Raw genomic sequence first — 288,358 nt, forward strand, 5'->3', positions numbered from 1 at the left:
GTGCTCTTTTTTGTCTGCTGGATTCTTTTGAACTCCCATTTCTGATATCATTTTTATAGGGAGAAGGATGCTGAGGATGGAGCCACCAGGCAGGAGGAGAAGAGGGAGGCCAAAGAGGAGGTTTATGAATGTGCTGAGGGAGGACATGCAGGTGGTTGGTGTGACAGAGGAAGACACAGAGGACAGGGTGAGATGAAAACAACTGATCTGCTGTGGCGACCCCTAACGGGAACAGGCGAAAGAAAGATTATGTTTATAACTGTGATATTTGCTGATGGACAGTGTAGTGTATTACATGTTGTGTTGAGGTCCAAGAGAACTTGCTGGTGTTGCAGCTGCATCCACCATACTACAGAACCAGCCCCCAGTCCTGGATGACAGCCACTCAGGCAGATAGCTGGTCCAGTGCTTTCAAAAATAGCCATCTACAGGCCACAGTCAGGTGAAATATGGGTATCTCTATGGTCTTCTGTAATGGGCTCTTCAGCACTGGGTTACCTGCATGCTGTATCAAGCCCAAACAAGTGTGCCACCTGTCAAAGCTGACGTACCCTCATAATGCAAATGATATGCCTAGTCTGCATAACTAAATAACTGTTCATTTAACACAAAGTCATTCCAAAGGTATCCAAGGACTTCCTAAAAAGATTTAGTACCAGAGACATCCAATCCTCACAGTAGGTCACTGTGACCAAGTCTCACGACCCTAAAACTGGAACAACCATGACCCTAAGGACTTCGATGTTCATTATCCTTTAAAGGTGTCAATGAAGTTTAAAGATCAATGATCAGCATAAAAGATTAATGATCAAAGACTATGTTTTAGATCAAAGAGCTGTGATCATAAAAATGTTACATATTAGTATCAAATATGAGAAAAAAGTAAGTCAGTCATATAGAGGCCATGAGGCTCATTAAGGCGGTGCTTATCTCTGGATACCGTCATGTGAAGCGGATGTGAGCCTGTACAGAATGCCAGTCTAATGCAGGTTACTACCCCTGCCAAGATGGGTACCGTTTTACAGCTGGGAGAACTGAGACAATGCAGAATAAGTCTCTTATCCGAGGCCACGAGTAAGGTAGCAAGAGCAGTATTTGAATCTCAGGATCAAAGATGAGTGATCAGGAATGACGATCAGGATCTGGATGGCATTTCAGCAATCAGGATCAAAGATTCGGACTGCAGGATAGTGATCAAGATCTAAGCATGTTTGACAAAGGTCGACAGAGATATAAACAGAAAACTATTGGATGTTGATAGAGGCGTGTACCTTCTGAGTGCCATTATTATGATGATTATTATGATCATCATCATCGTTATCATCATCATCATCATAATTTTCCTTGGGCCCAGAAAAAGTTGTAGAAAATGTAGTGGTGATTAGAATTGCGCCAGAAGATTTCATTATATCACTTGCATAACTTTCACTTCATCTTATTGTTTACCATTCCTGCCTTATGACATCACAAAGACTTGATGGAAATAAAAGTAAGACTTCTGGCTAGTATTTTGATAAAAGTATTTGTTCACGAAGTGCTCGTTTTCTACAACTTAATGTTTACTTAACATACCACCAGATGGCACTGCCTCTCTTTCCTGGGAGTCTTGACAGAAAGAAAGAAAGAAAAAGAAAGAAAGAAAGAAAGAAAGAAAGAAAGAAAGAAAGAAAAAGAAAGACAGACTAAATTTGTTGGAGCACTAAGACCCAGCATTTCATGAGTTTTTTTTTTTTTTTTTTTTTCTGCAAACGTCATACAGGACAAATGGTCTGGCGGATTCATAATGGGATTAACAGTAATAGAATATTCTGATATAGACCGTAGACAGGCATTTTGTAAACACACACCAGTATATGATAGAGAAGCAGATAGTGGCAGTAAAGTAAACTATTTTAGTAATTTGAAGAGACAATATATGATTAGGCTATATATAAATATTTACATATTTAAACAAAATACTGACTAATGAATACATCTTATGTCTATATAAAACATACCAATAGAAGTTATATATCAGAGAAAATGAAAATATATATAAATCAGACTCTCTCTCTCTCTCTCTCTCTCTCTCTCTCTCTCTATATATATATATATATACACACACACACACACACACACACACACACAGGATGGGCCAATAAAATATTACCACTTTTTGATCGTACACAAGTTTTTAAAATGAGAACTTATTCGAAATTTTTATTTACAGACTTGTAACAGAAGCATCAAATTAACATTTGATACCAAAGGTTTCCCACTTTGTCTCTTGTTTTCTGCACAGTTCAATAAGTGATGACATGTTCAAACTACACTCCTCTTCTTCGGATTACAGCTGCAACACGCACATTGAAGTTTGTGATGACAGTGCATCTCAAGAGGGATTCTCCGAATTTCATGACGGATGTTGGTCTTCAGGGCCTCAATGGTCTGTGGGTTGTTGTAGTACACTCTGTAATTGTACAATTAAAAAAGTGGTAACATTTTATTGGCCCACCCTGTATATATATATATACAATGAGGAAAATAAGTATTTGAACACCCTGCGATTTTGCAAGTTCTCCCACTTAGAAATCATGGAGAGGTGCATGTCCACTGTGAGAGACATACAAGGTCTGTCAATAAAGAAACGGTCCTTTTTATTTTTTTCAAAAACTATATGGATTTCATTCATATGTGTTTACGTCAGACATGCTTGAACCCTTGTGCGCATACGTGAGTTTTTCCACGCCTGTCGGTGACGTCATTCGCCTGTGAGCACTCCTTGTGGGAGGAGTCGTCCAGCCCCTCATCGGAATTCCTTTGTCTGAGAAGTTGCTGAGAGACTGGCGCTTTGTTTGATCAAAATTTTTTCAAAACCTGTGAGACACATCGAAGTGGACACGGTTCGAATAATTCAGCTGGTTTTCGGTGAAAATTTTAATGGCTGATGAGAGATTTTGAGGTGATACTGTGGCTTTAAGGACTTCCCATGGAGCAGGAAGTCGCGCAGCGCTCCCAGGCGCCGTCGTCAGCCTGTTTCAAGCTGAAAACCTCCACATTTAAGCCTCTGTTGACCCAGGACGTCGTGAGAGAACAGAGAAGTTTCAGAAGAAGACAGTTTCAGCATTTTATCCGGATATTCCACTGTTAAAGGAGATTTTTTTTAATGAAAGACGTGCGAACGGGCCGCCACTGGAAAAACACCTCCGTGTTGATAACCATTTGTAAAATCCAGGCGGAGTTTGATGGCTTTCAGTGGAGTGAGTATCTGAGAAATTGTTTAACAGCTGGGCATGTTCCAAATTGTCCTTAAGGCTTCCAACAGAGGTGTTTTTCCAGTGGCGGCGCGTCGTGGCGGCTGCGAGCCGACGCTGCAATCTGTTCGCACGTCTTTCATTAAAAAAATCTCCTTTAACTGTGGAATATCCGTTTAAAATGCTGAAACTAACTTCTTCTGAAACTTCTCTGTTCTCTCATGACGTCCCGGGTCAACAGAGGCTTAAATGTGGAGGTTTTCAGCTTGAAACAGGCTGACGACGGCGCCTGGGAGCGCTGCGCGATGTCCCGCTCCGTGGGAAGTCCTTAACGCGACAGTATCACCTCAAAATCTCTCATCAACCGTTAAAATTTTCACCGAAAACCAGCTGAATTTTTTGAACCGTGTCCACTTCGATGTGCCTCACAGGTTTTGAAAAAATTTTGATCAAACAAAGCGCCAGTCTCTCAGACAAAGGAATTCCGACGAGGGGCTGGACGACTCCTCCCACAAGGAGTGCTCACAGGCGAATGACGTCACCGACAGGCGTGGAAAAACTCACGCATGCGCACGAGGGTTCAAGCATGTCTGACGTAAAAACATATGAATGAAATCCATATATTTTTTGAAAAAAATAAAAAGGACCTATACTTTATTGACAGACCTCGTAATCTAAAAAAAATAAATACATAAAAAAATCCGGAAATCACAATGTATTATTTTTTAATAGTTTATTTGTATGTTACTGCTGCAAATAAGTATTTGAACACCTGTGAAAATCAATGTTAATATTTGGTACAGTAGCCTTTGTTTGCGATTACAGAGGTCAAACGTTTCCTGTAGTTTTTCACCAGGTTTGCACACACTGCAACAGGGATTTTGGTCCACTCCTCCGTACAGATCTTCTCTAGATCTTTCAGGTTTGGAGTTTCAGCTCCCTCCAAAGATTTTCTATTGAGTTCAGGTCTGGAGACTGGCCAGGCCACTCCAGGATGTTGTGTGGGCCGCTGAAGAGGAGGTACTGCTGGCCCACCACCACCAGAGGGCGCCCTGCCTGGAGTGCGGGCTCCAGGCACCAGAGGGCGCCGCCGCCTCACGTGAGCAGCTACGATGACAGCTGTCACCCATCACCTGAGACAGCTGACGGCAATCATCTGTGGGGTATATCAGCAGGACGGCACCTCCACCTCATGGCCGAGATATCCTGTTGGGAAAGTGTCAGTACACGGACCCACAACAGGGGGCGCAAATGAACGGACAATGGAGAAAGTCAAATAACAAGGCTTTACTGTTGTGAACGTGCACAACGAATACAACCAATCACGAAATGGACAACAGTCAATTCACAAAAGTGTCGTGTGGGCAGGCTCGAAGATAGGAGACGCCTCTCCAAGGTAAGACCCGAACCACACGGCTTCCTCCGCCACAGGACCCCGTTTCTACCGGAGAGGTAACGTATCGAAGCTAACGGAGTGTATCTTTTTGGATTGTGCTAGTTTGTGGATTACTGTTCCAACGAGAGGTGGAGGTAACTTCCCTGCTGTTCGGAGTCTTGGGGTGCAAACGCGCCCCCATCTAACTGTTCTTTGTTCCTCGCCAGCAGTACCAGGTCCGACACGCGGAGGCAGTGGCCACCTGGGAGTTCGGGACTTGGCGGCTCCGGTATTTCCGGGGTCCTGTGGCGGAGGAAGCCGTGTGGTTCGGGTCTTACCTTGGAGAGGCGTCTCCTATCTTCGAGACTGCCCACATGACACTTTTGTGAATTGACTGTTGTCCATTTCGTGATTGGTTGTATTCGTTGTGCACGTTCACAACAGTAAAGCCTTGTTATTTGACTTTCTCCATTGTCCGTTCATTTGCGCCCCCTGTTGTGGGTCCGTGTACTGACACTTTCCCAACACAGGACCTTGAAATGCTTCTTACGGAGCCCCTCCTTAGTTGCCCTGGCTGTGTGTTTGGGGACATTGTCATGCTGGAAGACCCAGCCATGACCCATCTTCAATGCTCTTACTGAGGGAAGGAGGTTGTTTGCCAAAATCTCGCAATACATGACCCCATCCATCCATCCATCGTCCCTTCAGTACGGTGCAGTCGTCCTGTCCCCTTTGCAGAAGAGCACCCCCAGAGTATGATGTTTCCACCCCCATGCTTCACGGTTGGGATGGTTTTCTTGGGGTTGTTCTCATCCTCTAAACATGGTAAGTGGAGTTGATTCCAAAAAGCTCTATTCTGGTCTCATCTGACCATATGACCTTCTCCCATGCCTCCTCTGGATCATCCAGATGGTCACTGGTGAACTTCAAACGGGCCTGGACATGTGCTGGCTTGAGCAGGGGGACCGTACTGCCCTGCAGGATTTTAAACCATGACAGCATCATGTGTTACTAATGTAATCTTTGTGACTGTGGTCCCAGCTCTCTTCAGGTCATTGACCAGGTCCTCCTGTGTAGTTCTGAGCTTTCTCAGAATCATGCTTACCCCACAAAGTGAGATCTTGCATGGAATCCTGAACCAAGGGAGATTGACAGTCATCTTGTGTTTCTTCCACTTTCTAATAAATAATCATAACGGTTGTTGTCTTTTACCAAGCTGTTTGCCTGTTGTCCTGTAGTCCATCCCAGCCTTGTGCAGGTCTACAGTTTTGTCCCTGGTGTCCTCAGACAGCTCTTTGGTCTTGGCTATGGTGGACAGGTTGGAGTGTGATTGATTGAGTGTGTGAACAGGTGTCTTTTATACAGGTAACAAGTTCAAACAAGTGCAATTAATACAGGTAAAGAGTGCTGAATAAGAGGGCTTCTTAAGGAAAAATTAACAGGTCTGTGAGAGACAGAATTCTTGCTGGTTGGTAGGTGTTCAAATACTTATTTGCAGCAGTAACATACAAATAAATTATTTAAAAAACCATACATTGTGATTTCCGGATTTTTTTTTTTTTTTTAGATTATGTCTCTCACAGTGGACATGCACCTAAGATGAAAATTTCAGACCCTTCCATGATTTCTAAGTGGGAGGACTTGGAAAATCGGAGGGTGTTCAAATACTTATTTTCCTCACTGTATATATATCAGACATCAGAAATTGATAATATATATAAATCACATATACAGTATACTTCATATCGGGTCAGAGAGAGAAAGGCTGTACAAAGCAGACAGAGAATAAAATGTTATATACATTGGCAATGTGGTGCAGAAAAACATCCTCCGTTCCAACCTCCTCCTGGACCATATGTGTGACTGTTGACACCTTTGGAGTTGATTTGCATACTCTCCAGTGCGTCACTAGCTTATGGCAAGCTGAAAGTGGATGCTCTCGATTAGGCCGAACAACTATACAGTTTTTGTATATTCTGTGCTAGTACACGTCCGCAGCCGACGTGCTTGATGAATTCCTGCGCAAAAAGTAGTTCCCAAACAATGCTGTATTTGTGATGACAGTGCATTTTCATGGGTAACAAAAACATAGGGAGTATATTTGGCACAAGAACTTACGTATCTTGTGTGTTTTTATGGCTAAATGATCGTAAGTCAATACTCACACTCATCCAGCAGCATCTTCTCATATCGGCCAATTTGGCGCTGGGTCAGCCAAAAGTAGTCCGGCGAACTATCCCACAATGCCAAAATAGCAGCGATGTTGCTCCAACGAGAGAAGCACGCTGAGGAGGGTGGTTGATTTGTTGAAGCTTCACATTCTCTGCAGCTCTCAGCACCTTTTTGTAATACTAATAATAACAATAGATTATATTTATATTATAGCACTTTTGACAGTGCTAAAAGACACTTTACAGAACAGAGAAAATATCAAAGAACAAAGCAGCTTTAATATAGAAAGATTAAAAAAAATTAAACAAGATTATAAAATCAAACCTTCACTGTGCCTTGTGATGGAATCAGTAGGATAACCGCTCCAAGATGACGGCTGGACCATTGAGCTGTTGCCAGCAGCCTCCATCTTGCTTGGTGCTATTCCGCGTCATCAGGCATTAGATTAAATAGAAATAGATGATTTTCTGACTTAAACTTGGGTTAAAGTGATCTGAAAATGCTGTTTTGTGCAGTGACAAGCTGTCAGAGGATTGTCAGCTGATTAAATAAAGGTTAACCAAATAAAAAATAAATAATAATAAATTGTGGAGTGAGCTTTCATAAGTGTGCATTATATGTAATATAAATGATGTAAAATAAAATCTTTCTTGTTTGCAGTGGTGATGGACAGGTTGACAGATGAGATCAGACAGGAGTCCCCATGGACTATGATGTTTGCAGATGACATTGTGGTCTGTAGTGAGAGCAGAGAGCAAGTTGAGTCTAGTCTGGAGAGGTGGAGATATGCTTTGGAGAGAAGGGGAATGAAAGTCAGTAGAAGCAAGACTGAGTACATGTGTGTGAATGGGAGGGAGCCCAGTGGAATAATGCAGTTACAAGGAGTAGAAGTGGTGAAAGTAGATGAGTTTAAATATTTGGGGTCAAGTGTTCAAAGTAATGGAGAGTGTGGTAAAGAGGTGAAGAAGAGGGTGCAGGCAGGGTGGAGTGGGTGGAGAAAGGTGGCAGGAGTGATTTGTGACCGAAGAATATCAGCAAGAGTGAAGGGGAAAGTTTACAAGACAGTTGTCAGACCAGCTATGTTGTACGGCTTTGAGACGGTGGCACTAACAAAAGACAGGAGGCGGAGCTGGAGGTGGCAGAGCTGAATATGTTGAGATTCTCTTTGGGAGTAACAAGAATGGACAAGATTAGGAATGAACATGTCAGAGAGACAGCTCAGGTGGGACGGTTTGGAGACAAAGTCAGAGAGGTGAGATTGAGATGGTTTGGACATGTGCAGAGGAGGGACCCAGGGTATATAGAGAGAAGGATGCAGAGGATGGAGCCACCAGGCAGGAGGAGAAGAGGGACGCCGAAGAGGAGGTTTATGGATGTGCGGAGGGAGGACATGCAGGTGGTTGGTGTGACAGAGGAAGATACAGAGGACAGGGTGAGATGGAAACGATTGATCTGCTGTGGCGACCCCTAACAAGAACAGCCGAAAGACAAAGGAGAAGAAGAAAATAAATGATGTGGATGAAATGACTAAAATTTGCTGAATAAAGGTTAGAAAATGATTTATTTTTTTCTGTCGATCTGTATTCTGTAAAGTAGTGACTTCAGTTTTACTGCCTGATTGCACTGATGTGGAAAAATATCTCACCATTCGTTTTTACTTTTTACTTTTTATTTTTTTTTTACTTTTTCACCGTGCTCCAACGCCTAAAGAAGACCTCTAACGGTCGAAACATCGCGACGGAGCACTTTTATCAGCTAACTTTCATCAGCGTTGGCAAGCTAACTAGCTTGCTAACGCTTTCGTTTTATTTTTATTTTATTTTTTAGCACTGTTGTCGTGCTGCTCCACAGCCTGTCTAGTGGATTTTTATTTTATTTTAGCGCTGTTGTCGTGCGTTACCTGTGCTGCTCCACAGCCTGTCCAGTGGATTTTTATTTTATTTTAGCACTGTTGTCGTGTGTTACCTGTGCTGCTCCACAGCCTGTCTAGTGGATTTTTATTTTATTTTTTAGCACTGTTGTCGTGTGTTACCTGTGCTGCTCCACAGCCTGTCCAGTGGATTTTTATTTTATTTTAGCACTGTTGTCGTGTGTTACCTGTGCTGCTCCACAGCCTGTCTAGTGGATTTTTATTTTATTTTTTAGCACTGTTGTCGTGCGTTACCTGTGCTGCTCCACAGCCTGTCCAGTGGATTTTTATTTTATTTTTTAGCACTGTTGTCGTGTGTTACCTGTGCTGCTCCACAGCCTGTCTAGTGGATTTTTATTTTATTTTTTAGCACTGTTGTCGTGTGTTACCTGTGCTGCTCCACAGCCTGTCCAGTGGATTTTTATTTTATTTTTTAGCACTGTTGTCGTGCGTTACCTGTGCTGCTCCACAGCCTGCCCAGTGGATTTTTATTTTATTTTTTAGCACTGTTGTCGTGCGTTACCTGTGCTGCTCCACAGCCTGTCTAGTGGATTTTTATTTTATTTTTTAGCACTGTTGTCGTGCGTTACCTGTGCTGCTCCACAGCCTGTCCAGTGGATTTTTATTTTATTTTTTAGCACTGTTGTCGTGCGTTACCTGTGCTGCTCCACAGCCTGCCCAGTGGATTTTTATTTTATTTTTTAGCACTGTTGTCGTGTGTTACCTGTGCTGCTCCACAGCCTGTTCAGTGGATTTTTATTTTATTTTTTAGCACTGTTGTCGTGTGTTACCTGTGCTGCTCCACAGCCTGTTCTGTGGATTTTTATTTTATTTTTTAGCACTGTTGTCGTGTGTTACCTGTGCTGCTCCACAGCCTGTTCTGTGGATTTTTATTTTATTTTTTAGCACTGTTGTCGTGTGTTACCTGTGCTGCTCCACAGCCTGTTCAGTGGATTTTTATTTTATTTTTAGCACTGTTGTCGTGCGTTACCTGTGCTGCTCCACAGCCTGTCCAGTGGATTTTTATTTTATTTTTTAGCACTGTTGTCGTGTGTTACCTGTGCTGCTCCACAGCCTGTCCAGTGGATTTTTATTTTATTTTAGCACCGTTGTCGTGCATTACCTGTGCTGCTCCACAGCCTGTCCAGTGGATTTTTATTTTATTTTTTAGCACTGTTGTCGTGCGTTACCTGTGCTGCTCCACAGCCTGTCTAGTGGATTTTTATTTTATTTTTTACCACTGTTGTCGTGCGTTACCTGTGCTGCTCCACAGCCTGTCTAGTGGATTTTTATTTTATTTTTTACCACCGTTGTCGTGCGTTACCTGTGCTGCTCCGCAGCCTGTCTAGTGGATTTTTATTTTGTTTTTTGCCACCGTTGTCGTGCGTTGCCTGTGCTGCTCCACAGCCTGTCTAGTGGATTTTTATTTTATTTTTTACCACCGTTGTCGTGTGTTACCTGTGCTGCTCCACAGCCTGTCTAGTGGATTTTTATTTTGTTTTTTACCACCGTTGTCGTGTGTTACCTGTGCTGCTCCACAGCCTGTCTAGTGGATTTTTATTTTATTTTTTACCACCGTTGTCGTGTGTTACCTGTGCTGCTCCACAGCCTGTCTAGTGGATTTTTATTTTATTTTTTACCACTGTTGTCGTGCGTTACCTGTGCTGCTCCACAGCCTGTCTAGTGGATTTTTATTTTATTTTTTACCACCGTTGTCGTGTGTTACCTGTGCTGCTCCACAGCCTGTCTAGTGGATTTTTATTTTGTTTTTTGCCACCGTTGTCGTGCGTTGCCTGTGCTGCTCCGCAGCCTGTCTAGTGGATTTTTATTTTATTTTTTGCCGCCCTTGTCGTGCGTTACCTGTGCTGCTCCACAGCCTGTCTAGTGGATTTTTATTTTATTTTTGCACCGTTGTCGTGCGTTCGCTGTTGCCGTGCGTTACTTGTGCTGCTTCATGGCCTGTCTGGTGCCTTAACTAAAGCACTCCTTCTGCTGAATCACCTCTAAATTATTTACACATTATTCACTTTGCGTGTTTTTAGGAATCCACTAGGTTGCGTAGCTACTAGCTTTTAGCCGATTTAGCATGGCGGCTTCTCCTGTCTCTCCCGCACTTTTCTGCTCTGGTTGTGAAATGTTTAGTTGTTCCTCGGCTTCCTTTAGCAGTAACGGTACTTGTAATAAGTGCAGCTTATTCGTAGCTTTGGAGGCCAGGCTGGGCGAATTGGAGACTCGGCTCCGCACCGTGGAAAATTCTACAGCTAGCCAGGCCCCTGTAGTCGGTGCGGACCAAGGTGGCTTAGCCACCGTTAGTTCCCTCCTGGCAGATCCCGTGCAGTCGGGAAAGCAGGCCGACTGGGTGACTGTGAGGAGGAAGCGTAGCCCTAAACAGAAGCCCCGTGTACACCGTCAACCCGTGCACATCTCTAACCGTTTTTCCCCACTCGACGACACACTCGCCGAGGATCAAACTCTGGTTATTGGCGACTCTGTTTTGAGAAATGTGAAGTTAGCGACACCAGCAACCATTGTCAATTGTCTTCCGGGGGCCAGAGCAGGCGACATTGAAGGAAATTTGAAATTGCTGGCTAAGGCTAAGCGTAAATTTGGTAAGATTGTAATTCACGTCGGCAGTAATGACACTCGGTTACGCCAATCGGAGGTCACTAAAATTAACATTAAATCGGTGTGTAACTTTGCAAAAACAATGTCGGACTCTGTTGTTTTCTCTGGGCCCCTCCCCAATCAGACCGGGAGTGACATGTTTAGCCGCATGTTCTCCTTGAATTGCTGGCTGTCTGAGTGGTGTCCAAAAAATGAGGTGGGCTTCATTGATAATTGGCAAAGCTTCTGGGGAAAACCTGGTCTTGTTAGGAGAGACGGCATCCATCCCACTTTAGATGGAGCAGCTCTCATTTCTAGAAATCTGGCCAATTTTCTTGGATCCTCCAAACTGTGACTGTCTAGCGTTGGGACCAGGAGGCAGAGCTGTGGTCTTATACACCTTTCTGCAGCTTCTCTCCCCCTGCCATCCCCTCATTACCCCATCCCTGTAGAGACGGTGCCTGCTTCCAGACCACCAATAACCAGCAAAAATCTATTTAAGCAAAAAAATTCAAAAAGAAAAAATAATATAGCACCTTCAACTGCACCACAGACTAAAACGGTTAAATGTGGTCTATTAAACATTAGGTCTCTCTCTTCTAAGTCCCTGTTGGTAAATGATATAATAATTGATCAACGTATTGATTTATTCTGCCTAACAGAAACCTGGTTACAGCAGGATGAATATGTTAGTTTAAATGAGTCAACACCCCCGAGTCACACTAACTGTCAGAATGCTCGTAGTACGGGCCGGGGCGGAGGATTAGCAGCAATCTTCCATTCCAGCTTATTAATTAATCAAAAACCTAGACAGAGCTTTAATTCATTTGAAAGCTTGTCTCTTAGTCTTTTCCATCCAAATTGGAAGTCCCAAAAACCAGTTTTATTTGTTATTATCTATCGTCCACCTGGTCGTTACTGTGAGTTTCTCTGTGAATTTTCAGACCTTCTGTCTGACTTAGTGCTTAGCTCAGATAAGATACTTATAGTGGGCGATTTTAGCATCCACACAGATGCTGAGAATGACAGCCTCAACACTGCATTTAATCTATTATTAGACTCTATTGGCTTTGCTCAAAAAGTAAATGAGTCCACCCACCACTTTAATTATATCTTAGATCTTGTTTTGACTTATGGTATGGAAATAGAAGACTTAACAGTATTCCCTGAAAACTCCCTTCTGTCTGATCATTTTTTAATAACATTTACATTTACCCTGATGGACTACCCTGCAGTGGGGAATAAGTTTCATTACACTAGAAGTCTTTCAGAAAGCGCTGTAACTAGGTTTAAGGATATGATTCCTTCTTTATGTTCTCTATTGTCATATACCAACACAGAGCAGAGTAGCTACCTAAACTCTGTAAGAGAGTTAGAGTATCTCGTCAGTAGTTTTACATCCTCATTGAAGACAACTTTGGATGCTGTAGCTCCTCTGAAAAAGAGAGCTTTAAATCAGAAGTGTCTGACTCCGTGGTATAACTCACAAACTCGTAGCTTAAAGCAGATAACCCGTAAGTTGGAGAGGAAATGGCGTCTCACTAATTTAGAAGATTTTCACTTAGCCTGGAAAAAGAGTTTGTTGCTCTATAAAAAAGCCCTCCGTAAAGCTAGGACATCTTTCTACTCATCACTAATTGAAGAAAATAAGAACAACCTCAGGTTTCTTTTCAGCACTGTAGCCAGGCTGACAAAGAGTCAGAGCTCTATTGAGATGAGTATTCCATTAACTTTAACTAGTAATGACTTCATGACTTTCTTTGCTAACAAAATTTTGACTATTAGAGAAAAAATTACTCATAACCATCCCAAAGATGTATCGTTATCTTTGGCTGCTTTCAGTGATGCCGGTATTTGGTTAGACTCTTTCTCTCCGATTGTTCTGTCTGAGTTATTTTCATTAGTTACTTCATCCAAACCATCAACATGTTTATTAGACCCCATTCCTGCCAGGCTGCTTAAGGAAGTCCTACCATTATTTAATGCTTCAATCTTAAATATGATCAACTTATCTTTGTTAGTTGGCTATGTACCACAGGCTTTTAAGGTGGCAGTAATTAAACCATTACTTAAAAAGCCATCACTTGACCCAGCTATTTTAGCTAATTATAGGCCAATCTCCAACCTTCCTTTTCTCTCAAAGATTCTTGAGAGGGTAGTTGTAAAACAGCTAACTGATCACCTGCAGAGGAATGGTCTATTTGAAGAGGTTCAGTCAGGTTTTAGAATTCATCATAGTACAGAAACAGCATTAGTGAAGGTTACAAATGATCTTCTTATGGCTTCGGACAGTGGACTTATCTCTGTGCTTGTTCTGTTGGACCTCAGTGCTGCTTTTGATACTGTTGACCATAAAATTTTATTACAGAGATTAGAGCATGTCATAGGTATTAAAGGCACTGCGCTGCGGTGGTTTGAATCATATTTGTCTAATAGATTACAGTTTGTTCATGTAAATGGGGAATCTTCTTCACAGACTAAAGTTAATTATGGAGTTCCACAAGGTTCTGTGCTAGGACCAATTTTATTCACTTTATACATGCTTCCCTTAGGCAGTATTATTAGACGGTATTGCTTAAATTTTCATTGTTACGCAGATGATACCCAGCTTTATCTATCCATGAAGCCAGAGGACACACACCAATTAGCTAAACTGCAGGATTGTCTTACAGACATAAAGACATGGATGACCTCTAATTTCCTGCTTTTAAACTCAGATAAAACTGAAGTTATTGTACTTGGCCCCACAAATCTTAGAAGCATGGTGTCTAACCAGATCTTTACTCTGGATGGCATTTCCCTGACCTCTAGTAATACTGTGAGAAATCTTGGAGTCATTTTTGATCAGGATATGTCATTCAAAGCGCATATTAAACAAATATGTAGGACTGCCTTTTTGCATTTACGCAATATCTCTAAAATCAGAAAGGTCTTGTCTCAGAGTGATGCTGAAAAACTAATTCATGCATTTATTTCCTCTAGGCTGGACTATTGTAATTCTTTATTATCAGGTTGTCCTAAAAGTTCCCTAAAAAGCCTTCAGTTAATTCAAAATGCTGCAGCTAGAGTACTGACGGGGACTAGCAGGAGAGAGCATATCTCACCCGTGTTGGCCTCTCTTCATTGGCTTCCTGTTAATTCTAGAATAGAATTTAAAATTCTTCTTCTTACTTATAAGGTTTTGAATAATCAGGTCCCATCTTATCTTAGGGACCTCGTAGTACCATATCACCCTAATAGAGCGCTTCGCTCTCAGACTGCAGGCTTACTTGTAGTTCCTAGGGTTTGTAAGAGTAGAATGGGAGGCAGAGCCTTCAGCTTTCAGGCTCCTCTCCTGTGGAACCAGCTCCCAATTCAGATCAGGGAGACAGATACCCTCTCTACTTTTAAGATTAGGCTTAAAACTTTCCTTTTCGCTAAGGCTTATAGTTAGGGCTGGATCGGGTGACCCTGGACTATCCCTTGGTTATGCTGCTTTAGACGTAGACTGTGGGGGGGTTCCCATGATGCACTGTTTCTTTCTCTTTTTGCTCTGTATGCATCACTCCGCATTTAATCATTAGTGATCGATCTCTGCCCCCCTCCACAGCATGTCTTTTTCCTGGTTCTTTCCCTCAGCCCCAACCAGTCTCAGCAGAAGACTGCCCCTCCCTGAGCCTGGTTCTGCTGGAGGTTTCTTCCTGTTAAGAGGGAGTTTTTCCTTCCCACTGTTGCCAAGTGCTTGCTCACAGGGGGTCGTTTTGACCGTTGGGGTTTTTCATAATTATTGTATGGCCTTGCCTTACAATATAAAGCGCCTTGGGGCAACTGTTTGTTGTGATTTGGCACTATATAAAAAAAAAGTTGAGTTGAGTTGAGTTTAGCGATTCACTTAAATCTCACTTTCATAAGACTCAGTTTATCCCTTTTTAATGAGCCTTGGTTTTTCTTCACATGAGGTTTTCCATCCTGAGATATTCTGTAAGAACAAATTCATAGAATGAAAATGCTTTTCCTCAATTTGGTGGCGCACATGACAGTTGCTTTGACATTGTATATTCTGCTAATATAAGAATATACACGAATGAGAATTTCTCTGTGATATACAACATATTCCAATGTAATGTTTTTCAGATTTCTTTCAACCTGTCGAGAAATTATTAAATAATCTTACTTTCACCCTGGCTGGTGTGGCTGTTTTATTTTATTTGATATTTGTGTGGAGAAGGGCTCAGTAAAAGAGGTGCCACAGGTGGGTTAAGAGAAGGCTTTCATATTAATATTGTTAATATGATGCGAGCGCCGTGAAGCTCTTATTTTCATCCCATCTTTAACTTCACTTCATAATGAAATTAAGGATCAGAGTAGTATCTTGTGTTGTGGCAGACATAATGTGTTTGACAAACTGATGGTATTATTTTCTATCTGGACTGGGATGAACAAATTCATTCAAGTCTATTATATAAGGAGTCTGATCCTCTTCTGTATTTGTTTGGACAAATATTGGCTGTACAAATGTTGGACTGAGTTTGAATGAATGTAACAGCACAGTTATAGCATGAAAAATGCAGATTTATGGTGAAACTCTCTTGAAAACATTGATCTTTCCCACTGATTTCTATTTATGTCTGGTTGTTAGACACTAACCAAGATGGCGGCGCTCTGGCAACAGCCACCCCGGGCCTCCATCTACTGAGTAAATAGAAATTGATGGGCTGGAGCTTATCCCAGTAGTCAGAGGGCGTGAGTATGCAAAAATATGTTTTTGAATTTTCTTATGTGTGACATTAAACCATCATAACAACCACAAGTGCTCACAGTGGGTGGCTTTTGATTTGGTTACTGCAATAAAGAAAAGTCTTCAGCTTTGACTTGCTAAATGATTCCTGAACCATTTACTTGTCTGTGTGTGTTTGTGTGTGTGTACCAGTATCTTCAAAATGCAAAGAGCAATTTCAGTCAGATTTGGTGGATAAAGTCAGTTGACCATCCTCTCGCAACAGGTGATGCTAAGATCATAGGTCAAAGGAGAAGGTTAAATTATATAATCTAAAAATTCATTAATTACCATATCTCAGAAAGTACATGCAATGTTGCAATGCGGTTTTCTGCTGACTTTGGCTCTGCTGGGGCTAAAAAAAAAAAGCATCAGACCTCTGACATGAGAAAATTTAGGCGACAGCGGTGAGGCAATGCACAGATCTAGATGCATGGTAATTCTAATACTTTGATTCTGATACTTTGATCTAATTCTTTGATTCTGTTTTGTGCTATGGATATGCAAAACCACACATGGTGAGTTGAATCATTTTTTCAATTAAAAAAATGAATTGTCCACTTTGGATATAGAGAAGGTTTGAATGCAAAATTGTCGTGGTTAGGAAATTGAGTCGTTTTTGCAGGGATCAGGGTGTGTATGTGTGTCTTATGTGACCCTGTGACACGTCCGGTCCAGGATGTACCCCGCCTCACGCCCTGTGACTACTGGGATAGGCTGGAGTAAGTGGCTGAAGATGAGTGAGTGAGTGTGTGAGAAAGCTGACTTGTCCTGATTTTTAAGTAATGTTTAACATCAGTGGTCTCCAAACTATTCCAGAAAGAGCCGAGAGGGTGCAGGTTTTCTTTGCAGCCACTGACTTCAGCAGGTGATTTCACTGATTAACATCCGTTTGAACAGGTGGGATGAGTTCATCAGTGAAATCACCTGCTGAAGTCAGTGGCTGCAAAGAAAACCTGCACCCTCTCGGCCCTTTCTGGAATAGTTTGGAGACCACTGTTTAAAATATTTCCCACAGCACCTGAATGCAGCACGGCCCGCGTGGTCTCTCTCTCTCTCTCTCTCTCTCTCTCTCTCTCTCTCTCTCTCTCTCTCTCTCTCTCTCTCTCTGTGTCTACATGTGCACGTGCGCCGACCCTCACACTCTTCTTTTACTGCAGACTTTTACACTTGCTTTCGGATTTATTTTTAACCACTATTTGAAATCACCAGCGAAAACAGAATTTTATTTACAAACAATTGCTTTTGTTTAAAAATAATAATTAGTAAGCGAACTACTGAATATTGCGAACAGACAAAACTGCAAGATTTGTTTTTAAATTGTTTTTTGATCGGCATCTCTTGCTGCAGTTACTACAGATTATCAGTAATACCCCCCCCCACCCCCCTTCATAGAGAAGCACTGTTTTGATTTTTTTTTTTATCCCTCAATTTTTATTTTTTATTTTATTTTTTATTTTTTTTTTTAATCCTTCTTCGAGCATTGGGCTCACTCTGTGTGCGCGTCCCGATGGCGGCTAACCGGGCGGGGAGGCGGGTGAATAAGGTTTGTAAGCAGTCACCGGGTCAGGCCGGCGGCGGGCGGGAACCCGGACAGAACCTCCAGCGGCGACAGGCTCGAGTCACCGTCAAGTACAACCGGAGGGAGCTGCAGCGCAGACTGGATGTGGAGAAATGGATCGACTGCGGGCTGGACGAACTCTACACAGGCAGAGTGAGTACACCGAAAAGAGGACTTTATCTACTTAAGCCTGTTAGGTACCGCAGGGTCTGGTACTGGTCCTGCTGAACGTACTGGTGGTACCAGAGCCGCACCGAGCTTGCTGAGGGCCCTGACTGTAAAGCATCCAGCCCACCCCCCACCATCATCATCTAAAAACACTTAAAGTATGTTATTTCTGTAAAAGGGCCATATTGTGTAAAATCAGGGTTTCCCTCCCTTTTAAATAAGGGTGTATTACATGTTTATGACCTGCATGTATTTTGAAGCAGTTTCAACAGATTCAACAATGTTGCCAAAATTCTAAAATAGTTCTGCAAACAGTGGACTGCATTTATATAGTGCTTTTCCATCTGTATCAGATGCTCAAAGCACTTTACAATAATGCCTCACATTTACCCCGATGTCAGGGTGCTGCCATACAAGGTGCTTTATAGACCCATTTACAGCCTACATCATCAAGAAGCTGCGCGTGCATTGAGGCATCGGAAGTATCGTCTCGGATTGTTTACGCGGCATTGTCAAACTTAGACAAGGAAGGAGAACGCAAAAATAACACCGAATATTCACCATTAAAATGTCAGACTGTTGTGTCTGTGGTTGTATGAACCGAAACATGCAGGAGGGACTGAAGTTTTTTCACATACCGAGGTGTTCTCGGCCGTTCCACAGCCACCGCAGGCGGCTGTGGCTTCAAGCCATCAAGCGGGAAGGTTTGGACTGAGAACACCATAAAGAATGCGCGCGTTTGCAGTGCCCATTTTATATCAGGTAAGTGTGGTTTAAGACACAGAACTCTTCATCGATGTCGTGGTATGTCACTTCCTGTACATGTCCACAAATTACGTAGTCATACACATCAAGAGATTTGTATGCTCACAGCTTACCTCTTGTGTACACACTAGGTTTCTCAACCAAATACAGGTAAATATCAGGCCACTTACAAATGTCATGGTCCTATTCAGTAACTGTGTAGGGATCTGGGAGCTGCTTGCTATTTGCTAAAGTGAGCTTTTTAAAGTAAGCTTCACGATCTTTCACTGATAAAGCACCGGCGCAGCTTGACAAGCCTCCACTAGCCACCATGCTTCCGTTGCCAGGATGCGCGCGCAGCCGCCAGTGTTTGTAAACAGTAAATGGGTCTATACACACTGGGAGCAACTAGGGGATTAAGGACCTTGCCCAAGGGCCCTTAGTGATTTTCTGGTCAGGCTGGGATTTGAACCGAGGATCCTCTGGTCTCAAGCCCAATGCTTTATCCACTAGTTTAATTTCAAACTAGAAGCACTCAGAGAGTGCAAACCTCCACCAAGGCCATGGGGTCACTGACGCCATAACATCTACATGCCGTGGAATCATTGAACCTAAAAAAGTCTAACAATGATGTTTGCTCAGTAGTAAAAAAGTTTCATCTGCTGTGACTGGATAGCATGTATCCTTAGCGCTTGGCATCACAGTTTGTTGCAACTTGCACCTTTCCCAGAGGCTACTGTCATCTGAACACTGATATTGATATTGCATGTGGTTATAGACAAAAACAAATGAGACAAAATTCAATTTATTATTCAACTAAACTGAAAATATGTGAATTTTTTAACATTTATGAAACACTTCTCTAAATAAATAACAGTAAATTCTGAAATAGAACTATTTTTTAAGTGTTGCATGTGCTACACAAGGCCATAGGGTCACTGACCCTAAAGAGATTCCCTCCTTGGCACAGTGATCTATTCAACAGTTCAGTGTTACAACCAAAACTATGATACATACACTTTTCTTTCCTTTATATTTGACATCCTTGACCATGAAAACATACCACTAGAACTTGGAATCACTTTTATGTCTTTATTAGTTCAAAAGTTATTGTATAAAAACAATTTTTCGGTAATGGCGGTTTTCTTCTGGATCTAGCTCCATAACATTTGAAGCTACATCAAATCTGATGACACTTTACTGAGTCAGTACAGATTCAGCTACAATTTGGTGTTAGTTGTGCATCTCTAGCTTCATTTGTCACCTCACACTGACACATTTTCTATTTCCCTATATTTTTGCATATTCTGGATCACCAGATCCAGAATCCGGATCCGATCATCACCAAACTTTGTTGTTTGATAGAACATTTGACTATGTTACACCCTAATTTTTTTCAAGCCTTTCTGCCTTGTTTTTGTGGAGTTAGAAACTAGAATGTCAAAATTCCCCCTATCCTGCAATGGTGAAGAATCCTTTAAAAATTCCTGGATCCGGATCGTGATCCGGATCACCACTAAAATTTAATCACTTGTTCCTCTTGTCATTTCCAACCACTCCACAAAATTTCATCAAAATCTGTTCAAAATCTTTTGAGTTATCCTGCTGACAAACAGACAGACAAACAAACAAACAAACTCGACCGAAAACATAACCTCTAATAATATATTTATTTATTTTATTTAGTAGTTATGTGTGAAGAACACAAGCCAGGTGCTTATATTCTTGAGGTCGGTGCCACATCACTTTGACAAAGTGGCCAATCTGAAGGTGAGAATTCATACTTGAATTTGAATTGAAATCAGCTGGTTTGCTTTTGTCTCTAGCTTGCTTCTATCAGCCAGCTGACAGCTCTCATTGCCTGAGATTTATAAACCAAGCTGACCTGAAATGAACCGTTGCACATTGAATTGACTTTATTGATGAGTCTGACCCCTTTGAAAAGTGACCAAATTACATGTATTTGTGTTGAGTTTGTCAATGTTTTCACTGACAAAACCCGCCCCTAGAGGTTAAATTCCCGGATGACTGACCTCAAAAATGAATTGTTGTGGTGTTACTACATATATAAATTTGAACAGCAGAAAATAAAAAAAAGAAAATAAACTGATTATTTGTTTAATTATTGCCCACCCCAACCCCCACCCCTGGTCTTTATATCGCTAGTATTTTTGTTCACAAGACCTCCTAAGACTGTAATCTGATTTTTATCAAACTTGTCAGATACACTGGACCTATGGACAGAAAGAAGTCATTTGATTTTATTTAAGAATGAGAAATGGTCAATATCTGTAGAGGTGAAGGTCAAATTTGGCCTCATGTCAATATATAAGAAATATTAATACATTTATAAATTTAAGGAAATAACTTTAGGCATTAGTTCATGAACATGAAAATTGAAAATTCCATGTAAGGGCCCGGTCACACGGCACACGGTGTTAGCTGAACAAAGGAAAAAAAAGCCACAAAGTCGCTAATTGTCGAAAAAAAGTGGACAAATCAGCCTAGACTTCTCCCATCACCAAAAAGCCTGTGAGTGCAGAGCAAAGACCGAAACAAAAGTGAAACTAAAAAAGAAAAATGAAGCGAACGGCAACCTTGGCGCTTTAAACAAAATCAAAACGAAGTGCCAGTGTGTGGTCATTTCTGCAGCGAGTCTGTGCTGTCCACTGCCACCTGCAGCTGCATTGTTCTCTGGCTGTGTGTGCACACGCAAGCCACAGCCAGAGATGTTGAGAGGCTAGAGGGAGAGAGAGCAAGAGAGAGAGAGAGAGAGAGGCTGGAGGTTTTATGAAGTTGGACGACAATCAAACGAAATGCTGACAGTACGGGAACTACATAAACAATGAGGAACCATCAAGACAGAAAGAAAAACAGAATATGGATGAATTGAAGTTGCCGCCGGGATTCGTTCACATTTTTCAACAGTTTGAAAATTCTGACAAAGCGCCAGCTGCAGAAATGAAGCTGGACGACGGTTAAACAATGCCTCAGAAAGTCAATATTAGTCCAGATTTCTTGTTTCGTTTTGGCTTCGGTGCTTAACACAGCATGATTATTGCATGGGTGTGCCTTAGGCTGGCCACAAGTAAAGGCCACTCTGAAATGTACAGAGGTCAAAAGGTCGCATTCTGTTTCCTTTTTTTATGACAGAGGGTATTTTAGCATTCTGTTATATTTTTAATTTGATCTCAACAGAAAACGTATTAACGCCGTCAAGGTGGTAGCTAATGTTTTCCCCAGTGTTTGTCTGGTTCGATGTTTGTCTGTAAATAGGTTAACTCAAAAAGTACTGAACGGAGGGCAGCACAGTGACTTAGTGGTAAGCACTGTTGCCCCACAGGAAGAAGGTCATGGCTCAATTCCCACCATTGGCCTTTCTGTGTGGAGTTTGCATGTTCTCCCCGTGTTTGTGTGGGTTCCCTCCGGGTGCTCTGGCTTCCTCCCACATCCAAAGACATGCAGGTCAGGTGGATTGGAAACTTTAAATTGTCCGTAGGTGTGAATGTGTTTGTTTGTCTGCATGTGGCCCTGCGACAGACTGGCGTCTTGTCCAGGGTGGACCCCGTTTCACGCCCTATGACTGCTGGGATAGGCTGCAGCCCCCTGTGACCCTTAATTGGAGAAAGCAGTTGAAGATGAATGAATGAGTATTCAACAGATTTCAGTGACATTTAGTAAACAGATCATGTTCTGGAAAATAAGTGATTAAATTTAGGAGGTGATCTGGAATCTATTTTGGAACTGAGATGCAGAAGAATGTCTGGCACATAGGTAACATTAACGCAAAATGTTAATTAAATTTGGTGAGTGTGTGGATAATGTCCAAGTAATTAGGGATTTTATTTTGGAATTTGATCTGGACTGTATTTTGGATCCAGGATCCAGGAGAAGCTGTAAAAAATATGTAATCTTGATGGAGATATACACTGTTTGAGAGCCTTCTAGTTGTGAGTTGTTAGCACAGTAACTGGTGTCACCACCCTGCTCTTCCCTCTTTGGCTGCAGGTACAAAGGTCATGTGTTGCAAGACTCGTGCAACACACCATATATACAGTATGGGAGGCACATGTTAGCACACCTTTAGTTCACAAAGTACTGGAGTTCAGATATGGACATCTGTGACATACCGTTGTGTCCATAAGTATTTGGACAGTGTCAGTTTTTGTAATTCTGTCTCTTTACACCACCAAAATAGAGCTGAAGTAATGGGTTGGTAGGCTTGTGCAAATCAGCGGCTTCAGTGTTTTTGGATGGTGAGGAAAAGTTTACTGACATTAACTTCGGGGATGTTGCTCTGATCTTTGTGGCATAAATGGATTATTAGGGGTGTGACTCTGTCGGTATGTCATGATTCAATTCCATTCCAATTCATGGGGTCACGACACAATTTAAAATGATCAAAAATAATTTTTCGATTCTAAATCAGTTCAGTAAATATAGCTGCTAATTTCAGGATGTAGTCAAGTGGGCGGCAAGAAAAGTGACGGTATGACATTACCTTGGCTCAACTGTCTGCATCATGAAGCTGAAGCTTTTGTTTTCCACGATATAGGGCCGCATGTCTTTTGAAGTGAGACAGGTGATGAATTTAGTAATTTTTTTGCACGTTTAGAATTGTCTGTAAGTTTGTTAAAGTGATGCAGCGTGCGCTGAGTGGCTGCTAGTGTTAGTCGCCGCAGCTGTTCCACTTCTTTCAACTCGGGGTGACGACGTGCTAAATGCGCTCCAGCATTTGTTGTGTTTCCAAAATGCTTGACCTTCATTTTGTACAGCTTGCATATAGAGTTGGTCATAATCAAGCTCCTTATTATCTGGGACACTGTTAGAATTTAATTTATTTCCATTTCTTTCATTTATATTTCACCAAATCACAACAAAGCTGCCTCAGGGCGCTTCACACAAGTAGGGTCTAATCTTACCAACCCCTAGAACAGGGGTGGCCAAATTCGGTCCTCGAGAGCCACCTTTCTGACACGCTTAGTTGTCTCCCTGCTCCAACACATCTGAATCCAATGAAAGGCTCATTAAAAGTCTGCTAACGAGTCTTTCATTGGATTCAGGTGTGTTGGAGCAGGGAGATAACTAAGAGTGTCAGGAATGTGGCTCTCGAGGACCGAACTTGGCCACCCCTGCCCTAGAGCAAGCACACAGGTGACAGTGGTAAGGAAAAACTACCTCTGATTTGAGGAAGAAACCTCAAGCAGACAAGACTCAAAGGGGTGACCCTCTGCTTGGGCCATGCTACCAAGACAATTGACAATACAAATATACAAGAAATTTTGGGAGTCCATGCTGGTGCACAGGATGGGAGGCTTGCAGAAGAAGACACCACTCCCATCTCTGGATGGAGCTTCACCTCAAACAGAGAGAAAACAGAATCAGGAGGCAGAAAGACAACAAATAAAGTATAATTTGTCAGCATTAAGCAACAAGAAAAACAGAAGAAATACTAAGGTGATCGCTGGCCACTAGCCCAAAGCTTCACTAGAAGACCGTTGAGGCTGCGACCCGCTGTCCTTACTAGTAAAATGATTTTAAAAGGGTAAAAAGCATAGTACCATACTATGCCAGTATGCTAGCCATACGAAAGGGAAAATAATAAGTCTAGACTTGAAAGTCTCTACAGAATCTGACTGTTTTATTGATGCAGGGAGATCATTCCACAGAACAGGGGCACGATAAGAGAAAGCTCTGTGACTCACAGACTTTTTATTCACTGAGGGACACAAAGTAGTCCTGCACCCTGAGAACGCAGAACCCTGGCTGGCACATAGGGTTTAATTAGGTCAGCTAAGTAGGGAGGTGCCAGTCCGTGAACAATTTTATGGGTTCAAATCAAATCAAATCAATTTTATTTATATAGCTCCAAATCACAACAAACAGTTGCCCCAAGGCGCTCTATATTGTAAGGCAAGGCCATACAATAATTACGTAAAAACCCCAACGGTCAAAACGACCCCCTGTGAGCAAGCACTTGGCAACAGTGGGAAGGAAAAACTCCCTTTTAACAGGAAGAAACCTCCAGCAGAACCAGGCTCAGGGAGGGGCAGTCTTCTGCTGGGACTGGTTGGGGCTGAGGGAGAGAACCAGGAAAAAGACATGCTGTGGGGGGGAGCAGAGATCAATCACTAATGATTAAATGCAGAGTGGTGCATACAGAGCAAAAAGAGAAAGAAACACTCAGTGCATCATGGGACAGATGCACCACTCTGCATTTAATCATTAGTGATCGATCTCTGCTCCCCTCCACAGCATGTCTTTTTCCTGGTTCTCTCCCTCAGCCCCAAGCAGTCCCAGCAGAAGACTGCCCCTCCCTGAGCCTGGTTCTGCTGGAGGTTTCTTCCTGTTAAAAGGGAGTTTTTCCTTCCCACTGTAGCCAAGTGCTTGCTCACAGGGGGTCGTTTTGACCGTTGGGGTTTTACATAATTATTGTATGGCCTTGCCTTACAATATAAAGCGCCTTGGGGCTATAGTTTGGAGTATCTACGATTGAATGTTATGTTATGGAGCTATGGGGTATAAACATTAAGAATGGTGACAATGGTCAATTTCAGTTTGTACAGGGGAGGGGTCAGAAGTTAAATTTGCTCCAATTTTGGTAAAAGTGGTGCAAATTATTGGTTGAACTAATAGGATTAATAAATGGAATAATTTTGACTGTGTTAACTATGCTTGGTCTGCAAGGTAAAGGTCAAACAATGTTGACGTCCATTGGATTCGAAGGCATGTGACATATGCTACCCCATAATGTGATAACTAAGCATGACACATGGTGCAAACTATTATTTTTTAAAACCCTATTAACTCAAGCAATTATTTACGTCACATTTTATAATATTTGGAGCAACTTTAACTTCAGACCCCTGTACAAACTAAAGCTGACATTTGTTACCATTCTTGCTGTTTTTACTGCATAACTCCATAATTTCAATTTTCAATTTAAGTTAATTTATATAGCACCAAATCACAACAGAGTTGCCACAAGGTGCATCACACAAGTAAGATCTAATCTTACCAACCCCCAGAGTAACAGTGGTAAGGAAAAACTCCCCCTGAGGAAGAAACCTCAAGCAGACCAGACTCCATAACATCCAGTCATAGATAGAGCAGTTGTAAATGTATGTTTATGATAGATTTAACATCTCATTATGATCGTTCAGATGAGCCGCACTGTGATGCAGTGCACTGACGCAATCACTCGCACTCACACACAGTGTTTTTTAATTGTTTGCATAATGGTCACGTGAAGTTCATGTAATTAATACATGACGGAGATTTTGAACATTTCTAAATTTTCTTTGCGCACTTGCATGAAGCCATGCACAGTTTACTACGGTTTGCAGCGAGCTTACTCTCTGGCACGGCAGAGTGCGTACAAGTGTGCGGATCAAAGTCGTGCAAGTGTCATGGCACCTTTAGTCCAGATACCCGACGGAGGACTCTCACTTCCGCCTCTTCTATCTGTTCGGAGAGAAAGAGTCTAACCAAATACCGGCATCACTGAAAGCAGCCAAAGAGAACGATATGTCTTTGGGATGGTTATGAGTAATTTTTTCTCTAATAGTTAAAATTTTATTAGCAAAGAAAGTCATGAAGTCATTACTAGTAAAGTTAAAGGAATACTCGGCTCAATAGAGCTCTGACTCTTTGTCAGCCTGGCTACAGTGCTGAAAAGAAACCTGGGGTTGTTCTTATTTTCTTCAATTAGTGATGAGTAGTAAGATGTCCTAGCTTTACGGCGGGCTCTTTTTATAGAGCATTAGACTCTTTTTCCAGGCTAAGTGAAGATCTTCTAAATTAGTGAGACGCCATTTCCTCTCCAACTTACGGGTTATCTGCTTTAAGCTGCGAGTTTGTGAGTTATACCACGGAGTCAGGCACTTCTGATTTAAGGCTCTCTTTTTCAGAGGAGCTACAGCATCCAAAGTTGTCTTCAATGAGGATGTAAAACTATTGACGAGATACTCTATCTCACTCACAGAGTTTACGTAGCTACTCTGCACTGTGTTGGTATATGGCATTAGAGAATATAAAGAAGGAATCATATCCTTAAACCTAGTTACAGCGCTTTCTGAAAGACTTCTAGTGTAATGAAACTTATTCCCCACTGCTGGGTAGTCCATCAGAGTAAATGTAAATGTTATTAAGAAATGATCAGACAGAAGGGAGTTTTCAGGGAATACTGTTAAGTCTTCAATTTCCATACCATAAGTCAGAACAAGATCTAAGATATGATTAAAGTGGTGGGTGGACTCATTTACATTTTGAGCAAAGCCAATTGAGTCTAATAATAGATTAAATGCAGTGTTGAGGCTGTCATTCTCAGCATCTGTGTGGATGTTAAAATCGTCCACTATAATTATCTTATCTGAGCTAAGCACTAAGTCAGACAAAAGGTCTGAAAATTCACAGAGAAACTCACAGTAACGACCAGGTGGACGATAGATAACAACAAATAAAACTGTTTTTTGGGACTTCCAATTTGGATGGACAAGACTAAGAGTCAAGCTTTCAAATGAATTAAAGCTCTGTCTGGGTTTTTGATTAATTAATAAGCTGGAATGGAAGATTGCTGCTAATCCTCCGCCTCGGCCCGTGCTACGAGCATTCTGGCAGTTAGTGTGACTCGGGGGTGTTGACTCATTTAAACTAACATATTCATCCTGCTGTAACCAGGTTTCTGTAAGGCAGAATAAATCAATATGTTGATCAATTATTATATCATTTACTAACAGGGACTTAGAAGAGAGAGACCTAATGTTTAATAGACCACATTTAACTGTTTTAGTCTGTGGTGCAGTTGAAGGTGCTATATTATTTTTTCAGGTTAATAGCAGAACCTTAAATTCTGATCTCACAGGGACAGGAAGCCAGTGAAGAGATGCCAAAATGGGTGTAATGTGGTTCAAAGTCTGCCCAAATGCTTGTTTTTAACATTGGCAGAGCGGGTTGAACTTCTTGCATTTGCTGCTTCTCCATGCTAATGACGAGCCGAGCTAATTGACTAACACACCTTGAACTCTTGTGTGTAAAGCCTGGTTCACACGGCAAGATAATTAGGCCGATATCGGACCTGATCTTCCCCTTCCGACAATCTTAAAGATGTCCCGACAATCGTGATGACACTAAAGATAATCTTATCAGATATTCGTCCCGTGTGTGGTGTGTTAAGAGCGCTCTGATCTGCTCGGAAGGACGTCAGGAGCGCTCCGATCGCAAATCAGGGATATTCAACAATATCGCAGCGTGTGTGGTGTCCCCCAACCACAAATGAGCACGCAGCCTGCTGAATGTGATGTGCAGCCAATCAGAAAGCGAGGTGACGGATGCACGGAGTGGAAAATAAAATCAAAACAGCTGTTGTGACTTACAAGAAAGTCTGGTTGTCGCGCTGTCTCCACTGCTTTAAAGAACACCTTTTCTTTTTGTATCGTTTTTTTCCCTCTGTTTTAAATAGTACACAAAGTACCTCCGTTTGTTTACTCTGAAGTCACGTTTAATCTCGAGAGATTTTGCGACATTTCCTGTCTGAGCTGTGAATGTTCATGTGTGAAATCTGTTCGTGTGTGGTGGTGGTGTCCTTACCGTGTGGCTGAACACCACACACTGTACGACCAAACCTGTTAGATCCATGATTTTTTATCTTCAAGTGTGTGGTCTCTCAGGTTTTGGAAACCTAAAGATAATCCTGTCGTGTGAACCAGACTCCAGAGTGAGAGCAGTGAGGAGAAACAAGTGAAATGGAGCTATTTTAAAAATGATTATTGAAAGTTTTGAATTGTTAAGGATAAAAATTGGAATTCTGGCGTGAATTGATTTTTTTTCTCCACACCTCTAGTGATTATAGCACTTGAGAAGCTGACAAGACAAAGATCCAGGCTTTCAATGACTTCATGGACTTGGCCATTAGTGAATCTGAAAGTGTTGAACTTATCCCAGCAAAAGGGTTGGACATCAAACCCTGTTCCAATATTGCGCCGTTTTCTCTACTGTCTGTATTATCGCAGATTTTAATGCATCATTTTGATGGCATGTTCGTGCCTGAGCAAAAACTGAGCAGTGAGAGCGCAAACTGAACCAGCTGACAAAATAGTCAACCCAAATGTGACTCACACACACATCATACATGGGTTTTATAAACCAAGTAACTGGTGCTGCATACCCTTACTTACGTAAGTGCGTTTTCTTTTACCAAAATGCTGATTTCATCTCAAACAAAAATTGTGAACACACTTGTCTCTGTGCAGCTGCAGGTAGCAAATTTAAACATCTCAAATAACTCATGCTTCAAAATGTGTTTCAAAATAAAAGCATTGTAGCATAAAAGCAGAACCAGCGTCACTGCAAAAACTTTTATTGTGGAAAAACACAGCATCATTGTTCTGCACACTGTTTGTAATTAACAGCCCCCAGCCAGTGTTAGCTAAAATCTGTTGATTACTTAGGTTTTTTTATGCCCTGTGCGGTGCTTGCGCCGTGAGGCGGGGCATACAGCATCCGGGTTGTCCGCCTGTCCTTCCGTCTGTCCGGCTGCAATTCATTTGCCGCAACGTAGTTCGGCACCTACTTTTCAAGGTCACCAGTGGTCACAAGTGTCAAATCCTTCACCTGAAATTTGTTTGCTGCAATGTACCTCGGCACCTACTGCTCGCAGAAACTTCATATTTGGTGGGTACATGCCTTGGAGGCGTACTTTGCATGGGTTTGAAGGCTGGTGACCTTGACCTACTTTTCAAGGTCACCAGTGCTCACAACTGTCAAATCCTTCGCCTGAAATTTGTTCGCCGCAGTGTACCTCGGCACCTATTGCTCGCAGAAACTTCATATTTGGTAAGTACATGCCTTGGAGGAGTACTTCGCATGGGTTTAAAGTCCAGTGACCTTGTCCTACTTTTAAAAAATTACCAATAGTTGCATTTGTTCTAAGGCTACCGACTTTTTATGGTCACTGTTGGCCACATCCTCTAAATAAATATAATGTCAATCTCCAGTTTTTCCACTGTGTATCCCAGTTTACATCAAACACATGAAGGTTCAGCCATATACCTACCCCACACATGTACATATCACTGCACTTTACATGGAAGATAGTACTGCGCGCGGGGCATTTCGTGACGAATGTCTCTAGTTTTTTTTTGCACTCAGGTATAGTTGCATTGCTTATTTTTTAATATGTGGCTAATCAACTTCCAATGTGGCTAACTGAAATTGCCTCTAATTAGCCTCAGTGGTTTATCAATTTCAGTCCCGAGAAAACCCTGTGTACTTATAGCTGAGGTGATGTTCCCACGTAGTTGTTATCTTTCACTGTTCAACATTTTTAGAGCACAAACAAGATGGCATGTTTCTATAACAGAAACACACATTAATCTGTTTTAGTATCAGGCAAAGGAGGACTTTTAAACTGAAATTTGGAGGTTGCTGGTTCATCTGGAGACATAAATGGAGTTGACAACAGAGCCTACGCTTCAGGCTCCACTGCAGCACACGTGTTGCGTGTGTGTCCGCTTCTTCAGTCTAGAGTTCCTGATCATTCTAATGAGCAGAATATATTGTACCATCACTGAAATGCAAGAAGGGACGTTAATATTGTCAGAAGGGATTGTAATTAAATTTTTACTAATAATGAGTAAAAGCTGGTGAACACTGGCACCTACTGGACTGTCCAGGAATGTGCATATCAAATGATGAATATCACATTTAAAGGCTGCAGACAGTGCAGAGTTGCATGTGCACAAGCACATGTTGCTTGTTTGTTGACTGTGAGTGATATAAATTTGATAGCCTCTGTTCTTTCTCCCCTGCTTAGATTTTCTTCTGTTTGTGATTTCAGAATTGAGACCATCAAATTAAACAACCTTTTGTTGAGGACTTTGAAAACCATTGAAATAGGCTTCTTTTGTGCATTTATTTATGTTATTTCAGTACAATCTCATATGAGCTGTGGGAAACACCATATTATTATACAACCCTAATTCCAACGAAGTTGGGATGTTGTGTAAAATGTAAATAAAACAGAATACAATGATTTGCAAATCCTCTTCAACCTATATTCAATTGAATACACCACAAAGACAAGATATTTAATTTTCAAACTCATAAACTTTATTGTTTTTGTGCAAATATTTGCTCTTTTTAAAATGGAATAAAATGTATGGATAAAATGGATGGATGTTTGAAGCTGCAACACGTTTCAAAAAAGCTGGGACAGTGGTATGTTTTCCACTGTGTTACATCACCTTTCCTTCTAACAACACTCAATAAGAGTTTGGGAACTGAGGACACTAATTGTTGAAGCGTTGTGGGTGGAATTCTTTCCCATTCTTGTTTGATGTATGACTTCAGTTGTTCAACAGTCCGGAGTCTCCGTTGTCATATTTTGCGCTTCATAATGCGCCACACATATTCAATGGGCAACAGATCTGGACTGCAGACAGACCAGTCTAGCACCTGCACTCTTTTACAACAAAGCCACGCTGTTGAAACACATGCAGAATGTGGTTTGGCATTGTCTTGCTGAAATAAGCAGGGACGTCCCTGAAAAAGGCATTGCTTGGATGGCAGCATGTGTTGCTCCAAAACCTGGCTGTATCCTTCAGCATTGATGGTGCCATCACGGATGTGTAAGTTGCCCATGCCATTGGCATTAACACACCCCCATACCATCACAGATGCTGGCTTTTGAACTTAGCGCTGGTAACAATCTGGATGGTCTGTTTCCTCTTTCGTCCATGATTTCCAAAAACAATTTGAAATGTGGACTCATCTGACCACTGCACACTTTTCCACTTTGCGTCTGTCCATTTCGAATGAGCTCAGGCCCAGAGAAGGCGGCGGCCTTTCTGGATGTTGTTTATGTATGGCTTTCGCTTTGCATGGTAGCGTTTTAACTTGCACTTGTAGATGTAGTGATGAGGTGTGTTAACTGACAATGGTTTTCTGAAGTGTTCCTGAGCCCACGCAGTAAGATCCTTTACACAATGATGCCGGTTTTTAATGCAGTGCCGCCTGAAGGATCAAAGGTCACAGGTATTCACTGTTGGTTTTCGGCCTTGCTGTTTACGTGTAGAAAGTTCTCCAGATTCTCAGAGTTTTCTGATTATATTATGGACTGTAGATGATGGAATCCCCAAATTCCTTGCAATTGAACGTTGAGAAACATTGTTCTTAAACTGTTGGACTATTTTTTCATGTAGTCGTTCACAAAGTGGTGAACCTCGTCCCATCTTTGCTTGTGAACAGCTAAGACTTTTGGGGATGCTCCTTTTATACCCAATCATGAGTGTTCTCAGTTCCCAAATGCTTCTTGAGTGTTGTTAGAAGGTAAGGTGATTTAACACAGTGGTAAACATACCACTGTCCCAGCTTTTTTGAAACGTGTTGCAGGTATCCATTTTAAAATGAGCAAATATTTGCACAAAAACAATAAAGTTTATCAGTTTGAACATTAAATATCTTGTCTTTGTAGTGTATTTAATTCAATATAGGTTGAAGAGGATTTGCAAAGCATTGTATTCTGTTTTTATTTACATTTTACACAACGTCCCTACTTCATTGGAATTGGTGTATGCAAATAAGTACTTCAGGGACTGTCTATGTGCATTCATGGCTAAAGATAGGAGTGGACAGCAGGCTTGTGTACATGTGAAAAATTCATGTTTTATGTCATTGGTGTTTATTTGTCTGTCTCTTAGCGGGATTACATCAAAATTATTAGGCCAATCGATATTTTAACTTTTCCCATAATGCATCGCGCCGCCAGCAGAGTTCCTGCATCTCACAGCGCATGTAAATAATGGCAAACCAAGGAAGTGAATGGCGCGTAGATTCAGAGAGTTCACGAGCAATTATGATGATGACACGTTCTCTCAATTTGAGAGTGTTATCTAGAGGAGGTGTAGCACCTGTGATGAACTGCTGCCGTGCCTCGATGTTGTCTTGTTGTCTATACACAGGAGGTGTGTTTACATTGTGCTCTGAACTGGAACTCTTGTGAAACCGACCTCTCACGTGAGTCATGGATCGCCAGATGGCGCAAGATTCACAACTGCGAAGCACTGAATGGAAGACGCCGGTGAATTTCTGAGGTGATCCGGATCTGGATTGGCGGATGTCAGAAATCTAATATTTACAAAAGAGAACCATGTGCTGACTGTACACAGTTTTTGTCATAAATCTGTACAGTTTTATGCATTTGACCTTTGATCTGTGTCATTACCATGTTACCGTAAAGGCACAGTGTCAGCAGACAGAAGTAGAAACCGAATCCTGACATCATTTCATCTTTTGTATCCATGTCCAGGACGATGTTAAACTTCCTGTAGTGCCTTTGGTACTTTGTGTTTTGAGTTGACATGTTCTCCCCGTGTGTTTTTATGGGTTCCCTCTGACCTCCTCCCACCTCAACAGACCTGCAGGTTAATTGAATTGTTGACTCTAAATTGTGTGTAGATCTGAGTGGGTGTGTGAAAATGTTTGTTTATACAACCCCAATTCCAATGAATTTGGGACTTTGTGTAAAATGTAAATAAAACAGAATACAATGATTTGCAAATCCTCTTCAACCTATATTCAATTGAATACACCACAAAGACAAGATATTTAATGTTCAAATTTATATACTTTTTTTTTTGTTTTTGTGCAAATATTTGCTCATTTTGAAATAACTGCCTACAACACATTTCAAAAAAGTTTTGGACAGGGCAACAAAATACTTGGAAAGTTGATGACTGCTCAAAGAGCACCTAATTGGAAACAGGTGAGTGTCATGATTGGGTATAAAAGGAGCATCCCTAAAAGGCTCAGCCATTCACAAGGAAAGATGGGGTGAAAAAGCACCCTGCGTGAAAAAAATCATCCAACAGTTTAAGATCAATGTTTCTCAATGTTCAGTTGCAACAAATTTAGGGATTCCATTATCTACAGTCCATAATATAATCAGAAGATTCAGAGACTCTGGAGAACTTTCTACACGTTGGTGTTGGTTTTCGGCCTTGCCGAAAACCAGCATTGAACGCCCGTGACCTTCGATCCTTCGTGCGGCACTGCATTAAAAACCATCATTGTGTAAAGTATCTTACCGCGTGGACTCAGGAACACTTCAGAAAACCATTGTCAGTTAACACAGTTCGTCCCTACATCTACAAGTGCAAGCTAAAACTCTACCATGCAAAGCGAAAGCCATACGTCAACAACATCCAGAAACGCCGCCGCCTTCTCTGGCCCGAGCTCATTTGAAATGGACAGAAGCTAAATGTAAGTGTGCTGTGGTCACATGAGTCCACATTTCATATTGTTTTTGTAAATCATGGACGTTGTGTCCTGTGGACAAAAGAGGAAAAAGACCATCCAGATTGTTACCAGGGCAAAGTTCAAAAGCCAGCATCTGTGATGGTATGGGGGTGTGTTAGTGCCCATGGCATGGACAACTTACCTATCTGTGACGGCACCATCAATGCTGAAAGGTACATCCAGGTTTTGGAGCAACACATGCTGCCATCCAGGCAACATCTTTTTCAGGGACGTCTCTGCTAATTTCAGCAAGACAATGCCAAGCCACATTCTGCACGTGTTACAACAGCGTGGCTTCGTAGTAAGAGTGCGGGAACTAGACTGGCCTGCCTGCAGTCCAGACCTGTTGCCCATTGAAAATGTGTGGCACATTATGAAGTGCAAAATACGACAACAGAGACCTCGGACTGTTGAACAGTTGAAGTCGTACATCAAGCAAGAATGGGAAAGAATTCCACCTACAAAGCTTCAACAATTAGTGTCCTCAGTTCCCAAACGCTTATTGAGTGTTGTTAGAAGGAAAGGTGATTTAACACTGGTAAACATACCACTGTCCCAGCTTGTTTGAAACATGTTGCAGGCATCCATTTCAAAATGAGCAAATATTTGCACAAAAGCAATAAAGTTTATCAGTTTGAACATTAAATATCTTGTCTTTGAGGTGTATTCAATTGAATATAAGTTGAAGAGGATTTTCAAAGCATTGTATTCTGTATGTGTCAGCCTTACAGTAGACTGGCGGCCTGTCCAGGGTGGACCCCACCTCTTGCCCAGTGACAATTGCAATGGGTGCGAGCTCCCACCCCTGCAACCCTTTACCAGAATAAGTGGATTTCTAAGATGGATGGATGGAGCAGTATCTCTGCACATGAAAAAACAGACGTGAGTGAGTCTGTGTGTCTGTGCACCATTTGGGGAGAGCTCGAGTGCATTAGCAGTTATTTTTTTCTCACAACAACCAACACAGTCACACATCCGCAGCTTTACAAAGCTGTATTTCCTGTATCATCTGGAGCTCTTGAGCCCCATTTAAGGAAACAGAGCCAGCAGAGTGTGTGCATGCGTGTTTGTACACCAATCCAGAGTCAGGCACTTTCATTCGGATGCTTTAGTGTTTTAAGATTTCCTCAGAATTTCACTGGAAGAAGTCAGAGGGAGTCACAGTGTAGTTCTGCAGTTTCTGCAGAATGTTTTGTATTTGTGAGACAAAGTAGAGAGTAGATGTCTCACAGCTCCAGTGACTCCTCTGTGTGTCTGCTGTGTCCCATTTAAGGTAGTGGACACAATACAAACCAGCACAACATCCCATCAGAGGGGATTATCCAAATGGGTCACAGTGTTATGCGCTAACAGCACCTTCTTTGTGAATAAGTTTATATTTCTGCCATACTTCATTATCGAAACACAGATAAGTGCTCTAAAAATAGCATAATAATTTTAAATAAAGCTACAAAAGGCTGAAAGCAAATTTAATTTGCTGAACCATTGAGCCTGTTAGCACTGAATCCTCTTTGAGTGACAGCAGCACAGTATCTTCTTTAGTGAATTCAAATCAGATTTTATGAGACATTTATCACCGTAGAACTGAATAGCAGCCATCCATCCATCCATCCATTTTCTTCCGCTTTATCCGGAGTCAGGTCACGGAGGCAGCAGCTCAAGCAAAGCCGCCCAGACCTCCCGATCCACACACACCTCCCCCAGCTCCTCCAGGGGAACCCCAAGGTGTTCCCAAGCCAGCCAAGAGATATAGTCCCTCCAGCATGTCCTGGGTCTTCCCCGGGGCCTCCTCCCAATGGGACGTGCCAGGAACACCTCTCCAGCGAGGCGTCCAGGGGGCATCCGGAAAAGATGCCCGAGCCACCTCAACTGACTCCTTTTGACGTGGAGGAGCAGCGGCTCGACTCCGAGCTCCTCCCGAGTGACCGAGCTCCTCACCCTATCTCTAAGGTAGCGCCCAGCCACCCTGCGGAGGAAACTCATCTCGGCCACTTGTACTCGCGATCTTATTTTTTCGGTCATGAGCCAAATCTCATGACCATAGGTGAGGATCGGAACGTAGATCGATCGGTAAATCGAGAGCTTTGCCCCCCTACTCAGCTCTCTCTTCACCACGACGGTCCGATACAACGACCGCATCACTGCAGATGCTGCACCGATCCGTCTATCGATCTCATGCTCCATCCGTCCCTCACTCGTGAACAAGACCCCGAGATACTTAAACTCCTCCACTTGAGGCAAGGACACTCCACCGACCTGAAGAGGGCAAAGCACCTTTTTCCGGTGGAGAACCATGGCCTCGGATTTGGAGGTGCTGATCTTCATCCCGGACGCTTCACACTCGGCTGCAAACCGCCCAAGTGCACGCTGAAGGTCCTGATTTGACGAAGCCAACAGAACCACATCGTCCGCAAACAGCAGAGACGAGATTCTGTGGTTCCTTTGTATTTAATTGTGAATAAAGTGACAGTTTCCAATCAAAACTTTCATCCATTGTTGTTTTTGTTCTTGTTGCTGTGCACAGTATTTACCTTTTCTTTTTGCTTTCTTGCACTGCTTCTGTCGTGATGCGCCCACATCAGGTTCATTTTACAGCACATACACAAGGAGCACTTCAAATAAGTGCTTGACACGTAACGTTGCGAGTGCTATGAAGGGTCAAGTGTCACATTACACTGGGGACAGCAAGGTGGCTTAGTGATTAGCACTGTTGCCTCACAGCAAGAAGGTCATGGGATCGATTCCCACCTGTGTCCTTTCTGTGTGGGGTTTGCATGTTTTCCACGTGTTTATGTGGGTTCCTTCCGGTTGCTTCGGCTTCCTCCCACATCCAAAGACATGCAGGTTAGGTGGACTGGAAACTTTAAATTGTCTGTAGGTGTGCGTGCGGGTGCGAATGTGTTTGTTTGTCTGTATGTGGCCCTGTGACAGACTGGAAATGTCCTTGCATGGTTGACATCATACCTGACCAGTTGTTCTCGCCACACTACCTCTAACCTTAGTGACATGATTTTGGGGAAATTTGGGGTTCCACAGGGGTCCGTCTTAGGCCCTTGGCTTTTCTCCCTTTATATAGCATAGGGATGCACTGATCCACAATTTTCCACTTTCAATACAATCCTGATATCTGAATTTGGATATCTGCCGATACCGATACTTTTCCGATCCGATACCAGAGCTCTGTTTGCTTTATTATTATTAATATCATTGTTGATTTTATATGAGGATTTTCTTAAAAATGAGACCTGAAAGTTGAGCTACAGTTTGCCAGAAGGTGTATCTAAGATGAAAGCCTCGATTTGATGTTTTGGTGAAAGAATTAAGTACTGCCTCTCTCTCTCTCTCTACCTGTTTCCATCTCTCTCTGTCTGTCCCTCTCCCTCTCTCTCTACCTGTCTCTCTGTCTGTCTCTCTTTCGCTTTCTCTCTTTCTGTCTCTCGCTCGCGCTCTCTCTCTGTCTCGCTCGCCCTCTCTTTCGCTTTCTCTCTCCCTCCGTCTTTCTCTTTTTCTCTCTCGTTTTCATGCTGCGCAAACTTCAAATGTTTGAGAAAGACGAAGCCTTTCAACTGCAAAATAAATGTATCATCACCGACACTTGCGCAGGATTTTAATGGAGACGTTTTCCCTTTCAACGGACAGAATCTCTGTTCGCTATCCTCCTTGGCTGCGGTCTGAGCTGGCTTTTACAGCCTTGGGACAATGAATTGGCTAACTTTTTAGCACACATGTTCAGCAACAATTCAGTTAATTTTTCGGAAAATTCGTGCTCGACGAACATTTAATTTGAACCCGAGAACCGTGCAGAAGCTAGAACACTGCGGAAGAGAACTCTCTCAAACAGCCTGTCTTCAAAAACTTCCTCCACTCTTCCTCTCACTTGGCAGTAAACAAGCAGAGAGCAAACAACAGCAGTTGAGAGGATTCACAGTGGCTCTTCTCCGATCTCGGGTTGGATCGGTATTTTCCGATATGCGAATTACGTCCTGCATCGGATCGGTCCCATCCCTAATATAGCACCCCTTGGGCACATATTGCGGCGTTTTGGAATTACCTTTGATACCTGTGCTGATGTACTCAGTTATACATGCTGATAACTACTGGTAATCTCGTCCACATAAAATCTTTAGAGGATTACCTTGCATCAATAAAAAGCTGGATGCCTAGCAGTTTCCTACTTTTAAACTCTGACAAGACTGAAATGATGGGTCTTGGTCCAGTGAGACATCGGCATTAATTTGACCAGCTAACACTTAGCCTAGGCTTGTGTCACATGCATCACACTGATAAAATGAGGATCCTTGGGGTAATTTTTGATCCTACGTTGTCCTTTGACCTCCACATTAGAGATATTATGAGGACTGCTTTCTTTCACCTGTGAAATATAGCGAAGATTCATCCCATCCTGTCTATAGCTGATGCTGAGACCCTGATTCATGCATTTGTCTCTTTTTCTGGTTTACAGCAGTCCAGCGTTAGGGGTCTCTAATTGGTTCAAAATGCTGCTGCCAGACTTTTGACAGGAAGCAGAAAGTTTGACCACATTACACTTTGGCATCTCTTCACTGGCTTCCTGTCTCTGTGAGATCAGATTTTAAGGTTCTGCTATGAAATTGTTCACAGACTGGCACCTCCCTACTTAGCTGATCTAATTAAACCCTACTTACCAGCCTGCACCCTGTGCATTCTCAGGGTACAGGACTACTTTGTGTCCCTAGGGTAAATAAAAAGTCTTCAGGTCACAGCGCTTTCTCTTATTGTGCCCCTGTTCTGTGGAATGATCTCCCTGCATCAATAAAAAGTCAGATTCTGTAGAGACTTTCAAGTCCAGACTTATTTTCTCTTTCATATGGCTAGCATACTGGCATAGTATGGTACTATGCTTTTTACCATTTTAAAATCATTTTATTAGTAAAGACAGCGGGTCACAGCCTCAACAGTCTTCTAGTGAAGCTTTGGGCTAGTGGCCAGCAATCACCTTAGTATTTCTTCTGTTTTTCTTGTTACTTAATGCTGACAAATTATACTGTATTTGTTGTCTTTCTGCTGCCTGATTCTGTTTTTCTCTCTGTTTGAGGTGGGGCTCCTTCCATTAGTGGCAGTGGGTGTCTTCTTTTGAAAGCCTCCCATCCTGTACACCAGCATGGACTCCCAAAATTTCCTGTATATTTGTATTGTCAAGTGTGTCGGTAGCGTTGTCCAAGCAGAGGGTCATCCCTTTGAGTCTGGTCTGCTTGAGGTTTCTCCCTCAAATCATCAGAGGGATTTTTTCCTTACCTTCCTTGCTTGCTCTAGTAGTTGGTAAGGTTAGACTTTGCTTGTGTGAAGCGCCTTAAAGCAGCTTTGTTGTGATTTGGTGCTATATAAATTAAATAAATTGAAATTGAATTGGTGTCCTGTCCAGTGTGTACCCTGCCTCACGGCCAATGACTGCTGGGATAGTCTCCAGCTCCACCCCGTTACCCTTAATTGGGCACCGTAGTCTCGTTTGAGGGTGGACAATAAAGGGCTTAAATCAAAGAGCATATAAAGCAAAAATTGTACTTCCGGGGACAGCCCCATTATCATTATTTACATTAAATCTTACTAACACTTACCCACACAACCTCTTTCATTTGCCTTGTCTTCCCTTCTCCACTGGGAACCAAAAAAACTGCACTTTTTGTGACTGCTTTGGTGATTGCAGCCGAAAACAAAACAATTCACCATCTTTCCATGTGAAGTGATGCTGTGTTTGTGTTGTGCACTGGCAGGCTGTCCCCAGAAGTGGTCAAATCCCACGATATCACGCAGGGGTTCAAATGAGACTATGCTGCCCCATTGGAGTAAGCAGTTGAAGATGAGTGCGTGACATCACACTGGGGTTTTTGTTTTGTTTGTTTTTTGCATGAGTTCCTTTAAGTTCTTTCCACTTGCACTATGTCCCAGTTTTTCATGGTTCACATTTGTTTTCTCTAATAACTCTTCAAAATAGTGAAAAAGAAGTATTGAGGTGCTGACTACAAGAAACAAAACAAACAAAAAAATTACATGCAAACCAAACTAGTCACACAAAATTCACAGCCTAGATGCAGGAAATTGTTTAATGATAAGTCACCAATGTTGAAATAAAATAATGTTGTGTACTGTAGGTTCTGTTTCGTTTGGGTTGTTCTCAACTTTGGGGGACATAGCCCTCATATGTCACCCACCCCCAACCCCCCAAAAAAAACAAACAATATTCTTGTTATTTAAAGGTGATAGAGAGAGGTTGAATGGGGCATTAATCCTTGTTCTGTGATGTGATATGTAGCCCCCCAAAAATTGGTTGGGTCTGTAATGGCTCAGAACCTTCCTAAAAGGCTCTCTGAAACAGCTATGTTACTATGCCGGGTTTAGAATGCCTCGTTTGCTTTTAATGGCGTTGTTTCGGAGCTTATTTGGCAACCTCATTATGAAATGCACGTAGGTGTTGGTGCTGATCGGTTGCCGTTGTTTGATTGGCTGCCCTTGCTCTCACTGAAAATGCCGCTAAGAGGATTAGGAAAGTCTCCGGTTCAACTCAGAACAGAATGAAAATGATCGCTGATTTGCTCATTTCGCTGTCAATCAACAGCCTCAGACAGATCATCCAATCATCATGCAGAAGCTGGGCGTTCGGGACAGCCGAGGCCAGCCCACTGCCACATAGACCCCCAGACACGCAGAGCCTCCGATGGGCGGGACAAAGCCCAGCATTTATCCAATGACTCGTGTCGTTTTGCTGCACTTGTGTCGCTATTGAAGTCTGTGGACGACGGTTTAAAGCACTGTGAAGCTGCAGCTTTGAGTGAGAGGAAATCTGCGTCATTACCAGTGATAAGAGGCTGATTCTGAACAAAAGTTGAGCACGTTGTAGCGAAAATGAGACGACAGTAATCTTCACTAACTTATTTAACAGATCACGTTTCAACATTGCTGTTGAGTGATAAATCTTGTTCCTCACCCACCAACATGAAGTCAGCCAGAGGCTGACTGTGACATAAATGTTGTATGGTTGGGGGTGCCTGGCTGCTTTTTGTTTCTGTCTTCTGTTTCTGTCTTTTGTTTTTCCTTCCAGGTGGCACGCGTTTAGGACTGAGTGGCTGTGTAGCTGAGTTATCAGGACCTCACCCTGATCACCTGAGACTGATCATGTGCAGCTCGTCAGGACTCACAGCTGTGGTGCATCTACACGGATTGGAGCATGGTGGCATTTAAGTCTGGAGTACACAGTGTGTACTTGCCAGAGACTCGACCTTGTGACCAGACGGGTGAGATCGTCATCTTGAGAGCCATCTCATCATTATGGATGCAGAGAACGTCCAGGTTTGATGCCATTGTCTGTGAAAGAGGAGGGGGTGAGGTCTCACGCTCGTCAGCACACTTCCTGAGGTACGTTAGGTTTTGTGACTAACATTAGTACAGTCAGTAAATGTGGTGTCCCTCACACCTTATTATATTGAGCTGTTATGTTAGTCGTTTAATCAGCTTCCACTGCAGTTTGAGTATGTGAACAGGGTGTTCCATGCCTGCAGGGTGGGAAGCTGATTAGTAATTAAGCCAGGAAGTGTTTGCTGTTTATGTACACCTTTGAGCGGTCTCTCTGTGTGTGGAGTGTGGACTCATATGATGGTTTCTTCTTTCACAGACTCGGTTTGTCGCGGCCACCTGGGGGGTGTCGGCGGGGTCCTTGGGTCCGAACTGTTTCTGGCTCCGGACCGTTTGTGCAGCTGGGAGCGCACCGTATACCCACCTCGCCAGTCCGCGCACTCATTTGTTATACTTTAGCACGTCACTGTTATGTTTATTAAATTCTGTTATCCTTTGTACCGTGCTCTGCTTATTTCATACTGGGTCCTTCAAACGCTGGTCGGTTCTCCGTCCTGCGTCCAACACATAACAATAAAGTCCAGTCACAAAATAATAATGATAATAAAAAAAAAAAAAGATCCGAAATAAATTTAAAAACAAATTTAAAACAAAAGAAAATGTGATACTGATTGCTGGGGTTGATTTTGTCGCAAAGTCGGAACTGACCCTCTACTGAGTATTAAATGCCGACTGAAGCCAACTCGAAATTGTGCAAGGTTTGTGAAACAGTCCTCCGTGAAATGCGCAGAGCAAAGAAATAGTCGGCAGTTGTATGTACTGGGGATGCGGTTAAAAATGAATAAAAGCCATTGATCATGTACATTGCTTTCCGTGGGAAGAATATGTAAAGATCGTAGTCCGCTATGACAGCCTGGGAAGGCACACCTGTAGCTCGCCATTGCTCCTCTTCCAGTGGTAGGAATGGGTGGGCACAACCTTATGAATAATTAATTTTGAAGGGGCGTGTGTGAAAGAGGGTGGGTGTGGGTGTGTGTGTGTGGGGGGGGCTATTGGTGAAAAAGTGACATAACTTTTCTCTCAAAAACGGATTGGCCTGTTTTCTGGCGGCAATTCAAAAAAGGAGAATTACTTGAAACAGAGGTTCTGAAACTTGCTGGCACTTCGTGTGTATTCCCCACAGCGGAGAGACTGAACTAACACCAAAAACATGAAAAAGATGATTTTGATTCTCTATCCCCTTTAAAGGTTGTGTTGAAGTGACAAGCTGTACAACAGAATTGTATGTGGAACAGATTTACTTCGATAAAATATGCCATATTCATTGCAGTTTAGCCTAGATGTTGATTTGTAGTTATAATTTGCTCAGTTTGACACATTTTCTAACAGTTGGAATTAAAGCTGCAACATTTAATTAATTAACTGATTAGTTATTAACTTCATCACCAGTTGGTTTGGTAATCAATTAATCATTTTGAGTCTTCTTTATTATTCCTAATTCTCTCTGATTTTTAGCTTCTTAAATGTGAATAGTTTATGATTTCTTTGCTACTGTATGACAGTAAACTGAATTATCTTTGGGTTGTAGACAAAACAAGACATTTGAGGGTGTTATCTAAACAATTACCAATATTTTCCACCACTTTCTGACATTTTATGGATGGACTCATGAATGAATCCAAATAAGTAAAGTAAAGAAAATTATTGTTAATGAAATGTGTGCTTGGTGGTCCCCTGGGTGTTTATTTGATTCGTTTTATTGCTTCTTTGAGTCCTAAGGATAATAAATATGTGCAAAATAATAGAGACGGTTACTGTGACTTTTTGCGTGTTTGAGTTGACAGTTCTTGTTTGCCTAATTAACAGTTCAGTAGTAATTCAGAGACTATTTTTTGTTTTACATCCTGATGGTTTTTCCTTTAAAGTAAAATTAATTAAATTACTTCAATTTATTAAATTAATAAAGTTGATATTTGAGAATTACAGACATTTGTATGTTAAAATTTCACTTTCAGCTCCTGTTACTTTAACAGGTCAATCAGTTTCTGTTAATAAACTGCCATTACTAAATCCCAGTGTTCCAATGTGTGCTTCTGCAAAGGGGTGTGTCACCTCTAAGTGTCACCAGCTTGGAAGAATATATGTTGGAATTTTTAAACATTCTTGAAAAATAATTGCTTTTTATTACAGAATATTTGAATGCAAGGTTGACAGTTATTGGTGGAATTTGTGGCTATGATTTATGAGTAAATTAAAAATGATCGTTGACTCATCAGAAAATAATCAAAAGACTAACAAAAACAGTTAATCAAAAAAATCGACAGATTAATCAATTCCAAAAATAATCATTATTTACAGCCCCAGTTGGAATATGAACCATCACTGTGTAAACTTGAGATGTTTAGAGATTTTAAGTGTTTAAAATTGTATGTCAAGCTTGCAGCTCTTGTTTACTGTTGTTTTGTAGAACAAACTACATTCTGTTTGCATAGAGGCACAAAACAATACTGGCTTTGAACACAGCAGGGAACAAACAAAAGGTCAGATTTTTACAGGCAGATGAAGAGGCAGTTCATTCCATATAAAGGCCAGATCCCACACCACAATCACACTAAGCCAACTACATTTGAATGCCTTTTATGTCTGGCAAGGATGTGCACACATACATAGATCTCATCTATGCTCGAGCTTGTGCTTGTCCTCCTCCGTCAGAATAGAAGAATAGAGGTTTTGATCACAGCGATGTTCTGATAAGGAGACATACTGTCACAGACTACCTGACTTATTTGGTTGAACTATCTATCCCCTGCTCTCAGTCTTCACTTAAACTATGTGTAACCAAACTGACCATTGTTGTTTTTACATCCACCAAGGATGTAATAGCATCATCAGCGTTTATATATTTGTCTGTCTGTTTGCAGGATTACGTCAGAACTGCTGCACGGATTTTGACAAAATTTTCATCACGGATAGATATTAGGCCATGGAAAACTCTATTAAATTTTGGTGGTCATCCAGATGGATTCTGGATCAAGATGTCACTTTATCTAGGCTTTGAAGGATTACCTCAAAGCTACTTAACAGATTCTCCACAAATTTGCATCACAGATAGATATTAGGGCATAGGGATACACCAATCCACAATTTTTCACTTCGGATCCCATCCCAATACCTGAATTTGGATATCTGCCAATACCGATACTTTTCCGATCCGATACCAGAGTTTGCTTTAATATTATTATTATCATTATTGTTGATTTTATATGAGGATTTTCTTAAAAACAAGACCTGAAAGTTGAGGTACAATTTGCCAGAAGGTGTATCTAAGGGGCCGGTCCCACTGTGGAGGAGATTAATTGCGCGTGAATTGAGTATTCAAATTACGGGCATTTGTTGTCGTCCGCAACAAAAATGGCCAAAAATAACAAATGTTCCAGTATGAATTACGGATATGTTAATAATATATAGCGAATATATGATGAACAATCATGGTTGTATAACGCATGTAGTGAGGAAACGGATCCGACGTATTGCGATTATTACGGCAGTATTATGGGCGTATTATGAATGCATCACGCACGTGTTGCGCATGCACGGCCTCTGCATTACGGTCATAAAAGAAGTGCACTCGGGCTGTCGGCATCACTATTCACACCAACAAATCAGCCTCTGGAGCATTTGCTGGACTTGGACAAGTTGATTGGAGTAAACAAGCAGTGAACAGGGCGAGTGGTGACGTTAGTGGATTGCACCAGAGCGCAGCTCATCTGAACGATTCTAACAAGAAGTTAAATCTGTTATAAACTGTTGTGTGGGCCGACAGAAGAGGAGGTACTGCTGGCCCACTACCAGAGGGCGCCCTGCCTGAAGTGCGGGCTTCAGGCACGAGAGGGCGCTGCCGCCACGGACACAGCCGGGGGTGACAGCTGTCACTCATCATCTCATGACAGCTGTCACCCATCTACACTTCATCATACTACTCCATAAAACCCGGACGTCATCTCCACCTCATTGCCGAGATATCATCTACCTGTGAAGGTAATTCTGTGCTAAACTGAAAACACTGACTAATAGTCTGAACTTCTTTGCAGCTGTTTTCCTGTAAGTGTTTCCTTATCTGTGGGATTGGCGTTTGGTGTGATCAGCGACGGCTTCGCTTCACACTCCAACCAGATAAGTGGTTAACAGGAGCTGCACGAGTGTGTGATTAGAGGTGGAGGTGACTTTCCACCTTCTGACTGTTTTTGTTACTGGGTGTGCACACACCCACATCTCACTGTTTGTGCTCCTCACCAGCAGTACCAGATCGGACAGTCGGGGACGGTGATCACCTGGGAATTCGGGACTTGGCGGCTCCAGTATTCACCAGGTTTGGTGGCGGCGGAAATCGTGTGGTTCCGGCTCTTCTCAGGACAGACGTCTTCTATCCTCTAGCCTGCCCACACGTCACCTTTGTGTATTGACTGCTGTCAGATTCTGTGATTGTCTGTATCATCGTTGTGCACATTCACAACATTAAATTGTTACCTTTTGGCTCATCTATTGACCGTTCATTTGTGCCCCGTTGTGGGTCCGTGTCACTACACTTTCCCCAACAATAAACATAGGAATAAATACTGTAACAGCTGCACACAAGAAGGAAAAAAACCCGCAACTGTTTTATCAAGGCTTGACAATGTAAACAAGTCAAATAATTACCTTTTTAGACAGCTCAAAATGCTTTCTGCAGCTTGTTAGCCGTTTGTGCGCAGCTTCCTCTGTGATTCAGGATGTGATTAGAGCCGATTTCAACAGCCAATTTGCAGAATAAAATGATTAATCCACCGTGAAATAATTATTTTATATACGCAGCATCCAGCGCAGAGCGCGTGGCAGCTGGTAGAACAAAGAACGGCATCCAGCTGTGAACACAGCGCATCTGATTTGCATCCGCCGCAAATCAGACGCAAAGCAGACGTAATTAAAACACTTAATTCATTTCCAATCTTTATGCAGTCGCTACAACTTATTTTAGTTCGTGATGTGGACATGATGGGCACGCAAAATATCCGTTTTACACACTGTCCCAGTCCGCTGCCAAGCCGCAAATCCCTGTCAGCTGCGGATATCAGCAGATGATGGCGAATATACAGCGCATAGATTGAGTATGTGTTGTGTATGTATTAAGTATGTATGGAGTATGTAAGGCGGATGTCAAAATTCTGTGCAGCTCAAAAATCCTGGCAACGGAAAAACGTGCCTCTGCAGATAATTGCGGACGTGTGCAGGTGTCGGCTGATCCATACAAGCATGTTTCACGCATATTGCGGATGTTAAGCGAATATGAGCCAGTTTTGTGCGCAATCCATACACAAATCCTCCTAAACGCCAGTGGGACCGGGCCCTAAGATGAAAGTCTAGATTTGATCTTTTGGTGAAAGAATTAGAAGAAGAATTAAGTACTTTTTTTTAATAGACTTTTATAGCCTTATTTTTATAGACTTAAAGAGAAAAGCAGCTCTGACATGCAGTTTTAAAATTGATTATTTTACCTCATATCATCTCCTAGAAGCCATCACTTGACCCAGCTATCTTAGCTAATTATAGGCCAATCTCCAACCTTCCTTTTCTCTCAAAGATTCTTGAGAGGGTAGTTGTAAAACAGCTAACTGATCACCTGCAGAGGAATGGTCTATTTGAAGAGTTTCAGTCAGGTTTTAGAATTCATCATAGTACAGAAACAGCATTAGTGAAGGTTACAAATGATCTTCTTATGGCTTCGGACAGTGGACTTATCTCTGTGCTTGTTCTGTTGGACCTCAGTGCTGCTTTTGATACTGTTGACCATAAAATTTTATTACAGAGATTAGAGCATGTCATAGGTATTAAAGGCACTGCGCTGCGGTGGTTTGAATCATATTTGTCTAATAGATTACAGTTTGTTCATGTAAATGGGGAATCTTCTTCACAGACTAAAGTTAATTATGGAGTTCCACAAGGTTCTGTGCTAGGACCAATTTTATTCACTTTATACATGCTTCCCTTAGGCAGTATTATTAGACGGCATTGCTTAAATTTTCATTGTTACGCAGATGATACCCAGCTTTATTTATCCATGAAGCCAGAGGATACACACCAATTAGCTAAACTGCAGGATTGTCTTACAGACATAAAGACATGGATGACCTCTAATTTCCTGCTTTTAAACTCAGATAAAACTGAAGTTATTGTACTTGGCCCCACAAATCTTAGAAGCATGGTGTCTAACCAGATCGTTACTCTGGATGGCATTTCCCTGATCTCTAGTAATACTGTGAGAAATCTTGGAGTCATTTTTGATCAGGATATGTCATTCAAAGCGCATATTAAACAAATATGTAGGACTGCCTTTTTGCATTTACGCAATATCTCTAAAATCAGAAAGGTCTTGTCTCAGAGTGATGCTGAAAAACTAATTCATGCATTTATTTCCTCTAGGCTGGACTATTGTAATTCATTATCAGGTTGTCCTAAAAGTTCCCTAAAAAGCCTTCAGTTGGTTCAGAATGCTGCAGCTAGAGTACTGACGGGGACTAGCAGGAGAGAGCATATCTCACCCGTGTTGGCCTCTCTTCATTGGCTTCCTGTTAATTCTAGAATAGAATTTAAAATTCTTCTTCTTACTTATAAGGTTTTGAATAATCAGATCCCATCTTATCTTAGGGACCTCGTAGTACCATATTACCCCATTAGAGCGCTTCGCTCTCAGACTGCGGGCTTACTTGTAGTTCCTAGGGTTTGTAAGAGTAGAATGGGAGGCAGAGCCTTCAGCTTTCAGGCTCCTCTCCTGTGGAACCAGCTCCCAATTCAGATCAGGGAGACAGATACCGTCTCTACTTTTAAGATTAGGCTTAAAACTTTCCTTTTCGCTAAGGCTTATAGTTAGGGCTGGATCGGGTGACCCTGGACCATCCCTTGGTTATGTTGCCTTAGACGTAGACTGTGGGGGGGTTCCCATGATGCACTGTTTCTTTCTCTTTTTGCTCCGTATGCATCACTCTGCATTTAATCATTAGTGATCGATCTCTGCCCCCCTTCTCGTCATGTCTTTTTTCTGGTTCTTTTCCTCAGCCCCAACCAGTCTCAGCAGAAGACTGCCCCTCCCTGAGCCTGGTTCTGCTGGAGGTTTCTTCCTGTTAAAAGGGAGTTTTTCCTTCCCACTGTGGCCAAGTGCTTGCTCATAGGGGGTCGTTTTGACCGTTGGGGTTTTTCATAATTATTGTATGGCCTTGCCTTACAATATGGAGCGCCTTGGGGCAACTGTTTGTTGTGATTTGGCGCTATATAAGAAAAAAAAGTTGAAGTTGAAGTAGAACCTCTTTGTTTGGAATCTACACTGCTGTGAATGACACATTTATTCTACCACTCAATATCAGTTCAAATATGTTTAATTGAATATTGTTCAATCAGTTTACTATGCATTACTGTGTAGTTTCATATTTTGCATAATTGTGTCCTAGCTGTGACTTGACTTCTGTGTCATGAATGGAAAGTTTTCCTGCTGCCACGACCCTCACTCTGTGTAAATATTTAAAATTGAGCAAATATGGACATTCTTTGTTCTATTCATCTGTAAAATTGTGATTAAAAATGCACCATTTGGTACCTCATTTTATTAAAAAAACTTTCTTTTGTGGAGGGGTGTTCCCTCCTAGTGTGCCTAGATAGAGAGAGTGGCGACATGACCAGTCGAAAAAAATCTGTCACATGACTCATGGTGCCATCTTGGGTTCAAAATAGCGTTCGCTGTTAATCTATCTGCATGTAAATCCAGCTATTTTATTTATTAATTCACTGAAAATGCCAGGTTGTTGTGCATTTTGAGGCACAGATAGACACAACAAGGGCTTCAAGATGTACAGATTCCCTTCAGATCCGAATAGATGAAAAATTTGGGAAAATAAAGTCAGCTGTGTGGGATGGAAGCGACTTCATTGTCAAAGCTTTGAGAGGTAAATTTATTGTTCAGTCCCATGTACAATAAAACTCACGTAAACCGTCGTCGTATAAACCAGATATTCACAGTCACCGGACAAAAAAAAGTCCCAAAGTTTTTGTATTGTTTTCCATGTGATAAACACAGCATATAACATATTTTGTGCAACAGATTTTCGCTCACATCAGATAAAAATTGGAAATTTTGACCCGGTCATTAAATGAGGTGTACGTCCCCATTCAGGATTCCCGTCGATGTTCAGTGCTTCCTGACTGTAACTAATCCGTTACATACATATCGCTCACATCAGATAAATGTCCCGTCTGATTGCAATGTATTTCTATTAAAAACCCCGAGCAGTCTGGACGTGCAAAGGTACAAATTAAAGTTCAGCTCTGACTCTCGCCGATTTGAGTAAAGTGGGGCCGGAGTCATTTCCCTGATTAAAAGTCCGACTGTTTATTTTTTCAAACCATTTTCAGACTGGGACCTGAAGCCTGACGTTCACCTGTTAAATCAGACACAAACAGCTGTGATTTGATACTTTTCTGCTTTCAATCCTTCGTCTGCCATCATTATTATAATAGTATTTGCGGTGCGCACGCTAAAAAATGTTGAAACCATTAAAGGTTCATTCAGTAGTTCAGCGCAGTTGGAACCAAAATGGCGCTATGTTCTGAGTTGATGCTACAATCTCTATCTAGGCACACTGTCCCCTCCCACACCCTCCCCATTGTCACTGGCAATCCATTGACAATTTCACATTTTTTTGACCTCATCGTGCTTACGTGTCTGATATGATGCAGTGTTAGAAAAGATCAGCAATGGTTTTCAGTTGGGATTTCTGTAAAGACAGTGGCTATACGCCCAACCGTTGGGTCAATAAAGTAAATACGCAAGCATATACGCCCAACCACAACCGAACAATGAGCGCACTTGTAAGCTCACTTCCGGTTTCAATGCGGGAGGGAAAAAAGGCGGATATTTTCTCGCCGCCTGCAGGATGGTTCGCAGCCCGCTTAGGAGCTATGATCTAAAGCGGTTCTGTTTGGCTCATCACATCCAGGGAACAGTGCCAAACTAACACCATCTTACAGCCAACAAGCAGCATTTTGTTCAAAAACTGTTTCGTTGTTGTTAACAGGCTTCCGTTCAAAATGCTTATGAAGGTTGTCTGTTTTGATCCATTGCAGCGTTTTCGCAGTAATTAAAGACGGCGCCATTAAATGTGTCAAACATACCCTGCAATAGAGCTTTAAAAAGTGGTGTAAAAAAACGTAGTTTAGATGCACAAAACATGTCAAATACACGATCACGGTTGGGCGAATAAGATAAGACATTATATTTATCTGCCCAACGGTTGTGCATGTAACATTCAGTGTATGACTTATCTGCCCAACGTTTGGGTGAATAAGATAAGACATTATATTTATTTGCCCAACGGTTGGGCATATAGCCTTTGCCTTCTATAAACAGGTACATTGTGAACAGTTTATGATTTGACTGTAAAAAAAAAATCAGTCAGAAGTTCTTTTTTTTTTTCTTTAATCCCTGCCTGTGGCATGCTTCTCTGTGTACAATTCTTCTCTGTGTACAATTCATAGTGGAGATGCCTCAGTTCTGAGAACTCCAGAAATTGGAAAATGACCACAATGACTCTTTGCTTCCTCAGATATGGAGTAGATGACTGTTTTCAAGATTTGGGGATTAACCAGTGGTCTGTCTTGGTGGTTGCAAACAACGACCCAGGCTATCCAAGAAGGCTGAGTCAGGTCCACTGTTCCTTGAAGATGTTTCAGTCTTCATCAGAAAAGCTTCATTGGTTTTGAGTTCCTTGTCTGTTGAACCCATGTGTTCCATGTCTCCACCTTCCTGTGTCTCATAAAGTGTCCACCTTCACGTACAATTCTGAATCAGAAAAATGAATAAGCTGTGATGCTGTGTGTCACTGTGGGCCTTCTCTTGTTTAGTTAAATCCACTGTGATTCTGCTGTGTGTGTGTGTGTGTGTGTGTGTGTGTGTGTGTGTGTGTGTGTGTGTGTGTGTGTGTGTGTGTGTGTGTGTGTGTGTGTGTGTGTGTGTCTTATGTGAAGACAATCAGTCTCTCACTCTGTCTTTTTTTTTCCATTGACCCAACCCCCCATTTGTCTGATGTGTCTGTAAGAGTGTCTTTAAATGCTGCTGAATGGGTTTAATATAGAACCTGGAACCTCGAGGGAGGGTGGAGTTATTGATGTGTTGGGAAATGGCAGAAGCTATGAGGTGGAGTGGGGGTGAGACAGCTGGTGCATCTTTGTCTTTTTTATGTCTCTCTCTCTCTCTCTCGCACACACACACACACACACAATTACCTAACAACTATTAGGGGACAAATTATTACTTAGTCTCTCTTTCTCTTCCCCCCTCACATCCTGGCATCCTTCAGTTTTGTGTGTGTGTGTGTGTGTGTGTGTGTGTGCTGATGGAAGGGTGCAGTATTTGGTGATAAATAGATAATCAGATATCCTTTAGCTCATTTCCTTTCAGGGAGCCCATCTGCGTACACACACACATTGCCCTGCCCCCTCTCATTGAGTTGTTACCCAGTTGCAAGAACCCAAATTGCATTCATATTATTTCAGTGATGAGATCTGGTTTCAATTGATTTTGTTTCATTAAAGGAACGCTGATATTTTGGGAATTGCCCCAGCCTACGTCAGAGCTTGTCTTCTCTGAAACTAATGGAATTATACAGGAAGCGGTTTTTGGCTTACATAACAAAGGAAGTAGGAGAAGCTGCTAACCTACTTCCATAAAAAACACGCCAATAAAGGAGCTGACTGGTGCGAGAAAGTGCTCTTAAGCAGCCCCAATTTGAAATGCATTAATACTGTATCTTCTGTTACAACAAAGTGTTTGCATTTTACACCAAACATCTTATTAGACGTTCAGCAATGTCTAACGCTGTACAAAGATCTGTGACAGTCATATGTGCTTGACATAGGCAGTTTCATAACGGACGTACACTCTGCCTGCACATATCATCTCCAGTCACCTGAAATGCTCTAATATTAAAATAGTGGTTTACTGGCCCCTGTAGGCGAAAGAGAAAAAAAGCAGTGGGAAGAGGGAGAAATATGTCATATTTTAAGAGACCTGTTGTGTGGGCCGCCAGAAGAGGAGGTACTGCTGGCCCACCACCAGAGGGCGCCCTGCCTGAAGTGCGGGCTTCAGGCACGAGAGGGCGCTGCCGCCACGGACACAGCCGGGGGTGACAGCTGTCACCCATCTACACTACATCATCTCACTCCATAAAACCCGGACGTCATCTCCACCTCATTGCCGAGATATCATCGACCTGTGAAGGTAATAATCTCAGCCGTATAACTAACTGTGTTTAGTAAACTCATTTTTGCAGCTGTTTTTCCTGTGGAGTGCATTATCTGGAGATTGGCGTGACCGGCGACAGCTTCGCTTTACACCCCACCAGATAAGTGCTGTGTGACAGGAGCTGCACGAGTGTGGATGAGAGGTGGAGGTGGAATCTCCACCATTGTTGTTACTGGGTGTGCACACACCCACATCTTAGTGTTTCTGCTCCTTGCCAGCAGTACCAGATCCGACATTCGGAGACGGTGGCCACCTGGGGACTCGGGACTTGGCGGCTCCAGTATTCTCCGGGTTCGGTGGCGGAGGAAATTGTGTGGTTCCGGTTCTTCTCAGGACAGACGTCTTCTATCCTCGAGCCTGCCCACACGTCACCCTTGTGATTGACTGTTTGCAAAATTTCACATTCCTCTGTATTGTGGTTGTGCTCATTCACAACAGTAAAGTGTTCATATTCGACTCTTTCATTGTCCGTTCATTTACGCCCCCTGTTGTGGGTCTGTGTCACTACACTTTCCCAAGACCTGTCTCTCCCTCCCTTCCCACCCCCTCACAGAGACAGGTGAATTTACACATGTGGACAAGAAAGAAAAATGTGGTTAGAGGTCCGGATAGGACCGAACCATTCCAGGCGATGGATGCAAACGCTGGGAGCAAAGAAGAGAGCTGGTTGTGAACAAAAAGAGATTTATTTACAATAAATAAATAAATGAAAGTGCTGCGCTGGGGATACCTGCAGAGCAGAGACAGGGCCAGCTTGTGGTGGTGGAAATTAGGGAGCTGCAGGTCAACCTGAGCCAGGCTTAAGAGTTGGAGGTCCAGTATGGGACTGGAACCGGAGCCAGGTGGAACGCACAAGGACAGAAGGTAAGTGAATGCACTCGTAACATTGGAAACTTAGCCCTGGGCGATATGGCAAAAAATATGATCACGATTTTTTTTTTCATATCGTTCGATCTCAATTATAATCACGATTTTTTTATTTGTTTCAAACTGCCAGTTTTAAAGTATCTGCAATGAAAACTGAAGAAACTTCAACATTTTATTAACATACGAAGTAAAAACAAAGCAAATTAAATGATGAATATATATATATACATATATATACACACACACACACTCAACAGTAAAACAAGTAGAAAAACACAGCAACTAGCTTACACTCAAGTGCTTTTGCTAGTATAAAGGACCCAAAATAAACAAATTGCCCCCTTGGGGAAAAGGAAAAAATGTAAACATTATCACTTTCAAGTAATGATTCTACATATGCTTGCAAATGTCCATAATCTTTAATAACAGTGCAGACTAGCTAGTTTCAAGTTAAACTCAATGCAAAACAAACATCTAACCATAAAAATATTAGCAGCATTGAATACTGCAATTGCCTTTTGCAAACAACAACATTCCTTGTGGTCAAAATTTCAAACAGTAAACCCAACATTATATTAACATACAAAGGAAATAGAGCAAATTAAATAAAAAATATATATAAAAACTATTTTCATTCAGTGGTATTTTTGGAAGTGCCCCTCAGGGATAATGAAAACCATTATATGTAAACATTTTCAAGTTATGAGGCTACATAGTAAAGTAAATCTTTACTTATTTCAAATGTGCATCATCTTACATGCTACAAAACACCTGAATAAAATGTGCAAAACTTGTAAACATTACACATGTTGAAATTATCTAGTGCACATTATTTAGGACTTAGGTGTTGTGTGGGCCGCTGAAGAGGAGGTACTGCTGGCCCACCACCACCAGAGGGCGCCCTGCCTGGAGTCCGGGCTCCAGGCACCAGAGGGCGCTGCCGCCTAATGGGAGTAGCCTGGGTGACAGCTGTCACCCATCACCAGACTCAGCTGTTCCACTCAGCACAGAGGTATATCAGGAGGACGGCGTCTCCACCTCAGTGCCGAGATATCGCCTTACGTTAAAGGTAACGTTCTCTGCATTAATATTCTGATTAACTGGCTAAAAGATTTGTTAAACCTTTGCAGGACAGCTGATTATTGTGAGCTAAATTGCTTGGAGAAGTACTCACCTTTCTGCAGTATTGACGTGAGGTGGAGTCAGCTTCTTCCCTCTCTGTGTACTGGGTGCAGCCGCATCCACACCTGTGTGTTTGTTCTCTTGCCAGCAGTACCGGATCCGACGAGCGGAGGCAGTGGCCACCTGGGAATTCGGGACTTGGCGGTTCCAGTATTTCCAGGGTTCGGTGGCAGGGGAAATCTGGGTGGTTCCGGCTCGACTTGGACGGACGTCTCCTACCTTCGAGCCTGCCCACACGACACCAGTGGAATTCGGTGTAAACCCAAATTGTCAATTGTTGTATTGGTTGTGCATTTTCACAACAGTAAAACTTAATTTACTTTCTCCATTGTCCGTTCATTGCGCCCCCTGTTGTGGGTCCGTTTTCCAACACTTTCACAACATTAGGCTTAGGTTTTTTGCCAGAAAGACGAGCCTGTCTACTGCATCTGGCCTTAAAGCTGCCCTGTGGCAGGACACGATATTGCCCCCTGTACTAAAAGCCCTCTCTGAGGGGGAGTTGGTGGCAGGAATACACAGGTACCGCCTTGCCAATAGGCTAACTTTGGGATATGTTTCGGAGTGGGTCTTCCACCATGCCAACGGATTGGTTTCACTGTCTGCATTTGGTGCTTGCAGATAACTGTTTAGTTCTGCCTCAACAGCCTGCTGGTCAGTTAGACCAGAAGTAGAAACAGAGTAGGGCTTTTTGAAAAAGCTCCCCAGTGTTTTCTTCTGTATTTTTACTGGTGTAGCTGAAGTTGTAGCTTCTACTGCTGTAGCAGACCTACAGTGTGATGTCTTCCATTCATCCAACATTTGAGAGACAGCATTGGCCCTAACAGTCTCTACTTTGTCAGCCTGGATGTAGTGAATCTTGAAGCGAGGATCTACGAGGGTTGCCATGCACAGGAGGTCATCAGTAGCAGCATCATCAAATTTTTCATTTAGGTAGCTGGTGACTGAACCCTTGATGGCCTTGGTAAGGTCTGTGTCAGTATCTGCTGGCTTCAAGACCTCTTCATTGAAGAGCTGAAGGACAGGTTTCACACAAGAGACACTAACATATGCTTCTCCTGAAAGGGCATCAGTAAAGTCAACAAGTGGATTTAGGGCCTTGTGGACAGACTCCAAAACATCAATGTCCTGCCATGTTGGAATCAGATGCCTGTTTTTTCGATCATCTGATAAAACCTTTGCAATAGCCTTCTCCTGCTCCAGTACTCTTGCTATCATGGCATGACGAGACCCCCACCTGGTAGGGGATTCTGTAATCAACCTGTGCTTTGGCAGTTTGAGTTCATCTTGAGCAGCTGCTAGTGCCCTTTTCTTTTTCCATGAGTAAGAAAAAGTACTGACCACTTTTTTGGACACAGTGATGGCTCTCTCAGTTCTCTTGTCCTTCATGCTTCCCTCTGGAGAAAAGTAAAAGTTAAAAAAAAAATAATAATAATAACAAACTTTTAATATAAACACAATATCATAACAGTTCACATAAATTTAGAAAAATACTTTATATCTCAAAATATTCAGGAACTATTAGCAAAAATTATTAAGGGACAGCCAAAAACTTGATATGTCAAACAGATATAGCATCAGAAAGAATAGTAAATCAGTAAAATAATAACCAGTATCATTCTGTTATTTTGAAAGCTAAACATTAATATGGAACAACTTTCTTTTTTACTCACCTATAGCTGAGTGCAGCCGGTGACCAAAACACTGCAACCGAGTCCAGCGTTTCAGAGCAACAGCTTTTACTATGTTGGCTCCGTTATCTGTTGTGATGCACACCTGTTGGTCTTGGCCCAGGCCCCATGATTCCAGTGCGTCCTCCAGCCCCTGACTGATTATTTCGGCAGTGTGGTCCTCTGGAAAATACACCGTCTACAAGTACCTGCTTTGAAGACCCCACTCCTTGTCAATGTAATGTATTGTGAGACTCAAATAAGGCTCCGATGTGCGACTTGACCAAAGGTCACTGGTAGTTGCAAAGTATTTCACATCTTTAAGCTCAGTCTCCAGCTTTCCTCGGCATTCATCATAAAGCTGTGACATTGCAGTTTGAGAAAAATATTTTCTGCCAGGGATTTGGTACCTCGGGTCCAGCACTTTGATTAAATGCTTAAATCCCTCTTTCTCCACTGAGTTTAAAGGCATCATGTCTTTTGCAAGGCAAAAAGCAATTGTGTGTGTAATAGTTTTTCTCCTCTTAGAATGTTGCTCATATGGTGCAATGGCTGCAAAAGATGACACGATTGATTGCTGCTTTGGTTCGGTGGCTGCACCACTCGAAGCGGCAGAACTGCTAATGCTACGTGTGCTGGAGGCAGTGGCAGACTGTGAAGACTCCGCTCGCATGTTCATGCTTTCCGTATAATCACTTGGGTGGTACTTCTTCAGATGATTAAACAGATTTGTTGTGTTGCCGGTTTTTGAGGGCACTGACCGCCGACATACCTTGCACATCGGCTTAATTTGCTCCGTGTCACTTTGGAGATATCCAAACCAATGCCACACAACCGACGTTGAGTGACTTTTCTTCCCAACAATAGTGTCATCTTCGGAGAATAACTCCAAGTAATGGCTGACATCTGTTTCGCTCACTGAACTCAGTGGTTTCGCTGCTCTCAGCTCCGCGTTTAACTCCATGTTCGCTCATGCTGTTTAGAACGCGAAACAGAAGCGAAGAAGTAAAAGGTCGTCTCTGATTGGCTGTTGTCACGCATGTGACCACGTGCTTCTTCTTCATCGAGTATGATGGTGGTTTGCATCTGTAGTGTTGCATTGGCGCCACCAACTGTATTATATGTGTATTGCAACAATGTGCACGTGTAATCGAGAAATATGCTCAGAGCTGATCATCGTAATCGACCTGAAATTTATCACGATCATTGATCACGATCACATAATCGCTCAGGCCTACTTTAACAATGAAACAGTTCACTGTAGGATTAAAGCAGGAACATTCACAGTTCAGGAAATAAAGTTCACTGTTCAGGAATTGTTCACTGTTCATGAATTGTCCTTAGAGGTCAGATACTGCGCGTCTTGTGATGCAGTTACAATTATGTGGGAATGTGGTTTCGAAATGACTTGGCAAGTACTTAGTAGTTCTGCCTAAGAGTTCATACAGTTCTTGGAAATAGTTCTTGAAAACAGTTCTTGGTCATGCACAGTCACAATCAGAAGCAGTATAAGAGCAGAATCTCACAACCTCAGAGTCATGCAGGAACTTAGTTGAACGAGGCAGAGCAGCAGCGAGTTCCAAAGTGACATAGTGCTGGAAGTTGGCGTGGAAGCCAGGAGCAGTGCAACGTGGAAGCCGCACAGGAAGGCGTGTGGAAGCACCAAAAGGTCAACAACTTATATTACAGAAAATAGAGGAGACCAGGTTACCTTGAGATGAGCTGTGGGAAGCTCAGACGTCAGAGCGCATTGAAGCGGCAGGAATGACGACTTAATGATCATGGAGAATCAATGTAGAATCTGGCTGGGATTCTGGCGAGGTCAAGGTCATGGAAGAATCTGCCCAGGTCAAGGTCATGGAATGGAAGAATCTGGCAGTGACTGAGCTCAAAGCCAGGGTTTAAGTAACCTGCTCCTGATCAGGAGCTCATGAGCGTCAGGTGCGAGTAGATGATGAGCAGCAGGTGTTCCTTGGGTCTGCAGCACACCACCTAGAGGGAAAACAGACGAGCAACACACAAGAGGAGACAGAAGGGGAAGGGGAGAGAGGCAGACAAAAGGCTGGCTACAACACAAAACCCACAGTGATAACTGAAATAACTTGAAAGTGACAAAAATAATCCACCTATTTTTTATTCCCGCTTACTCCAATTAAGGGTGACACAGGGCTGGAGCCTACCCCAGCAGTCATCGGACATGAGGCAGGATACACATGCAAACTCCACACAGAATGGCCGCAGGTGGGAAAGGATCACAGGTTAGCTATAGTCACGTGGACCTTAAACCTCTGAATAGTACGTGCAACTGTAGTCACAAGAACACCAAGCTGCTTGAAGATGGTCTTGTAGCCTTTTCTTATTAGAACCCCAATTCCAGTGAAGTTGGGACATTGTGTAAAATCTAAATAAAAACAGAATACAATGATTTGAAAATCCTCTTCAACCTATATTCAATTGAACCCAAAACGAAGACAAGGTATTTAATGTTCAAACTGATCAACTTTGTTTTTGTGCAAATATTTGCTCATTTTGAAATGGATGACTGCAACACATTTCAGAAAAGCTGGGACAGTGGTATGTTTACCACTGTGTTACATCACCTTCTAACAACACTCAATCCGGTGTGTTAAGCGCTGACGTAACGCATCACGTGATAAATCTGTTTCCGGGTCCAAAGACCTTCAAGTTTACAATTAAAGTTACGTCTGTTTGATCCTTTTAAGGATTTACAGTTCGTCTAGTTTGTGTTTACATTGTGCGCAAACCCCCGTCCCTCCCTTCTCCGCCTCCACCTGCGTTAACCGCATTCGTCTGGTTCTATGGTCAGAACACTTAATAAAACTTTTTTCTTTTACTTTACATATTTTATAATGCACAGGTAAAATATACGTGTCTGTTAATAAAAAATTATTTATTACAATAAATAGGACGTTAAAGTGCAAACTTCACTTTCTCCCCGAACGACATGAACAGGAAGCGATCCCAGCTTGCAGCAACTCCCATTGAAAATAATGGAGAACCAACCTGAGCATCTGACATTTTTACATAAACGCAGTAACAACTTCTAAAAACCCAGTTAATATATCCAGGAGAGTTTTAGGCACAATATACAAAGAGTTTTATGTTGTGATGTTAATGCTGTTGTCCGTGTGCAATGGTTTAAGTGCAGCCTGATCAGATCGTCTCAGTGCAGTTCTCAATGTTACTGACAGCGCTTTTCTTGTTTGGAGCCGGAAGTTGAAAATCACATGATGCGTTACGTCACACTTAACAACCGGATCAGCATTTGGGAATTGAGGACACTAATTGTTGAAGCTTTGTAGGTGGAATTCTTTCTCATTCTTGTTTGATGTACGACTTTAGTTGTTCAACAGTCCGAGGTCTGTGTTGTCGTATTTTGCAATTCATAATGCGCCCCACATTTTGAATGGGCGACAGGTCTGGAGTGCAGGCAGGCCAGTCTAGTACCCGCACTCTTTTACTACGAAGACACACTGTTGTTAAATAAGCAGGGACGTCCCTGAAAGACGTTGCTTGGATGGCAGCATGTGTTGCTCCAAAACCTGGATGCACCTTTCAGCATTGATGGTGCCATCATAGATGTGTAAGTTGCCCATGCCATAGACACTAACACACACCCATACAATCACAGATGCTGGTTTTATAACTTAACGCTAGTAACAATCTGGATGGTCTTTTTCTTCTTTTTTGTCCCAAGGACACAATGTCCATGATTTACAAAAACAATTTGAAATGTGGACTCATCAGACCACAGCACACTTTTCCACTTTGCCTCTGTCCATTTCAAATGAGCTCGGGCCCAGAGAAGGCGGCGGCGTTTCTGGATGTTGTCGATGTATGGCAGGGGTGGCCAAGTTCGGTCCTCAAGAGCCACATTCCTGACACTCTTAATTGTCTCCCTGCTCCAACACACCTGAATTCAATGAAAGACTCGTTAGCAGACTTTTAATGAGCCTTTCATTGGATTCAAAGCAAATTAAATGATGAATATATATATATATATACACACACACACTCAACAGTAAAACAAGTAGAAAAACACAGCAACTAGCTTACACTCAAGTGCTTTTGCTGGTATAAAGGACCCAAAATAAACAAATTGCCCCCTTGGGGAAAAGGAAAAAATGTAAACATTATCACTTTCAAGTAATGATTCTACATATGCTTGCAAATGTCCATAATCTTTAATAACAGTGCAGACTAGCTAGTTTCAAGTTAAACTCAATGCAAAACAAACATCTAACCATATAAATATTAGCAGCATTGAATACTGCAATTGCCTTTTGCAAACAACAACATTCCTTGTGGTCAAAATTTCAAACAGTAAACCCAACATTATATTAACATACAAAGGAAATAGAGCAAATTAAATAAAAAATATATATAAAAACTATTTTCATTCAGTGGTATTTTTGGAAGTGCCCCTCAGGGATAATGAAAACCATTATATGTAAACATCATTTTCAAGTTATGAGGCTACATAGTAAAGTAAATCTTTACTTATTTCAAATGTGCATCATCTTACATGCTACAAAACACCTGAATAAAATGTGCAAAACTTGTAAACATTACACATGTTGAAATTATCTAGTGCACATTATTTAGGACTTAGGCTTAGGTTTTTTGCCAGAAAGACGAGCCTGTCCACTGCATCTGGCCTTAAAGCTGCCCTGTGGCAGGACACGATATTGCCCCCTGTACTAAAAGCCCTCTCTGAGGGGGAGTTGGTGGCAGGAATACACAGGTACCGCCTTGCCAATAGGCTAACTTTGGGATATGTTTCGGAGTGGGTCTTCCACCATGCCAACGGATTGGTTTCACTGTCTGCATTTGGCGCTTGCAGATAACTGTTTAGTTCTGCCTCAACAGCCTGCTGGTCAGTTAGACCAGAAGTAGAAACAGAGTAGGGCTTTTTGAAAAAGCTCCCCAGTGTTTTCGTCTGTATTTTTACTGGTGTAGCTGAAGTTGTAGCTTCTACTGCTGTAGCAGACCTACAGTGTGATGTCTTCCATTCATCCAACATTTGAGAGACAGCATTGGCCCTAACAGTCTCTACTTTGTCAGCCTGGATGTAGTGAATCTTGAAGCGAGGATCTACGAGGGTTGCCATGCACAGGAGGTCATCAGTAGCAGCATCATCAAATTTTTCATTTAGGTAGCTGGTGACTGAACCCTTGATGGCCTTGGTAAGGTCTGTGTCAGTATCTGCTGGCTTCAAGACCTCTTCATTGAAGAGCTGAAGGACAGGTTTCACACAAGAGACACTAACATATGCTTCTCCTGAAAGGGCATCAGTAAAGTCAACAAGTGGATTTAGGGCCTTGTGGACAGACTCCAAAACATCAATGTCCTGCCATGTTGGAATCAGATGCCTGTTTTTTTCGATCATCTGATAAAACCTTTGCAATAGCCTTCTCCTGCTCCAGTACTCTTGCTATCATGGCATGACGAGACCCCCACCTGGTAGGGGATTCTGTAATCAACCTGTGCTTTGGCAGTTTGAGTTCATCTTGAGCAGCTGCTAGTGCCCTTTTCTTTTTCCATGAGTAAGAAAAAGTACTGACCACTTTTTTGGACACAGTGATGGCTCTCTCAATTCTCTTGTCCTTCATGCTTCCCTCTGGAGAAAAGTAAAAGTTAAAAAAAAAATAATAATAATAACAAACTTTTAATATAAACACAATATCATAACAGTTCACATAAATTTAGAAAAATACTTTATATCTCAAAATATTCAGGAACTATTAGCAAAAATTATTAAGGGACAGCCAAAAACTTGATATGTCAAACAGATATAGCATCAGAAAGAATAGTAAATCAGTAAAATAATAACCAGTATCATTCTGTTATTTTGAAAGCTAAACATTAATATGGAACAACTTTCTTTTTTACTCACCTATAGCTGAGTGCAGCCGGTGACCAAAACACTGCAACCGAGTCCAGCGTTTCAGAGCAACAGCTTTTACTATGTTGGCTCCGTTATCTGTTGTGATGCACACCTGTTGGTCTTGGCCCAGGCCCCATGATTCCAGTGCGTCCTCCAGCCCCTGACTGATTATTTCGGCAGTGTGGTCCTCTGGAAAATACACCGTCTACAAGTACCTGCTTTGAAGACCCCACTCCTTGTCAATGTAATGTATTGTGAGACTCAAATAAGGCTCCGATGTGCGACTTGACCAAAGGTCACTGGTAGTTGCAAAGTATTTCACATCTTTAAGCTCAGTCTCCAGCTTTCCTCGGCATTCATCATAAAGCTGTGACATTGCAGTTTGAGAAAAATATTTTCTGCCAGGGATTTGGTACCTCGGGTCCAGCACTTTGATTAAATGCTTAAATCCCTCTTTCTCCACTGAGTTTAAAGGCATCATGTCTTTTGCAAGGCAAAAAGCAATTGTGTGTGTAATAGTTTTTCTCCTCTTAGAATGTTGCTCATATGGTGCAATGGCTGCAAAAGATGACACGATTGATTGCTGCTTTGGTTCGGTGGCTGCACCACTCGAAGCGGCAGAACTGCTAATGCTACGTGTGCTGGAGGCAGTGGCAGACTGTGAAGACTCCGCTCGCATGTTCATGCTTTCCGTATAATCACTTGGGTGGTACTTCTTCAGATGATTAAACAGATTTGTTGTGTTGCCGGTTTTTGAGGGCACTGACCGCCGACATACCTTGCACATCGGCTTAATTTGCTCCGTGTCACTTTGGAGATATCCAAACCAATGCCACACAACCGACGTTGAGTGACTTTTCTTCCCAACAATAGTGTCATCTTCGGAGAATAACTCCAAGTAATGGCTGACATCTGTTTCGCTCACTGAACTCAGTGGTTTCGCTGCTCTCAGCTCCGCGTTTAACTCCATGTTCGCTCATGCTGTTTAGAACGCGAAACAGAAGCGAAGAAGTAAAAGGTCGTCTCTGATTGGCTGTTGTCACGCATGTGACCACGTGCTTCTTCTTCATCGAGTATGATGGTGGTTTGCATCTGTAGTGTTGCATTGGCGCCACCAACTGTATTATATGTGTATTGCAACAATGTGCACGTGTAATCGAGAAATATGCTCAGAGCTGATCATCGTAATCGACCTGAAATTTATCACGATCATTGATCACGATCACATAATCGCTCAGGCCTACTTTAACAATGAAACAGTTCACTGTAGGATTAAAGCAGGAACATTCACAGTTCAGGAAATAAAGTTCACTGTTCATGAATTGTCCTTAGAGGTCAGATACTGCGCGTCTTGTGATGCAGTTACAATTATGTGGGAATGTGGTTTCGAAATGACTTGGCAAGTACTTAGTAGTTCTGCCTAAGAGTTCATACAGTTCTTGGAAATAGTTCTTGAAAACAGTTCTTGGTCATGCACAGTCACAATCAGAAGCAGTATAAGAGCAGAATCTCACAACCTCAGAGTCATGCAGGAACTTAGTTGAACGAGGCAGAGCAGCAGCGAGTTCCAAAGTGACATAGTGCTGGAAGTTGGCGTGGAAGCCAGGAGCAGTGCAACGTGGAAGCCGCACAGGAAGGCGTGTGGAAGCACCAAAAGGTCAACAACTTATATTACAGAAAATAGAGGAGACCAGGTTACCTTGAGATGAGCTGTGGGAAGCTCAGACGTCAGAGCGCATTGAAGCGGCAGGAATGACGACTTAATGATCATGGAGAATCAATGTAGAATCTGGCTGGGATTCTGGCGAGGTCAAGGTCATGGAAGAATCTGCCCAGGTCAAGGTCATGGAATGGAAGAATCTGGCAGTGACTGAGCTCAAAGCCAGGGTTTAAGTAACCTGCTCCTGATCAGGAGCTCATGAGCGTCAGGTGCGAGTAGATGATGAGCAGCAGGTGTTCCTTGGGTCTGCAGCACACCACCTAGAGGGAAAACAGACGAGCAACACACAAGAGGAGACAGAAGGGGAAGGGGAGAGAGGCAGACAAAAGGCTGGCTACAACACAAAACCCACAGTGATAACTGAAATAACTTGAAAGTGACAAAAATAATCCACCTATTTTTTATTCCCGCTTACTCCAATTAAGGGTGACACAGGGCTGGAGCCTACCCCAGCAGTCATCGGACATGAGGCAGGATACACATGCAAACTCCACACAGAATGGCCGCAGGTGGGAAAGGATCACAGGTTAGCTATAGTCACGTGGACCTTAAACCTCTGAATAGTACGTGCAACTGTAGTCACAAGAACACCAAGCTGCTTGAAGATGGTCTTGTAGCCTTTTCTTATTAGAACCCCAATTCCAGTGAAGTTGGGACATTGTGTAAAATCTAAATAAAAACAGAATACAATGATTTGAAAATCCTCTTCAACCTATATTCAATTGAACCCAAAACGAAGACAAGGTATTTAATGTTCAAACTGATCAACTTTGTTTTTGTGCAAATATTTGCTCATTTTGAAATGGATGACTGCAACACATTTCAGAAAAGCTGGGACAGTGGTATGTTTACCACTGTGTTACATCACCTTCTAACAACACTCAATCCGGTGTGTTAAGCGCTGACGTAACGCATCACGTGATAAATCTGTTTCCGGGTCCAAAGACCTTCAAGTTTACAATTAAAGTTACGTCTGTTTGATCCTTTTAAGGATTTACAGTTCGTCTAGTTTGTGTTTACATTGTGCGCAAACCCCCGTCCCTCCCTTCTCCGCCTCCACCTGCGTTAACCGCATTCGTCTGGTTCTATGGTCAGAACACTTAATAAAACTTTTTTCTTTTACTTTACATATTTTATAATGCACAGGTAAAATATACGTGTCTGTTAATAAAAAATTATTTATTACAATAAATAGGACGTTAAAGTGCAAACTTCACTTTCTCCCCGAACGACATGAACAGGAAGCGATCCCAGCTTGCAGCAACTCCCATTGAAAATAATGGAGAACCAACCTGAGCATCTGACATTTTACATAAACGCAGTAACAACTTCTAAAAACCCAGTTAATATATCCAGGAGAGTTTTAGGCACAATATACAAAGAGTTTTATGTTGTGATGTTAATGCTGTTGTCCGTGTGCAATGGTTTAAGTGCAGCCTGATCAGATCGTCTCAGTGCAGTTCTCAATGTTACTGACAGCGCTTTTCTTGTTTGGAGCCGGAAGTTGAAAATCACATGATGCGTTACGTCACACTTAACAACCGGATCAGCATTTGGGAATTGAGGACACTAATTGTTGAAGCTTTGTAGGTGGAATTCTTTCTCATTCTTGTTTGATGTACGACTTTAGTTGTTCAACAGTCCGAGGTCTGTGTTGTCGTATTTTGCAATTCATAATGCGCCCCACATTTTGAATGGGCGACAGGTCTGGAGTGCAGGCAGGCCAGTCTAGTACCCGCACTCTTTTACTACGAAGACACACTGTTGTTAAATAAGCAGGGACGTCCCTGAAAGACGTTGCTTGGATGGCAGCATGTGTTGCTCCAAAACCTGGATGCACCTTTCAGCATTGATGGTGCCATCATAGATGTGTAAGTTGCCCATGCCATAGACACTAACACACACCCATACAATCACAGATGCTGGTTTTATAACTTAACGCTAGTAACAATCTGGATGGTCTTTTTCTTCTTTTTTGTCCCAAGGACACAATGTCCATGATTTACAAAAACAATTTGAAATGTGGACTCATCAGACCACAGCACACTTTTCCACTTTGCCTCTGTCCATTTCAAATGAGCTCGGGCCCAGAGAAGGCGGCGGCGTTTCTGGATGTTGTCGATGTATGGCAGGGGTGGCCAAGTTCGGTCCTCAAGAGCCACATTCCTGACACTCTTAATTGTCTCCCTGCTCCAACACACCTGAATTCAATGAAAGACTCGTTAGCAGACTTTTAATGAGCCTTTCATTGGATTCAAAGCAAATTAAATGATGAATATATATATATATACACACACACACTCAACAGTAAAACAAGTAGAAAAACACAGCAACTAGCTTACACTCAAGTGCTTTTGCTGGTATAAAGGACCCAAAATAAACAAATTGCCCCCTTGGGGAAAAGGAAAAAATGTAAACATTATCACTTTCAAGTAATGATTCTACATATGCTTGCAAATGTCCATAATCTTTAATAACAGTGCAGACTAGCTAGTTTCAAGTTAAACTCAATGCAAAACAAACATCTAACCATATAAATATTAGCAGCATTGAATACTGCAATTGCCTTTTGCAAACAACAACATTCCTTGTGGTCAAAATTTCAAACAGTAAACCCAACATTATATTAACATACAAAGGAAATAGAGCAAATTAAATAAAAAATATATATAAAAACTATTTTCATTCAGTGGTATTTTTGGAAGTGCCCCTCAGGGATAATGAAAACCATTATATGTAAACATCATTTTCAAGTTATGAGGCTACATAGTAAAGTAAATCTTTACTTATTTCAAATGTGCATCATCTTACATGCTACAAAACACCTGAATAAAATGTGCAAAACTTGTAAACATTACACATGTTGAAATTATCTAGTGCACATTATTTAGGACTTAGGCTTAGGTTTTTTGCCAGAAAGACGAGCCTGTCCACTGCATCTGGCCTTAAAGCTGCCCTGTGGCAGGACACGATATTGCCCCCTGTACTAAAAGCCCTCTCTGAGGGGGAGTTGGTGGCAGGAATACACAGGTACCGCCTTGCCAATAGGCTAACTTTGGGATATGTTTCGGAGTGGGTCTTCCACCATGCCAACGGATTGGTTTCACTGTCTGCATTTGGCGCTTGCAGATAACTGTTTAGTTCTGCCTCAACAGCCTGCTGGTCAGTTAGACCAGAAGTAGAAACAGAGTAGGGCTTTTTGAAAAAGCTCCCCAGTGTTTTCGTCTGTATTTTTACTGGTGTAGCTGAAGTTGTAGCTTCTACTGCTGTAGCAGACCTACAGTGTGATGTCTTCCATTCATCCAACATTTGAGAGACAGCATTGGCCCTAACAGTCTCTACTTTGTCAGCCTGGATGTAGTGAATCTTGAAGTGAGGATCTACGAGGGTTGCCATGCACAGGAGGTCATCAGTAGCAGCATCATCAAATTTTTCATTTAGGTAGCTGGTGACTGAACCCTTGATGGCCTTGGTAAGGTCTGTGTCAGTATCTGCTGGCTTCAAGACCTCTTCATTGAAGAGCTGAAGGACAGGTTTCACACAAGAGACACTAACATATGCTTCTCCTGAAAGGGCATCAGTAAAGTCAACAAGTGGATTTAGGGCCTTGTGGACAGACTCCAAAACATCAATGTCCTGCCATGTTGGAATCAGATGCCTGTTTTTTCGATCATCTGATAAAACCTTTGCAATAGCCTTCTCCTGCTCCAGTACTCTTGCTATCATGGCATGACGAGACCCCCACCTGGTAGGGGATTCTGTAATCAACCTGTGCTTTGGCAGTTTGAGTTCATCTTGAGCAGCTGCTAGTGCCCTTTTCTTTTTCCATGAGTAAGAAAAAGTACTGACCACTTTTTTGGACACAGTGATGGCTCTCTCAATTCTCTTGTCCTTCATGCTTCCCTCTGGAGAAAAGTAAAAGTTAAAAAAAAAATAATAATAATAATAACAAACTTTTAATATAAACACAATATCATAACAGTTCACATAAATTTAGAAAAATACTTTATATCTCAAAATATTCAGGAACTATTAGCAAAAATTATTAAGGGACAGCCAAAAACTTGATATGTCAAACAGATATAGCATCAGAAAGAATAGTAAATCAGTAAAATAATAACCAGTATCATTCTGTTATTTTGAAAGCTAAACATTAATATGGAACAACTTTCTTTTTTACTCACCTATAGCTGAGTGCAGCCGGTGACCAAAACACTGCAACCGAGTCCAGCGTTTCAGAGCAACAGCTTTTACTATGTTGGCTCCGTTATCTGTTGTGATGCACACCTGTTGGTCTTGGCCCAGGCCCCATGATTCCAGTGCGTCCTCCAGCCCCTGACTGATTATTTCGGCAGTGTGGTCCTCTGGAAAATACACCGTCTACAAGTACCTGCTTTGAAGACCCCACTCCTTGTCAATGTAATGTATTGTGAGACTCAAATAAGGCTCCGATGTGCGACTTGACCAAAGGTCACTGGTAGTTGCAAAGTATTTCACATCTTTAAGCTCAGTCTCCAGCTTTCCTCGGCATTCATCATAAAGCTGTGACATTGCAGTTTGAGAAAAATATTTTCTGCCAGGGATTTGGTACCTCGGGTCCAGCACTTTGATTAAATGCTTAAATCCCTCTTTCTCCACTGAGTTTAAAGGCATCATGTCTTTTGCAAGGCAAAAAGCAATTGTGTGTGTAATAGTTTTTCTCCTCTTAGAATGTTGCTCATATGGTGCAATGGCTGCAAAAGATGACACGATTGATTGCTGCTTTGGTTCGGTGGCTGCACCACTCGAAGCGGCAGAACTGCTAATGCTACGTGTGCTGGAGGCAGTGGCAGACTGTGAAGACTCCGCTCGCATGTTCATGCTTTCCGTATAATCACTTGGGTGGTACTTCTTCAGATGATTAAACAGATTTGTTGTGTTGCCGGTTTTTGAGGGCACTGACCGCCGACATACCTTGCACATCGGCTTAATTTGCTCCGTGTCACTTTGGAGATATCCAAACCAATGCCACACAACCGACGTTGAGTGACTTTTCTTCCCAACAATAGCGTCATCTTCGGAGAATAACTCCAAGTAATGGCTGACATCTGTTTCGCTCACTGAACTCAGTGGTTTCGCTGCTCTCAGCTCCGCGTTTAACTCCATGTTCGCTCATGCTGTTTAGAACGCGAAACAGAAGCGAAGAAGTAAAAGGTCGTCTCTGATTGGCTGTTGTCACGCATGTGACCACGTGCTTCTTCTTCATCGAGTATGATGGTGGTTTGCATCTGTAGTGTTGCATTGGCGCCACCAACTGTATTATATGTGTATTGCAACAATGTGCACGTGTAATCGAGAAATAAGCTCAGAGCTGATCATCGTAATCGACCTGAAATTTATCACGATCATTGATCACGATCACATAATCGCTCAGGCCTACTTTAACAATGAAACAGTTCACTGTAGGATTAAAGCAGGAACATTCACAGTTCAGGAAATAAAGTTCACTGTTCAGGAATTGTTCACTGTTCATGAATTGTCCTTAGAGGTCAGATACTGCGCGTCTTGTGATGCAGTTACAATTATGTGGGAATGTGGTTTCGAAATGACTTGGCAAGTACTTAGTAGTTCTGCCTAAGAGTTCATACAGTTCTTGGAAATAGTTCTTGAAAACAGTTCTTGGTCATGCACAGTCACAATCAGAAGCAGTATAAGAGCAGAATCTCACAACCTCAGAGTCATGCAGGAACTTAGTTGAACGAGGCAGAGCAGCAGCGAGTTCCAAAGTGACATAGTGCTGGAAGTTGGCGTGGAAGCCAGGAGCAGTGCAACGTGGAAGCCGCACAGGAAGGCGTGTGGAAGCACCAAAAGGTCAACAACTTATATTACAGAAAATAGAGGAGACCAGGTTACCTTGAGATGAGCTGTGGGAAGCTCAGACGTCAGAGCGCATTGAAGCGGCAGGAATGACGACTTAATGATCATGGAGAATCAATGTAGAATCTGGCTGGGATTCTGGCAAGGTCAAGGTCATGGAAGAATCTGCCCAGGTCAAGGTCATGGAATGGAAGAATCTGGCAGTGACTGAGCTCAAAGCCGGGGTTTAAGTAACCTGCTCCTGATCAGGAGCTCATGAGCGTCAGGTGCGAGTAGATGATGAGCAGCAGGTGTTCCTTGGGTCTGCAGCACACCACCTAGAGGGAAAACAGACGAGCAACACACAAGAGGAGACAGAAGGGGAAGGGGAGAGAGGCAGACAAAAGGCTGGCTACAACACAAAACCCACAGTGATAACTGAAATAACTTGAAAGTGACAAAAATAATCCACCTATTTTTTATTCCCGCTTACTCCAATTAAAGGTGACACAGGGCTGGAGCCTACCCCAGCAGTCATCGGACATGAGGCAGGATACACATGCAAACTCCACACAGAATGGCCGCAGGTGGGAAAGGATCACAGGTTAGCTATAGTCACGTGGACCTTAAACCTCTGAATAGTACGTGCAACTGTAGTCACAAGAACACCAAGCTGCTTGAAGATGGTCTTGTAGCCTTTTCTTATTAGAACCCCAATTCCAGTGAAGTTGGGACATTGTGTAAAATCTAAATAAAAACAGAATACAATGATTTGAAAATCCTCTTCAACCTATATTCAATTGAACCCAAAACGAAGACAAGGTATTTAATGTTCAAACTGATCAACTTTGTTTTTGTGCAAATATTTGCTCATTTTGAAATGGATGACTGCAACACATTTCAAAAAAGCTGGGACAGTGGTATGTTTTCATTTAGGACTACGAAGACACCATTTGTAAACTAATATTATTGGATTGAATGTTGGAATTTTGACTCTTGCTTGCCTCTACTGGTGGTTGGCTCTCACTGCGGTATTGTATCACTTCCTGTTCCGGAGCACAGCGGTGTTTTGCTGTATCTGTTAGCTGTTTAATCTGCGCAGTTAGACTGATCTAGTTACCTAGATAACGATTTGTTTCACAGTGTAATCTTCACGTGCCTTAACTAAAGCACTCCCTCTGCTGAATCACCTCTAAATTATTTACACATTATTCACTTTGTGTGTTTTTAGGAATCCGCTAGCTTAGCGCAGCTACTAGCTCTTAGCCGGTTTAGCATGGCGGCTTCTCCTGTCTCTCCCGCACTTTTCTGCTCTGGGTGTGAAATGTTTAGTTATTCCTCGGCCTCCTTTAGCAGTAATGGTACTTGTAATAAGTTTAGCTTATTCGAAGCTTTGGAGGCCAGGCTGGGCGAATTGGAGACTCGGCTCCGCACCGTGGAAAATTCTACAGCTAGCCAGGCCCCTGTAGTCGGTGCGGACCAAGGTAGCTTAGCCGCTGTTAGTTTCCCTCTGGCAGATCCCGAGCAGCCGGGAAAGCAGGCCGACTGGGTGACTGTGAGGAGGAAGCGTAGCCCTAAACAGAAACCCCGTGTACACCGCCAACCCGTTCACATTTCTAACCGTTTTTCCCCACTCGACGACACACCCGCCGGGGATCAAACTCTGGTTATTGGCGACTCTGTTTTGAGAAATGTGAAGTTAGTGACACCAGCAACCATAGTCAATTGTCTTCCTGGGGCCAGAGCAGGCGACATTGAAGGAAATTTGAAACTGCTGGCTAAGGCTAAGCGTAAATTTGGTAAGATTGTAATTCACGTCGGCAGTAATGACACCCAGTTACGCCAATCGGAGGTCACTAAAATTAACATTGAATCGGTGTGTAACTTTGCAAAAACAATGTCGGACTCTGTAGTTTTCTCTGGGCCCCTCCCCAATCGGACCGAGAGTGACATGTTTAGCCGCATGTTCTCCTTGAATTGCTGGCTGTCTGAGTGGTGTCCAAAAAATGAGGTGGGCTTCATAGATAGTTGGCAAAGCTTCTGGGGAAAACCTGGTCTTGTTAGGAGAGACGGCATCCATCCCACTTTGGATGGAGCAGCTCTCATTTCTAGAAATCTGGCCAATTTTCTTAAATCCTCCAAACCCTGACTATCCAGGGTTGGGACCAGGAAGCAAAGTTGTAGCCTTACACACCTCTCTGCAGCTTCTCTCCCCCTGCCATCCCCTCATTACCCCATCCCCGTAGAGACGGTGCCTGCTCCCAGACCACCAATAACCAGCAAAAATCTATTTAAGCATAAAAATTCAAAAAGAAAAAATAATATAGCACCTTCAACTGCACCACAGACTAAAACAGTTAAATGTGGTCTATTAAACATTAGGTCTCTCTCTTCTAAGTCCCTGTTAGTAAATGATATAATAATTGATCAACATATTGATTTATTCTGCCTTACAGAAACCTGGTTACAGCAGGATGAATATGTTAGTTTAAATGAGTCAACACCCCGAGTCACACTAACTGCCAGAATGCTCATAGCACGGGCCGAGGCGGAGGATTAGCAGCAATCTTCCATTCCAGCTTATTAATTAATCAAAAACCCAGACAGAGCTTTAATTCATTTGAAAGCTTGACTCTTAGTCTTGTCCATCCAAATTGGAAGTCCCAAAAACCAGTTTTATTTGTTATTATCTATCGTCCACCTGGTCGTTACTGTGAGTTTCTCTGTGAATTTTCAGACCTTTTGTCTGACTTAGTGCTTAGCTCAGATAAGATAATTATAGTGGGCGATTTTAACATCCACACAGATGCTGAGAATGACAGCCTCAACACTGCATTTAATCTATTATTAGACTCAATTGGCTTTGCTCAAAATGTAAATGAGTCCACCCACCACTTTAATCATATCTTAGATCTTGTTCTGACTTATGGTATTGAAATTGAAGACTTAACAGTATTCCCTGAAAACTCCCTTCTGTCTGATCATTTCTTAATAACATTTACATTTACTCTGATGGACTACCCAGCAGTGGGGAATAAGTTTCATTACACTAGAAGTCTTTCAGAAAGCGCTGTAACTAGGTTTAAGGATATGATTCCTTCTTTATGTTCTCTAATGCCATATACCAACACAGTGCAGAGTAGCTACGTAAACTCTGTAAGTGAGATAGAGTATCTTGTCAATAGTTTTACATCTTCATTGAAGACAACTTTGGATGCTGTAGCTCCTCTGAAAAAGAGAGCTTTAAATCAGAAGTGCCTGACTCCGTGGTATAACTCACAAACTCGCAGCTTAAAGCAGATAACCCGTAAGTTGGAGAGGAAATGGCGTCTCTGTTGGGAAAGTGTAGGAACACGGACCCACAACAGGGGGCAAAAATGAACGGACAATGGAGAAAGCCAAATCACAAAGTTTTACTGTTGTGAATTCACACAACAAACACAACAGATTACAAATACAGCAGTAACCGAATTCCAATGGTGTCGTGTGGGCAGGCTCGACGATAGGAGACGTCTGTCCGAGTCGAACCGGAACCACCCGATTTCCTCTGCCACCGAACCCCGGGGATACTGGAGCCGCCAAGTCCCGAACCCCAGGTGGCCACTGCCTCCGCTCGTCGGATCCGGTACTGCTGGCAAGGAACAGAAACAGTCAGGTGTGGGTGCGACTGCACCCAGCAACACACAGGGTGGAAACACCACCTCCACCTCTTGTCAGGAAAATACTGGTGAGTGCAGGAGTGTGAGTACTTATCCAAGAAGTCCAATACAATCTCCCGCTGTACTACTCACTATCTGCTATCCAACACACAAGCAACAAAGTATTATCGTCAAGAACACAATCGGCTGAGTACGTTACCTCCTTAGTAGAGCGATATCTCGGCAATGAGGTGGAGATGCCGTCCTGCTGATATACCTCCCTGTTGATTGATATCAGCTGTCTCAGGTGATGGGTGACAGCTGTCACCCTGGCTGCTCCTGTGAGGCGGCAGCGCCCTCCGGTGCCTGGAGCCCGCACTCCAGGCAGGGCGCCCTCTGGTGGTGGTGGACCAGCAGTACCTCCTCTTCAGTGGCCCACACAACAGTCTCACTAATTTAGAAGATCTTCACTTAGCCTGGAAAAAGAGTCTGTTGCTCTATAAAAAAGCCCTCCGTAAAGCTAGGACATCTTAATACTCATCACTAATTGAAGAAAATAAGAACAACCCCAGATTTCTTTTCAATCAATCAATCAACTTTTTTCTTATATAGCGCCAAATCAAAATAACAGTTGCCCCAAGGCGCTCCATATTGTAAGGCAAGGCCATACAATAATTATGAAAAACCCCAACGGTCAAAACGACCCCCTATGAGCAAGCACTTGGCAACAGTGGGAAGGAAAAACTCCCTTTTAACAGGAAGAAACCTCCAGCAGAACCAGGCTCAGGGAGGGGCAGTCTTCTGCTGAGACTGGTTGGGGCTGAGGGAAAAAACCAGGAAAAAGACATGCTGTGAAGGGGGGCAGAGATCGATCACTAATGATTAAATACAGAGTGATGCATACGGAGCAAAAAGAGAAAGAAACAGTGCATCATGGGAACCCCCCCACAATCTACGTCTAAAGCAGCATATCCAAGGGATGGTCCAGGGTCACCCGATCCAGCCCTAACTATAAGCCTTAGCGAAAAGGAAAGTTTTAAGCCTAATCTTAAAAGTAGAGAGGGTATCTGTCTCCCTGATCTGAATTGGGAGCTGGTTCCACAGGAGAGGAGCCTGAAAGCTGAAGGCTCTGCCTCCCATTCTACTCTTACAAACCCTAGGAATTACAAGTAAGCCCGCAGTCTGAGAGCGAAGCGCTCTAATGGGATAATATGGTACTACGAGGTCCCTAAGATAAGATGGGACCTGATTATTCAAAACCTTATAAGTAAGAAGAAGAATTTTAAATTCTATTCTAGAATTAACAGGAAGGTGAGGTGAGATATGCTCTCTCCTGCTAGTCCCCGTCAGTACTCTAGCTGCAGCATTCTGAACCAACTGAAGGCTTTTTAGGGAACTTTTAGGACAACCTGATAATAATGAATTACAATAGTCCAGCCTAGAGGAAATAAATGCATGAATTAGTTTTTCAGCATCACTCTGAGACAAGACCTTTCTGATTTTAGAGATATTGCGTAAATGCAAAAAGGCAGTCCTACATATTTGTTTAATATGCGCTTTGAATGACATATCCTGATCAAAAATGACTCCAAGATTTCTCACAGTATTACTAGAGATCAGGGAAATGCCATCCAGAGTAACGATCTGGTTAGACACCATGCTTCTAAGATTTGTGGGGCCAAGTACAATAACTTCAGTTTTATCTGAGTTTAAAAGCAGGAAATTAGAGGTCATCCATGTCTTTATGTCTGTAAGACAATCCTGCAGTTTAGCTAATTGGAGTGTATCCTCTGGCTTCATGGATAGATAAAGCTGGGTATCATCTGCGTAACAATGAAAATTTAAGCAATACCGTCTAATAATACTGCCTAAGGGAAGCATGTATAAAGTGAATAAAATTGGTCCTAGCACAGAACCTTGTGGAACTCCATAATTAACTTTAGTCTGTGAAGAAGATTCCCCATTTACATGAACAAACTGTAATCTATTAGACAAATATGATTCAAACCACCGCAGTGCAGTGCCTTTAATACCTATGACATGCTCTAATCTCTGTAATAAAATTTTATGGTCAACAGTATCAAAAGCAGCACTGAGGTCCAACAGAACAAGCACAGAGATAAGTCCACTGTCCGAAGCCATAAGAAGATCATTTGTAACCTTCACTAATGCTGTTTCTGTACTATGATGAATTCTAAAACCTGACTGAAACTCTTCAAATAGACCATTCCTCTGCAGGTGATCAGTTAACTGTTTTACAACTACCCTCTCAAGAATCTTTGAGAGAAAAGGAAGGTTGGAAATTGGCCTATAATTAGCTAAGATAGCTGGGTCAAGTGATGGCTTTTTAAGTAATGGTTTAATTACTGCCACCTTAAAGGCCTGTGGTACATAACCAACTAACAAAGATAGATTGATCATATTTAAGATTGAAGCATTAAATAATGGTAGGACTTCCTTGAGCAGCCTGGCAGGAATGGGGTCCAATAAACATGCCGATGGTTTGGACGAAGCAACCAATGAAAATAACTCAGAACAACCGGAGAGAAAGAGTCTAACCAAATACCGGCATCACTGAAAGCAGCCAAAGATAACGATACATCTTTGGGATGGTTATGAGTAATTTTTTCTCTAATAGTCAAAATTTTGTTAGCAAAGAAAGTCATGAAGTCATTACTAGTTAAAGTTAATGGAATACTCAGCTCAATAGAGCTCTGACTCTTTGTCAGCCTAGCTACAGTGCTGAAAAGAAACCTGAGGTTATTCTTATTTTCTTCAATTAGTGATGAGTAGAAAGATGTCCTAGCTTTACGGAGGGCTTTTTTATAGAGCAACAAACTCTTTTTCCAGGCTAAGTGAAGATCTTCTAAGTTAGTGAGACGCCATTTCCTCTCCAACTTACGGGTTATCTGCTTTAAGCTACGAGTTTGTGAGTTATACCACGGAGTCAGACACTTCTGATTTAAAGCTCTCTTTTTCAGAGGAGCTACAGCATCCAAAGTTGTCTTCAAAGAGGATGTAAAACTATTGACGAGATACTCTAACTCCCTTACAGAGTTTAGGTAGCTACTCTGCTCTGTGTTGGTATATGACATTAGAGAACATAACGAAGGAATCATATCCTTAAACCTAGTTACAGCGCTTTCTGAAAGACTTCTAGTGTAATGAAACTTATTCCCTACTGCTGGGTAGTCCATCAGGGTAAATGTAAATGTTATTAAAAAATGATCAGACAGAAGGGAGTTTTCAGGGAATACTGTTAAATCTTCTATTTCCATACCATAAGTCAGAACAAGATCTAAGATATGATTAAGTGGTGGGTGGACTCATTTACTTTTTGAGCAAAGCCGATAGAGTCTAATAATAGATTAAATGCAGTGTTGAGGCTGTCATTCTCAGCATCTGTGTGGATATTAAAATCGCCCACTATAATTATCTTATCTGAGCTAAGCACTAAGTCAGACAAAAGGTCTGAAAATTCACAGAGAAACTCACAGTAACGACCAGGTGGACGATAGATAATAACAAATAAAACTGGTTTTTGGGACTTCCAATTTGGATGGACAAGACTAAGAGACAAGCTTTCAAATGAATTAAAGCTCTGTCTAGGTTTTTGATTAATTAATAAGCTGGAATGGAAGATTGCTGCTAATCCTCCGCCACGGCCCGTGCTACGAGCATTCTGACAGTTAGTGTGACTCGGGGTGTTGACTCATTTAAACTAACATATTCATCCTGCTGTAACCAGGTTTCTGTTAGGCAGAATAAATCAATACGTTGATCAATTATTATATCATTTACCAACAGGGACTTAGAAGAGAGAGACCTAATGTTTAATAGACCACATTTAACTGTTTTAGTCTGTGGTGCAATTGAAGGTGCTATATTATTTTTTCTTTTTGAATTTTTATGCTTAAATAGATTTTTGCTGGTTATTGGTGGTCTGGGAGCAGGCACCGTCTCTACGGGGATGGGGTAATGAGGGGATGGCAGGGGGAGAGAAGCTGCAGAGAGGTGTATAAGACCACAGCTCTGCCTCCTGGTCCCAACGCTGGACAGTCACAGTTTGGAGGATCCAAGAAAATTGGCCAGATTTCTAGAAATGAGAACTGCTCCATCTAAAGTGGGATGGATGCCGTCTCTCCTAACAAGACCAGGTTTTCCCCAGAACCTTTGCCAATTATCAATGAAGCCCACCTCATTTTTTGGACACCACTCAGACAGCCAGCAATTCAAGGAGAACATGCGGCTAAACATGTCACTCCCGGTCCGATTGGGGAGGGGCCCAGAGAAAACAACAGAGTCCGACATTGTTTTTGCAAAGTTACACACCGATTTAATGTTAATTTTAGTGACCTCCGATTGGCCCGACGTGAATTACAATCTTACCAAATTTACGCTTAGCCTTAGCCAGCAATTTCAAATGTCCTTCGATGTCGCCTGCTCTGGCCCCCGGAAGACAATTGACAATGGTTGCTGGTGTCGCTAACTTCACATTTCTCAAAACAGAGTCGCCAATAACCAGAGTTTGATCCTCGGCGAGTGTATCGTCGAGTGGGGAAAAACGGTTAGAGATGTGAACGGGTTGACGGTGTACACGGGGCTTCTGTTTAGGGCTACGCTTCCTCCTCACAGTCACCCAGTCAGCCTGCTTTCCCGACTGCCCGGGATCTGCCAGGGGGGAACTAACGGCGGCTAAGCTACCTTGGTCCGCACCGACTACAGGGGCCAGGCTAGCTGTAGAATTTTCCACGGTGCGGAGCCGAGTCTCCAATTCGCCCAGCCTGGCCTCCAAAGCTACGAATAAGCTGCACTTATTACAAGTACCGTTACTGCTAAAGGAGGCCGAGGAATAACTAAACATTTCACACCCAGAGCAGAAAAGTACGGGAGAGACAGGAGAAGCCGCCATGCTAAATCGGCTAAGAGCTAGTAGCTACGCAACCTAGCGGATTCCTAAAAACACACAAAGTGAATAATGTGTAAATTATTTAAAGGTGATTCAGCAGAAGGAGTGCCCCAATCAAGGCACCAAACAGGCCATGAAGCAGCACAGGCAACGCACGACAACAGTGCTAAAAGAGAAAAAAAAAAAAAAATAAATAAATAAAAAACGAAAGCGTTAGCAAGCTAGTTAGCTTGCCAACGCTGATGAAAGTTAGCAGATAAAAGTGCTCCGTCGCGATGTTTCGACCGTTAGAGGTCTTCCTTAGGCGTTGGAGCACAGTAAAAAAGTTAAAAAAAAAAAGTAAAAAGGTAAAAAAGTAAAAAAGTCTTGAAAAAGACTGTTAATTCAAGTCCAAAGCAGCAGGTAGCAGTCTCAGTGTAAACAGTCCCAACAGAGAGCCAAGTGTTACAGGGAACACTTGACAAAGATGACTGTCAATCTTCCTCAGTCTGGGGCATGTACCCCCAAAGGTATTGTCTGGGGCAATTTTCAGCACTGTAGCCAGGCTGACAAAGAGTCAGAGCTCTATTGAGCCGAGTATTCCTTTAACTTTAATTAGTAATGACTTCATGACTTTCTTTGCTAATAAAATTTTAACTATTAGAGAAAAAATTACTCATAACCATCCCAAAGACGTATCGTTATCTTTGGCTGCTTTCAGTGATGCCGGTATTTGGTTAGACTCTTTCTCTCAGATTGTTCTGTCTGAGTTATTTTTATTAGTTACTTCATCCAAACCATCAACATGTTTATTAGACCCCATTCCTACCAGGCTGCTCAAGGAAGCCCTACCATTATTTAATGCTTCGATCTTAAATATGATCAATCTATCTTTATTAGTTGGCTATGTACCACAGGCTTTTAAGTTGGCAGTAATTAAACCATTACTTAAAAAGCCATCACTTGACCCAGCTATCTTAGCTAATTATAGACCAATCTCCAACCTTCCTTTTCTCTCAAAAATTCTTGAAAAGGTAGTTGTAAAACAGCTAACTGATCATCTGCAGAGGAATGGTCTATTTGAAGAGTTTCAGTCAGGTTTTAGAATTCATCATAGTACAGAAACAGCATTAGTGAAGGTTACAAATGATCTTCTTATGGCCTCAGACAGTGGACTCATCTCTGTGCTTGTTCTGTTAGACCTCAGTGCTGCTTTTGATACTGTTGACCATACAATTTTTATTACAGAGATTAGAGCATGCCATAGGTATTAAAGGCACTGCGCTGCGGTGGTTTGAATCATATTTATCTAATAGATTACAATTTGTTCATGTAAATGGGGAATCTTCTTCACAGACTAAGGTTAATTATGGAGTTCCACAAGGTTCTGTGCTAGGACCAATTTTATTCACTTTATACATGCTTCCCTTAGGCAGTATTATTAGACGGCATTGCTTAAATTTTCGTTGTTACGCAGATGATACCCAGCTTTATCTATCCATGAAGCCAGAGGACACACACCAATTAGCTAAACTGCAGGATTGTCTTACAGACATAAAGACATGGATGACCTCTAATTTCCTGCTTTTAAACTCAGATAAAACTGAAGTTATTTTACTTGGCCCCACAAATCTTAGAAACATGGTGTCTAACCAGATCCTTACCCTCTGGATGGCATTACCCTGACCTCTAGTAATACTGTGAGAAATCTTGGAGTCGTTTTTGATCAGGATATGTCATTCAAAGCGCATATTAAACAAATATGTAGGACTGCTTTTTTGCATTTACGCAATATCTCTAAAATTAGAAAGGTCTTGTCTCAGAGTGTTGCTGAAAAACTAATTCATGCATTTATTTCCTCTAGGCTGGACTATTGGAATTCATTATTATCAGGTTGTCCTAAAAGTTCCCTGAAAAGCCTTCAGTTAATTCAAAATGCTGCAGCTAGAGTACTAACGGGGACTAGAAGGAGAGAGCATATCTCACCCATATTGGCCTGTCTTCATTGGCTTCCTGTTAATTCTAGAATAGAATTTAAAATTCTTCTTCTTACTTATAAGGTTTTGAATAATCAGGTCCCATCTTATCTTAGGGACCTCATAGTACCATATCACCCCAATAGAGCGCTTCGCTCTCAGAGTGCAGGCTTACTTGTAGTTCCTAGGTTTGTAAGAGTAGAATGGGAGGCAGAGCCTTCAGCTTTCAGGCTCCTCTCCTGTGGAACCAGCTCCCAATTCAGATCAGGGAGACAGACACCCTCTCTACTTTTAAGATTAGGCTTAAAACTTTACTTTTTGCTAAAGCTTATAGCTTATAGTTAGGGCTGGATCAGGTGACCCTGAACCATCCCTTAGTTATGCTGCTATAGACTTAGACTGCTGGGGGGTTCCCATGATGCACTGAGTGTTTCTTTCTCTTTTTGCTCTGTATGCACCACTCTGCATTTAATCATTAGTGATTGATCTCTGCTCCCCCCAACAGCATGTCTTTTTCCTGGTTCTCTCCCTCAGCCCCAACCAGTCCCAGCAGAAGACTGCCCCTCCCTGAGCCTGGTTCTGCTGGAGGTTTCTTCCTGTTAAAAGGGAGTTTTTCCTTCCCACTGTCGCCAAGTGCTTGCTCACAGGGGGTCGTTTTGACCGTTGGGGTTTTTACGTAATTATTGTATGGCCTTGCCTTACAATATAAGGCGCCTTGGGGCAACTGTTGTGATTTGGCGCTATATAAATAAAATTGATTGAATTGATTGATTGATTTTACATTATTCAAAATATTCCCAAATTCTCATTGCTCATACTCACACATACACACACATATACACACACACAGTTTTCTCCAGTGGACTGTGGCTCAGCTGGCTGGAGCAGCTCTGTCCTCTTGTGGTCTCTGTACAATATTTACATCTTTATTAAGATTTGTTTTCCTTTCTTTTAATCCTCTTACAGCCTTACATGTGTTTTATTCCCTCAGTGGCTTTGGCGAGAGAAAGAGAGCGATGCCGCCATTTTTCCTGACAGCTCAGTGATGTAAGAACTTGTGTGTCATGACGTCTGAAGTGATATCATGATGCCAAACTCTGGATTTCACACAAAGGAAAACAGCTGTACTGACAACGAAAACCTGTAGTTTTAGATTTTTCCACAGAGAAAATTGATCACGAATCGATAAAAAACAGACTGATAATTAGAATCAACAATGACATCAGTATTGATAAAACATCATTTCCCATCCCTAGAAACACATCATGCCTTTCCAAAAGTCCAGAATTATTTGTATCTGGTGTGCGTGTGTGTGTTTGACTTTTCAGGTAACATGCTGTCCTGTTACTGATGGCCATTAATATGATCTCAACTGTGTTTCAGAAATAAACCAACTTAATAATTCACGTCGTATCATTTTACTTTAAAGCCAGTGCCGTTTTTGAAAGGTGATTTTCAGCACATATGTCGGGCTAGTTCATCATCACATGCAGTAATGGGATCAGAGGTCAAAAGTCTCAGCACCCTGAAAAGAAAGGGGACAAATGTGACACCCAAGAAAGAGAACTGATGAGGAAAATAAAATGAGAATTCAGTTTGGATGAGGAAAATAAAATGAGAATTCAATTTGGCTGACATGGGGATGAGAAAAAAAGTGTTTTCTTTTTAGTTATTGGGCTGAGATTAAGGAAAAAGAGGACAGGAGACAGGAAAGATAAGAAAAAGGAGACAAAGGAGGAGGCGCAGATGTGAGGAGAAAACAGAATGAGCAAGCTACTAAACAGCTACCATATTAGAGTATTGATTTATGAAGACATTACTGTGTGTGTGTGTGTGTGTGTGTGTGTGTGTGTGTGTGCGTGCGTGCGTGTGTGCGTGCTTTATGGGAGATGGGACATGAAGGGAGGGCTTCAGCTTCATGTGGAATTTAAAGTCCTCTTTGACAGAGCACAAAGACACGAGCACACTCATGTTTATGGTGGGGTCACACTATGACAGATTGTGTAAATTAATTAATAACTGATTGAAATAATTTGTCCAGTGGCAAATATTGCCACTGGACGGATTTGAGTGGGATTCGCTGAGATCTGTATGCATATGTGGATAGAATCCGGCTAGCTCGGGATCATGACGTCATACTTCCTCACAATGTTCCTGTGTTCATAGCATCCTCTCACCAGATTGTCATTTGGTGTGGCTGCAGTGGCGGCAATGACAGCAAACAACCTTCTTACTGATGTCAGAGCCACACAGCCTACACAACCTTGGATAAATGAACAGCTGTAGTGCATGTTGCTGCATCAGGAACGGTCCTCTCTTCCCTTGTGCTGAATTTACATCCTGCGCCAGAGCTTTGGCCAATCAGAAGCCCAGTCTGAGGCATCGGACAGACACAGGATATGAATGCATGAGTATCATAGACGTTACAAACAAGTACAGGACAAAAGGATCAACAAATGTGTAACCACTGGAAAAGCTCTCCACCTGATGTCTGCTGAAAGATTTGAGCATGGACAAAACTTTTCGATGGACTCTCTCTGTACATCAGCTGACAAGTAACGCACTTAACAAATGAGAAAAGGATTATATAGAACAAAAACACATAAACGGATCTCAAAATTTCGTATATGTTACTCATATGTTTCTTCAAGCTGTTATCTTGTGACTAACACTTTTAGGTCCAAGCACATGGCTGGTGAGGCCAGCAGAGCTGGAATCATGTTGCTCTGTCCCAAGCAGTATGAACCTGGGGGATTTGGAAAAGTGACATTTTCAGGGTAGTGAATGAAAATCTGTCCACACATAGCCAGTGAAAAGTGCCCAGGGGCATTAAAATGAATGAACCTGTTGTGTGGGCCGCCAGAAGAGGAGGTACTGCTGGCCCACCACCAGAGGGCCCCCTGCCTGAAGTGCGGGCTTCAGGCACAAGAGGGCGCTGCCGCCACGGACACAACCGGGAGTGACAGCTGTCACACATCAGCTCATGACAGCTGTCACCCATCTTCATTTCATCACTCCATAAAAGCCGGATGTCATCTCCACCTCGCTGCCGAGATATCATCTACCTGTGAAGGTACTTTTCTCTGCTGACCTAAATAATTGAATAATAACCTGAACTTCTTTGCAGCCGTATTCCTGTGGCGTTTCATTATCTGTGGATTGGCGTTTGGTGTGAACAGCGACGGCTTCGCTTCACACCCAAACCAGATAAGTGGTTAGACAGGAGCTGCACGAGTGTGTGATTAGAGGTGGAGGTGACTTTCCACACCCACATCTCACTGTTTGTGCTCCTCGCCAGCAGTACCAGATCCGACAGTCGGGGACGGTGATCACCTGGGAATTCGGGACTTGGCGGCTCCAGTATTCTCCGGGTTCTGTGGCGGTGGAAATCGTGTGGTTCCGGCTCTTCTCAGGACAGACGTCTTCTATCCTCGAGCCTGCCCACACGTCACCTTGGTGTATTGACTGCTATCAGATTCTGTGATTGTCTGTATAATCGTTGTGCACATTCACAACATTAAATTGTTACCTTTTGGCTCATCTATTGACCGTTCATTTGCGCCCCCTGTTGTGGGTCCGTGTCACTACACTTTCCCCAACAGACCCTGCTTTGTTTGTTTAAAAAAACAAAACAACAAAAAAAAAACTTCTTACCTCATCGTCACACATTCGTTTTGGCAGCAAATAGATCTCAAAACTTTCTTTGAAAGCTGAATATAAATAATTATCTCAAAAACATTTTTCTTTGTGTGTATGCTTTGCAACTTCAATTTTGACAAATTGTCATTTCATTTTAAATGCTTTATTTCAGTAACAGGCTTACCAAGTGGCATGACGTCTTTTTCAGCTTCTTCTAGAATATCGTTCAGATTTCGCAAAACACTGGTCAACATTTTTCTTGCATGGAGACTTTCAACGGATTTTGGGTAATTTGGTGTCACTGAATCCAGATCTTGTGTTAGGTTTTCCCAATCACATCACCTTTTTGAAATGGGAAAACAGATTTCTCATATCAAACACTGAAGCAAAAGCTGCAGTCTCGCACACCTCTTCAGTGCCATAAACAGTATTACGGCTCTTTGTTCACATTTCATGAACCTGGTTTAAAAACTGCTTTTGAAGCTGCTTTTGTGCATGATTACTGGCGTCAACCTTGAGACTGAATGAGCAACTTTTGTGTAATCCATCAATACAGAACATGCAGATTGCAAAAAACATGATACGGCATAGGAAATTGTTCTGAAAGTTAATGTTGTTAATGCTCTGTCAAATATATTTACCATTATAATTGTCTTAAGGAAGGAAGTCTACAAAGAGCACAGATAAGATTGATGAGGCGAGATATTCTTTCATCAGTGCATGATGAAGGAAGAACAGGAATGGACTAGGAGACTGATTGTCTTATGCTATGTGATGAGTCGAGACATTTCATCAGTGCATGATGAATGATCAGGAACGGACTTTGAGAGTGACTGTCTTATACGATCAAATGATTTCATTCAGTGAACTTTGTCACACCTTGGGACTGTATATAAGTGGCATGAAAACTGAATGTACTTGTATTTGTCTTCAGACCTCTGTATGACATGTACCTTTAAAGCTTTAAATAAGAAAAGATCTTAAAACTGAAACCTGCTTGTCATGTCAGAGAGTTTTTAGGTAATTTTTCCTAACATAAATCTGAGCTCATATTCGGATTCAGCACTCCAAAATGATCCTAAATCAGTTCTCAAAGTCCATGCAAGGAAATTTTGTTGTTGTTTTTGTTGAGCAGTGTAATAAATTTGGTGGAACTGTGAGACTAGGTGGTGGTGGTGTCAAACATGTTTTTAATGAACTCCAAATTTCATTTAAATGATCTCAAATTCCAAAAGGCATTCTCACTCTCAGAAGTTAGATTTACTGACAAATCACAACTTCAATGGAAAAAAGATATTTTCAAGTATCTTGAAAATCCCACTAAGGTTAAAATAAGTTCATGGGAAAATGATGAAATATCCAAGTTCATCTCAGACACCTTCCATCTAAAGTATGCCAAACTGTGGTCAAGAGCAAAGGTTTGAACTTTGACCTCTCTCTCTAATTCTCTGTCTCTTGTTCTACTATTTTACTAGTTTATTAATGTTGGACACTGCATTATTTGTACACATTGATGTAATCTGGGGCTGGTTGACCACATTTGGGCAACAGACAGAGTCCTGACATAGCAGGAAACAGCGCTGTGGTAAATAATGGAAAACAAACCATGTGTGTGTGTGTGTGTGTGTGTGTGTGTGTGTGTGTGTGTGTGTGTGTGTGTGTGTGTGTGTGTGTGTGAGAGAGAGAGAGAGGGTGAGAGAGACCTCTCTTTAAATTCTCTTCTCTGACTCTGGGTTGACTGGTAATGATCTGTTTTTCTTCTGTGCTGTCCAGACTCACAGATTGAGGCATTCAAAGCTAATATTGTACTTGGATCAGGTGCTTCTTTTTGGTTTTCCCACTAAAGTACACTGGTTGCTGAGAAAAATCAGAAAGAACTTGCTGAGAATAAAAGCATTTTAGAAGAAAAGTTAGAAACTTTAAAATGCAAATCTGTGTTTTTGGTAATAATCTGTGTTGTCATGTTTGAGCTGGTTGAGAACCACAGGGGTTTTGGCTTCTTCTGACTTTGTGCCACGAAATGTGTAGTTTTGCTTAACAGCTAGTTGTTCTGCATGGCAGCATCAGCATCTCCAAATCTGAAACCATGGTCCTCTGTTGGAAAAAGTTGGATTGTCCCCTCTGGGTCAGAGGAGAGTTATTGCCCCAATTGGAGGAATTTAATTATCTTGGGGTCTTGTTCACGAGTGGAGGTAAGTTGGAGCATGAGACTGAGAGACAGATTGGGCAGTGTCTGATGTTTTGTGGACACTTACCGGAACTTTCATGATGAAGAAAGACCTGAGTGAAAAGGCAAAACTCTCAATTTACCAGCTGATTTAAGCTCTTTCCTCACCTATGGTTATGGAGATTGGGTAATGACTGAAAGAATAAGGTTACTGATATAAGCATTGGAAAGACGATTATTCCATCTCGTATCCGGGCTTACACTCCTGGACAGGATGAGAAGCTCGACTGTCTGGGGGGACTCGTAATAGAGCCTCTGCTTCTTCACACTGAAAGGAGTCAGCTGAGGTGGTTCGCACATCTGGTGAGGATGTTCCCTAGGGAGGTTTTCCAGACACATCCAGCTCTGAGGCAGGCCTGGGGAAGAGCCAGGACAAGTTGGAGGCAGGGCTGTCACCAGGATTTTTTCACAGTATAGGGGGAACTTAGCGAGGCATAGCCACACGACGAGCCTTGCAGGCGCAAATATAGTAGGAGGGTCTGGGGGCATCCCCTGAAAATTTTTATAATTTATAACTGTTTGAAACCCTTTTACATGCATTTTGAGGGCCACTTTGTGTTCCTAACTGGGACATTAAATAACGTGCAACATGTCTTTTAAAAACAAAAAACAAACAGAAAAGCCCCCCCCTATGCTGGTTAAATCACAGCATAGGGGCCCCCTATGCTCAACTGTGCTGGCGAGATCCCTGGGAGGGATTATATCTCCCCTCGGTGCTCGTACACCCTGGAAACACCCTGTCTTGGGAACGTCTTGAGATGCCCCAGGAAGAGTTAGAGGACTTGGCTGAGGTTAGTGAAGTGTGGGATGAGCTGCATGGTCTATTGCCACCGTAACCTAGACCCAGAGAAGTGGCAAAAAAATGAATGTTCTCTACAGCCCCATCGTTTAACATTTTTATTTCTTAACTTTGCAAGTGACTACTATGTGACCATGGTGACTATTTCTGAGGTAAGATGAACTTGCTTTTTGAAACTACAAACCCATAGTTTCCATCAGCTCTGAACCAGCCAACTGACTTTTCAGTAAACCTGATTTCTGAAGCATGCCCCTTGTTATACATGCAACTTTAACATTTAGCTGAAGATAAGTACATTTGCATTAAACGTGATAGCAGTGGATATAATTTAAAATCGATGTGGACAGAACTGAGTATGTTCAACTTACAGTTTGTTTTGTAGATGCAATTGTTGCATCAGCAAATGTAAAATATGAAGCAAAATGATAACAGTAGTTCCATATATAATAATAATAAAAAAAATTGCCCACCATTCACAAAATACTTATGATCTTGAAAATGAGCTGAAGGTCCTGACAGTGGCAGAGACAGAATTACACTGGGTGCTGAACACTTGTGTAAAGCTTAAAAAAGAAACAGTTATGTTTCATTCAGTGCAGATGAAGATTTATTGAAAGACAAGACAGCATCACCAAGAGCTGAACCCAAGTCTACATATTTGAGGTGTTTGCTCTGTCTGCTCAGACAGGTTGATTCAAAATAAGAAGTCTGTAAAGCTGCTGTTCTCATTCATGAACTTGTAGACACATGTGGAGTGTACAGAAAGAATACACTAATGATTTCCATACAATTTAAATGTCTACTTCAGGAGGAGGACATGCCAGAAGAGGTAAACATCGACGAACTTCTGGACCTGAAGACGGATGAGGAGAGGGCACAAAGACTGCATGTGAGTTTACTGCTGTCTGACTTATTGTCTTTCTCTTTGAATGTGTCACTTACCGTCATTTTCATGTTATATTAACAGGAGATTCTTCTCTCCTGTAACAACAATACAAAGGTAAGACTGGTACACGTTTGACCGGTAATAATTGATCCACTGGATAAATTGTCATCCATATACAGTATTCCTCTCACCTGTTGCTCTGCATTAACTTTTGTTGTTTTTATCCATTATTTGATTATTTAATTTTTTTTATTATTATTTTTTTTTTACAAATTAAGGGAGTGGGGACATTGATCACTGGGTGTTTGAATTCTTAGAGGTTAAGGTTTAACAAAAAAATATATATACATATATCTGAAATAAAATATATATTTTACAGCTTTCAATCATCTCAAAGTGGTTAAAAAATAGTTTATTATTGTCATTCATGAATCCATAATTTGCATAAACAGAAGTACATGCCTGAATTCACTTTTGACATCCTCCATTTTTTTAAGGCTGTAGCTAACTACAACATAGATTCAGATTCTGTGTGGTGGCAAGACAGCACATCATGACATCATGACTGATCACATTATGACATGACAGTTGTGCTAAACCTGAGTCTGACCCTAACACTGAGCCTAACCTAATCCAACCATTATGGGAGCCCTAACATTGATGTCTATGGCAGCTTTTAGTCTTCAGTCTTTCTTTTGTCTGTTGTACAGTTCATCATTTGATATGTCATTCAAAGCGCATATTAAACAAATATGTAGGACTGCCTTTTTGCATTTACGCAATATCTCTAAAATCAGAAAGGTCTTGTCTCAGAGTGATGCTGAAAAACTAATTCATGCATTTGTTTCCTCTAGGCTGGACTATTGTAATTCATTATTATCAGGTTGTCCTAAAAGTTCCCTAAAAAGCCTTCAGTTGGTTCAGAATGCTGCAGCTAGAGTACTGACGGGGACTAGCAGGAGAGAGCATATCTCACCCGTGTTGGCCTCCCTTCATTGGCTTCCTGTTAATGCTAGAATAGAATTTAAAATTCTTCTTCTTACTTATAAGGTTTTGAATAATCAGGTCCCATCTTATCTTAGGGACCTCGTAGTACCATATTACCCCATTAGAGCGCTTCGCTCTCAGACTGCGGGCTTACTTGTAGTTCCTAGGGTTTGTAAGAGTAGAATGGGAGGCAGAGCCTTCAGCTTTCAGGCTCCTCTCCTGTGGAACCAGCTCCCAATTCAGATCAGGGAGACAGATACCCTCTCTACTTTTAAGATTAGGCTTACAACTTTCCTTTTCGCTAAGGCTTATAGTTAGGGCTGGATCGGGTGACCCTGGACCATCCCTTGGTTATGTTGCTTTAGACGTAGACTGTGTTTCATAATTATTGTATGGCCTTGCCTTGCAATGTGGAGCGCCTTGGGGCAACTGTTTGTTGTGATTTGGCGCTATACAAGAAAAAAGTTGATTGATTGATTGATCATGCTGCCTTTCCCCCAGTTTCTAATTTGAAGGTTACTGGAGTCTCTTGTACTATTTTCAGTACATTCATATTTTATTTTTACTATTGACACCATTGTCTGTTCTTGAAATCCTCCTTGTCTGATACGAGGGTTCAAGGGCAGAAGCCCACCGAGACATTCTGTGAATTAAAACTATGCAAAGAATAAGAAAAAATAGGTCAGGTTCATGTTAGACGCCATGGTGTTTTTATGGAGCTGCTTTGAATACTGACTGGACACCTCGAGGCAGACCTGTGTTCTGTCCTTGTCTCATGAAAGTGAGCGTCTGTCTGTTTTGGGCAGAGGCTGTTGGAGTGACCCCTTGGCTTGCTCCTATCATTGGGATCCTCAGCAACCAGGCATCAATGTACTGGATCATTGTCGGGAAAATACACCACACAGCCATAGAGTCATAGCTCACAGTGCAGGTTACTAACCTCACCTGTTTTCTTGAGTGACCACAGATTTATCACTAAATTATTGCAGCAATACCCCTGAATTCTCTGGAATGACTACATATTGAGGACACCCAATCATGATCTTAGCTGGCTGGTTAGCATCCAAATCTCACAATCATGTCGTAAATGCAAAAACACCAAGACCCCGAAGTCTTGGACCACTATATCAGCACCACTACATATCTACATATCATAACTACATATCTTCTGGTCAGATGTTTTTCAACCTCATCAGTGTCACTTCCAAGCTATTGTAAGTGAATCTCAACAAATTACATACTCTTCCCCATGGGGCTAGAAATTCTAATAACTCATTGACCCTCTGGCTTTTAGTCTTGATCCAGCAGACTGGCAAGCCTAGACACAGTGACTCCTCACTCAGCTTTCTGAGAGCTTCAGTCAGGCCATCCATTGATTCAGCAAAGACCGCAGGATCATCTGCAAAATTAATGAAACATTGTTTGCTGAGAGTTCAGACAGACTCCGTTTCTCGTTCCACCTCCCACTCCATGCAAGCATTGACCAGAATAAGGGTAAGAATGCATCCATGACAGACCCCTAGCATCACTGGGAACAAAGCAGAGGTTCTGTCTCTACTCTGCACAGCACTCACAACCAGTGTCTCAACATAGGTCACTGTTTAAAAAATGTATGAGGCCATATTGTTCTCTGTTTTATTTTTTGTTAAAGTGCACCATCTCAGTGATGTATGTATCTATGTACCATGTTTTCTTGATTAAATGCCTAACCTTAAGTAGGGGCCTGCGTCATGTAATTGCCGGGTCAAAACTTTGTCTGAAAAAAATTAACACCTGCCTTAAATGAACGCTGGTTTTTTTTAAAGGCCAGGTCCCTCATGGACTACTTTGTGTTCCTAAGGTGAATAAAAAGTCTGCGGGTCACAGAGCTTTCTCTTATCATGCCCATGTTCTGTGGAATGAGCTCCTTGGGTCAATAAAACAGTCAGAGCGGACACTTTCAAATCCAGACTTAAGACGCACTTATTTTCCTTTTCGTATGGCTAGCATACTGCCATAGTATGTTACTATGCTTTTTACTTTTTTATTCTTTTACTATGCTTTTTAATCTTTTAATTCATTTTATTTTGTTTTGTGAGTTGTTTTGTGTGAAGTGCCTTGAAGCGACTCTGTTGTGATTTGGCACTATATAAAATAAATAAATAGAAATAAATTGAATTGAAATGTTAGCCACCAGACGTCTCTGCCTGGCTGATTGTCTGTGTGTGCTGTCACGGGTCAATATGTGGGTACGTGACAAGTGTCCAAATGGCAGCCTCCTGCTCCAGCGTGTGTGCTGACAGACAATGTACTGGTAATTTGACTCCAGAGAGAGAGGCTCCTTCTCATAGTAATGTTAGGAAAAGGAAGTACAATTCCTACACCATTGAGATAAAGTTGCAAGCTATTGCATTTGCAGGAAAAAGGTGCCGTGTCTGCGCATAGTTTTAAAAAAACAGACGCCCAGGCTTTTAATCAAGGAAATACGTATACGTATATCTTCATGAAGGGATATAGCAGATTACAGCTCCAGCCAATGTGTAATTATTTATTTTGAAGTTTCATGTTTTACCATATTACTTTTCCTTGCAATTACCAGAGCAACTGTACCATTAAAAGTGAAAACCAGGATTTTTCAAACTGGACCCTATTTTTAGATGTTTCTGGGTTCAGCTTTGCACTTGGGAGAAAAACTATTTGAATCGGCCAAGTATTGACATTGTAGAACACCAACACTGTCACAGACTAAAAATATTAGTATGGCTACAGAGCAAGCTAAAAACCTCACATTAAACCGCTACTTGTTGCCACTGAGTTGGCCAAAAATGTCATTAGAACTGTCTTTTAGCATGGAGAGAATCCCTTCAAGTATACTGAACACAAGTGCATGTCTACCCAAGTAAAAATGCACACCTCAGTAAATGAAAAGAAACTTTTTAAAACAGCATCTGTTTTAGCATCCTTTTTGTTTTGGTGAAGAAATATTTTGTAAGCAGAAGTGAAGAACCTTTGCTTCCAACAGGAATGAGCCCCTCATTGACAATAAACTTGACATGACTTGTCTAAAGTTAAAGATGAACCTAAAACCATAAAAAACTGGAGTTGCCATTTATAGTTGTGTTCATGTGACAGGTTAAATTATTAAAATAATTATTAAAATATTTAAAATGTGTTTCATACACAGGTTCAAATGGTTGATAGTAGTAATTATATACAGTTAAAAACAAGTAAAAAATTATTCATATTTCATAATTATTTTGTTTGTTCCATTTAAAAACATTGCTAATACAGTACAAAAAGTATAAATACTATGTACACTATTTACAGTTTATTAAGAGTCAGATGATTCACAGATCGATGGCTATTGACAGTTTTGCTGCACCTGCACAGAAACATTTGTGCAGCAGCAGCTCAGGACGCGCAGCAAAAAAACACCTCCGTCTTGGAAGTCTCACAGGACATGTTGGGGCATGTCCAGCTGTTACACAATTTCTCGGATACTCACTCGACTGAAAGCCATCGAAAGCCATCTGAATCTTCTGAATGGTTTCCAACATGGAGGTGTTTTTTTTTTTTGCGGCAAAATTGCGGCAAAATCCGCAGCGCTGCACGGTCTCGGTAATCGGAGCCGCAGAGCTCCGTGGCCACTGAGAGAGGTTTATATCTTTTAATGACTTGAATTCTTTGCAGGTCCCGCATCCGTACCCCGCGACGGTAACACCGGAGGCTAATGACAGTACATTTTCAATGCGACACCACTCAATCAAATGGGTGTATGGAAAAAGTCCCCAAAAATAATTTTCAAGCAACAATAAAAGAAATGTATACTCACCAAACGTACCGCAAGACAGCGGAGGTCGGTCTTGAAGTCCTGAGCGATTTCTCTCACCAGGCGCTGGAAGGGCAGCTTGCGGATCAGCAGCTCGGTGCTCGAGGACCACAATGTAAATAAGCATCTGTATTGGAAGCGTTCTTGTGTTATCCTCTGTGGTATTTTTATGTATTGTTATATAATTTTATGGCCGAATAAAATAAAATAGAATTCTGGAAGCAGTGGATTTCTGTTAGCGGCAGATCTCTCACAGCGCCGCGGTGCCGTGACGACGACGTTGAAACTTCTGCAGTTGTTCGCCAAATGCACGAAGTGTAATCACAACGGCCACCACGTTGTAATCCAGAATGGCCACGGGACACAAAATGACGTGACCGATACGTCACATGAAAACCCTCTATAAGACAATAAAAAGGTGCTTTTGTAAGAGATGCAAACTGACGTACGTAAATCCACAAATTACAGTTGGCGCGCGCAATGCATGCTGGGATAGTGTCTTCTCTCTGACGTCTCGGCAGCGTCCCGGATGTGATGACAGTTTTGCGGAGGGCTAAATTTTAGCTGCAAATTTGTCATTTTTAAACTAAGATTTCTCCGTTGAATGACAGATCTGGGCTTGCAGATTTACTTTACTACATTCAGAAGGATCTTATGTGTAAATATAAGTCATTTTTTGGTCCAAAGATCTGACTGCATTTATTTCAATGCAGGTCTACTTTAAATAAGGGCCACCTGCAAGGGTGTAATAAAGGTCACAGAAAGAAAAAAATTATTTCATAATATTCCCTGCTGCTGGAGGTTTCTTCCTGTTAAAAGGGAGTTTTTCCTTCCCACTGTTGCCAAGTTCTTGCTCACAGGGGGTCGTTTTGACCGTTGGGGTTTTTCTGTAATTATTGTATGGCTTTTGCCTTACAATATAAAGCACCTTGGGGCAACTGTTTGATGTGATTTGGCGCTATATAAATAAAATTGATTTGATTTGATTCAATTCCTTTTTCTTCACTTTCTGTAAAGTGATAACAAATTTTATCAATTTTTGAGCTTTACTCACTTTTTTAAACATATTCCTATTACGGTATTTTGAACACAACTGTGAATGGTTCTATGTTTATGAAGTCAACAACACCCTGAAAAGGTTAGTAGCAGCTCATGTGTATAAACGGAATATACGGATACTATATTAATGTATTAGCATTACTCGTCATAGTTTGTGATTCATTCTGGTGTGTCGTGTTAGATGGACAATATTTCAGCAACTGTTTGCCTTTTGTACCGTAAGGTGCTGTGTATGTGTACTGTCAAATTTGTACTTACATTTATACATTTAATTCATGAATCCTACATGTTACTGAGAAAGGTTTGTACGCACATTTATGTACATTCATGTTCGTACGAAACGTTGATAAACGAGGCCGCAGATTTACTCATGCTCACAGTGGGCATGGCAACATTGTAGAAATGTTGTGATAATGTTAGAATTTGACAGTGGTGTGAAATTTAGTTAGGTTCCAGACCTGTATTTTGATCCATTTTTTATTTCTGTCAGAAACCCGTGGGGAATGTATTTATTTATTTGTTTGTTTGTTTGTTTACACAAAGCAGCAGATGTGTTACTTGTTGATTTTTTTTTTTTTACATTTATTATATGTTTAATATTATGAATATCTATGGTGACGATGTATGTTAATGCAGTGTTTGTTGTGTGGGCCGCTGAAGAGGAGGTACTGCTGGCCCACTACCACCAGAGGGCGCCCTGCTTGGAGTGCGGGCTCCAAGCACGAGAGGGCGCCAGACCCAGAGGAAGTGACAGCTGTCACTCATTACTCCAGCTGTCACTCATCTACACCACTATATAAGCCGGACTGCAACTCCACCTCCCCGCCGAGAAATCGACTACCAGTACCAAGGTAATTTCTCTGCTGACTGACACATTGTGTAACCAACTGAACTTTTGTTGCAGCCGTTTTCCTGAAGTGTTGCCTTGTCTGGAGGATTGGCGTTTGGTGTGACAGTGACGGCTTCACCTCGCACCCCATCCCAGATAAGTGGTAGATCAGGAGCTGCACGAGTGTGTGTGATTTGGAGGTGGAGGTGCTCCCTCCTAACGGTGTCTGGACTGTAAATTACTGAGTGTGCGGACTCACACATCATCTTTCTGTTTTCTGCCAGCAGTACCAGGGTCGACAGCCGAAGACAGAGGCCACCTGGGGACTCGGGACTTGGCGGCTCCGGTGTTCTTCAGACCGTTGGTGGTGGAGGCCGTGTGGGACGCGGCTTCTCTCTCGTCGGGCGTCTTCTATCTTCGAGCCTGCCCACACGTCACCTGGTGTTTATTGACTGTGAAAATTACGACACATTTCGTTGTGTATTATCACAACATTAAATTGTTACCTTTTGGCTTACTCATTGTCCGTTCATTTGCGCCCCCTGTTGTGGGTCCGTGCTACGACACCTTCCCAACAGGATTTCTCGGCCATCGTCATGGACTCCGAGGGGCGTCAACTCCAGCTTGAACGGCCAATGGAAGAGCCAGGAGCGCAGGCGTCAGCGGGAGGCGGGTTGAGTGAGCTGCAGCAGATCTTAACCGCCTTCAAGGCCCGGTTAGAATTAGTGACCGAGCAGAGTGTCCTCCTTAATCGGAGGGTGGAGGCTCTCACCGCCAGGGTGGAAGCGCACGATCAGGGCGCTGCTGCAGCCACTCCTCTGGCTGGTCCTGGGCCTGTATTAGACGTTCCACTGGTCGTTCAACGAACCCCCCCACCGTCCCCTGAAGCATACATAAGCCCTCCGGAACCGTACGGGGGCTGTGTCGAGACGTGCGCGGATTTCCTCATGCAGTGTTCGCTCATCTTTTCACAGCGCCCCGTCATGTACGCAGCAGACGCTAGCCGGGTGGCTTATGTTATTAATTTGCTTCGAGGAGAGGCACGCGCATGGGCTACGGCGCTTTGGGAGCAGAATTCACGGCTCCTAACGTCTTATACTGGGTTTGTACGGGAATTCAAACAAGTGTTTGATCATCCCAACAGAGGCGAGACCGTTTTGAACGTGCTGCTGTCGATGAGACAGGGGCGTCGTAGCGCAGCCGAGTATGCAGTCGACTTCCGCATCGCGGCAGCGAGGTCCGGCTGGAATAACGTTGCGCTCCGCGCCGCCTTTGTAAATGGACTGTCACCGGTCCTCAAGGAGCACCTACTGGCTAAGGAGGAACCGCGGGATTTTGACGGGCTTGTCGATTTGGTTATACGTTTAGACAACCGTTTAAACGAGCATCGTCGGGAGCAGGCCGGGAGGCATGACCGGGCACGAGTCGTCCCTCCCCCTTCCGGTTCCGACAAGGTGACGTCGTCCCCACGCTTCACTGCCAGAGAGCTCCGTGTGGCTACAGCTTCCCCTGCTGAGGAGGCTAGGGACACGAGTAGGGCCAAATTAAAATCAAACATCAGACAAAGGAGGCTGGCCCGCGGGGAGTGTTTCGTCTGCGGCTCTTGCGAGCACATGCAGAGGGACTGCCCTAAAACGGTCAAACTACAACGCCCGTCCTTAGAAACTGGGCTAAGGGTGGGTCATAACACGCACGCGGGAAAACCCCGCAAATCTGCACGAATCCCAGTGACGATCCTTTGTGGGGATCTAACCCTTCACGCCCCAGCACTGATAGACACGGGGTCTGAAGGGAATCTGCTGGACAGCAGATGGGTAAAGGAAGTAGGGCTCCCTCTGGTGGCTCTGCCGGCACCATTGCAGGTGCGAGCACTAGATGGCACCCTGCTTCCATTGATCACACATCAGACACAACCAGTGACTTTGGTTGTGTCTGGGAATCACAGGGAGGAGATAGTGTTCCATGTAACACCTTCTACCTCCCGAGTGATTTTGGGCTTTCCATGGATGGTGAAGCACAATCCCCGGATAGATTGGCCGTCTGGGGTTGTGACGCAGTGGAGCGAAACCTGCCACCGGGAGTGCTTAGGATCCTCGGTCCCTCCCGGCACTACGGCTAATGAGGAGGTCAAAGTTCCCCCCAATCTATCGGCGGTGCCAAAGGAGTACCACGATCTTGCTGACGTTTTCAGCAAAGATCTGGCGCTCACTCTTCCCCCGCACCGACCGTATGATTGTGCCATCGATTTGGTCCCGGGCGCTGAGTACCCGTCCAGTAGGTTGTACAACCTCTCACGTCCGGAACGCGAATCAATGGAGACCTACATTCGGGACTCCTTAGCTGCCGGGCTGATCCGAAACTCCACCTCCCCGATGGGTGCTGGTTTCTTTTTTGTGGGCAAGAAAGACGGCAGACTCCGTCCATGCATTGATTACAGAGGGCTGAACGAGATCACGGTTCGCAACCGATACCCGTTACCTCTGTTCGATTCAGTGTTCACGCCCCTGCATGGAGCCAAAATTTTCACTAAATTGGATCTTAGAAACGCGTACCACCTGGTTCGGATCCGGAAGGGAGACGAATGGAAGACGGCATTCAACACCCCGTTAGGTCATTTTGAGTACCTGGTCATGCCGTTCGGCCTCACTAACGCCCCCGCGACGTTCCAAGCATTGGTAAACGACGTCTTGCGGGACTTCCTGCATCGGTTCGTCTTCGTATATCTGGACGATATACTCATCTTTTCCCCGGACCCTGAGACCCATGTCCAGCATGTACGTCAGGTCCTACAGCGGTTGTTGGAGAACCGGCTGTTTGTGAAGGGCGAGAAGTGCGAGTTCCACCGCACTTCTTTGTCCTTCCTGGGGTTCATCATCTCCTCCAACTCCGTCGCCCCTGATCCGGCTAAGGTTGCGGCGGTGAGAGATTGGCCCCAACCAACAAGCCGCAGGAAACTACAGCAGTTCCTTGGCTTTGCAAATTTCTACAGGAGGTTCATTAAAGGTTACAGTCAGGTAGTTAGCCCCCTGACTGCCCTGACCTCCACCAAGGTCCCCTTCGCCTGGTCGGATCGGTGCGAAGCCGCGTTCCAGGAGTTGAAACGCCGGTTCTCGACTGCACCAGTTCTGGTGCAGCCTGATCCTGATCGCCAGTACATAGTAGAAGTGGACGCCTCTGACTCAGGGATAGGAGCCGTGCTGTCCCAGAGCGTGGAGGCTGATAAAGTCCTCCATCCTTGTGCCTTTTATTCCCGCAGGTTGACCCCAGCTGAACGGAACTATGTCGTCGGCAATCGGGAACTTCTTGCGGTGAAGGAGGCTCTTGAGGAATGGAGACACCTGCTGGAGGGGGCATCATTGCCCTTCACGGTTTTCACAGACCATCGGAACCTGGAGTACATCCGGACCGCCAAGCGGCTGAACCCCAGGCAAGCCCGCTGGTCTCTGTTCTTCGGGCGCTTTGACTTCCAGATCACGTATCGCCCCGGGACCAAGAACCAAAAACCAGATGCATTGTCCCGGGTGCACGAAGAAGAAGCCAAAGCGGGGCTGTCGAACCCCACCGAGACCATCATCCCCGAGTCCACTGTCGTGGCCACCCTCACCTGGGACGTGGAGAAGACCGTCCGGGAGGCCCTGACAAGGAGCCCGGACCCGGGGACTGGCCCCAAGAACAGACTGTACGTCCCACCAGAGGCAAGAGCTGCCGTATTGGACTTCTGTCATGGGTCCAAGCTCTCCTGTCATCCCGGAGTGCGTAGGACCGTGGCAGTAGTCCAGCAGCGCTTCTGGTGGGCGTCCCTGGAAACCGACGTCCGGGACTACGTCCAGGCCTGTACCATCTGCGCCAGGGGCAAGGCAGACCATCGGAGGACGACGGGACTCCTCCAACCCCTGCCAGTGCCTCATCGCCCCTGGTCTCATATCGGCCTGGACTTCATCACGGGCCTCCCGCCGTCCCAGGGCAACACCATTATTCTCACGATAGTGGACCGGTTCTCCAAGGCGGCCCACTTCGTGGCCCTCCCGAAGCTCCCGACGGCCCAGGAGACAGCAGACCTCCTGGTCCACCACGTCATGCGGCTGCATGGGATACCATCGGACATTGTATCAGATCGTGGTCCCCAGTTCTCTTCGTAGGTGTGGAAGAGTTTCTGTAAGGAGCTGGGGGCCACCGTGAGTCTCTCGTCCGGGTACCACCCCCAGACCAACGGCCAGGCAGAGCGGGCTAACCAGGAGTTGGAACAGGCCCTTCGCTGCGTCACCTCCGCGCACCCGGCGGCCTGGAGTCACCATCTGGCCTGGATCGAGTATGCCCATAACAGCCAAGTCTCGTCTGCTACCGGCCTCTCCCCTTTTGAGGCATGTTTGGGGTACCAGCCCCCATTGTTCCCGCTGGTGGAGGGAGAGGTCGGTGTGCCCTCGGTCCAGGCCCACCTCAGGAGGTGCCGCCGGGTGTGGCGGACCGCCCGCTCTGCCCTGTTAAAGGCCCGGACGAGGGCCAAAACCCATGCGGACCGCCGACGTTCCCCGGCCCCCACATACCAGCCCGGGCAGGAGGTGTGGCTATCAACAAAGGACATCCCCCTCTGTGTGGACTCACCCAAGTTAAAGGACAGATACATCGGACCATTCCCCATCCTCAAGATCATCAACCCGGCCGCAGTGAAGCTCCGACTCCCAGCTTCACTGCGGGTCCACCCTGTTTTCCACGTGTCCCGTATCAAGCCACACCACACCTCGCCCCTCTGTGCACCTGGACCTACGCCGCCTCCTGCCTGGCTCATCGAAGGGGAGCCTGCTTGGACGGTCCGCAGGCTCCTGGACGTCCGTCGTAAGGGCCGGGGGTTCCAATATCTGGTGGACTGGGAGGGGTATGGACCTGAGGAACGCTCCTGGGTGAAGAGGAGCTTCATCCTGGACCCGGCCCTCCTAGCCGATTTCTACAGACGACACCCGGACAAGCCTGGTCGGGCGCCAGGAGGCGCCCGTTGAGGGGGGGGTCCTGTTGTGTGCGCCGCTGAAGAGGAGGTACTGCTGGCCCACTACCACCAAAGGGCGCCCTGCTTGGAGTGCGGGCTCCAAGCACGAGAGGGCGCCAGACCCAGAGGAAGTGACAGCTGTCACTCATTACTCCAGCTGTCACTCATCTACACCACTATATAAGCCGGACTGCAACTCCACCTCCCCGCCGAGAAATCGACTACCAGTACCAAGGTAATTTCTCTGCTGACTGACACATTGTGTAACCAACTGAACTTTTGTTGCAGCCGTTTTCCTGAAGTGTTGCCTTGTCTGGAGGATTGGCGTTTGGTGTGACAGTGACGGCTTCACCTCGCACCCCATCCCAGATAAGTGGTAGATCAGGAGCTGCACGAGTGTGTGTGATTTGGAGGTGGAGGTGCTCCCTCCTAACGGTGTCTGGACTGTAAATTACTGAGTGTGCGGACTCACACTCACACATCATCTTTCTGTTTTCTGCCAGCAGTACCAGGGTCGACAGCCGAAGACAGAGGCCACCTGGGGACTCGGGACTTGGCGGCTCCGGTGTTCTTCAGACCGTTGGTGGTGGAGGCCGTGTGGGACGCGGCTTCTCTCTCGTCGGGCGTCTTCTATCTTCGAGCCTGCCCACACGTCACCTGGTGTTTATTGACTGTGAAAATTACGACACATTTCGTTGTGTATTATCACAACATTAAATTGTTACCTTTTGGCTTACTCATTGTCCGTTCATTTGCGCCCCCTGTTGTGGGTCCGTGCTACGACACCTTCCCAACAGTGTTAGGATTTCTACACAGTGATCCAACTTTCAAATCTAAATTTTTTTCTACTTTTGCCCAATGGTGTTTGGCCACTAGTTTGGATTTGGATTCTTCGTCTTTTTTTTTTTCTTTTTTTTTATGGAAGTTCTGATTTACAGAATGTCATGATCTGGCCCTTTAGTCCCTGCTGGTATTGTTCTTGACCCTCTTCATCTTTTATGCTCTGAACCTTCTGTGTTTAGTCACGTCCAGTTTTCATGGTCATGCTTCGGTTGTAATTGTTTTGTTTGATTTACTCTCTGTGTATCATTTGCTTACCACATTTATAGTTTTACTTTACTGCTTATTGTTTTGCTTTCACTCTTGGTCCCTTTAGTTGTTTTAGTCTTAGTTTTGTTCTGTTTATCACATTTATTGTTTTATGCTTTAGTCTCAGGTTTTGGTTATTTATCTTGTAGTGTTTCTTATCAGGTTAAGTTCTGTTTGTTATTTATTGTGCTTTTCTATAACCTCTGGTTTTGTTTGCTTATCATTTATTTTCTAGTTAGTCATTTGTCTCTTTGTCCTCTTTAGACTAGTCACAGTATTTCTTAGTTCTGCCCCTTTTTGTTTTGCTCACGCATTATTGTTTGTCTAGAACACATCACGTTATTCTGTTAGTTCTTCTGTCACCTACTTATCTTGCTTTGCACCACTTTTGTTTTGCCCTCCTGCACGCTCTTGCCTTTTTTCTCTCTTCTTTGTTCACTTAACCACACCTCTTTCCAGAACCTTCCACACACCTGCTTCACATCAACCTGATTAGTTTGCTCCTCTTTAAAACCCTCACAGTTCCACCGCTGTCTGCCCGATTGTTGACTTTGTTCACTTTCTAGCCTCTCGGTCTTGTTCAGTTTGTTTGTGTGTGTTTTGACCTTGCTTTGTTGCTCCGACCTTCGCCTTGCCGTATCCTGAACTCTGCCTGTATTTTGACTCTGCCTTTGTTTTGCCTGCTATATACCTCGACGCTGTGTGAACGAACCCTGCCTGGTTTATGGACCACGTCCCAGCCTGTACCATGTCTGATACATCTGCTTCCATGTCTGACTACCTGTGTACTGAACCCAATGCCTGGTTTCAAGATAAAGCCTATTATTCAACTAAACCAACCATGCCTGTGAGTCTGCATTGGTCTCCCACTGCTTCCGGTTTCAGCCCACCACCAGCCCTGATAGAACAATCGGGCCAGTACCAGGAGGCCGCGTACTCAGACCCAGAACTCAACATGTCAGCACTTAAAGAGGTATTCGCAGACATAAGATTCTTTTTTACCTGCTTTTGCCATGTCAATTCTCTAGGTGAGAAATTTGACTATCTGGATCAGGCTTGGGAAGTTGTTCTAGTAAACACCTGGCTTTATCGCTACTTCCCTGATCTAGAGGATCTGGACAATTTGTTTGCTGCAGAGAGGCTACCTGATTGGGTCAAACATCCAGAGTCATATCTGCAATTCACTCGCCTGCCACAAGATGATGACTCTGACTGGACCGACATGGAAGAGGATTCCTCGTCAGAAATGGAGGATTCATCACTCCAGAGCAAGGCAGAATTTTTGTTCAAAATTCAGGATTTATTTTTTGAGTTCATGGACAGTCCAGGCGAGCGGAGCAAGCAGCGCATTTTGTCTACTGTAGATCAACTACTCCTCACTGCTCCGGAAATGGTTTCTGCATTCCCTGAGTTAACCAAAACAAAAGCACTATTCAAGCAAGGTAAGCTGCCTACCTGCGTCGAGGACCCGATGGACTTCCTTTTTGAAGCAGACATCATAGCCAGTCTTAACACACCTCGCTCCATTACGCTGTCTGACGCCGCAGTATCTCCTGCTTATTGTCACCCGCCGTCCTCTCAGACGATTCTTGCATCATCTCCAGCCTCGTCTTCTGCACCAGTTCCGGCTCCACGGCGCTCCACAGTACGAGAGCTGGTAGAGCAGCCCCGGACAAGAGAACTGTCTCCACAGCCAAGTTACACACCGAGATTGGCGTCACCTCTCCCACCTCCGGTCCCCACTCCACGTAAGCTGGGGCCACTTCAGCTGCAGCACCCGGCTCCGATAGGCTCTGCTTCCCGAAAGACTACAGCTCCAACGGTGCCTGAACTCTTGATGGAGGAAAGTTCTCTGGAACCATCAGCTCTGCTTCCAGCTCCTGAACCGACTGTCAAGCCGTTCGGAAGTTCCATGTCGGTGCCGCAAATTGCAGAGCACGAGCTCAGCGATTCAGCTACAGCACCGGAAGTGACAACAGCAACGCTAACGGCACTTATTCAAGCCGTTCTGCCCTCTTCGGTCTCACCAACCACGGCTTCTGTGGGAACTATGACGACGAGCATGCTAGTCGGTCCTGCCTCGGCGGTGAAGGCCCCAGATGAACGTACTCCGATGAGTTTGACAACAACGCTGACGTCATCAGCGCTGCCTTCTCAGCCTTCCTGGAAGCTCTCGCCTCAAGCCACGCCCATGACACCTGCTTTCTTCTCAGTGAAGCTAGAGTCACCGTGTTCTTTTGCCACTCCCTCAACGACATTGAAGCTTACGTCACCGGGATTTCCTGCCACGCCCACTCCTACAGAGCCATTGCCTCCTGCCCAACTGTCAGCTGAGTCCTTGGAGACGTCCTTTGGAACCAACAGTCACCAAACAGTAATTGTTCTTTTGTTTGTTCACTCTTTGATGATTTTCCTTTTTAGTTTTTTGTTTAACCCGTTTTGCATGCAATTTTTTGCTCCACTACTAAGCCTGGTTTGGTTATCTGACAATTCATGCACCCAGATTTTGACAGTCATTCTCAACATGCTCTGTCTCAAGTTTATTTTGTTTCTCTTGTCTCCTCACAGCTTGCCCTTAATTATGAGACATGTTCACCGCAAACAGCTTTGCTTGATTGCTACCTCCGCTGAGTTGTTTATGAAGTTGCCTGGAATTTGCATGTCTTTTCAGCGAGTTTGTCAATTTTTATGGAGTTTAATGAAGCAAATTCTCTTTTCATGTCAGAAATCCCTTGGCCTTTCACACAGTTTTGTTTTTGACGTATCTGTTTTTGATTTTTCCCAAAACCTGTTTTCCTGGGTATGCTATCTTCTACATTCACTCAGAAGGCTGCTCAGCATCCCAAAAACATGTTTCACTAGTTTAGCTGGGTTCAGTATCCCCCTCCATCAGGTCCAATGCCAAATACGTTCTTTGATTAACCGATGTCTTGGTTCATGTTTGTCTCGGTTTGTGTTTTTCTACTGTCCAAATAATTGTAGACCTGGAGGGGTTCTTCAATATTTTTGGATATGGTTTAATACAGCTTATTCCTCTTATTGCTATTTAGTTCGCTTTTCTGGTTTAAATTGCCCCCTACGTTTGTTTAGTTTGGGATGTGACCTTGTACGTACTTTTTTGACACGATTTAGCGCCCTATGTCGTCTTTTCCTTATGTCTATTATTGCATCTGGCCTTCACGGAACTTCTTCTGCCTGATCATTCACAAGATGGGCCTCCTGAGGTCTCCTCGCACTGTAATAGGCCTAGTGGTCGCCCTCCAGACTTCCCCATATATCAGTATAGGCCTCCGGACCGTTCCCCTGGTTATCATTTGGGTTTCGGACCGCCACATGGTTTCCCGCCGAGTGTTCCATGTTAGTTCAGCAGTTCCCTGCCCTTTGTCCCTGCTGTTGCTGCCCTCCGGCGGTTCCCCCCTCCACCCACCCATTGTCGGTCTCTTTCTGTAGTTCTCTGGGGACTGCCGGTGTCAGTCCCTTGGGAAGGGGGTACTGTCATGATCTGGCCCTTTAGTCCCTGCTGGTATTGTTCTTGACGCTGTTCATCTTCTATGCTCTGAGCCTTCTGTGTTTAGTCATGTCCAGTTTTCATGGTCATGCTTTGGTTGTAATTGTTTTGTTTGATTTACTCTCTGTGTATCATTTGCTTACCACATTTATAGTTTTACTTTACTGCTTATTGTTTTGCTTTCACTCTTGGTCCCTTTAGTTGTTTTAGTCTTAGTTTTGTTCTGTTTATCACATTTATTGTTTTATGCTTTAGTCTCAGGTTTTGGTTATTTATCTTGTAGTGTTTCTTATCAGGTTAAGTTCTGTTTGTTATTTATTGTGCTTTTCCATAACCTCTGGTTTTGTTTGCTTATCATTTATTTTCTAGTTAGTCATTTGTCTCTTTGTCCTCTTTAGACTAGTCACAGTATTTCTTAGTTCTGCCCCTTTTTGTTTTGCTCACGCATTATTGTTTGTCTAGAACACATCACGTTATTCTGTTAGTTCTTCTGTCACCTACTTATCTTGCTTTGCACCACTTTTGTTTTGCCCTCCTGCACGCTCTTGCCTTTTTTCTCTCTTCTTTGTTCACTTAACCACACCTCTTTCCAGAACCTTCCACACACCTGCTTCACATCAACCTGATTAGTTTGCTCCTCTTTAAAACCCTCACAGTTCCACCGCTCTCTGCCCGATTGTTGACTTTGTTCACTTTCTAGCCTCTCGTTCTTGTCCAGTTTGTTCATGTGTGTTTTGACCTTGCTTTGTTGCTCCGACCTTCGCCTTGCCGTATCCTGAACTCTGCCTGTATTTTGACTCTGCCTTTGTTTTGCCTGCTATATACCTCGACGCTGTGTGAACGAACCCTGCCTGGTTTATGGACCACGTCCCAGCCTGTACCATGTCTGATACATCTGCTTCCATGTCTGACTACCTGTGTACCGAACCCAATGCCTGGTTTCAAGATAAAAACCTATTATTCAACTAAACCAACCATGCCTGTGAGTCTGCATTGGTCTCCCACTGCTTCCGGTTTCAGCCCACCACCAGCCCTGATACAGAAGCGTATTGCATTCACTGGATGAAAAAAAAAATTGACTACTGATCTCATAATTATGAGAAAATATCTCATAATTATGAGAAAAGATCTTGTATTTTTTTGTATAATTACAAGAAAAGCTCAGGTGTCTAAATTGTTTTATGTATATATTCCGTACTTCCAGTTCCTCAGTAAAGAAGCAGGCTGAGCTCAGCCGATGATAACACACTGCAGATAACACAAAGTGTAGATTTTCCCCTGAAGTGCTCCCGGATGAATGTCCAAGGAGGAGCATGGGGCGTCTTCCAGCTTTCACTCACACCGCCCCACCGACTGCCGAGAGGACACAGCACGGCTCACTCCCACCCGGGCGAATGCCAGTCTGTGGGCCCTGTGCCCCGCCTCTCTCCACACTTTGAGTGCGCTGTGGTGTGTGATCACAGTGCAGTGTCGGAGGTTACAAAGTGGCCAATTTTTGATTATGACTCGGGAATTCTCACGCTTGTCTTTACCGAGGGAATGGAAGTACAGAAGCACATTGTACGCAAGTGATACAACACACACACACACACACAATAAATAAATAAATAAAAATAAAATAGCCTGATCTTGTAATTACAAGATCCTGATGTCATAATGGTCAGTACAATTTTTTTTTTTTTTTTTTGGATGGAGTTTTTCAGTGGCTCTTGGATAATTTGGGGGAGCTGAATCTGAATCTGGTGTTAGTTTTTGCCAATCACATCATGTTTTTGAGATATGAAAACATATTTCTGGTATCAAGCATTGAAACAAAAGCTGTAATCTTGCACACCTTTCAGCGCTTCATAAATATGAGTCTGAGAGCTGTAAAGTTCATTGGAGAAGCAGCTGACCTGCAGATAAGTGTACAAACACATCTCAGTGTTGTGTAGTTAACACAAAGTTATTTATTTATTTTGTTTTCAGTTAAATAGGTGGTCAGTTTCTTATTCAGGGATTCTGAAAAAAAATAATATCATTGCTGTTTTTGTTCACAAAACCTTTTTCACACGATGTGAAAAGGCAGAAGTGTTTGACTGTGAAGTGGGTTGGAGCTTATTCAGTGTGAGAGTGTTGACATTAACCAGAGAAGTGAGGCATGTAAACACCTCGTCCTGTTTACTGATGTTTCCAGACAGAGTGCTCGTGACTGTTGGACTACCCCACTTCAAGGTGCAAACGAAGTCCAACATATTCATCATCTTGAGTCATATCTGTGATCTAATTTGTGATGTGTTTGAGTATTCTGTCATACATATGTGGCAAAACGGATGAGTTATCTTAATTATGAGACAATTAGAAATGAATAAACATGAATAAACAGGTCAGACTTCTGACACCAGCCTGGGAATGTCATCCAGGGAATCCTCCAATTACAATAAGTCCAACTCAAGACACACAGAGTAGGTGGTTCCAAAATACAGAAGAGTTTATTAACATTAAAACCATTTAAAATATCAATTTATTAATCCTAATTTTAAAAATATTTAAAAAACGAATCCCCAGTGGACGGCACAGGCATCCACTCCTTTGAAGGACCACTCAATGGTGGCAAAGCGTCGCACAGGCTATCCACCGACCAGTGTTGCCAACTTGGCGACTTTCTTGCTAAATCTGCCGACTTTCCAAACCCTCTTGACGACTTATTTTCTCAAACGCGACAAATCTAGCTACTTTTCCTGGCATCACTGAAGACTTTTCTGGTGTTTGGCGACTCAAAAGTGAAAGCACTTATTGATCTTGTGTCTGTTCTCACCGAGCGACAGCGGGTCTCCCCACCTCCGCCGCCGCAGCATGTACTACAGCTTCAAAGCCACAGAGCCCAAAGCACTGAGTGGAGGGGTCTCTACAGTCCACATTCAAACACGCACGTGCGATGCCTTCATGGCTGTTCCCACACTGAATGGCAAACCTGACTCAGACTCAGTCAGCCTACTTTCCTCGTTTGCTGCACTGTGACTAATTAGTTTCCAGATTTTGAGGATCCCTGGCCTTGAGAAGTTATTTTATTTTGAGGAGTGATAGCCAGTTTTAATGGCAAAATAAATAAACAAACCAAGAATCACTTTTTGTCTCTCCCACAATTTCATTTTGGGTTGATGTTGTTTCAAATCTCATTTAAGATCAAAGCAACCATTTTGATATCTTGAATCAAGATCATTTGAGAGTCAGATGCAAAGATAACAGACCTCCCCCTGTCCTTTTGTTGCTCTGTAGAGGTCATGATGCAGGTCTCAAACCTGAATACTCTGTGATTTAAGACTAGAGGACGTTTCTACACCTTTTTATTTTAACCTCTAAAGATAAATGTTTGTCAAAACAGTTTCTAAATCTTGATGTTCTTGATAGTTCAGGTCATCTTCTTCTCCCTTAGGTCTTCATCAGTGAGTTGGTGTTGAAGCTTCATGGTTACAGAAGCAGGAGGACCTGCACAATGATGGAATTGACCTCCCTCAGCTCCATATCTACCCCACCCGCCCCGGATCAGCTGAAAGGGAGGTGCTGCACTGATAAAGCAAATTCACCCAGCCTCATCCTGGTCTCAAGCACCCACAGACTTATCCTGCAAAACACAGCCTCCAACTAGGACGAGCTGGATGAGAAACAAACCTAACGTCTACGTCTTCATAAGCAATCCCTTTTAGCCAGTAAGGAGGTGCTGCACTGAAAACCCAGCATACACAATGGTATTTCTAACTTAGAACACGCATTGCTGTGGTGTAAAACAAACACACCCACTGTAACCCTGCAACACACAGACTGTAATGGCCAAGCTCAAAGAACCACGAGCTGGAAAAAAATGTATCTAATGAGCCAAGAGTTCTTGAACTCTTAGCCCACCGATCGCCACACTCAAGACTAAATGGAAGATGTTATTCTGAAAATGAACTACTCATTAGTTCCTGAAATCCAGAAGGGCACTTGTACACCACATGCTTTCACCAAGTTGTGGCTTTTCTGCATTACAAAAACATCTAAAATCCACATCTTGGTTTTCATCAATACCAAAAATGTAAGTGCTTCTGCCTCCTGATAAGATTGATCCTTCCACCATATTTTGTGAGAAAATTATTGGAAACAGAAGTCATCCTGCAGAAAACAAGGAAACAAAAAGCAGTGAAATACAATGATAAAATCCTCATTTGAACAATGCCACAAAGCAGAGTGTGCAGGAATGCGGTGCAGTGTAGTGTGCCTTGACTAGACAGAGTGGCGTCAGCTCAGAACATTGCGCCATTTTGGGTTCAACTGCACTGAACTACTGAATGAACCTACATGTGTAATGTTTTCAAGTTTTTAAACTGGTTTAACCACAAACAGCAACACATCCAGGTACAAGTGCTATCAAATAAATATAAAAATAGTTAAGGTATCAATTTTGCAGAAATTTACAGTTTATGGTGATTTATTTAATTAATTTAAAGCCTGATTTATGCAGCTGCTGCTCTGTAACTCCGTGTCATGCAATGACTTGCGTGACAGTTTTAAAGTTCTCCGTCTCTGGATTATGCTTTATTCTGGACTAATTTGACCCTCAACAAGCTTTTCTTACTACAATCATCACTTCCAAATCAAAGGTAAGCTGTACATTTTCCTCTTTTATCGACTGCTGTAAATGTGCTGACTTTTCTGATCTATTTGTAATCAGCGTGCACTGTAAAAACTATTAAAATATGATGGGAAACAAAGAATTGAAAGCAGAAAAGTGTCAAATCACAGCCCTTTGTGTCTGATTTAACAGGTGCACGTCAGGCTTCAGGTCCCAGTCTGAACAAGGAAAAAACTAAACAGTCAGACTTTTAATCACAGAAATGACTTCGGTCCCAATTTACTCAAATGGGCGAGTGTCAGAGCTGAACTTTAATTTGTACTTCTGCATGTCCAGACTGTTCGGGGTTTTTAATGGAAATACATTGGGATCGGACGGGACATTTTATCTGATATGAGCGAAAAATCTGTTATATGTATAAAACACACAAAATCTGTTATATATGTAAAACAGACAAAATTAGTTATTTGTATGTAACAAATTAGTTAAAATGAGGAGGCGCTGAACATCTACGGGGAATCCTGAATTGGGACATGCGCCTCATTTAATGACTGGGTTAAAATTTCCTCTGAAATTTTTTTTCTGCCAAATGTATTTGATCCATTATCAAAATGTAATCTGCGTGCACACTGTAAAAATGATTCAAATATGATGGGAGGTGAAGGATTGAAAGCAGTAAAGTGTGGTGAAATCAATGTTAAATCAGCCTTTTGTGTCTGATGTAACAGGTGCACATCAGGCTGTGGCTCCGAGTCTGAGTATGGTGTGAAAAAATAAACGGCTTTTAAAATAAATGGCTTTTAATCACAGAAATGACTCCGGTCCCAAATTTTTCAAATGTTCGGATCTGAAGGGAATCTATACATCTTGAAGCCCTTGCTGTGTCTGTTTGTGCATCCAAATGCACAATAACATGGCGTTCTCAGCGAATAAATAAAAAATAGCTGCATGGAACAGTTTTGAACCCATTTCTCCGGCTTTGAACCCATTTCATGTATAACCGAACCTGCGTGTCTTTGGATGTGGGAGGAAGCCAGACGGAACCCACGCAAACACAGGGAGAACACGCAAACTCCACACAGAAAACCTACAGGTGGGAATCGAACCCATGACCTTCTTGCTGTGAGGCAACCGTGCAAACCACTAAGCCACCGTGCATGCCATCTTAACATTTACTCCAAGTTAATTGTTTTAAAAGGTCCAGAATGCTGGGGATTACTTTTTCTGTCCTTGCGTGCTTCAATAACTATCTCAGGGATAAACATGTGCACTTCTATGTTTTTCCTAAGAATGCAACACTTAGAAACAAGTGGATCTGCAATATTGGAAGGACTGAAAATAAGAGAGTTTAGTAAGTTCAAGCTGACATCAACCCACCGAGTCTGCAGCAGCCAGAAAATTTACATGGTAGACACACCAACAGTTTTTCCACTCAAACCACTTTTATCAAAACCACCAATATAGTAGTTATGTCCACATCTTGCAACAAAATCACGGCCACCATTTGAGGCCATGTATATAACCTCTAAATGTGTTCAATTTACCTCATCACTCATAAGGTAATAACTCCTCGAAGCAAGTTAGTCGGAACTTGCCTCTCTATCAGATCCTTTTTCTTGTCTTTTAAACTGACAGTTCTGCACATTAACCATCTTTTAGTTCTGCTCCTGTTGCTGCCTTGAATAGTGAGTTAATAACAGCTCCAGGTTCGTCTTCTGAGTCCAAAATTGGCTTAAAAGTACCGCATCTCTGTTTACCTCCATGGACGCCGGCTGTAGGTATAGAGAACACCTCATGATGCATTGTGCGAGGGATATTTCCGGGCATGCGCACTGACACATGCAATCCCCCTATTGTCATTGAAATTGTCGTAAAATTTTTCATTCAGGTTTAAACTGTCAATGCACAGATTTGAAAATGAAAACAGTCCATATCAAACTATTGATCAAGTAATATAATTGTTAAAGGGGTCATATGCAGTGATGCCGGTAACGCGTTACTTAGTAACGCGTTACTCTAATCTGACCACTTTTTTTTTAGTAACGAGTAATCTAACGCATTAATCTTTCCAAATCAGTAATCAGATTAAAGTTACTTCTCCATGTCACTGTGCGTTACTATTATTTTTTCATTGTGGGTCGATAGCAGCATTAAACTTGGTCTGTGGGCAGGAGGTCGGGGTTTGACTGAACTGACCACTTTAAGTGAGCTGTGAGCTTTTCATCCGCGTTTTTTTGCAGCTGCTCGACTCGTCCTCACCTCTTAAAGCGCGGTGATCAGCACACCTGCACTGAGCTTTACAAAGACATTTTTATACTTTTTCCCTCCTTTATTTAGAATTCTGAGCTGAGCCGCTCCGTATCGTCTCGTTAAAAACAGCTGATCCTCCGCGACGCGTCAACAACTAACACTGTTTTCCACTCAAATGCACCTAAACTCTCTTTCTGAGGACCACATGATGTGAAAACGCAATAAAACTTTCTTACCTGTAAATCTGGTCCTGTTTTCTGCATAAATAAATGTTATCCATTCTTTGTGCTCAAACGCCAAAGCAGGGGTGAATCCAGATGGAATGGGGGCATGGGGCAAGGATGTGCCCCCCCCACAACACCCCTAGATTAAAGGTCCAGTTTTGAAGCCGTTTTGTACTACAACTACTAATACTGCTTAAAATAATAATAATTTCGACAAGTAAAATGTTTAGAGAATTTAAATGTTAGAAAAATGTTAGAATTTAACAGTTACATTTATAAACAATGTAGGTTTGAAATTGCAAGTTTTACTGTTACAGTGCTGTCAACAGTTAAATATGAGGTCAAGAAAGAGGTCTTTATTTTACTTTTTATAAAACAAGTATTTGTTTTCATTGAAGTCAAGAAAGGGTGACTATAAAGTGAGTTTTGGCAAAACAGGTATCATTGTCATGTTGATGTGGGTTGTTGTCGGCAGCTGGGGAAAGTAACTAAAAAAGTAACTAGTAATCTAACTTAGTTACTTTTACAATTGAGTAATCAGTAAAGTAACTAAGTTACTTTTTCAAGGAGTAATCAGTAATTGGATTACTTTTTCAAAGTAACTGTGGCAACACTGGTCATATGGCACTAAATTTTTAAGCTACCTTTTATATTTCCATGTATTTGATGTTTCATGTTAAACATCCTCAAAGTACCACAATACTACAACTGCTGGAACAGAAATTCTCCTGTTATAAACAGAATTCACTACTGACACAGCTACTTTTAAGCTTCTGTGACATATGTAAAAGAAATACCCACAATATACATTAACACACACGCTCAATGGCCCAGGAATACCACTGTTTATCAAAAATCATAGAAAACAACCCTGATATGGAAAGTGAAAGTCTTGGCCAGATCGTCATTGTACGTAAGAATAAGTTCTTGGTTTACTTGGTTTAAGTAAAGTTTTAAAGAAGAGAAGAAGAAGAAAAGTGCTGCATCATAACATAATGCCATCATTTTGTTTTGTACTTTGAATGAGTTGCTAAATAAATATGAAAACACAATTTCAGATTCTTTTGCTTGGGAAGCTTTAATAACAACAACAACAAAAAACAGAATTACAAGATTTGCCGTATCACAATATTTCCCACAATAATGGCAGTATGACTTTTTCATCAAATCGTGCAGCCGGTTTCTCCACTACAGTAATGCAAGCGTGATGTTTTTTGTGAGGTTTTTGTTTGTTTGTTTGTTTGTTTGTTTGTTTTGACAGCTGACCTTGTTTCAGTTTGATCAAACATATGTCTGTTTGCAGTGTAAACAGATCTGATATCTCACCTGTTTACATGAAACTCCTTCACACCACTTGCTGTGTGGTTTTCAAAACATCTTGTCGTTTTACAAAATTACCTTTTAAGACTGTTTGTACATAGCTTGATTTTTTTCTTTCCAGTTTAGAAAGAGACTTAAGTGTATTATGTGTATTATTGTGTTTCCTTTTGTGTTGTATCATAAAATATCACACACACACATACATGCTGTCGTCATGTATGCTTGTACTTTCCAGATCTTTCCTCAACCTTGTATTTGTAGTTTTCCTACCTTATGATATGGTACATGTCAGTTGATACCTTGCATTGTTTGTCATTGATTTGGAATAAATCTTCATTTGACTGTTTCGTCCTGTCATTAAATCCAGAAATAAGAGAATGACAGAGAGAACCATGTTAGTGCTGACATGAGGGGAGCTCGCACACCGATCAGCCATAACACTGTGACCACTGACAGGTGAAGTGATTAACATTGATTATCTTGTTACATTGTCACCTGTCAGTGGGCAGCATTGGGCAGCAGGTTAACAAAGCAGGAAAAACACAGATACATAAAGATCTGAGTGATTGATAAAGTCCAAGTTGTGATTTCTGGATGAATGATCATCACCAAACTGCAGCTCATGTGGCATGTTCCTAGGCCCGGTTTCATAAATCAGTCTAATATTTTAGTCTACTAAACTTACTTAGTTGACTAAGGTTAGTCGCCTAACATTATCCATCTAATCACCGTTTAACTTCAACGGCTAAACTTGTACATTAGCCGTCTTACGTTAGTCAATGATTTTCATGAGCATAACGGCCTTGTGAGTGCCACTGCCAAGAAACGCCTCCAATGCGCAAGAGTTTTGTTTACTTCCGGGTTGGTCATTGTCATGAACTATCCAGCCTTTGTTTCGTAAACTGGCTTTATTAACATTTACAGAAACATATGAACTGCAGAATGACGTGCTTATCTCTCAGTCTAGCTGTTCTTCTTCTACATACTTACAGCACTTCCATCAAGACTTTTTGTGCACACAACGCTGCTCAGCGTTAATAGCGACGCCCAGTGGCTAATGTAAGAAAAGTCCAGCATACCAAGACGGTGCCAGATACCACAGCACACCTTCAGATCTCATGGAGTCCATGCTTTAGTAGATCAGGATTGCTTTGACGGCGAAAGGGAGACCTACACAATATTAAACAGGTGGTCACAATGTTATGGCTGATCAGCATAACTCCTTCATTGACATTGTCCTGCCACATGTGATGATGTCTACGAAAATGATTTTTCCCTTGTTAACATGGCCTAGTTTGATCTCATCATCTATTTTTATTTGTCCAAATATTGCCGTGTAATGATGACCATACATCCAAGTGAAATCTGACTGCAAGACCAAAGCTACATCTCAACATGGACCATGACTGTCCATCTATCGATCTATCTATAGCTGTACTTACCATTTTATTAGGTAGTACTCTTAAGTTGTTCTCTGAAGTGTATATACAGTAGATATAAAATCCGCTACTCAGAAACTGAATACCTCTGCTCATGTAGACACTGTCAAGAGGATCTGCTGAAGTTCAAATCAAACATCAGAATGAAGAATAAAAGTGATTTTAAATTATTTTGAATGTGGCATGTATGTTGGTGCCAGTTGAGCTGGTTTGTGTAACTGCTGATCTACTGGAACTGTCATACACAACCATCTCTAGGGTTCACAAAGAATGGTACAACTATTTGGTTCTTTAGGATAAAATGCCTCATTGATGGCAGACATCACATCAGAGAAGAACAGCCATGTTGGTTAAAGCTGATGGAGAGACAAGAATTACTCAGATAAGTAAATGTCATCTCATTGAATGTAGGTAGGCAACAAAAGCTTACCAACCTCTTTTGGTGGTAAGATTTGAAGGACGACCAAAATTGTCCCATCCAAATTACAATTAGACACAATGCAACCACTCCGTAGGACCAACTTCAGACTCTTGAGATGCTGCCTCAGTCAGAGGAAAAAGCAGACCCTACTGAGCATGTTTTTTTTTTTTGTCTGGGCATGGGTGGAATTGAACTCCAGACTGACTTGCTGTGAGGCAAAAGGGTTACCATGATGTTTTGCTTTTCTACGAGGCCTCGTGGCATGTGTCTCTTCACCTCCCAGGCACACAGTTCAAGTACTGGCATGCCGGCATAAGTCCAAAGTGCAGACCACTACAAACCACCAACTCCCTAATAACCACATGTTACAATCAACATAGGCTGGAGAGTACCTCTGGAAGCCCAGTACCTCGAACCTTGAAGCAGATGGACTGTGTCACTTCTATCAGCTGTGACGGGGATACTGATGCTACAGCAGGCTTAACAACACTATGGAAAAAGGTTATCAGGTCTAATGATTCTCAGTTTGTGTAAATACACTTTAGCACCCTCTTTTCTCACTTTATTTCTGTTTTCCCTTTGGGGTTAAAAGCAGCACATATCTTACACGTGGTTTGCAGATGGATTGTTCTGTTCCACAGTTTACCTGCATGGACTGTGCAAATGTAGATCTGTGACCTCTGAGCTTTCCCTTTTCACAAAAAAACCTTTATGCATTTCTTTATATTAAATGATGCTGATAAAAAGGAAAATCCCAACAGTTCTCTCATTTCATAAAAGATATAAACAGGGAATGCTTTTAAAAACCCAGATTATGGGCTCATTGTACATACAGTCCAGAAGTCATTGTCATCATTGTAAATTACTGCAAAATACAATAACGTTTGAACACTTGTTTCCTTCTAACAACTTGGGCATTCTAAAAATGATCGATACATTCAAAGTTCAAACATACAACCAGCGCCTCCTTGTGTTCTAACAGGGTATCAACAATAGCACATTTTTTTGTTTTTGTTTTTTGTTTTTTTTTTGGTGGGGGGGGGGGTGTCTCATATTCTCTTGTGTTTCTTTCTAATCATGAATTTGCAGTTTTCAGGAGAAAAAATATGGCATAAAATGGCATTCACAGTGATATTTAACAATTTTAGCCTCAAATAATAAAATATCACTTATATAAAGCAATAAGTCATATTTAAAAGCACTTTGCATGTCTCACCTGCATGCCAGTGGGATTGTTTTTTCCAGTAAAACATAAAATATTTGTATACTTAAAATGATCTTGACATCCATCACAGCCAACTCAGTAAGTATACTGACATGAAATTTTCATGAGATGTCCGTAACAACCCAAGAAATCAACATATGCAAAGAAAGTGAAACAAATATGTAGAAAAATTTATATGTAACAAGAGCAATCAGAGATTTCTGACGTCTGCCAATCCAGATCCGGATCACCTCCAAATTCAGTGAAGTCTTCCATGCCCTAATATCTAGTAACAGAGAACGGAAAGGGAACGTTAGACTTTGGTTCTCTAAAGGTTAGGTTATAACCAAACCAAAAGCTACCACTTAAAACGTTCCCTTTGGTTACAGCAAAAACCAAACAAAGGCTAACGTTCCTTGAACTTTTAGGGAACCACCCATATGAAACGTTAGCCAGTAGTTACACTACTACCACCCCACAATGTAATGCTTAGTTGTTTTTCGGTTGTTTTGAAAACCAGTGCTGGCAGTTTTTGTTTCCTTGATTTTTACACTAGGCCAGCCTAGTGTGACATTTTTCGTTAATTTCTTATTATTCATTAATTGCTCATTATTATTGCACCAAAGTGCAAAGAGTAAATACAAATGTATGATATTTGTTTTAAATTCAGTGAAATGGAGACAAGCTACACAAACATGGGTCTACAAAGAATGCAATGCCATACAAAGTTAATTATGTTGTTTCATTCCAAATAGGCCCATTTATTGTGTGTGTGTGTGTGTGTGTGTGTGTGTGTGTGTGTGTTGTGTGTGTGTGTGTGTGTGTGTGTGTGTGTGTGTGTGTGTGTGTGTGTGTGTGTGTGTGTGTGTGTGTGTGTGTGTGGTAGGCAGGAGTGCCTGATAATGCAAGTTTGGCTGCTAAGATTCCACATATTAAATGGCCGATTAGCTGGCCACTGCATTTTATCTTCTGCAAACATGTTTCAAGATAACATTACTGGTGCTGGATTTGGTGGACCCCTTGCAACAGTATTTTCCCCTGATGATTTGGTGTGCATTCTCCTTTTTCTCTTGGCTATGAAAAACTGTGAGCATACCACTGTATTAGTGCAGCCTTCATTCATTGTTTCTCCATTCATTGTTTTTATATCACATTAATTTAACCAAAGCTGAAATAGAAAGTAAAGTACGCTACAATAAAATAAGTATACATGTTGAAAGTTGTATGAAGTCAAGTAGACTGCAATAAAAAGTAAAATGTGGATGTCTCAATAAGTAGCCTATTCCAAACTGAGTTTTAAATTCACACAAAAATAACTAGACCATGAGTCATTATGCTAATGCCTACTTTGCCATTCAGAGGTAAATGGCTGGGCTATTAAGGACAATTATGTATTCATTCTGGCTTTTGGGAACTGATTTGACCAGTTTTTGTTTTTGTAACAGACAAAGCAGCTACAGCAACACTTTGCAAGTCCAATAGATTGTCTTGCCGGCTGATTGCCCACCAGGTTGCCTGATGTGGTGGGGGGTGTGGCTGTGAAGACATGGATAATTGGGGTGATCGCAGTGAACAGAATCAATTGCCTTCGGACGCAGAGAGCACCTTTTGGATTCTGCTTGACGACAAGACCTGGGATTCAATCTTGAAAAGGTGACATTCATTTTTGTTGACTACTTAAAGGTGCACTGTGTAGGATGGTGGCCAGAGTAGGTATATTATGGCCACTATGGCATACTATGCTCATTGAAACTGTGCTGCCTATTGCCAAATTTGATCTTTTCATGAACATTTACTAAATAATAAACTAATATTTACTAGTATTTACTAGTATGCCTGTGTTGTGAACTCACAACAGGCTGTGATGATTGAGGAGCCACAGACACAAACAAATGTTTTCTTGATGGTCCTGCATGATTTTTAGGTTTTTAACTTGACTTTTTACCTTTTTTATACCTTGACTTGATTGTGAATGTTTTTGATGCTGTGTACTGTATAGAATTGAATAACTGCATTATATAAACACCTGACACTGTCTTTGGAAATTCAATTTGTAAGATATATAGGTCTCTTTTTCTATGCTAATTTTGCCTTTTTTATTAACAGATGAGTTCCACTGTGGTTGAGTTTATGGATAGCGCAATGGCAGTGGTGCCATCCACATGGCTGGAGACGACTGCTCAAGTAAGCGGTTTATAGTTTTGTTTTGTTTTTTCTCTTTTCATTTTAGAGTTTTTTTCCCACCACACTGATTTCACATATGATTTTCTTTTTCTTTTTCTTTTTTTTTTTTTGACCAAACAGGGGGGCTTACAGTGCTCGTGGACAAACGTGGACAAACGTGAACGTCCGTAAGCGGGTGATGAACCTTGCTGCACCCAACATCAGCTGGGCGAAACATCCTATTAGGAAAGTATGGCACACAACAGGTGAGCTATGCACTATATTGAAAAGATTGAAAAGTTTTCTATGCATGGAAATACAGCTTTGTTCTTCTACTTTGCTCAAAAATCATCTCCTTACACAGATAACTACAAGCTGGCAGACAAGAAATGTCTGCAATACATGGAGAATTCATGCCCACAGACTGATGATGGCACAGCCAATAACGGAAAAAGAGTGCGCAGGCCTCCCCGGACATATTCCTCCAGTGAGGGTAAGGCCTCTTCAGTACAGACTGAATTATGTACACAATTCAATATTTGTTTCCCTGTTGGTACAAATTATGGTCTTTCTTTGCAGATGAGTCGCCTCCACAGCCAAGGAAGCAGGCCAGGACTGTGGGTCCATGTGAAAGCCCAGTGGGTAAGTTTGTCAAATCATCTTACGTAGCTTGGTGCCAATATCTTTGCAGAATAACCCAATGCATGTTATCTGACTAATCTAACTGGTTCTTCGTTTCTTTTCAGATCTACACATGCCTCCATCACCATCTGGGAGGGGCGAATCCGGGGGCCGCCATTCGCCGTATTCTATGCCAGGTGGCAACCAACCACGTCCTGGGGCAGTACAGCCTGAGGGGGAGGAGAGCAAAAAAGGCGTTCCAGAACCTGGCCCTTTGCAAAGTTATAACGGGTAAGTTTAACGTGTATATTTTCCAAATCAGTGTTATGCCAAGTTTGATTGAGATTTAAATGTGTAACTTTTTTTAACTTCCATTTGTAGAGGCCTGCATGCAAAACTTCCCTGTCATGAAGGTAGCGGATATTGAGGAGTGCATTGGGCATGCACTGAAGTTTGCACCACACAGACGGTAAATTAAACTTCAGTCTGTCTTTTATCAATCGCTGAATAGTCACAATAATTAAATGAAACGTTGGCACTAAGTTGGTTTAAACTTTTGTTTTATTCTTTTTAGGTCAGCTGGTCCTCAAGACTGAAAACGCACACCAAAATTTGCACCCGCACCTGTTTTTGCCATTTTATTCTTATTTTTGTATTTTATTTATATTGTATTTTTTTGCCTTGATTGCATTTTATTACAAAATAGTATTATAATGTTGCACTGTTCTTACCCATGTTGTATTCCTGATATTTTCTATTAAACATTCTCGTCCTGCAACATTTGCCTGGTCATTCATCACTGCTTATGCTCTGAAGTAATAGTTGTCATGCATGCAAAACTTTTACAATGAATTACAAACTACAGAAATATGACAACATTATGGGAAAGAACATTGGGAACCAATATGTAACCAACAAGGTTACTAGAATGTAGTAGGGGAACCTTGTGGGAACCAACACATAATAAACAAGGTTGGGGGAACATCAGGAGCACGTCTAGGGAACCAAATATGTAACCAACAAGTTATGGGAACCATATGGGAACATTGAGGGAACAAACATGACATGAACAGAAATAACGGGACGGTGAGGAACCAAATGGGAACCACATGCGTAACGTTCTGAGAACCAAATTAAACTTTCCTGCCAACCAAGTGAGAACCAAACAGAACCAAAAATGACTTTCAGGGAACGTAGCAAGAACCGAACCGGAAACCAAGGGCTCGTGTTCCAGGATGTTCTAGGGAACCAAAATTGTTAGTTGGTGCAAATCTGTTGAAAATCTGTGAAGTGGTTTTGAAGTAATCCTTCAAAGCCTATATAAAGGGAAATCTTGAGTCAGAATCTGGATCCGGATCACCTCTGAAATTTAATGGAGTCTTCCATGTCCGAATTTCTATCTGTGGTGCAACTTTGGTGAGAATCCGTGAAGTAGTTTTGATTAATCGTTCAAAGCCTTTCAAAAGGGAAATCTTGATCCAGAATCCGGATATGGATCTGGATCATCTCTAAAATTGAAGTCTTTCATGGCCTAATATGTATCTGTTGAAAATTTCTGCAAAATCCGTGCAGTAGTTTTGATGTAATCCTGCTAACAGTATCCTTCAGAGCCTATATATAAAATGAAATTTGATCCAGAAACTGGACCCGGATCACCTCCAAAATTTAATGGGTTCTTCCATGGTCTAATATCTATTGTTGGTAAAAAATTTCATCAAAATCCATGTAGTAGTTTTGACAAAATCCTGCTAAAAGTCCAGACAGACAGACGGACAAATAAATAAATGCAGATGATTTATTATGTCCTTGGCGGATGAATAATGTGAAATGACACAGCAAAAAGTATTGAATACATGAAGAAAGGGATGGAAAACCAAGACACCAGCTGAAATCTATTAGTAATTAGAAAGCCGTCCTGCTCCTTGTCAGTGCAAATAAATATCAGCTGCTTCAGTCCAACCAATGGCTTATAAAAAGGTGTCTCATTACTAAGGTGTCACAGAAGAAGCACCTCATGATAGGTAGAAGCAAAAAGCTCTCTCAAGATCTTCAGAACAGTGTTGCAAAGCATACTGATGACACTGGGTACAGAAGGATTCTAAACTTATGAAAGTTCCAGACAGCACTGTGGGGCCAGTATCTGGAAGTGGAAAGAACATCAGTTCACCATAAACACCCACCACCAGGTGCTCCTCACAATATTTCTGACAGAGGAGTGAAAAGAATGATCAGAAGTGTTGTCCAAGAGCCAACAACCACTTGTGGAAAACTTCAGTGCAGTTGTTTCAAAGAAAACAATAAGTAATGTATTCAACTACCATGGCCTCACCACACAAGACTCCATTGCTGAAGAAAAAGTATGTTGAAGTTCGTTTAAGTTTTGCTGCACAACATTTAGACAAGTCTTTGAGCCTTTGGGGGTGGGAGTGTCTCATTTACAAATCCACACCTCCCACCTCCTCACCCTTTACAAAATCCTGGCTCTGCCCCTGCCAAAATACACACCAAATTTGGAGTTCAGATGGCACTGCACATCAGCCCCAAAACACAATACCAGCAGTGAAGTTTGGAGGTGGAAACATCATGGTGTGGAGCCATTTTTCAGCATCCAGCACTGGCAAACTTCATATAATTGAAGGAAGGATAAATGGAAAAATGTACTGAGACATGCTTTGGGATCAAGACAGTGATCCCCAAACACACAACCAAGGAAACTCTCAACTGGTTTCAGAGAATGAAAAACATAGAATGCAATACTAAAGTATCCTCGGCTGTAAGAGCATGAAAATAAGAAAAAAAGAATGTGATCTACTGACCGCTTAAAATAGGTCAAGGTTAGGCATATTTAAACTTGTCGAAGGTCTGTGTCCCAAGAATGTTCTCTGTGAATTTGAAGGCCCTGGCAGTAAGAGGACTGGAGTTATGCTGACCACAGACAGACGGATGGATGGACGCAAAGTTTTCGCAATACCTGATGGCCATATTTTGGCCTTGGGTAATGAAGGTGCTAGAATGGCCCAGCCAATCACCTGACTTGAATCCAACAGAAAAACTGGAAAGAACTAAAGATCAGAGTTTATAGAAAAGGTCCATGGAACCTTCAAGATTTGGAGACTGTGTGCGTTATAAGCTTAAGCAAGAACTGTGGCTTAATGACATAACGCACGCAGCTCGGTGTGACTGTCGGAGGGCAGATCGCAGGTGGAAACAAGACCGTTAGGAGGTTTCAAAACAGATTCTTAAAGAGAGCTGGAATAATTATCAGAGGGTGATTAAAGCTGAAAAAAAAAAGTAGTTTTCAGAATTGATTTTAAACAATCTTGGCAAGCCTCGTATTCTTTTTAAAACAATTGGTTCTGTTTTTAATCCCAGTCTGTCCACTGTACTGGAAATCACAAGTGAAACGTGTGAAAAATTTCTCCACTTTTTTATTGATAAGGTTGATGCCAGTAGGGCCAATATATCACTGTCCCCGGTGTGTCATTGTGTAGCAAATCAGTGCTCGTGTGTTTTTAGTAACTTTCAGCCTGTGTCAATGACTGTGCTGACAGCAATAGTTAGGCATCTAAAACCCTCTTCCTGTCCCACTGACCTGGTCCCCCCTTGCTTTTTTAAGGAGGTTTGGGACACCATTGGCTCTTTTGTCAGAGAAATTATTAATAGTAGTCTATCTTGTGGAATTGTGCCTTCATTTTGTAAAAAAGCTATTGTGGAGCCACTGATCAAAAACCGGGTTTGGATCCCACGGCTTTTTCAAATTATCGACCTATCTCTAAGTTACCGCTTGTGTCGAAAATTTTAGAGAAATGCGTCTTTGCACAGTTGCAGCCTTTTTTTAGATACAAATGGCACATTGGATCCATTTCAATCAGGGTACAAGGCATTTCACAGCACTGAGTCTGCACTTTTAGAGGTTTTTAATGATCTCCTTTTAACAACTGATTCTGGCAGTTCAGCCATTTTAGTGCTTTTAGACCTCACTGCAGCTTTTGACACAGTTGACCACGCAATTCTTTTAGATCGCCTGAGAGACTGTGTGGGTGTCAGGGGGACTGTTCTGGAGTGGTTTAGGTCGTACCTGTCGGAGAGGTCTTTCTCCGTCAGGCTGGGGGACTCCACCTCATCTTCAGCCCCTCTTCATTGTGGAGTCCCCCAGGGTTCTATCCTGGGACCCATCCTTTTTGCTCTTTATCTCCTCCCACTCAGAGATATTTTAAAAAACATGACGTGGCCTACCATTTTTATGCTGATGATTGTCAAATCTACATACCTATTGCTAAAAACAGCCTTTGCCCCCTGACACCCCTACTCGACTGTCTGTGTGACATCAGGGCTTGGTTGTTACAGAATTTTTTGAAACTTAATGAGGGCAAGACAGAGGTTATGTTGTTTGGAAGTACCCTCGTTGACTTGGGACCTCTTAAGGATTTTGTATGTCCCAAGGTCACCAGCCTTGGCATCACGATAGACAGCGATTTTAAATTTGATAAACAAATCAATGGTGTTTTGAAATCGTGCTTTTATCATCTTCTTCTTTTATCAAAGGTAAAACCGTTTTTATCTTTCAACCTTTTTGAACAAGTTGTGCACTCTTTTATTTCAAGTCGTCTGGACTACTGTAACGCACTTTATTTCGGCATTAGCCAACGGGCTCTTTCCCGTTTGCAGTTAGTCCAGAACACTGCAGCGCGACTTTTACAGGAGCCTGGAAGCGTGATCACATAACCCCAATTCTTGCATCTTTGCACTGGCTTCCTATTAATTTTAGAATTGATTTTAAGATTTTATTGTTTGTTTTTAAAGCTTTGAATGGAATGGCCCCTCAATACATCACTGACCTACAAATTTACTCTCCGGCGCGTGCTCTGAGGTCTGAGGGCCATTTCCAGCTCGTGGTACCCAAGACGAGACTTAAAACCAGGGGGGACAGGGCTTTCTCTGTGGCTGGCCCCAGACTTTGGAACGCTCTGCCCCTCCATGTCCGAACAGCCCCCACAGTGGAGTCTTTTAAGTCTCGTCTGAAGACCCACTTTTATTCTCTGGTTTTTAACACTAAGTGAGTTGTGTGGTCCTCTGTTTTATTGGTTTTGTTTTTATTTTGGTAGATTTTATTGGTTTTATCTTTGTATGCTGTATGTATTTATTTATTTATCTATCTTGCACATTTTAATTTTAATGTTAATTTTCTTATTTTTAATTTTTGACTACTGGGGTTTTATCTATCATGATTCTATTGTATGTGCAGCACTTTGGAACATTTTTGTTGTTAAATGTGCTATATAAATAAAGTGGATTGGATTGGATTGAAAGAATGAGCCAAAATCACACTTGAGCAATTAGTGTTCCTAAATTGAGAGAATGGCGTCAACTCAGAACATGGCGCCATTTTTGGCCCAACTGTGCTGAACTACTGAATGAACCTTTAATCTTTTCAACACTTATTAAAATCATTTAACCACAAACAGCAAATCATCCAGGTACAGGTACTATCAAAATAAATATAAAAATAGATAAGCTATTTTAATAGTTAGTTGAATAGTTAAGCTTTGTTAAAACCATGCCCCCCCAAAACACAGTCACCTTGGTTCAATGACCTCTTGCATGACCTCAAGCATAAGGCCAGAGGTCTAGAACGGAAATGGCGTAGTTCAAAATCAGAAGGATTCCACCTTGTGTGGCGTGATGCTATCGCAGACTATAAGCATGCACTAAGCACGCACGCTCTGGTTTGATCAACAAAAACAAGCATAACTCAAAGTTCTTGTTCAACATGGTGGCAACACTTACACATGGACAACGACCTGTAGTTCGCTCTCCTTTCACAGCACAAGATTTCCTGGATTACTTTGAGAAGAAAATAGAAGACATTAGGTTGAGCATATCCCAGCATGCCTTAACCCAGCCACTACACCCTACTATTGAGGTGGGTGCCATTACTGAGGTATGACCTAGATTTACAGAATTTGAGAGTATCTCTCTAGGCATGCTGACAAAACTCAACAAAAAGCACAACCTGCTTATTTGATCCTATACCAACAAAACTGTTTAAGGACCTGTGGCCCACTTTTGGGCTGTCTGTGCTGGAAATTATTAATCTCTCATTAACTTCTGGATCTGTTCCTAAATGTTTCAAATCTGCAGTGATTAAACCATTACTTAAGAAATCTAATCATTTTGCTCTAAAATTCTCGAAAGTAGTTTTGCGGCAGCTCGTGGACTATCTTACTGAGAATAATCTCTTTGAGCCACTGCAGTCTGCTTTTAGAAAATATCATTCCACAGAGACAGCTCTCACTAAAGTGGTGAATGATCTTCTGCTTGGCCTAGGCTTGTGTGTCATACATCACACTGACAAAGTGAGGAACCTTGGGGTAATTTTTGATCCTACGTTGCCACATTAGAGATATTATGAGGGCTGCTTTCTTCCACCTGCGAAATATATGAAAGATTCGTCCCATCCTGTCTATGGCTGATGCTGAGACCCTGATTCATGCGTTTGTCTCTTCTAGATTGGACTACTGCAGTATTCTTTTTTCTGGTTTCCCGCAGTCCAGCATTCAGGCTCTCCAATTGGTTCAAAATGCTGCGCCAGATATGAAGCAGAAAGTTCTACCACATTACACCCATTTTGCCATCTCTTCACTGGCTTCCTGTCCCAGTGAGATCAGATTTTAAGGTTCTGCTACTAGTCTATACGTAATAGGATTAATAAATGGAATAGTTTTGATTGTGTTGAATGTTTTGTCTCCAAACTGACACTGTACAAACTGACACTGACCTTTGTCACCATTTTTGCTGTTTTTACCCCATAACTCTGAACATTCAGTCATAGATTGTCCAAACTATACCTTTTTGGAATCTTTATGATCAGACAAATAATGTGGTGTAGATTTCAAAACGATTTGAGCATTTTTAATTTTGACCCCTGTGTCATTTTTCAATTGACCCTTACCTGGCCGCCTATTGAAAATTCAAGTGGCCAGTCGGTTTTTACAAAAGAGTAATGTCTAAGGAGTATTTGTGCCAACTTTGGTGCTTGTTTCACCATTTGCACGATTTTGCTCTAAATATTCTCTTAGTTGCTGCACTAATGAAACAATATACGTAGAACTTTTAAATACTGCAGGCTCATGGTGCTGAAAGTTGGATGCCTAAATATCTGCCTGCAAATCTAATTAATTTATTTTTATATTAATTTATAGGTATGGTTGACATGACTTCTTCCTCTGCAGAACAACAGCTGTAATAGCTGTTTATGTTGTAATCAATCAGGCAAACTTACAGCTAATAACAACATAGATTAAGAAAAATTTAGCAGATAAAAAACTTTCTAAACACCTTTCATCACCTCTCACCTGGGAGAAGCAAATTAATCCAGTATGTCGTAATAACTTACTTTATTTAAATGACTCAGCGAGCTCGAAAAAACAAACGGCTCCAAATAGTTACTTAAATAACTGCATAAAATATGAAAATGTTAATATGAAAAGGTCAAACAAGGTCGACATCCATTGGATTCTATGACATGTGACATATGTTACCCCATAACATGAAAACTAAGCATGACAGATGGTGTAAACTATTCCTTTTTAGAACCCTATTAGCCCAAAAAATAATTTGCATAACTTTGTACTGAAATTGGAGCAACTTTAAATTTTGACCCCTGTAGAAACTGGAACTGATCTTTGTCACCATTTTTACTGTTTTTACCCCATAAATCCAGAACATTCAGTCATAGATCGTTCAAACTATACCTTTTTGGAATGTTTATGATCAGATAAGTAATTTCGTATAGTATTCAATATGATTGACGCATTTTTAAATTTTCACCCCTGTGTAATTCTTCATTGACCCCTAGCTGGCTACAGCTGCCACCCTGGGATGGTTATCATGAATATTTGTGTAGGCCATGGGACACTAAGGCTGGAGTCAAAGTGTCATTTGGTCACCTTACGTGGTACTGATTAGGTCAAAATTGATGACTGGCTCATAGGCTATTTTTGTCTTGAGAGGTGCATGGTTGAAGACCCAACACAGAGATAAAGTCGGGCTGGTGTAAAAGAACCATCTTTATTGTCAGACCGAGGGGCGATGCAGCGGTCGGGACACAGAAACTCAGCAGATCAAACAACAGAGTGTCGGTGAGAGGACTGACTGGAAAGTCTTTTGCAATAACACAATTCTGTTCTGTTCTGTGGTCCAGGTCCAATCACAGAATATGTTTGATTTGCAGACTGTGTGTTGTGTGGGCCGCTGGAAGAGGAGGTACTGCTGGCCCACCACCACCAGATGGCGCCCTGCTTGGAGTGCGGGCTTCAAGCACGAGAGGGCGCCAGAGCCACTGGGAGTGACAACTGTCACTCATCCTCAGGACCAGCTGTCACTCATTCATCATCATCACCATCACCATAAAGGCCGGACTGCAACTCCACCTCTGTGCCGAGAAATCAGCTACCATTCAGGTACTTTTCTCTGCTGACTCAAAAACGTTGAGTAATAATCTGAACTTCTTTTGCAGCCGTTATCCTGTGGTGTTGCCTTATCTGTGGGATTGGCGTTTGGTGTGATCAGCGACGGCTTCGCTTCACACTCCAATCAGATAAGTGGTTAGACAGGAGCTGCACGAGTGTGTGATTGGAGGTGGAGGTTCTCCCTCCTTTACTGAACACTGACTGTGGGATTACTGAGTGTGTGAACTCACACTCATCAGGACTGTCTCTGTTCTCTGCCAGCAGTACCGGGTCTGACTGCTGAAGACAGCGGCCACCTGGGGCGCAGGGCTTGGCGGCTCCGGTGTTCTTCAGCTCCGTTGGTGGTGGAAGCTGTGTGGGGATCCAGCTCTTCTCTCGCCAGGCGTCTTCTATCGTCGAGCCTGCCAACACGTCACCTGGTGTATAATTGACAGTCCACCATATTGTTATTGTCTGTACGTCGTTGTGCGATTCACAACATTAAATTGTTACTTTTGGCTTATCCATTGTCCATTCATTACCGCCCCCTGTTGTGGGTCCGTGTCACGACACTTTCACAACAGGATTTCTCGGCCAGCGTCATGGATCCCGAAGGGCGTCAACCATCGCTTGAACAGCCAATGGAAGAGCGAGGTGCACAGGCGCCAGCAGGAGGCGTGTCGGGTGAGCTGCAGCATATCTTAACCGCCTTTACCGCTCGGTTGGACTTAATTACCGAGCAGAGCAGTGTTCTCAATCGTAGGATGGAGGCTCTCACCGCCCAGGTGGAAGCGCGTGTTCAGGGCGCTGCTGCAGCACCTCCTCCTGCTGACCATGTGCCAGAAACAGACATTCCGCTGGTCGTTCAACGAACCCCCCCACCTTCCCCTGAAGCATACATAAGCCCTCCGGAGCCGTACGGAGGCTGTGTGGAGACGTGCGCGGACTTCTTGATGCAGTGCTCGCTCGTCTTTTCACAGCGTCCCGTCATGTACGCGTCAGACGCTAGCCGGTGGCTTACGTTATAAATTTGCTTCGAGGAGAGGCATGCGCCTGGGCTACGGTGCTTTGGGAGCAGAATTCACAGCTCCTAACGGTTTATACTGAGTTTGTGAGGGAGTTCCGACAGGTGTTCGACCACCCTCATAGAGGCGAGACCGCTTCAAGTGTGCTGCTGTCGATACGGCAGGGGCGTCGGAGCGCAGCGAAGTATGCAGTCGACTTCCGCATCGCGGCAGCGCGAGCCGGCTGGAATGCTGTTGCGCTCCGCACCGCCTTTGTAAACGGACTGTCTCTGGTCCTTAAGGAGCAACCTGGTGGCGAAGGACGAGCCGCGGGATTTAGTGGGCTTATCGGACCTGGTTATACGGTTAGACAACCGATTAACGGAACACGGACGGCAGCGAGACGAGGGGCGTGGCCACGTACAAGCCGTCCCTCTTCCTCCCGGGTCTGAAAGGAAGCCGACTTCCCCACGCTCCACTGCCAGGGCTCTCCACGTGACAACAGCTCCCCCTGCTGACATTGCTATGGAAACGAGGCAGGGCCAAAAAAACGATCAGATCAGAGACAAAGGAGGCTGATCCGTGAGAGTGTTTTCTCTGCAGCTCTACCGAGCACACACAGAGAGAATGCCCCAAACGGTCAAAACAGCAGCACTCGTCCTTAGAGACTGGGCTAAGGGTGGGTCACAACACCCACGTGGGGAAACCCCGACGATCTGCACGAATCCCGTCACGATCCTGAGTGGGGATCTAACCCTTCACGCCCCAGCACTGGTGGACACGGGGTCGGAGGGGATCTGCAGGATAGCAGATGGGCAAAGGAGGTTGGGCTCCCTCTAGTGGCCCTACCGTCACCATTGTCGTGCGGGCACTAGATGGCACCCTTCTTCTACTAATCACACACCAGACACAGCCAGTGACATTGGGGGTGTCTGGAAATCACAGGGAGGAGATTGTGTTTTATGTAACACCTTCTACCTTGGTGGACTGGTGGTTGGCTCTCACTGCGGTATTGTATCACTTCCTGTTCAGCGCACAGCGGTGTTTTTCTGTATCTGTTAGCTGTTTAATCTGCTCAGTTAGATGATCTAGTTATCTAGATTACGATTTGTTTCCCAGTGTAATCTTTACGTGCCTTAACTAAAGCACTCCTTCTGCTGAATCACCTCTAAATTATTTACACATTATTCACTTTGCGTGTTTTTTAGGAATCCGCTAGCTTAGCGTAGCTACTAGCTCTTAGCCGATTTAGCATGGCGGCTTCTCCTGTCTCTCCCGCACTTTTCTGCTCTGGGTGTGAAATGTTTAGTTATTCCTCGGCCCTCCTTTAGCAGTAACGGTACTTGTAATAAGTGTAGCTTATTCGTAGCTTTGGAGGCCAGGCTGGGCGATTGGAGACTCGGCTCCGCACCGTGGAAAATTCTACAGTTAGCCAGGCCCCTGTAGTTGGTGCGGACCCAAGGTAGCTTAGCCGCCGTTAGTTCCCCCCTGGCAGAATCCCGAGCAGCCGGGAAAGCAGGCTGACTGGGTGACTGTGAAAGGAAGCGTAGCCCTAAACAGAAGCCCCGTGTACACCGCCACCCCCCCGTTCACATCTCTAACCGTTTTTCCCCACTCGACGACACACCCGCCGAGGATCAAACTCTGGTTATTGGCGACTCTGTTTTGAGAAATGTGAAGTTAGCGACACCAGCAACCATAGTCAATTGTCTTCCGGGGGCCAGAGCAGGCGACATTGAAGGAAATTTGAAACTGCTGGCTAAGGCTAAGCGTAAATTGGTAAGGTTGTAATTCACGTCGGCAGTAATGACACCCGGTTACGCCAATCGGAGGTCACTAAAATTAACATTAAATCGGGTTGTAACTTTGCAAAACAATGTCGGACTCTGTAGTTTTCTCTGGGCCCCTCCCCAATCGGACCGGAGAGTGACATGTTTAGCCGCATGTTCTCCTTGAATTGCTGGGCTGTCTGAGTGGTGTCCAAAAAATGAGGTGGGCTTCATAGATAATTGGCAAAGCTTCTGGGGAAAACCTGGTTCTTGTTAGGAGAGACGGCATCCATCCCACTTTGGATGGAGCGGCTCTCATTTCTAGAATCTGGCCAATTTTCTTAAATCCTCCAAACCGTGACTATCCAGGGTTGGGACCAGGAAGCAGAGTTGTAGTCTTACACACCTCTCTGCAGCCTTCTCTCTCCCCTGCATCCCCTCATTACCCCATCCCCGTAGAGACGGTGCCTGCTCCCAGACTATCAATAACCAGCAAAATCTATTTAAGCATAAAATTCAAAAAGAAAAAATAATATAGCACCTTCAACTGCACCACAGACTAAAACAGTTAAATGTGGTCTATTAAACATTAGGTCTCTCTCTTCTAAGTCCCTGTTGGTAAATGATATAATAATTGATCAACATATTGATTTATTCTGCCTAACAGAAACCTGGTTACAGCAGGATGAATTGTTAGTTTAAATGAGTCAACACCCCGAGTCACACTAACTGTCAGAATGCTCGTAGCACGGGCCGGGGCGGAGGATTAGCAGCAATCTTCCATTCCAGCTTATTAATTAATCAAAAACCCAGACAGAGCTTTAATTCATTTGAAAGCTTGTCTCTTAGTCTTGTCCATCCAAATTGGAAGTCCCAAAAAACAGTTTTATTTGTTATTATCTATCGTCCACCTGGTCGTTACTGTGAGTTTCTCTGTGAATTTTCAGACCTTTTGTCTGACTTAGTGCTTAGCTCAGATAAGATAATTATAGTGGGCGATTTTAACATCCACACAGATGCTGAGAATGACAGCCTCAACACTGCATTTAATCTATTATAGACTCTATTGGCTTTGCTCAAAAAGTAAATGAGTCCACCCACCACTTTAATCATATCTTAGATCTTGTTCTGACTTATGGTATGGAAATAGAAGACTTAACAGTATTCCCTGAAAACTCCCTTCTGTCTGATCATTTCTTAATAACATTTACATTTACTCTGATGGACTACCCAGCAGTAGGGAATAAGTTTCATTACACTAGAAGTCTTTCAGAAAGCGCTGTAACTAGGTTTAAGGATATGATTCCTTCTTTATGTTCTCTAATGCCATATAACAACACAGTGCAGAGTAGCTACCTAAACTAGGTTACAGTCAGGTAGTTAGCCCCCTGACTGCCCTGACCTCCACCAAGGTCCCCTTCGCCTGGTCGGATCGGTGCGAAGCCGCGTTCCAGGAGTTGAAACGCCGGTTCTCGACTGCACCAGTTCTGGTGCAGCCTGATCCTGATCGCCAGTACATAGTAGAAGTGGACGCCTCTGACTCAGGGATAGGAGCCGTGCTGTCCCAGAGCGTGGAGGCTGATAAAGTCCTCCATCCTTGTGCCTTTTATTCCCGCAGGTTGACCCCAGCTGAACGGAACTATGTCGTCGGCAATCGGGAACTTCTTGCGGTGAAGGAGGCTCTTGAGGAATGGAGACACCTGCTGGAGGGGGCATCATTGCCCTTCACGGTTTTCACAGACCATCGGAACCTGGAGTACATCCGGACCGCCAAGCGGCTGAACCCCAGGCAAGCCCGCTGGTCTCTGTTCTTCGGGCGCTTTGACTTCCAGATCACGTATCGCCCCGGGACCAAGAACCAAAAACCAGATGCATTGTCCCGGGTGCACGAAGAAGAAGCCAAAGCGGGGCTGTCGAACCCCACCGAGACCATCATCCCCGAGTCCACTGTCGTGGCCACCCTCACCTGGGACGTGGAGAAGACCGTCCGGGAGGCCCTGACAAGAGCCCGGACCCGGGGACTGGCCCCAAGAACAGACTGTACGTCCCACCAGAGGCAAGAGCTGCCGTATTGGACTTCTGTCATGGGTCCAAGCTCTCCTGTCATCCCGGAGTGCGTAGGACCGTGGCAGTAGTCCAGCAGCGCTTCTGGTGGGCGTCCCTGGAAACCGACGTCCGGGACTACGTCCAGGCCTGTACCATCTGCGCCAGGGGCAAGGCAGACCATCGGAGGACGACGGGCTCCTCCAACCCCTGCCAGTGCCTCATCGCCCCTGGTCTCATATCGGCCTGGACTTCATCACGGGCCTCCCGCCGTCCCAGGGCAACACCATTATTCTCACGATAGTGGACCGGTTCTCCAAGGCGGCCCACTTCGTGGCCCTCCCGAAGCTCCCGACGGCCCAGGAGACAGCAGACCTCCTGGTCCACCACGTCATGCGGCTGCATGGGATACCATCGGACATTGTATCAGATCGTGGTCCCCAGTTCTCTTCGTAGGTGTGGAAGAGTTTCTGTAAGGAGCTGGGGCCACCGTGAGTCTCTCGTCCGGGTACCACCCCCAGACCAACGGCCAGGCAGAGCGGGCTAACCAGGAGTTGGAACAGGCCCTTCGCTGCGTCACCTCCGCGCACCCGGCGGCCTGGAGTCACCATCTGGCCTGGATCGAGTATGCCCATAACAGCCAAGTCTCGTCTGCTACCGGCCTCTCCCCTTTTGAGGCATGTTTGGGGTACCAGCCCCCATTGTTCCCGCTGGTGGAGGGAAGGTCGTGTGCCCTCGGTCCAGGCCCACCTCAGGAGGTGCCGCCGGGTGTCGGACCGCCCGCTCTGCCCTGTTAAAGGCCCGGACGAGGGCCAAAACCCATGCGGACCGCCGACGTTCCCCGGCCCCCACATACCAGCCCGGGCAGGAGGTGGCTATCAACAAAGGACATCCCCCTCGTGTGGACTCACCCAAGTTAAAGGACAGATACATCGGACCATTCCCCATCCTCAAGATCATCAACCCGGCCGCAGTGAAGCTCCGACTCCCAGCTTCACTGCGGGTCCACCCTGTTTTCCACGTGTCCCGTATCAAGCCACACCACACCTCGCCCCTCTGTGCACCTGGACCTACGCCGCCTCCTGCCCGGCTCATCGAAGGGGAGCCTGCTTGGACGGTCCGCAGGCTCCTGGACGTCCGTCGTAAGGGCCGGGGGTTCCAATATCTGGTGGACTGGGAGGGGTATGGACCTGAGGAACGCTCCTGGGTGAAGAGGAGCTTCATCCTGGACCCGGCCCTCCTAGCCGATTTCTACAGACGACACCCGGACAAGCCTGGTCGGGCGCCAGGAGGCGCCCGTTGAGGGGGGGGTCCTGTTGTGTGCGCCGCTGAAGAGGAGGTACTGCTGGCCCACTACCACCAAAGGGCGCCCTGCTTGGAGTGCGGGCTCCAAGCACGAGAGGGCGCCAGACCCAGAGGAAGTGACAGCTGTCACTCATTACTCCAGCTGTCACTCATCTACACCACTATATAAGCCGGACTGCAACTCCACCTCCCCGCCGAGAAATCGACTACCAGTACCAAGGTAATTTCTCTGCTGACTGACACATTGTGTAACCAACTGAACTTTTGTTGCAGCCGTTTTCCTGAAGTGTTGCCTTGTCTGGAGGATTGGCGTTTGGTGTGACAGTGACGGCTTCACCTCGCACCCCATCCCAGATAAGTGGTAGATCAGGAGCTGCACGAGTGTGTGTGATTTGGAGGTGGAGGTGCTCCCTCCTAACGGTGTCTGGACTGTAAATTACTGAGTGTGCGGACTCACACTCACACATCATCTTTCTGTTTTCTGCCAGCAGTACCAGGGTCGACAGCCGAAGACAGAGGCCACCTGGGGACTCGGGACTTGGCGGCTCCGGTGTTCTTCAGACCGTTGGTGGTGGAGGCCGTGTGGGACGCGGCTTCTCTCTCGTCGGGCGTCTTCTATCTTCGAGCCTGCCCACACGTCACCTGGTGTTTATTGACTGTGAAAATTACGACACATTTCGTTGTGTATTATCACAACATTAAATTGTTACCTTTTGGCTTACTCATTGTCCGTTCATTTGCGCCCCCTGTTGTGGGTCCGTGCTACGACACCTTCCCAACAGTGTTAGGATTTCTACACAGTGATCCAACTTTCAAATCTAAATTTTTTTCTACTTTTGCCCAATGGTGTTTGGCCACTAGTTTGGATTTGGATTCTTCGTCTTTTTTTTTTTCTTTTTTTTTATGGAAGTTCTGATTTACAGAATGTCATGATCTGGCCCTTTAGTCCCTGCTGGTATTGTTCTTGACCATCTTCATCTTTTATGCTCTGAACCTTCTGTGTTTAGTCACGTCCAGTTTTCATGGTCATGCTTCGGTTGTAATTGTTTTGTTTGATTTACTCTCTGTGTATCATTTGCTTACCACATTTATAGTTTTACTTTACTGCTTATTGTTTTGCTTTCACTCTTGGTCCCTTTAGTTGTTTTAGTCTTAGTTTTGTTCTGTTTATCACATTTATTGTTTTATGCTTTAGTCTCAGGTTTTGGTTATTTATCTTGTAGTGTTTCTTATCAGGTTAAGTTCTGTTTGTTATTTATTGTGCTTTTCTATAACCTCTGGTTTTGTTTGCTTATCATTTATTTTCTAGTTAGTCATTTGTCTCTTTGTCCTCTTTAGACTAGTCACAGTATTTCTTAGTTCTGCCCCTTTTTGTTTTGCTCACGCATTATTGTTTGTCTAGAACACATCACGTTATTCTGTTAGTTCTTCTGTCACCTACTTATCTTGCTTTGCACCACTTTTGTTTTGCCCTCCTGCACGCTCTTGCCTTTTTTCTCTCTTCTTTGTTCACTTAACCACACCTCTTTCCAGAACCTTCCACACCCTGCTTCACATCAACCTGATTAGTTTGCTCCTCTTTAAAACCCTCACAGTTCCACCGCTGTCTGCCCGATTGTTGACTTTGTTCACTTTCTAGCCTCGTCTTGTCAGTTTGTTTGTGTGTGTTTTGACCTTGCTTTGTTGCTCCGACCTCGCCTTGCCGTATCCTGAACTCTGCCTGTATTTTGACTCTGCCTTTGTTTTGCCTGCTATATACCTCGACGCTGTGTGAACGAACCCTGCCTGGTTTATGGACCACGTCCCAGCCTGTACCATGTCTGATACATCTGCTTCCATGTCTGACTACCTGTGTACTGAACCCAATGCCTGGTTTCAAGATAAAGCCTATTATTCAACTAAACCAACCATGCCTGTGAGTCTGCATTGGTCTCCCACTGCTTCCGGTTTCAGCCCACCACCAGCCCTGATAGAACAATCGGGCCAGTACCAGGAGGCCGGACTCAGACCCAGAACTCAACATGTCAGCACTTAAAGAGGTATTCGCAGACATAAGATTCTTTTTTACCTGCTTTGCCACGTCAATTCCCAGGTGAGAAATTTGACTATCTGGATCAGGCTTGGGAAGTTGTTCTAGCAAACACCTGGCTTTATCGCTACTTCCCTGATCTAGAGGATCTGGACAATTTGTTTGCTGCAGAGAGGCTACCTGATTGGGTCAAACATCCAGAGTCATATCTGCAATTCACTCGCCGCCACAAGATGATGACTCTGACTGGACCGACATGGAAGAGGATTCCTCGTCAGAAATGGAGGATTCATCACTCCAGAGCAAGGCAGAATTTTTGTTCAAAATTCAGGATTTATTTTTTGAGTTCATGGACAGTCCAGGCGAGCGGAGCAAGCAGCGCATTTTGTCTACTGTAGATCACTACTCCTCACTGCTCCGGAAATGGTTTCTGCATTCCCTGAGTTAACCAAAACAAAAGCACTATTCAAGCAAGGTAAGCTGCCTACCTGCGTCGAGGACCCGATGGACTTCCTTTTGAAGCAGACATCATAGCCAGTCTTAACACACCTCGCTCCATTACGCTGTCTGACGCCGCAGTATCTCCTGCTTATTGTCACCCGCCGTCCTCTCAGACGATTCTTGCATCATCTCCAGCCTCGTCTTCTGCACCAGTTCCGGCTCCACGGCGCTCCACAGTACGAGAGCTGGTAGAGCAGCCCCGGACAAGAGAACTGTCTCCACAGCCAAGTTACACACCGAGATTGGCGTCACCTCTCCCACCTCCGGTCCCCACTCCACGTAAGCTGGGGCCACTTCAGCTGCAGCACCCGGCTCCGATAGGCTCTGCTTCCCGAAAGACTACAGCTCCAACGGTGCCTGAACTCTTGATGGAGGAAAGTTCTCTGGAACCATCAGCTCTGCTTCCAGCTCCTGAACTGACTGTCAAGCCGTTCGGAAGTTCCATGTCGGTGCCGCAAATTGCAGAGCACGAGCTCAGCGATTCAGCTACAGCACCGGAAGTGACAACAGCAACGCTAACGGCACTTATTCAAGCCGTTCTGCCCTCTTCGGTCTCACCAACCACGGCTTCTGTGGGAACCATGACGACGAGCATGCTAGTCGGTCCTGCCTCGGCGGTGAAGGCCCCAGATGAACGTACTCCGATGAGTTTGACAACAACGCTGACGTCATCAGCTGCCTTCTCAGCCCTCCTGGAAGCTCTCGCCTCAAGCCACGCCCATGACACCTGCTTTCTTCTCAGTGAAGCTAGAGTCACCGTGTTCTTTTGCCACTCCCTCACGACATTGAAGCTTACGTCACCGGGATTTCCTGCCACGCCCACTCCTACAGAGCCATTGCCTCCTGCCCAACTGTCAGCTGAGTCCTTGGAGACGTCCTTTGGAACCAACAGTCACCAAACAGTAATTGTTCTTTTGTTTGTTCACTCTTTGATGATTTTCCTTTTTAGTTTTTTGTTAACCCGTTTTGCATGCAATTTTTTGCTCCACTAATAAGCCTGGTTTGGTTATCTGACAATTCATGCACCCAGATTTTGACAGTCATTCTCAACATGCTCTGTCTCAAGTTTATTTTGTTTCTCTGTCTCCTCACAGCTTGCCCTTAATTATGAGACATGTTCACCGCAAACAGCTTTGCTTGATTGCTACCTCCGCTGAGTTGTTTATGAAGTTGCCTGGAATTTGCATGTCTTTTCAGCGAGTTTCAATTTTTATGGAGTTTAATGAAGCAAATTCTCTTTTCATGTCAGAAATCCCTTGGCCTTTCACACAGTTTTGTTTTTGACGTATCTGTTTTTGATTTTTCCCAAAACCTGTTTTCCTGGGTATGCTATCTTCTACATTCACTCAGAAGGCTGCTCAGCATCCCAAAAACATGTTTCACTAGTTTAGCTGGGTTCAGTATCCCCCTCCATCAGGTCCAATGCCAAATACGTTCTTTGATTAACCGATGTCTTGGTTCATGTTTGTCTCGGTTTGTGTTTTTCTACTGTCCAAATAATTGTAGACCTGGAGGGGTTCTTCAATATTTTTGGATATGGTTTAATACAGCTTATTCCTCTTATTGCTATTTAGTTCGCTTTTCTGGTTTAAATTGCCCCCTACGTTTGTTTAGTTTGGGATGTGACCTTGTACGTACTTTTTTGACACGATTTAGCGCCCTATGTCGTCTTTTCCTTATGTCTATTATTGCATCTGGCCTTCACGGAACTTCTTCTGCCTGATCATTCACAAGATGGGCCTCCTGAGGTCTCCTCGCACTGTAATAGCCTAGTGGTCGCCCTCCAGACTTCCCCATATATCAGTATAGGCCTCCGGACCGTTCCCCTGGTTATCATTTGGGTTTCGGACCGCCACATGGTTTCCCGAGTGTTCCATGTTAGTTCAGCAGTTCCCTGCCCTTTGTCCCTGCTGTTGCTGCCCTCCGGCGGTTCCCCCCTCCACCCACCCATTGTCGGTCTCTTTCTGTAGTTCTCTGGGGACTGCCGGTCAGTCCCTTGGGAAGGGGGTACTGTCATGATCTGGCCCTTTAGTCCCTGCTGGTATTGTTCTTGACGCTGTTCATCTTCTATGCTCTGAGCCTTCTGTGTTTAGTCATGTCCAGTTTTCATGGTCATGCTTTGGTTGTAATTGTTTTGTTTGATTTACTCTCTGTGTATCATTTGCTTACCACATTTATAGTTTTACTTTACTGCTTATTGTTTTGCTTTCACTCTTGGTCCCTTTAGTTGTTTTAGTCTTAGTTTTGTTCTGTTTATCACATTTATTGTTTTATGCTTTAGTCTCAGGTTTTGGTTATTTATCTTGTAGTGTTTCTTATCAGGTTAAGTTCTGTTTGTTATTTATTGTGCTTTTCCATAACCTCTGGTTTTGTTTGCTTATCATTTATTTTCTAGTTAGTCATTTGTCGCTTTGTCCTCTTTAGACTAGTCACAGTATTTCTTAGTTCTGCCCCTTTTTGTTTTGCTCACGCATTATTGTTTGTCTAGAACACATCACGTTATTCTGTTAGTTCTTCTGTCACCTACTTATCTTGCTTTGCACCACTTTTGTTTTGCCCTCCTGCACGCTCTTGCCTTTTTTCTCTCTTCTTTGTTCACTTAACCACACCTCTTTCCAGAACCTTCCACACACCTGCTTCACATCAACCTGATTAGTTTGCTCCTCTTTAAAACCCTCACAGTTCCACCGCTCTCTGCCCGATTGTTGACTTTGTTCACTTTCTAGCCTCTCGTTCTTGTCCAGTTTGTTCATGTGTGTTTTGACCTTGCTTTGTTGCTCCGACCTTCGCCTTGCCGTATCCTGAACTCTGCCTGTATTTTGACTCTGCCTTTGTTTTGCCTGCTATATACCTCGACGCTGTGTGAACGAACCCTGCCTGGTTTATGGACCACGTCCCAGCCTGTACCATGTCTGATACATCTGCTTCCATGTCTGACTACCTGTGTACCGAACCCAATTCCTGGTTTCAAGATAAAAACCTATTATTCAACTAAACCAACCATGCCTGTGAGTCTGCATTGGTCTCCCACTGCTTCCGGTTTCAGCCCACCACCAGCCCTGATACAGAAGCGTATTGCATTCACTGGATGAAAAAAAAAATTGACTACTGATCTCATAATTATGAGAAAATATCATAATTATGAGAAAAGATCTTGTATTTTTTTGTATATTACAAGAAAGCTCAGGTGTCTAAATTGTTTTATGTATATATTCCGTACTTCCAGTTCCTCAGTAAAGAAGCAGGCTGAGCTCAGCCGATGATAACACACTGCAGATAACACAAAGTGTAGATTTTCCCCTGAAGTGCTCCCGGATGAATGTCCAAGGAGGAGCATGGGGCGTCTTCCAGCTTTCACTCACACCGCCCCACCGACTGCCGAGAGGACACAGCACGGCTCACTCCCACCCGGGCGAATGCCAGTCTGTGGGCCCTGTGCCCCGCCTCTCTCCACACTTTGAGTGCGCTGTGGTGTGTGATCACAGTGCAGTGTCGGAGGTTACAAAGTGGCCAATTTTTGATTATGACTCGGGAATTCTCACGCTTGTCTTTACCGAGGGAATGGAAGTACAGAAGCACATTGTACGCAAGTGATACAACACACACACACACACACAATAAATAAATAAATAAAAATAAAATAGCCTGATCTTGTAATTACAAGATCCTGATGTCATAATGGTCAGTACAATTTTTTTTTTTTTTTTTGGATGGAGTTTTTCAGTGGCTCTTGGATAATTTGGGGGAGCTGAATCTGAATCTGGTGTTAGTTTTTGCCAATCACATCATGTTTTTGAGATATGAAAACATATTTCTGGTATCAAGCATTGAAACAAAGCTGTAATCTTGCACACCTTTCAGCGCTTCATAAATATGAGTCTGAGAGCTGTAAAGTTCATTGGAGAAGCAGCTGACCTGCAGATAAGTGTACAAACACATCTCAGTGTTGTGTAGTTACACAAAGTTATTTATTTATTTTGTTTTCAGTTAAATAGGTGGTCAGTTTCTTATTCAGGGATTCTGAAAAAAAATAATATCATTGCTGTTTTTGTTCACAAAACCTTTTCACACGATGTGAAAAGGCAGAAGTGTTTGACTGTGAAGTGGGTTGGAGCTTATTCAGTGTGAGAGTGTTGACATTAACCAGAGAAGTGAGGCATGTAAACACCTCGTCCTGTTTACTGATGTTTCCAGACAGAGTGCTCGTGACTGTTGGACTACCCCACTTCAAGGTGCAAACGAAGTCCAACATATTCATCATCTTGAGTCATCTGTGATCTAATTTGTGATGTTTGAGTATTCTGTCATACATATGTGGCAAAACGGATGAGTTATCTTAATTATGAGACAATTAGAAATGAATAAACATGAATAAACAGGTCAGACTTCTGACACCAGCCTGGGAATGTCATCCAGGAATCCTCCAATTACAATAAGTCCAACTCAAGACACACAGAGTAGGTGGTTCCAAAATACAGAAGAGTTTATTAACATTAAAACCATTTAAAATCAATTTATTAATCCTAATTTTAAAAATATTTAAAAAACGAATCCCCAGTGGACGGCACAGGCATCCACTCCTTTGAAGGACCACTCAATGGTGGCAAAGCGTCGCACAGGCTATCCACCGACCAGTGTTGCCAACTTGGCGACTTTCTTGCTAAATCTGCCGACTTTCCAAACCCTCTTGACGACTTATTTTCTCAAACGCGACAAATCTAGCTACTTTTCCTGGCATCACTGAAGACTTTTCTGGTGTTTGGCGACTCAAAAGTGAAAGCACTTATTGATCTTGTGTCTGTTCTCACCGAGCGACAGCGGGTCTCCCCACCTCCGCCGCCGCAGCATGTACTACAGCTTCAAAGCCACAGAGCCCAAAGCACTGAGTGGAGGGGTCTCTACAGTCCACATTCAAACACGCACGTGCGATGCCTTCATGGCTGTTCCCACACTGAATGGCAAACCTGACTCAGACTCAGTCAGCCTACTTTCCTCGTTTGCTGCACTGTGACTAATTAGTTTCCAGATTTTGAGGATCCCTGGCCTTGAGAAGTTATTTTATTTTGAGGAGTGATAGCCAGTTTTAATGGCAAAATAAATAAACAAACCAAGAATCACTTTTTGTCTCTCCCACAATTTCATTTTGGGTTGATGTTGTTTCAAATCTCATTTAAGATCAAAGCAACCATTTTGATATCTTGAATCAAGATCATTTGAGAGTCAGATGCAAAGATAACAGACCTCCCCCTGTCCTTTTGTTGCTCTGTAGAGGTCATGATGCAGGTCTCAAACCTGAATACTCTGTGATTTAAGACTAGAGGACGTTTCTACACCTTTTTATTTTTAACCTCTAAAGATAAATGTTTGTCAAAACAGTTTCTAAATCTTGATGTTCTTGATAGTTCAGGTCATCTTCTTCTCCCTTAGGTCTTCATCAGTGAGTTGGTGTTGAAGCTTCATGGTTTACAGAAGCAGGAGGACCTGCACAATGATGGAATTGACCTCCCTCAGCTCCATATCTACCCCACCCGCCCCGGATCAGCTGAAAGGGAGGTGCTGCACTGATAAAGCAAATTCACCCAGCCTCATCCTGGTCTCAAGCACCCACAGACTTATCCTGCAAAACACAGCCTCCAACTAGGACGAGCTGGATGAGAAACAAACCTAATGTCTACGTCTTCATAAGCAATCCCTTTTAGCCAGTAAGGAGTGCTGCACTGAAAACCCAGCATACACAATGGTATTTCTAACTTAGAACACGCATTGCTGTGGTGTAAACAAACACACCCACTGTAACCCTGCAACACACAGACTGTAATGGCCAAGCTCAAAGAACCACGAGCTGGAAAAAAATGTATCTAATGAGCCAAGAGTTCTTGAACTCTTAGCCCACCGATCGCCACACTCAAGACTAAATGGAAGATGTTATTCTGAAAATGAACTACTCATTAGTTCCTGAAATCCAGAAGGGCACTTGTACACCACATGCTTTCACCAAGTTGTGGCTTTTCTGCATTACAAAAACATCTAAAATCCACATCTTGGTTTTCATCAATACCAAAAATGTAAGTGCTTCTGCCTCCTGATAAGATTGATCCTTCCACCATATTTTGTGAGAAAATTATTGGAAACAGAAGTCATCCTGCAGAAAACAAGGAAACAAAAAGCAGTGAAATACAATGATAAAATCCTCATTTGAACAATGCCACAAAGCAGAGTGTGCAGGAATGCGGTGCAGTGTAGTGTGCCTTGACTAGACAGAGTGGCGTCAGCTCAGAACATTGCGCCATTTTGGGTTCAACTGCACTGAACTACTGAATGAACCTACATGTGTAATGTTTTCAAGTTTTTAAACTGGTTTAACCACAAACAGCAACACATCCAGGTACAAGTGCTATCAAAATAAATATAAAAATAGTTAAGGTATCAATTTTGCAGAAATTTACAGTTTATGGTGATTTATTTAATTAATTTAAAGCCTGATTTATGCAGCTGCTGCTCTGTAACTCCGTGTCATGCAATGACTTGCGTGACAGTTTTAAAGTTCTCCGTCTCTGGATTATGCTTTTCTGGACTAATTTGACCCTCAACAAGCTTTTCTTACTACAATCATCACTTCCAAATCAAAGGTAAGCTGTACATTTTCCTCTTTTATCGACTGCTGTAAATGTGCTGACTTTTCTGATCTATTTGTAATCAGCGTGCACTGTAAAAACTATTAAAATATGATGGGAAACAAAGAATTGAAAGCAGAAAAGTGTCAAATCACAGCCCTTTGTGTCTGATTTAACAGGTGCACGTCAGGCTTCAGGTCCCAGTCTGAACAAGGAAAAAACTAAACAGTCAGACTTTTAATCACAGAAATGACTTCGGTCCCAATTTACTCAAATGGGCGAGTGTCAGAGCTGAACTTTAATTTGTACTTCTGCATGTCCAGACTGTTCGGGGTTTTTAATGGAAATACATTGGGATCGGACGGGACATTTTATCTGATATGAGCGAAAAATCTGTTATATGTATAAAACACACAAAATCTGTTATATATGTAAAACAGACAAAATTAGTTATTTGTATGTAACAAATTAGTTAAAATGAGGAGGCGCTGAACATCTACGGGGAATCCTGAATTGGGACATGCGCCTCATTTAATGACTGGGTTAAAATTTCCTCTGAAATTTTTTTTCTGCCAAATGTATTTGATCCATTATCAAAATGTAATCTGCGTGCACACTGTAAAAATGATTCAAATATGATGGGAGGTGAAGGATTGAAAGCAGTAAAGTGTGGTGAAATCAATGTTAAATCAGCCTTTTGTGTCTGATGTAACAGGTGCACATCAGGCTGTGGCTCCGAGTCTGAGTATGGTGTGAAAAAATAAACGGCTTTTTAAAATAAATGGCTTTTAATCACAGAAATGACTCCGGTCCCAAATTTTTCAAATGTTCGGATCTGAAGGGAATCTATACATCTTGAAGCCCTTGCTGTGTCTGTTTGTGCATCCAAATGCACAATAACATGGCGTTCTCAGCGAATAAATAAAAAATAGCTGCATGGAACAGTTTTGAACCCATTTCTCCGGCTTTGAACCCATTTCATGTATAACCGAACCTGCGTGTCTTTGGATGTGGGAGGAAGCCAGACGGAACCCACGCAAACACAGGGAGAACACGCAAACTCCACACAGAAAACCTACAGGTGGGAATCGAACCCATGACCTTCTTGCTGTGAGGCAACCGTGCAAACCACTAAGCCACCGTGCATGCCATCTTAACATTTACTCCAAGTTAATTGTTTTAAAAGGTCCAGAATGCTGGGGATTACTTTTTCTGTCCTTGCGTGCTTCAATAACTATCTCAGGGATAAACATGTGCACTTCTATGTTTTTCCTAAGAATGCAACACTTAGAAACAAGTGGATCTGCAATATTGGAAGGACTGAAAATAAGAGAGTTTAGTAAGTTCAAGCTGACATCAACCCACCGAGTCTGCAGCAGCCAGAAAATTTACATGGTAGACACACCAACAGTTTTTCCACTCAAACCACTTTTATCAAAACCACCAATATAGTAGTTATGTCCACATCTTGCAACAAAATCACGGCCACCATTTGAGGCCATGTATATAACCTCTAAATGTGTTCAATTTACCTCATCACTCATAAGGTAATAACTCCTCGAAGCAAGTTAGTCGGAACTTGCCTCTCTATCAGATCCTTTTTCTTGTCTTTTAAACTGACAGTTCTGCACATTAACCATCTTTTTAGTTCTGCTCCTGTTGCTGCCTTGAATAGTGAGTTAATAACAGCTCCAGGTTCGTCTTCTGAGTCCAAAATTGGCTTAAAAGTACCGCATCTCTGTTTACCTCCATGGACGCCGGCTGTAGGTATAGAGAACACCTCATGATGCATTGTGCGAGGGATATTTCCGGGCATGCGCACTGACACATGCAATCCCCCTATTGTCATTGAAATTGTCGTAAAATTTTTCATTCAGGTTTAAACTGTCAATGCACAGATTTGAAAATGAAAACAGTCCATATCAAACTATTGATCAAGTAATATAATTGTTAAAGGGGTCATATGCAGTGATGCCGGTAACGCGTTACTTAGTAACGCGTTACTCTAATCTGACCACTTTTTTTTAGTAACGAGTAATCTAACGCATAATCTTTCCAAATCAGTAATCAGATAAAGTTACTTCTCCATGTCACTGTGCGTTACTATTATTTTTCATTGTGGGTCGATAGCAGCATTAAACTTGGTCTGTGGGCAGGAGGTCGGGGTTTGACTGAACTGACCACTTTAAGTGAGCTGTGAGCTTTTCATCCGCGTTTTTTTGCAGCTGCTCGACTCGTCCTCACCTCTTAAAGCGCGGTGATCAGCACACCTGCACTGAGCTTTACAAAGACATTTTTTTATACTTTTTCCCTCCTTATTTAGAATTCTGAGCTGAGCCGCTCCGTATCGTCTCGTTAAAAACAGCTGATCCTCCGCGACGCGTCAACAACTAACACTGTTTTCCACTCAAATGCACCTAAACTCTCTTTCTGAGGACCACATGATGTGAAAACGCAATAAAACTTTCTTACCTGTAAATCTGGTCCTGTTTTCTGCATAAATAAATGTATCCATTCCTTTGTGCTCAAACGCCAAAGCAGGGGTGAATCCAGATGGAATGGGGGCATGGGGCAAGGATGTGCCCCCCCCACAACACCCCTAGATTAAAGGTCCAGTTTTGAAGCCGTTTTGTACTACAACTACTAATACTGCTTAAAATAATAATAATTTCGACAAGTAAAATGTTTAGAGAATTTAAATGTTAGAAAAATGTTAGAATTTAACAGTTACATTTATAAACAATGTAGGTTTGAAATTGCAAGTTTTACTGTTACAGTGCTGTCAACAGTTAAATATGAGGTCAAGAAAGAGGTCTTTATTTTACTTTTATAAAACAAGTATTTGTTTTCATTGAAGTCAAGAAAGGGTGACTATAAAGTGAGTTTTGGCAAAACAGGTATCATTGTCATGTTGATGTGGGTTGTTGTCGGCAGCTGGGGAAAGTAACTAAAAAAGTAACTAGTAATCTAACTTAGTTACTTTTACAATTGAGTAATCAGTAAAGTAACTAAGTTACTTTTTCAAGGAGTAATCAGTAATTGGATTACTTTTTCAAAGTAACTGTGGCAACACTGGTCATATGGCACTAAATTTTTAAGCTACCTTTTATATTTCCATGTATTTGATGTTTCATGTTAAACATCCTCAAAGTACCACAATACTACAACTGCTGGAACAGAAATTCTCCTGTTATAAACAGAATTCACTACTGACACAGCTACTTTTAAGCTTCTGTGACATATGTAAAAGAAATACCCACAATATACATTAACACACACGCTCAATGGCCCAGGAATACCACTGTTTATCAAAATCATAGAAAACAACCCTGATATGGAAAGTGAAGTCTTGGCCAGATCGTCATTGTACGTAAGAATAAGTTCTTGGTTTACTTGGTTAAGTAAAGTTTTAAAGAAGAGAAGAAGAAGAAAGTGCTGCATCATAACATAATGCCATCATTTTGTTTTGTACTTTGAATGAGTTGCTAAATAAATATGAAAACACAATTCAGATTCTTTTGCTTGGGAAGCTTTAATAACAACAACAACAAAAAACAGAATTACAAGATTTGCCGTATCACAATATTTCCCACAATAATGGCAGTATGACTTTTTCATCAAATCGTGCAGCCGGTTTCTCCACTACAGTAATGCAAGCGTGATGTTTTTTGTGAGGTTTTTGTTTGTTTGTTTGTTTGTTTGTTTGTTTTGACAGCTGACCTTGTTTCAGTTTGATCAAACATATGTCTGTTTGCAGTGTAAACAGATCTGATATCTCACCTGTTTACATGAAACTCCTTCACACCACTTGCTGTGTGGTTTTCAAAACATCTTGTCGTTTTACAAAATACCTTTTAAGACTGTTTGTACATAGCTTGATTTTTTTCTTTCCAGTTAGAAAGAGACTTAAGTGTATTATGTGTATTATTGTGTTTCCTTTTGTGTTGTATCATAAAATATCACACACACACATACATGCTGTCGTCATGTATGCTTGTACTTTCCAGATCTTTCCTCAACCTTGTATTTGTAGTTTTCCTACCTTATGATATGGTACATGTCAGTTGATACCTTGCATTGTTTGTCATTGATTTGGAATAAATCTTCATTTGACTGTTTCGTCCTGTCATTAAATCCAGAAATAAGAGAATGACAGAGAGAACCATGTTAGTGCTGACATGAGGGGAGCTCGCACACCGATCAGCCATAACACTGTGACCACTGACAGGTGAAGTGATTAACATTGATTATCTTGTTACATTGTCACTGTCAGTGGGCAGCATTGGGCAGCAGGTTAACAAAGCAGGAAAAACACAGATACATAAAGATCTGAGTGATTGATAAAGTCCAAGTTGTGATTTCTGGATGAATGATCATCACCAAACTGCAGCTCATGTGGCATGTTCCTAGGCCCGGTTTCATAAATCAGTCTAATATTTTAGTCTACTAAACTTACTTAGTTGACTAAGGTTAGTCGCCTAACATTATCCATCTAATCACCGTTTAACTTCACGGCTAAACTTGTACATTAGCCGTCTTACGTTAGTCAATGATTTTCATGAGCATAACGGCCTTGTGAGTGCCACTGCCAAGAAACGCCTCCAATGCGCAAGAGTTTTGTTTACTTCCGGGTTGGTCATTGTCATGAACTATCCAGCCTTTGTTTCGTAAACTGGCTTTATTAACATTTACAGAAACATATGAACTGCAGAATGACGTGCTTATCTCTCAGTCTAGCTGTTCTTCTTCTACATACTTACAGCACTTCCATCAAGACTTTTTGTGCACACAACGCTGCTCAGCGTTAATAGCGACGCCCAGTGGCTAATGTAAGAAAAGTCCAGCATACCAAGACGGTGCCAGATACCACAGCACACCTTCAGATCTCATGGAGTCCATGCTTTAGTAGATCAGGATTGCTTTGACGGCGAAAGGGAGACCTACACAATATTAAACAGGTGGTCACAATGTTATGGCTGATCAGCATAACTCCTTCATTGACATTGTCCTGCCACATGTGATGATGTCTACGAAAATGATTTTTCCCTTGTTAACATGGCCTAGTTTGATCTCATCATCTATTTTTATTTTGTCCAAATATTGCCGTGTAATGATGACCATACATCCAAGTGAATCTGACTGCAAGACCAAAGCTACATCTCAACATGGACCATGACTGTCCATCTATCGATCTATCTATAGCTGTACTTACCATTTTATTAGGTAGTACTCTTAAGTTGTTCTCTGAAGTGTATATACAGTAGATATAAAATCCGCTACTCAGAAACTGAATACCTCTGCTCATGTAGACACTGTCAAGAGGATCTGCTGAAGTTCAAATCAAACATCAGAATGAAGAATAAAAGTGATTTTAAATTATTTTGAATGTGGCATGTATGTTGGTGCCAGTTGAGCTGGTTTGTGTAACTGCTGATCTACTGGAACTGTCATACACAACCATCTCTAGGGTTCACAAAGAATGGTACAACTATTTGGTTCTTTAGGATAAAATGCCTCATTGATGGCAGACATCACATCAGAGAAGAACAGCCATGTTGGTTAAAGCTGATGGAGAGACAAGAATTACTCAGATAAGTAATGTCATCTCATTGAATGTAGGTAGGCAACAAAAGCTTACCAACCTCTTTTGGTGGTAAGATTTGAAGGACGACCAAAATTGTCCCATCCAAATTACAATTAGACACAATGCAACCACTCCGTAGGACCAACTTCAGACTCTTGAGATGCTGCCTCAGTCAGAGGAAAAAGCAGACCCTACTGAGCATGTTTTTTTTTTGTCTGGGCATGGGTGGAATTGAACTCCAGACTGACTTGCTGTGAGGCAAAAGGGTTACCATGATGTTTTGCTTTTCTACGAGGCCTCGTGGCATGTGTCTCTTCACCTCCCAGGCACACAGTTCAAGTACTGGCATGCCGGCATAAGTCCAAAGTGCAGACCACTACAAACCACCAACTCCCTAATAACCACATGTTACAATCAACATAGGCTGGAGAGTACCTCTGGAAGCCCAGTACCTCGAACCTTGAAGCAGATGGACTGTGTCACTTCTATCAGCTGTGACGGGGATACTGATGCTACAGCAGGCTTACACAACACTATGGAAAAAGGTTATCAGGTCTAATGATTCTCAGTTTGTGTAAATACACTTTGCACCCTCTTTTCTCACTTATTTCTGTTTTCCCTTTGGGGTTAAAAGCAGCACATATCTTACACGTGGTTTGCAGATGGATTGTTCTGTTCCACAGTTTACCTGCATGGACTGTGCAAATGTAGATCTGTGACCTCTGAGCTTTCCCTTTTCACAAAAAAAACCTTTATGCATTTCTTTATATTAAATTATGCTGATAAAAAGGAAAATCCCAACAGTTCTCTCATTTCATAAAAGATATAAACAGGGAATGCTTTTAAAAACCCAGATTATGGGCTCATTGTACATACAGTCCAGAAGTCATTGTCATCATTGTAAATTACTGCAAAATACAATAACGTTTTGAACACTTGTTTCCTTCTAACAACTTGGGCATTCTAAAAATGATCGATACATTCAAAGTTCAAACATACAACCAGCGCCTCCTTGTGTTCTAACAGGGTATCAACAATAGCACATTTTTTTGTTTTTGTTTTTTGGTTTTTTTTGGTGGGGGGGGGGTGTCTCATATTCTCTTGTGTTTCTTTCTAATCATGAATTTGCAGTTTTCAGGAGAAAAAATATGGCATAAAATGGCATTCACAGTGATATTTAACAATTTTAGCCTCAAATAATAAAATATCACTTATATAAAGCAATAAGTCATATTTAAAAGCACTTTGCATGTCTCACCTGCATGCCAGTGGGATTGTTTTTTCCAGTAAAACATAAAATATTTGTATACTTAAAATGATCTTGACATCCATCACAGCCAACTCAGTAAGTATACTGACATGAAATTTTCATGAGATGTCCGTAACAACCCAAGAAATCAACATATGCAAAGAAAGTGAAACAAATATGTAGAAAAATTTATATGTAACAAGAGCAATCAGAGATTTCTGACGTCTGCCAATCCAGATCCGGATCACCTCCAAAATTCAGTGAAGTCTTCCATGCCCTAATATCTAGTAACAGAGAACGGAAAGGGAACGTTAGACTTTGGTTCTCTAAAGGTTAGGTTATAACCAAACCAAAAGCTACCACTTAAAAACGTTCCCTTTGGTTACAGCAAAAACCAAACAAAGGCTAACGTTCCTTGAACTTTTAGGGAACCACCCATATGAAACGTTAGCCAGTAGTTACACTACTACCACCCCACAATGTAATGCTTAGTTGTTTTTCGGTTGTTTTGAAAACCAGTGCTGGCAGTTTTTGTTTCCTTGATTTTTACACTAGGCCAGCCTAGTGTGACATTTTTCGTTAATTTCTTATTATTCATTAATTGCTCATTATTATTGCACCAAAGTGCAAAGAGTAAAATACAAAATGTATGATATTTGTTTTAAATTCAGTGAAATGGAGACAAGCTACACAAACATGGGTCTACAAAGAATGCAATGCCATACAAAGTTAATTATGTTGTTTCATTCCAAATAGGCCCATTTATTGTGTGTGTGTGTGTGTGTGTGTGTGTGTGTGTGTGTGTGTGTGTGTGTGTGTGTGTGTGTGTGTGTGTGTGTGTGTGTGTGTGTGTGTGTGTGTGTGTGTGGTAGGCAGGAGTGCCTGATAATGCAAGTTTGGCTGCTAAGATTCCACATATTAAATGGCCGATTAGCTGGCCACTGCATTTTATCTTCTGCAAACATGTTTCAAGATAACATTACTGGTGCTGGATTTGGTGGACCCCTTGCAACAGTATTTTCCCCTGATGATTTGGTGTGCATTCTCCTTTTTCTCTTGGCTATGAAAAACTGTGAGCATACCACTGTATTAGTGCAGCCTTCATTCATTGTTTCTCCATTCATTGTTTTTATATCACATTAATTTAACCAAAGCTGAAATAGAAAGTAAAGTACGCTACAATAAAATAAGTATACATGTTGAAAGTTGTATGAAGTCAAGTAGACTGCAATAAAAAGTAAAATGTGGATGTCTCAATAAGTAGCCTATTCCAAACTGAGTTTTAAATTCACACAAAAATAACTAGACCATGAGCCATTATGCTAATGCCTACTTTGCCATTCAGAGGTAAATGGCTGGGCTATTAAGGACAATTATGTATGCATTCTGGCTTTTGGGAACTGATTTGACCAGTTTTTGTTTTTGTAACAGACAAAGCAGCTACAGCAACACTTTGCAAGTCCAATAGATTGTCTTGCCGGCTGATTGCCCACCAGGTTGCCTGATGTGGTGGGGGGTGTGGCTGTGAAGACATGGATAATTGGGGTGATCGCAGTGAACAGAATCAATTGCCTTCGGACGCAGAGAGCACCTTTTGGATTCTGCTTGACGACAAGACCTGGGATTCAATCTTGAAAAGGTGACATTCATTTTTGTTGACTACTTAAAGGTGCACTGTGTAGGATGGTGGCCAGAGTAGGTATATTATGGCCACTATGGCATACTATGCTCATTGAAACTGTGCTGCCTATTGCCAAATTTGATCTTTTCATGAACATTTACTAAATAATAAACTAATATTTACTAGTATTTACTAGTATGCCTGTGTTGTGAACTCACAACAGGCTGTGATGATTGAGGAGCCACAGACACAAACAAATGTTTTCTTGATGGTCCTGCATGATTTTTAGGTTTTTAACTTGACTTTTTACCTTTTTTTATACCTTGACTTGATTGTGAATGTTTTTGATGCTGTGTACTGTATAGAATTGAATAACTGCATTATATAAACACCTGACACTGTCTTTGGAAATTCAATTTGTAAGATATATAGGTCTCTTTTTCTATGCTAATTTTGCCTTTTTTATTAACAGATGAGTTCCACTGTGGTTGAGTTTATGGATAGCGCAATGGCAGTGGTGCCATCCACATGGCTGGAGACGACTGCTCAAGTAAGCGGTTTATAGTTTTGTTTTGTTTTTTCTCTTTTCATTTTAGAGTTTTTTTCCCACCACACTGATTTCACATATGATTTTCTTTTTCTTTTTCTTTTTTTTTTTTGACCAAACAGGGGGGCTTACAGTGCTCGTGGACAAACGTGGACAAACGTGAACGTCCGTAAGCGGGTGATGAACCTTGCTGCACCCAACATCAGCTGGGCGAAACATCCTATTAGGAAAGTATGGCACACAACAGGTGAGCTATGCACTATATTGAAAAGATTGAAAAGTTTTTCTATGCATGGAAATACAGCTTTGTTCTTCTACTTGCTCAAAAATCATCTCCTTACACAGATAACTACAAGCTGGCAGACAAGAAATGTCTGCAATACATGGAGAATTCATGCCCACAGACTGATGATGGCACAGCCAATAACGGAAAAAGAGTGCGCAGGCCTCCCCGGACATATTCCTCCAGTGAGGGTAAGGCCTCTTCAGTACAGACTGAATTATGTACACAATTCAATATTTGTTTCCCTGTTGGTACAAATTATGGTCTTTCTTTGCAGATGAGTCGCCTCCACAGCCAAGGAAGCAGGCCAGGACTGTGGGTCCATGTGAAAGCCCAGTGGGTAAGTTTGTCAAATCATCTTACGTAGCTTGGTGCCAATATCTTTGCAGAATAACCCAATGCATGTTATCTGACTAATCTAACTGGTTCTTCGTTTTCTTTTCAGATCTACACATGCCTCCATCACCATCTGGGAGGGGCGAATCCGGGGGCCGCCATTCGCCGTATTCTATGCCAGGTGGCAACCAACCACGTCCTGGGGCAGTACAGCCTGAGGGGGAGGAGAGCAAAAAAGGCGTTCCAGAACCTGGCCCTTTGCAAAGTTATAACGGGTAAGTTTAACGTGTATATTTTCCAAATCAGTGTTATGCCAAGTTTGATTGAGATTTAAATGTGTAACTTTTTTTTAACTTCCATTTGTAGAGGCCTGCATGCAAAACTTCCCTGTCATGAAGGTAGCGGATATTGAGGAGTGCATTGGGCATGCACTGAAGTTTGCACCACACAGACGGTAAATTAAACTTCAGTCTGTCTTTTATCAATCGCTGAATAGTCACAATAATTAAATGAAACGTTGGCACTAAGTTGGTTTAAAACTTTTTGTTTTATTCTTTTTAGGTCAGCTGGTCCTCAAGACTGAAAACGCACACCAAAATTTGCACCCGCACCTGTTTTTGCCATTTTTATTCTTATTTTTTGTATTTTATTTATATTGTATTTTTTTGCCTTGATTGCATTTTATTACAAAATAGTATTATAATGTTGCACTGTTCTTACCCATGTTGTATTCCTGATATTTTCTATTAAACATTCTCGTCCTGCAACATTTGCCTGGTCATTCATCACTGCTTATGCTCTGAAGTAAATAGTTGTCATGCATGCAAAACTTTTACAATGAATTACAAACTACAGAAATATGACAACATTATGGGAAAGAACATTGGGAACCAAATATGTAACCAACAAGGTTACTAGAATGTAGTAGGGGAACCTTGTGGGAACCAACACATAATAAACAAGGTTGGGGGAACATCAGGAGCACGTCTAGGGAACCAAATATGTAACCAACAAAGTTATGGGAACCATATGGGAACATTGAGGGAACAAACATGACATGAACAAGAATAAAGGGACGGTGAGGGAACCAAATGGGAACCACATGCGTAACGTTCTGAGAACCAAAATTAAACTTTCCTGCCAACCAAGTGAGAACCAAAACAGAACCAAAAATGACTTTCAGGGAACGTAGCAAGAACCGAACCGGAACCAAGGGCTCGTGTTCCAGGAATGTTCTAGGAACCAAAAATTGTTAGTTGGTGCAAATCTGTTGAAAATCTGTGAAGTGGTTTTGAAGTAATCCTTCAAAGCCTATATAAAGGGAAATCTTGAGTCAGAATCTGGATCCGGATCACCTCTGAAATTTAATGGAGTCTTCCATGTCCGAATTTCTATCTGTGGTGCAACTTTGGTGAGAATCCGTGAAGTAGTTTTGATTAATCGTTCAAAGCCTTTCAAAAGGGAAATCTTGATCCAGAATCCGGATATGGATCTGGATCATCTCTAAAATTGAAGTCTTTCATGGCCTAATATGTATCTGTTGAAAATTTCTGCAAAATCCGTGCAGTAGTTTTGATGTAATCCTGCTAACAGTAATCCTTCAGAGCCTATATATAAAATGAAATTTGATCCAGAAACTGGACCCGGATCACCTCCAAAATTTAATGGGTTCTTCCATGGTCTAATATCTATTGTTGGTAAAAAATTTCATCAAAATCCATGTAGTAGTTTTGACAAAATCCTGCTAAAAGTCAGACAGACAGACGGACAAATAAATAAATGCAGATGATTTTATTATGTCCTTGGCGGATGAAATAATGTGAAATGACACAGCAAAAAGTATTGAATACATGAAGAAAGGGATGGAAAACCAAGACACCAGCTGAAATCTATTAGTAATTAGAAAGCCGTCCTGCTCCTTGTCAGTGCAAATAAATATCAGCTGCTTCAGTCCCAACCAATGGCTTATAAAAAGGTGTCTCATTACTAAGGTGTCACAGAAGAAGCACCTCATGATAGGTAGAAGCAAAAAGCTCTCTCAAGATCTTCATAACAGTGTTGCAAAGCATACTGATGACACTGGGTACAGAAGGATTTCTAAACTTATGAAAGTTCCAGACAGCACTGTGGGGCCAGTATCTGGAAGTGGAAAGAACATCAGTTCACCATAAACCACCCACCACCAGGTGCTCCTCACAATATTTCTGACAGAGGAGTGAAAAGAATGATCAGAAGTGTTGTCCAAGAGCCAACAACCACTTGTGGAAAACTTCAGTGCAGTTGTTTCAAAGAAAACAATAAGTAATGTATTCAACTACCATGGCCTCACCACACAAGACTCCATTGCTGAAGAAAAAGTATGTTGAAGTTCGTTTAAGTTTTGCTGCACAACATTTAGACAAGTCTTTGAGCCTTTGGGGGTGGGAGTGTCTCATTTACAAATCCACACCTCCCACCTCCTCACCCTTTACAAAATCCTGGCTCTGCCCCTGCCAAAATACACACCAAATTTGGAGTTCAGATGGCACTGCACATCAGCCCCAAACACAATACCAGCAGTGAAGTTTGGAGGTGGAAACATCATGGTGTGGAGCCATTTTTCAGCATCCAGCACTGGCAAACTTCATATAATTGAAGGAAGGATAAATGGAAAAATGTACTGAGACATGCTTTGGGATCAAGACAGTGATCCCCAAACACACAACCAAGGAAACTCTCAACTGGTTTCAGAGAATGAAAAACATAGAATGCAATACTAAAGTATCCTCGGCTGTAAGAGCATGAAAATAAGAAAAAAAAGAATGTGATCTACTGACCGCTTAAAATAGGTCAAGGTTAGGCATATTTAAACTTGTCGAAGGTCTGTGTCCCAAGAATGTTCTCTGTGAATTTGAAGGCCCTGGCAGTAAGAGGACTGGAGTTATGCTGACCACAGACAGACGGATGGATGGACGCAAAGTTTTCGCAATACCTGATGGCCATATTTTGGCCTTGGGTAATGAAGGTGCTAGAATGGCCCAGCCAATCACCTGACTTGAATCCAACAGAAAAACTGGAAAGAACTAAAGATCAGAGTTTATAGAAAAGGTCCATGGAACCTTCAAGATTTGGAGACTGTGTGCGTTATAAGCTTAAGCAAGAACTGTGGCTTAATGACATAACGCACGCAGCTCGGTGTGACTGTCGGAGGGCAGATCGCAGGTGGAAACAAGACCGTTAGGAGGTTTCAAAACAGATTCTTAAAGAGAGCTGGAATAATTATCAGAGGGTGATTAAAGCTGAAAAAAAAAAAGTAGTTTTCAGAATTGATTTTAAACAATCTTGGCAAGCCTCGTATTCTTTTTAAAACAATTGGTTCTGTTTTTAATCCCAGTCTGTCCACTGTACTGGAAATCACAAGTGAAACGTGTGAAAAATTTCTCCACTTTTTATTGATAAGGTTGATGCCAGTAGGGCCAATATATCACTGTCCCCGGTGTGTCATTGTGTAGCAAATCAGTGCTCGTGTGTTTTTAGTAACTTTCAGCCTGTGTCAATGACTGTGCTGACAGCAATAGTTAGGCATCTAAAACCCTCTTCCTGTCCCACTGACCTGGTCCCCCCTTGCTTTTTTAAGGAGGTTTGGGACACCATTGGCTCTTTTGTCAGAGAAATTATTAATAGTAGTCTATCTTGTGGAATTGTGCCTTCATTTTGTAAAAAGCTATTGTGGAGCCACTGATCAAAAACCGGGTTTGGATCCCACGGCTTTTTCAAATTATCGACCTATCTCTAAGTTACCGCTTGTGTCGAAAATTTTAGAGAAATGCGTCTTTGCACAGTTGCAGCCTTTTTTAGATACAAATGGCACATTGGATCCATTTCAATCAGGGTACAAGGCATTTCACAGCACTGAGTCTGCACTTTTAGAGGTTTTTAATGATCTCCTTTTAACAACTGATTCTGGCAGTTCAGCCATTTTAGTGCTTTTAGACCTCACTGCAGCTTTTGACACAGTTGACCACGCAATTCTTTTAGATCGCCTGAGAGACTGTGTGGGTGTCAGGGGGACTGTTCTGGAGTGGTTTAGGTCGTACCTGTCGGAGAGGTCTTTCTCCGTCAGGCTGGGGGACTCCACCTCATCTTCAGCCCCTCTTCATTGTGGAGTCCCCCAGGGTTCTATCCTGGGACCCATCCTTTTTGCTCTTTATCTCCTCCCACTCAGAGATATTTTTAAAAAACATGACGTGGCCTACCATTTTTATGCTGATGATTGTCAAATCTACATACCTATTGCTAAAAACAGCCTTTGCCCCCTGACACCCCTACTCGACTGTCTGTGTGACATCAGGGCTTGGTTGTTACAGAATTTTTTGAAACTTAATGAGGGCAAGACAGAGGTTATGTTGTTTGGAAGTACCCTCGTTGACTTGGGACCTCTTAAGGATTTTGTATGTCCCAAGGTCACCAGCCTTGGCATCACGATAGACAGCGATTTTAAATTTGATAAACAAATCAATGGTGTTTTGAAATCGTGCTTTTATCATCTTCTTCTTTTATCAAAGGTAAAACCGTTTTTATCTTTCAACCTTTTTGAACAAGTTGTGCACTCTTTTATTTCAAGTCGTCTGGACTACTGTAACGCACTTTATTTCGGCATTAGCCAACGGGCTCTTTCCCGTTTGCAGTTAGTCCAGAACACTGCAGCGCGACTTTTAACAGGAGCCTGGAAGCGTGATCACATAACCCCAATTCTTGCATCTTTGCACTGGCTTCCTATTAATTTTAGAATTGATTTTAAGATTTTATTGTTTGTTTTTAAAGCTTTGAATGGAATGGCCCCTCAATACATCACTGACCTACAAATTTACTCTCCGGCGCGTGCTCTGAGGTCTGAGGGCCATTTCCAGCTCGTGGTACCCAAGACGAGACTTAAAACCAGGGGGGACAGGGCTTTCTCTGTGGCTGGCCCCAGACTTTGGAACGCTCTGCCCCTCCATGTCCGAACAGCCCCCACAGTGGAGTCTTTTAAGTCTCGTCTGAAGACCCACTTTTATTCTCTGGTTTTTAACACTAAGTGAGTTGTGTGGTCCTCTGTTTTATTGGTTTTGTTTTTATTTTGGTAGATTTTATTGGTTTTATCTTTTGTATGCTGTATGTATTTATTTATTTATCTATCTTGCACATTTTAATTTTAATGTTAATTTTCTTATTTTTAATTTTTGACTACTGGGGTTTTATCTATCATGATTCTATTGTATGTGCAGCACTTTGGAACATTTTTGTTGTTAAATGTGCTATATAAATAAAGTGGATTGGATTGGATTGAAAGAATGAGCCAAAATCACACTTGAGCAATTAGTGTTCCTAAATTGAGAGAATGGCGTCAACTCAGAACATGGCGCCATTTTTGGCCCAACTGTGCTGAACTACTGAATGAACCTTTAATCTTTTCAACACTTATTAAAATCATTTAACCACAAACAGCAAATCATCCAGGTACAGGTACTATCAAAATAAATATAAAATAGATAAGCTATTTTAATAGTTAGTTGAATAGTTAAGCTTTGTTAAAACCATGCCCCCCCAAAACACAGTCACCTTGGTTCAATGACCTCTTGCATGACCTCAAGCATAAGGCCAGAGGTCTAGAACGGAAATGGCGTAGTTCAAAATCAGAAGGATTCCACCTTGTGTGGCGTGATGCTATCGCAGACTATAAGCATGCACTAAGCACGCACGCTCTGGTTTGATCAACAAAAACAAGCATAACTCAAAGTTCTTGTTCAACATGGTGGCAACACTTACACATGGACAACGACCTGTAGTTCGCTCTCCTTTCACAGCACAAGATTTCCTGGATTACTTTGAGAAGAAAATAGAAGACATTAGGTTGAGCATATCCCAGCATGCCTTAACCCAGCCACTACACCCTACTATTGAGGTGGGTGCCATTACTGAGGTATGACCTAGATTTACAGAATTTGAGAGTATCTCTCTAGGCATGCTGACAAAACTCAACAAAAAGCACAACCTGCTTATTTGATCCTATACCAACAAAACTGTTTAAGGACCTGTGGCCCACTTTTGGGCTGTCTGTGCTGGAAATTATTAATCTCTCATTAACTTCTGGATCTGTTCCTAAATGTTTCAAATCTGCAGTGATTAAACCATTACTTAAGAAATCTAATCATTTTGCTCTAAAATTCTCGAAAAGTAGTTTTGCGGCAGCTCGTGGACTATCTTACTGAGAATAATCTCTTTGAGCCACTGCAGTCTGCTTTTAGAAAATATCATTCCACAGAGACAGCTCTCACTAAAGTGGTGAATGATCTTCTGCTTGGCCTAGGCTTGTGTGTCATACATCACACTGACAAAGTGAGGAACCTTGGGGTAATTTTTGATCCTACGTTGCCACATTAGAGATATTATGAGGGCTGCTTTCTTCCACCTGCGAAATATATGAAAGATTCGTCCCATCCTGTCTATGGCTGATGCTGAGACCCTGATTCATGCGTTTGTCTCTTCTAGATTGGACTACTGCAGTATTCTTTTTTCTGGTTTCCCGCAGTCCAGCATTCAGGCTCTCCAATTGGTTCAAAATGCTGCAGCCAGATATGAAGCAGAAAGTTCTACCACATTACACCCATTTTGCCATCTCTTCACTGGCTTCCTGTCCCAGTGAGATCAGATTTTAAGGTTCTGCTACTAGTCTATACGTAATAGGATTAATAAATGGAATAGTTTTGATTGTGTTGAATGTTTTGTCTCCAAACTGACACTGTACAAACTGACACTGACCTTTGTCACCATTTTTGCTGTTTTTACCCCATAACTCTGAACATTCAGTCATAGATTGTCCAAACTATACCTTTTTGGAATCTTTATGATCAGACAAATAATGTGGTGTAGATTTCAAAACGATTTGAGCATTTTTAATTTGACCCCTGTGTCATTTTTCAATTGACCCTTACCTGGCCGCCTATTGAAAATTCAAGTGGCCAGTCGGTTTTTACAAAAGAGTAATGTCTAAGGAGTATTTGTGCCAACTTTGGTGCTTGTTTCACCATTTGCACGATTTTGCTCTAAATATTCTCTTAGTTGCTGCACTAATGAAACAATATACGTAGAACTTTTAAATACTGCAGGCTCATGGTGCTGAAAGTTGGATGCCTAAATATCTGCCTGCAAATCTAATTAATTTATTTTTATATTAATTTATAGGTATGGTTGACATGACTTCTTCCTCTGCAGAACAACAGCTGTAATAGCTGTTATGTTGTAATCAATCAGGCAAACTTACAGCTAATAACAACATAGATTAAGAAAAATTTAGCAGATAAAAAACTTTCTAAACACCTTTCATCACCTCTCACCTGGGAGAAGCAAATTAATCCAGTATGTCGTAATAACTTACTTTATTTAAATGACTCAGCGAGCTCGAAAAAACAAACGGCTCCAAATAGTTACTTAAATAACTGCATAAAATATGAAAATGTTAATATGAAAAGGTCAAACAAGGTCGACATCCATTGGATTCTATGACATGTGACATATGTTACCCCATAACATGAAAACTAAGCATGACAGATGGTGTAAACTATTCCTTTTTAGAACCCTATTAGCCCAAAAAATAATTTGCATAACTTTGTACTGAAATTGGAGCAACTTTAAATTTTGACCCCTGTAGAAACTGGAACTGATCTTTGTCACCATTTTTACTGTTTTTACCCCATAAATCCAGAACATTCAGTCATAGATCGTTCAAACTATACCTTTTTGGAATGTTTATGATCAGATAAGTAATTTCGTATAGTATTCAATATGATTGACGCATTTTTAAATTTTCACCCCTGTGTAATTCTTCATTGACCCCTAGCTGGCTACAGCTGCCACCCTGGGATGGTTATCATGAATATTTGTGTAGGCCATGGGACACTAAGGCTGGAGTCAAAGTGTCATTTGGTCACCTTACGTGGTACTGATTAGGTCAAAATTGATGACTGGCTCATAGGCTATTTTTGTCTTGAGAGGTGCATGGTTGAAGACCCAACACAGAGATAAAGTCGGGCTGGTGTAAAAGAACCATCTTTATTGTCAGACCGAGGGGCGATGCAGCGGTCGGGACACAGAAACTCAGCAGATCAAACAACAGAGTGTCGGTGAGAGGACTGACTGGAAAGTCTTTTGCAATAACACAATTCTGTTCTGTTCTGTGGTCCAGGTCCAATCACAGAATATGTTTGATTTGCAGACTGTGTGTTGTGTGGGCCGCTGAAGAGGAGGTACTGCTGGCCCACCACCACCAGATGGCGCCCTGCTTGGAGTGCGGGCTTCAAGCACGAGAGGGCGCCAGAGCCACTGGGAGTGACAACTGTCACTCATCCTCAGGACCAGCTGTCACTCATTCATCATCATCACCATCACCATAAAGGCCGGACTGCAACTCCACCTCTGTGCCGAGAAATCAGCTACCATTCAGGTACTTTTCTCTGCTGACTCAAAAACGTTGAGTAATAATCTGAACTTCTTTTGCAGCCGTTATCCTGTGGTGTTGCCTTATCTGTGGGATTGGCGTTTGGTGTGATCAGCGACGGCTTCGCTTCACACTCCAATCAGATAAGTGGTTAGACAGGAGCTGCACGAGTGTGTGATTGGAGGTGGAGGTTCTCCCTCCTTTACTGAACACTGACTGTGGGATTACTGAGTGTGTGAACTCACACTCATCAGGACTGTCTCTGTTCTCTGCCAGCAGTACCGGGTCTGACTGCTGAAGACAGCGGCCACCTGGGGCGCAGGGCTTGGCGGCTCCGGTGTTCTTCAGCTCCGTTGGTGGTGGAAGCTGTGTGGGGATCCAGCTCTTCTCTCGCCAGGCGTCTTCTATCGTCGAGCCTGCCAACACGTCACCTGGTGTATAATTGACAGTCCACCATATTGTTATTGTCTGTACGTCGTTGTGCGATTCACAACATTAAATTGTTACTTTTGGCTTATCCATTGTCCATTCATTACCGCCCCCTGTTGTGGGTCCGTGTCACGACACTTTCACAACAGGATTTCTCGGCCAGCGTCATGGATCCCGAAGGGCGTCAACCATCGCTTGAACAGCCAATGGAAGAGCGAGGTGCACAGGCGCCAGCAGGAGGCGTGTCGGGTGAGCTGCAGCATATCTTAACCGCCTTTACCGCTCGGTTGGACTTAATTACCGAGCAGAGCAGTGTTCTCAATCGTAGGATGGAGGCTCTCACCGCCCAGGTGGAAGCGCGTGTTCAGGGCGCTGCTGCAGCACCTCCTCCTGCTGACCATGTGCCAGAAACAGACATTCCGCTGGTCGTTCAACGAACCCCCCCACCTTCCCCTGAAGCATACATAAGCCCTCCGGAGCCGTACGGAGGCTGTGTGGAGACGTGCGCGGACTTCTTGATGCAGTGCTCGCTCGTCTTTTCACAGCGTCCCGTCATGTACGCGTCAGACGCTAGCCGGGTGGCTTACGTTATAAATTTGCTTCGAGGAGAGGCATGCGCCTGGGCTACGGTGCTTTGGGAGCAGAATTCACAGCTCCTAACGGTTTATACTGAGTTTGTGAGGGAGTTCCGACAGGTGTTCGACCACCCTCATAGAGGCGAGACCGCTTCAAGTGTGCTGCTGTCGATACGGCAGGGGCGTCGGAGCGCAGCGAAGTATGCAGTCGACTTCCGCATCGCGGCAGCGCGAGCCGGCTGGAATGCTGTTGCGCTCCGCACCGCCTTTGTAAACGGACTGTCTCTGGTCCTTAAGGAGCACCTGGTGGCGAAGGACGAGCCGCGGGATTTAGATGGGCTTATCGACCTGGTTATACGGTTAGACAACCGATTAACGGAACACGGACGGCAGCGAGACGAGGGGCGTGGCCACGTACAAGCCGTCCCTCTTCCTCCCGGGTCTGAAAGGAAGCCGACTTCCCCACGCTCCACTGCCAGGGCTCTCCACGTGACAACAGCTCCCCCTGCTGACATTGCTATGGAAACGAGCAGGGCCAAAAAACGATCAGATCAGAGACAAAGGAGGCTGATCCGTGGAGAGTGTTTTCTCTGCAGCTCTACCGAGCACACACAGAGAGAATGCCCCAAACGGTCAAAACAGCAGCACTCGTCCTTAGAGACTGGGCTAAGGGTGGGTCACAACACCCACGTGGGGAAACCCCGACGATCTGCACGAATCCCAGTCACGATCCTGAGTGGGGATCTAACCCTTCACGCCCCAGCACTGGTGGACACGGGGTCGGAGGGGAATCTGCAGGATAGCAGATGGGCAAAGGAGGTTGGGCTCCCTCTAGTGGCCTTACCGTCACCATTGTCGGTGCGGGCACTAGATGGCACCCTTCTTCTACTAATCACACACCAGACACAGCCAGTGACATTGGTGGTGTCTGGAAATCACAGGGAGGAGATTGTGTTTTATGTAACACCTTCTACCTTGGTGGACTGGTGGTTGGCTCTCACTGCGGTATTGTATCACTTCCTGTTCAGCGCACAGCGGTGTTTTTCTGTATCTGTTAGCTGTTTAATCTGCGCAGTTAGATTGATCTAGTTATCTAGATTACGATTTGTTTCCCAGTGTAATCTTTACGTGCCTTAACTAAAGCACTCCTTCTGCTGAATCACCTCTAAATTATTTACACATTATTCACTTTGCGTGTTTTTAGGAATCCGCTAGCTTAGCGTAGCTACTAGCTCTTAGCCGATTTAGCATGGCGGCTTCTCCTGTCTCTCCCGCACTTTTCTGCTCTGGGTGTGAAATGTTTAGTTATTCCTCGGCCTCCTTTAGCAGTAACGGTACTTGTAATAAGTGTAGCTTATTCGTAGCTTTGGAGGCCAGGCTGGGCGAATTGGAGACTCGGCTCCGCACCGTGGAAAATTCTACAGTTAGCCAGGCCCCTGTAGTTGGTGCGGACCAAGGTAGCTTAGCCGCCGTTAGTTCCCCCCTGGCAGATCCCGAGCAGCCGGGAAAGCAGGCTGACTGGGTGACTGTGAAAAGGAAGCGTAGCCCTAAACAGAAGCCCCGTGTACACCGCCAACCCGTTCACATCTCTAACCGTTTTTCCCCACTCGACGACACACCCGCCGAGGATCAAACTCTGGTTATTGGCGACTCTGTTTTGAGAAATGTGAAGTTAGCGACACCAGCAACCATAGTCAATTGTCTTCCGGGGGCCAGAGCAGGCGACATTGAAGGAAATTTGAAACTGCTGGCTAAGGCTAAGCGTAAATTTGGTAAGGTTGTAATTCACGTCGGCAGTAATGACACCCGGTTACGCCAATCGGAGGTCACTAAAATTAACATTAAATCGGTGTGTAACTTTGCAAAAACAATGTCGGACTCTGTAGTTTTCTCTGGGCCCCTCCCCAATCGGACCGGGAGTGACATGTTTAGCCGCATGTTCTCCTTGAATTGCTGGCTGTCTGAGTGGTGTCCAAAAAATGAGGTGGGCTTCATAGATAATTGGCAAAGCTTCTGGGGAAAACCTGGTCTTGTTAGGAGAGACGGCATCCATCCCACTTTGGATGGAGCGGCTCTCATTTCTAGAAATCTGGCCAATTTTCTTAAATCCTCCAAACCGTGACTATCCAGGGTTGGGACCAGGAAGCAGAGTTGTAGTCTTACACACCTCTCTGCAGCTTCTCTCCCCCTGCCATCCCCTCATTACCCCATCCCCGTAGAGACGGTGCCTGCTCCCAGACTATCAATAACCAGCAAAAATCTATTTAAGCATAAAAATTCAAAAGAAAAAATAATATAGCACCTTCAACTGCACCACAGACTAAAACAGTTAAATGTGGTCTATTAAACATTAGGTCTCTCTCTTCTAAGTCCCTGTTGGTAAATGATATAATAATTGATCAACATATTGATTTATTCTGCCTAACAGAAACCTGGTTACAGCAGGATGAATTTGTTAGTTTAAATGAGTCAACACCCCCGAGTCACACTAACTGTCAGAATGCTCGTAGCACGGGCCGGGGCGGAGGATTAGCAGCAATCTTCCATTCCAGCTTATTAATTAATCAAAAACCCAGACAGAGCTTTAATTCATTTGAAAGCTTGTCTCTTAGTCTTGTCCATCCAAATTGGAAGTCCCAAAAAACAGTTTTATTTGTTATTATCTATCGTCCACCTGGTCGTTACTGTGAGTTTCTCTGTGAATTTTCAGACCTTTTGTCTGACTTAGTGCTTAGCTCAGATAAGATAATTATAGTGGGCGATTTTAACATCCACACAGATGCTGAGAATGACAGCCTCAACACTGCATTTAATCTATTATTAGACTCTATTGGCTTTGCTCAAAAAGTAAATGAGTCCACCCACCACTTTAATCATATCTTAGATCTTGTTCTGACTTATGGTATGGAAATAGAAGACTTAACAGTATTCCCTGAAAACTCCCTTCTGTCTGATCATTTCTTAATAACATTTACATTTACTCTGATGGACTACCCAGCAGTAGGGAATAAGTTTCATTACACTAGAAGTCTTTCAGAAAGCGCTGTAACTAGGTTTAAGGATATGATTCCTTCTTTATGTTCTCTAATGCCATATAACAACACAGTGCAGAGTAGCTACCTAAACTCTGTAAGGGAGATAGAGTATCTCGTCAATAGTTTTACATCCTCATTGAAGACAACTTTGGATGCTGTAGCTCCTCTGAAAAAGAGAGCTTTAAATCAGAAGTGTCTGACTCCGTGGTATAACTCACAAACTCGTAGCTTAAAGCAGATAACCCGTAAGTTGGAGAGGAAATGGCGTCTCACTAATTTAGAAGATCTTCACTTAGCCTGGAAAAAGAGTCTGTTGCTCTATAAAAAAGCCCTCCGTAAAGCTAGGACATCTTTCTACTCATCACTAATTGAAGAAAATAAGAACAACCCCAGGTTTCTTTTCAGCACTGTAGCCAGGCTGACAAAGAGTCAGAGCTCTATTGAGCTGAGTATTCCATTAACTTTAACTAGTAATGACTTCATGACTTTCTTTGCTAACAAAATTTTAACTATTAGAGAAAAAATTACTCATAACCATCCCAAAGACGTATCGTTATCTTTGGCTGCTTTCAGTGATGCCGGTATTTGGTTAGACTCTTTCTCTCCGATTGTTCTGTCTGAGTTATTTTCATTAGTTACTTCATCCAAACCATCAACATGTTTATTAGACCCCATTCCTACCAGGCTGCTCAAGGAAGCCCTACCATTATTTAATGCTTCGATCTTAAATATGATCAATCTATCTTTGTTAGTTGGCTATGTACCACAGGCTTTTAAGGTGGCAGTAATTAAACCATTACTTAAAAAGCCATCACTTGACCCAGCTATCTTAGCTAATTATAGGCCAATCTCCAACCTTCCTTTTCTCTCAAAAATTCTTGAAAGGGTAGTTGTAAAACAGCTAACTGATCATCTGCAGAGGAATGGTCTATTTGAAGAGTTTCAGTCAGGTTTTAGAATTCATCATAGTACAGAAACAGCATTAGTGAAGGTTACAAATGATCTTCTTATGGCCTCGGACAGTGGACTCATCTCTGTGCTTGTTCTGTTAGACCTCAGTGCTGCTTTTGATACTGTTGACCATAAAATTTTATTACAGAGATTAGAGCATGCCATAGGTATTAAAGGCACTGCGCTGCGGTGGTTTGAATCATATTTGTCTAATAGATTACAATTTGTTCATGTAAATGGGGAATCTTCTTCACAGACTAAAGTTAATTATGGAGTTCCACAAGGTTCTGTGCTAGGACCAATTTTATTCACTTTATATATGCTTCCCTTAGGCAGTATTATTAGACGGTATTGCTTAAATTTTCATTGTTACGCAGATGATACCCAGCTTTATCTATCCATGAAGCCAGAGGACACACACCAATTAGCTAAACTGCAGGATTGTCTTACAGACATAAAGACATGGATGACCTCTAATTTCCTGCTTTTAAACTCAGATAAAACTGAAGTTATTGTACTTGGCCCCACAAATCTTAGAAACATGGTGTCTAACCAGATCCTTACTCTGGATGGCATTACCCTGACCTCTAGTAATACTGTGAGAAATCTTGGAGTCATTTTTGATCAGGATATGTCATTCAAAGCGCATATTAAACAAATATGTAGGACTGCTTTTTTGCATTTACGCAATATCTCTAAAATTAGAAAGGTCTTGTCTCAGAGTGATGCTGAAAAACTAATTCATGCATTTATTTCCTCTAGGCTGGACTATTGTAATTCATTATTATCAGGTTGTCCTAAAAGTTCCCTAAAAAGCCTTCAGTTAATTCAAAATGCTGCAGCTAGAGTACTGACGGGGACTGGAAGGAGAGAGCATATCTCACCCATATTGGCCTCTCTTCATTGGCTTCCTGTTAATTCTAGAATAGAATTTAAAATTCTTCTTCTTACTTATAAGGTTTTGAATAATCAGGTCCCATCTTATCTTAGGGACCTCGTAGTACCATATCACCCCAATAGAGCGCTTCGCTCTCAGACTGCAGGCTTACTTGTAGTTCCTAGGGTTTGTAAGAGTAGAATGGGAGGCAGAGCCTTCAGCTTTCAGGCTCCTCTCCTGTGGAACCAGCTCCCAATTCAGATCAGGGAGACAGACACCCTCTCTACTTTTAAGATTAGGCTTAAAACTTTCCTTTTTGCTAAAGCTGATAGTTAGGGCTGGATCAGGTGACCCTGAACCATCCCTTAGTTATGCTGCTATAGACGTAGACTGCTGGGGGGTTCCCATGATGCACTGTTTCTTTCTCTTTTTGCTCTGTATGCACCACTCTGCATTTAATCATTAGTGATCGATCTCTGCTCCCCTCCACAGCATGTCTTTTTCCTGGTTCTCTCCCTCAGCCCCAACCAGTCCCAGCAGAAGACTGCCCCTCCCTGAGCCTGGTTCTGCTGGAGGTTTCTTCCTGTTAAAAGGGAGTTTTTCCTTCCCACTGTAGCCAAGTGCTTGCTCACAGGGGGTCGTTTTGACCGTTGGGGTTTTACATAATTATTGTATGGCCTTGCCTTACAATATAAAGCGCCTTGGGGCAACTGTTTGTTGTGATTTGGCGCTATATAAAAAAAATTGATTGATTGATTGATTGACCTCCCGAGTGATTTTGGGTTTTCCATGGGTGTTAAAACACAATCCCCGGATTGATTGGCCGTCTGGGGTTGTGGTTCAGTGGAGCGAAACCTGCCACCGGGAGTGTTTAGGATCCTCGGTTCCACCCGGTGTGACAGCTAAGGAGGAGGTTTAGTCCCCCCCAATCTGGCGGCGGTGCCGGCTGAGTACCACGACCTTGCTGACGTCTTCAGCAAGGATCTGGCACTCACGCTGCCCCCGCACCGTCCGTACGATTGTGCCATTGATTTGATACCGGGCGCTGAGTACCCGTCCAGCAGGCTGTACAACCTCTCACGTCCGGAACGCGAATCAATGGAGACCTACATCCGGGACTCGTTAGCTGCCGGGTTGATCCGGAACTCCACCTCCCCGATGGGTGCTGGTTTCTTTTTTGTGGGCAAGAAGGACGGCGGACTCCGTCCATGCATTGATTACAGAGGGCTGAACGAGATCTCGGTTCGCAACCGATACCCGTTACCTCTGTTGGATTCAGTGTTCACGCCCCTGCATGGAGCCCAAATTTTCACGAAACTGGATCTTAGGAATGCTTATCACCTGGTTCGGATCCGGGAGGGAGACGAGTGGAAGACGGCATTTAACACCCCGTTAGGTCACTTTGAGTACCTGGTCATGCCGTTCGGCCTCACCAATGCGCCCGCGACGTTCCAAGTATTGGTTAATGACGTCTTGCGGGACTTCCTGCATCGATTTGTCTTCGTATATCTAGACGATATACTCATCTTTTCTCCGGATCCTGAGACCCATGTCAAGCATGTACGTCAGGTCCTACAGCGGTTGTTGGAGAACCGGCTGTTTGTGAAGGGCGAGAAGTGTGAGTTCCACCGCACTTCTTTGTCCTTCTTGGGGTTCATAATCTCCTCCAACTCCGTCGCCCCTGATCCGGCCAAGGTTGCAGCGGTGAGAGATTGGCCCCAACCAACGAACCGTAGGAAACTACAACAGTTCCTCGGTTTTGCAAATTTCTACCGGAGGTTCATCAAGGGCTACAGTCAGGTAGTTAGCCCCCTGACAGCCCTGACCTCCACAAAAGTCCCCTTCACCTGGTCGGATCGGTGCGAAGCCGCGTTTAGGGAGTTGAAACGCCGGTTCTCGACTGCACCGGTTCTGGTGCAGCCCGATCCCAAGCGCCAGTTTGTTGTTGAAGTGGATGCCTCTGACTCAGGGATAGGAGCTGTGTTATCCCAGAGCGGGGAGTCCGATAAGGTTCTCCATCCATGTGCCTACTTTTCCCGCAGGTTGACCCCAGCTGAACGGAACTGTGACGTCGGCAATCGGGAACTTCTTGCGGTGAAGGAGGCTCTTGAGGAGTGGAGACACCTGTTGGAGGGAGCATCGGTACCATTTACGGTTTTCACGGACCATCGGAACCTGGAGTACATCCGGACCGCGAAGCGTCTGAACCCCAGGCAAGCCCGCTGGTCGCTGTTCTTCGGGCGTTTTGACTTCCGGATCACCTACCGCCCCGGGACTAAGAACCAACAATCTGACGCCCTGTCCCGGGTGCATGAAGAGGAGGTCAAGACCGAGCTGTCAGACCCCCCTGAAACCATCATCCCCGAGTCCACTGTCGTGGCCACCCTTACCTGGGACGTGGAGAAGACCGTCCGGGAGGCCCTGACACGGAGCCCGGACCCGGGGACAGGTCCGAAGGACAGACTGTACATCCCACCAGAGGCCAGGGCTGCAGTCCTTGACTTCTGTCACGGTTCCAAGCTCTCCTATCACCCAGGGGTGCGAAGGACCGTGGCAGTGGTCCGGCAGCGCTTCTGGTGGGCTTCTATGGAAGCCGACGTCCGGGAGTATGTCCAGGCCTGCACCACCTGTGCCAGGGGCAAAGCTGACCATCACAAGGCCCAAGGCCTCCTCCAGCCTCTGCCTGTGCCTCGTCGCCCCTGGTCTCATATCGGCCTGGACTTTGTCACAGGCCTCCCGCCGTCCCACGGCAACACCACCATCTTAACGATAGTGGACCGGTTCTCCAAGGCGGCCCACTTCGTGGCCCTCCCGAAGCTCCCGACGGCCCAGGAGACTGCAGACCTCCTGGTCCACCACGTCGTGCGTCTGCATGGGATTCCAGCAGACATTGTCTCAGATCGTGGTCCTCAGTTCTCCTCCCAGGTCTGGAGGAGTTTCTGCAGGGAACTGGGGGCCACCGTCAGTCTCTTGTACCACCCCCAGACGAACGGGCAGGCAGAGCGGACGAACCAGGAACTGGAGCAGGCCCTCCGCTGCGTGACCTCCGCGCACCCAACGGCCTGGAGTGACCATCTGGCCTGGATCGAGTACGCTCATATTAGCCAAGTTTCATCTGCCACCGGCCTCTCCCCGTTTGAGGTGTGTTTGGGGTACCAGCCCCCATTGTTTCCGCTAGTGGAGGGAGAGGTCGGGGTGCCCACGGTCCAGGCCCAACTGAGGAAGTGCCGTCGGGTGTGGCGTACCGCCCGCTCTTCCCTGCTCAGAGCCCGGACGAGGGCTAAGGCCCATGCCGACCGGCGGCGTTTCCCGGCCCCTGCATACCAGCCCGGGCAGACGGTTTGGTTATCCACAAAGGACATACCTCTGCAAACGGAATCCCAAAAGCTGAAGGACAGATTTATAGGACCCTTCACCATCGTGAAGGTCCTCAGTCCAGCCGCAGTGAAGCTGAAGCTGCCAGCTTCACTGCGGATACATCCGGTATTCCATGTCTCCAGACTCAAACCCTGCCACACCTCTCCCCTCTGTGCCCCTGGACCGGCGCCGACGCCTGCCCGGATTATCGACGGGGAGCCGGCTTGGACCGTGCGCCGACTCCTGGACGTTTGTCGAAAGGGCCGGGGGTTCCAGTATTTGGTGGACTGGGAAGGATATGGACCCGAAGAACGCTCCTGGGTGAAGAGGAGCTTCATCCTGGACCCGGCCCTCCTGGCCGAATTCTACGCCCGGCACCCGGACAAGCCTGGAGGCGCCCGTTGAGGGGGGGGTCCTGTTGTGTGGGCCGCTGAAGAGGAGGTACTGCTGGCCCACCACCACCAGATGGCGCCCTGCTTGCAGTGCGGGCTTCAAGCACGAGAGGGCGCCAGAGCCACTGGGAATGACAGCTGTCACTCATCCTCAGGACCAGCTGTCACTCATTCATCATCATCACCATCACCATAAAGGCCGGACTGCAACTCCACCTCCTCGCCGAGAAATCAGCTACCATTCAGGTACTTTTCTCTGCTGACTCAAAAACGTTGAGTAATAATCTGAACTTCTTTTGCAGCCGTTATCCTGTGGTGTTGCCTTATCTGTGGGATTGGCGTTTGGTGTGATCAGCGACGGCTTCGCTTCACACTCCAATCAGATAAGTGGTTAGACAGGAGCTGCACAAGTGTGTGATTGGAGGTGGAGGTTCTCCCTCCTTTACTGAACACTGACTGTGGGATTACTGAGTGTGTGAACTCACACTCATCAGTACTGTCTCTGTTTTCTGCCAGCAGTACCGGGTCTGACTGCTGAAGACAGCGGCCACCTGGGGCGCAGGGCTTGGCGGCTCCGGTGTTCTTTAGCTCCGTTGGTGGTGGAAGCTGTGTGGGGATCCAGCTCTTCTCTCGCCAGGCGTCTTCTATCGTCGAGCCTGCCCACACGTCACCTGGTGTATGATTGACAGTCCACCATATTGTTATTGTCTGTATGTCGTTGTGCGATTCACAACATTAAATTGTTACTTTTGGCTTATCCATTGTCCGTTCATTACCGCCCCCTGTTGTGGGTCCGTGTCACGACACTTTCACAACACTGTGTGGAGCAAATGTCATCTGATGACCCAGTGAAAAAATGAACATACTCACTCATCTTCAACCGCTTACTCCAATTAGGGGTCACGGGGGCTGGAGCCTAACCCAGCAGTCATAGAGCATGAGGCGGGTACACCCTGGACAGTCAAAATTCAAAAATGGTCCAGTCCTTTTGATATGCATATCAAATTACTCGTCTTGACGAGTAGAGTTCAAAAATATATAGTTTGACCTGTTTTTGACCTTGCGTTATGTCACAATGACCGAAAATGTGGAAAGGTCAACGCACTTTTCATGAAGGGTCAAATTCATAAAATCTGTTATGATGGTCCGATTATGACAATTTTGGTGTCTATATGTTTTCTTGCACAACTTACATAGAGCATTATGCCAGTTTTAGCTATGAAAATACAATTATGTCAGATAAGATGGGTCTATTGATTAACTTTATCCAACTTCAAAATGGTTATGACATCAAAATTGATCATAATTGGCCTCTTTTACATCAAGCACATTAATTAAATATAAAAACTGCATAAGTATGTTTTTTGTGAATATAAAGAAAATCAGAATACAAAAGCAAAGAAGACAGAGACATTTTAGAGTACACTATGGCTAATTTATTAAAATCATTTTTTATGATTCATTGTTTGTTTACCTCAAGTATCAGAACCATTCAAAATAAGTTCAATACACCCACTGACATTATTTATTTTGTTATTAGTACCAAACTGACAAATTGTAGTTACCTTAAAGGGGCATTCCATAAAAAATTTAACTGATTACCACCCATGTTATGGAAAAACATATATTAATATGATTTTGGTAAAACTATGATTTGACGTGTGACGTGTGAGTGAATTTGTCTTTGTGGTTTGTTCACTTGTTAACATAAGTTGGACGCTGGGAGCATCTGAGCATCACTCCGTGTTTTATTCATCAGTCTGCAGGTTTATCAACACAAACTGAAAACTTTTTACTCTGCTAACATTAGCTTTGTTCCTGACAGACTTTGAAAGTTAACCAGCCACTTGAACTCCATCACAACCAGGTAAAGTATTCAGACTTTTAACACTTGTGTTTGTCGTTTTATTAGCTTCTGTGAGATAATTTATTTATTTTGTGATGATAGTTTTTAATTATTGTGTAGTGAAAAGCTTTCAGACTGTAGTACTACAACGTTAAAACATCGTACTTTGCAAATTGAGGTATTAGACTCTCGCAAATTATTTTAAAAATCTGCTGTTTTTAATCCATTTTTATAGAAATTATTTCTGCCCCTTTTACACAAAACAGCAAAACACAAAACAGCTGCTGATAATCACTCAATTAAAATATGATGTTAAAAACGTTAATGATAATGTTAAAAATATGAATAAATAAATACTGAAGTACAAGAACATCTAAAATATTTGATATTTATCATTTATAACAAACTGAACATTTTGAAAAAGCATTAAATGTGCCCCTGCGTTAAAAGTGTAGTTAAGTATTTTAAGTATTTTATGTTGCTTATTATCACATAAAAATTGTGCAAAATGAAACCCAAATCAGATTAATATTTGGAGTAACTTTACCTGCAAAAAAGCATCAGTATTTTGAAAACAACACAGTTGCAAAAAAAAAAAAAAAGATCATGCAGCTTGTTAATTTGAGGTTAACTGCATCCAAATTGAATGTTGTAGGAACTGAATCCATAAAAATCCACCTGAAAGAAATTTAGTTTAAACAAATACATTCCTAAATATCAGCTATAATATTTATATTATATAGCTATAATATTTAATATAATATATGAACAGATAAAGCAGGCTAACCTTCAGCTTTTGGATTGGCCATGACTAAATCCTTTCCATTGTTTTTTTTTTTTTTTTTTTTTTGTCTAATTAAATGTTTATAAAATTTTTGCACTTAACTGATTTGAAATTTTTACAAGTGTATATTACCCCAAATATTTCTCTGAATATGTTCCTTTTGATACACAATAATGTATTCTTGGTGTTAAACATGAGGGGTCAGTGTGTGTTGTTGATTGATTAACTGTACCCACAAATACACACACACACTCATCTTCAACCGCTTAGTCCAATTAAGGGTCGCAGGGGGCTGAAGCCTATCCCAGCAGTCACAGAGCGCGAGGCGGGGTACACCCAGGACAGGACGCCAGTCTGTCACAGGGCCACAAACAGATAAACAAAATAAACACCCACTCGCACACCTATGGACAATTTAAAGACTCCAATCCACCTAACCCACATGTCTTTGGATGTGGGAGGAAACCGGAGCAACCTGGAGGAAACCCACACAAACAAGGGGAGAACATGCAAACTCCACACAGAAAGGCCACAGGCAGGAATTGAACCCATGACCTTATCACTGTGAGGCAGCAGTGCTAACCACTAATCCACTGTGCTGCCTACCCACAAATAATAGAATTTTAATTGTTAAGTACTGAATTAAGATGCCATTTTATTCTCTCTCTCTTTCTAGTCATGACTCGTAGAAGTCTTCGCCTCATGTCAAAGAGCTGTTATATTTCTGATGAGGACAAAGACTCCAGGATCATGACACGTGTTTCAGTCCTTGAGACCCCTGTCAGGTATGTGATGTCATTCTGATTTGTAACTTTAATGTGATATTCTCTTGGCAGCCTGTTTCTTTTCTTTTTTCCTCATATTATGAGGTCTCATGTTGTCTACACACACTTCTCCAGGGTTTTCAAGAAGAGCAGCACTCGTAAGGCCCGTCTGCCTGTTAAAGACGACAGCAGGTCTGTTGACGCCGAGCTGCCCGTCACTGTCGACCGGACTGACAGGGATAAAGAATCTGAACATGCAACTCTGCAGCTAAAGGGAACTTATTCTTAAAAAAATCTGTTTGTCTTTTCTTCACAGCAGCTGCAATGAAGGCGGCACGCAACCTTCTTGTCATCGTCATCCTTCTCAGTAAGTAACATCAATATTTAGCAGGCTCAGGTTTGCAACTGCAACTGTGCCCCCCCCCCCCCCCCCCCAACACACACACCTAATCTTCAAATCAGTTTCAAAATAAATTAATTTCCACTTAAATACAAGTTTTGCAGAAATGTCCAAGTTCATCACAAATGCTTTGCTGGGGAAACTTTTTATTTTGCAAAAATCTGCACAAATGTATAAAACTGTTAAAATGCAAATTGCATTTTCCTGTTTAACTAAAATTAAAACATTTAGTTTTAGTGTCATCACAGCTCAGTTTAGTGCAAAAATAAAGCAATAGTGTGTTTCACACAGACATACAACTGTGGGATTTTAAAGATGATTCACATTAAAATTGAAACTCTGTAAAACTGTAAAAGGAGTAAATGTTCAACTCGTACTCACAAAACTTTCACTGCTTTTTCACTGTAATTTGTGAAGCTGTCATTATCAGCAATACTGTCAGGGTGAAGATTGTTTAGATGAAAATGACAGTCATTTTTTTGTCACATTACTTTTGGTGTTTATTGCAGACCATTTGTTGATTTAATTTCCAGTAAATTCCACCACCTTCTCCAAGTTCCACTGTCACATTATTCCTCACTTTTTCAATTTAAATTTTAAACAGCAGTACTTGGTTTCTTTTTCCTCTGATTCTTAGTGTTTTCCCCATTTTCTCCAGGTGTTTGGTGGTTTTTCCCATTTTTGACTGGCAGGATGACTCAACTTCAGTTTGAACACCAGATTGAGGCTGCTTCTCCTGCGCCTCTTCAACCCAGCACCATGAAGGCTACATCTGCAGTGGTAGGCTTCACCTGCAAATATCTGAATATCACTGCTTATTTGTGTGTGTTGATGAGATCGATGCTGGCTGATGGATGTCTAGATGTATATAATGTGAAATTTTGAGAAATGCTGTTTTGTCAATGCTGTTGACGCTGTTTTGACCAACTGTTGGTTCAGTTCTTTGGTCAGTTTTTGAGGCTGTAATCTGATGCAGTTTTATTACGTTCTCTTATATTGTAACATATTTTTAGTTGGTAAAATAAAACAGTTGGAAGAAAAAGTGAATATTCAAGTTAAATATTCAAGTCAAAGATCTTTGCAATAAATATTCTAAGTGGTTGAACCACATTATGTAAGCAAACTAAGCTGCGGCAGATTTCAGTGACCGCACCTCCCCGTGAAACCGAGATGGAAGTGATGAGTTGCTGCACAGTTTTACACACACACACACACACACAAAAAACAAAAATAACGCACAGTTCCAATCAAAGGTTTGGACACACTTTCGAATGGAAAAATCTAGTGTTCATTGTTGCTGAAGTCTTGTGTCAAAAAATGTTTTAACAGAAAAGTTACAAATAATAAACATAATACTTTGAAGAAAGTCAGAATCTGATTTCAGGCTCAGATCAGGCTGTCCTGAAGGAAAACTCAGTGACAGTCACATCATATGGATCAAAATCTGTAAACCAGCTCAGTAAGTGGATCCAGACTAACTCAGAGGACTGTAAGAGTCACCTTATTTCAGGTCAAAATTATGTTTGATGTTTAGCAGCACTTGTGTGAAATGACAACTTGTAAAGTGAAGTACAAAATATACAGGTTTTACTGCTCTGACATTAAAATAATTTATTCATTAAATTATCATTGACTATTGAGATGAAGAGAAGACCTTGACTTTATTTGTCTTGTGACTGTCCCAGGAGTTGTTGCCCGTCAAACAGAGACATCCTGCCGAACTCGCTTCTGTGCTCGATGCCGACAGTCTGACCCCCGAGCTGAAACAGGCCTTGGAGAGGTGGTTCGCTGAGCGCATCAGGGTAGGTGGATCTAGACGTTGTGTCGACACAACAGATGATATTCAACATTCAGTTCCAACCACAAGAGATTTTCAATTAGATTTTTTTCTTTTACACAAATCTTTGTCATTAAATTGTGATGAACGTTTTAGAGGCAGATGGAACATGTTGTAATTTTAATCTTTTTGTTTTGTGTGTGTCCATTTGCATGTTGTATCTTCATCAGGAGTACGATGATATCAGCCTGTGTGACCAGCGGTGCTCCACACGACCCGCAGCCAACAGGATGGCCGACTTCGCCCTGGAGTCTCTAGGTTGGTAAAACCCTCCATGTCTTAGTCACGTGACTTTATTCATCAGAATTTGGCTGCAGGTTTGATCCTCTCTGTGGCCACCAATGCTACAAATGTCTGTTCGGGCTGCATGTATTGTTTATTTTTAGTTAAATTTCATGTGATAATTTTGCTGAACTCATTTGACACGACTTTCTGATTGAGAGAAAATGTTAAACAGGATTCACATTGTGGTCAGACATTTACACACACACAGAAGGAGGACTAGCTAAGAATTCATCATCACAACCTCAAACCATCAGCCAGATGTTTGGAACATGGACACAATCAGGTGTTCCAAAAGGAGAATGACACCAAACACACATCAAAGCTGACTGTGGAACAGATAAAGCAGGCTAACATCAGCTTTTGGACTGGCCATGACTAAATCCTGACCTCAACCCTGTCAAAAATGGCTGATCTTTGCTGAAAACTGATCTGTATGTTGTTGAGTCATTACATCCCAGAAAATGAACAGTTCAGAGAAATCATTGAAAGCTCAATATTTTAATGACATTCATGATCACAGCTGTGTTTTGTTGATTTTTCTGTGTCCTGTTGAATCACTTCCTTTGTTAATTAAGAGTTTAATTTCCTCATAGCTTTTGTTTGCCAAAGTTTATGTAGATTCTTCTTTGGTGAAGGTTATTTTGCTTTACATTGAATCAGTGGTTGTTTTATTCTTGGTAGGTTCCAGGGTGGTCCAAAGTCGAAGTTCTCAGACCTACCACGGTGGTTCAGGCTGTGGACTTCTCTTTGGTTTCTTTCGGCGGTGCAGCTCACAGAGTCCAAGGGTTGTTATCCAGGTATGTTTTTTTTTTTTTTACAAAAATCTTTTTTGTTTTTCCTTTGGTCCTTTGTTGCCACAAACTCTCTTAAAGATTATCAATTGTTTACTGTTGGGTCTGATTCCTGCTCTGTTATTTCAGGGCCACTCAGTGCTGTTCCCAGGGAGATGTTGGCCATTCCAGGGTGCAAAAGGAACGCTTTTCATCTCCCTTTCACACCCTGTCAGAATCAGTCATGTGACACTGGACCACGTGCCACGCAGCAACTCCCCCAGTGGGCACATCGACTTGGCACCTAAAGACTTCCAAATCTACGTAAGTGATCATAATCTAGAAAAAAGAAATGTGGAACTACACAAGACTCATTTATTTACTGAGAGAATTGTTGTTGTTTCCCTGTTCAGTGTGTTAACAAACACAGTGTTAACTGAAAAGTGGGAAACATGTTTAATTCAGATATTTTGAAATGTTGCCATCAGATCAAAGAAAGTTTGACTGCTAACAAAATCTGAAAAATTGTAGCCGTTGAATTTGCTTCAGTATTTAAAAAAAAATGTATAGCTGGAACATTAGGAACTGTTTTACATGAATTATTTTTAATATTACAATGAATTTTGATTCAGTAGTTGATTGATAATTCTTTTATGTTTAATCTATCCCTGAACATATGCAACATAGTTAGTTGTGACTGTTTTCAACAAAAGGAAAAACAGATTGGTTTTAAACTGTACACAACTGTTGTATGGCTGGGGGGCCTGGCTGCCTTTTTGTTTCTGTCTTTTGTTTTTCCTTCCAGGTGGCTTGCATTTGGGACTGAGTGGCTGTGTTGCTGAGGTTATCAGGACCTCACCCTGATCACCTGCGGCTCGTCAGGACTCACAGCTGAGGTGCATCTATATGGATTGGAACATGGTGGCATTTAAGACTGGAGTATACAGTGTGTATTTGCCAGAGACTCGACCTTGTGACCAGACGGGTGAGATCGTCGTCTCGGGAGCCATCTCATCATCAGTGGATGCAGAGAACGTCCAGGGTTTGATGCATGGTCTGTGAAAGAGGAGGGGGTGAGGTCTCACGCTCGTCAGCACACTTCCTGTGGTACGTTAGATTTTGTGACTAACATTTATACAGTCAGTAAATGTGGTGTCCCTCACACCTTTTTATATTGAGCTGTATGTTAGTCATGTATCGGCTTCCACTGCAGTGGAGTTTTGTGAACTGGATGTTCCATGCCTGCAGGTTGGGAAGCTGATTAGTAATCATGCCAGGAAGTGTTTGCTGTTTGTACACCTTTAAGTGTTCTCTCTGTGTGTAGACTGTGGACTCACATAATGGTTCCTTCTTTCACAGACTCGGTTTGTTGCGGCCACCTGGGGGGTGTCGGCGGGGTCCTTGGGTCCGAACAGCTTCTGGCTCCGGACCGTTAGCGCTGCTGGGAGCGCACCACGCCAGACCGCACTTTCTTTTGTTATTTTTTGTATCACTGTTATGTATTAAATTCAGTTAGCCTTTGTACCGTGCTCTGCTTATTTCATACTGGGTCCTTCAAACGCTGGTCGGTTCTCAGAGCTGCGTCCGACACATAACAACCTCAGAACACAGTGCTTTTATTCTGAAAGGGTGATGCTTATGCTCATGGTAACAGTGGCCTAAGCTAACATTAAATTTGACGTTATTTTTATCAGTTTTACATAAATACAGTAAAATGACCAAAATCACATACTGTGAGATCACTTCATTAATGTGTAGTGTTTTTCATTTTTGAGTTCTTGTCGTTATGCTCATTAGCATTGCGGTTAGCTTAAGTGGTACGTTCTCAACTTTGGTTCCGTTTGTTTTTCTCACATGTTCTCACTCGGTCTTTGTGAAAAAGTGGATGATTAATTACATAAAAACTGTATGTTTACAAAAAGCTGCATTTTGGAACAGAAGGTTTTGAATAAATTCATTCATTCATTTTTGTGTATTTGACACACAGAACGACAAAAAGCCCATGTCATGAGTCACAACAACCACCCATGTATGTGTTTATGTGTATTTATCAAATCTAAATTAGAAATTGATTTAAAAGCAAACAGTGATATTGATTCTGCACCATGGATTGGATAATCAATTTCAATCTAATTCTTGAAAACTGAATGTGCTGATTTATAACTTTGTTTTCCTTCATTTAACAAAGTTAAACACTTCTTAAAAGGCAGATTTTTTTCTGATTCCTCAAAGCCCAAAATAAACTTTAACTTAATCTCTGTTGTATGTTTGTTTTATTTTTGTGAATTCTCGATCTTTGATTTCACTGTGAAGCACTTTGGACACCATCTGGCTGCTGTAAAGGTGATATAAATGTTGACTGGAATCTTTAAATTGATTGCAGGTGTGAGTATGTGTGTTGGTTCTGCCATAAACTGGTGACCTGTCCAGGGTGGACCCTCCTCTCACCCACTGACTGCTCTCTTTAGCTGCTGTTCAGACCTGTTAACACTAGGTGGCGACTTCACCATGAAAATGTCTGCTGGACACATGAAGGGTTCAGACCCAAAAATGAAAATTTTAAAGGAAAAGGCATTAGTAAATGCACAGATTTACATAAACAAAATGTAAATAAAATACTAGTAAGTCCCTTCAGCTGCTCCCTTGTTTGCACTCGGGGTCGCCACAGCAAATCCAAGGTGGATCTGCATGTTGAATTGGCACAGGTTTTACGCCGGATGCCCTTCCTGATGCAACTCCACATTACATGGAGAAATGTGGCAGGGGTGGGATTTGAACCCGGAACCTTCTGAACTGAAACCAAGTGCATTAACCACTTGGCCACCACCCCTGTACTCAAATTCTTTAATATTTTGCACATTGAGTGCATGTTGGCCTCATCTAACAGTTTGAGGTTTGGGACTAACTGGTTTTTACATTTAAACACTTCACACACACACACACACACACATATATATACGAGGTCTGTTAGAAAAGTATCGTACCTTTTTTTTTTTTTCAAAAACTATATGGATTTGATTCATATGTTTTTACGTCAGCCAAGCTTGAACCTTTGTGCGCATGCGTGAGTTTTTCCACGCCTGTCGGTTGCGTCATTCGCCTGTGGGCAGGCTTTGAGTGAGCACTGCTCCACCCCTCTCGTCGTTGTTTCATTGCGAGGAAATGGTGGAATGATTTGGGCTTTTTTCCATCAGAATTTTTTCAGAAACTGTTAGAGACAGGCAGCTGGAAACCATTCGAAAAACGTATCTGGTTTTTGGTGAAAATTTTACAGGCTTCACAGAGAATAAGGACTGTTACTACAGCTTTAAGGACGGCCCACAATGGCACACGGCGCGTCGCGCTCCAAGCCGCCATCGAGAGGCAGAAACCACCACATCATTTCTAAACAGATCACTGTGTGGAGCTGGGACCGTCGTGTGCAATTTCTCTGGTTATCACAAGACCTGGACATCAGTCATTTTCCAGCAGATTTCACTTTTAACAAGAGATTTTGTCATGGAAAGCCGCGCGGAGGCTTCGCGCGTCACGACCGATTCGCTGATGAAGCGAGACAAAGGAACACCTCCGTTTCGGAGTGTTAGAGGACAAGTTGGGACATGCCCAGCTCTCCACAATTTCTCTTATACTCACTCGACTGGTAAGCACTGAAAGCCGAGATAGGCAAAAAAGAAAAAAAAAAATCCTGAAATCACAATGTATGATTTTTTTAATAATTTATTTGCATGTTACTGCTGCAAATAAGTATTTCAACACCTGTAAAAATCAATGTTAATATTTGGTACAGTAGCCTTTTTTTGCAATTACAGAGGTCAAACGTTTCCTGTAGTTTTTCACCAGGTTTGCACACACTGCAGCAGGGATTTTGGTCCACTCCTCCATACAGATCTTCTCCAAATCTTTCAGGTTTGAAGTTTCAGCTCCCTCCATAGATTTTCTATTGAGTTCAGGTCTGGAGACTGGCCAGACCACTCCACGACCTTGAAATGCTTCTTATGGAGCCCCTCCTTAGTTGCCCTGGCTGTGTGTTTGGGGTCATTGTCATGCTGGAAGACCCAGCCAAGGCCCTATCTTTAATGCTCTTACTGAGGGAAGGAGGTTGTTTGCCAAAATCTCACAATACATGACCCCATCCATCCTCCCTTCAATACGGTGCAGTCGTCCTGTCCCCTTTGCAGAAGAGCACCCCCAGATTATGATGTTTCCACCCCCATGATTTACGGTTTGGATGGTTTTCTTGGGGTTGTTCTCATCCTCTAAACATGGTAAGTGGAGTTGATTCCAAAAAGCTCTATTCTGGTCTCAGAGAACCCTGCAATGGTTTTAATATTTGAAACAGTCTGAACTGTTTGCATGAGGACTGCAGCTTTCAGTTGTTCAGCCAATCAATGGATGTATTTTGACATATGAGTAACTTACAAGTAATGTGTGTCAACAATCGCATAACATACCTACAACTTATGGCCCACGTATGCAGGATGTATGAGCCATACGATGGCATACGTCGAAAATATTGTTCATGCCCAAAATTTTTCAACGAAATCACCGTACTACGACATATACCAGCATGCTTCAATGTGCTTTTAACTTATACAAAATTTACCATAATTTATTAGATGTATGCCAGCGTATTCTGCATATTTTTAATACATCGGCATACACAAACTAAATTGTCAAAGTGTGACAGGGCCTTTAGAATGATATTTGAGTGTAACCAGTGGAATTGTGCTCAGGGTTTAGATGTTTGGAGTCATGTTGTTGATACATGAGCTTCAGGTTTTCAGAACTGTGTGCATAGCTCAATTTTTTGGGAGGTGTATAACATGGGAAAAAATATTGTAATATGTCTACATAAACCTGTCCTTTAAGGAAGGATCTCTGCAGTTGACTTGTGCAAATCTAGTGGCTCGCACCAGCAGTTGCAGTTTAATTTTTCTTTTTTTCTTGAGGGTACATCCCACAGGTTCATGATGACATTACATTATATTACATTATTTTATAGTTAGATGTTGTTCAGATGACTTCCAGCTCAGGAGCCAATCAGATCTTTGGCATGACTGAATGTAATGTGTGCTGTTGGTCTCTAGGTGGCAGTGAAAGGCAAGAAAGCACCCTTCATGTGTCCTTTGTTCTGAGTTCTGGGATCACATGATGATCCAGAATGTCAACCTCCCAGCCTCCTCCTGTCTGCAGGCCGAAAGCTGCTTTCTTACATTAGCACTTTGAGGGTCATATAGATTGTATTGGTTCAGTCAACATCGTTAAAGTTTTAAATTTACTTCAGACAATATTTCTCCGAGGTGTATGGTGTATGTTTGGGGGAAATGGTATCTAAATAAAGTAGGAGTGGTACGGTGACCTTGGGTTAAACACAGTATGGTAACTGTGCCCTGAATCCAGATCCACATGTTGCACCCTGACAGCTAAATGTGAGGCATCACTGTAGAGCACATGCGCCTCAAAGGTATGTGTGTGTGTCATGTCAACAGCGAGTGACAGTATTTATTGACCAAACAGTGAAAATGTCAGCACTAAACAAGACTTCCTGATTATCTTTATTCACTGAGAAATGACACATTAAATCAAGGAACAAGTGATGTATGAATAAAATAATCACATCTGGAAAACCTGTTTAATAATAGAGCTGTGTTTTCATTTTTAATACATGATCCTGAATGCATGTAATGCTTTTGCATTATCAAAGCATCTATCTATCTATCTATCTATCTATCTATCTATCTATCTATCTATCTATCTATCTATCTATCTATCTATCTATCTATCTATCTATCTATCTATCTATCTATCTATCTATCTATCTATCTATCTATCTATCTATCTATCTACACTTTTCCAAAAGTCAACAGGGAATGCATTGTTCAAATTGTTAAACAATTTAATTTTTAGTTTTAGGAAGATGTTTTGGTCCTACTCATCTCATCAGCTATCATTTTCTATTTAAAAATAACAACAATAAATCATTAACAACAATTTTAAAAAATGTTCTTTAGTGTTTTCTACCCTTTCAGCTTTTGGTGGGATGTTTTGCAGAGGTGCTATGCTCCCGGTTTATCCTCCCTGTTTAGTGATATACTTAAATGATTGCTTTTAGCCTTGTTGGTACCAGTTTTATATATATATATATATATATATATATATATATATATATATATATATATATATATATATATATATATATATATATATATATATAAGTCTCCTCGTGATATTTTAAATGATCTGTAATTAATGATTTTAAAGTATTTAATTATATTTGTAATCTACATTTATATGCCGTGTTCACACCGGACAACACGTGAGCGACAGCGGTGACAGGTTGCCATGTAATCCCTATGGAAGGATGTGCTGTGGTGCCGCAAAAGTTCAAGCCACACAATGCGACACAATGGACGGACGCGAATGAAGCGACGCGAACTAAGCGATTTTGAGCGATTGGCGTGTTTGCGGCGCGATATCGCGTTGCATCGCCCTCCTCCCCAAGTTGTAAAATTTGAACTTTTTCATCTTGTCGCACCGCGATGACCAATCAGGGACTGGATATGTAGTGACGTGGAGATGTCTGGAGTTTATACTTGATGTGGACATGTCCTGTATCTGACAGCCAGCCTGTGAGCAGGACTTATGTCCCTTTTGTCCTTTATTTCACAATTATGACAGAGTTTGAGGGGAGAGCGACTAGCAGCACCACAGCAGCGGCAGCAGCCAGTTTTTTATTCACGTGTGCAAGCGAACGAATCATCCGTGAAGATTATTTTATTTATTAACTACACAGATGTATAATAAAACAAATGATGACTGGTTTATAAAACATTTATGACAGAGTTTGAGGGGACAGCGAGCAGCAGCGGCAGCAGCCAGTTTTTTTTTCACATGCGCGTGCGAACGAATCATCCGTGAAGATTATTTTATTTATCAACTACACAGATGTATAATAAAACAAATGGTGACTGGTTTATAACACAATTATGACAGAGTTTGAGGTAAGAGCGAGCGAGGAACCGCAGTGGCAGCCAGTTTTTTTTTCATGTGCACACATGAACTAATTGTCCGTGAAGATTATTTTATTTATTAACTACACAGATGTAGTTAATAAACTCTACTGGTGGTTGGCTCTCACTGCGGTATTGTATCACTTCCTGTTCCAGAGCACAGCGGTGTTTTGCTGTATCTGTTAGCTGTTTAATCTGCATAGTTAGATTGATCTAGATAACTAGAAAACGATTTGTTTCACAGTGTAATCTTCACGTGCCTTAACTAAAGCACTCCCTCTGCTGAATTCAGCTCTAAATTATTTACACATTATTCACTTTGTGTGTTTTTAGGAATCCGCTAGCTTAGCGCAGCTACTAGCTCTTAGCCGGTTTAGCATGGTGGCTTCTCCTGTCTCTCCTGCACTTTTCTGCTCTGGGTGTGAAATGTTTAGTTATTCCTCGGCCTCCTTTAGCAGTAACGGTACTTGTAATAAGTGTAGCTTTGGAGGCCAGGCTGGGTGAATTGGAGACTCGGCTCCGCACCTTGGAAAATCCTACAGCTAGCCAGGCCCTGTAGTTGGTGCAGAACAAGGTAGCTTAGCCACCGTTAGCTGCCCCCCAGCGGATCCCGAGCAGCCGGGAAAGCAGGCCGGCTGGGTGACTGTGAGGAGGAAGCGTAGTCCTAAACAGAAGCTCCCTGTACACCACCAACCCGTTCACATCTCTAATCATTTTTCTCCACTCGGCGACACACCCGCCGAGGAACAAACTCTGGTTATTGGCGACTCTGTTTTGAGAAATGTGAAGTTAGCGACACCAGCAACCATAGTCAATTGTCTTTTGGGGGCCAGAGCAGGCGACATTGAAGGAAATTTGAAACTGCTGGCTAAGGCTAAGCGTAAATTCGGTAAGATTGTAATTCACGTCGGCAGTAATGACACCCGGTTACGCCAATCGGAGGTCACTAAAATTAACATTGAATCGGTGTGTAACTTTGCAAAAACAATGTCGGACTCTGTAGTTTTCTCTGGGCCCCTCCCCAATTGGACCGGGAGTGACATGTTTAGCCGCATGTTCTCCTTGAATTGCTGGCTGTCTGAGTGGTGTCCAAAAAATGAGGTGGGCTTCATAGATAATTGGTAAAGCTTCTGGGGAAAACCTGGTCTTGTTAGGAGATACGGCATCCATCCCACTTTGGATGGAGCAGCTCTCATTTCTAGAAATCTGGCCAATTTTATTAAACCCTCCAAACCGTGACTATCCAGGGTTGGGACCAGGAAGCAGAGTTGTAGTCTTACACACCTCTCTGCAGCGTCTCTCCCCCTGCCATCCCCCCAATACCCCATCCCCATAGAGACGGTGCCTGCTCCCAGACCACCAACAACCAGTAAAAATCTATTTAAGCATAAAAGTTCAAAAAGAAAAAATAATATAGCACCTTCAACTGCACCACAGACTAAAACAGTTAAATGTGGTCTATTAAACATTAGGTCTCTCTCTTCTAAGTCCCTGTTAGTAAATGATATAATAATTGATCAACATATTGATTTATTCTGCCTTACAGAAACCTGGTTACAGCAGGATGAATATGTTAGTTTAAATGAGTCAACACCCCCGAGTCCCACTAACTGTCAGAATGCTCATAGCACGGGCCGAGGCGGAGGATTAGCAGCAATCTTCCACTCCAGCTGATTAATTAATCAAAAACCCAGACAGAGCTTTAATTCATTTGAAAGCTTGACTCTTAGTCTTGTCCATCCAAGTTGGAAGTCCCAAAAAACAGTTTTATTTGTTGTTATCTATCGTCCTCCTGGTCGTTACTGTGAGTTTCTCTGTGAATTTTCAGACCTTTTGTCTGACTTAGTGCTTAGTTCAGATAAGATAATTATAGTGGGCGATTTTAACATCCACATAGATGCTGAGAATGACAGCCTCAACACTGCATTTAATCTATTATTAGACTCAATTGGCTTTGCTCAAAATGTAAATGAGTCCACCCACCACTTTAATCATACTTTAGATCTTGTTTTGACTTATGGTATGGAAATTGAAGACTTAACAGTATTCCCTGAAAACTCCCTTCTGTCTGATCATTTCTTAATAACATTTACATTTACTTTAATGGACTACCCAGCAGTGGGGAATAAGTTTCATTACAGTAGAAGTCTTTTGGAAAGCACTGTAACTAGGTTTAAGGATATGATTCCTTCTTTGTTATGTTCTCCAATGCCATATACCAACACAGTGCAGAGTAGCTACCTAAACTCTGTCAGTGAGATAGATTATCTCATCAATAGTTTTATATCCTCATTGAGCACAACCTTGGATGCTGTAGCTCCTCTGAAAAAGAGAGCCTTAAATCAGAAGTGCCTGACTCCGTGGTATAACTCACAAACTCGTAGCTTAAAGCAGATAACCCGTAAGTTGGAGAGGAAATGGCGTCTTACTAATTTAGAAGATCTTCACTTAGCCTGGAAAAAGAGTCGGTTGCTCTATAAAAAAGCCCTCCGTAAAGCTAGGACATCTTACTACTCATCACTAATTGAAGAAAATAAGAACAACCCCAGGTTTCTTTTCAGCACTGTAGCCAGGCAGACAAAGAGTCAGAGCTCTATTGAGCCGAGTATTCCTTTAACTTTAACTAGTAATGACTTCATGACTTTCTTTGTTAATAAAATTTTAACTATTAGAGAAAAAATTACTCATAACCATCCCAAAGACATATCGTTATCTTTGGCTGCTTTCAGTAATGCTGGTATTTGGTTAGACTCTTTCTCTCCGATTGTTCTGTCTGAGTTATTTTCATTAGTCACTTCCTCCAAACCATCAACATGTCTATTAGACCCCATTCCTACCAGGCTGCTCAAGGAAGCCCTACCATTAATTAATGCTTCAATCTTAAATATGATCAATCTATCTTTATTAGTTGGCTATGTACCACAGGCATTTAAGGTGGCAGTAATTAAACCATTACTTAAAAAGCCATCACTTGACCCAGCTATCTTAGCTAATTATAGGCCAATCTCCAACCTTCCTTTTCTCTCAAAAATTCTTGAAAGTGTAGTTGTAAAACAGCTAACTGATCATCTGCAGAGGAATGGTCTATTTGAAGAGTTTCAGTCAGGTTTTAGAATTCATCATAGTACAGAAACAGCATTAGTGAAGGTTACAAATGATCTTCTTATGGCCTCAGACAATTTTATTCACTTTATACATGCTTCCCTTAGGCAGTATTATTAGACGGCATTGCTTAAATTTTCATTGTTACGCAGATGATACCCAGCTTTATCTATCCATGAAGCCAGAGGACACACACCAATTAGCTAAACTGCAGGATTGTCTTACAGACATAAAGACATGGATGACCTCTAATTTCCTGCTTTTAAACTCAGATAAAACTGAAGTTATTGTGCTTGGCCCCACAAATCTTAGAAACATGGTGTCTAACCAGATCCTTACTCTGGATGGCATTACCCTGACCTCTAGTAATACTGTGAGAAATCTTGGAGTCATTTTTGATCAGGATATGTCCTTCAATGCGCATATTAAGCAAATATGTAGGACTGCTTTATTACATTTGCGCAATATCTCTAAAATTAGAAAGGTCTTGTCTCAGAGTGATGCTGAAAAACTAATTCATGCATTTATTTCCTCTAGGCTGGACTATTGTAATTCATTATTATCAGGTTGTCCTAAAAGTTCCCTGAAAATCCTTCAGTTAATTCAAAATGCTGCAGCTAGAGTACTGACGGGGACTAGAAGGAGAGAGCATATTTCACCCATATTGGCCTCTCTTCACTGGCTTCCTGTTCATTCTAGAATAGAATTTAAAATTCTTCTTCTTACTTATAAGGTTTTGAATAATCAGGTCCCATCTTATCTTAGGGACCTCTTAGTACCATATCACCCCAATAGAGCGCTTTGCTCTCAGACTGCAGGCTTACTTGTAGTTCCTAGGGTTTTTAAGAGTAGAATGGGAGACAGAGCCTTCAGCTTTCAGGCTCCTCTCCTGTGGAACCAGCTCCCAGTTCGGATCAGGGAGACAGACACCCTCTCTACTTTTAATATTAGGCTTAAAACTTTCCTTTTTGCTAAAGCTTATAGTTAGGGCTGGTTCAGGTGACCCTGAACTATCCCTTAGTTATGCTGCTATAGACTTAGACTGCTGGGGGGTTCCCATGATGCACTGAGTGTTTCTTTCTCTTTTTGCTCTGTATGCACCACTCTGCATTTAATCATTAGTGATTTATCTCTGCTGTCTTCCACAGCATGTCTTTTTCCTGATTCTCTCCCTTCAGCCCCAACCAGTCCCATCAGAAGACTGCCCCTCCCTGAGCCTGGTTCTGCTGGAGGTTTCTTCCTGTTAAAAGGGAGGTTTTCCGTCCCACTGTCGCCAAGTGCTTGCTCATAGGGGGTCGTTTTGAACGTTGGGGTTTTTCTGTGATTATTGTATGGCTTTTGCCTTGCAGTATAAAGCGCCTTGGGGCAGCTGTTGTTGTGATTTGGCGCTATATAAATAAAATTGATTTGATTTGATTTGATGTATAATCAAACAAATGGTGACTGGTTTATAACACAATTATGACAGAGTCTGAGGAGAGAGCAAGCAGTAGCAATGGCAGCAGACAGTTTTTTTTTCATGTGCGCGCGTGAACGAATCGTCCGTGAGATAATTTTATTAACTACACAGATGTATAATAAAACAAATGGTGACTGGTTTATAACACAATTATAACAGAGTTGGAGAGGAGAGCGAGGAACTGCAGCAGCAGCCAGTTTTTTTTTTTTTTTAATTGTTCACATGTGCGCGCGCGAACAGGACAGGAGGTCCTCAAACTGTGTCCTGGAGAGGTGGAAGTCCCGTCATCCAAACGCAACTCCTGCAGCAAATAATGAAACTCCCCGAATTGGGAATGTCTCATGAGGATGTTGTGAGACCAGGGATGGCACTGCTGGCGATGTTTGTCAGCTTTCCACAACAAATAGAGCACAGCAACTCACTCTGTGTGATCAAGGTCCGCCATGTTGACTTGACGGCGAGCGGAATGGAAGCTCCTCCTATTTGATGATGCATTGGGGTGAATTTTCGCAGCAAAAGCAAAGTGACACACCGAGTGATGGTGGCGCGTCCATCGCCAGGCGAGAGACGCGAATTTGTGGCGTTGCGTGTCGTGCGGTGTGAACGCGGCAATACAATGGGAAAGTGTAATACATAAATAAATAGCCCTGCAATAGACTGGTGGCCTATCCAGGGTTTGCCCAGACTTTTGCCCAGCCCAACTGTAGCCTATCCCAACTGACTTTTGGGATAGGCTACACCCCCACCCCCCGCCCCGACCTGTATCCCTTAATGGAAACAAATGGGTATAGAAAATGAATGAAAGAATAAATGACTATTAGATTATAGCCAGGTAGTTTTTTCTTCTTCTGCATGTTTGTTCTTCTTCTTGTTGGATTTTGCATGCCATGTTTGTTTGACTTTTTTTCTCACTTCTCTGTCAAAAGCCCATCCAAACTGTAAATGTTGATTTTAGCTGGTTGCAGTGAGGAAGTGATACAAATGGGCTCCGTCTGTGTGAGGGTCTGTTCATTCTTGCATGCACTTATGCCTTTGCCGTGCATTTATTCAACACCAAATCATGGCAGGCATAAAATATTTGGGATATTAGTTCCTTTAACAGCCCTCTTGGGTGAGTTTAGTGGGTGTGGACCATAACCTACTTTTTCCAGGTTCAGTATGTAAAAGTAGACCATATGAGTCTGTCTGTGCGCACATCCAGTGGGCTTTGCTGCCCAATTACTCAGAATTGTTGCAAGCCCATCCATTAATCTTTCATCTAACAAACCTGTCAAGTGACCTCAGAGGGCACTGATTTTGAAACACTTTTTCTGGGTCAGTTCTGGGTTAACTTGTAAAAATAGGCCTTTGCCACATGATACAATACCAAACTGCCCCAGACACAAAACATTTAACAACTGTGTCACATGACTTCAGAAGGCGCCAACCGTGAAAGACTTTAGAAGATTCTGGCTCCGTGGTGAAGGAGCAATAAAAACTGGGTCTGTCTGTGTGTGGGAGCATATTTGAGATCTTAATTCACCTCACAGCCTTCTTCTCACATATGAGTCCAGGGCACTGACCTTGACCTACTGCCTGTGGAACAAATCAGAGAGGATTCAAAAGTCGTTAGATCTCCCCAGTACCTGTTTGGTGGGAGTTGCTAGTCCTTCAAGCCAGCTCTGTTGTGCTGTTTAAATGACCTAGGTAATATTTGGGCTGATTAATATTTCAGAGATTGCAACATGAATCAACAAAACTGCTGCCTATTCCTTTCACAGATGGGAAACGACAGATGACTGGGCCTTTACAGGTCTGATTCATTTTGAATAAGTAACACAATGCTGTCACCTTGTGGTTGCACTTCTCATACAGATAGGGAGAGGAATAGAGCTTTGGTTTATTTAGAGAAAAATGTCATGCAAATTATTGGTTGAGTTAGCAGGATTTTAAAAAGGAATAGTTTCCACCATGTGTCATGCTTAGTTATCATGTTATGGGGTCACATGTCATAGAATCCAATGGACATTTACATTGTTTGACCTTTATTTTGGATATAATTTGCACCACTTTTTTTAAAAACCAAAATTATAGCAACTTTAATTTCTGACCCCTGTGTAATTCTTCTATTGACCCCTACCTGTCAGCCTATTGAAAATTCATGTGGCCAGTCGTTTTTTTCTTTCAAAAGAATGTCTAAGGAGTATTTGTGCTGAATTTAGTGCTTGCAACACCATTTGAAGGATTGTTTCAGTTATCTGCTGTACTAAAAGTGACAATGAAAGCTCATCTGTGACAGCAGATTGGATAGACAATATGTTCATGCAGAGGGTGAGTGTTTTAATCACTGTACACATTACAGGCTCGTTCCATTGTCATAGAAAGAAACCACAGGTGTGAATTTCACACAAGGAGGCTGAGATGAGAATGAGAACCATGATCGTCAATCCCTCAGCATCAAGACCTGCCATTCCTCAATACCCGATAAAACCACATGGGCAAGGGATTACTTTGGGAAACCTTCATCAAGCACTACAATACAGAGTTTCATTCACAAATGTAATTTAAAACTTTACTGTGCAAAAAAGAAGCCTTATGTTAACCTTGTCCAGTAGTGGCATTGACTTTTCTGGGCTTGGAGACATCTAGGTTGGACTGTCACACAGTGGAAATGTGTATTGTGGTCAGTCCAATCAGTGTTCCATATCAAGTCCCTATAGCAGCATAACTAAGGGATTCCACTCAAGTCGGTTACGACGACGAACTGGAGTCAGGTCGAGACCCCGATGAGGACGACGAGCATGCAGATGAGCTTCCCTGAGACGGTTTCTGACAGTTTGTGCAGAAATTCTTTGGTTATGCAAACCGATTGTTTCAGTAGCTGTCCGAGTGGCTGGTCTCAGACGATCTTGGAGGTGAACATGCTGGATGTGGAGGTCCTGGGCTGGTGTGGTTACACGTGGTCTGCGGTTGTGAGGCTGGTTGGATGTACTGCCAAATTCTCTGAAACGCCTTTGGAGATGGCTTATGGTAGAGAAATGAACATTCAGTACATGAGCAACAGCTCTGGTTGACATTCCTGCTGTCAGCATGCCAATTGCACGCTCCCTCAAATCTTGCGACATCTGTGGCATTGTGCTGTGTGATAAAACTGCACCTTTCAGAGTGGCCTTTTATTGTGGGCAGTCTAAGGCACACCTGTGCACTAATCATGGTGTCTAATCAGCATCTTGGTATGGCACACCTGTGAGGTGGGATGGATTATCTCAGCAAAGGAGAAGTGCTCACTATCACAGATTTAGACTGATTTGTGAACAATATTTGAGGGAAATGGTGATATTGTGTATGTGGAAAAAGTTTTAGATCTTTGAGTTCATCTCATACAAAATGGGAGCAAAACCAAAAGTGTTGCGTTTATATTTTTGTTGAGTGTATTTTTCAATGAGATGCTACAAAACCACATTCTGTACACATTACAATGGCATGGCTGTGGAAGATGAGGGTGTGTGTACTGGACTGGCATTCCTGCAGTCCTGACCTGTCCCCAATGGAGAATGTGTGGAGAGTTTTGAAAGGAAAGAGCAACAACAACCCTGTACTGTTGCACACCTTAAGATGTGTTTGCATGTGTGAATGGGACAAAATAACAAGAAATGCTTCACCGCTTGAAATCCTCAATGCCAAAATGTGTTTTCAGTGTAGGGAGAAAGAATGGCAACATTACAAAATGGTCAGTGCTTTAGCATCCCAACTGTTTGGGGACGTGTCACAGGCCTTAAATGGAGGAATGGATGAATATAATGTGTTGAAATTAACTAAAGCTGAGCAAATATAACATGAAATATCCTGGGATTATACTGTCTGCAATGACTGTTTGTTTGTTTTGTTTTAAGTTGCATTTTTCATGCATGCCAATGTTGTCTGAGTTGGGATTGTGCTTTTTGTTTGCAGTTAAAAAGCAACCTAAAACCCATCATATATTTTCATCCCCATGTGTGTTTGTGTTGTAGTCATGTTCCACATTATTCAAGAGAATGAGAAAGAAAAAAAAAATACTGTCTGCTTGATGTGAGCTGGCTTGTGTCCCAGAAAAATCTGTCATCACAGTTTATTGGTTTGAAATCTTATATGTGCTACACCCTGAGCGCGAGATATAAAAAAGCAGATAAAGTAAAATATGATGGAGGTTGTGATGTAAAAGACATTTTTATGCTGCAGATTTTGCATTTAAAGCTTGAAAGCATAAATCTGAGCCAGAAAGTGGGATGTTAAACCATCTCAGCCTTTACTGACAAGACACAGAGTAGAAATCTTAACAGCTGCTCTAATCCAGCAACCCTGGAGTGCCTTTGAGCCAGGCAATAAATTACAGAACTGCACCACATGGAGCTGCTGCAAAAATTGAGTATCCACAAGACGTCTACATTTCAGCCTTAGGACTGAAGACGGTACGATTCCAGTGAATGAATAACCTCATCCAACTATGTTTCTGTTTTTGCATGCATGTGCGTGTTGGGGGTCTTCGGGGACAGGAAGAGGAAAAGATGACCATTTCCTGCTGCAGCAAGAAAATAAAACAAACACAAAGCACAATCAGAAGTCCAAAAGAGCTCAACTCAGAATGAGTAGAGCCTCAGAGTCCTAACACACCGGGACAGCAGGACAAGTAGAACAGAAGGGTAAAGCTGCAGGAGGCCGAAGAAAAAATAGGAACATAGAACTGAGAATAGTAAACACACTGATAGGAAAACCAGAAATCAGAGAATGATAGTAGAATAAAAGAGCAACATAAGTAAAGGACAGCAGACTGCAGCGGAGGATGGAGTGGACGGTCAGAGAGATGTAACAGCCCTGAGGAGAAGTGGTGGAATTTTATTCTTTGTCCTGCAAAATCACACAAAGGTAAGTGTGGCTAATGAAGTCGCAGATTTATCATAATTCATGCACAGTGCATCTTGGATGGGAAAACCTACACACACACACACACACGCCAAACTAATGGACGTATTTTCATTTAAACTTTCTTTTTTCTTTAATATGTCGATTTTAAGTAGGGGCCAGTTATCACGAGTGACAGTGGCATGATTATTCAGACAAGAGCACAAACACACCTCCAGTCCAGCTCCATCCTTACAGGCTGTTTAATCACACCCGCTGAACAAGACGTTCATGGAAATACCGTCAATTTGATTACAAAGTAACAAAAGCGATGCACAGGATGCAGACAATATTTCCTTCTTTGAAAGAGTTTTGACATCAAATACGAAAATTCTTGGAACATCATAACACAAATACAGCTTAGACATTACTGTTGGTTGGATCCTCTTGCTTGCCTCTACTGGTGGTTGGCTCTCACTGCGGTATTGTATCACTTCCTGTTCCGGAGCACAGCTGTGTTTTTCTGTATCTGTTAGCTGTTTAATCTGCACAGTTAGATTGATCTAGTTATCTAGATTACGATTTGTTTCCCAGTGTAATCTTTACGTGCCTTAACTAAAGCACTCCTTCTGCTGAATCACCTCTAAATTATTTACACATTATTCACTTTGCGTGTTTTTAGGAATCCGCTAGCTTAGCGTAGCTACTAGCTCTTAGCCGATTTAGCATGGCGGCTTCTCCTGTCTCTCCCGCACTTTTCTGCTCTGGGTGTGAAATGTTTAGTTATTCCTCGGCCTCCTTTAGCAGTAACGGTACTTGTAATAAGTGTAGCTTATTCGTAGCTTTGGAGGCCAGGCTGGGCGAATTGGTGACTCGGCTCCGCACCGTGGAAAATTCTACAGTTAGCCAGGCCCCTGTAGTCGGTGCGGACCAAGGTAGCTTAGCCACCGTTAGTTCCCCCCTGGCAGATCCCGAGCAGCCGGGAAAGCAGGCTGACTGGGTGACTGTGAGGAGGAAGCGTAGCCCTAAACAGAAGCCCCGTGTACACCGCCAACCCGTTCACATTTCTAACCGTTTTTCCCCACTCGACGACACACCCGCCGAGGATCAAACTCTGGTTATTGGCGACTCTGTTTTGAGAAATGTGAAGTTAGCGACACCAGCAACCATAGTCAATTGTCTTCCGGGGGCCAGAGCAGGCAACATTGAAGGAAATTTGAAACTGCTGGCTAAGGCTAAGCATAAATTTGGTAAGATTGTAATTCACGTCGGCAGTAATGACACCCGGTTACGCCAATCGGAGGTCACTAAAATTAACATTAAATCGGTGTGTAACTTTGCAAAAACAATGTCGGACTCTGTAGTTTTCTCTGGGCCCCTCCCCAATCGGATCGGGAGTGACATGTTTAGCCGCATGTTCTCCTTGAATTGCTGGCTGTCTGAGTGGTGTCCAAAAAATGAGGTGGGCTTCATAGATAATTGGCAAAGCTTCTGGGGAAAACCTGGTCTTGTTAGGAGAGACGGCACCCATCCCACTTTGGATGGAGCAGCTCTGATTTCTAGAAATCTGGCCAATTTTCTTAAATCCTCCAAACCGTGACTATCCAGGGTTGGGACCAGGAAGCAGAGTTGTAGTCTTACACACCTCTCTGCAGCTTCTCTCCCCCTGCCATCCCCTCATTACCCCATCCCCGTAGAGACGGTGCCTGCTCCCAGACTACCAATAACCAGCAAAAATCTATTTAAGCATAAAAATTCAAAAAGAAAAAATAATATAGCACCTTCAACTGCACCACAGACTAAAACAGTTAAATGTGGTCTATTAAACATTAGGTCTCTCTCTTCTAAGTCCCTGTTGGTAAATGATATAATAATTGATCAACATATTGATTTATTCTGCCTAACAGAAACCTGGTTACAGCAGGATGAATATGTTAGTTTAAATGAGTCAACACCCCCGAGTCACACTAACTGTCAGAATGCTCGTAGCACGGGCCGGAGCGGAGGATTAGCAGCAATCTTCCATTCCAGCTTATTAATTAATCAAAAACCCAGACAGAGCTTTAATTCATTTGAAAGCTTGTCTCTTAGTCTTGTCCATCCAAATTGGAAGTCCCAAAAACCAGTTTTATTTGTTATTATCTATCGTCCACCTGGTCGTTACTGTGAGTTTCTCTGTGAATTTTCAGACCTTTTGTCTGACTTAGTGCTTAGCTCAGATAAGATAATTATAGTGGGCGATTTTAACATCCACACAGATGCTGAGAATGACAGCCTCAACACTGCATTTAATCTATTATTAGACTCTATTGGCTTTGCTCAAAAAGTAAATGAGTCCACCCACCACTTTAATCATATCTTAGATCTTGTTCTGACTTATGGTATGGAAATAGAAGACTTAACAGTATTCCCTGAAAACTCCCTTCTGTCTGATCATTTCTTAATAACATTTACATTTACTCTGATGGACTACCCAGCAGTAGGGAATAAGTTTCATTACACTAGAAGTCTTTCAGAAAGCGCTGTAACTAGGTTTAAGGATATGATTCCTTCTTTATGTTCTCTAATGCCATATAACAACACAGTGCAGAGTAGCTACCTAAACTCTGTAAGGGAGATAGAGTATCTCGTCAATAGTTTTACATCCTCATTGAAGACAACTTTGGATGCTGTAGCTCTTCTGAAAAAGAGAGCTTTAAATCAGAAATGTCTGACTCCGTGGTATAACTCACAAACTCGTAGCTTAAAGCAGATAACCCGTAAGTTGGAGAGGAAATGGCGTCTCACTAATTTAGAAGATCTTCACTTAGCCTGGAAAAAGAGTCTGTTGCTCTATAAAAAAGCCCTCCGTAAAGCTAGGACATCTTTCTACTCATCACTAATTGAAGAAAATAAGAACAACCCCAGGTTTCTTTTCAGCACTGTAGCCAGGCTAACAAAGAGTCAGAGCTCTATTGAGCTGAGTATTCCATTAACTTTAACTAGTAATGACTTCATGACTTTCTTTGCTAACAAAATTTTAACTATTAGAGAAAAAATTACTCATAACCATCCCAAAGACATATCGTTATCTTTGGCTGCTTTCAGTGATGCCGGTATTTGGTTAGACTCTTTCTCTCCGATTGTTCTGTCTGAGTTATTTTCATTAGTTACTTCATCCAAACCATCAACATGTTTATTAGACCCCATTCCTACCAGGCTGCTCAAGGAAGCCCTACCATTATTTAATGCTTCGATCTTAAATATGATCAATCTATCTTTGTTAGTTGGCTATGTACCACAGGCTTTTAAGGTGGCAGTAATTAAACCATTACTTAAAAAGCCATCACTTGACCCAGCTATCTTAGCTAATTATAGGCCAATCTCCAACCTTCCTTTTCTCTCAAAAATTCTTGAAAGGGTAGTTGTAAAACAGCTAACTGATCATCTGCAGAGGAATGGTCTATTTGAAGAGTTTCAGTCAGGTTTTAGAATTCATCATAGTACAGAAACAGCATTAGTGAAGGTTACAAATGATCTTCTTATGGCCTCGGACAGTGGACTCATCTCTGTGCTTGTTCTGTTAGACCTCAGTGCTGCTTTTGATACTGTTGACCATAAAATTTTATTACAGAGATTAGAGCATGCCATAGGTATTAAAGGCACTGCGCTGCGGTGGTTTGAATCATATTTGTCTAATAGATTACAATTTGTTCATGTAAATGGGGAATCTTCTTCACAGACTAAAGTTAATTATGGAGTTCCACAAGGTTCTGTGCTAGGACCAATTTTATTCACTTTATATATGCTTCCCTTAGGCAGTATTATTAGACGGTATTGCTTAAATTTTCATTGTTACGCAGATGATACCCAGCTTTATCTATCCATGAAGCCAGAGGACACACACCAATTAGCTAAACTGCAGGATTGTCTTACAGACATAAAGACATGGATGACCTCTAATTTCCTGCTTTTAAACTCAGATAAAACTGAAGTTATTGTACTTGGCCCCACAAATCTTTGAAACATGGTGTCTAACCAGATCCTTACTCTGGATGGCATTACCCTGACCTCTAGTAATACTGTGAGAAATCTTGGAGTCATTTTTGATCAGGATATGTCATTCAAAGCGCATATTAAACAAATATGTAGGACTGCTTTTTTGCATTTACGCAATATCTCTAAAATCAGAAAGGTCTTGTCTCAGAGTGATGCTGAAAAACTAATTAATGCATTTATTTCCTCTAGGCTGGACTATTGTAATTCATTATTATCAGGTTGTCCTAAAAGTTCCCTAAAAAGCCTTCAGTTAATTCAAAATGCTGCAGCTAGAGTACTGACGGGGACTAGAAGGAGAGAGCATATCTCACCCATATTGGCCTCTCTTCATTGGCTTCCTGTTAATTCTAGAATAGAATTTAAAATTCTTCTTCTTACTTATAAGGTTTTGAATAATCAGGTCCCATCTTATCTTAGGGACCTCGTAGTACCATATCACCCCAATAGAGCGCTTCGCTCTCAGACTGCAGGCTTACTTGTAGTTCCTAGGGTTTGTAAGAGTAGAATGGGAGGCAGAGCCTTTAGCTTTCAGGCTCCTCTCCTGTGGAACCAGCTCCCAATTCAGATCAGGGAGACAGACACCCTCTCTACTTTTAAGATTAGGCTTAAAACTTTCCTTTTTGCTAAAGCTTATAGTTAGGGCTGGATCAGGTGATCCCTTAGTTATGCTGCTATAGATGTAGACTGCTGGGGGGTTCCCATGATGCACTGTTTCTTTCTCTTTTTGCTCTGTATGCACCACTCTGCATTTAATCATTAGTGATCGATCTCTGCTCCCCTCCACAGCATGTCTTTTTCCTGGTTCTCTCCCTCAGCCCCAACCAGTCCCAGCAGAAGACTGCCCCTCCCTGAGCCTGGTTCTGCTGGAGGTTTCTTCCTGTTAAAAGGGAGTTTTTCCTTCCCACTGTAGCCAAGTGCTTGCTCACAGGGGGTCGTTTTGACCGTTGGGGTTTTACATAATTATTGTATGGCCTTGCCTTACAATATAAAGCGCCTTGGGGCAACTGTTTGTTGTGATTTGGCGCTATATAAAAAAATTGATTGATTGATTGATTGATCATTCTGCTAAAAAGTGCATCGATTTCAAAGGTTTGGATTAATCAGTACTTATCCATTAGCACGGTGTGGGAAAAGTGGTGTGTCAGCATCCATCCATCCTCCATTCAAGGCTGCTGACAAGATCTTTTTTTTTAGTTTTGTTTTTAGTCAACAAACAGATCAACATCAGATGTGCTGAGCAAAAGAATAAAAGCTAAAATAACTTCATTTTAGTCAGTTGTCAAAAGGCATGACAGTATGTTCCATCATATAAGTCGCAGTTATTGTGTGTGTCAATTACAGGGGCATCACACTACTCAGTTACAGGTGGGTCACGGGGAGTGCTGGAGCCTATCCCAGCAGTCATAGGGTATGAGGTGGAGTACACAGTGGACAGGACGCCAGTCTGTCACAGGGCCAAATACAGACAAACTCCACACAGAAAGGCCGCAGGTGGCAGTCTATTCCATGACCTAGCTGTGAGGCAAAAGTAAGCACTAAGCCACCGTGCTGCCTGCAGACAGAACAGAGATTGACATTTCTGGGTGTATTTAGTAGTACACAGTTACTGTTGATAATTCTTGTGATCAGGTACAAGTCACAAGTAGCAACGCCCCACTGCCATCTCACTCAGTGGAAACAAATCCGCTTAAAATGGAAATTGGTGACATCTGTTTGTTCAAAAGTGTTTACCCACATGTTCCAGTGATGTGTTTATTCACATTTTGATGGTAAAAACTGTCATAACGTTCATTACGACAGAATCTGTGTTATATGCAGTGGCAACAGTAGCCATGAAGGCCCAACAGGTACCCCAAGGGTTAATGAAGCAAATAGTCTTCAATGGAGGTGATGGCTGTGAAGGCAGATGAAGGCTGCAGCAGGTCCTCAAAACTCAGTCATCTGGGAATTTCCAGCCATTCCTTGTACTTTGCCACATAAAAAAAAACAAAACAAAAAAAAAACAAGCATGGGCATCTCTTGATTGACACCTGGATATAGCTAATTTGTCCAGGAATCAACAAATTCTTCGCCACTTATGGGCTGCCATAAGTATTTCACACATTATACTAAAATAGGAAACTTTGCTCTGGTAATTGTTTAAAAAGTCAACATTTTGTGGGGACACAGCTAAATTTTGCTCTGTAATATCACAAAAATTATTCCTGCTTACCTCATATAAAAGGGGGTGTGTTGAGATTTAAATGGTTCATATCTCGCTGGCCGTCTTTCCCTATCATAAAAGGTAAACAACATCTTGTATGTCCTTGTCACTACAGCAACAGGAAAATACTGCAGATGTCACAACCAGAGTATTGAGTAGAAGAGCCACTCGCATTGTTCACTATACACACAATCCATACAATATAGGCTAACTCGGGGCAGATAGGAAAGCAAAACAAGCAGTTTGTGTTAACGAAAAAGGAACAAACACAAGACAGAAAAAACAGATCACCTATCTGAGCACGTGTCACACTGATTTTCACTGAGTGTTGTGTGTTGTGGAAGTAGGCAAAATTACTGGATGATAGACTGTGAAAATATATGTTTAGCCCTAGCCTAGCTTAGCACAAGTACGATTGAAGTACTATGCAGCATTGCCGTAATAATACGTTCCAAAAACTCTTCTTCAGATTTGCATGTAAAAGCTCATTAGTCACCCTGCTAGTCACCAAATTTAAGAAGAGCAGCCTATGTTACAATGACATGCTTTTTTTTAAATTGTGCTCTCGCTTTTGCCAAGAGAGACTTGGACATTAGCCAGTGAGGCTAAAGCGACGATTGGATGTCTTTGGTATTAGGTGTCTTCGAAGGATCCTTGGGTACGATACAAAGACTTTGTATCAAACGAGAAGTTACTGAGAGAAACTAGGATGAGGAGCATCACTTGCATTTAGAGGGAGCGTCAGCTATGACATTTTGACCATGTAGCCCGTTTCTCTATCAAAATCCAGCACACGTGCTAACCCTAACCCTAACCCCAGTAGCTGGATAATGCCAAGGGGATGCCCACATTTCTCCTGGCTGTAGCAGATAGATGGTAAGAGATGTAAGAATGGACTGGTTGTCTGCCTGGGTGGTTGCCATCTATGACCCAAGGCTGTTCCATGGTGTTGTGGATGCAGCAAAGGGCCAGCACCACCCCATGCTCCCAGACTTGACTTGACTGTGGCCAAACCGGCCAAAAAATCTGCCTGTTACAGTTTTTTAAACTCCACTAAATCATAAATTTCCATAAATGTATGCATATCATAGCAGTATTGTGTGAGCAAATGAAAACATTTTTTTAAGAAGGTAAAGCTTCCCATCTGTCAAGCTCGATCCCTCTCATTTCCTCTGACACAGAGTCGGTGTTCCATCAAGTTCCGTGACCTGCTTAGCACTTTTATAAAACTACTACTAGGATAATTTGCTGTAACCATGCTTAAACACTCAGACCATATACTTGAGAGAAATATGCTGCAACACAGATTATATTGGATAGACAAAAACTTAACTACTTATTTTCATCACTTTGCACTGGAAAAAAGGAAACGTCTTAATTACACATGAACATAATATGTCCAAAAGGAAAACATTCATTATTTGTTTGACATTACACCAAGATACATCTGCGTCATTTCATATTTTTCTTAAACTTTGACAGCTGTTTGTTCTTGGAAACAGAGAGCAGTGGGACCCAGCACTTCACTCCATCAAAATAACTTGTCCATTTCTTTCTCTGACAGCGCTTTAGCAGCCATTGGCAGTCATTAAATTGGTATTGTGGATGTGCCGCTTTACACAGCCAAAGGTAGACCACCTAGGAGGGTTCCCGCCAAATCAGTCTGCAGCGGTCATTTCCAGCATTTCTTAGTTGAGAGAGGGCTTCATTGCTAATTAAAGCCACAGAACCTTTTTTTTAATGTCTTATTTATTAAAATCCACTTGATCTGGTGGACAATTTTCTTAATGTCCCTCAAAAAAAGTTAAAAAAAGAGTGAATTTTAGGACCAAATGGCCAAAATTTTCAAATGTAAATTTGTATCTTTGCATGTAGTGTTCTCATTGGTTGACCTAGAAGATACAAATCAAGATTTCAACATGATGTATATGACAATGCCAAAAATATTCTGCTTCATAATGTAAATATGGGCTACAGAGCAGATGATGGAGCTCAGCTATCAGTTTCTTTCAGTTCCCATTCTAGCTAATTTAGGTTAACCACATCCTGAAGTGTTCTAACTACATGTACCCAGGTACATTAACCTCACACCTGCCTTCTGGTCTTTCTCTGGGTAATACAACAAAAGGTTTTCACATAAATGACCAACTGTTCTTTCATAGCATAAATCTTTGAATATTCTGCTCAGGACATTATAATATCTAGAGTTGCCTCTGCTCAGCTGAATGTGTTTCCTCAGCTGGCTGAGCTGAATGACTTCTTTCCTCTCTTGCCAACATTACTGAAAAATGTGGAACTAGAGACTTGTGTATATGTACATGTGTGTCGGTGTGAAGACAGATGGATAGGGTCAGGGTTGAGTCCAAATTGCTGGGACTATTGTGTGACTCAATAAGGGCTGGATTCACTGCCACTCACCAAACATAGCTTTTATTTCTTCGGGGGAAATTGATTTGCTTGGTGGGTAATTTAGTTGAGGTGATCCCCAGCAAATTCTTGCACTCTGTCCGTAACTATGGTGATTGAGGGCAGTAATTTTTATGGATGAAAGTCAGGCCAGATCAAGTCTGAAAGCATGTGCTGGTGCCATACATCTCCACAACATCTCCACCACACTATGGAACCATCTTGGGTTCTGGGTGGGAACCACCCAGGCAGACAACCAGTCCACCCCAACCTCTGAAAAGTAATTGTGTTTCACACAGTCAGGTGAACTGGTGGCTTCTCTTTGGCCTTCTGCAGCCACTGAGGTCCTCAGCACAGATGCACCTGTGTGTTGGATCATGCACACAGACATACACCACGCATTTCAAGTTATATTCTGCATCTGATTGTCCCTAACAGTCTGAGACAAAGTAATTCCAGTGGCACCTAAGGAGCCTGAGTATCAAAGGCATTCAGCTGTCACCATAGATTACTGGTTAACATCTAAGTCCCACAACCATACAGTAAGACACAAAACTCCAGGAACCTAAAGACTTGGACCTTCATTCTCTTACAATGACATCAGCATCACCAAAGACCTCTGTCCATCGAGCTTATGACCCTGATACATAAATGTCAATGGTAACACAGTGAATGTTAAGTACAAGTTCAATACTATCTGTTGTGAAAGTGTCATGACACGGACCCACAACAGGGGGCGTTAATGAACGGACAATGGATAAGCCAAAAGTAACAATTTAATGTTGTGAATCGCACAACGACGTACAGACAATAACAATATGGTGGACTGTCAATCATACACCAGGTGACGTGTGGGCAGGCTCGACGATAGAAGACTCCTGGCGAGAGAAGAGCCGGATCCCCACACAGCTTCCACCACCAACGGAGCTGAAGAACACCGGAGCCGCCAAGCCCTGCGCCCCAGGTGGCCGCTGTCTTCAGCAGTCAGACCCGGTACTGCTGGCAGAAAACAGAGACAGTCCTGATGAGTGTGAGTTCGCACACTCAGTAATCCCACAGTCAGTGTTTAGTTAGGAGGGAGCACCTCCACCTCCAATCACACACTCGTGCAGCTCCTGTTTCACCACTTATCTGGTTTGGGGTGTGAGGCAAAGCCGTCGCTGATCACACCAAACGCCAATCCCACAGATAAGGACACACCAGGAAAACGGCTGCAAAGAAGTTCAGATTAATACTCAATGTTTTGAGTCAGCAGAGAAAAGTACCTGAATGGTAGCTGATTTCTCGGCGGGGAGGTGGAGTTGCAGTCCGGCCTTTATGGTGGTGGTGATGAGTAGTGGATGAGTGACAGCTGGTACGGATGATGTGTGACAGCTGTCACTCCTGGTCGCTCCGACGCCCTCTCGTGCTTGAAGCCCGCACTTCAAGCAGGGCGCCATCTTGTGGTGGTGGGCCAGCAGTACCTCCTCTTCGGCGGCCCACACAACAGGACCCCCCCCTCAATGGGCACCTCCTGGCGCCCGACCAGGCTTGTCCGGGTGACGGGTGTAGAAGTCGGCCAGGAGTGCCGGGTCCAGGATGAAGCTCCTCTTCACCCAGGAGCGCTCTTCGGGGCCATAACCCTCCCAGTCCACCAGATACTGGAACCCCCAGCCCTTTCGACGGACGTCCAGGAGCCGGCGTACCGTCCACGCGGGCTCCCCATCAATGATCCGGGCAGGAGGCGGCGCTGGTCCCGGGGCACATAGTGGTGAGGTATGGCAGGGCTTGAGTCTGGACACATGAAACACGGGGTGTATCCGCAGTGAAGCTGGCAGCTTCAGCTTCACTGTGGCCGGACTGAGGACTTTGAGGATGGGAAAAGGTCCGATGTACCTGTCTTTGAGTTTGTGGGATTCCACCTGCAGGGGGATGTCCTTCGTGGATAGCCAGACCTCCTGCCCGGGCTGGTATGCAGGGGCCGGGGAACGCCGGCGGTCTGCATGGGCCTTAGCCCTCGTCCGGGCACTGAGCAGGGCAGAGCGGGCGGTACGCCACACCCGACGGCACTTCCTCAGATGGGCCTGGACCGAGGGCACCCCGACCTCTCCCTCCACCAGTGGAAACAATGGGGGCTGGTACCCCAAACACACCTCAAACGGGGAGAGGCCAGTGGCAGATGAGACTTGGCTATTATGAGCGTACTCGATCCAGGCCAGGTGGTCACTCCAGGCCGTCGGGTGCGTGGAGGTCACGCAGCGGAGGGCCTGCTCCAGTTCCTGGTTCGTCCACTCTGCCTGCCCGTTCGTCTGGGGGTGGTACCCAGACGAGAGACTGACGGTGGCCCCCAGTTCCCTGCAGAAACTCCTCCAGACCTGGGAGGAGAACTGAGGACCACGATCTGAGACAATGTCCGATGGAATCCCATGCAGACGCACGACGTGGTGGACCAGGAGGTCTGCAGTCTCCTGGGCCGTCGGGAGCTTCAGGAGGGCCACAAAGTGGGCCGCCTTGGAGAACAGGTCCACTATCGTTAAGATGGTGGTGTTGCCCTGGGACGGCGGGAGGCCCGTGACAAAGTCCAGGCCAATATGAGACCAGGGGTGACGAGGCACGGGCAGAGGCTGGAGGAGGCCTTGGGCCTTGTGGTGGTCGGCTTTGCCCCTGGCACAGGTGGTGCAGGCCTGGACATACTCCCGGACGTCGGCTTCCATAGACGCCCACCAGAAGCGCTGCCGAACCACTGCCACGGTCCTTCACACCCCTGGATGACAGGAGAGCTTGGAACCGTGACAGAAGTCAAGGACCGCAGCCCTGGCCTCTGGTGGGACGTACAACTTGTCCTTCGGACCTGTCCCCGGGTCCGGGCTCCGTGTCAGGGCCTCCTGGATGGTCTTCTCCACGTCCCAGGTAAGGGTGGCCAGGACAGTGGACTCGGGGATGATGGTGTCAGGGGGGTCTGACGGCTCGGTCCTGACCTCCTCTTCATGCATCCGGGACAGGGCGTCAGATCGTTGGTTTTTTGTCCCGGGGCGGTAGGTGATCCGGAAGTCAAAACGCCCGAAGAACAGCGACCAGCGGGCTTGCCTGGGGTTCAGACGCTTCGCGGTCCGGATGTACTCCAGGTTCCGATGGTCCGTGAAAACCGTAAATGGTACCGATGCTCCCTCCAACAGGTGTCTCCACTCCTCAAGAGCCTCCTTCACCGCAAGAAGTTCCCGATTGCCGACGTCATAGTTCCGTTCAGCTGGGGTCAACCTGCGGGAAAAGTAGGCACATGGATGGAGAACCTTGTTGGACTCCCTGCTCTGGGATAGCACAGCTCCTATCCCTGAGTGAGAGGCGTCCACTTCAACTACGAACTGGCGCTTGGGATCGGGCTGCACCAGAACTAGTGCAGTCGAGAACCGGCGTTTCAACTCCCTAAACACGGCTTCGCACCGATCCGACCAGGTGAAGGGGACTTTTGTGGAGGTCAGGGCTGTCAGGGGGCTAACTACCTGACTGTAGCCCTTGATGAACCTCCGGTAGAAATTTGCAAAACCGAGGAACTGTTGTAGTTTCCTACGGTTCGTTGGTTGGGGCCAATCTCTCACCGCCGCAACCTTGGCCGGATCAGGGGCGACGGAGTTGGAGGAGATTATGAACCCCAGGAAAGACAAAGAAGTGCGGTGGAACTCACACTTCTCGCCCTTCACAAACAGCCGGTTCTCCAACAACCGCTGTAGGACCAAACGTACATGCTTGACATGGGTCTCAGGATCCGGAGAAAAGATGAGTATATCGTCTAGATATACGAAGACAAACCAATGCAGGAAGTCCCGCAAGACGTCATTAACCAACGCTTGGAACGTCGCGGGCGCATTGGTGAGGCCGAACGGCATGACCAGGTACTCAAAGTGACCTAACGGGGTGTTAAATGCCGTCTTCCACTCGTCTCCCTCCCGGATCCAAACCAGGTGATAAGCATTCCTAAGATCCAATTTCGTGAAAATTTGGGCTCCATGCAGGGGCGTGAACACTGAATCCAACAGAGGTAACGGGTATCGGTTGCGAACCGTGATCTCGTTCAGCCCTCTGTAATCAATGCATGGACGGAGTCCGCCGTCCTTCTTACCCACAAAAAAGAAACCAGCACCCATCGGGGAGGTGGAGTTCCGGATCAACCCGGCAGCTAACGAGTCCCGGATGTAGGTCTCCATTGATTCGCGTTCCGGATGTGAGAGGTTGTACAGCCTGCTGGACGGTTACTCAGCGCCCGGTATCAAATCAATGGCACAATCATACGGACGGTGCGGGGGCAGCGTGAGTGCCAGATCCTTGCTGAAGACGTCAGCAAGGTCGTGGTACTCGGCTGGCACTGCCGCCAGATAGGGGGGGACTAAAACCTCCTCCTTAGCTGTCACACCGGGTGGAACCGAGGATCCTAAACACTCCTGGTGGCAGGTTTCGCTCCACTGAACCACAACCCCAGACGGCCAATCAATCCGGGGATTGTGTTTTAACACCCATGGAAAACCCAAAATCACTCGGGAGGTAGAAGGTGTTACATAAAACACAATCTCTTCCCTGTGATTCCCAGACACCACCAGTGTCACTGGCTGTGTCTGGTGTGTGATTATTGGAAGAAGGGTGCCATCTAGTGCCCGCACAGACAATGGTGACGGTAAGGCCACTAGAGGGAGCCCAACCTCCTTTGCCCATCTGCTATCCAGCAGATTCCCCTCCGACCCCATATCCACCAGTGCTGGGAAGTGAAGGGTTAGATCCCCACTCAGGATCGTGACTGGGATACGTGCAGATCGTCGGGGTCTCCCCACGTGGGTGTTGTGACCCACCCTTAGCCCAGTCTCTAAGGACGAGTACTGCTGTTTTGACCGTTTGGGGCATTCTCTCTGTGTGTGCTCGGTAGAGCTGCAGAGAAAACACTCTCCACGGATCAGCCTCCTTTGTCTCTGATCTGATCGCTTTTTGGCCCTGCTCGTTTCCCTAGCAATGTCAGCAGGGGGAGCTGTCGTCACGTGGAGAGCCCTGGCAGCGGAGCGTGGGGAAGTCGGCTCCCTTTCGGACCCGGGAGGAAGAGGGACGGCTTGTGCCTGACCAGGCCCCTCGCCTCGTTCCCGTCGGTGTTCTGTTAATCGGTTGTCTAACCGTATAACCAGGTCGATAAGCCCATCTAAATCCCACGGCTCGTCCTTCACCACCAGGTGCTCCTTAAGGACCAGAGACAGTCCGTTTACAAAGGCGGCGCGGAGCGCAACAGCATTCCAGCCGGCTCGCGCTGCCGCAATGCGGAAGTCGACTGCATACTTCGTTGCGCTCCGACGCCCCTGCCGTATCGACAGCAGCACACTTGAAGCGGTCTCGCCTCTATGAGGGTGGTCGAACACCTATCCTAACTATAAGCTTTAGCAAAAAGGAAAGTTTTAAGCCTAATCTTAAAAGTAGAGAGGGTGTCTGTCTCCCTGATCTGGATTGGGAGCTGGTTCCACAGGAGAGGAGCCTGAAAGCTGAAGGCTCTGTCTCCCATTCTACTCTTACAAACCCTAGGAACTACAAGTAAGCCTGCAGTCTGAGAGCGAAGCGCTCTATTGGGTGATATGGTACTATGAGGTCCCTAAGATAAGATGGGACCTGATTATTCAAAACCTTATAAGTAAGAAGAAGAATTTTAAATTCTATTCTAGAATTAACAGGAAGCCAATGAAGAGAGGCCAATATGGGTGAGATATGCTCTCTCCTTCTAGTCCCTGTTAGTACTCTAGCTACAGCATTTTGAATTAACTGAAGGCTTTTCAGGGAACTTTTAGGACAACCTAATAATAATGAATTACAATAGTCCAGCCTAGAGGAAATAAATGCATGAATTAATTTTTCAGCATCACTCTGAGACAAGATCTTTCTAATTTTAGAGATATTGCGTAAATGCAAAAAAGCAGTCCTACATATTTGTTTAATATGCGCTTTGAATGACATATCCTGATCAAAAATGACTCCAAGATTTCTCACAGTATTACTAGAGGTCAGGGTAATGCCATCCAGAGTAAGGATCTGGTTAGACACCATGTTTCTAAGATTTGTGGGGCCAAGTACAATAACTTCAGTTTTATCTGAGTTTAAAAGCAGGAAATTAGAGGTCATCCATGTCTTTATGTCTGTAAGACAATCCTGCAGTTTAGCTAATTGGTGTGTGTCCTCTGGCTTCATGGATAGATAAAGCTGGGTATCATCTGCGTAACAATGAAAATTTAAGCAATGCCGTCTAATAATACTGCCTAAGGGAAGCATGTATAAAGTGAATAAAATTTTTCCTAGCACAGAACCTTGTGGAATTCCATAATTAACCTTAGTCTGTGAAGAAGACTCCCCATTTACATGAACAAATTGTAATCTATTAGATAAATATGATTCAAACCACCGCAGCGCAGTGCCTTTAATACCTATGGCATGCTCTAATCTCTGTAATAAAATTTTATGGTCAACAGTATCAAAAGCAGCACTGAGGTCTAACAGAACAAGCACAGAGATGAGTCCACTGTCTGAGGCCATAAGAAGATCATTTGTAACCTTCACTAATGCTGTTTCTGTACTATGATGAATTCTAAAACCTGACTGAAACTCTTCAAATAGACCATTCCTCTGCAGATGATCAGTTAGCTGTTTTACAACTACCCTTTCAAGAATTTTTGAGAGAAAAGGAAGGTTGGAGATTGGCCTATAATTAGCTAAGATAGCTGGGTCAAGTGATGGCTTTTTAAGTAATGGTTTAATTACTGCCACCTTAAAAGCCTGTGGTACATAGCCAACTAATAAAGATAGATTGATCATATTTAAGATCAAAGCATTAAATAATGGTAGGGCTTCCTTGAGCAGCCTGGTAGGAATGGGGTCTAATAAACATGTTGATGGTTTGGATGAAGTAACTAATGAAAATAACTCAGACAGAACAATCTGAGAGAAAGAGTCTAACCAAATACCGGCATCACTGAAAGCAGCCAAAGATAACGATACGTCTTTGGGATGGTTATGAGTAATTTTTTCTCTAATAGTTAAAATTTTATTAGCAAAGAAAGTCATGAAGTCATTACTAGTTAAAGTTAAAAGAATACACAGCTCAATAGAGCTCTGACTCTTTGTCAGCCTGGCTACAGTGCTGAAAAGAAACCTGGGGTTGTTCTTATTTTCTTCAATTAGTGATGAGTAGTAAGATGTCCTAGCTTTACGGAGGGATTTTTTTTATAGAGCAACAGACTCTTTTTCCAGGCTAAGTGAAGATCTTCTAAATTAGTGAGACGCCATTTCCTCTCCAGCTTACGGTTATCTGCTTTAAGCTGCGAGTTTGTGAGTTATACCACGGAGTCAGGCACTTCTGATTTAAAGCTCTCTTTTTCAGAGGAGCTACAGCATCCAAAGTTGTCTTCAATGAGGATGTAAACTATTGACGAGATACTCTATCTCACTTACAGAGTTTACGTAGCTACTCTGCACTGTGTTGGTATATGGCATTAGAGAACATAAAGAAGGAATCATATCCTTAAACCTAGTTACAGCGCTTTCTGAAAGACATCTAGTGTAATGAAACTTATTCCCCACTGCTGGGTAGTCCATCAGAGTAAATGTAAATGTTATTAAGAAATGATCAGACAGAAGGGAGTTTTCAGGGAATACTGTTAAGTCTTCAATTTGCATACCATAAGTCAGAACAAGATCTAAGATATGATTAAAGTGGTGGGTGGACTCATTTACATTTTGAGCAAAGCCAATTGAGTCTAATAATAGATTAAATGCAGTGTTGAGGCTGTCATTCTCAGCATCTGTGTGGATGTTAAAATTGCCCACTATAATTATCTTATCTGAGCTAAGCACTAAGTCAGACAAAAGGTCTGAAAATTCACAGAGAAACTCACAGTAACGACCAGGTGAACGATAGATAATAACAAATAAAACTGGTTTTTGGGACTTCCAATTTGGATGGACAAGACTAAGAGTCAAGCTTTCAAATGAATTAAAGCTCTGTCTGGGTTTTTGATTAATTAATAAGCTGGAATGGAAGATTGCTGCTAATCCTCCGCCTCGGCCCGTGCTACGAGCATTCTGGCAGTTAGTGTGACTCGGGGGTGTTGACTCATTTAAACTAACATATTCATCCTGCTGTAACCAGGTTTCTGTAAGGCAGAATAAATCAATATGTTGATCAATTATTATATCATTTACTAACAGGGACTTAGAAGAGAGAGACCTAATGTTTAATAGACCACATTTAACTGTTTTAGTCTGTGGTGCAGTTGAAGGTGCTATATTATTTTTTCTTTTTGAATTTTTATGCTTAAATAGATTTTTACTGGTTGTTGGTGGTCTGGGAGCAGGCACCGTCTCTACGAGGATGGGGTAATGAGGGGATGGCAGGGGGAGAGAAGCTGCAGAGAGGTGTGTAAGACTACAACTCTGCTTCCAGGTCCCAACCCTGGATAGTCACGGTTTGGAGGATTTAAGAAAATTGGCCAAATTTCTAGAAATGAGAGCTACTCCATCCAAAGTGGGATGGATGCCGTCTCTCCTAACAAGACCAGGTTTTCCCCAGAAGCTTTGCCAATTATCTATGAAGCCCACCTCATTTTTTGGACACCACTCAGACAGCCAGCAATTCAAGGAGAACATGCGGCTAAACATGTCACTCCCGGTCCGATTGGGGAGGGGCCCAGAGAAAACTACAGAGTCCGACATTGTTTTTGCAAAGTTACACACCGATTCAATGTTAATTTTAGTGACCTCTGATTGGCGTAACCGGGTGTCATTGCTGCCGACGTGAATTACAATCTTACCAAATTTACGCTTAGCCTTAGCCAGCAGTTCCAAATTTCCTTCAATGTCACCTGCTCTGGCCCCCGGAAGACAATTGACTATGGTTGCTGGTGTCACTAACTTCACATTTCTCAAAACAGAGTCGCCAATAACCAGAGTTTGATCCTCGGCGGGTGTGTCGTCGAGTGGGGAAAAACGGTTAGAAATGTGAACGGGTTGGTGGTGTACACGGGGCTTCTGTTTAGAACTACGCTTCCTCCTCACAGTCACCCAGTCGGCCTGCTTTCCTGGCTGCTCGGGATCTGCCAGAGGGAAACTAACGGCGGCTAAGCTACCTTGGTCCGCACTGACTACCGGGGCCTGGCTAGCTGTAGAATTTTCCACAGTGCAGAGCCGAGTCTCCAATTCGCCCAGCCTGGCCTCCAAAGCTACGAATAAGCTACACTTATTACAAGTACCATTACTGCTAAAGGAGGCCGAGGAATAACTAAACATTTCACACCCAGAGCAGAAACGTGCAGGAGAGACAGGAGAAGCCGCCATGCTAAACCGGCTAACAGCTAGTAGCTGCGCTAAGCTAGCGGATTCCTAAAAACACACAAAGTGAATAATGTGTAAATAATTTAGAGGTGATTCAGCAGAGGGAGTGCTTTAGTTAAGGCACGTGAAGATTACACTGTGAAACAAATCGTTATCTAGGTAACTAGATCTATCTAACTGCGCAGATTAAACAGCTAACAGATACAGCAAAACACCGCTGTGCTCCGGAACAGGAAGTGATACAATATCGCAGTGAGAGCCAACCACCAGGCAAGCAATTCTCACTTTCTGTGAGAATCAAAAAGTCTGATAAGAATAAGAATAAGAAACTAAGTGGAAGGGAAGTGAGAGCAGGAGCAAAGGCTGTGGGTTCAAGTTGTAAGGTGGCGGTGGGGGAGAGTGTAGCTAGACAGCACAGGATGGTGGTTTGTAGGATGACTAGAGGTGAAGAAGAGGAGGAGAGTGAGAGCTCAACAAAGGATCAGATGGTGGAAGCTGAAGAAGGAAGACTGTTGTGTGAAATTCAGTGAGCAGGTGAGACAGGCACTGAATGGAGGGGAAGCAGTTTTGGGCAACTGGAAAAGTAAGGAGACTTGGTGGTGGAACAAAGATGTCCAGGAAAGCATAAGGAGAAAGAGGTTGGCAAAAAAGAATTGGGATAGTCAGAGAAAGATGAAGAAAGTAGGAGTCCAAGGAGATGCGGTGTAAGGTGAAAGGAGAAGTGTCAAAAACCAAGGAAAAGCTAGAGGTGAAGCTAGACTTTCTTTACAGAAACAAGTCATGCTTCTCCTTAAGTGCTCGGAAGCTCCTCTGCTACCTTCCTCTCCCTATTGAACTATGGTGATGTCGTGTATAGGTGTGCTTTATCCATTTGTCTACAGTCCTCGACCACACGGTATCACTGCACCTGAGATTCGTCACTGGCTGTAGCTGCCTCACCCACCACTGTGAGCTGTATGCCAAAGCAGGCATGCCCTCTTTGTCTGTCAGCCATTATACACACTGGATGCATCTGGATTACAAAACTCTTACAGCCATTATGCTCATGTACCTTGTGTTCACAGTGAAACAGGAAAGAATGCCTTCAGTTTTTCAGCTCCCTCTGACTCGAACGTTCGCCAATCTGAACTAAAACTGCCCAGACTGACTTCCTAGAACACCTTCTGGTATATTTTACGAGATCATGAATGGGATTCATTTGCTCAGTGCCTGTGTTTCTAAATTTAAATCTGCTTGAGATTTTACTTCATGTGCAATGTTATTATGACCAGATTGACTGTATTTTATTTATCACCATCACTCTCTTGTTGATGTTAACCTGTCCACTATGACGTGTGCTGCTGCCCTTCGTTGCCAGGTCATCCTTGTAAAAGAGGTTTTGATCTCAACAGAATTCTACCTGGTTAAATAAAGGTTATTATAACAGTGCTAACCACTAATCCACCATGGCCCAGTTTCATAAAGCAATATATTCTTTTAGTCTACTAAATTTGCTTAGTCGACTACGGTTAGTCACCCAATATTATCCGTCTAATCACATTTCACATTGATGGCTAAACTTGTACAACCCCTGGCAGTAATTATGGAATCACTGGCCTCGGAGGATGTTCATTCAGTTGTTTAATTTTGTAGAAAAAAGCAGATCACAGACATGACACAAAACTAAAGTCATTTCAAATGGCAACTTTCTGGCTTTAAGAAACACTATAAGAAATCAGGAAAAATAATTGTGGCAGTCAGTAACGGTTACTTTTTTAGACCAAGCAGAGGGAAAAAATATGGACTTACTCAATTCTGAGGAATAAATTATGGAATCACCCTGTAAATTTTCATCCCCCAAACTAACACCTGCATCAAATCAGATCTGCTCATTAGTCTGCATCTAAAAAGGAGTGATCACACCTTGGAGAGCTGTTGCACCAAGTGGACTGACATGAATCATGGGTCCATCACGAGAGATGTCATTTGAAACAAAGGAGAGGATTATCAAACTCTTAAAAGAGGGTAAATCATCACGCAATGTTGCAAAAGATGTTGGTTGTTCACAGTCAGCTGTGTTTAAACTCTGGACCAAATACAAACAACATGGGAAGGTTGTTAAAGGCAAACATACTGGTACACCAAGGAAGACATCAAAGCATCAAGACAGAAAACTTAAAGCAATATGTCTCAAAAATCAAAAATGCACAACAAAACAAATGAGGAACGAATGGGAGGAAACTGGAGTCAACGTCTGTGACCGAACTGTAAGAAACCGCCTAAAGGAAATGGGATTTACATACAGAAAAGCTAAACAAAAGCCATCATTAACACCTAAACAGAAAAAAAACAAGGTTACAATGGGCTAAGGAAAAGCAATCATGGACTGTGGATGACTGGATGAAAGTCATATTCAGCGATGAATCTCGAATCTGCATTGGGCAAGGTGATGATGCTGGAACTTTTGTTTGGTGCCGTTCCATTGAGATTTATAAAGATGACTGCCTGAAGAGAACATGTAAATTTCCACAGTCATTGATGATATGGGGCTGCATGTCAGGTAAAGGCACTGGGGAGATGGCTGTCATTACATCATCAATAAATGCACAAGTTTGCGTTGATATTTTGGACACTTTTCTTATCCCATCAATTGAAAGGATGTTTGGGGATGATGAAATCATGTTTCAAGATGATACTGCATCTTGCCATAGAGCAAAAACTGTGAAAACATTCCTTGCAAAAAGACACATAGGGTCAATGTCATGGCCTGCAAATAGTCCAGATCTTAATCCAATTGAAAATCTTTGGTGGAAGTTGAAGAAAATGGTCCATGACAAGGCTCCAACCTGCAAAGCTGATCTGGCAACAGCAATCAGAGAAAGTTGGAGCCAGATTGATGAAGAGTACTGTTTGTCACTCATTAAGTCCATGCCTCAGAGACTGCAAGCTGTTATAAAAGCCAGAGGTGGTGAAACAAAATACTAGTGATGTGTTGGAGCGTTCTTTTGTTTTTCATGATTCCATAATTTTTTCCTCAGAATTGAGTGAGTCCATATTTTTTTCCCTCTGCTTGGTCTAAAAAAGTAACCTCTACTGACTGCCACAATTTTTTTTCTTGATTTCTTATAGTGTTTCTTAAAGCCAGAAAGTTGCCATTTGAAATGACTTTAGTTTTGTGTCATGTCTGTGATCTGCTTTTTTTTCTACAAAATTAAACAACTGAATGAACATCCTCCGAGGCCGGTGATTCCATAATTTTTGCCAGGGATTGTAGATTGGCCGTCTTACGTTAGTTAATGGTTTTCACAGGCATAACGGCCTCGATCGCGCCGTTGCCAAGAGATGGCTCCAATGCGCAACAGTTCTGTTTACTTCCAGGTTGGTCATTATCATGAACTATCCAGCCTTTGTTTCGTTAACTGGCTTTATTACATTTACGGACCCATACATACTGCATAATGATGTGCTTAGCACTTAGCCTAGCAGTTTCGCTTTTCAGTTTCTTCTTCTGCACTTCAATCAAGCCTTTATGCGCACACAATGCTGCTCAGTGTAACACCGACACCCAGTGACTAGAGAACTGTCACAAATTATTGGTTGAGTTAGCAGGACAGTAAGTGTTGCTACATGATAGCCGCCATTTTTTGAGGTAAGACACTGAAGTTTTGTCAATTAAAATAAGATTAGCCTCCTCTGTGCCAGGCTAGAAACTTTAGTCAGGTAACTCAAAACCTTAGTTGACTAAGTACTTTGTTTAACTTCTAATGTAAAAAAAAAGTAATCAAGTTAGTAAGTTTATTAGACTAAACAAAATTAGACTGCTTTATGAAACCGGGCCCATGCTGCCCTTCAGAAGTATTTAATTTTATACTTAAAGATTTGTGTTTCGATTCTGGGCCTGAATATCTTTGAAATTAAACCTTATTAAATCAACAATACAGCAAAATAAAGATCTATATTCAGAACTTTCACTTCTCTTTTTGTGTCAGTGAAAAACACACTGTTAACACTAATAAAGTTGCCACTGCTGAATCAGCACCACAAGCTTCTCTTTCTGGATTTTACTGAAAAGTTTCAAAGCAGAAAGTATTAATTCACCTCATCATGACACTTAGGGTAAGTGAAATGCTGCTTTGTGCCATGCAAACAGGCTGCATTGTTTGAGAGGCTCCACATCACAGTGAAGGAAAAAGTACTTTGTATTTGTTTGAATAACTAGTCGTACAACACAGGGAGGAGAAAAACATTCATTCTCGATTAAGAAAATTATTCAAGAAAGAAAGTCAAATACAGCAAAAATAAATAAATAAATAAATAAAATTAACAATAAAATTAAAAATGAAAATTAAACTAAAAAAAAAAAAAAAATGATCCAACTCTCTATACTATAGTATAGAGAGTTTAGCAACAGGTCAAGTCAGGTCTGAGAGCATGTGCTGGTGCTACGCTTTACTGCATCCACAACACCACAGAGCCGGCTCGGGTCCTGGGTGGCGAACCACTCAGGCAGATAACCGGTCCATGCCCACATCTCTAAAATAACCATCTATCTGCTGCAACCAGGTGAAACGTGGACATCCCCTTGGCCTTCTTCAGCTACTGGGGTCCTCAAGGACCTCTGTGCTGGATCATACACAGGGAAAGGTGCCGCATGGCCAAAATGTCACAGCTGACACTCCCTCACAATGCAAGTGATACTCCTCATCTTAGTCTCTCTCAGTAATCGCTTGTTTGATACAAAGTCATGCCCAAGGATCCTTCAAAGACACTTAGTACCAAAGACATCCAGTCATCATCTTAGGTCACTGGTTAACATCCAAGTCTCACAACCATACAGCAACAGGCAGCACCAGCACCCTGAAGAGTTGGACCTTTGTTCATCTGCAAAGATATCAGAATCGCCAAACACCTCTGTCCAGCGACCTCATGACTCCATAAGCTTTTCCCAGGTGCCTCTTAATCTCACAGGCCGAGGACCCAGATAAATGTACTGTATGTCACTGCCAAGAGAATGTAAGTAAGTAAGTAAGTAAACTTTATTTATATAGCACTTTTCACAGACCAGGGTCACAAAGTGCTTCACATGATAAAATCAATAAATACAAAATAACACATACAAACATTTAAAAGAAGATCAAGCTAAAATGCAATTTTAAAAAGGTGAGTCTTAAGGTGCTTTTTAAAAGCATCGACAGAGTCTATCGAGCGAAGGGAGCAGGAAAGCTCATTCCAAAAGCGCGGCACCACAGCTTTAAAAGATCTGTCCCCTCGAGTTTTAAAACAGGTACGGGGAACCATCAGCAGGTTCAGGTTGGAGGACCTCAGGCCCCAGGTGGACACATACGGTTGGATCAGGTCCTTGATGTATTCCGGAGCCTGCCCGTGCAGAGCTCTAAATGTAAGCACCAGGATTTTATAATTTATCCTAAACGAGACAGGGAGCCAATGCAGGGACTTGAGTATTGGGCTAATATGGGCTCTCCTGTGGGTGCGGGTCAGAAGCCGTGCAGCGGAGTTTTGCACAACCTGCAAATGAGCCAGTTCTTTCTTATTAAGACACGTGAACAGGCTGTTACAGTAATCCAGTCGCGAAGATATAAAAACATGTACAATCATCTCTAACTGTTCAAAAGACACCATTTTTCGAAGTTTAGAGATATTCCAGATCTGGAAAAAACAATTCCTAACTAACTGTTTCGTATGATGTTCCAGAGACATCCCTTCATCCAAGATAATGCCAAGATTGCGCAGGCTGCCTTTAACTAAACTATTCAGTTCACCAAGGTGCAGCCTGATAGCAGGCATGGCACCCTCCGGAGCAACAATCAATGTTTCAGTCTTATCAGAGTTCAGCTGCAAGCTGTTTTCACTGAGCCATTCCTTAACTTTGGTGAGACAATTGGTTAAAGATATTGAGTTTCTGGGTCTCAGTTGTTTTAAAGGAGCAGTACAGCTGCAGGTCATCAGCATAGAGATGATAAGATACGTCACAAAACTGCTGGATCAACTTGCCGAGAGGGATGATATACAAAAAAATAAAATAGGTCCCAGAACCGAGCCCTGCGGCACACCCCACAAAAGGTCAGCATGCTGACATTGGTGTGTGTGTGTGTGTGTGTGTGTGTGTGTGCGTGTGTGTGTGTGTGTGTGAATGGGTGAATGTGATGCATCCCTGTAAAGCACTTTGCGTGTCTGTTTCAAATCGACAAGTGAAGAGCTACTGCTGTCCATTTACAATCGGGTATCATAAATCTGCAATGTCCTTCATGGTAGGAAACACCCTGGATCCCAGATACATACGTAAAAACAAGTTTGACTCGTGAGGGTGGAACATGGATGACTGCTCTTAGTCTTTACTGGCGCCGGTGTTGGCCAAAAAGATAACAGTGCAGAAAGATGGATCAGCAAAGGCCTGTGTGTAACATAATACTTTGCATCACTGTGTGTGCATGTAGTTGTGTTTGTGAGTATCAGCACAGCAGCGAGAACATAAACTTCATCATTGTGCAAGAATCCTCAAGGAGCAGCTACTCCTTCAAAATCCAGCAGATTGTGATAAGAGATCAGATCTTTGTGCAGCACACAGACAGACAGAAAGTCCTCTGCTTGTCCTCTGTGATAAATATCTTAATCCTTTCGTGTCTCAGCAGGTCTGTGCATAAAACAGACCATCACCCATTCTCACAGGAATGTGAAGCAATTTGGAGTTAATGTGCAAAAAAATGACCATCCCCAATGTGACTGTGTCAAGGTGAGTGTGTGTGTGTGTGTGTGTGTGTGTGTGTGTGTGTGTGCGTGTGTGTGTGTGTGTGTGTGTGAGAGACCTTTGTTGAAAGCAGAGTTAATGAATACTGTGTGGGGTCTTTGTGTGGTGTGTGATCATACCAGCGTGTTTTACTGGCTGATGACTCTGAGCAGTAGAAATGCAGTTCTGCTAACTGGCCGAGTTGTGACAACATTACTTTTGTCAATGTAAAAACAAAAAGTGACGGAAATGGCCCGGGAGGAGATAAAATGAGCAATAGGAAGTACTTTGACAGTGATGCAGGAAATGTACCAAAACCATGACTTGGTTATGTGGTACAACCTTTTTTTTTGTTTTGTTTTTTTTTTGTTTTGTTTTGTTTTTTTGTTTTGGGTAAATATGGGGACTGTAATGCTTCTAAGATTTAGCACTCAGTGTTGACACTTCAAACCAGTCAACTCAAATTACCATATGGGCCACGGGTAGGTTCATATAAAAGCTTGTCTGGGCTGATGACCAGGGGCACCTTGTTCTCTACTAGACCAAAGATTTTCTCCTTAAAATTATTGTGTTGACTTCCAGAAGTAAGCAGCAGTGAAGGAAACTGTCAAATAACTTTATTTCAGGCTACATGTAATTTCAACCACACATGCTCCTAATTTTCATCATGCACTGTATTATCTGATACATATCTAGATACATGGGCTACAATACAATTCAGGAACAATATTTTTTTAATGGTAAATGGTAAATGGACTGCATTTATATAGCGCTTTTCCATCTGCATCAGACGCTCAAAGCGCTTTACAATTATGCCTCACATTCACCCCGATGTCAGGGTGCTGCCATACAAGGCGCTCACTACACACCGGGAGCAATAGGGGATTAAAGACCTTGCCCAAGGGCCCTTAGTGATTTTCCAGTCAGGCGGGGATTTGAACCCAGGATCTTCTGGTCTCAAGCCCAACACCTCAGGACTATCACCTCCCCTTAATCATGAAACAATTGAATTTGATGTGATTTGATTCTGTGTAATATGCAGCCCAGTCTCACTTTTTTTTTTTGTGCTCCTGTCACGAAATGAGTCCAATTTTCATGACGGGGTTTTGTTTAAATCACTATTACTAACCCTACTCCTACCCCCAACCCTAACCTTAGCCATAACCTAACCCTACTCCTTCCCCCGACCCTAACCATGACCACCCCGACCCCCCGCTTCACTTTTAATTTCATGCAGCCATCATGGAATGAATAAGAATGAACTTGCTGCCGTGACGAAAATGAGGCATTTTTAGTCACAGTATTACGAACCAATAGATTAATGTATATTTTGTGCTGCTGAATCATGACTTGGTTGTAATACATATGTAGAAATCCAATGTAATCTGAAGTAATCCAGTTCTTTGTGACATAAATTTTCCTTGATGAAATAAAATAAACCAAAAGTGCCATTTTTGATGTCTTTGATTTCCGCTCTAACATTCAAATTGTTGTCCACAACATGAAATCACTAGCGTGTTGCCTGTGGGGTTCCATGGGGTCCAAATGGGGTAATGTTTATAAAATATGTAGTTGACATTTTTTAAGGGTGGTAATAAATTACCCTCTGCACAGCGCCATCATCAGGCAGAGGAGCTCATTCAGTGGCAGACTGCTGTCCCAGTCCTGCCACACGGACAGATTTAGGAAGTCTTTTGTCCCTCAGGCCATCAGACTGTTTAGCTCTTCCCAACACAGCAAAAACATAATCCTGTGATACATCTGATTAGACCTTTTATTGCTTTTTTCTTTGCACTACCAATAATGTTTACACTGTTTACTTCTTTGCACAACCTACACTGTTTACATTGTGTACTGTTTACATCTGCACTACCTTTTCATTACTGCATTACTACACTACATTTACTCCTCTGTCATATTCTGTGAGACTGGATGCTGTATTCGCACACAAAATTTTATTTTTATTTTTTAGTTAGTGGTTTTTATTGCAGGGGTGGTGGCCAAGTGGTTAATGCACTTGGTTTCAGTCCAGAAGGCTCCGGGTTCAAATCCCACCCCTGCAACATTTCTCCATGTAATGTGGAGTTGCGTCAGGAAGGGCATCCGGCGTAAAACGTGTGCCAATTCAGTGACCCCGAGTGCAAACAAGGGAGTAGCCAAAGGGACTATATAGTTAGTGGTAATGTGTAAGCTGCTGGTATCTATCTATCTATCTATCTATCTATCTATCTATCTATCTATCTATCTATCTATCTATCTATCTATCTATCTATCTATCTATCTATCTATCTATCTATCTATCTATCTATCTATCTATCTATCTATCTATCTATCTATCTATCTATCTATCTATCTATCTATCTATCTATCTATCTATCTATCTATCTATCTATCTATCTATCTATCTATCTATCTATCTATCTTATGCAAAGTTTCTGTTATGATTTTAACTAAAAGTGCAGGAAATTAAAATGCAAAAGCTTTGTGAATAATTGTATTCATTATTTGGCACATGTATGTAGTTGATGTCGTGTTTTACAACAGGCAAGGTTGAGATATTCCCTTTGTTCAGAGCTTGTTTGGTTACCAGTGACTAATTAATGGTGATATCAAGGTCCATTGTTCACTATTGTCACCTAATATCCTTAATTTTTCCAAAAATATTAGTGTTATCCTTTCTGTTTTTGCTGCATTCCAAAATACATAAGCATACCAAACGGCAAACGGCAGCTGTCCATAGTTTCTCGGTGATGGAGGGGAATTATGGTTAGGGTTAGCAGAAGGGGGATAATAATAATAATTATAGTAATAATAATAAAAATGTGTCAAGAAAATGGGTGCGTTTTTGTGTCGGGAGCATGAAAAAAAGCATGAGACTGGGCTGCCTGCACACCTTTCACTGCCCATGCCTGTATAGACAATATATATATATACGAGGTCTATTAGAAAAGTATCCGACCTTATTATTTTTTTCAAAAACCATATGGATTTGAATCACGTGTGATTACATCAGACATGCTTGAACCCTCGTGGGCATGCAAGAGTTTTTTCACGCCTGTCGGTTACGTCATTCGCCCGTGGGCAGTCTTTGAGTGAGGAGTCGCCCACCCTCTCGTCGATTTTTTCATTGTTTAGGAATGGCTCAGAGACTGCTGCTTTGTTTGATCAAATTTTTTTCAAAACTGTAAGGCACAACTGAGTGGACACCATTCGATAAATTCAGCTGGTTTTCGGTAAAAATTTTAACGGCTGATGAGAGATTTTGGTCTGGTAGTGTCACCGTAAGGACGGCCCACGGCGCCTGACGGCGATCTGCGCTTCGAGGCGGCAGCGTCTCGCCGTTTCAAGTTGAAAACTTCCACATTTCAGGCTCTGTTGATCCAGGAAGTCGTCAGAGAACAGAGAACTTTCAGAAGAAGTCGGCATGAGGAGTTTATTCGGACATTCCATTGTTAACGGACATTTTGTAATGAAAGAACGTGCGGGCAGAGTCGCATGTTGGGCCGGACCCGACCGGGGGGTCGCAACAGGAAAAACACCTCCATTGGAAAACTTAACGGGCAAGTTGGAACATGCCCAAGCTGTTAAACAATTTCTCAGTTACTCACTTGTTGAAAGCCATCAAAAGCCGCCTGAATTTTACAAATGGTTTTCAACACGGAGGTGTTTTTCCTGTCGCGCCGCACACAGATTCACCGAGTCGTCACGGAAACGACTCGGCGAATTTGCGCGCACGTCTTTCATTAAAAAATGTCCTTAAACAGTGGAATGTCCGCATAAAGTCCTCATGCCGGTCTCTTCTGAGTCTTCTCTGTTCTCTCACGACGTCCTGGCTGAATTAAGCCTTAAATTAAGATGTTTTTAGGTCAAAACAGGCCAACGACGGCGCCTGGAAGCGCTGCATGACGTCCCGCTCCGTGGGAAGTCCTTACAGCGACAGAAACACCCCATAATCTCTCATCAGCCGTTAAACTTTTCACCGAAAACCAGCTGAATTTCTTGAATAGTGTCCACTCGGATATTCCTCACAGGTCCAGAAAAAGGTTTGATAAAGCAACGCGCGCCGTCTCGAGCAGCATGTGAAACAAAGGAATTCAGCCGAGAGGGCGGGACCACATCTCACTCAAGGCCTGCCCACAGGGAAATGACGTCACCGACACGCGTGAAAAAACTCACGCATGCGCACGAGGGTTCAAGCATGATTGGTGGAATCGCATGTCATTCAAATCCATATAGTTTTTTTTTTTTATAAAACTGCGGGTTAGTTCTATAAGATACCTCATATATATATATATATATATATATATATATATATATATATATATATATATGAAAAAGATAAAAAGATAAAAACAATTTCTTGGAATAAACATAGTTATTTCAAGAAAAAAGTAACAAACAGAGCACAACCACTCTTTCACCTGCGCCATCCTTCATGACTGTTAGATTTCCTACTGCGCCTGAACGCAGCACGCTCTCTTCTCTGTCTGAGAGGTTTGAAAAGTCATTTCCACCGAGGATCTGAGTGCTGCGGTCATCCTGCTGCCGGTGTGAGCCACAGATCTGCCACAATGAGTCCCAGCAGTGAGTAAAACATCACCTACTGTCTGTAGACCACAAAAAACTAGATCTGTAACAACTGCAGAAGAGCTGTCAGTGTTTTTAAAATGCAAACTTTAGACTTGAGACAGCAAGTTGACCCTGTAAATTCAACTTTAGCTGATTATTACAGTTTTATATACTTTTCAGTCACATGATTTTAGGATATCTAGAAAAGTGTTATGCTTTACTAAATCAGCTGCTTTTTTTTTTTTTTTTTTGTCTGTTTTGAGAAAGTTTGATCTTGCTGTGACAGCAGGTCCATGAATGAGGATTAGAGGTTGAAGAGGTCAAAAGGAAAGCTGCAGTTATAACAATCACAATTCATGTAGAAACTGAAGAATTTGGTCCCGCGTGATGCACTCCAGATGGTGCATTTGAGGTAGAATTGTCATTAATTGATTCTCAGTTGAATTTTCAAATATCTACAAGACCCAAACCAGCCTGAGGAGGAGTTTCTTCTACAGACCTCCTCACGAAGTGCAGTTTGTGAGGATGCTGGTGTAAAACCTGAGAGGTTTTTATCATGGGCATTGTATCTTAATATAAAATACTGAAGTACACTCAACAAAAATATAAACGCAACACTTTTGGTTTTGCTCCCATTTTGTATGAGATGAACTCAAAGATCTAAAACTTTTTCCACATACACAATACCACCATTTCCCTCAAATATTGTTCACAAACCAGTCTAAATCTGTGATAGTGAGCACTTCTCCTTTGCTGAGATAATCCATCCCACCTCACAGGTGTGCCATATCAAGATGCTGATTAGACACCATGATTAGTGCACAGGTGTGCCTTAGACTGCCCACAGTAAAAGGCCACTCTGAAAGGTGCAGTTTTATCACACAGCACAATGCCACAGATGTCGCAAGATTTGAGGGAGCGTGCAATTGGCATGCTGACAGCAGGAATGTCAACCAGAGCTGTTGCTCGTGTATTGAATGTTCATTTCTCTACCATAAGCCGTCTCCAAAGGCGTTTCAGAGAATTTGGCAGTACATCCAAACAGCCTCACAACCGCAGACCACGTGTAACCACACCAGCCCAGGACCTCCACATCCAGCATGTTCACCTCCAAGATCGTCTGAGACCAGCCACTCGGACAGCTGCTGAAACAATCGGTTTGCATGATCAAAGAATTTCTGCACAAACTGTCAGAAACCGTCTCAGGGAAGCTGATCTGCATGCTCGTCGTCCTCATCGGGGTCTCGACCTGACTCCAGTTCGTCGTCGTAACCGACTTGAGTGGGCAAATGCTCACATTCGCTGGCGTTTGGCACGTTGGAGAGGTGTTCTCTTCACGGATGAATCCCGGTTCACACTGTCCAGGGCAGATGGCAGACAGCGTGTGTGGCGTCGTGTGGGTGAGCGGTTTTCTGATGTCAATAATGTTGTGGATCCAGTGGCCCATGGTGGCGGTGGGGTTATGGTATGGGCAGCCGTCTGTTAAGGACGAAGAACACAGGTGCATTTTATTGATGGCATTTTGAATGCACAGAGATACTGTGACGAGATCCTGAGGCCCATTGTTGTGCCATACATCCAAGAACATCACCTCATGTTGCAGCAGGATAATGCACGGCCCCATGTTGCAAGGATCTGTACACAATTCTTGGAAGCTGAAAATGTCCCAGTTCTTGCATGGCTGGCATACTCACCGGACATGTCACCCATTGAGCATGTTTTGGATGCTCTGGACCGGCGTATACGACAGTGTGTACCAGTTCCTGCCAATATCCAGCAACTTCGCACAGCCATTGAAGAGGAGTGGACCAACATTCCACAGGCCACAATTGACAACCTGATCAACTCTATGCGAAGGAGATGTGTTACACTGCATGAGGCAAATGGTGGTCACGAAGATACTGACTGGTATCCCCCCCAATAAAACAAAACTGCACCTTTCAGAGTGGCCTTTTATTGTGGGCAGTCTAAGGCACACCTGTGCACTAATCATGGTGTCTAATCAGCATCTTGATATGGCACACCTGTGAGGTGGGATGGATTATCTCAGCAAAGGAGAAGTGCTCACTATCACAGATTTAGACTGGTTTGTGAACAATATTTGAGGGAAATGGTGATATTGTGTATGTGGAAAAAGTTTTAGATCTTTGAGTTCATCTCATACAAAATGGGAGCAAAACCAAAACTGTTGCGTTTATATTTTTGTTGAGTGTATGTGCCTCACTCAGATCCACTTGGCAAATTCATGCTCTCCATTGTGGCGTGGACAAACATGGTTTGTGGTCATAAAATGTTGAGAAACCTTTGACACGTCTTGTTAATAAATGAACCTGACAATATGTCAGCAAAATGTGCTGAGCGCATTTCATTGCAAGTAACCTGCGTGCTTTCCAAGAGAAATAGAAAATTAAGCAAATTAATATGAAGTGCAATGTGGTCATTATTTTTATGCTTGATGATAATTTTTTTAATTGCCATTTTCCAAAATATAAACAAACAAACAAATAAATAAATAAAAAGTGTGATGGGACCTATAAAACACCATAGTGGCCAGTGTATAAATGAAACATTTCGGGCACTATGTTATACCTGGTGCAAATCCAAAATTTTCAACTGATACATTTGTGATTTTTATACCCAGCACACATATTGTGTACGTAACAAACCAGCCCCAACCGACGTTGGTGGAAAATGAAGCAAAGACAGAAGTGTCAAATGTTGCACTTCCTTGAATGGCTACTTGAGGGACCTTCAAAGCATTAGTAATGTTTCTGTACCCTTCCACCAGATTTGTGTCTTGAGACAATCCTGTCTCAGAGGTCTACAGACAATTCCTTTGACTTCCTGCTTGGTTTGAGCTCTGACATGCACTGTCAACTGTGGGACCTTATATGCAGTCAGGTGTGTGTCTTTCCAAATCATGTCCAATCAACTGAATTTACCCCTGGTGGACTCCAATTAAGCTGTAGAAACATCTCAAGGATGATCAGTGGAAAGAGGATGCGCCTGACCTCAATTTTGAGTTTCATGGCAAAGGCTGTGAATACTTATGTATATGTGATTACTTTGTTTATTATTATTATTATTATTATTATTATTACTGATAAATTTGTAAATATCTAAAACTTTTTTGCATTATTATTATGGGGTATTGTGCATAGAATTTTGAGGGAAAAAATGAATTTCATCCACCTGAGCTCAATTTTGAGCTTCATTGCAAAGGCTGTGAATACGTCCATATGTGTCTTTGTAGGTTTCTGTTTTTTTTTTTTTTTCAATTGTTAATACATTTGAAAAACTCTAAAAAAAAAAAAAAAAAAAAACTTTTTTCACATTGTCATTATGGGGTATTGTGAGTTTTTTGAGTGGAAAAAAAAAACATCCATTTTGAAATAAGGCTGTAGCATAACAACATGTGGAAAAAGTGAAGCACTGTGAATACTTTCTGGATGCACTGCATATATTACATTTATTTCATGAATGTTTTTAATTAGCAATCATTGAGGGTTAAATGAGCCTGCAGCATGAAAGTCCTCTGGTTCACATGACAGAATTATGCTTTTTACTATATTATTTAAGTTATATCTTCTTGGGAAGGTGATTTTGTTGCAAATTACATCCATACGAAAAATATTTCATAGGTGCTTGACTAAGCAGACTGGGAAAATAATGGATATTTTTATTTTATTTATTTTTTTTTATCTGACTTATTTTTCATCGGTTTCATATGTTCAAAAGTTTCTGTCCTGGTGGGGGTTCTCGCTGGCTTGATTTCTCACAGTATTGATGATATCATGGCACACTATCACATTAGAGATGTCTATGACGCAGGTTTGTTGAGCACACTCCCAAATGCGCTTGTTCGATGCACTTTAGACCGTGTGCTCCAGGTCATCAAGAGAGGACATTTGTGTCTCAACTGGAGATGATTATAAAAGTATGCAAATATTAGAATCTAAGCCCTGAATACATGAAAGAAACTTTGTTGAATTATTTAGCGACTGATGGCTGCTTTGTTGAATGAAAAGCTTTTGATACACGTCACAGTGCAGACCTGCACCGTGAAGTCTTCACTTAGTCTTATGTTAAACTAATGGAGATTTGCTCTTTCTGATAAAACTCTTATGCTTGTCAAATAAAACTGGGTAACGTCTGAAATCCAAAGTTGATTGTCCATATAGCTTTCAGTGTTTTTTTTAAATAAGCATTTTAAAAAGTATGCTGAATTGAGTCTTACTTAAATTGGTGCTCAGTGTGAAAAACCTTTACCTCGTAGAAACTGATATTCCTCTTTAAAAAGTTCTTTGGGTAGCAAATACAGGAGTTTTCCAGGACTGACTCATCAGGATTGTCATGCTGACGCTCAGCACCTGATGACATCGTCTGGATTCCGGTTGGATTTGTGACATTAGAGGGTGGTGAAAACAGTGCTTTCTAGAGAGGGTTTGTATCATCCCGTTGTTCCTGTCATCCCCGCATAATACAGAGATTACTGCTTGTTTTTGCTTCGTGAGCGTCTTACTGCAGTCATGCTTTCACTGGTGTATTGTTCACATAATTTAAATATGTGTCATGTGATGATTAAATGTGTGAAACAGCATTTTCATGTGGAGAATTCATTAATGCCGCCATACTTGATCCAGCTCTCTACACTTTTTTTTTTACACTGATCTGTGGAGCAGGTAGCTCAGTAGAAAAGGAGTTGTGCTGTTAGACATGGACCTGTGTTTGATCCCACTCATGCTACCTGTCTGTGTCCTTGGAGAAGACAGTTATGCTCCGGGTCCTCCAGGCCAATACAGGACTTAATTCTTCTTCATCCACCATAGCTCATAAGGAGGAATTGTTTAGGCCAATTTAGGCCAAATTTGACAAAACGAGAGGCTGCTGAGACAAAAAAAAAACATTGTCTGCTATGTGTTGGCCTGATTCTTTTAGATCTCAGAAGGAAATCAAAGTGGATCTTGGTTAACACTTAGATGGGAGACCTCTTAAGAAAAAATATATTTTTGAAATTTTTGCAAATTTATTAAAAATAAAAAACTAATATGTCACATGTACATACGTATTCACCTTTGCTCAGTACTTTGCTGATGCACCTCAACAATTACAGCCTCAAGTCTTCTTGAATATGACACCACAAGCTTGGCACACCTATCTGTGGACAGTTTGGTCCATTCCTCTTTGCAGCACATCTCAAGCTCCATCAGGTTGGATGGGGAGTGTCGGTGCACAGACATTTTCAGATCTCTCCAGAGATGTTCAATCTGATTCAGGTCTGGGCTCTGGCTGGGACACTCAAGGACATTCACAGAGTTGTCCTGAAGTCACTCCTTTAATATCTTGGCTGTGTGCAGAGAGTCATTGTCCAGCTGAGAGATGAACTGTCGCTCCAGTCTGATGTCAAGAGCACTCTGGAGCAGGTTTTCATCCAGGATGTCTCTGTACATTGCTACATTCCTCTTTCCCCTCAATCCTGACTAGTCTCCCAGTTCCTGCCACTAAAAAACATCCCCACAGCATGATGCTGCCACCAACGTGCTTCACTGTAGGGATGGTGCCTGGTTTCTTCCAAACATGATGCCTGGCATTCACTCTAGAGTGTTCAATCTTTGTCTCATCAGACCAGAGAATTTTATTTCTTATGTTCTGAGAGTCCTTCAGGGCAAACTCCAGACGGGCTGCCACGTACCTTTTACTAAAGAGTGCCTTCTGTCTGGCCACTCTACCATACAAGCCTGATTGTTGGATTGCTGCAGAGATGGTTGTCCTTCTGGAAAGTTCTCTCCCACAGAGGAATGCTGGTGCTCTGACAGAGTGACCATCTGAGTAAGGCCATTCAGCCCCAACCGGCGTTGGTGGAAAATGAAGCAAAGACAGAAGTGTCAAATGTTGCACTTCCTTGAATGGCTACTTGAGGGACCTTCAAAGCAGCAGAAATGTTTCTATACCCTTCCCTAGATTTGTGCTTTGAGACAATCCTGTCTCGGAGGTCTACAGACAATTCCTTTGGCTTCATGCTTGGTTTGTGCTCTGACATGCACTGTCAACTGTGGGACCTTATATGTAGACAGGTGTGTGCCTTTCCAAATCATGTTCAATCAGCTGCATTTACCCTACATAGACTCCAGTTAAGCTGTAGCCACATCTGAAAGATAATCAGCTTCATGTGTCAGGATTCATGGCGTGGAATGGACAGAATGGTGGACATTATATGCAGACTCACAGACTCGGGTGGTGGGGTAATAAAGAAGGCCTTATCTTGAATTAACAGGCAAAGGTACGGTACACAGGTAATCAGACAGGGTAGCAAAGACAACCGGCAGACGTGAGGCTGAGGCAAGGTCAAAAAACAAGCACAGTTCAAAACACAGTCAGTCCAAATTCAAAGACTGTGGCAAAAAGCAAGGTAAAAAAAAAACACAGCAAGGTCATACAGGGTAGATTGGATGGTCATGGACAAAACAAGGCTGGACTGCAGACAATAAGGTCAAATGAACTGGCAAAGAACAGAGAAACATGCAAGGCTTAAATAACAGGATGTGATTAAGGAAAGTGAAAACAGGTGTGTGAGAAAGTTCAGGAAGGAGACAAGGATGGGGCAAGCAGGAGCAAGAGAGTACAATAAAATAAACACTAAGCAGACAGAAAGAGGCGTGGAAGAAAGACAAAGATGAAGTGAACAGGTGCAAGAGAGTGCAGGAAAGTAAACACTAAGCAGACAGAAATAAACTGGAAAGTGAGTTCCAAACATAATGTAAAATAATTTACACATGGAAGGAGCAAAGAAACAACCAGGAAATCAAAGGTGAGAACTAAAAAGTGATCAACAATAGAATTAAAGGCTGGGGCTGAAAGTAGAACAGAACCAACATGTGGAAAAATATAACAAACAGAAATTACAAGCAATAACTACTGTGGTAAAATGCAAAATAAAACCAGTGAATAAAGTAATCCTAAACTGAAAATCAAAGACAGTGGATTGAAGACTGGGGACATGGACACAGACAAAACCATGATAAAAACCCAGACATGGGGCACATCATGACATCATGGCAAAGACTGTGAATACTTATGTTGTGAAAGTGTAGTAACACGGACCCATAACAGGGGGCGTAAATGAATGGACAATAGATGAGCCAAAAAATAACAATTTAATGTTGTGAATGTGCACAACGGAATACAGACAATTGCAGATTTAGAATCAAGTCAAATATACAAAGGTGACGTGTGGGCAGGCTCGAGGATAGAAGACGTCTGTCCAGAGAAGAGCCGGGCCCCACACGATTTCCATTGCCCACGGATCTGGAACACACCAAGTCCCGAGTTCCCAGGTGGCCACCGTCTCCAGCTGTCAGATCTGGTACTGCTGGCAGGAAGCAGAAACAGTTTAATGGTGGGTGTGTGCACACCCAGCAAACAGTCAGCAAACACAGTCCCTCTTCTGGTGGGAAAAACACCTCCACCTCAAACACAGGAACACAGTTTGTGCAGTCCTTATGGAAATACTTAGCAAGTTTGGAGTGAGGAGCGAAATGCGTCAACTCCTCCCAAAATCCACAAACTCGGCTATCATCCACAACTTGGCTTCTAGCTGTAAGTATATCACAAGCAACAACTGCAAAGGTTCAGACATAAGCAATGTGCATTCGGCACAAAACGGCTGAGAGTTTACCTGAGAGGTAGAACGATATCTCAGCAGCGAGGTGGAGTTGCTGCCCGGCTTTTGTGGAGATGGTGGTAATGAGTGACAGCTGTCACTCCCTGTTGCTCCTGTGATGCGGTTGCGCCCCCTCATGCCTGAAGCCCACACTTCAGGCAGGGCGCCCTCTGGTGGTGGGCCAGCAGTACCTCCTCTTCAGCGGTCCACACAACAGGACCCCCCCCTCAACGGGCGCCTCCCGGCGCCCGACCTGGCTTGTCGGGGTGACGGTTGTAGAAGTCGGCCAGGAGGGCCGGGTCCAGGATGAAGCTCCTCTTCACCCAGGAGTGTTCTTCGGGTCCATACCCCTCCCAGTCCACCAAATACTGGAACCCCCGGCCCTTACGACGGACGTCCAGGAGCCTGCGAACAGTCCAGGCAGGCACCCCGTCGATGATCCGGGCAGGAGGCGGCGCCGGTCCGGGGGTGCAGAGGGGTGAAATGTGGTGAGGTTTGATGCGTGACACATGGAAGACCGGGTGGATCCGCAGTGAAGCTGGGAATTGTAGCTTCACTGCGGCAGGACTGAGAATCTTGAGGATTTTGAACGGTCCGATGTAGCGGTCTTTCAATTTTGGTGATTCCACCTGTAAGGGGATGTCCTTGGTGGAAAGCCATACCTCCTGCCCAGGCTGGTATGCAGGGGTCGGGGAACGCCAGTGGTCTGCATGGGCCTTGGCCCTCGTCTGGGCCTTCAGCAGGGCAGAGCGGGCGGTGCGCCACACCCGACGGCATCTGCGAAGGTGGGCCTGGACCGAGGGGGCACCGACCACACCCTCCACCACTGGGAACAATGGGGGCTGGTACCCCAAACACACCTCAAATGGGGAGAGGCCGGTGGCAGAGGACACTTGGCTGTTATGAGCATACTCGATCCAGGCCAGATGGTCACTCCAGGCCGCCGGGTGTGCAGAGGTCATGCAGCGGAGGGCCTGTTCAAGTTCCTGGTTCACCCGCTCTGCCTGTCCGTTCGTCTGTGGATGATACCCAGACGAGAGGCTCACGGTGGCCCCCAGTTCCATGCAGAAACTCCTCCAGACTTGAGAGGGGAACTGAGGACCACGATCCGAGACAATGTCAGTTGGTATCCCATGCAGATGTACAACGTGGTGGACCAGGAGGTCTGCAGTCTCCTGGGCTGTTGGGAGCTTGGGGAGGGCCACGAAGTGGGCCGCCTTGGAGAATCGGTCCACTACCGTGAGGATGGTCGTCATGCCCTGGGACGGCGGGAGGCCCGTGACAAAGTCCAGGCCGATGTGTGACCAGGGACGATGAGGCACCGGAAGTGGCTGGAGGAGTCCTTGAGTCTTCTTGTGGTCCGCCTTGCCCCTGGCACAGGTGGTACAGGCCTGGACATATTCCTGGATGTCGGCCTCCATGGACGCCCACCAGAAGCGCTGCCGGACCACTGCCACGGTTCTTCGCACCCCTGGGTGACAGGAGAGTTTGGAACCGTGACAGAAATCCAGGCCTGCAGCTCTGGCCTCTGGTGGGACGTACAGTCGGTTCTTCGGACCGGTCCCCGGGTCCGGGCTCCGTGCCAGGGCCTCCCGGACGGTCTTCTCCACGTCCCAGGTGAGGGTGGCCACGATAGTGGACTCGGGGATGATTGGTTCCGGAGGATCTGACAGCTCCGTTTTGACCTCCTCTTCATGTACCCGGGACAAGGCGTCGGATCTCTGGTTCTTGTTCCCGGGGTGGTAGGTGATCTGGAAGTCAAAACGCCCGAAGAACAGTGACCAGCGGGCTTCAATCAATCAATCAATTTTATTTATATAGCACCAAATCACAACAAACAGTTGCCCCAAGGCACTTTATATTGTAAGGCAAGGCCATACAATAATTACGTAAAAACCCCAACGGTCAAAACGACCCCCTGTGAGCAAGCACTTGGCGACAGTGGGAACGAAAAACTCCCTTTTAACAGGAAGAAACCTCCAGCAGAACCAGGCTCAGGGAGGGGCAGTCTTCTGCTGGGACTGGTTGGGGCTGAGGGAGAGAACCAGGAAAAAGACATGCTGTGGAGGGGAGCAGAGATCAATCACTAATGATTAAATGCAGAGTGGTGCATACAGAGCAAAAAGAGAAAGAAACCTCAGTGCATCATGGGAACCCCCCCAGCAGTCTAAGTCTATAGCAGCATAACTAAGGGATGGTTCAGGGTCACCTGATCCAGCCCTAACTATAAGCTTTAGCAAAAAGGAAAGTTTTAAGCCTAATCTTAAAAGTAGAGAGGGTGTCTGTCTCCCTGATCTGAATTGGGAGCTGGTTCCACAGGAGAGGAGCCTGAAAGCTGAAGGCTCTGCCTCCCATTCTACTCTTACAAACCCTAGGAACTACAAGTAAGCCTGCAGTCTGAGACCGAAGCGCTCTATTGGGGTGATATGGTACTATGAGGTCCCTAAGATAAGATGGGACCTGATTATTCAAAACCTTATAAGTAAGAAGAAGAATTTTAAATTCTATTCTAGAATTAACAGGAAGCCAATGAAGAGAGGCCAATATGGGTGAGATATGCTCTCTCCTTCTAGTCCCCATTAGTACTCTAGCTGCAGCATTTTGAATTAACTGAAGGCTTTTCAGGGAACTTTTAGGACAACCTGATAATAATGAATTACAATAGTCCAGCCTAGAGGAAATAAATGCATGAATTAGCTTTTTCAGCATCACTCTGAGACAAGACCTTTCTAATTGTAGAGATATTGCGTAAATGCAAAAAAGCAGTCCTACATATTTGTTTAATATGCACATTGAATGACATATCCTGATCAAAAATGACTCCAAGATTTCTCACAGTATTACTAGAGGTCAGGGTAATGCCATCCAGAGTAAGGATCTGGTTAGACACCATGTGTCTAAGATTTGTGGGGCCAAGTACAAGAACTTCAGTTTTATCTGAGTTTAAAAGCAGGAAATTAGAGGTCATCCATGTCTTTATGTCTGTAAGACAATCCTGCAGTTTAGCTAATTGGTGTGTGTCCTCTGGCTTCATGGATAGATAAAGCTGGGTATCATCTGCGTAACAATGAAAATTTAAGCAATACCGTCTAATAATACTGCCTAAGGGAAGCATGTATAAAGTGAATAAAATTGGTCCTAGCACAGAACCTTGAGGAACTCCATAATTAACTTTAGTCTGTGAAGAAGATTCCCCATTTACATGAACAAATTGTAATCTATTAGACAAATATGATTCAAACCACCGCAGCGCAGTGCCTTTAATACCTATGGCATGCTCTAATCTCTGTAATAAAATTTTATGGTCAACAGTATCAAAAGCAGCACTGAGGTCTAACAGAACAAGCACAGAGATGAGCCCACTGTCTGAGGCCATAAGAAGATCATTTGTAACCTTCACTAATGCTGTTTCTGTACTATGATGAATTCTAAAACCTGACTGAAACTCTTCAAATAGACCATTCCTCTGCAGATGATCAGTTAGCTGTTTTACAACTACCCTTTCAAGAATTTTTGAGAGAAAAGGAAGGTTGGAGATTGGCCTATAATTAGCTAAGATAGCTGGGTCAAGTGATGGCTTTTTAAGTAATGGTTTAATTACTGCCACCTTAAAAGCCTGTGGTACATAGCCAACTAATAAAGATAGATTGATCATATTTAAGATCGAAGTATTAAATAATGGTAGGGCTTCCTTGAGCAGCCTGGTAGGAATGGGGTCTAATAGACATGTTGATGGTTTGGATGAAGTAACTAATGAAAATAACTCAGACAGAACAATCTGAGAGAAAGAGTCTAACCAAATACCGACATCACTGAAAGCAGCCAAAGATAACGATACGTCTTTGGGATGGTTATGAGTAATTTTTTCTCTAATAGTTAAAATTTTATTAGCAAAGAAAGTCATGAAGTCATTACTAGTTAAAGTTAAAGGAATACTCGGCTCAATAGAGCTCTGACTCTTTGTCAGCCTGGCTACAGTGCTGAAAAGAAACCTGGGGTTGTTCTTATTTTCTTCAATTAGTGATGAGTAGTAAGATGTCCTAGCTTTACGGAGGGCTTTTGTATAGAGCAACAGACTTTTTCCAGGCTAAGTGAAGATCTTCTAAATTAGTGAGACGCCATTTCCTCTCCAACCTACGGGTTATCTGCTTTAAGCTGCGAGTTTGTGAGTTATACCACGGAGTCAGGCACTTCTGATTTAAAGCTCTCTTTTTCAGAGGAGCTACAGCATCCAAAGTTGTCTTCAATGAGGATGTAAAACTACTGACGAGATACTCTATCTCACTTACAGAGTTTAGGTAGCTACTCTGCACTGTGGTGGTATATGGCATTAGAGAACATAAAGAAGGAATCATATCCTTAAACCTAGTTACAGTACTTTCTGAAAGACTTCTAGTGTAGTCGGAGAGAAAGAGTCTAACCAAATACCGGCATCACTGAAAGCAGCTAAAGATAACGATACGTCTTTCGGATGGTTATGAGTAATTTTTTCTCACACAACAACTTATGTACATGTGATTCCTTTTTTTTTTTTTTTTTTTTTTTTATTATTGTTATTGCTAATAATACATTTGCAAAAATCTAAAAAAAAACAACTTTTTCACATTGTCATTGTGGGGTATAGTGCATAGAATTTTAAGGAAAAATGAATTAATTATGGAATAAGGCTATAACATAACAAAATGTGGAAAAGCTGAAGTGCTGTGAATACTTTCTGCTTTCTGGATGCACTGTGTGTGTGTGTATGTATACATATATATATATATATATATATATATATATATATATATATATATATATATATATATATATATATATATATATATATATATGTGTGTGTGTGTGTGTGTGTGTGTGTGTGTTTGTGTATATTTGTTAAAATTACATTTATTGTGACTGTTAAATGCAACTGTGGTAATATGTCAGTTGATTTTGGTTGACCCTGAAATGTCAAACTCAAGGTCAGAACTGTTTAACTCAATTTTAGAGACAGTGTGGATTCAACATTTTTGAAGGGTTGTTTGTCAAGGATAAAGTTCATGAATTCTCAAGGTATCTCACTGAGCAGTCCCATCAACCAAATCAAATTCTTTGTTTAAAGGGGCTATGGTGTGGTCCATGTTTGACCTCTGGGCTGTGAAGTCAGGCAGCTCTGGTTGCTGAGCAGCAAATAGCTGCACAGCATTTCTTCCCTAGCTTAATTTTTAAAGGAGATACGGCTTTTTATGCAAACCACATGGAAATCAAATCAAGGTTGGAGGTGCAAAGAATGTGGATCAAATTTAGATGATCAGTACAATTTCTTTCCCCACACAAAAAAAATGCAAACATAAATCAATTAGCAGATGACAATGATAAATATACAGCTCTGAATCTTTGATTGTATTATCACTTACTGTACTGTCCAGTGCATCCACAGAGCTCAGTGCACTGGAGTGTGGTCTTATAACAGCTGCATCTTCCTCTGCAACCCTTCTTGCAATTGCACTTGTTCAACTCTCTACAAGTAAGGCCAGCTTCAGGCAACGTGGTCCACAAGGGACCCCAGTTTCCTGCCTCATCCTTACACCATCTCCAGTCATCAGGGGATGGGAGTACAGGACATGGGACCATAGCCTGTCCCCACACATGTCCAGCCTGATATGCCGCCCGCTTGAGATGCTGGTGCAAGGCTGCAGCACTAGGTGGGATGTGCTCCAGACTACAATTTCCATAAGCAAATAAATGCTTCCTAGCTTCATTTACTGTTGTGAATGTTGATGTTTGACTGTATAAGAGTAAAGTGTTCAAGTTGGGTGAAGTCAGTGGAGCTGATCTCAGACACTGGCTTGGACAGTTTGTTGAACACCTCAGCCATTTGTGGTATTGAACACCAGATGTCCCAGACAGGCTTTTTGCCTACACCAAACATGGAAGATACCGTATCACAGCCACTAATTGCATGCAAGTATGGTAGACCATCTGAAGCTGGTCCAAGCTTGGCTGCATTGTCATGGGCAGCTAAATAATGCAGAGATGTACCAGAGTCAAATGCCACCCATATACTGCAACCATCTAGGGCCCTGGATACCACTATAGCCAGAACCACAACATCGGTGTCTGATGCATGTAATTCAGTTTCTCTGTATTCATTCTTGTGGGTATGTTGAGCATGCAGGATCATGCAGTAGTCTGCCTCCTCATGTGAGCAAGGTGATATGGATATTGAAAATGGCGGAAATCTGCCATACTGGATTTATGCAAATTAGACATAGAAGCGTTAGTCAGATCGCTTGTCTCCATCTTTATTTGGAATCAGATCAGCCTACCAAAAAAACCCCAGTACACAAAGTTTCATGCTTGGTTCCAAAAGTGCACAACTTTTTCACCTATCCCGTCCATTATCCATCCAGATGGTACTTCAAAGATAAGGATTTGTACACTTCAAAACATATGAGGTCTGTCCATAAAGTAACGGTCCTTTTTATTTTTTTCAAAAACTATATGGATTTCATTCATATGTTTTTACGTCAGACATGCTTGAACCCTCATGCGCATGCGTGAGTTTTTCCACGCCTGTCGGTGACGTCATTCGCCTGTGAGCACGCCTTGTGGAAGGAGTGGTCCCGCCCCCTCGTCGGATTTTCATTGTCTGGAAATGGCGGAATGAAAAGGACTTTTTTTCCATCAGAAGTTTTTCAGAAGCTGTTAGAGACTGGCACCTGGAAACCATTTGAAAAATTTATCTGGCTTTCGGTGAAAATTTTACAGGCTTCACAGAGAATAAGGACTTTAACTACAGCTTTAAGGACCCCTTTAAGGACGGTCGGTGCACCGCGCTCCGAGCTGCGATGTTGCGGCACAAACCACTGGATCATTTCTAAGCTGATGGCTCTGTGGATACGAGACCGTCGTGTGCTCTTTCTCTGGTTATCACAAGAGTTGGACATCAGCCGTTTTCTGGCAGATTTCACTTTTAACAAGAGATTTTGTCATGGAAAGCCGCGCGGAGGCTTCGCGCGTCACGACCGATTCGCTGATGAAGCGAGACAAAGGAACACCTCCGTTTCGGAGTGTTAGAGGACAAGTTGGGACATGGTTGATTCATTTAACCAACACAAAACTTAGCGTGTGTTTTGGTTTTTACAAATAAATGTGCATTTGTAAAATGTCATTTTTTTTCATTTGTTAAAAAAAGGCATTTGCAAAACTGAAAATTCTGTTTCTTAAGTTGTGATTCAGCCAGGCAGCAACAACCGTGTAAAATAACCAGGCGTCATTCACACTGCCATCCAGTAGATGCAGTGTTCTATGCATTTTATCGCATCTACTGGATGGCATATTACATACTGGCATATTATGTTACTATGCTTTTTACTTTTTTACTCTTTTACTATGCATTTTCATCTTTGAATTCATTTTATCTTGTTTTCTGAATTGTTTTGTGTGAAGCGCCTTGGGGTGACTCTGTTGTGATTTGGCACTATATAAAATGAATAAATTGAATTGAAAATGAGGCTCAGTTTACCCATAATGCAGTTTGGCATCTGTGTGTGTTAATCTTCAACTTCAGAATTAGTGCATTATTTTAAAATTAAAAGATATGTGCTATATTTTCACTTTGTACAAATGACAGACTTGACATTAATGTAGTAAAACTATCCGGAATAATTTGGTTTATAAATCAAAACCAGGAGTAAAACCTGCTTTCCTTTTGAGGACCTCGGCCTCACGGCTGAAGCGCTGTATCTTGTGAGTGGAAATGATGCTTCTTTACACCAGTTGGCAGGGTGCACAAAGACTGAAGCACTGGCTTGTTGGTTGTGTTGGGTTTGTGATTGTCTTTGATTCTAATCAGAAGTGTTGGCGGTGTTTAAACTCAAATCCGGCCAGTCAGTAGTTGAGTGTACCGGAGACAATACTGAAAGTTATCGGTTAGCTAAAGTTTTTTCGTGGTTTATTGGTTTTATAAACGTTAACTTTTCAGTTAGCCGATGAGCGGTTATCAAAGAAAAGCGCTATATAAATGCAGTTCATTTACATTTATAACACATAAAAGCAGGATGTTTTTACTGACAAATACAGTAGGACAACCCAAAATAGATGCTTCAGTGTGCATTTCTTAATTAATTTCAGTGATCAATCCAACACTAAGCCAGTTGAATGCTGTGGTACGAATTTCCGGCTTAGGATACTCAACAGGAGTGTGCATTCTTGCTTACGTGGCATACTTTCTCCATAGTGAACACACACACACACACAATGCAGACTGGATTAGACTTTGGTCGCTGGGGATGGAGCCATTAAAGGTTTACTGCAGTGATCAAGTGTTATAAAGGAGAGTCATCATGGAAAAGAACACAAAAACCCTGAGCAAGAGCAAGACACACCGACACTGTGAGCCAACAAACTTTATATTTCAAAGACTGAGCACTTCTGAGTGCACAGCCACATTGTACCTGGAATTACATCTATTCTGAACAACTCTGCAGCACTTGATTAAGTCATCTGTCAGTGATTATTAAAGTGAAGGGAGTGCCACATTTTTCACTCAAGCTACTCAAGTAGTTTATGTCTACCTGGCTTAGAATAAAGGCATGTTCACAAGATTAAACAAAAAATGTTTTGTACACTCCATTAGTGTGTGTGTGTGTGTGTGTGTGTGTGTGTGTGTGTGTGTGTGTGTGTGTGTGTGTGTGTGTGTGTGTGTGTGTGTGTGTGTGTGTGTGTGTGTGTGTGTGTGTGTGTGTGTGTGTGTGTTGGGGAAAGTTGGTGGTGTGGTGATAGGTTACCAGTACAATACCATTTCGGGAGGTTACACATCAGAAGTTCAGTTTATCTGAACTGTACCACTCAGAAACTAACATGTTGTTAGAATTTCTGCAGCAACAAACTACATTCATTTGACCTTTAAAACAACATTAAAATATATTTAATTACATACCAGCCCTCGGTCATTGCTGCTGGGTTTGTTAGAAACACATTGACAGTCTCAAACAGGTAGTCTCGGCATGGCTAATGTTTAGCTTTTCAACAAAGAAACAAAAGCATACAACTGTTTTCACAGCAACGTTAAGAATTCCAGAAGGCAAACTAAAGCTGTTTTTCCACTTTAGTGTGATCACAAAATTACAGTTGAGTTATTTCTCTGAAACCCTTTAATTGAACATCATTTATCATTTTGCTGTAGCATGACTGAAAACTGTGGGGATCATTATTCATGTGTTGACTGTAAGCAAGTGGTTGATGCAGTTCTTGGTTCTGTTTCCACATGAAGTATGATCAGGTTCTGACCCCAGTGCTGTAACATGTGTGGTTTGAACAGCTCATTTGTACCTCTCAGTAACATCATTTCACATTAAATATTTTAGTATTTTTCTTAAACATTATTCAATGATGTCACTAATGAACTATAGCACTGGTGCACATCACCAATATTCATTGGAAATTCTAACCTGGTGAGTTAGTTTAACTCAAACAGTTTAAGGAAGCCAATTGTCTTAAAACGTTAAATGTACTATACTTAAATACGTCATTATTGTTTAATTGTTTAAAAGAATTGTGGTTGATTTCTGTTTCTTGAAATAATAAAATTCCATATACAGTAAAACTCACCTAAGCTGTCATTGTATAAACTGGATATTCACACTCATCAGACAAAAGTAAAAGGCCCAATGTTTTGTATGGTTTTCCACATAATAAAGACTGTATATACTGGATTTTGTATAATGTATTTTTGCTCACATCTGACAAAGCATCTTCTCTGATCGTAATGTATTTCCATTAAAAACCTCTCGCATTGGACAGAGCAGTCTGGACATGCCAAGTTGTAACAGAGGAATGAAATGAAGTCCAGCAATGACACCCACCAATTTGCGGAAAGTGAGTACCGTATTTTCTTGATTAAAAGCCCAGGTGTTTATTTTTTTCAAACCGTGCTCAGACCCAGCACCTAAACGAGGCGGGGCACAATTCAAGGCTGGTGATTATTAAGCCCCTTTCACATCGGGCCCACTTTGAGTTGCTTCGTGCAGCGTCATGACAATGCCACGTGGAAGCAACCCAGTGCCGAGACGATGTAGCTCAACATCACAACAGTGCGAGGGACGCAAAGGACAAAGCAAATCAGACACCAAAAATTAAACGTTTAATTTTTTTGTGTCCTGTGCTAGACGCAGAAAGGAAGTGGTTTCAGCGCAAGTCAGAGCAACACCACGGTACTCAATGTGACTGGAAGCCACACACTCACAATACAATGTTACCAGATGCCAGTTTATGATTCCTGCTGTGTTCCATTATTCCCAAAGTATAAATCACACAGGATTGTTTTTATACTGTGTACACAATGCAGTAAAACTACACGGTTAAAGAGCACAGAAAAAAAAAGCTGCTGCTGCAGCTATTCACTCTTTTCTCACAACTGTGTTTAAATAAAGTCCATAAAAGTCCTGCTCATAGACTGACTGCCAGAGACAGGACATGTCCACGTCCAGTAAAAAGTCCGGACATCTCCAGTCCACTCACGGACGATTCATTCGTGTGCGCACATGCGAACAATTAAAAGAAAAATAACTGGCTGGCTGCAGCTCTACACTTGCCCCTCAGACTCTCTCATCATTGTGTTAAATAAAGGACAAAAAAGGACACAAGTCCTGCTCACAGACTGATTTCCAGAGACAGGACATGTCCACATCAAGTATAACTCCAGACATCTCCATATTTACACATGGATGGTTCGTTCGCGCGCATGCGCGCACATGCACAAGCAGCTCGCTGTCAAAGGAAGAAAGATAAACTATAACAGAACTCAGACCTGCAGCTCAGCACATGAACAAATATAAACTAGAAGAGAAATCAGAGTGCACAGTCTGGATACAGCCAAACTGTGCTGATTCCTCTGTGCAGAGAACCTGCAGGCAGACTGTCTGCAGGGTCTGCGTCCTCGCCTCCTCTCTGCCCCCTGCTGCACGCACCTGACACAGACATTCCTGCATCGTCACGATGCCACATGAAGCAACTCAAAGCAGCCCCTATGTGAAAGGGGCTTTAGTAAAGTTCTGCTTGCTGCCTGCACTGTACTATGGTGTTAAGTTTCACACATATCCCTTGGTGTGGTGAACCAAAGACAACCGCTTTAGATCAAAGCCCTCTGCATAGCTGTGAACCCTCTCCGCAGCCTGATTAGCACTTGCTAAACAATGGAGACCGCAAGGGCTGTGATTTGTCACTTTTACATTTTCACTCCTTCCTCTCCCGTCATATTTTAAAAGTTTTTGCAGTGCTCCCGCAGATTACATTTCGATCATGGATCAAATACATTTTATTGAAAAGTCTGCAAATATGACCAACTTTACAACACAGAGTCAAAAAAAGACACGCAAATGACCTGCACCTGAGAGAATTCTTTATGTCAACCTTGGCCTCTGCTCTAGCACCGCCCATGCAAGGAAATGTTCGACATTTGACATTTCGTGTTCCACTGTGGATTCAAAATTTAGCACTTCCTATTTCAGTCTCAAGCTCCCACGAGATCTCATTTATTGTAAAACCAGGAAGTGTTCAACATTTGACTTTTTTTATTATTTAATGAGACAAGCAAAAAGTTACACAGAAACCTTAGAGAGGATTAAATACAACAGCAAAAACAGCATACTAAATAACAGGTTAATTAAAACAATCAGATCAAATCAGATCGGGGGGAATTATTTTTAAAAAACTTTCTAAAGTTAAACACATTTGACATTTCCTGTTTCACTGTGGACTCAAAATTTGGTACTTCCTGTTTCAGTCTCAAATTGTCACTAAATTCCCATGAGATCCCATGAGATATCCTGTCTTGTCAATCCAGGAAGTGTTCAACATTTGACATTTCCTCTTTTACTGTGGACTCAAAATTTGGCACTTCCTGTTTGAGACTCCTTGTACCATGAGTGAGCTTTGCAATGCTTCACTCATATAATTACAGTAATTGTTAATGGTTAGCATTTGATTTAACCAAGTGTAAATTATTTCAGACCATTTACAGTGCAATTGATGGGGTGAGTGTGGTTATAGTTAGGGCTGGGTTGGAATATTCACATTTATCATGGTTTATCATTTAATAATGGTGCCAGTTTGAAGGGGATCCTGCTAAGGTCTTAAACTTTGACAAAAATTGAGGGTTAATTCATTAAATGTCTGTCTTTTATTGTATTTTCTTTATGTTACTCTGGCAGTGCACATTTTCAGGCTTTTATTGTGAAACATTATAACAGGAAATATGTCTCTAGCTCCTGGCAGAATGCTTGATGGTGACTTCAGTACAGCAATATTGCCTGTTTTTACTTTCAATCATTTTCTTTATTATCTACAATACAGAGATCTATAGATTACTCTGTCTTGCTATAAGTATCTGTGCAACTATAGCCATTGGTTTCATTACATTTTTTATCAACAGTTTCCTCATCCCGGCTGGCACAAGTTCACTTTCTGTCACTTTTAATGGGGTTTGCTCCTTTCTTCTTCCCACTCCCTCTCCCTCGCTCCACCTCAATGCGGGTAGCTCTAAATGTTATCGCAATATGTTATTGTGATCATTTTATTGCTCAACCATATTTACTGTGCATTATACAATGACAGGAAGGAGGTCAGGCTGCTCAACAATGAAAGAACTCATACAGTTGTTTGATATAAGAGATCATACAATAGTTTGTGTCAGCAATTTGTTTTTTTTTTAATGTCAGATGGGGCAGAATTACCGCTCCATTCCACCACATAGGGCTCAGTTCCCTGCGGCAGCACCTTTGGCTTTGTTGTATCATCCAACAGATCAGTGTTGCAGTTCAGTCCTGGCACAAGTCCTCTGCTATTTCAAGTGGTGTTCCAGGAATTGATAAGCGAATTCTTGAAGAAAGCAAGTGAACAGTGTTGTATATTTCAGGGCCACATTTGCCCCAAAATGCAGTGTGTCCTTACATGAAATATTGAAAACAATTGACAAATCAGTAACTGCTTGCTATACTAAATATTTTATGAAAATGACCTTATTTGCAGTTTATTATTCCCTGTTATGTGTTATTTACATTTTTTGTCATCATGGCGTGTAACTATTAACAAAACAAATAAAAAAATCAATGTTAACGTAACAGGTACAACTATACTGATACACAGATACCTGAATTGATCAATGGCTTGATTTTAACATTATGAATGGGATCATTTAAGGTTGTTTCACTGCTACTTTTGTGTCTTCAAACTCTTCTAAAACTTCAAAGGTTGGTGCAAGGCTTCCATAAGATTGGTCATAGGAACATTAATTTTGCAAACTAAAAACAACAACAGCAAAAAACAAACAAAAAAACAAACACAAAACAACATAAACATGTCCAGTAGTGATAGGCAGTATAAATACTGTTAACTGCATAAATGTGCCTGCTTGAATTTTAGGTTTGCATCACAATTTGCTGATACTGTTATACCAGTTCAGAACAGGAAAATTATACTATGTTATTTATGCTGTGCCACTAACAGCTGGCCTCTTCTTCTGGGCTTCCTCTATGGTGCACTTTCTGCGACTGTATATTATACTGCCCCCATTTGTGAACAAAATATAAGCAGACACACAGCAATGTGCTGCAGCAAAGTAGTAAAAACCAGAATAAGGTCTCTGGTTTTTCACGAAATGTGTATTTAAGAGTAAGCAATGCCAACTTTTGGCTTATTAAAATTCATCATGGAAAATGATTGTCAATATTAAAGAATTCTCTCAGATTGCATTTCATCACACTAAATCAAATTGAAGCATTCCATCATAAAAAGCATTCTTGGCAAATCACACCATGGCTCATCTATCTAGATACATATATTATTTTATAAGGAAGCGATGCACACCTCCAGTTATCAGGAATGGTCATGTCCACACTGCGCTCAGATTCTGATAAAGAAGTAACATTTTTGTTTCAATGTTGATGAGCACACTGATGATAAAGTTAGAGTACAAGAGTTAATAGATTTCTGCACTGCACTTTTGGAGATACTGAGTGCATTCATTAATTTTCCCATGCAATCTTTCACATACTTTATCCATGAATTCCATCCAAAATGTTTTTATCTCTGTTACAAACACTTCATTCCAATAGTTTCTCTCATTTGTTCACCCCGATATCAACCCATGTGTCATTACGTCTTCCTTCACCTCAACTTAAATAATTACAGCTCCAGCAGTGACACAACACATTTAGACGTCATTTAGAATTGGATTCCAGTTTGCTGCGACCTCCCTTCTGTCCCAGCTGCAGTTTACCATGGAGCAAAGCCAACGGCATGCACTCAGCAGTCTGAAAGCCCTCTCACTGGGAAACGATAATATTACTTTTTCTATGAACAGCTGCTTTCTCTCAAGAACGGTGGTGAACAAACAGTCTTTAATCAAAGACAGATGCACTCACTGGCATTGACATTATCGCTGAAGACTCTCTCGGAATAAGTCGAAATCTGAAGCAGCTGCCAGTCTGTGTTATGTATGAGTGTTGCAAGGTGCTTTAAAGATAGTGGTCATTAGTTATGCTGCAATTGCATCAGATGAACCAAAGCATTATAAAGTTAAATATTACCGTGACTTTGGCCACTTACTTTCATCTTATACTGTGCTTTACAAATGAGCCAAACGTCATAAGTGAGACTGCAGTCTTCAAGAAAATGTCAATATCTCCTTTTCAGCTGCTGTATTTTAGTTGTGGGATGTTTGGGGTGTTCATTTTGAAATTCTAGTTTTTCTTACACTGAATGCACCAGTAATGAGGCACTCGAATTGTGTTTGAAAGGGCTAGATATCTGTCATTTTCTTGTCTTGTTCAATGCGCTGAGCCTAAGAAGTGAGGAAACTGGTGCTGTTTGGTCACAAAATAAAAAAAAAAGTGTGGGGGGGGGGGGGGGTGGTGGTGGTGGTGGTGGAAACAACCATAGATGAAGCATCTCTATCCCATAGAAGCAATCAAAAAAGGGCTGGGAATTTTAGAAATTTGCAAATACGGTATAAATACAGTGTGCTTTTTTCTTCTTCCAGACATACAGTGCATTTGGAAAGTATTGACAGCGCTTCACTTTTTCGACATTTAGTTATGTTAAATCCTTATTCCAAAATGGATGAAATTCATTTTTTTCCTCAAAATTCTGCACACAATACCCCATAATAATCATGCAAAAACGTTTTAGATATTAACAAATTTATCAGTAATAATAATAATAATAAAAACAAAGTAATCACGTATTCATAAGTATTCACAGCCTTTGCAATGAAACTCAAAATTGAGGTCAGGCGCATGCTCTTTCCACTGATCATCCTTGAGATGTTTCTACAGCTTAACTGGAGTCCACCTGGGATCAATCAAATCAAATCAAATCAATTTTATTTATATAGCGCCAAATCACAACAAACAATCGCCCCAAGGCACTTTATATTGTAAGGCAAAAGCCATACAATAATTACAGAAAAACCCCAACGGTCAAAACGACCCCTATGAGCAAGCACTTGGCGACAGTGGGAAGGAAAACTCCCTGCAGTATGCATTTTATACACAATCATGTCCAGTCAACTGCTAAATGCAGTTGACTGGACATGATTTGGAAAGACATATAAGTCTACATATAAGGTCTCACAGTTGACAGTCAGAGCTAAAACCAAGTATGAAGTCAAAGGAATTGTCTGTAGACCTTCAAGACAGGATTCTCTTGAGGCATAAACCTGGGAAAGGGTACAGAAACATTTCTGCTGCTTTGAAGGTACCAGTGAGCACAGTGGCCTTCATCATCCATAAATGGAAGAAGTTCAGACCCACCAGGACTCTTCCTAAAGCTGGCCACCCGTCTAAAGTGAGTGATCGGGGCGAAAGGCCTTAGTCAGGGAGGTGACCAAGAACCTGATGGTCACTCTGTCATAGCTCCAGCATCCCAGGTAACACACAACGTAAATGCAACGTTGCTGGAAAGTCACTGACAACGTTGCAGCAACGTTGTGGGGGGTCTATAAATTCACGTTGCTACAACGTTGCAACACAATGTTGCTGACAACATTGCAGCAACGTTGTGGGGAGTCTACAAATTCACGTTGCTACAACATCATTGCAACTTCTGTGCAACGTTCCAGCAACGTCAAATTGTTAGCTGGGATTCCTCTGTGGAAAGAGGAGACCTATCCGGAAGGACACCCATCTCTGTAGCAATCTACCAATTAGGCCTGTATGGTAGAGTGGCCTGACGGAAACCACTCCTTAGTAAAAGGCACATGGCAGCCCACCTGGAGTTTGCCAAAAGGCACATGAAGTTGGAAACTACTTCAGACCACTCTCAGACCATAAAAAACAAAATTCTCTGCTCTGATGAGACAAAAATTAAACTCTTTTTTGTGAATGCCAGGTATCATGTTTCGAGGAAACAAGGTACCATCCCCACAGTGAAGCATGATGGTGGCAGCATCATGATGTGGGGATGTTGTTCAGCAGCAAGAACTGGGAGACTCGTCAGGATTGAGGGAAAAATTAATGCAGCAATGTTCAGAGACATCCTGGATGAAACCCTGCTCCAGAACTCTCTTGACGTAATGAATGAATGAATGAATGATTTATTGTCATTACAAGTGCAACGAAATTATCTTCATATCCAGTTACCTCAGAAATACAGCAATTAATCCACAATTATTACTGATTGAATGTAATAATGGCACACATCAGAATTAAAACAACCACACATATACATTTGATTTGTTTATGTACGCTAAACTTCGAAGCAGTCCATCATCTGAATTGAGGCAAAGTGAGTGTTGGCTGCAGCAGAGTCCTGTGCAGCCAAGGTTGTGGGGGGGCACTGCAGCTGTGCCACGTGGCCTCCTGGAGTGGCAGAGCGGAGGCCGGGGTGGGGCGGGGGTGGGGTCAGAAACACAATGGAGGGGTGGGGGTGGGGGTGTGTGCATCATGTGTGCAGATGACTTCATATCAGTCTCTGTCTGTGTGTGTGTGGAGTCTGGAGTGGCTGTAGGGGAGGGCAAATGAAGAGGGAGCCAAATGCTTCACCAAGGCTGTTGAAATCCTTCTGGAGGAAAACAACAGGGCATTTTGACCTTTGGTAGCTGATAAGGCTGCCATGATTGGGTTAGGCAGAGAGACACAGAATTCCAATATGGCCTCTCTTTAACCCTCCAGATGCAGTTGTGAATATTCACTGGTTTGCAACATCAATTCCTTTGCAGGGAACACAGTTGCTCTGAGGTGGTTTCCAACTTGCGTTTAAGTACAAAAGTTAACGCAGTCTGAGATTGTACTGCCTTGCCCACCTCGTTAATCATGATGGACAGATGTGGGGTTGTGGTTTTGGTAGCAGCTGTCTTGCCAGTTTTCCGGTAGGTCAGGACAGCGCATAATCCAAGCAGCAAAAGACCTCCTACCATAAAGGAAAATAAGAATAAATCCTCGACGTCTTCCATGGAGAGTGGTGCCAAGCATGCGATATGCCACTTCTCCCAGGCATTGAGAACATATAGCCCGCAGGATAGGTTCCATCTGCATGCAGGGTCCCCCCAGCCCTGAATCATTGTTGAAAAAAATGGTGTCAATAGCGCTGAAATACCAGCTGATCAATTCCATGGTTATTCCAAATATTGTTAGAAGAATGCACAGTCTGGTGAAGTTGGGAATTTTGAAGGTTGGAGCAGAGATAGAAAAAAACACAGAAAGAGAGGAGGAGATGCGACCGCTCTTGCTGGAGTTCTAAGCTGTATGACTTCAGACTGAAGCGACGGTTCATCTTTCAGCAGGACAATGATCCTAAGCACACAGACAAGATATCAAAGGAGTGGCTTCAGGAGAACTCTGGATGTAACTGAGTGGCCCAGCCAGAGCCCAGACCTGAATCCGAATTAACATCTCTGGAGAGATCTGAAAATGGCTGTGCAGCACCGCTCCCCATCCAACCTGATGGAGCTTCACAGATGCTGCAAAGAGGCATGGGCAACACTGTCCGAAGATAGGTGCACCAAGCTTGTGGCATCATATTCAAGAAGACTTGAGACTGAAATTGCTGCCAAAGGTGCATCAACAAAGTATTGAGCAAAGGGTGTGAATACTTATGCATGAGTGATTTCATAGTTTTTATTTTTAATACATTTGCAAAAAAAAAAAAAACTTTTTTCATATTGTCATTATAGGGTGCTGTGAGTAGAGTTTTGAGGGAAAAAAAAATTCTCCATTTTTGAATAAGGCTGCAATATCAAATGCGGAAAAAGTGAAGCACTGTGAATACTTTCTGGACGCTTTGTAACATGTGGCATGGTCGACTACTTTCTAGGGATATCAGTGGGTGACATCAAAACAAAACTATTGAATCAACCACTTACATTGTTGAATAGGGACACACAGGGCTGTAATGATTTATATTTAATTTGGGAATGTGGATAAAATCTGAGGTGGTATGATGAAGAATACTCCTCCTGTCAGAAGCTGAACTGTTAGTCTGCTGGTACCCACATTGTTCTGCTTACAGTACATATTATCTGTCAGTCCTTTGCCGTGTAGGCACACTTATGCAACCCATTTCCCCCCCTCCTTGTGAAATTTTATTATGAACAATAAAATTTCTCCATTGATGTGCATAAACTAAGTTCCAAAAATGTCTTTGTCTTGTTGTAGCCTCTTAATTTGCTCTTAGTGATCCTGATAGACTACAGCTGGTAGCTTCGCTGTGCCAACAGAAGAAGGGTTTATTTGACAGCACTCATTGGACATGCAGCAAAATGGGAAAGTCCAAGGAGCTCAGTGCAGCTCAGAGAAAGAGGATCATACATAGAAGTCAAGAATGTCTCTTGGAGCCATTTCTAAATAATAGCAGATTCTGAGATTTTTGGTTCAAACAGTTGTAGGTCACCACAAATTATTGGAATGTGCAGCCAATTTACAGAGGCCTGGAAGAACAGTTAAACGGTCACAGATGTTGGGATACCAGTTCAGATGGTCAAGAACAACCCCGGGAAGCCAAGGCACAGGCTAGTGATGTTCATGTCACTAGGTCCTCTGCCTTTGAGCTCCAGTACACCTGGGAGAAGTTTGGAGCCATGAGTTCAATGGACAGAGGAGTTTGGTGATGTTACTTTTTTTTGGAGAACAGAGGTCCATGATTTTAGGCTCCTGATGCTTCCTGTCTCAGAGGGTGGTTGGCAGACTTGGACACTAGCCAGTGACACTTGGGGAAACTTCAGTGTCTTTGCAGCTAGGTTTCTTGAGAGGATCTTATAGCTCAACTGGACTTTGGGCCCTATTATACACCTTCCACAGAGCAACACAAATCCCATAGCAAATGCCACTGTTTCCATCCACTGTGGACCTGTTGGTCTAAGTTTGAGTTGGTGCATATTGGTATATTCTGTCACCAGAAAGTGTTTGTACCGTAGACCACTAAAAACCAGTGAAAAGTCCAACAAGGTCTACCGCTGTACAAACAATGCAATAGTCAGGTGTGCCTGACATAAGTGGGATTACATTACATGTATACTGTGTTTGCCTGCACATACCAGTGCCAGTGACCTGTAGCCATGTAATATTAACATACCAGTGTATTACAGCCACTGTAAAGGAAGAAATAAGTATCCCAGACACACCCCAAATAAGTCTGCACCATCTGCGCAAGTTCTTTTTGCATCTATCCCCAAAATAGAGGCATTTTTGTCAAACCTGGGGGATTCATACTAACTTTTGGACTAAAACTAAGCTTTTTCGTGATGCAGGTCTGTTTTACTTTAGCGGAACCAAGAAGCAGTTTTTTAAAACTGTTTTTTGATCTTAACTTAAGAGTTGCCAGAAGATCTTTTAAAAATGGACTTTTTATTAAAATGTTCCGAGACATAAAATAAATATATGAACAAAAATATCTTGATAAACATCATTTGTGACTTTGAATTTGTGCAAAAAAATTGCAGTTAAACTGACACATTGACATATACGAGGTCTGTGAGAAAAGTATCGGACCTTTTTATTTTTTTCAAAAATTATGTGGATTTGAATCATGTGCGATTACATCAGCCAACCTTGAACCCTCGTGCGCATGCATGAGTTTTTTCACGCCTGTCGGTTGCGTCATTCGCCTGTGGGCAGGCTTTGAGTGAGCACTGGTCCACCCCTCCCGTCGGAATTCCTTTGTCTGAGAACTTGCTGAGAGACTGCCGCTTTGCTTGATCAAAATTTTTTCAGAAACTGTGAGACACATCCAAGTGGACACCATTCGAGAAATTCATATGGTTTTCGGTGAAACTTTTAACGGCTGATGAGAGATTAAGCAGTGTTACTATCGCTTTAAGGACAGCCCATGGCGCCGGACGGCGCGCCGCGCCCCGAGCCGCCGTCGTCAGCCTGTTTCAAGCTGAAAACCTTCAAATTTAAGCCTCTGTTGATCCAGGACGTCGTGAGAGAGCAGAGAAGTTTCAGAAGAGGTCAGGATCAGCAGTTTATGGAGACATTCCACTGTTAAAGGAGATTTTGTAATGAAAGACGTGCGGACGGACGCAAGAGCTGGGCATGTTAGGGCTTGTCCTGTGAGACCAACACGGAGGTGCTTTTAGCGGCTCTGTGGCGAATTCCTCCGCTCCTCTTTCCATGAGAAAAACTCCTGTAACAGTGGAATGTGCTGAAAAAGTGGTATGTCCACCCCTTCTGCCATTTCTGTAGTAGTCAGACGACGTCCCGGATCAACACTGCGTTCAGTTTGGAAATGATCTGGTCATTTCAGCCTGTCGATGGCCGCTTGGAGCGCAGCGCGCCCTCAGCCGCTGTGGGCCGTTTTTAATCCGGTTGTAATGCTCCTTAATCTGTGTGATCCCCATAAGATATTCACCGAAAGCCATCTGAATTTTCCAAATGGTTTCCACCTGGCTGTCTCTCACAGTTTCTGAAAAAATTTTGATGCAGTAAAGCGGCAGTCGCTCAGCCATAATCCGCCGAGGAGGCTGGACCACTCCTCCCACAAGGCGTGCTCACAGGCGAATGACGCAACCGACAGGCGTGAAAAAACTCACGCACACACACGAAAGGTTCAAGCTTGGCTGATGCAATCACACATGATTCAAATCCATATAGTTTTTGCAAAAAATAAAATGGTTGGATTCTTTTCTAACAGACCTCGTATACAGAGAGAGTGCATTATAATAATGAGAGAGCATAATCATTTGTAAACACTTATTTCTGTTGTGGTCCACATATTTGCGTGTTAATCTCATTCATAAATGTAAATGTATATTTTGAAATAAAAACCAGCTGTTTTTATATAAAAGAAATACAGCTTTGCTACCTCTCAGCAATTTACTTGTAGGATAGATTTGAAGGTTTAAGGTTCTATTTAAGGTTTGCACCCTGTCCCCTCTGTGGATTGACAGCTTGTCATGGTGGAGGGGTTTGTGTGCTCCAGTTATCCTAGGAGCTGTTTTGTCTGAGTTAGCTCCTCGGAGCGCTACCCTTGGTAAATTGGTCCCAGGTGAGGAGACAGACAAAGGACAATTCAGAAAAGACCCTTGATGATTGACACAATAAAGATAGAGGTACCTTGGATTAGGGAAACTGGGGATTCCTCCTGGATCGTTTGGGGGGATCTTGCAGGCAAGCGTCTGGTGCCCAGGTAAACAGCCATGGAGCTTGCTCAGGTTCAACTTGAAGAACCAGCATGGGGTCACCACCCTCAAGAAGACAATCAGGGGTCTCCGTGCTGTTCTATGGGTAGTGGATGGGGCAAAAGCCAAAACAATCTGACACAAATAAATTTGTTTCAAGGTAATAAAATATGGCCTTTGACAATTCAATGAAAAACACTTTGTTTAAAAGTCAGAAAGAATCTTGAAAACTGAAGCAAATGAAAGACCGGGAACAAATTAAAAACATTCTCAAAAAGCTGAATGTTTTCTGAGCTTCCACAGTAATGTGAGACAATCTGCAGCTGATGTTGTTTGTTCATGAAATGCCAGACTGGTATTTATTAGCTTGTTGAGAGATTATCATAAAGAGGACATTTCAAAATCAGAGAACATTTCAAAATCAGAATGTCCACTTAAAATTCCAGTGAATTTCCAACAGAATTCCAGTAAAATTCCCCCTCTGCTAGTAAACACTGTTTGGCATTCAGTAAGTGGGAGTGTAAACCAAACAGTGATGATGAATGTGTGCTTGTGTGCACTCACCTTTAAGTGTTCTCACGGGTGGAAATAACTAATAAACTCTTATCCTACTGCGGAACGTGGACTTGTGATGAACTTTTAATATTCAGTCTATTTACATATTCTTTGTATTGTGTGGCTGAGGAGCCTATAGTCTTGTTGTACTGCATAGTATCAACAAAGATTCTTGTATCCCTTGTAAAATTTAGGCCTGGCTAACTTTGAATTTACATACAATGAAAAAAGAGAACATTTGAACCAACTTAAATGAATTATTTCAATTGGTAACATCTAAATGAATTAAGTTGTTTGAACTTAAGTTTGTAAGTTAGAGTTGATCTAACTTATTAACTTAAGTTCAGACAATTTAATTCATTTAGATGTTACCAATTGAAACAACTTTTTAAGATGGTTCTTTTTTCAGTGTAATCAGAGCTGATGGTGCAAATTCTTATCTTTTCCTAAAACTTGGGTTTTGATACATTAGTTAGCTCAGACTTTTAGGTTACATTTGATAGACCTTCTTTTTTTTCACCCATTCGGACAGTAATCTACACAGTTCTATATTTGGCTGTGGGTGCGGAAGAATTGCAATGAACTGCGTGTTAAAAAAGGAAAAGTGATAAAGTTTGGACAGGATGTGAGTGATAAGACCTCAGCTCGTTCATTAATCCCCTGTTTTTATTTTTGGTTGAAGTACAGCCTGTTCTGAACTTTTCCCTTCAGCGGCTACACATCACCTGGTTATCTGTGGAGACATGCATCAACAGTAAACACCCACATTTAGATTCACGTTGTTGTCCTGTTGGATATCTCTCCAACAATCCAGTAAGCTGCTGCCACTTGTTTCACCTCAGTGTAAATGTTTGTTACGTTGACCTTTTCACCACTATGCAATTGAAAAGTCATGTTTAGTGCCTTGATGCAGTCAAATTGATGCTTTTCATGTGAGTTTGATAGCTCTTTTCATGGCCCCTTTGTGTGCTTAACATCACAGTCATATGAGGCAGTCATTAGAACCGCTAAAGCCCAAGGGCCCCAGCATTTGCTGGTAGTATGTCTTTTGCCATCGGAGATGAAAGGCCCGGTCACACAGCACACGGTGATAGCTGAACAAAGGATAAAAAGTCACAATGTCACAAATCGTCAAGAAAAGGTGGATGAATGATTCTGCACCTTCCCCATCACTGAGAAGCCTGCAAATCAAGAGCACAAAAAGGAACAAAACAAAACCAAAAGTAACGGGAAAAAAACAAAGCGAACGTCGACCTTGACTATTTAAACAAAATCAAAACAAAAAATTCACAATGGCGTGACTGACAGCTGGTATGAGACCGAGCGCAGCCAGCCTTGTCCTCATGTCCGCAGTAGTTGCAGGTGCGGGATTTGGTTGTCTTGACAACAGATGAGAGATATTTGTCTTCACAACAACATGTGTGCACACACAGACCAGCCTGAAAACGGCTGGAACGTGCGTAAAGTATGCCACACAAGGACGAATCACGTTCAGCTCGTCTGAGCTTTAGTTATTGAACCGTTCAGATATTGTCAACGTTCCTTCAAGACGTTGGATTAGGGAGGTTGGACGAAGTCAAACAGAACACTGACATTACAGAAACTACGCAAACGATAAGGAACCATCAAGACAGACAGCAAAACAGAATACAGGTGAATTGAGGTTGTCGTTGGGATTCGTTCACATTTTTCTGACAAAGGAACGAAGAAAATTCTGCTGCAGGAACGAAGCTGGACGACGGTTAACGATGCCTCCGAAATGTCAGAGTAAATCCAGATTTCTTGTTTCATTTGGCTTCGGTGTCCTTCATTAGTGCCGTGTGACCGAGGCTTAAGGCTTACTCACGGCATAGCACCACCTGCTGGGCACCATTACATAACCTCAAATGGGCTTTTCCATTGTCACACCCAACTCGTCACATTTTGATGCAAAGCCCTCGTCATGACCGAATGACAATATGTTATGAGTTCAGTCCCCCATAATCATAATCCAAACACCTATAAACATTCACTGCTGTGTTGATGGATGATGTAGGTGTCAAGCTGATAGCTTTGTTTGTTATCCAAGAAAATTAAGGCAACTATACTCAACAAAAATATAAACGCAACACTTTTGGTTTTGCTCCCATTTTGCATGAGATTAACTCAAAGATCTAAAACTTTTTCCACATACACAATACCACCATTTCCCTCAAATATTGTTACAAACCAGTCTAATCTGTGATAGTGAGCACTTCTCCTTTGCTGAGATATCCATCCCACCTCACAGGTGTGCCATATCAAGATGCTGATTAGGACACCATGATTAGTGCACAGGTGTGGCCTTAGACTGCCCACAATAAAAGGCCACTCTGAAAGGTGCAGTTTTGTTTTACTGGGGGGGGAACCAGTCAGTATCTGGTGTGACCACCATTTGCCTCATGCAGTGGCAACACCTCTCCTTCGCATCATCCGGAAGAGAACACCTCTCCAACGTGCCAACGCAGCGAATGTGAGCATTGCCCACTCAAATCGGTAAACAACGAACTGGAGTCAGGTCGAGACCCAGATGAGGACGACGAGCATGCAGATGACGTTCCCTGAGACAGTTCTGACAGTTTGTGCAGAAATTCTTTGGTTATGCAAACCGATTGTTCCAGCAGCTGTCGCGAGTGGCTGGTTCCTCAGACGATCTTGGAGGTGAACATGCTGGATGTGGAGGTCCTGGGCTGGTGTGGTACACGTGGTCTGCGGTTGTGAGGCTGGTTGGATGTACTGCCAAATTCTCCTGAAAACGCCTTTGGAGACGGCTTATGGTAGAGAAATGAACATTCAATACAAGAGCAACAGCTCTGGTTGACATTCTGCTGTCAGCATGCCAATTGCACGCTCCCTCAAATCTTGCGACATCTGTGGCATTGTGCTGCGTGATAAAACTGCACCTTTCAGAGTGGCCTTTTATTGTGGGCAGTCTAAGGCACACCTGTGCACTAATCATGGTGTCTAATCAGCATCTTGATATGGCACACCTGTGAGGTGGATGGATTATCTCAGCAAGGAGAGGTGCTCACCATCACAGATTTAGACTGGTTGTGAACAATATTGAGAGAAATGGTGATATTGTATATGTGGAAAAGGTTTAGATCTTTGAGTTCATCTCATACAAAATGGGAGCAAAACCAAAAGTGTTGCATTTATATTTTTGTTGAGTGTATATGTTAATGTGCAACCCCACCACACACGTCACTAAATGACGCAAAGTACACAATTCTTCACATAGTGGTGCTAAGGGGTACTGACCAAGTGTAAATATGTGATGAGTTGGGTAGAAAAATGTTTTACAACAGCACACTCATCACAGCAGTTTAGATCAGTGGACAGTTTTTGCTGTGTTTCTTTTGGCTGCTACTGTTTCTCCTCAGAGTTTTTTGCTCTAATGTCAACACAGTTTGGGCTGTATCCTACTACATCTGGCACAAAGCAGTACACAGTGCAGCAGATGTGTCACTGCTCGTTTACCTCTAAAGCAGTGTCATTTCACATCCAGAGCCTATGTTGTTTCTGCAACAAGAGTAATTGTATTGGCCGTTAAAATGACGGTGTGGCCAGGCACAATGTTGATGCTATAATGAGGCTAGCCGAAAGTGATTCCAAGAAAGACCACCCACAAACCTGGTCTAAAAGTCGAGCTCAGACTTTTTTTTTGTCATTTATATGAAGCAGCATTCAGAAGTGCCTTACATGAGTGGGTTCACAACAAGCTTACCCTATGTTTGTACATAAAGATATGCCACATTCATAACTTCACCCAGTGTGCTTCATCTCAGGGAGCTTTGGTGGATGTTCCTGTAGAATGATCAAGTTGTGTGGATTAAAGCTTTGCACATACGAGGTCTGTCCGTAAGTATAGGTCCTTTTTATTTTTTCAAAAAAACTATTATGGATTTCATTCATATGTTTTTACGTCAGACATGCTTGAACCCTCGTGCGCATGCGTGAGTTTTTCCACGCCTGTCGGTGACGTCATTCGCCTGTGAGCACTCCTTGTGGGAGGAGTCGTCCAGCCCCTCGTCGGAATTCCTTTGTCTGAGAAGTTGCTGAGAGAGACTGGCGCTTTGTTTGATCAAAATTTTTCTAAACCTGTGAGACACATCGAAGTGGACATGGTTCGAAAAATTACGCTGGTCTTCAGTGAAATTTTAACAGCTGATGAGAGATTTTGAGGTGATTCTGGCCGCTTTAGGACTTTTCACGGTGCGAGACGTCGCGCAGCGCTCTCAGGCAGCGTCATCAGCCTGTTTCAAGCTTAAAACCTCCACATTTCAGGCTCTATTGATCCAGGACGTCGTGAGAGAACAGAGAAGTTTCAGAAGAAGTCGGTTTCAGCATTTTATCCGGATATTCCACTGTTAAAGGAGATTTTTTTAATGAAAGACGTGCGGGCGGATTGCAGCGTCGGCTCGCAGCCGCTGCGACGCTCCGCCACAGGAAAAACACCTCTGTTGGAAGCCTTGAGGACAAGTTGGAACATCTCCAGCTGATAAACAATTTCTCATATACTCACTCCACTGAAAGCCATCAAAAGCCAACTGGATTTTTAACAAATGGTTATCAACACGGAGGTGTTTTTCCTGTGCCGCCGCGCCCGCGTCGGCTGCGTCCCGACGCGCGGACCCCGTCCGCACGTCTTTCATTAAAAAAATCTCCTTTAACCGTGGAATATCCGGATAAAATGCTGAAACCGACTTCTTCTGAAACTTCTCTGTTTCTCTCACGAGTCCTGGATCAATAGAGCCTGAATGTGGAGGTTTTAAGCTTGAAACAGGCTGACGACGCTGCCTGAGAGCGCTGCACGATGTCTCGCACCGTGAAAAGTCCTTAAAGCGACAGAATCACCTCAAAATCTCTCATCAGCTGTTCAAATTTTCACTGAAAACCAGCTTAATTTTCGAACCATGTCCACTTCGATGTGTCTCACAAGGTTTAGAAAAAATTTTGATCAAACAAGCGCCAGCTCTCTCAGCAACTTCTCAGACAAAGGAATTCCAATGAGGGGCTGGACAACTCCTCCCACAAGGAGTGCTCACAGGCGAATGACGTCACTGACAGGCATGGAAAAACTCACGCATGCGCACGAGGGTGCAAGCATGTCTGACGTAAAAACATATGAATGAAATCCATATAGTTTTTGAAAAAATAAAAAGGACCTATACTTTACGGACAGCCCGTATATTAGTTTCTTCACCAGAAAACACAACACAAATCCTATATTTTTACTCCAGAAGAAGCTATAAAAATTATTAGTAAGAACCATATCGTGAGCCAACAAATCCATTGTTCATTCGTTGGCATATTTTGAAATTTTGGAATATGATTGATTATATCATAATACAATTCATGTTCAAAGTTTAAAACAAACTTCTGCCGCAACATGTCCAGGACCTGTTTAAAACGAGAGACTCCAGTTATAATCTTCATTGTATTTGACTGCTTGCTGTAATATATCAAATTAGGTTTATTGATTTTGTCTTGTTTATGGTGCACTGCTGCTTGTACTATGTTTGCGAAACATTAGTTCTGTGATCAATTTATACTTTGTATGAGGTATATGTATAGTTTTATATACATATGTATAATTTGCACTTTTAGTTAAAGGGTAGGTGTTTATAAGCTCTTTGCTTCTGCCTACACCGTTTCGGACTGCACATGTGGCATTGTGGATTGTTTTTTTTTTTTTCTCCTCTTTGGTATGTTTTGTTGTTCTGGATTTATGTGTGCGCCAAATAAAAATTCATTCATTCATTCAAGATCTCTTACTTGAATATGCTATCTAAATACCAATACCAGGTTCCAGTATACCTAACATTTAACCCATGTTATGCCCAAAACACACATGATTAATTGACTGATGAAATAAAATCCCTTTGCATCCTGCTCCTTATGCTGCACGTAAATTACTCACTGTGTGAAACGTAACGTGAAGTTGAACACACTACAGGTTGTCCATTCGGCTGCTCCCGTTTTGTGTTCGGGGTCACCACAGCGGATACAACCAGATCCGCATTGATATTTGGCACAGGTTTTATGCCAGATGCCCTTCCTGACGCAACTCCAGTGTTACCTGGAGAAACACACACAGCCGCTGGTGTTCCAAAGAGGTCTCCCATCCAAGTACTAACCAGGTCCCACACTGCTTAGCTTCTGAGATCTGACGGGATCAGACTTACATAGAGCAGATCGGCTGCGGAGTTGAACACACTACAAATGTGCTTAAATAGTAAATGGATGACATTTACCGTTGTGTTTTTTCCATCTGATGCTCAAAGCACTTTACAACAAGGCATTACTCACACACACACACCACACACACACACACACACACACACACACACACACACACCACACACAGCATTGATGTCAGTGCTCCGAGCAAATGCACTCAACTACACATGGGAGCACCTTGGGATAAACGACATTGCTCAACTGCACCTGAATGATTTTCCTATCTGATGGGGAATCGAACAGAGGAATCTGGTCACAAGTCCTTTCATGCTATGCACTTCAGACATCAGTGTTTGGGAATAGCTGGTTACATCTACTGAGTTACGTAATTAAATTACAAAATAAATGTAATTGTAATCCAATATACTTACTGAGAAAAAATATGGACTTAACTTACAGTTACTAGTAAATTATTGTGATGATAAAGAAAATACATTTGGATAGAATGAAAAAAGTAGTGTGTAAATATTCATTTATGCCGATGGTGCTTTGCATCTTTCTATGTAGGAAAATGCACATTTCTTAACAACATGGGTAACCAAGCCACTGACACACATTTATTGGTTCTTATTTCTGAATGTACACTGACACATCCTATCTGCTAAGAGTATCTGTCTCAGTGTTGAAAATTTAGTGACTTTTGACATTCCCTAGAGCAGGAGTGCCCAAGTTCAGTCCTTGAGATCTACCTTCCTGATACTCTTAGTTGTCTCCCTGTTCCAACACACCTGAATCCAATGAAAGACCCGTTAGCTGGCTTTTAATGAGCCTTTCATTGGATTCAGGTGTGTTGGAACAGGGAGACAAACTAAGAGTGTCAGGAAGGTAGATCTCGAGGACCAAACTTGGGCAACCCTGCCCTAGAGACTAAAAATCCGATCTAGAAACATACGTATCTGGTAACTTATTATATACAAAGTGTTCAGTTTTATAACAATGTGATTGTTTGGAATGGTGTATTTTGGGGGACAGGACAGAGGGGGACACTGGGAGACGTAGGGGAGGAGCTGATGTTCTATGCAGATGACTAAACAATCTTAATTCAAGTTATATTGAGGACTTTTGAATAAACTTTTGACTTTTACATTTACTGCTAAACTGAGTCAAGATTGGACACCAAATGCAAGCAGCCAGTTTGAGGGCAAAAACCCAAGGTGTTTAATGCGACCAATCAATCAATCAATCAATTTTTTTTTTTATATAGCGCCAAATCACAACAAACAGTTGCCCCAAGGCGCTTTATATTGTAAGGCAAGGCCATACAATAATGATGTAAAACCCCAACGGTCAAAACGACCCCTGTGAGCAAGCACTTGGCTACAGTGGGAAGGAAAAACTCCCTTTTAACAGGGAGAAACCTCCAGCAGAACCAGGCTCAGGGAGGGGCAGTCTTCTGCTGGGACTGGTTGGGGCTGAGGGAGAGAACCAGGAAAAAGACATGCTGTGGAGGGGAGCAGAGATCGATCACTAATGATTAAAGTGCAGAGTGGGTCATACATAGCAAAAAGAGAAAGAAACAGTGCATCATGGGAACCCCCCAGCAGTCTACGTCTATAGCAGCATAACTAAGGGATGTTCAGGGTCACCTGATCCAGCCCTAACTATAGCTTTAGCAAAAAGGAAAGTTTTAAGCCTAATCTTAAAGTAGAGAGGGTGTCTGTCTCCCTGATCTGAATTGGGAGCTGGTTCCACAGAGAGGGAGCCTGAAGCTGAAGGCTCTGCCTCCCATTCTAACTCTTACCAAACCCTAGGAACTACAAGTAAGCCTGCAGTCTGAGAGCGAAGCGCTCTATTGGGGTGATATGGTACTACGAGGTCCCTCAGATAAGATGGGACCTGATTATTCAAAACCTTATAAGTAAGAAGAAGAATTTTAAATTCTATTCTAGAATTAACAGGAAGCCAATGAGAGAGGCCAATATGGGTGAGATATGCTCTCTCCTTCTAGTCCCCGTCAGCACTCTAGCTGCAGCATTTTGAATTAACTGAAGGCTTGTTAGGGAACTTTTAGACAAACCTGATAATAATGAATTACAATAGTCCCAGCCTAGAGGAAATAAATGCATGAATTAGTTTTTCAGCATCACTCTGAGACAAGACCTTTCTGATTTTAGAGGATATTGCGTAAATGCCAAAAAAGCAGTCCTACATATTTGTTTAATATGCGCTTTGAATGACATATCCTGATCAAAAATGACTCCAAGATTTCTCACAGTATTACTAGAGGTCAGGGTAATGCCATCCAGAGTAAGGATCTGGTTAGACACCAGGTTCTAAGATTTGTGGGGCCAAACACATAACTTCAGTTTTATCTGAGTTAAAAGCAGGAAATTAGAGGTCATCCATGTCTTTATGTCTGTAAGACAATCCTGCAGTTAGCTAAGTTGGTGTGTGTCCTCTGGCTTCATGGATAAGATAAAGCTGGGTATCATCTGCGTAACAATGAAAATTTAAGCAGTACCGTCTAATAATACTGCCTAAGGGAAGCATATATAAAGTGAATAAAATTGGTCCTAGCACAGAACCTTGTGGAACTCCATAATTAACTTTAGTCTGTGAAGAAGATTCCCCATTTACATGAACAAATTGTAATCTATTAGACAAATATGATTCAAACCACCGCAGCGCAGTGCCTTTAATACCTATGGCATGCTCTAATCTCTGTAATAAAATTTTCATGGTCAACAGTATCAAAAGCAGCACTGAGGTCTAACAGAACAAGCACAGAGATGAGTCCACTGTCCGAGGCCATAGAAGATCATTTGTACCTTCACTAATTGCTGTTTCTGTACTATGATGAATTCTAAAACACTGACGAAACTCTTCAAATAGCCCATTCCTCTGCAGATGATCAGTTAGCTGTTTTACAACTACCCTTTCAAGAATTTTTGAGAGAAAAGGAAGGTTGGAGATGGCCTATAATTAGCTAAGATAGCTGGGTCAAGTGATGGCTTTTTAAGTAATGGTTATACTACTGCCACCTTAAAAGCCTGTGGTACATAGCACCTAACAAAGATAGATTGATCATATTTAAGATCGAAGCATTAAATATGGGTAGGGCTTCCTTGAGCAGCCTGGTAGGAATGGGGTCTATAATAACATGTTGATGGTTTGGAATGAAGTAACTAATGAAAATAACTCAGACAGAACAATCGGAGAGAAAGAGTCTAACCAAATACCGGCATCACTGAAAGCAGCCAAAGATAACGATACGTCTTTGGGATGGTTATGAGTAATTTTTTTCACTAATAGTTAAAATTTTGTTAGCAAAGAAAGTCATGAACTCATACTAGTTAAAGATAATGGAATACTCAGCTCAGTAGAGCTCTGACTCTTTGTCAGCCTGGCTACAGTGCTGAAAAGAAACCTGGGGTTGTTCTTATTTTCTTCAATTAGTGATGAGTAGAAAGATGTCCTAGCTTTACGGAGGGCTTTATTATAGAGCAACAGACTCTTTTTCCAGGCTAAGTGAAGATCTTCTAAATTAGTGAGACGCCATTTCCTCTCCAACTTACGGGTTATCTGCTTTAAGCTACGAGTTTGAGAGTTATACCATGGAGTCAGACACTTCTGATTTAAAGCTCTCTTTTTCAGAGGAGCTACAGCATCCAAAGTTGTCTTCAATGAGGAGTAAAACTATTGACGAGATACTCTATCTCCCTTACAGAGTTTAGGTAGCTACTCTGCACTGTGTTGTTATATGGCATTAGAGAACATAAAGAAGGAATCCATATCCTTAAACCTAGTTACAGCGGCTTTCTGAAAGACTTCTAGTGTAATGAAACTTATTCCCCACTGCTGGGTAGTCCATCAGAGTAAATGTAAATGTTATTAAAAAATGATCAGACAGAAGGGAGTTTTCAGGGAATACTGTTTAAGTCTTCTATTTCCATACCATAAGTCAGAACAAGATCTAAGATATGATTAAAGTGGTGGTGGACTCATTTACTTTTGAGCAAAGCCAATAGAGTCTAATAATAGATTAAATGCAGTGTTGAGGCTGTCATTCTCAGCATCTGTGTGGATGTTAAATCGCCCACTATAATTATCTTATCTGAGCTAAGCACTAAGTCAGACAAAGGTCTGAAAATTCACAGAGAAACTCACAGTAACGACCAGGTGGACGATAGATAATAACAAATAAAACTGGTTTTTGGGACTTCCAATTTGGATGGACAAGACTAAGAGACAAGCTTTCAAATGAATTAAAGCTCTGTCTGGGTTTTTGATTAATTAATAAGCTGGAATGGAAGATTGCTGCTAATCCACCGCCCCGGCCCGTGCTACGAGCATTCTGACAGTTAGTGTGACTCGGGGGTGTTGACTCATTTAAACTAACATATTCATCCTGCTGTAACCAGGTTTCTGTTAGGCAGAATAAATCAATATGTTGATCAATTATTAAACATTACCAACAGGGACTTAGAAGAGAGAGACCTAATGTTTAATAGACCACATTTAACTGTTTTAGTCTGTGGTGCAGTAGAAGGTGCTATATTATTTTTTCTTTTTGAATTTTTATGCTTAAATAGATTTTTGCTGGTTATTGGTAGTCTGGGAGCAGGCACCGTCTCTACGGGGATGGGGTATGAGGGGATGGCAGGGGGAGAGAAGCTGGCAGAGAGGTGTGTAAGACTAACAACTCTGCTTCCTGGTCCAACCCTGATAGTCACGGTTTGGAGGATTTAGAAAATTAGCCAGATTTCTAGAAATAGAGCTGCTCCATCCAAAGTGGGATGGATGCCGTCTCTCCTAACAAGACCAAGGTGACCGCGAAGTTCTATGGTGACAATATCATCCACGTGAACAATCCAGCAAAGACTAGTAGCTAAAAACCAGGAGTAACCAAAAACAAAAGTGAGGTGCAAACACTTACAATCTTGAAAAACCAGGTGGAGTCGAACAGGGTGCTCAACAGGAAACAACGGAGTAGCATACAAAACCACTGGAAGGGTGACAAACACAGAGACACACCCACCACACACTGAAATGAGACACACATGAAAGACAGACACTGGAGATCAACTAGACAAGCACGCACGAAACTCACACAGGACTCGGACACAAAGCAGACAGCAGACGCACCAGATACGGAGGATGGGGGAAGCAACGAAGACATGACAAGGACTGTGCATGCGCATACGCACACACGCAGACAGGACGACAGGTGAACACGAACACATCCGCAGACAACTGACACAAACACATACCGAGGGGTGTGCCCCCACACACCAGGTGTGGAACACGCACCCATACCAATACCCACACAGGCCACAGGAGACAGATAGGACAGGTGAGTATATGCAAAAAAGGACTCAGAGCAAACCCACAGAGGACAGACATGACACAAAAACAATAAAAACCCATGAACCGAGAACCCTGCAACATACTCTGCCAGGTTTACATTTATATATTTAAGATTTTTCAGCTTTATTGTCCAATTTAACACATTTGCTAGAAAAGTAATCAAACACAATGTTAGATTACTCTGATAGTTACATTGCTTTTACATTTTTAACAGAATAATTACATTTTGAAGGTAATCTTTCCCAACACAATTCGACATTAACTTGACACCTCTTGAACAAAACTAAACATAAACCTGCAGGTCATGTATTTTATTGTGTTTAAGTTTATTGGACAAGGAATTATGCATGGGGTAGCTTGATGGACAACTATGGGGACCACTGCACCAGCTGTTAAACACATGACTATCCAGCACTGGTTAATGGAAACAGATCTGAACAATAGAAAAACCTCATCACTACCTGCTTCTGAACATTCTTTACACTCACTTTGGCTGAGTGTGTGAGCCCCACTGGGAGCACATTTTGTGTCACGTTGGTTTCCAGGCTTACCAGCTTTGGACTTACTGCTGCTCCCACAAATAGACACATCCACGTTCCCAAAGGAATACACATGAGCATGAAAAGGAAAGCAGTACAGACAAACATTCTTGCATGAACATTGTAAGACATGTCTATGAAGGAAGGCATGCAACCATTCACATGCACGTACAGTCAGGATGAAGTGGGAAGTGATTCAACTGCACTGCTTCCATAAATACCCAGCAGCCCCGGTGGTAAGGTCAGGAAACCCACACGGAGCCCGGCGATGCTCACACAAAACATGTTTTCTTCAAGAGGGTCACAGGGCATCATGGAAGCTTCTGGACACAAACAATAGGAGAGGAAACAACAGCGATAGTGCGAGGGGCAGAGTGGAATACTCCAGGGTTTCTGCAACTGATCTGAGGGTGTGTTTATGTCACTGCTGCCAAATATACAACATATTTTGATGAACGTTTGGACTGAGGTACACCAAATGAAATGCTTTAAGAAAATTGAAAATTGAAAGAAGCCTGGCCATTTGTCACACACAATGAGCACTTCACAGAGCAAGAAAACACTCAATGGTTGACTTCCTGGATATGAAACTACCCAGCAAACACATCAACATTGGCCCCATGTGGGTTCCACATGGGCAGCTCAAATGGGGCCAATGCAGTTTTGTCCAAGGGCTCCACCGGAGGCCCAGTTGGTTGGAGGTGGGCTTAGGCTAGTCCTGTTGAGCCCAATGTGGGTAGCCAACTGGACTAGCTCACATGGAACCCTGGGGCCAATGTAGACATGTCTGAGGGGTAGACTGCTGTGGCCCCCGAGCAGAAAGCTGCTGGCACTGAATCCTGTTGTCAATGACTCTTAAGTACCTTGCCCAGCACAGAGAGCACTATAATACCCCCTGTAGTCCTTCACTTTGCATGAACACTTTTATTATTAATAGTCAGTTTAGGTTGATATGTGATTTGGTCAATTAGGCGGCACTGTGGATCATCCTGAGAATGTTCATGCCGTCATAGTTGGCTTTTACAGTTAGTGCTGGGAAAACTGGTGGCAGAGTCTCAGTCACAAGATTCTGGTGTTTGTCAGGGATGTGTTGTCGTACCTCCTCTGTTCACTGTGTGCATGGACTGGATGTTGGGTTGATTTGTGGAGTCCCGTATCTTGGGTGCCTTTGTTGGTAGAGATGTAACAAAATCATCAATTTCACCATAGCATGAGAACAAACATGTCTCATTACCCTTGTGGACCTGTGGTGATATCAAATTATAGGTTCCAGGCAAAAACTGTAGTTTTGGTTTAGCCGCAGTGAACTAAACAGAGTGGAGGGAACTGAAAACTAACTACACAGACCAGCTTCCATTCCATGGTCATTATCCTTTACAACACTCACTACGTTTTTTGATTTGATCTAACAATACAGCAAAAATGGCAGACACAAATAGACATAGAGAAAAAAAACAGTGACCTAAGATGGTGACTGGATGTATTTGGTACGAAGTTTCTCTGGAGGATCCTTGGGGAGTGTTGGAATAACTTTAATGAACAGTTAGGAAGAAGGTAGGGAGGGGGAAATGATGAGTATCAGTTTAATTGTGAGGGATGGCCAAGCTTTAACGTTTTGGTTCTCTGGGCATGATCAAGCACGTAGGTGTCCCAGGGCTGAAGACCACAACAACTTGAAAAGGAAGTTGGGGATGGAATGTTGTCTGCCAAGGTGGTTGCCAGGAAAGACTGAGGGTAGTTTCCTTGTGTGGTTGTTATGGTGATGCGTGTTTCAGCCGTGGTGAATGGAGCAGAGTGGAGAGAACTGAGAACTACACAGACCATCTTTCCTTCCATGGTCATCATCCTTTACACTCCACTCACTACCTTTTCTAATTTGATCTAGCAGTACAGCAAAAATGGCAGACATCTGCACTGAGGGAAAGACAGAGGATGTCGACATTAAGTATTTTGATTTCCCAATGCTAAGGAATGACACAGGAGAAAATGTGACTATATATGCAGACAACACCATACCACAGTGATCTACACATTAGGGAACATGAGTAATAGGAGTAAAAAAATCATCACCCAGAAACGATTTGAGAACATGGCATTTTGGACCTCAGCCCCTTCTTCAGAGAATGTAATTGAATATGTACCTTAGAGACAATTTGCTGTTGAGAGTTGGTGGTGACAGACCACTAAAAGCTTCTGTTTCTTTTCAAGGCAAGTCCTGGAGCATGCATCACGCCACAGAAGCATCACAGGTCCCAAACGGCAACCACCCAAGCAGATAACCAATCTGCTTCATTTGTTTACTCATAATTCTCTACGCTGGCAAATACTAATAAATATGTAACACAGCACAGAAATAAAAAACACCTTTAAGTCCAACATGAGCCATGCCTGTCGAAATGTATCTCCAACAGTTTGGTTGAAAATGCCATTAATCAACTGGTGCACCAACAACAGAATACACGTAGAAAACTGGTTGATGTCATTCCAGTAACACTGCCTTAACAAAGCCTTAGGTTGGTTTATCTGAGTGTTTTACTGTCTGACCCGTGGCAAATGGAGATATTTGCACTTGTAAGTTTTAACTTTCATTTATTTTACCATCACTTCTTTACCGTCATTTCAGTCCTTCCCACTGTCGCCAAGTGCTTGCTCATAGGGGTTGTTTTGACCGTTGGGGTTTTTCTGTAATTATTGTATGGCTTTTGCCTTACAATATAAAGCGCCTTGGGGTGACTGTTTGTTGTGATTTGGTGCTATATAAATAAAATTGATTTGATTTGATTTGACTTCTTTCCCAATAATTCTCATTCCTGTTTCCAGGCACCACATATCTTCTGTACCAACTGCCACATCTTTCTCTGCACTTCATTAATGATTCATGATTTATGAGCATTTTATAGTTCTGGGAACTTGTGATATGAGACCATTTATAACTGGGCACCCAAGCCTTCATTACATAGTAAATGTCAGTAGCTTGCTGATGGCCTCCTGTCTGTATGCTAAACTGTGTATTGAGTTCACAGACGCGTTATCGAAGCCAGTAAAAAGGAGTTTTACTGACGACGTGTTAGCGGAGCAGGTGAAATGGATATTTGTGACTGTAATCCAGCATTAACATCCGCAAAACATCAGACACAAGGGAGTTATTCCCAATCTAATCCAACTCCATCATTTGCATGGTTTATTTTTCTGTAAGTAATTTGGTCGGCGAAGGTGATATTTTATGGTTTGAAATCTCACACAATTAACCGATCAGATTTGCATTAGAATTCTGTTTAAGTGTCCTTGTAAATATTTGTCACACTGTAGTTACAGACGTGCAACTAAAGCCTGCAATAACTTGGAGGCTTTCATGGCAGTTCCCAGTCAGCAGTTAAAGCTGAATAACAGTTGATGAAATCACTTGCTTTTACACTTAATGGTGCTAATATGTTGCTATGGTGATGCAAGTCACCACACACCATTTGAGTTTGAACTCTGTAATCTGAGCAGCTGCCATAAAAATGTAACTGTCTCAGTGAGGGTGGGTTCACTTCCTCTTATCAGGAGCCCTAACAGGATTCTCAGGATCAAAAAGACAAATATTGCAACTTTATAATCTTCTTCTCATCGTCTAAAACCAATGAATCATCAACAAAGGTGGTGATAACTATATTTTACCTTTATGCTCCATGCTGCATATAAAATAAAAAAGTATTATTGACCAATTCAATAAGTGATACAAGTCATAAAATTCAAAATAAATGGTAAGTTCAATAAGTAATATGTATGAGTAAAGTAAAAATATGTTAGGAAAATTACCTAAAAAAAAATCTGACACAGACAACAAATGAGACACCAGAGGAAACAGGTTTCAGTTTCTAAGATCTTTTGTTATTTAAAGCTTTAAAGGTAGATGTCATACAGAGTGTAGGTCTGGAGACAAATACGAGTACATTCAGTTTTCATGCCACTTATATACAGTCCCAAGGTGTTCCAAAGTCCATTGAATGAAATCATTTGGTAGTATAAGACAGTCACTTTCAAAATCCACTGCCGGTCGTCAATAATGCACCGATGAAACATTGTCTCGCCTCATCATATAACATAAGACAATCAGACGAATAGTCCTTTCCTTCTTGTTCATCATGCACTGATGAAAGAATGTCTCGTCTCATCAATCTTATCTGTGATCTTTGTACACTTCCTCTTCCATGGCATTGTTTAATCAGTTACTAAGACAATTATAATGGTAAATATATTTGACAGAGCATTAACAACATTAACTTTTATAACAAAATCATAAACTGGTGTGAACTTTACAAACCAGAAGTTTGACTCAATCCCTAATGTATTAATTCATTAAATAAATAATTAAATAAATCATTATAATTATTAAATTAATCATTAAAATCCATTCATGATTTATTATGCTGGGTAGGATTGGATAAACTGTATTTTCTTGTGTATCTATAAGGAGTCTACTGTGCACTTATTTAACCAAGGTACCACTGTAGCCTGCAGCCACTATAAGTGTTTTTTGATGAAGCGACGAAGCTGTTTTAATTGCTGGTTTTAAATATAACTTTCACTTGTTGTTTGCATCAATGAATGAATACATTTTTATTTTAGTGACTCAGTACCACTGGTCCCAACCATGTGCCATAAAGATGAGAGGGTGCAAGTTCTCATTGCAACTGCAGATTGAAATCCATGTGCACTGGTTATGACACATCATTGGAGACCTCTGGAATAAAGGAACAATATGAAACTTAGAGCCATCTGGTTGAGAGAAAACCAGCTGTTATGTGTCAATGTGAGTGTCTAGGACACCTATCATTAAAGCAAACATGAGCCAAATTATACTGTAATCTAACCTAACCCTTTTAAAATAGTTTGTTGTGCTTTAATATCTTGAATATATCTGTTTTAATTCAAATCTCCCAACTGACTCACATTGTAATGAAGGAAGTTATCTTTGAGAGTAGTCGTGTGGAAATAATTAACTGATATTTTGTTGTGAAGTTTTAATGAACAAACTTCCCATCCCTTCCTAGGTCCCTCCCTCCCTTTCTCCCCTTCCCTAGCTCTGTCATGCCTATCCTCAAAAACCTCCCAGTCCGCCTGAAAGGTGGTGGACCGACACTACATAACGCCTTGATCCTGCGCAGGATGAGCCTCAACATCAACCCTCACCACCCTCTCAACCCCTTTGACAATGACCATGACAGAGTCCATAACAATGGCAACCACTGGTCTCCCGGTAGCTCGCTCCTGGATGGGGACGTGCCCAGGGACCGCAACCCATTTGAGGATGAGGAGGATGAGAATGAGGCCAATGAAGGAAAGAAGGCAGGAGGTGGTGGAGGAGGTGGAGGAGGCTCAATGAAGGGCTCATTCAAGTTCACATCCCCATTGAAGACACTGGGGAAGCTGGGGAAGAACCTGAGAGCATCTGGGAGCAGCAAAAGTGGTTCACCCTCCCCACAGAGGTTGGGGCAAGGATCATCTTCCCCTGCAGAGAAGAAAAAGAGGGGAAGAAGGAGCTCTGAAGGAAGTCTGCTAAGGTAAAGAGGAATAAAGGGAGTTTGTTGGGGTAAAGGGGAGGTTGCTAATACCCCTGTCACACCTTGATGATTTAGCCAGCATATACTGACCATATTAAAAATGCTGGCATACGTCTAATAAGTTATGGGTAAGTTTTGTATAAGTTAAGTGCACGTTGAAGGACACTGATATACATCCTAATATGCCGAGTATCTTGAAAAATTTTGGGCATGCACAATATTTTCAGCGTATGCCAGCATATGGCTCATGCGCGGGGCATAAGCTGTAGAGAAGTTATGTGATTGTTGACACACATTTCTTTTAAGTTATAAGTTGAAATATGTCCATTGATGCTGTCCATTGATTGGCTGAAAGCTGCAGTCCTCATGCAAACAGACTGTTTCAAATATTAAAACCATTGACATACAAAGTAAATATAAAGTCTTAATCTTACCTGTTTGCTTCAGACGGATTCATCATCACAGTCTGACAAAAACCTATTCACATCAAGCGTCCTGATTTTGGAAAATGACATCTGAAAGTAGCTTAATTCCTTGTCGTGGATGAAGAAACAGCGTTTTTAAAGAAGTCCCTCTGTGGTTTTTGTGATCCAAGTGCGTTTCTCTGCCTGAACCAGAGAACGCCAGTGCTTTATGCTACAATAAGAAAATTAGATTCCTCCACATTCTGCAAGCGATGAAAATACGCAATTTATGAAAGGCAGGCAGCGAAGCAGAGGTACAGCTAAGTGCTAGGCAAAAACTTGGTCAAGAGACAGCCTGGGTTCAAAAACACTGTGAGATACTGTATCAAAGGCTGAGGCAAAAACAAGGTCCGGTAAACAAAGCAAGGTCGTAACACACTGAGACAAAAACAAGACAGAATCAAGAGCCTGGAATGTGGATACATGGATCACAGGGGAGTGGAGAAAGTGAAGGGCTTAAATACACAGGTGAGGTAATTAGGCTAACGAGGTGCATGTGTGGATGAAAGTTCTAGAAGCAAGGTGTGGTCAGGTGAATCCAAGAGGAGGGAAGATATGATTAATTAATAATTAATTAATCAAAAACCCAGACAGAGCTTTAATTCATTTGAAAGCTTGTCTCTTAGTCTTGTCCATCCAAATTGGAAGTCCCAAAAACCAGTTTTATTTGTTATTATCTATCGTCCACCTGGTCGTTACTGTGAGTTTCTCTGTGAATTTTCAGACCTTTTGTCTGACTTAGTGCTTAGCTCAGATAAGATAATTATAGTGGGCGATTTTAACATCCACACAGATGCTGAGAATGACAGCCTCAACACTGCATTTAATCTATTATTAGACTCTATTGGCTTTGCTCAAAAAGTAAATGAGTCCACCCACCACTTTAATCATATCTTAGATCTTGTTCTGACTTATGGTATGGAAATAGAAGACTTAACAGTATTCCCTGAAAACTCCCTTCTGTCTGATCATTTCTTAATAACATTTACATTTACTCTGATGGACTACCCAGCAGTGGGGAATAAGTTTCATTACACTAGAAGTCTTTCAGAAAGCGCTGTAACTAGGTTTAAGGATATGATTCCTTCTTTATGTTCTCTAATGCCATATACCAACACAGTGCAGAGTAGCTACCTAAACTCTGTAAGGGAGATAGAGTATCTCATCAATAGTTTTACATCCTCATTGAAGACAACTTTGGATGCTGTAGCTCCTCTGAAAAAGAGAGCTTTAAATCAGAAGTGTCTGACTCCGTGGTATAACTCACAAACTCGTAGCTTAAAGCAGATAACCCGTAAGTTGGAGAGGAAATGGCATCTCACTAATTTAGAAGATCTTCACTTAGCCTGGAAAAAGAGTCTGTTGCTCTATAAAAAAAGCCCTCCGTAAAGCTAGGACATCTTTCTACTCATCACTAATTGAAGAAAATAAGAACAACCCCAGGTTTCTTTTCAGCACTGTAGCCAGGCTGACAAAGAGTCAGAGCTCTATTGAGCTGAGTATTCCATTAACTTTAACTAGTAATGACTTCATGACTTTCTTTGCTAACAAAATTTTAACTATTAGAGAAAAAATTACTCATAACCATCCCAAAGACGTATCGTTATCTTTGGCTGCTTTCAGTGATGCCGGTATTTGGTTAGACTCTTTCTCTCCGATTGTTCTGTCTGAGTTATTTCATTAGTTACTTCATCCAAACCATCAACATGTTTATTAGACCCCATTCCTACCAGGCTGCTCAAGGAAGCCCTACCATTATTTAATGCTTCGATCTTAAATATGATCAATCTATCTTTGTTAGTTGGCTATGTACCACAGGCTTTTAAGGTGGCAGTAATTAAACCATTACTTAAAAAGCCATCACTTGACCCAGCTATCTTAGCTAATTATAGGCCAATCTCCAACCTTCCTTTTCTCTCAAAAATTCTTGAAAGGGTAGTTGTAAAACAGCTAACTGATCATCTGCAGAGGAATGGTCTATTTGAAGAGTTTCAGTCAGGTTTTAGAATTCATCATAGTACAGAAACAGCATTAGTGAAGGTTACAAATGATCCTCTTATGGCCTCGGACAGTGGACTCATCTCTGTGCTTGTTCTGTTAGACCTCAGTGCTGCTTTTGATACTGTTGACCATAAAATTTTATTACAGAGATTAGAGCATGCCATAGGTATTAAAGGCACTGCGCTGCGGTGGTTTGAATCATATTTGTCTAATAGATTACAATTTGTTCATGTAAATGGGGAATCTTCTTCACAGACTAAAGTTAATTATGGAGTTCCACAAGGTTCTGTGCTAGGACCAATTTTATTCACTTTATACATGCTTCCCTTAGGCAGTATTATTAGACGGTATTGCTTAAATTTTCATTGTTACGCAGATGATACCCAGCTTTATCTATCCATGAAGCCAGAGGACACACACCAATTAGCTAAACTGCAGGATTGTCTTACAGACATAAGACATGGATGACCTCTAATTTCCTGCTTTTAAACTCAGATAAAACTGAAGTTATTGTACTTGGCCCCACAAATCTTAGAAACATGGTGTCTAACCAGATCCTTACTCTGGATGGCATTACCCTGACCTCTAGTAATACTGTGAGAAATCTTGGAGTCATTTTTGATCAGGATATGTCATTCAAAGTGCATATTAAACAAATATGTAGGACTGCTTTTTTGCATTTACGCAATATCTTTAAAATCAGAAAGGTCTTGTCTCAGAGTGATGCTGAAAAACTAATTCATGCATTTATTTCCTCTAGGCTGGACTATTGTAATTCATTATTATCAGGTTGTCCTAAAAGTTCCCTAAAAAGCCTTCAGTTAATTCAAAATGCTGCAGCTAGAGTACTGACGGGGACTAGAAGGAGAGAGCATATCTCACCCATATTGGCCTCTCTTCATTGGCTTCCTGTTAATTCTAGAATAGAATTTAAAATTCTTCTTCTTACTTATAAGGTTTTGAATAATCAGGTCCCATCTTATCTTAGGGACCTCGTAGTACCATATCACCCCAATAGAGCACTTCGCTCTCAGACTGCAGGCTTACTTGTAGTTCCTAGGGTTTGTAAGAGTAGAATGGGAGGCAGAGCCTTCAGCTTTCAGGCTCCTCTCCTGTGGAACCAGCTCCCAATTCAGATCAGGGAGACAGACACCCTCTCTACTTTTAAGATTAGGCTTAAAACTTTCCTTTTTGCTAAAGCTTATAGTTAGGGCTGGATCAGGTGACCCTGAACCATCCCTTAGTTATGCTGCTATAGACGTAGACTGCTGGGGGGTTCCCATGATGCACTGTTTCTTTCTCTTTTTGCTCTGTATGCACCACTCTGCATTTAATCATTAGTGATCGATCTCTGCTCCCCTCCACAGCATGTCTTTTTCCTGGTTCTCTCCCTCAGCCCCAACCAGTCCCAGCAGAAGACTGCCCCTCCCTGAGCCTGGTTCTGCTGGAGGTTTCTTCCTGTTAAAAGGGAGTTTTTCCTTCCCACTGTAGCCAAGTGCTTGCTCACAGGGGGTCGTTTTGACCGTTGGGGTTTTACATAATTATTGTATGGCCTTGCCTTACAATATAAAGCTCCTTGGGGCAACTGTTTGTTGTGATTTGGCGCTATATAAAAAAAATTGATTGATTGATTGATTGATTGATTGATATGAGAGTGAGGGAGTGATTCAGGCAGACTGTGACAAGAGAGTAAAGTGAACATACGGGGAAACAGAGACAAAGATGAAACAAGCACGTGCAAGAGTGTAAGTGAACACACGGGGGGAAACAAAGAAGAAACAGACATATGCAAGAATGTATGTGAAGGAAATACAAACTGTGACCAAAATCAGTGACTATAAAGGAACAAACTCAACACATGGCTAAAGACTAAAAGATAATAAACATAGCAAAGAACCTATAGATTACCGGCTGAACTGTAAAACAGTAAACAAAACACACAAATAACCATATAAGCTACGTGAAGAACAAAAGAGGACTAAAACAACTAAATCAATCAATCAATCAATCAACATTTATTTATAAAGCGCTTTACAGCACCGACTGGTGTCCAAAGTGCTTAACACTAAAAACACAAATTCACAAAAATAAAACACATATACAATAAAATTTTTAAAACAACACATAAAAAAAGAACATAAAAATAACAGAACATGTCACCTCCCCACTAAGTGTTAAAAGCCAGTTTAAATAAATAAGTCTTTAACTTAGATTTAAAAAGTGCTAGGTCAGGAATAGTACATAACTCAAAAGGTAGCTCATTCCACAGTCTCGGGCCAGCTACCGCGAAAGCATGATCACCCCAGCATTTATATCTTGACCTTGGAACATCTAAGTAAAGCTGGCCAGATGCCCTTAATGTCCTACTGTAGGTGCGCAAAGTTAAAATTTCAGACAAGTAGGGAGGTGCAAGGCCATAAATAGCTCTAAAAACAAACATTAAAATTTTAAAATCAATTCTAAAACGAACTGGAAGCCAGTGGAGTGAGTACAGGACAGGTGTAATATGCTCACGTCTAAAAGTGTTTGTTAAGTGTTTGATGAGCAGCAGTATTCTGCACCAACTGGAGACGTGCAAGAGACAACTGATTAATGCCCGAATAACGTGCATTACAATAATCAAGTCTGGAGCTGATGAAAGCATGAAGCATTAAGCATGAACTAAAGACTATATTATAAGACTCTGGAGAAAAACCAGAATGCATAACACAATGGAAACAACAATAATGTGACGGAAACAATGACATGACTAAAATATGAAAAACAGAAAATACAAAAATAAACAGAAAACAAAGCTGAGACTTCAGAATACATAACAGAAAATAAATGATGAACTCTTAACAAAATTAATGACTAGAATATTGAACTGTGGAATGGGGAAATAAGAGACCTGACACCACCCCTGGGCTGAAACCTGACAGGTGGATGAGATGAAGACAGATAAATTGTGATTGTGTATATATATATATATATATATATATATATATATATATATATATATATATATATATATATATATATATATATATATACTTGTCTTTAGAGTATGTCACTTGTTTGAAGAGTCTTGTCAAGTCAAGTTTGTTGTTCTGTTTCCATATATCTTGCTTAATTTAAGAACTATTTTCCCCATTATTTATTTTTGTCTTTATTTTTTTTTAGTTCTGACCTTTTTTGCAGTGATGACTAGTTAGTTAGTCATTCTCTACCCTCTGTTTGAGAAGAGTGGGCTTTGACATTGTAGGAAGAACTTTTCAGTCAGGTGAGATCAGGACATGGCAGCACTGAATCCACTGCTGGACCAGAGATTCCAAGGGAATGCTCAGATAATTTATTGATCACTGAGGGCATTGATAACAAATGTTTGAAGGAAGGTTGAAAGAGAGAAAAAAAAAATGAAATGACGTCAGCTTTTTGTTTTGGAATGTACGGAGGTGTAGCTCTACATCATTCCTTCCTCCATGTTTATTGCAGATTTGCAGGGAAGTATCGTGACACCATAAGCCCCCGGAAGGAGCTGGTCACCAACGGGGAGCTGAACTGCTCGGAGAGTGAATGTGATTCCAACAGCCGACGTGTTTCCTTCATGAAGATAGTTGGCCTGGGGAAGATGAAAAGGGAGTCCATGAATGACCGGCTGTCTCAGGGCCCTGAAGAACAGAGACTACAACAGGAAGTAGTGGAGGAGGTCAAGCCTAGAGAGCCACTTTCAGGTTAGAAAGAAACAAAAAATGAAAATATTTTATGTTTCATCCATTTCAAAATTGATATCGTTTTTGGCATATAGACATTTGGCATGCTATTGCTGCTTTTTCCCACCACAACCTGTATTTTGGGGATATTTCTAGGAGTAGACACTACAGTTTTGAAGCACTGGCCTCATGGGCTAAGAAATCCTGAAATTTGGTGATCCAGGTACATTTTTGTTGGTGCAACCTATGTAAAACCAATACAGAAAAGGCAGTTTTATGTATGTTCTTTCTTTTTTTAACTGTGACCTGCCAATTAAATGAAAAGTCTTAAACATAATGAAAATACATAATTATTTGTTAAAATTTTAATTAATTCGAGGTATGTATACTTTCCCCATGCCTACGTATGTGGCTCTAGTATAAGTTGCAATAGGCTCATACCATAAAGACTATATACAATCTTAATGTCACAGCAGCAATTTGCTGCCCCCATCTTCATTCATAAATAAAGGCAAGAATTAATAAACAACCTTTACACAAACAATGAGAGTGACTGACAGTGACAGTGACGGTGACAGTGCCCGAACCAGCATCACAGGTGGCAACAAAGACAATGTGGAAACACAAATGGAAAATAGTAAAAATAAAAAAAACGGGAAGGTGAGCATGTTTGATCACGGAAGTCCTCATGGTGATAGCAATAAAAATAATTTTACACGACTTACGGAATATCTTGAGTAAACATGAGTTACATGAATGTACATGTGTGTAGAAAAGCTATGAATCTATGTGCATGGCATGGTAGGTGTAATGAGGTATGCAGGTATGCATCAATGCCACATAGCCCCAAAACCGCAGTCGCGGCCCCATGGCATGTAGTAGGACCTGGGCATAGCACCCTCGCCCCAGTGAGAGGTGACATGCACAGGGATTGAATCAATATTCTGTACATCAGGAGGCAGGAAGTGACCACAGGAATGCATAATAGAAGATCAACGGGAGGGAGCACCTTACAACCCCACAAGGCGGCCATGAAACAGCCCCACATGCCTGCTGTGCAGGGCACACTCCCTGAGTCCCAACATCAAATAGGGTTTGAGAACAGACAAGGAGATCAACGCAATGCCACCCCACACCAACAGAGTATGCATGACAGCCAATGAGGGGCCCCACAGCTACCGGCACTGGGCATGCACCCACTCCAGACCCATGGGAGGTGACCCATGTCGCTCAGAGGGGGCCATTGAATTCCCCAATGACACACCACCCCCAGCAACACCTGCAACCAATTCTAGTTCACCCCTAATGAAACATTTGTTTTAGTTCAAATTAATTAAGGGTGTGGCCGCTATGGCGCTGCCATTTTGACCCTTCGCCATGGAATATCAAGTCATGATAACTCCTTCATGCTTTGCCTGATTGACGTGAAACTTCACATGTATGATGAGGGTCAGCCCCTGAACACACCTGCCCCCTCTGTTTGTGCTCTGAGCACCCCCTAGAGGATGACCCATCATGTCATACCTCCTTCATGCATTGTCTGATGTGCTTGAAACTTGAACTGTGTGAAGAGGGTCGGCCCCTGAACAGAAATCGCACTGGCCTGGGGGCGGCGCGGACACAAGGGCCTGTATATGGCTGCTTGCAGTCCTAGTTCAGGGTATTTTTACTTTTTCAATGATGTAACTGCAAGGTGTGCAGCGATTCATCCAGCCCAGTATCACGTTTTTTTTTTCATGCTCCCGTCATGAAATCAGTCAAATTTTCATGACAGGAGTTTTTTTAACTCACTATTACTAACCCTACTCCTACCCCCAACCCTAACCATAACCACTTTGATCCCCCTGCTTCACTTTTATTTCCGTGCAGCCATCACGGAATGTATTAGAATTAATTTGTGCTGCCGTGACGAAAATGAGGCTCTTTTCGTCACAATATCACGAACCAATAGATTAATGTATATTTTGTGCTGCTGAATTACAACTTGCCGTGAGACCAGGTTGGATTTATCATAACTGTTGTCTACTTTTCCCATGAACTGTAATGTGTGGTGTATCCTGAAGGGATTGTTTCAATGGAAAAATGAACGAGACTTCTCAGCTAATTGAGGAAACCGCTGACACACACTGCAGAACATCTCATTATTCCTATCACTTAAAATGCTGTTTCCATTCCCTTCTAAATTTTCATTTTGTTTTTATTAATTTATTTATGGTCTGCCATTTGTGTAATCACATTAGCAGCTTAAGTAAGCTTGGTAAACCCATCCTTGAATAGCCACGACATACCAATAGCTACTTGCTAGCTAGTGATGAGCAAAATTACTGTACTATTCCCTGCTTTTCTAGCATTTTTTTTTACTAAAACAGATATATTTTCTGTTCCATCGTTCTGTATATGGTGCAGTGCAACAGAGAATACATTGAGGTCAGCAGTGTGCATCATGGAGGGCACCACATCACAAATTCAACTTTATTGAACTCTATCTGCACTTTGGTTGTTAAGCAAGGAGCAGCTGGAATTGAATCTGATTGAGAATGACCCTTGCATGTACCTTAGCTGGCAAGGAGTCCAATCCCGGTGATGACTCTTTCTTTTTTCAGAAAAGGGACAATAAGTTCTTTCTTCCAGTTAAGTGAGATGATACCTGTCTCCCAGACAGAACCAAAAATTACATAGGTCATTCCATCTAAAATCACCCAAAGGCCCTCGGAAATGGTGTTAACTTTAGACATTAAAGCTAGAATACCGGTAATCTTCAATAGATAAAATATAGTCTTAAATTTAATATATATAAACTACATCATATTTAGAACCCATTAAAATTTGGGGGAATTTTAATTCGTGGGAACATACATAATTTGAGGGAAATCCATAGCATATTTCGCACCAGCGAACATCAAAACCAGCAGACGAATTCAAGCCGGAAGTGCGTCTGATTATCTGAGTTATATTATCTGAGTCTGTTATAAGCACAGATGCACTTAATAACTCAGATAATCAGATAATAACAGACTCAGATAATAACCATAACTGTACATCGTCAGACACCAGTCACCAGGCAACTCACCTGTCCAAAAGCAGCGCTGCAAAATCCTCATGAGTTCGATCGCCAGTCTTCTGTTGCAGTTGCTCCCAACGATCTCTCACTGTCGTTGATCTTCTCTTTTTTCTCTCGCTCCAAATGACGTCTTTTCTTCGCACTTTCTGTGTATATCGCCGGCCTTCCTCGCTTTCTTCCACTTCTACTGTCTCTCTCCTCCATCTTACCTTCTTCATGCATCGCAGCTAGCGGTGAACCTCCCCCCCACGTGACCTGTGACGTCACCCCCGATGGCGTCCTGGCTTTCGATTTTTTGGCACGTGTCAATAATTCAGAATTTGCTTCGATACGGACGAATTTTAATCACGTTCAGACTCATATTTTGGGAATCCTTTATATTCACACTAACGAACAAAATTACTTTGGTCCCCATCAAAATTCTAAAAATCGTCTCAATTTCAATATGCTTCCTGGCACTCCAGCTTTAATAACTAATTTGCTATTAGATTCACAGCTGTGAAACTGCTCACCTTAGGCTAACTTTTTCCATAGAGTGGGCAAAATGAGTCAGTTTTTGTCAGTTGAGTCAGTTCTGTCAAAATGAGTCAGTTCTTGCTACTGTTTTCAGGCCTTCCACAAAGGCCTGAAAATGGTAGCAAGCACAAAATTTGACATATTATTCATATTCTTCAGGGCTGCAAGGAAGCGTAAACTCAACAACATGTTTGCTGCACATCATCTTGAGATATGTAAGAATACCTGCTAAAAATATGAATTTGATGCTCAATGACCAAAATTTGCATATTTCTAATGGCTATAGGTTTTGCTCCAAACAAACTGATTTATGATTTGAATTTATAGGTATGCTGGAAGACATCCTAAATCATGGTGCAAATAATTAGACTGACATAGCTACTGTAATTCTTTTTCAGCAATCAGAAACATGAAAGATGTCAAATTTTGAGCTTGCTACAATTTTCAAGCCTTTGTGGAAGCCAGATCATATGATATAGACCAAAACTTACTTACCCCTCTACACCAAATGTTAGCCCAGGGTGAGCAGTATCACACCTGTGAAGCCAACAGCAGGCTAGTTATTAACATCTAAAGTTGGAACAAGCCCCATTTTTGCAAATGTGAAAAATTCACCCATATTTCTTGGGGCTGGAACTTCAAAACCTTTCAAGATACTCGTACATAAGGGCCCCTTCACACATAACACAAAGTTGGGCGAAAGAAGCAGGAACCAGCAGAAAAAGAGCATAAAAAAAAAGATTGGCGAACAGGTGTGAACAATCCGGTGGCAATGGTTTTGTGCACACTTGTGTATGCGCGCACGAACACAGTGCAAGCATGTGGAAAGTGTAACACTACATCCTGCTCAAACAGCAGTGGAGTAATTAGATGCTGGACATATGTACATAAATCAATGAAAATATGTAAGCTCAAAATAATATGAGAGTGCAAACAAGGGAGCAGCTGAAGGGACTTACTATAGGAACAATGAATGTACTGTTTAAATGTAACACAGGCATGTTACTGGTCATGAATCTGTTCTCACTGTAAAAGAAAAAAAAAAAACAACCCACACACACACACAAAACACAGCAATTTCTAATATATGCTTCCTGTTATAAAGAGTGGACAAAACAAGTATCATCCTCTTGCTGCTCTGTACATGTCCCATGGTCATGGACGTAAACAAGGTAATGGACTGACATGAATGAAGCCGTGTGCTGATGTTATGCCCACATCAGTCGGCTCCGCATGTCCAGCAAGCGACACGTTGAAGGAAACCGCATCATGTGGATCATTACTCATGTGGTGGACTTGACATTCGGATCGCCAGCTGAGTGTTCACATGATCAGATGGATATGTTCAAATGGGGCAGCCTGGCTGCTGATGTGCTCACTGATGCAGTCAGTGCTGACCGCGTTGCAGAGGCGATATGTGTTTTTATGTATTTCCATGTGAGGACAGCATGCCAATGCGCACGCCTCATGAAGGAGTGTTGTGAGGTCATGTCGTGCATGGGGTAATATGTGTTCTCCACCTGTGACTTGCGAGTTCAAAGATCTCAACAGCTTCTACAGCCGCCGACACGCCCACCTCTGTGGACCAACTCAGCTGCAGACCAACTCAGCTGACAGAAGAAAGTCTCACTCTCTCTTCCTTTCCTTTGTTCTGTGATTATTTATTTTTATGTAAATATGTATGTAGTTATTATTGTATTTATTTATTTGTCCTGCCTCTCACTGTTCTGTGTTTTTAAGTTAACGCATCGTGTGCACTGACTCACTGTCAGTTCCAGCTGACAGTGAGTCACTGGCCAGCGATCAGATGAAACGCCCGTGTGTCCACAGTGCTATGAGCAAAGCGATCACACGTGAATGAGTTCACACCTTTCCCCTTATCGTATATATGTTTCATTGATTTCCCACTCTTTCTGTCATGTGAACTACAATTTACGCAGTGGAAGTGACATTAGGCTGGCCAGCCGGCTGATAACAAAGTTCACATTGTGTCATGTGCGCTCAGACGTTGCTTGCCAGTCCTCATGTGATCTTGTCTGTGCGTAATTATCAGCATGTCATGAGAGCCCACCCATACATGCGCATTGTGTGGAGTGTTGTTCATGTTGTGCATGGCACGATATGTGTTTTCCAGCTGAGCTGCGAGTACACAGCAGTCAGCTGTTCCAACTGAACATTACATTACAGATGCGCACTGCGCTGGACTGCGATCGCACTCTGGCCACCTCAGTCGCACCTGACAATGTTAGATAATGGTGTGTGTGTGGGGGGGGCAACACACTCACACGCCATTTGTGTTGCTTGGTAACACACTTGTGAGGCACTTAGAAAATGTGGGGCCATTCGCACAACCAGCTTGAATGTGGTCGCCTGCTCTCTACTCTCGTGCCAGCTGTGCGAATAGCCCCGCCTATTCTAAGTGTCCCATGAGTGTTGTTGGATGTTCATGGGTGGCACCTGGACTTTGGCTGGCTCCGGCCGAGACTGGGTCAAATGGCCATTCGTCTGGGATTCACCGACATTTGGTCAGTGGTGTGAAGGCTACCTCAATCACATCATTCAGCCATGGTTTGACATGGCAGATAATTTCATCCAGCTCCTCAGCCGCTGCACTATATGTCTGACCTGTGTTTGACACACCATGCAAAAGCTGCAAACATGATCAGGTGGCTTTGCGACCTCATCTTACCCGCCGTTCCAATGGGTTTCCGCTGCTAGTGGCACAATAATGTAGAGTGCATGTGTTGTGCCCAAATGGTTGTGGCGACTGCTATACGAGGGGTTCGAGGCAGCTCTGATTTGTCACGAGTGGCATACGATTCCTCCTTCATGTGCCAGTTTGCTTCAATCGTGTTATTTGTGAAGGGGCCATAATATCTGGCATTTCATTTTGGAATGTGAGTGACATTCCATTGACAGAACAGGGCAGAGGAGTGACCTGGGAAATATGTTTAAAACTGGGTGATTTGACATGGAATAACCTGCATGCAGTGCCAGGAGAACATCAAATCCTTGTATCTATTTCTGGCTTCAACTGCTTGACCAGTATTGCTACGTCAATAGGATCTAGTGATTCACAGCTGACCGGAGGGTCAGACACAAGAACCGTGGCACTGGAGGTGCTCAATATTTATCAGGAGGATCAGCCATCAATCACTAAGAGAATCTGCAAGGAAAAAGTCTCCCTCACTCAGATCACTCACCATCATCAGACTGTATCCTCAGACAGCAGACAAGAAACCCAAAATTGGTTGCCTCTGAGCCTCATAATACTCTAATTGACAGTGGTGATATCTGACACCACTGGAAGAAACCAATCAGCCACATCAACTGCTAATTCTTGCAACTTTGAAGAGTGTAAGATTGTGATAATGTGAACATGTTTGTAGTCTTAAAGAAGGTGTAACTTGTTTTCTATTTGTTGATCAGTGTCACAATCTGCATTAACATGATGCCAATACACCACACCTCATTGTAAGATGAGCATGTCTGGCAGCACATATAGCCTAAGCCATAGTTTATCGGGCATAGTTCCGGGCAACTATTATCGGGCATAGTTCCGATAATCCGATAACAGATAATTATCGAAGATAATGTTTTCATTATCGGATTATCTTTTTAGATAACTTTAAAAACCATTATCAGACTAATTATCTTCCTATAAATTTTTGTCCAATAACTTTTAGACAATGGTGGGCACAGATAACCAAAAAATTAACTTCGATAACAGATAATAAGATAACTGAAAAGTTATCTTTGATAAAGATAAACCACCCAAAAATGGATCAGAAATTACAGATAACTGATAAATTCCAGTGTTGTCTGTGAGACATTTGCAGTTACTAAAGAGCTGAAATTGATTTTTAACACGATCGCTTTTGAAAGCATTAAAAGCGGTAAAAGACTTAAAGAATAAGCAAGAATGTTTGACCATGCTGTCCCCTGCAGGAAGCAGCACCCTCAAAATCAACTCTTTACTAATCATAATCATTTTTCTTTTAACACCCTTCCCCTGCTGGAAGCTCTTGTTTACAACAACACTCCCACCACAGAGGCACACCAAGAACAACCATAAAGCCAGCTCCCTATTAATTTCAACACTCCGGTCAGGCGGAGGTCTTGAAAAATAAAGTCATACTAACTTATGGTTTTTGAAAATACTGATAGAATAACTCCATTAATGTCAATTCTGTCATTTATACAAAGTTAAAATATAACATATATCTTTTAATGTTGACTAAGGCACTAATTCTGAGGTTTTGTAACAAACACAGACCGCAAACCATTCTGGGTAAAAGTGCTAAACAGTGATTGGTTCAGTAATCCATTATGTAAACCAACACGTTAATGTGACGTGTGTCGTGTCATTCCATTTTTATTTGTAAAAACAGGCATTTTTACGGAGCCCTGGAAGTGTCATCGCAATTGCATGTTTTAAAACTTTTATGATGTTGTAAAACGTGCACTCAATATTAGTAAGTAAGTAAGTAAATTTATTTCTATAGTGCCTTTCACAGACATAAGGCCATGTACACACGTTGTCGGGTATTTGTAAAACCGAATATCTTACCCTTTCAGTTTGGGGAAAAAACTTCATCCACACTACTTTAAAAATAATCCATCCACATCGAACCATATAAATGTGTTGTAATTAGTCTGCCAAACCTTTGGGTGGCAGTACTGATTAAAATTCTATCCAATCAGGAACCTTATTGTCATCACTTCCACAAAAATTAAAAACATGGCGCCAACCTCGTTCGTGTGGACCGATAAGGAGTCAGAATTACTTCTAACCGTAGTTTTAGAATACAAAGTTAACAAATATATGCACACAAAAAGCGCCTGGACAATGGACAATACCAACACTTTGAGAGCAGCCATGTACCCAGACGTTTAATACTGCCATGAACACTCCTGGCCAGTAGATGGCAGTAGCTGCCTTGCTAAAATGTCAAACAAAATTCCAGATAATCCGTGTCTGCTACATTTAAGATGCATGGAATTTAACAAACGCAAATACACTAACGTCTATAAACCCAGAGAATATATTCACGAGAGTTTTAGGCACTAGAGGTTAATACTGTTATCTGTGGACCCTGAACAGAGTGTCTGAAATGCATTTGTCCTGTCGTGAACGTCTGAGATTACCTTATGCTACCCATAATGCATTGCTGCCTGGCACAGCATGTGCTCACAAAACCTTAAAAATTAGCACATTACTTTAAAACGAAAACATATATCTGATATTTTCACTTTATAAACTTCAGACATGACAATAATTTTAAATAACTTGTCTAAAATGAGTGGTTAAAATTTGAACCATAAGTTAAACATGTATGCCTCTGGATGACTTGGTGACATTGTGATTATATTAGTATGGTGTTAAAGGAATTTTTTTTTTTTTGGTCACCAGTTCTTTGCTTATAGAGGATAGAGTGGTTTCTGTTTGCAGAGGGTAGAACAACATGCCTATGAGGAAACTTTTAACAGGTAGGTCTCAACAGCTTTAACAGTTTTAAAAATGTTTTTCACTGTTCAGCTTAGTTTAGTATGTTATCGGTCTAAAAATTATTGGATGGTAATTCATCGGAAGATAATTACTCCAATGATGGTTTTTAAATTTATCTAAAAAGATAATCCGATAACAAAAACATTATCTTTGATAATTATCTGTTATCGGATTATCGGAAGTGTGCCCACCACTGCTTTTAGACCGATAACGTAGTAAACAAAGCTGAACAGCATCAAACATTTTAAAAATTTAAAATCAGTTGAGCACCCACCTGTTAAAAGTTTCCTAACATATGTATAGTTCTATCCTCCTTTAACACCATACTGATACACTGGCAATATCACCCAAGTCATCCAGAGGCATGCATTTTTAACTTATGGTTCAAATTTTAATCAAACAAACTAGTTTTATAAAGTGAAAATATCAGATATATGTTTTAGTTGTAAAGTAATGTGCTAATTTTTAAGGTTTTAGTGAGCACATGCTGTGCCCAGCAGTGCATTATGGGTAGGATAGGGTAATCTCAGTACGTTCACGACGGGACAAATGCATTTCAGACTCTCTGTTGAGGCTCCACAGACAACAGCATTAAACTCTAGTGCTTAAAATTCTCGTGAATATATTCTCTGGGTTTATCGACATTGTTATTGTATTTGCGTTTGTTAAATTCCATGCATCTTAAATGTAGCAGACACGGATTATCTGGAATTTTGTTTTGGAAAGTTTTCAAGGCCTCTACTGCCATCTACTGGCCAGTAGTGTTCATGGTAGTTCATGGCAGTATTCGTCCTGAAGCTGGGCAGACACCGTATGATATTTTTAATCACTGTACTCGGTTTCAGTTCAAACTGTACAACTGTACAATGAGCGCACATTCTCTCCACATGCAAAACATTTTGCGATGACACTTCCAGGGCTCCATAAAAATGCCTGTTTTTACAAATAAAAAATGGAATATTTTACAAAAGCACAATTATCTGTAAACACCAACACATGACACACGTCACATTAACGTGTTGATTGACATAATGAATGACTGAACCAATCAGTGTTTAGCAGAGGCACTTTTTGTACAAATGACAGAATTGACGTTAATGGAATTATTCTATTAGTATTCACACAAAACCATATGTCAACATGACTTTATTTTCCAAGACCTCCACCTGACCTTGTGATTGGTAGAGCGCTAGCTCTGTGGCTGCTCTGAGCTTGCAACTGTGCAGTAAGCAAAACCTTCAGCAGGGGGCAGGCTGTTCAAACATAGAAGTGCGGGCTCATTGTTTGGGTCTGTTGTCGCTTTTGATGCTTCCAAAAGCGATCGTGGTGTTAATACTCAAATTTAGCTTGTTAGTAGTTGCAAATGTACAAGAGATAATACTGGAAGTTATTGGTTATCTGTAACTTCCGGTACATTTTTGGGTGGTTTATCTTTATCAAGGATAACTTTTCAGTTATCTGATTATCTGTTATCGAAGTTAATTTTTTGGTTATCTGTGCCCACCACTGGCCTAAGCACAACTCTATTTGCATTTTAAAGGAAATGGGCAACAGGAAGAAAAACCACAACTGTATTAGTTTGAAACTATAAATGGCACTTGTATTGTGCTCTATGCTCTTTTGCAGCATATAGAACATGCGTACAGTATGCCCCATTAAGTGTAAAGTCAAATCAAGTCATGTCTAGGAACATGTGCTGGTGTGGCGTGTTGTAGCATCTATAACACCAATGAACCACGTTGAGTCCCGGACGATACCCACCCAGCCAGACAGCTGACTGAATAAATCTATCCGTGTAATAAATCTAATCTGGATTTCATCTGAATGTAAGAAAGTTAAAATAGCAAATGTAAAATAAGCCTAATTCTTTTGCTGTCCAGGTCTCAGGGCCTATGTAGGTTTTCTTATCTAATATATAAGCTGACAGCGTGTGTGTGTGTGTGTGTGTGTGTGTGTGTGCGCGCGCGTGCGCACGTGCACGTGTGTGTGTTCACTATGCACAGCCACAGTAATTAATCAGTCAACACCAAAGCTGCTATGGTGACTGGGGGCACCAAGGGGGAGGTCACTAAGGTTGAAAGCGTATGTGCGCAAACACACACACACACGGTCAGCCTTATATATTAGATCACGACCCGCTCACTGGAGCCCTTATTTTCACAGTACACATGGTACTCATGTCAGGTAGCAAGCATGACACTTTACTTACTACGTAGTAGTGGCTGGCTAGGGTGGACTTTAATAAGAATCCAATTGGGCCAGCGCCACAGGCATGCGCTTTTTGACTTAAAATGTACCTACTCTGTACAACATGCAGACTGGTAGACTGTCGATATACCTCCAAAGAAGCAGGGGGCATTAGGTTGTAAAACTCCAAGTGCTAATCATTCACTTCAGTCTCATGAATGTTACAAATTGCTCTATGAAAATTATTGCTGACTACATACACACAATGCAACTTACTACACCTTAACTAAAATGACATAAAATATACAAAAGACATGGCTAAAATTCTTCTCTTTTACCTCTGCGTAGAACAGGTAACTCAGCTAGTTCTTCTATATTGCCCTCTCTGTCCCTCTCTGTCTCTCTCTCGCCAGTTTGTTTTCATACCACTAGCTGATATTATCAGTCTGTTGGCTGCGTACAGATTAATCCTCGCTACTTACCTTGAAAGATGAAGAGAGAAAAATACACAGTTGTTGGGGTGGAGGTCCACTTTCCACAACAATATGGGATCTGTTTAGAATACAATACGTCCTTGACTGATCACAAGTATTGGGCCAGTCCTGGAAACCTTGGAAGGACCTCTGTTGTTTATCACACCCCGTTTCATAACAAATGACTCAAATGTGTGTATGTGAGTGTTAGTGTGTGTGTGTGTGTGTGTGTGTGTGTGTGTGTGTGTGTGTGTGTGTGTGTGTGTGTTTTCTCCTCCACGCCCTTGTTTATATATTGAAACAGTAATTCTAAATGTTTATTACTCACGTAAAAACATTTATTCTATTGTACTATCAAAGTCATTTTAGTAGCCATTTACTACAATATGCTGGTTTCATTCTTGGGACACAAAGAACACCTGTATGGCAAACCAGTTATTATCTCCTATAAAGGACTAAAAAATATGTATACATAAATAAAATAGTAATAATAATAATGTAAGTAAGTAACACCCTTCGGCTGCTCCCTTGTTTGCACTCGGGGTCGCCACAGCAAACCCAAGGTGGATCCGCATGTTGAATTGGCACAGGTTTTACACCGGATGCCCTTCCTGATGCAACTCCACATTACATGGAGAAATTAATAATAATAATAATGCGATGAGTGAAATTAAAATGTGTAAGGACACTGCTACCCCCATAAGATTTCCTTGATTTTATGTAGGATATCTGAATTTGGTGAGATATCTCTAATGTAGTAACACTACATTAAACAAAATGTTATATATATACACTCAACAAAAATATAAATGCAACACTTTTGGTTTTGCTCCCATTTTGTATGAGATGAACTCAAAGATCTAAAACTTTTTCCACATACACAATATCACCATTTCTCTCAAATATTGTTCACAAACCAGTCTAAATCTGTGATAGTGAGCACTTCTCCTTTGCTGAGATAATCCATCCCACCTCACAGGTGTGCCATACCAAGATGCTGATTAGACACCATGATTA

General features: G+C 42.5%; 2 protein-coding genes and 1 long non-coding RNA gene across 6 annotated transcripts in view; 2 read left to right on the top strand and 1 right to left on the bottom strand.

Moving 5' to 3' along the window:
* The first annotated feature begins 17,506 nt into the window (after nt 1-17,506).
* ppp1r14ab (protein phosphatase 1, regulatory (inhibitor) subunit 14Ab) lies at nt 17,507-140,995 on the top strand. 2 transcript variants are annotated; one of them, XM_034168236.1, is made up of 4 exons: nt 17,507-17,763; nt 87,620-87,700; nt 87,779-87,811; nt 140,720-140,995. In XM_034168236.1, exons 1-4 carry the CDS (start codon nt 17,560-17,562, stop codon nt 140,855-140,857), a joined length of 456 nt encoding a protein of 151 aa, XP_034024127.1. In that variant the 5' UTR covers nt 17,507-17,559; the 3' UTR covers nt 140,858-140,995. The 2 variants fall into 2 exon arrangements, with proteins under 2 accessions (XP_034024127.1, XP_034024126.1); XM_034168235.1 differs by lacking the exon at nt 140,720-140,995 and adding an exon at nt 107,374-108,336.
* Nucleotides 68,966-81,010, bottom strand: LOC117508468. The gene is made up of 2 exons (XR_004560101.1): nt 80,981-81,010; nt 68,966-69,227 (listed from the first exon to the last, which is right to left on the bottom strand). It is a non-coding gene; the product is annotated as an uncharacterized LOC117508468 (long non-coding RNA).
* Nucleotides 140,996-192,445: 51,450 nt separating the features above from the next.
* exoc3l2b (exocyst complex component 3-like 2b) overlaps nt 192,446-288,358 on the top strand; it is a 158,078-nt gene continuing 62,165 nt past the window's right edge. For 2 of the 3 annotated variants that reach the window (XM_034168237.1, XM_034168240.1), the window contains exons 1-3: nt 221,874-221,987; nt 268,929-269,438; nt 275,378-275,616. In XM_034168237.1, the coding sequence (XP_034024128.1) occupies nt 268,966-269,438; nt 275,378-275,616 (712 nt within the window). In that variant the 5' untranslated portion in view covers nt 221,874-221,987; nt 268,929-268,965. Of the gene's footprint in view, nt 192,736-221,873; nt 221,988-268,928; nt 269,439-275,377; nt 275,617-288,358 lie in introns of those variants that run through there. The other variant, XM_034168238.1, reaches the window with a different exon arrangement.

Source organism: Thalassophryne amazonica, chromosome 4 (genome assembly GCF_902500255.1).
Source record: "Thalassophryne amazonica chromosome 4, fThaAma1.1, whole genome shotgun sequence".
Classification (NCBI taxonomy): Eukaryota; Metazoa; Chordata; class Actinopteri; order Batrachoidiformes; family Batrachoididae; genus Thalassophryne; species Thalassophryne amazonica.

Bases quoted from the DNA above. Each gene is read 5' to 3' on its own strand.
- ppp1r14ab (XM_034168235.1), top strand. From the start codon at position 17,560: ATGGCGGCTAACCGGGCGGGGAGGCGGGTGAATAAGGTTTGTAAGCAG. The intron at 17,764-87,619 runs GTGAGTACACCG...TGTCTACTTCAG, and splicing joins ACGAACTCTACACAGGCAGA to GAGGAGGACATGCCAGAAGA. The intron at 87,812-107,373 runs GTAAGACTGGTA...CTTCTCCCTTAG, and splicing joins CCTGTAACAACAATACAAAG to GTCTTCATCAGTGAGTTGGT.